Genomic DNA, 246,980 nt, shown 5'->3' with positions numbered 1-246,980 from the left:
GTGTCTACTCTTCAACAATAATTTTTAGGTTATCAATTCTGATGAATCAAGTGTAGAAAAGTTGTCACTTTTTATTAAATGCCATATATACATTTTACATAAATAGCGATTCCTAATGTAAAAAATAATTGGATCAATGAGTTTCTTATGACAAAAGTTGATTTCTGATTTTGAAACTCATTGATTTTACATTTATTTGTCCATTCCCATTCAAAAAAAAAACAATTTTGGGCGTCACCTGTGAGTTATTTTTAATGGAAATGAGAGTAGTGTAAAAAAGAGCTTTGGATTATAAGTCTCAGTTTGTGACCAAAACCATCACTGAATTGTGGCTCTTTGTCCTTTCATTGACCTTGAAACCTGCCTTTTTAATAATTATGCACATTATATGATAAAAGTGGAGTAAAACCTTCCTCTACAATGTATGCAGGATCTTTGTCTATGATATTAGTGAGACCTAGGTCGATAGCTAGATTTTTAATAGTTCGAAAATCGTAGTATTTTGGATATCCACCTTTTTTTAAAAAACTCTTGCTTTTACTACAGGAATTGGAACTGTTATAGGGTATATGGTATCTCAGAAATGTGAGAAGCTGTAACAGATGAGTAATTTTTACAGTATGGTTATCCCCAATAATTTACCTCATAACAAATTTCAATTTATTCAGTCATCTAACTCATTAAAATTACAACGTATATTCCGATATTCAATTTTTGAACAATTTACACTTCAGTGTTTCCAGGGTTCAAGGATTTTTCAATTTCAAATAGCAAATGGTTGAAATAATTTAAGCCTGTAAAACATAAACTATTTATTGAAGAATCAAATCTCATTGATCTGTGGCATATCTTGATACTCGAAAATAAAAGAACTACATATTCGAATGATCGTAAAACTAATGATGTTTAACAGAAATGGGGGTTCTTCAATGTTCAATGATAGGGTTCAATTTTCATGGCATGGTTTATTAGATAACTACTATTGTATGACAGGAATATAAATGTTTAAATTTAAAGGGATATTGTTGAAAAGAGATCAGTTTTTTGAAAAAAAGCTTTTTGGCTTTCACTCACTCATTTTCATGCAAAAAATTGTGGGAATCTTCCATAGGAAGGAAGAAAGCAATCAAGTTCAAGATGAACTTTTCACACAGATGTGTAGATATGCATAGAAGTTACTTTCAGATACCAACAGGAAGAAAAAACCTTCCTGAAACAACTACTTTCACATGAACATTGATTTGCACAAAAGTAAAAATAGTTTCAAAACAACTAATTTCATATGAACATTAAATAATATGAAAATCACTATTTGCTATTCAGTTTGTACTCCAAACATTCATTATGGAATTGGATCAGGTATTATCCATAGGAATGCTGCCCAAATAATATATGAAAGAGTTACGCACAAAATTTCACTAGAAAGCTTCGAAGTTTTGAAAGGAGACACTTGTGGGAAAGAAAGGTTTTGGTTTTCCACTTCTCCATTTCTACACAAAAAATATGGGAAACTTCCAATAACAAAATGAAAATAAATAATTTCAAAATAAACTCTTCACAAAAATGTGTAGATCATGCAAAGAAGTAACTTTCAGTCACAAACTGGAAGGAAACGCTCTCTCAAAAGAATTACTTTCATATAATAGAAATTGAATTACAAGAGAGAAAAAAGTACTTTCGAAACAACAACATTTTTAGTATAAAGGTAAAAAAGTAGAGAGCTAAAACCTATTTACCAAAACTTAAATCTCTTCTAAAAATATAACCCAACCCTATTACGACTTGCAAATGATGACTTTAAACTTGTGCATGTATCGATCCTAAAATATCAGAGTATTTTACCTGAAATCCTAAGGGAAGGTGTACAGCTGGACGAATATAAAACATTGTTAACTCCACCACCACTGGCTTTAAAAAAATTGTTTGGTATTCTACTATACAATAATAATAATAATGGAATTCCCTTAAGTGATGAAAAATTATCAAATTATAATTTTGCAAAATATAGTTACCATTCTATAATTATTTTATAGGTCATTTTCAAACTCTCGAAACTTTTCAATTTTAAATGACATTCCTCATTACAGACTGATAACAATGTTTTGTTGGCAGCTGTTAGCACTGAATAATTCTGTGGCTTTGGGAATCCACACTAACCAAACATTCCATTACTTTTTTTCAACAATTTATAATATTTAAAACATTTCAAAAAAAATGAACAGCATCAATATATGGAATACAAAATTTTCTATTGATAGGTATACACCACGACAGGGTAGAATAAATATTTATTGAGATATGGAGCTACAGAAACACATGACATTGAAACGGAAGAAACTTTTGAAACAACCTAATAACAAATCTGTAGAAGATCAATGATTTGGCTTTCCTTAAAGGCAGTTTTATACAAATCGTTTCAGTTTCAGAGTTTTTCTTTGGAAAATCTAATAGGATATGCTTTTGATGGTGCACCTCAAGCAGTAGTGGTATGTAAACACATCCATAACCAATTAAAATCCCATTTTAAACAATTCAAAACTCTTCCTTCTTTTAGATCTTTTCCAGAGAGAGAAATATACAATACTGCAAAGAAATTGTGTCCATGAAATATTCATAATAGTATCAGCTCAAAGAATATTCGCTTCAAGTCGAACTCATTACCCAAGTAAAAATTATAAAATCTAGACTTATGTCAGAAAATATATCAATTTGGTAATTATTGTTTATTTGTAAAGATGTTATTTATCACTGAAGAGAAATTGGCTGGTTTATACACCAAATTTTTACTTTTTCTTCACTTTTAATTTTCACTTCAAGAAAGTGATCACAATATAAATAAATTAACAGAAGCATTCATATACCACATTATGCTCTCATTGATTCACATTGTGACAACTTTCTTAGAGTATGAAAAAATAAGTGGAGCACTCAAAATATAACCAGACCCGCAACCGCAACAGTTATTGCGCTTCCTACTCCATTAGCATTACATATCTGTAGGAATGGTTGCCTATTCTATGGTTTCCAAACCCTTACCTGAGGTAGTAAGGTAGTATTCATAATTTTCACAAATAGAATGAAGGGACAGGCGCTGCCCGTTACATTTAATATGTGCTCGAGAAAGAGATTATTGAAAAATTTTGATTATATGTTAAGACAGATTTTAGTATTTCCAACTGCAGGGTATTTGACAAGATGACAAAAGTAGATTTTATGAAATCGATTTAATTTGCATCTTGAAAAAGATACATATAAACCCTGGTGTCAACTCATTCGCCTTCGTTTTGTCAAAAACTCTCGAAGCGAGAAATGAGATTGACCCAACTGTGTACACATGTTGATAGATGGAGTAAAAATCGAAATCTGTCGCTCGTATTTCATTCAGATCTTTAACTCATGGACCATATTGTGGAAAATCTTCCACTTAATATCTATTTATTCCCAAGTCTAAATAATGTTGAAAATTGAAGTAGCAATTTGACATGGACAAGCAGGGTAACTTTTAAGCGTACTCAGCACCTCTGTGAATGGAAGGCTGAAACTTATAGGATATTTTTAATATTTTTTTTGTGAAATATGCCATAGGTCGAGAGTTTTTTAACAAAATATTTTGCATGAGGAAGTTATCAAAGTGATTACACCAGGGATATTTTATGTGCCTATCTTGAATTTGAGAGTATATTAACAATGCATGTTAGATTCCTAATCAGGATATCTCTGATTCTTCAGAACAATATGTCCCAACTTTGGTCTCAGTTTTCCACCAAATATAAAAAAACATTTGGTGGAAATTTGGTATTTGAATATTGAAATATTCGAAAAAGAAAATACTTATGATGATCAAAATTATGTAAATCAAATTACCAATCAGTCTCTGAAGGAAATGTCTTCAATATTTTCTTATTAAGATTGAAATTTTCCTTTTTTTCAAAGCCAACGCCTTTGAGTTTTCGAATCCAAATTCGGGAAATTTTATTCAAAATATAAATTTCTCGTTCTACTATTTTTTGTTGTTTGAAAAATCAATTGTCATAAATCGATACAAACATCTTAAATGAAATGTTTTATTATTTTATAACTACCTTTTGATTATTTATAGCCTTAGATAAGGGTTCACAAGGTAAAACCAAAAAAGAATACTGCTTCAGTAGATACCATAGATATTATAATATATATTTATCTACTTTATAATATCCATAGTAAATACCCGTTCTAGATTCTCTAAAAAGTAGGTACTATAAACTTCCACCGATATTCTAAATTTGCCACTTTTCTGCTCTTTACGTTGGCTAATGTATTGATGTAGTCTTTGATTTTACCAACTGAGCGAATATTAGAATGTAAAGAACTGTCATTTAGTGTTGAAAACATTTTTTAAATATAAACATATAGTATTATTTCACTAACGTGACAACAAACTTGTTTTACTTTCAGCTCAATATTCGATTCCTGTCAACGCGCGGTGATTTGAAAACAAACGTGTAGCAAAAATTTAAAATAATGTTAAGGTTATGATTCAACACTAGACAATTTATATTAAAGTTGGGAGTTTTCATGTGTTATTTACTAAAATGGGGCAAACTGCCAGTGGAATACCAAGTGAGTAAATAAGTTTTCATTTTTGCATGAACTTTCATGTGAAGGAACGATTGGAGAACTTTAGGATTTGAGGTTATGTGAGAATCGTCCAAGTTGAAATATCAACAGAGCAAATAAACACTATTAATTTTGTCATCGCACCTTTGTATATTTCTTACTCCTCTGAATTCCCGCTGAGTTTGAGAGAATGCTATAAAATATTCATTAAGAATTATATTTAGCTGCACCTATTTGATTTGCCAATATAAATATGGACATGGGACATTGTGCAACAAGTGAAAAAAATAACTTCTGTTGCATCGGTATTATTTTTCAAAGCTTTTCCTGCTGAAGAAAATAACTCCACATAGAATACTAAAACTCATTTAGAATCACAAGTAATGTCATAAACAACTTTAGTATTTTATCAGAATATTTTTTGATGATAGAAAAAAAATACCCATACCTAACAAAAAAATAGAAATGAGTATTGCACCTTCCAAGAAAACTAGTACTTAAAATATGCATATCTTGAATTATCAATCATCATCAATGAATCATTAAAACAAACATTTCAGTGAGTACCTTTTCACATAAGTATATAAAAACTATACCACTAAAGCTTAATGCGCCTGAAGTCAAAAAGCTTATTTTTTCTAACTGGTTTGCTTGAAAACATTTTCTTAAAAAAATATTCACACGCTAATATTTGCGAAGGTCAAACTTGACCGACTCTCAAATATTTAATTTAAAATGGTTAGTGCATATCCAGGAATATCATCATGGGAATACATTTTGAGAGCAATGATACAATGTAATTAACAAGGTGATTAATATATTAAGTATAACCACAGCCGGGGTTTCCAAATGATTATATGGAAAATGACGAAGATTATCTTTTACTTAAAATCTGTAATATGCCTATTGAGAAATGTCAGTTAACAGACTTAGATTTTGCTATTTTCGATCTAGGTAAGTAAGAGTAATATTTTTTCAGTCGATTAAATTCGTTCAGTTCGTATTGTTTTTATTATATTTTATTAGAAATATGTTAAACAGCAGCTTTTGCGAAAGCTATAATTCTTTTTTAAAAATATGTTCAATCATCCATCATTAGAATTTTATTTCAGAGTAGTTTTTAAAAGTGGCATTCATTACAAAGTGGTGGATTATCTCTATAAATAAATATCCCTAAGGTTTCCCAATTTTTTGTAAGATAGATAATGACAGTTTTCTTCATCAATTTTTAATCTGTTCTATTTGATGGTGCCAATCTCGGTAATAACATCAGGTTATATTTTACATAATTTCGGCTACATACAATTTCTAGATATCTGACAACTATTGTTTATCGTTTGCTTTTATGTCATTTCGAATCAAAATTTATAATTTCTACATTTATAATATACCGTCTGGTCAGCAGCCGGCCGGGTTGACGTTGGTTGACGCAAAAAACTAAAATTGTTGAATTTCGTTTGATGTAAATGTATATGTAGATACCGCCAATTTTAAATAATACGAGAAAATAAGGCAGACGAACTGTTTTGTGCTGATTCATGTTTATAATGATCTGGTATGAATCAGTTTTGAATGCGATATTTGGTTCATTCAATTCTATCATCAATTTTTTTAAAAAGTGACATCCACTTTTTCTCATCAATTTTAGTAACCACCATCATAACAATTTCATCCATATTACAAAACATGTATTAAGTACTCGACATTTCTATTCTGAAAATCATCATGAGAGCCTGATCATGGGTACACTTCTTCGTCAGGGATGTCTTGAAAAGAAGATCGTATCAAGTACTCTAAGATCTAAGACATACATTAACTTACACATATGCACATGTATTTTTCTGCATTTGTAATATACAGGGTGGGACTTCGAAAACGAAACAGATCGAATATCTTCAAAACACATGTGTTCTGAAAAAATGTAAAAACACTTCGATTTGTAATCCAAGGGGGACATCTTCCTATCATAACCCCAACTGTCATACCTCTTCCCCCACCACTCGGTGACTATCACCCAAACAATGTAGGGTTTTTATTATACCAATACATAGGCGTAGTAAGTCAATTGTTATTCCAAAGGTACGAATGTCATCAAATAACTTCAGAAATGCTTAAAAACGTCATCGAGAATAACTTATACTCGTTTATGGCAGTTCATGCCGAACACTTTGAGCATCTACTGTGAATTAGAGTAGTTTGCGATGATTGGATTATGTAATTTTTTCAATCGTTGTTCTTTTTTCGTGAATTTTTTACATTATCTTTCGAATAAAATGTGAATTGAAAAACGAAACAGTTGTTTTTTCCTGCAATAGAGCGCCAAAATGAAAGGTTAAGTAGCGAAAACTCACATGTCTGAATTCCTTATGGAATTACCCTTTCAATGCTGTGTCACACTTAGTACTTTCCCTAATCAAATTGTATGAGTGACCAAGGGGTGGGGAGAGAAGTATGACAGTTGAGGTAACGATAGGATTTGCCCCCCTTGGATTTAAAATTGACGTGTTTTTGCATTATGTTCACAACACATGTGTTTTAAAGAATTCGTTTTCGGACCATAATTGCAAAACTTGTCCGCCATAGTGAAGCCGCCATCTTGTTTTTTCCTCTAGAAAAACTCCATAATGCATTGTCACCGAATTTATGTCAAATAAGCTTGCGAATGAAGTATCATAATTTAGAATACGGAACAGCTTTTTTTCCCGCAAGAAGGCGCCAAAATCGAAAGTTAGGTAGCTAAAATTGACATGGCTGAATTCCTTATGAAATTTTCTTTTTAACGATGTGTCACACTTACTACTTTCCCTATTCAAATTGTTTGGGTGATAGTCACCGAGGGGTGGGGGAAGAGGTATGACAGTTGAGGTTATGATAGGAAGATGTCTCCCTTGGATTACAAATCGACGTGTTTTTGCATTTTTTTCAGAACACATGTGTTTTGAAGATATTCGATCTGTTTCGTTTTCGATGCCCCGCCCTGTATGTCATGATACATGACTGATTTTGAAGAATCGGTTTATTAGCACAACTTGTACACTTTTACTTGTATAGGTCTTCGAATTTCATATCAAGAAGCAACATAAAAAGGCATTAAAAATATTTCCTTTTTTTGTTATTATATTCAATTTACAGTAGTTTGACAATTGGATGACAAAAAGTTGACCGAGATTGAACCAAGGACCACTGGTATGTCAATACATGTATCAATATCCTGGACCATGGCAAACAAAGAAGTGATTAATCACAAATTTCAACAGTCACCATTTCATGGATCTCATAATGTTCCATTTAGAAAAATTCAACTACGTGGTATAATAATTAATTAACGACCACATAATATCGAAAATATAAATGCGTTCGTACAATATCCGGCCGACCCATTAGTACCACTTATCTTCGTCAGCCATCGCAGTTACAAAGCACCAACTCCGGCTTTTGTTTTTTCTGAATTGCCCTTTGTCCCCGAAAGATTGTCGCTTCCTGTCGTAGGTGGTAATTTTAATGGTGTCTCGTTCGAGGGGGCGAAATATTCATTGAGTTTTTTTAGCGGGAACGGGTTTTGTTTGCAATAACTGACGATTTCATCATGACTTCCGGAATTGATGCGAAGAACGACTTTGGGAAAATTGCGACTTCACTGGCGATTCTCATTCAGTCGGTTTTTTAAAGAAAAGTCTTGTTTCGAATAAAATAACGTTGGTTTAATTATAAATCACGTGATTACGTATGTCAAAGCAATGAAATTAGATTCATTAACTACAAATGACAAAACAAATAATTGATTTTTGGATGGGGCATGAACACATTTTAGGAGTTGGATATAATGTTTCCTTGTCAGTAGATTGGATTAAAAGATCTACATTACTTGACCACTGAGTTATATTCCAACAGGGACTTCCGTACGTTGACAAGTGATAATAGCCATCTTGTTGACGCTACGTCTGTCAAATTAGTTGTCATTTATTCAGTCTGATTTAGGCAAATCACCATGGACGGATATAGCATTCAACAGCATGTGCAAATAATGAAATTGTTTTATCAAAATGGGTGTTCTGTACGGGCAACGTACCGAGCGCTTCGCCCATTTTTCGGTCGCCATGATCGTCCTACCGGGAGGACTATTCGCAATGTGGCGGATGAATTTGAGTCCACTGGTTCAGTAAACGATTAACCAACACCCGTACGTCAACGAAACGCCAGATCTGCCGAAAACATCGCCGCTGTCTGTGAGAGTATGCAGGAGAATCCGAGCCAGTCGAGTTCGTGTCGCTCTCAAGAACTCGGCCTTCCGCAGATCACAACTTGTCGAATTTTGCGTCGTGACTTGGGCCTTCACCCGTACAAAATTCCTCTGACCCGGGAATTGAAGGTAAATTACCATAGACAACGATGTGTGTTCGCTTAATGGTCTCTGGAGCAGTTGGCAACTGACCCTAATTTTCATCGAAAAATTATCTTCAGTGATGAGGCCCATTTGTGGACGAATGAGTAGGTGAACAAATAAAATAGTCTTATTTGGAATGTATCCCGAAAAAGTCACTGGGTGGTGTGGATTTTGGGTTGGCGACGTATCGGTCCATATTTCTTTAAGAACGACGTTGGCCAGGCCATCACTGTCAACGGCGAGCAGTATAAGTCGATGATTACCAACTTCTTTCGGCCTGAATTGGATGATCTGGACACCAACAACATGTGGTTTGGCGCTACGTGCCACACAGCTCATGCTACATTATACAGTCCAAGATAATAATGAACAACATGGGGATATAGGAAACGGTAAGTGACACGGGGTCGATTGAATTAGAGAAAAGTAGCGCATTTATGTGCCCAATAGTATGCCATTTACAAAGTTTTAATATTCCGAGTAGTTTCGGAGATATCCGAGAAAAACCTAAATTTGAGAATTCCGTTTTAATTTTCTCCTAGCTTTATTTTCGAAGGAAATGTAAAACGAATAGCACTATGCCATGGCCACTTTTTAAGGACTACACGATAACGTAAGCAGAATTTTTCTGCGACGTTTTGTCTTTTAAAAAACATCATCAACTTTATATTTTTATGTGAGCCGATACTGAAGTATACCCTGTATTCGAGCCCATTTTTCATTGTGAATACAGCAACATATCACACAATATGATTTCATAACCATTTCTCGCGCAAAATTAAAAGTGATTACTTAACCTGCTTTTCTTCAATTTTAGATAGTAGGTACGCGCTGATACATGTAGTAAATTGATTAGTCTTATTTATAATACATTTTAACTTACCACTTGCCGGAATTTTTGCGTTGTTGAATACAAAGATTAGTCGCAATGTCAAAAGTTTAGTTTATAAAATGTAATTGTAATGTCATAACAAGGAGCTAATATGCATTATAGGAAATAAACAGAAACTCATAACAAGTTTTCAAATAACCCGCCGTTATTTTCTAAGCACAAGTACGCTCGTCTCACACACGAATTTAAAACTTGAGTTAACATATTCGGAACAAAATTGTTAACAATTATGAGAGTTAACTTGATTCTTGATATATCCCCAAAGGAAAAAGTCTAGTGGGGTTAGGTCGGGGGCCTTGCAGATGTATCACTATGAGAACCAATCCACTGTCCCGGAAAGCGACGGTTCAAATAATCACAAACAATTCTAGCGTTATGTGCTGGAGCACCATCTTGTTGAAACCAGCAGCTGTGAGTAACCTCTAAAGGCAAACTATTTGGAGCGTCTTCTTACTAACAAATTTATGTACCGCTCTTTTGGTAAATTGTTTTGATAGGTAAAAGGCCCAACCCTAAATATTAATTTACCAGGTTGTCGCCTCTCTGGATATTTATTAGAGTACGCACGTGCAGCATTAACACAATTTCTTTGGCACAAAATGAAACATGACAACATATCAAATTTTTCAGTATTCAAAAAGCGCTGCCGTTTTCCATTTTTAACACAAATTAGGTAGGTAACAAGATGTAAAAGTAGGATCGGTAATATGCCAAAAATTCTACCAAACAACATTATTATAACAACATAACATTATGTGTTATTTTTTCCAGCGCTTACTATATAAAATTGAAAAAAAGCAGGTTGAGTAATCACTTTTCATTTTGCGAGAGAAATGGTTATGGACTCGTATACAGGGTATATTTTAGTTTCGGCCCATATAAAAATTCAAAGTTGATTATGTTTTCTAAAAGACGAAACATAGCAGAAAAATTTTGCTTACGTTATCGTGTAGTCCTTAAAAAGTTGCTATGACAAAGTGCTTCTGAAGTGCTACTGAAGAGCCTTCAGGCTACCAGTGAGGATGACAGTGTTCCATGTAAGTGCAATTTGTTACCATTCATTTAAAGTAGAACTCCTGTGAATGATATCTCATTTTATTCCATAACGAATGTTTGGAATACAAACTGAGTAGAGAAAAGTATCTTCTGTATAATTTAGTGTTCATATAAAAGTATTTGTTTCGAAAGAATTTTTTTTCTTTCGTGTAATTAAATGTTTATATGAAAGTAGCTGTTTCAGAAGGGCTTTCTTCCAGTTTGTGTCTGAAAGTTACTTCTTTGCATGATCTACACATCCATGTATAGAGTTACTTATTTTCAAATTGATTAATTTCTTCCTTTCTTTGGAAGATTCCCACATTTTTTGTATCAAGATGGGGTAGTAGAAAGCCAAAAACTTTCTTTCCCAAAAATCATTATTATTGAACGATATCAATGATTTAGTTTTTTCATGTTCATTCAAGGTTACTTGTCTTAGGTGGTATTATTCGATCGAAACTCCGGTTAAACAAAAAATCGGATCCTAACAATTTTGCAAAGTTGTTGAGTAGGTACCACATGTTTAAATAATTAGTTGAAGAATCACATAATTACATAGACGCCCATTTGCAGGCTGAAAATATATGGCAAATTATCGTTTAACAATCAGTCTTCTTATTTCCATCCACCTGACTATATATTATTCAAACTTGAAGGCGTAAAATATTTTCATTAAATTTTGACTGCAATTCACTGCAGAAAAATGCCAGCATATTCAACAGACTAAAGTATTATTTGTATCGACAAACAACAATAATCATAAATATACTCGAAAACTCGTCGCAACATGCAACATCTGCTCGAAAGCCACGCTACCAGAAAACAATAACTTTGAAGGGGAGCGAGAAGAAAAATAGCGACACATGCTCGTGTGTAAGTGCACACATGTACGAAAAATTATAGGGGGTTCCGAGAATGGAGAATGTGCATGTATTTATAAGCTCAGACAGAGAAGCAAATGAAGTATCTGAACTATCATCAAAGAATTTTCAAAATCGAAATCAGAGAAGTACCTTAGTAATGATGATTTTTTGAAAGATAGAGCACCGGTCATCTTTGTTGTTAGTAAGCTAGTGAACCGTCCCGGCTCTGCACGGGTGCAATGCTGATACTAAATATAAATTTACCCACCAGAAATTTAAGGGCATGGAGAAACGGTGATGAAAAGGTAACTTTATTTTATGAACGCGCCTTTTTTCCCGCGGCTGGTGCCCAGTTGGTATATTAAAAAATCCTTCTTTATTGCACATCTAAAACATAAAACGAACCTACATACAAAATTTCAGCCTCCGAAAATATAGCGGTATGGAGAAACGATGGTGAAAAGGTAATTGTCCCCTTTCTCCTAGTTGGAATATTTTAAATTCCTTAAGCTGCGTCCTCACTGAGTTGACCAAGGAGATTGTCGCCTTGGTGTGTACGTGACACTCGATAAATTTTGTCGATCGACATGTCGATTTGTTTTCCATCGATTGTCGGTAAACATAAAAGAGCAGTCGATCGACTTTAGGCTGGTCGTCCATTGGAAGCGTAGTCGCGCGACTCGAAGGTAGCGCGTATACGCCCGTATACAAGCGACTGATCCTAACAAATGAAATGTAAGTAAACAACATCCACTGTAAAAGACCTTGAGCGACCGGCCTCGGCCGACCACAAGCGACTGGCGACCGTTCCCCGCTGAATGGGATTAGTCGCTTGTAATCGCATGTAGGTATGCATCACGAAGACGCCATAAAACTATTCATTGCGTTTGGTTTCGTGTGTTCTGTGCAGGCATTGTTCAGTTTTCGATATGGAAATTGAGAACGAAAAATTGATTAGTGCCGTTCGTGAAAAGTCTCCGTTGTGGAACATGAAAGACAAAAGGTATCATTCTCGCGATGTACAGAAGAAATTGTGGTCGAAAGTTGCAGAAGAAGTAGGTGTTAATAATACTGGTAAGAGTTGTACTAAAATGTGTCTGGACTCATCCGGTAATAATCAAAGAATTTGTGCGGATTATTTAGTAAATCGTCATGCAGGTGAAGGAGTTCTCCCAATAAATTTCTTCTATTAAGTATTTCATTTATCCAACACAAACGTCTCTTCTTATCACGACGAGCTCTCAAACGCCTTATTATGTAAGGTTGTTCCAAACAGTACATGTTTTGCAAATCCATTTCACACGATTCTACAAAGCACACTTTCTTTATGATGACATTTGCGAACTAAGTAGTATAGAGTCGCCTGCAGTGAATGATACCAGTCGCTGAGTCTCATGATCGCACATACACGGACGTAGACGCGCTACTTTCGAGTCGCGCGACTACGCTTCCAATGGATGACCATCCTTAGTGTGTGGATGTGTTTTCGACGTTCGATATTCGACAAACCGTTAGTACTCAGTAATTTCTTGCCTTGGTGACATCGTAGCCGTGTGTTTTCGTCGGAGAAATGGAATGGAAACAAGATAAAGTCATAGCCTTTATTGAGGTATACCAACTAAAAACAAATCTATGGGATTCTAAAACCAAAAACTATAAGAACAGAAACTTGAGACATAATGCCCTTATGGAAATTGCTAAAGAAGTTAACGTCAAGAAACCAGCGGTAAAACAAAAATTTTGAAATCTTCAAAGTCAATTGGCAAGAGAAGTAAAAAAAAGACACCAAGAAATCTGGCTCTGGCACGGAGGATGAGTATAAAAGTAAATGGTTTGCTTTTGAAGCCATGAAATTCTTACTAGACAAAAATAAACCCAGGGAGATGTTGGATTCGACTGATCGACAAACATTTGGGTCGACTCGATGTGGACAGATGCAGTTTTGTCGTTTGTTGATCTAAAATGTCGATTGACAAAGTCGACCATAGATGAGTAGATTCATTCCGCACATTTGAAATGTGTAGTTTTTCCATTTCATCTGTCGAAGCCTAATTCTGAATAAAGGAGAATATTCTTTCCGCAGTAGACACCTAGCAATTCATTTATACTACTTTTGTATTATAATGAGTTTGGAAAACAGTTCTGTATGGAAATCAATAATTAGTATTTGGGGAAAGTAATAATCTCAATCATCTTATATTAATTAGTTCAACATTAATAGTAGTTCATTTGATTTGAATGATTTCAAGAATAGGGCTATAATTGAAAATAGTGCAGTGTTTTTTTCTGTGTAAGTGGGTCTTTTCTGCATCCTTTCACATATCCATAGAAGAATGTATTTGATTTTTTTTCAATTTAAATCATTTTACTTTCCTCTTATTTGGGTACATTTATTACAGCGAACCTACAATGTATATTATTCTCTAAACCATTCCTCCATAACTTCTATCAACTCTACGTTGAAAAAAAATTTACGACACTTCAGACTTTTTCCAGTTGAGGAAAGATATTGCGCTAGTTGAGGAAAGATATTGCTCCAGTTGAGGAAAGAGTTTGCGTAAGATCTGGTGAATAAAGGTACCCTGCTTCGAGTAATTCGAACCCTAAATCGCGAATTTTTTGCATGACAGCATGCAAGTTTTTTGTCCTGTAGAAACAAAATTCCTTTGGACAACTTTGAACAACATAATTTTTTCAGAAGGGTGGTCAGTAATGTTGAATAATAATTCTCAGTTACTGTTCCATCCATTTCCATTTCCCTGCAGTGAGGATGTTAGAAGTGTTAGAAGTGTGAAGTGTCACCCGCGGAGATAAGATTCCTCCTAAAAGATGACCTCACTCTAAGGTATGTGTATTCGTACTGAAAGGATCTATCACTCAGAGCCCATTCAGTGACACTATCGGATCCATGGAAATATTCGGCGCTTATTGTAGAAACCTTTGTAATGAGGAGCTCTGCCATAATGGGCTTCTTTTTTCTAGCTACTCGTAGGACCGTGAAGTGAGCAAAGAATCGGACCCTAAATCTATAGAGGAAATGGACGTCGACCAAACGGTACCATCTCTTGATCCTGTTGAGTCTGGGATTCTAAATAGTGTAGTCTGGCAGCGACTTATCGACTCCTCAAGAGCAGAACTTTTTATGATTCTGCCAAATTCTTGAGCGACAGGAGCAGAATCTATACCAGGAGGGGAAAACTTCACCTTGAGCAGGTTATCGCTTACGCCAAAAAGATGATTCACCATAACAAGAGGCAAAAAAGCCCTGCATGGTAGAATATCTTTATATGAGAAGATTGCTGCGGTCATTAAGGTGATAATCTTGCACCTTGAACATCAAAAAACCGCATCATCGACTAATTAACTGGAATCTCTTCAGTGTGCCATTTTGGTTACCGTAGAGGATGTTCTTCAGATTGTTACCAAAATCTTGAGGCTTGGAATATTTCCAAATTGGGTTAAACGCGATGGAATACCATGTTGTTATCCTCCACAAAAGATTATCCCCCAGGACCACTATCATCATTCATATGCCTGTGTCCAACCTCTAACTATGTCTGTTGGACAACCTTAGTCATTTCCGCTGTGGTCTAACACAATTGTTTACGTCCTTCGAATGATTCATCAATGCCTTGCAATGGGCCAATCGTTGTGGATTTTGAGAGATGTTTGAAACTATTCTTGCAGTCCAGGTGTTCAGGATTTGCTTGGCAAAACCTAAAGCCGTGCTAATGACAGATCATATAAAACCGGCCCCTGCTCTCTACAGTCAGCAGTCATTACCTTCAAGTCTTCCTAATATGGGGCAGGTCCTGTTCTTGGCAGGTCAATTACCAATCTAGACGTTGTTCGATGAAAGTCAAGTATTTACAGCCGTTTGACTATCCGAGAACATTTTTAATGATTTATGTGTGAGGTTGGCTTCCGCCATTTTCTCCACACATGAACCAGTGACTGGAGTGGTCTGAAATAGGTCGCATAAGACCCTGGGAAGGTTGATATATCTGTCCTGTATTCACGACAAAAAATACCTGCCTCAGAACCTGGAAACCCATTCGACTCGAGATTTGGGCTGTATAATGCAGGTGATAGTTGAATGTTAAATGCATTAAATGAAAGGTTATTTCCAGAATGCTGTGATTTTCAAAGTCAACCAGTAGTCTGCCACATTGTGTATGAGCCAGTTCTGTTCAATGGGCAATAGACTTTGTTCTGTATATTAGCCATCTATAATCCCTTTCTCAGGAAAAATTTGAAGGAAGGTCTAGAAGGATTCTCATAGTCTCTGATAGGGTGCTACAGATGATACCTTATAACTGGGCTGAGTATGTGCATTAATATACAGTGTGTCAATTTTAAAACTTACAACGGGCTACATCTCACGAACGAAAGCTGATATCGAAAAATGCTTGAAACTGTTTCTAGGATAGTAAGGGGGAACTAAAGTGACATGAAAGAGAACTCACCCTCATCAACCCCCTAGGCCCCAAACACAAAAAGTTTATTGCAAACCCCTACTTGTGATACATTATTGAAAAGACTATTAAAAATTCTATCCAATGGTATAAATAATAATTGCACAGGGTGAAGCAATAATTGTGAAACTTTGGCTTAAATGGAATATTTAACGAGGTTTGTCTTGAACTGCAAATTAATTAAAAATGCCAATTAAGTAAATGTTCAAAGTGGGTTCCGTTGTTTTGTAAACAATAATACAGCCTATTTTCAAATTCTGCACGAACTTTGGCAAATGTTCTACTAATGGCGCGTCATGCTTGCGTAATTCTTTCTCGCAATTTCCCAAGTGACGCAGGTTGAGTTTCATAAACAACTGACTTGACGTGACCCCACAGAAAAAAGTCAGGTGACGCCAAGTCAGGTGACCTCGGTGGCCACTCAATGATACCTCTCATTCCAATCCATTTGTTCGAATAATTAGTATCCAACCAGTGCCTAACTGGAGCTGCATAGTGAGGAGATGCTCCATCTTGTTGGAAGTGCAGCAAATCTTCGTCTAAAGCTAGGTTGCCTTGGTCGTCCCTTTGGTTCTCTTATTCATGAATAGTTAAAGGTTAGATGGTGTTTTCCAGCATATCGAGATAAACGTCGCCACTTAAATTGCCTGGTATGAACAAGGGACCAATTATAGCATCGCCTAATATTCCTACCCAAACAATCAGTTTTTCAGGATATTGAGTGTGACCTTCTCTGAATGGATGCGGGTTGGCATCACTCCAGTACCGACAGTTTTGTTTATTTACATTACCATTCAGCATAAAAGTACATTCATCACTGAAACAAATATTTTTTAACATTCTCGGTTCAACGCGAATTATTTCAATGATGAGTTCACAAAACTCAATTCGTCGGTCTGGATCATCATCGCCTAGTTCTTGAAGAATTTGTTTTTTGTACGGGTGAAACTTATGTAATTTCAACACCTTTCTAACCGACTCATGTGAAAGTACTGTCTCTGCAGATCCTTGACGTGTTGATGCAGTAGGCTCCATTGCAAAATTTCCAACGACCTCAATTTGGGGTTGCTTCATTCAGTGGACACCCGGCGATTTTGAAAAAATTTTTGACTGTACTTACGTATTTTGATGCGTAGATTACGAATCCGAAAGAAAAAAGCGGCGCTCTCCCTTATTTAAAAAGTTACGGCCCTTCAAAGTTCAGAAAAGGGCAACTTTTCAGCCTTCTTTTTCACTAAATAAACTATTTAAAAACACAAGCATTTATTCATGAGGTCACTTTTACACCTTATTCCTCCTTCTTTAACACTTTTCACTTCAATAATCAACATTTTTCTTATGAAAATGTTAAAAAATGTACGGAGCTGCTTTTTGGTTACATATCACTGTATTTTACGTTTTTAAGGTTAATGATATGGTTGGTACGACTGATGCAGTCCATATTCCTGAAGTAATTCAAATGTTTTTTACCTTCATTCTTCAGATCGTAAATTGGTTTTTGGTGGTGTATTACGAATTTGAAATAGTAGGCGACGGCAAATACCAACAGCTTTTTTCTGAAATGTCACTAGTAATTAACCTAAAAATAGAATAATGTTACCAGGAGAAGCATTCGTTTTTAAATTAAGTTTTTTATAAGAAAAATGTTGTTAAGTGTTAAAGAAGGGGGAATAAGGTGTAAAGGTGACCTAGTGAATAAATGCTTGTGTTTTTAAATAGTTTATTTAGTGAAAAAGAAGGCTGAAAAGTTGCCCTTTTCTGAACTTTGAAGGGCCGTAACTTTTTAACTATGAGAGAGCGCCGTAACTTTTTAAATATGAGAGAGCGCCGCTTTTTTCTTTCGGATTCGTAATCTACGCATCAAAATACGTAAGTACGATTTTCAAAATCGCTGGGTGTCCACATAACGAAAATTTACCCTTTTTTTATTTTGCACTGATCCCGTTTCTCTAAATTTTTCAACTAAATCGCGGACGTACACGTGACTAACATTTTTGTCCGGATGCCTTTCATGAAATATTTGAGCTGTTTTCAAATAAAACTGGTTCTGGGAGGTAAATATGAAAATTATCTCCACGCGCTCAGGTATACTGTAAACCATCGTGACAACTACAGCTGAATGACAGTACAGATCGTACAAATGATGAAAACTAATGACATTTAGAAGTCTCAAACAAACCAAAAATGATTGGTTCTTGACAGAACCCAAAAAACAGATCTTTTCAACTTATTTTGCAAAGACGGCAAAAACAAAAAAAGTATCGACGGACACTTATCATTTAAAATAATAGTCCGGGAGGTAGCATTACAAACAAAAAAGTCATAGTAAGCCGGCTGATATTGAAGTTTGTGCAGATTTTGATAATAGGCTGTATTATTGTTTCAAAACAACGGAACCCACTTTGAACTTAATTGACATTTTCAATAAATTTGTAGTTCAACAAAAACCTCATTAAATATTATATTCAAGCCAAAGTTTCACAATTATTGCTTCACTCTGTACAATTATTATTCATCCCATTGGATGGCATTTCTTATAGTCTTTTAAATGATGTATCACAAGTAGGGGTTTGCAATTTAAACTTTGGAGTTTTGGTGGGTGGGACCTAGGGGGTTGATTGGGGTGAGTTCTCTTTCATGTCACTTTAGTTCGTTCTTAGGTACTATCCTAGAAACGGTTTCAAGCATTTTTCGATATCAGCTTTCGTTCGTGAGATATAGTTCATTGTAAGTTTTAAAATTGACACTCTGTATACAAATTTTATCTCCTATTACGTTATGAAATAACAAAAGAAATGGATATGACCAATATTTCAATAAGAAAGTTAGCGAAGGCATTCTCATAAACAGATCCATAAGAAATTAACAAATATTTATTTGGTTCATAATTCAATTTAAAATCAACTGCTGTTTTCATTTAATTTAATGAATTATCTTTGCATGCTTTTGTCTAGCTCTTAAGCTGTTTCATCATCACTAGATGCCTTTCATGGAGCCGGCTAATAGAAAAATTACCTAATTTCAAATGATACCTCCGTACGAGAGTCGCGCTTGATCATAAATTACGACTTCCTCAGAGATGTCGTTACATTATTCAAAATTAGAAGGGTCAGAGGTTGGATCTTATGTTGTCGAGTTGCGACCTCTTAACGACAATCAAGCAAATTGGATAATTGGAGCTGAATTGCTCGAGAAGAATCATGAATGAAAAAAGTAACGACGTGACTGTCACAATGGCCTGAAACATAGACATGTGCACTCGAGCGTGGGCCGCGAGATCATGAATTAAAATATAAGGGTTCGTAGAGAAAAAACGATAGGGGGCACACTCCGCCGGGAACGAAGGGCGATTTACTATTGATTATAATCAAAACATTCAGGTGTGATGATTAATTTAATAGATAGCGGAGCGCCAACTACAAATCGACATTTGATGTGGGAGAAATAGAAAGAAGGTGTTCAGACATTTTCTGATCTGAGTGTCGATAACAGAGCATGTGGGTTTCGAATCAGAAAAATATTCAGACGATTTGGTTGTTTGTGAAGATGTAGGAAGATATTTTTTCAAAGAAATCTTGTTCGCATAAGGAAAATGAACCAATATGATTGAATTTCAAGTGTTATTGGTCAATAAAGAATTTCAAGTAATCACACTCAATTGAAGATCTCTGTGTCATTACCAAAAATAGTTTTATCAATGAAGAAAAGAGAAATGAAACTTTCTATGTTTTTAACCACTTTTATTTGTGACTAACGTTACTGCAGTTTCGTCCTATACGGACATTTTCAAACTTATACAATAAACTAACAATGATTCATTACATTAGCTATTATATACCACCCCTGTAGGTACCAATAGAGGTACTTGGCTTGATTGAGTACCTGAATTTACAGTTCACAATGCGGCTCTGCCAATTTAAAAACCGGCGAGTAAACTAAATCGATTTGAATATTTAACAGGTTGCACCCGCAATGTTTATGCTTGTGAATTTCCAAGGATTCTAAATAATTGAGTTTGTAACCCTTCCTTGCATAGTGCAAAATTTCCGTATCGTTTAGATTCGGAAACTTGTGGTTGCATGCCAAGGAATGGTTTGAAAACGTCGAATCATTTTTTCCTAGTCTGAAGGACCTTTCATGTTCAGCATACCGTTTTTGGAAATTTCGGCCACATTGTCCCACATAAACACAAATAAAAGTGGTAAAAAACATAGAAAGTTTCATTTCTCTTTTCTTCATTATGATTTCCTACCACGTAGCATCCATCAATTTAGTTTTATCAATCTTTAACTCTCCAAATTTTTTTGACAGCGGTGTTGAACTGGAGCCCAATCTTGAAATGTCAACTCATTTTCATTGTTATGATAACTGTGTTCAAGAATATATATCAGTATAATTATACTGATAATTGATTTCTTTTACTTTCAACGGAAAATAATGAAAATGTTTATTTTTTTTATTACAAGACTGGAATTACAAGTAAACCAATTCTTCAATGACCACTGTGTTAATTATACAATGCGAAATAAGTCTTGAAAGTGAAAAAAGCGCAACAAAACATTCGTTTTATGACAGATTTTCTTCATAAAACTGTTTTTGATATCTGCTGCATCAAATTTGAAAAAGGTAATTGCAGCAAACAACAAAATTGATGACCTCTCGTACTATTCAAGATTTAAGAGTTGAATCGCACCCTGCCGCGGTGGAAGTGCCAAGGTTAAAAATATACCTAGAATATTCATTCAGCAAAATAAAAATTACTGATATGATTTATTTTTTCATATACCACATTCGAACATTCTACGGATTCGCATTTCAGTTTCTCAGTTTGACGCTCAAGCGCGTTCCGAAATGACACCGCCCAACGTTATCGGACTTGTGCCGGTGGCGTTTCGTTAGCTCGCTCAATTTGATAAGCTTCCCCAAGGGTGTAACTATATTATTGTATCTCTGTTTTATGATTTTTAGCAGGTCATAGTTGATGAGGTTTATTGAATTGCTTTGCTTGGTCCCGTTATTGGTAGCGTTATTGACAATATATTCCTTGGAAGATATATTTTTTGCAAAGTAGTCTGGGTTTATAAACTTCAACTTTCTGACACAATTGTAAGATCACTAGATAACTCTCATAAGAAACTGGAAAGTTTGCATTGAAATGTTAGTGTTACAAAAACTAAAGTATTTCGGATTTAAAAAAAAATATTTTCCCTTTGTGATGTTTGATACACTGATTACACACATTACATCGAACTTTTGAGGTGAAATCTTGCCCAACTTCACAATTATCAAGATTAGCCTTTGATATTGGCATTGTTCCGAATTATGAATACATAGATGATGATGATGATGAAAATAATATTACGTTTACGAAACTGCAATTTTATATCCTGGTTATCGAAAAATTTACGGTATGGCAGCGTATTTTTTCTGGTCAAGATGATTTTCATTTGAAAAGGGCGGTGATCCCCGAAACTATTTGAAGAGTAGGTAACTTTTTTTAATGGAAACCTCAATTTTCATAGACAAAAAAATTCCACGTTGACATCAAATGTAAACTTTCTAAGATCTTTCAAACTCAGGAAAGTTTGTAACGATCAAAGTTATTTTAGTATTAAAAAAAAATAGTAGTGAAGTTCATAATGTTTTTTTATCATCTCCAAACTAGTCGGAATTTTCTGAATTTTGAAATGTCTTTTAGTTAAGCTCTAAAAGAGCAACTTTTTCCAATTTAACCAACTTTGTATCCTTTACGGTTTCCGATTTTCCCATGCTATATATCCCTTCTTATCTTGGACCGACTATATTAACTGTCCTATTCGGGTAATCCCCATGAGGAAAAAATATAAAAATTCAGTAATACTTCAAAACCTAACCTAAACTTAATGTATGTATACATGTAGACATATATCAAGGTGAATATATAAAACTTAATTTTATATAAACTTAAAATTAACATCCTAGCTAATTAACTATTTAATTCTATTGCTATACTGTTTTTTTTTTAAGTATTAGGTGAAATTCCTGTGATGTCACAATTAAGATGGTTGGCTTCTGGCATACACTTTAACATGGATCAGAAGTATCCATAATCAGTGGACAAAGTGGACAGCCGAAAATTCAAATTAAAAAATGGTAAAAAAGATAGACTGAACATCTTGTATTAAGTTTAAAAAATGTCATTACAGAACAGCATGAATACAAAAATTATATTAATGAAAAATAAATATTATTTATTCTATATCTGATTCATCAGAAGTATCATTGTCGCACTCGAATTCTTCTGATTCATTAGATTCTTCCTCCTTCTCTTCCATTTCGACGATGTCCTGGATTTTCAAACGAGTTTGATCTCCGATGAAACCTGTTGGTTTTAAAAAATCATCTAAATGTCATTCGAGGCGACTACGATGTTGGGTCCTTTATTATTACACAGTATACTTACCTCGGATCTCTCTGTCACACATTTCCACGCGCATTGAAATTCAAATCTTTAAAGTTCGCAAACCCCTAATAGGACCGAATTTTCTGGAGACAACCCTATATCAACGTGTTCGCAATGAAACAGCGCTTATGATGATATAATTTTTTTTTATTATCTAATCAGTGAAAGTAACTGGCATATACTGTTTATACCTGACAAACCAGTAGTTCGCCCAGGTAAATAATAGACAACCCAACGGCTGCACATTCTATACGTTTTATACTTCAAGTAAGGACAAAAATTTCCTTATTATCTTGATGTTGCAAAATTTAATTAAAAATCATTTTTCAAAAAATAATTAAAAATAGTCTGTACAGGACTTTTTTAGCGAACCCATTTTCAACATATTTTCTAATATACTAAATTCATTATAAAATATATTTCATTCTATTATCAGCTCGGTGAAGGTCGATTTAGGTTCGGATCTTAAACTAATAGTTTTCCATTCGAAATAAAAAAAAAAACTACCTACTACCAATTTGAGTTGAAAATATTTTGAATGAATAGATAAATAAAAAATAATTTTTGAACTAAGTTTTCATATTTCAAATCGCTGTATTTTTTGAAAAACATGTAACTATAGTCCGTTCATAATTTGTCGATAGCACAAAATGAGGGCCCAAGTCATAAAACGGTCGTAAAACTCGTAAAATCATAGGCGGAGGTTCCTGAGGTGTTTATTCATTAAATATAAAGCTTCAGTTTATATTCGAAACTTGCCTTGAAAGGGTGAAGTTGTTACGAACGAAAATAATTTTGGTTTAGTACATTTTTTAATCGCATTTAATTTACGGCTCGTTGGTGTTTCGGCGTCTACGGCAGTAATTAACGTCTCTAATATTTATTTTGCGAATTTTGTGCAGTGCGTGAGTAACTTTTTTTCATATTCCTACAAACATATACGTACCTTTCGTTCGTGCTTGTTTTGTTTGATTGCTTGCGATGGCTTCGTCATCATCATCAACACCATCAAGTTTTACACCGGTACTGTTGCGTACAGTCAGTAAGTCTGTCTATTCACCAAAACAGAAGACTATTGTTTTGAACGTTCACGATGCTCTGGTTTCTCAGAATCCCACAAACACTGTTCAGAACATAATCAAGAGTTGTGCCAACATGACGGGCGTAGGGGAGTCAACAATATATAGGTTCCTATCAGAAAGAAAAAAAAAGGTATAGCTAACCCAAATACAAACGAATACTTAAAGAGGGGGAGAAAACCTATTGAAATTGATGAATTTGCCAAAAATGGTATTCGAAGGAAAATTCACGAATTTTTTTACAAAAAAGAAATACTCAACTTAAACAAAATTTTACAAGAAGTTAGAGACGACCCGGATTTGCCTCATGTCGGACGAACCAAATTGTGGCAAGTTTTAAAAGAATTAAATTTCCGGTGGGAGAAATCAGACCGAAAATCACTTTTGATTGACCGGGAAGAGATAATATTTAGGAGAAGAAAGTATCTAAGATCTATACGAAAATTTCGGGCTGAAGGAAGGCCAATTTACTATCAGGACGAAACGTGGGTAAACGCAGGTCATACTCTCATAAAAATTTGGACAGATAAAAATATATCAAGCTCCAGGCAAGCCTTTATGGAAGGTTGGTCTACTGGTATTTCCCCACCCTCTGGTAAAGGCAGTAGATTAATAGTTTCTCACATTTGCAGTGAAAAAGGATTTGCTAAGCATGGTTTGTTGGAATTTGAATCCAAAAGCACAAAAGACTATCACGAGGAGATGACAGCTGATGTTTTCGAAGAGTATTTTGAGCAGATGATTGAACATATACCACCAAACTCAATTATAGTATTAGATAATGCACCTTATCATTCACGACTAGTTGAAAGACTTCCAACGACTGCGTGGAAGAAACAGGATATCATTGACTGGCTGCGGAATAAGTCCCTGCCTTACGAAGATGGAATGGTTAAAGCAGAACTTTTAAAAATTGCCCGGCAACACAAATCTAAGTTCAAGAAATACGTAGTTGACAAAATGGCGGAAAGACGAAACATCACAGTCCTTAGACTTCCACCCTACCACTGCGAATTAAATCCAATTGAACTCATTTGGGCACAAATGAAAAGCTATGTGGCTAGAAAAAATACGTCATATAAAATACAAGCTGTACGTGAATTGTTATATGAGTCTTTACAACATATTACAGAACAAAATTGGGGAGATGCAGTAAGACATTCAATAGAAGAAGAACAAAAAATGTGGGATCTTGACAATATAATTGATGCGACTGTAGAGACACAACCGCTAATTATTAACCTGCAAGACGACTCGGATTCCGAAGATGATCCTGTTTATTTTGAATTTGAATAGTTTTGTAAGTAATCGTAGTTTATATCATTTAAAAATAGGTATTAATTAAATAAATGTATCTTTTACAAATTGCAAGTAACTTATTATTTTTGAATAAAATAAAGAAATTTTTTAAAAATAAAAATACAGTTTACAGTACCTACAGTTTAAGAATATTAATATATTTATTTATTTAAAGTAACTAATGTTTTAATCATATACTCTACGACACTGGTCACTCATTTCCACTCAAAATACCTACATAATCGGATTAAAAGTTTTATAGCTGTATTGTATTTCTTCAGATAGAAGGTGAGTTAGTCGAAAACATCTTAAACTGCCAGTTTTAGTTTGGTTTTTGTTATTATATCATATTAGCTGTCCTCTCTGTATTTCAGTTCCCTAATGAGGGTCAAACTTGCAGTGAGCTATCAACAAATTATGAACGGACTATAGTCACCCTGATTAACATGTCTATGCCTTGCGGAATCATGGTTTTTCTCGAAATCAACATGCATTCGAAATCAGCGGGCATTCGGTTCACCTCGACCTTTAACCGGCGTGATTAGTTGAACTTTCAACATTATCAAATGATACTCCCGTGGCGATGAAAGCAGCCGTGTCACGTGAATCTTCCTGCACTTCGGAAGCGGAAGTCCTGTAGAAAGTTGCGATTCGATATACATGACAAAGGACTTCAATAATTGAAATGTGCTCGAACGATAATGCATTAAAGATTGCGGGTTTGGGTAACGATCCCGTTTCCTCGATTACGCGAGTTTCGTTTTTATTTTGAAGACTGTGGAAAGTCCTCGTACGCCCCAAATCGCCACCCGCCATCTGCCACGTATCATCAGGACATTCACCAAACGTTAATCACGTATGAACGGGGATGCGGCAGTTTATACGGAATACCGCAACACACGTGTTCAATATCAGTACCTTTTGCTATAAATACCCATATACGGGGGAAGAATACAATAATACCTCATCAATTTTCGAAAATTTCGGATGCGAAATGCATAATGATGCAGCGGTGGATCGGGTTGGGGTGAGGGTATGCGGAGCGTTAACGGGATCAGGCGCGTGTCCAAGACATCTGGCGTTACGCCATATCGACCCTCCGGTCTTAAATAGCGACACGTTTCCGATCCAGTAATGGACTCGAATTAGTTTGCAGTTTATCATTATCCGACGAAATTGATTGTTGGTCATTTAGTTTGTTCTTTGTGTTAGTTAATCATCAAAAACGTTAATTCTTTTATTTTAATTTTTACATAGCATTTTTGTATTTTTTTCAACGCATATCATTGAAATGCCCTCTTCTATCGAAAAGAAAGTTTATTGCCAAAAAATAGGTTGGGGATTCAAATAACAGGGTGATAATTGAAAATACTTCTGAGTACTACTTACTCACATATCGATCGCTTCAAAAGCACTTCACTAACTTTCTTCGAAAGCTTCTGATAATTCCTCTTCCATATTCTCTGTTCCACTATCACTGTCGTCATTTAAATCAATAATGAATTTATTTCCACCATTAATATGGAACTGTCCAATCAACATATAGTCTTTTTCAACTAAAATTACTTTTTTAATCCTTGTCTGTCAGTCTTCTTCGGTAATATTAAATACTTCTTCTTTAATTAGCTCTATTACCTTCTTATCAAACTTTGGAAAATTATTTAACGCCTGATGATTACAACTCGTTGGAAATGAAAACACAAAAATAAGGGGGTAGTCTCAGTATGGTGTGTCGATACTTTTCAGCAATACTCTCAAGGGCATACACTTTTACAAATGTTTTTGTCTGTAAAACTTCAAGTAGTTGGTTTTTGGTATAGTAATCTTCAAAATACAAATTGTTATCCATCAAAAAACTTTGTTAATGTTAATGAATCGAAGAGGTTTTTGTATTAAACTGTATAATTTTTAAAATTCTTGCAAAGCGCTTTCGACTTTCGTCATCATCAGTGCTCACCTGAAAGTAAGTGATCTAGTTGAAAAAGGAATTTAGTGATAATTGAAGTTGTAAAATTTTTTAAGGTCAAGAAATTTGGAAAAATTGTTTGAGATTACTTACTTGTCAGGCAACAGGAAGTATCAAATTAAGTAAATTGCACATTTGTAATATTTGACTTATATAAAACAAAATAGGCTTATAGCCAAGAAAATACATTTTTGGATTGAGGCCATGTGGTTCGGTCAAAGTATCATATGAAGAAGGACAATTCGAGACAGAATGTGTCAAGTGTCATGTTAAAATAATGGTACCAACTTGAGGAGTGATCCATTATAGATTTGATTGAATATGTAGAGGAAAAATATTGAATAAATTATATTAATAAACTGTGATTAATTAATAATTCATAATCCTCTTATGAAGGGGAAGGAAATCTCTGTTTAAGTTTACTTGAGTATTCAAACAATGATCATTGTTGGAAAGTTCTTTAGAAATCTCCAACTCTTCAAACAAGTCAAGTCTAAGGAAATTTTTATTGTCTATTTTATGTAATATTTTGGAATTTCTATTGGGACTAAAGTTGTGATTGTGAAATTTTATGTGGTGGCCAAAAGCAGATTTGTCAGGTTTTTTTAAATGTTCATTAATACGAGTGAAAAGAGGTCTACAGGTTCTACCAATGTAAGATGCCGAACAATCAGAACAGTCAATCTTGTAGACTCCACTTCTGTGTAATTTGTTGATTTTGTCTTTAGAATTTACTAAAAAGTTACTTGAGTTGTTTTGAGATTTAAAAGAAATTTTTGTACCAGGTATGGTATTTTCTATAAATTTGGAAATAACAGTACACATATTTTGATCAAAATAAGGTAAGGAAAAATAATTCACAGAAAGTGAATTAACCAAGGTGGTAGAGTTGAAGGCCAATCTTCTATCCGATCTGAGTTTAAATTTACTAATTAATTTGTGAATAATGGATGGTTGATAACCATTGTTGACAGCAATCTGTTTTAAAGTATTTAATTCTGAATTGAAATTGGAGGGAGATAAGGGAATGTTCAACAATCTGTTAACATAACAATTGAAGGAAGCCATTTTATGTTGCATAGGATGAAATGAATTGAAAAGAATGACATGATCAGTCTGGGTTGGCTTTCTGTAAATGGAAAAATCTAGTTTGTTGTTAGTTTTTGTTATAGTGAGATCTAAAAAGTTTAATTTATTGTCTTGTTCTATTTCAAGTGTAAATTTAATTTTTGGATGTAAGTTATTTAAGGAGTCAAGGATATCATGTGCTACAAAAAAACTTTGTAGTTCATCTTTCCTCAAATTTTTTTTCGGTACTTTGATGAGCTGTCGCGAATGAGGAAGCATTGTCAAGAACTATTACACTATTTGCATCCAAATTTGGGATCAATGTCTTTTCAAACTATTCCTCCAAAATATTAGCTTCCATGTTCTTATGATATTCAACATTGCAGTCCTCAAGTTTTTTTCCACATAATTTCAAAGAGTTCGGAACTCATCCTTTACTTCCTCCGCAATGCACAATGATTAGTCGCGATCCTTTGTTTGCAGGCATATTAGGCGTACACATTCTCGAACTATCAGTCCACCCCTTCGTAACTATGTCGTGAGTGTCATACCAAGTTTCGTCCAAATAGAAAATTTGCCATTGTTCTTGTCTATATTTAGTTATTTGTTCTAAGTATTTGTTACGCAATTCCACTATTCTTCTGCTTTCCATAACTGCTTGACGTTTGTTTATTATTATTTTAAATCTAAATCCTAGTTTCCTTATCCAATTCTGAAGAGTTTTGTCATAGCAGCTCACGTTATGGCCAGAAGTATTCAATTTCGTCCTTATGATTTCAGTTGTAGGAATCTCATTGCTTTTGTAACAATCGTATATTGTTTTTTTCAATGATTTTATTAGATGAATATCTAAAGGTTTCGCATTGTTCACCATCGCTATTGGAATCACTACACAGGAAAAAGTCTGCGTTGTTATCACACTCGTTATTACTATTACTACTTGTCCAAGGACGCCACATTTTAAACAGATAACAAAAATTTTAAGTAATTATAACTGCACCAATTTCGAATTTCAACACTCAAATTGCGATAATTTCCTGAACTGAACATTGACAACACGACGGCTCACATTCTATTCGTCACCGTAACATGACTTCAAATTTAATTTTATGACTCTTCAGCCAATCATAAAACTCGGTTAGTAAAAGTCATCCGGTTACGTCGACTATACTCATTGTTAACTCTTTTATGGGTTAAGACAAGGGCCCAAGTGGTTGTTCCTTTTCGACTAAATATATGAATCGACCTTTTGTCAGTGAGAAAGTTACTTACAACACATTTTTTAGCCAATGCATTAATTCCTTTCTGGGATTTCGGCCGGGAACTAATCCTAATTCTGATTCTCCTCGCCACGAGGTTACACTGTTATTTTCTGTTTGTTCATTTATTGGTGTTGTTAATAAATCCTATTATTTGTAAACGCTGTGTCTGTCTAATTGATAATTCACCTATCACCAGTCCCCACACACTAAACAGTTTTACAAAAATACAACACGTGGTAAGTGAAAATTTCACAATAAAGCGTTTCATGAATAAGAAAAACAAACGACAAAAACAAACTTCAATTTTTAAAAAACATTTGTAGAATGAGGACCACTTTCCCTTACCAGAACAAAAATGCTGTCTCTAGACGCGCGTTTCGCATACCAAGACGTCTTAGTTTTCTCCTCATGATGCTAGCTTGGTTAGCGAAACGCGCCTCGAGAGATAGTAATTTTGTTATGGTTAGAGAAAAGTGTAGACTGAGCAACAGTTGAAAAACGTGAAAAACAGATATAAAGCTCCTAAAAATATGAGCAAAGGCTCATTCGATTCGGAATGAGCCTTAGAGAAATGTTTTCGAAGGATTTACAGAGGGGTACAAAATTACGATTGTTATAAACAAAATAATCGAGGAAAAATGAGGTATTCCGGTTTATTGTTGATAACAATAAAACTATAAATATTTAAGAAATGAAACAAAGAGATTCGTAAAGAGGAGAAAATAACCCATAAAAAGTCCCGACTCCTGGAAATGTACATCCATGACGCATAGCCACTGAAAAAAGCGTTTACTGAAAATATTTTTTTACAATACTGAATGTTTATTTAAAAATGTTGAAAAAATTATGGCTTATTCAAAACTTTTCAGAGAGTAAGCCTTCGTTGGAAAAAATCAAAATTAATTCTCATTTTTCATGTAGTTATGCTTTTTCAAATTAATCAATTATTATCGGCCCTCTACTCTGATAAATAATTGAACAATAGGTTAAACAATGAGACTAAAAAAATCGACTCGTGAAGCTCTTCTTATAGGCATACAAATGTTTTTTATTTTATTATAATTTTGTGAGCGAATTTCTTTATGAATATTAAAGAAATGAGGTTAAATATTTTCCTTTGATGTTTTGATTTTGAGTTTTTTTTAACAAAAATTGAAATTGATTGATTTACGTCATATGTCAACAATTTGTTTGTAAACAAATAAAGAAATTTAATAGTAAAGAATAATTGTTGTTGTCATTATGTTGTAATAAAAAAAAAGATTAAAAAGTGGCCTAGTATATTCTTGGTAAGATTACTGGATAATGGTAGATCGTTGATAAAAATCCAAAACAGCAATGATGGAGGTATTGCGTCTTGACATATGACAAATTATTTATGTTTGTTAGATATATCTTTTCTCAACTTCACTATTTGGCGACATTGTTTCAGTATGTGATACACAATCAAAAGCTCAGCTTAGACAAGACATATTGCATAAGTGTATTCGACTTGTTTTAATGCATACAGGATATATGTTACAAAAGCTTGGATTGCAATCTTGGTCCTTTTCTTAGCACGATAGCCATACTGACGTCCACACTCGGATTGGTGGTTTCAAGATATTTTGATATCTGTATATACAAGCACGTTTCCAAAATTTTTAACAAAATATTGACTAAATATATTGGACTATAATTTGCTAGTTCATTGGCTCCTCTTTGAAATTAGTCCTCACAATTTGTGTTGAAGGACTTTTTTCATGATATTTTAAAAATTAATAAATTATATTGACATTAGTATTATTTTTACTATGAAAGTTATTTTCTTGAAAGTGAAACATTTTGTTGAAAAGTTACTCTTTTTGATATACGTTATTGGACCCCTTTTTCGTTAATATTACGCTGGCATTAGCTCGCAGTATTTTATATGCAAAGTTTGATGAACTTCTTTGAAATCATTTCTAATAATATATGTGGCTTTTTGTTTTTTTATTGAGACCTTTTTATATCGTTCTGCTTCGTGTTTTCATTTATCACTTTTCTAACGACTCTCTCAGCTTTTTGTTTGCATCCTAAACTCTCTGTCACCTATTTTTTCAAATTATTGTTTATTTACATTTATTACTTTCACTATTTAGTCCTGCCTAGGGACCTATGCGACTGTATTTTGAGCGGAAATCTATGTTATTGTTGTAAATTATGCCCTACGTATTCGATTATGATATATAAACGCTAGCCGCTAGCATATCGATACAGTCAAGTGGAAGTTACAGTGCAGTGCAAAGCGATCTAGTAAGGAGATAGACATTCGAATAATAGTTGAAGTTTTAGTTGAAGTGATTGTTGTATTTAAATAATGAAATAAAGTTAAGTTTGATTATTCAGTGTAGTCAATTATTGGTCAACCCACTGGAAAAAACGTAACACTATTGAACTGTGTGCGGAGTGATTGGTAGAATCCAACCTCACACACAAGTCAATAAAAGTATTGGCTCCTACCGCGCAACGTCTAAGTTGGTAGCAAATTATCAAAAACGACGCTCCTCAATAGGAAGACTTAACAAATTGTCTCTGGTCTGGATTCCTGGCCACACTGGCCTGGAAGGCAATGAGGCTACTGACTCCCTTGCAAAGGAGGGTGCTGCAAGTAGCTTCATCAGACCAAAACCTGTCGTTGGCATTGCTTTTGGTTTTGCCAAACAAACATTGAACAACTGGATGGCAAGAAGATTTATGGACATTTGGCCGAGCCTTCCAGGATTTGCTCAGTCCAAGGCGTTCATTCACCCTTAGAAGCTTGAAACCAAACAGTTGTTGGACTACAGTAGGGATGAACTACGATGTCTTAACAGGCCTCCTTACGGTCAGTGTCGTCTGAATCATCATGAGCAGATACTCGGATTGTTGGAAGACAGTGTGTGTCGCCTCTGTTTGTACCTGCTCCGCTGTGGACCGAATCAGGTTTTAAGAGTTTGGTAGAACGACACTTCTACCAGGTGACCTGAAGATCGCTCACCATATTAACTAATCGGCTTCGTCAAGAAGCTGAGTTTATTTAGCCGAGTTTGAATAGGTGTGAGCCACAATAAACCCTTGCGGGTTGCGGTGAGGAGTCGAATAGACCCACTCACTTTTGACCTAACCTAACCTAACCTAACCTAACCTAACTATTTAGTTGCAACATTTCGCAGTTTCATGAAAATTTGGAGTTATGTGTGTTGACACTTTTTTATTGTAAGTATATTGTTGTTATGAAAATCTGCATGATAAACCATATCACTGCCAGGAAGTCAATTTGTCAAAGTTTTTAGGATTAGCATATCAGTAAATCCCTTGAGATTTAGCAGAGGTATTTATCTCTATTAGTAACTTCCTCAAGTTTCATTACAGAAAACGTGAAAAACAATCACTCTCTGGGGACTTCTATTTCCGACAAGCCTTCTGGGAGAATTATATACAGATATTGAAAAATATGTTTTTCTGTTACCGAAAAAATTCAGAAATTATAAATACTTTCTCCGAACATTGAAGAATAGAAACTTCGTGGTTCCAATGTAGACCACGAAGTGAAGTATAAATACCAGGTTCTCTGAACACAAAAAAAATTGTCGCGGGGGCATACCGATGAGAGACATTTAAAGAGACCCACGTCCTCGATAGAACTCAGTTACTATTCTATGATATACAGGGTGTTCCTTAAACACATACTAATATTTAAGGGGGTAATTCTTAGACCCATTTTAAGAAAAAAACTTCCTATGTACGTATGTCTTAAACGCTTTAACTTTTGAGATACAGGGTGGCAAAGTTTTCAAAAATAATCAGTTTTTTAATAATAACTGAGATAATTTTGTAGACATCTTTGGCATATTTGGTACATATGTTCCATGCCTCAAGGCGCATTTTCTGATGTACACAAATTTGTATTTTTCCAAACAGTGGCATCCCTACGGGTTTCGTATTGAATATTTTTGGGGAAAAAGTACTACGCCAATGCTTTCTTTTCAAAATAAAATCATTTTTGAAATCCTCATTTATTTTTGAGAAAATTTGATCTTTTGATATTTCTTTGTCCGACGCATGATTTTCACTCAAAAAAATTAAAATCGACAGAAAGCAAATTAAGAAATTAGATCAATTCTAAAATGAATGAGAATCTGAAAATTGCTTCATAACGCATTACCAATTCCCTGATAATATTTGAAAACATAATCTGCAAAAAAATAAATTTTTCACAAAAACGAGTTTTATTTCATTTTGTGACAGTAAGTCTAAACGAATAGCACAAATTTGTTAATTAGTAATAATACCAAAACTGATCATAAAAATTGTTGGAAGTGGCCACCTGCACTTAGTATGCATGCTTCCGCCCTTCTACACATGGAATTACGCACCCGTTCAAATATTCCCGGCGTATTTCGTATAATTTTACACGTAATAGGCAACTATTCGCTCTCTTAAATCTTCTAAAGTATTAACTGGAGTTTTATACACAAGAGTTATAAGGTGACCCCATAAAAAAAATCTAAACTGTTGAGATCGGGGGATCTTGCTGGCCATTGCTGAGGTCCTCCACGACCTATCCAACGATTAGGATAAACTGTATTTAAATGGTTTCGGACAATTACACTGAAATGAGCAGGGGCGTCATCGTGCATGTACCATATTCGATTCCTTAACGCAAGTGGCACATCTTCCAATAACCCAGGTAAGTCTTCTTCGAGAAAGTGTAAATAAGAACGACCATCAAGGCGTCCTGGTAGAAAAAATGGGCCTATTAGATGATCACCTATAATTCCTGCCCATACATTAACCGAAAATTGGTGTTGGAGATGGGTTTCGGTTATTGCATGGGGATTTTCTTCAGCCCACACATGATTGTTATGGAAATTTTGAATGGCATTCCGAGAAAAATTTGCTTCGTCTGTGAACAAAATTTGTGTCTCAAACTGCGGATTTAGTGCAATACTTTGTAGATACCACTGACTGAAGTTCACACGCTGTGGAAAATCTCTGGGGAGTAATGCCTGCACTCTTGAAATATGGTATGGGTATAACAAAAAATCAACCAAAATACGCCAAACAATTTGATGACAAATATCCAGAGTTCTAGCGATCTTCCTCGTACTCGTCTCAGGATGTTCCTCAATTTCTTGCAGCACCGCTTCTTCAATTTCAGGAGTTCTCACTACACGAGGTCTACCTTCCGGAGTCCCTTTCTTGAAACTACCAGTTTCCCCAAGTCGACGATGAATATTTGAAAAGGTTCGGCTATCTGGTAAGGCACGATTAGGATATCTTTCCTGATAAATGCGCCTGGCTTCTGTTGTATTACCATCGGCAAGGCCATATACGTAATGCATTTGCGCCATTTCCGCATACGTATAATTTACCATATTTACTGATATTCAGAAAAACAGCGGACTACCAAAATAACTTCAATAACACTTCAAAATCAATCAAAACGCGCTGTGACAGTTTTTAACACCAACACCTTACTTTAAACCAACATCAATATTAGTTACTGACGTTTGTACATACAGAGAATTCGTTTTTTATTGCTACGGTGGGTACGCTGTTTTTTCTGCTTTTAATCTTTAAAAGATATCACATATAGACAAACTCCATATTTCCAAGAGGTGCAGTAAATAATTTCTGCTACACGTCATTTATTCCAGGATAACTAAATTTATGTTTTCAAAAATCATTAAGCGGTGCTGCGTTATTACGTAATTTTAATTGAGAACAGTGCATCTGACAACAAACAAATACCTTTTAGATCCTCAATTATTTTGCAACAAATCTGATCTCTTAGTTTGCTTTCAGTCGATGCACGATACCGCATCAGATTTTTAAGGAATTTATCCTTAAGTAAAGCGATTTTTAATTTTTTGAGCGAAAACCATGCGTCGGACAAAGAAAACCCAGCAAATCAAATGTGCTCAAAAATGTATGGAGATTTTAAAAATAATTTTTAATTCAAGATAAAGCAGTGGCGTAGTATTTTTTTCGCCAAAAATATACATTTCAAAACTCGTACGTACGCCACTGGCAGAGAAAATTAAGAAAATTGTACATCAGAAAATGCGCCTTGAGATGGAACAAATGTACCAATTATGCCAAAGATGTCTACAAAATTATCTCAGTTATTATTAAAAAACTGATTATTTTTGAAAACTTTGCCACCCTGTATCTCAAAAGTTAAGGCGTTTAGGACATACGTCCATAGGACGTTTTTTCTTCAAAATGGGTCTAAGAATTACCTCCTTAAATATAAGCATGTGTTTGAGGAACACCCTGTATAGGGAGACCATAGAAATTCAGAAACAAAAGTAATTTCAACTTTTCAGTGGAAGAGCTTCATGGAGCAAGAGCCGAATCGATCCCTCTACAAAACCCTCCATCAATTGGAAGGATTGATTGCAGTTTAAGAAATGGTTTTGATACAGATTCTGTGGAACATGTTCTCCCTTACGAATCATTAGACAGTTGTCCTGAGAAACACTGATTTAGGAAACACTTGCTACATGAATAGCATTTTACAAGTGTTGTTCATGACGAAGAATTTCAAGAACGAGGTTTTAACGATGAACGAGAACGAAAATGTTTCCTACTTATTCACCAAACTCAAACACCTGTTCATGCAGATGCAGTTTCGTAAGAATGTATCATCTTTTCCATCAACCGATTTCCTAGAGTCTTTGAAGTCCACTAGACACTCGTTAGGACAACAAGAGGATTGTTCCGAATTCTTAGGGTCCTGGTTGAATACTCTTCGTGAGCAAGAAAATAGCAGAATCAATACTCCTGACCGCTCTGGATTGAATGATTCCGTACAGTATATCTCGTCTTGTGTTTGTAGATCTTTTGCTGAAAAAATCCTCACTAGTTTACTTTGTAGTACAGTTCAAGAGGTAGCAGAAACGAATGTGACTTTCTGGAATTTCAAATAGCGTTCCCTAATATGACTGATAACCAGTCCGTGCAAAGCTCATTGTTGAATCATCTGAAAATGGAACTTTTAATAGGTGATGATCGACTGTATTGCCAAATATGCACCAAATTAACTGATTATTATAAGACAACAAGTATATCTGAGGCACCAGTCAATCTAATAATAACATTGATAATCTTCAAACATGACTCCGTGTTAGGAATCACACCTTAAAAGGCATTGTTAGTCCTCAGCTCGCAAAAGTTACGACTTCTGAGGGTTGTCGTTCGTAGAGATGCGACAGCTGGTTAACAGAAAAACAGATTTTAAACAGACAAACTCTTACGAAAGTTCGAAATAGATGAACACTTCAATCTAGAAGACCACTATTATAATTTTCATACAATCATTGTTCACTGCGGTTCTGGCGTTAAATCTGGTCATTATTACGCTTTGGTCAAAGACGCAACGGACTGGATTTAAGTTTGACGATAGTCGTGTCTGGCGATATGTTGAATTTATTGGAGCCTCTGGAGACACCCTACATTATATTCTATGAAAGAGAGGACATTGGCAGATTAGGATTTTCAGATGATGTGGTGCTACAGGTTTTTCCGGGTTTTCTTGCAGCTGAAAAAGCAAATGTGCCACTGGAACCAATCAAGTCTCCCGGAGCGCCAAATAATTTTTGTTGTTTCATAATTTGTAGTACTTTTTTTTTCTTATATTTCTTTTATAGATGAATAGTCAGTTCTCAACTATTTACCACAATTAAACTCGTTCATTTCGACCTAAAGGAAGAAGGAATCAACAATAAAATTAACCTGGCCTAATGGTTGTCGTATCATGTCATTTAATTCAGTCAATAGAAACGAAGCCACGCCCACCACCGATGAAATAACTACGAAGTCCCAATCCAAGTATGTAGTAACTGATCTTAAAACAACTTGTTCGATCGATGACCTGTTTATTTTGTGAAAATTCACATCAAATATAGGAGAAAATAACTTTCGTCTAATTTCTACCAAGATTTTTATTTGTTTTGGTTCATTAAACCATTCTTAAGTAAACTGACGCAGTTTGACGAAAAAATCTGAATGCTGAAATTAGAAAAGTGTTACCTGAATCATCAATACCTCATCTGAGGTACAACATGTTGTCCATTGTCTCATCACCTTTGATAATTCAGGAAAGGAATCGTATTTCGTGTAAAAAAAAATTGTAAATTGCAAAGCGCTTTCGGCTGTTACACCATCATCAGTGCGATACCTGCAAGTAAGTAATATTCAATGATATTTATTTTGATTTTAGATTGAACTTTAAATTCTTTTGATATTGTAGAATTACTTACTCGTCAAGTATATACAAGAAGATCCTGCTGTCTTAAGGTACAACAACTTTAGTAAATCATTCTGAGTGGACATGAACATGAACATCACAATAAGCAAACATTTGCACAAAATGTGAATATTTTTGTTTGAATATTTAAAAAAATATTTTTAAAGAAAACCATCTCCAACGTGCAGAGTACGAGGAGGAAAAGGAAGTGAAAATTTGACATTGACATAAAGTCTTCAACTATTACAGAACATATTTGGTTTGACAAATGCTATATTTAGTGACTACAGTACGTTAAGTTTTCCAAAGTGAGCAAAGAAACATTCAATTGGGATTTTGAGAAATGTTGATTTTTGAAATGATTAAGTTAATCGTCTATGTAGATGAATATATGATCTTTTTAATTGTACTTGTGTATTCTGGCAAAGGTGGTTGTTGTGAAACTCTTTGTCAATTTGTAAATCTTCTAGAAAATCCAAATCTCACCTTTGATAATGTTTACCGCAGTGGGAGACGAACCGTCAGGCATAAAAACTGCACACCACGGTCAACAAACCCGGACAACAGTTATCTCCAGCGTGAAAGTTTACAATCTTATAGCGTAATGCTTTGAAAAGTGTCTATTTGTTACTTTTCAATTAACAATTTCCATGTATAGATTCAACTGAATGGGAAAATATTTTTTTCACTTTCAACCTAAATATTGTCCCGTTCAACTCAGTCACCACTTGCATTCTTCTCAGAAATTGAAGGAGATATTTCAAGAGAAAATTTGCTCTCTGATACCTTAGGGAATTTTCATGCAATTAAATTTTTATACGGTTTGAGTTAACAAATCCGGTTTAATAACGCTGATCGCAGTTTCAAAATATGAATGAAAATGACGTTTACGCAGGCAATAATGTTGGTTTTAGCAAAGTTTACCGAATACTATAGTATTCTGTAACCTAGTATTCTGTAGTCTTTGGTTTTAGTAGCATTGGTTGTCAGAAATCGACCTTTGAGACACCGCGGCGTGTAAACGTGGTCATTAATGAAAGCACCGGTCTATTTTTTATCAACCTGTCGCACTGTCGTAATACCCCTTGTTGCACGTTTATACTACTCAACTCTCCCCCGCCGTGAAGACTGCATCTGTTGCAATAATAAAAATTACGATATCGCGTAGGTATGGTAGCCAAATGTTGCAGTGCCGAGCCTATCTTGGGACGTTAATAAAACTTGGAGCAAGACGTTTTGTTTATTTTCACATAGACCGGTGGATAATATTATTTGTCCTAGTCACGTTCTTCCAGTTAATCAGAAACAAGATGTATCGTTTTATGTTTTGTTGACAGAATACTAAAATAGATATTTCGTAGACGAGTGTCAGTAGCAGTGGCGGAACAGCAGTTTTCTTTCAAACTTCGCCCGATGCAAAACATACAATCTGGAGTCCTTCCATACAAATTTTGGTCGATTATGTTTTATTTTTCATATATCTGTGATTTATTTATTTATTCAGTACATCCAGCAGGCCCAAAAGCCCATTTATACGTGTATACAATTGGAAATATGACAATTATACATATAGTGAGATCAATTTTGAATGAAACGAAGAATCTTTTTTTTTTAATTGTTTGAACGTTAGAAAAAATATATCTACACTAGGAACATCAATAACACTTCTAGATATAGTAGTTATGGGAGAATGAAAATGATGCAGTGCATTGGAAACCGGGATATGAGATGTGCTACAAAATCTAGATGAAATACGCGGTACACTGAATAGCATTTGAGACAACAGAGGTGAGCAATCTATCTGTCCATGTATTATTTTATATGCAAAACACATATCTCGGCTTTGCCTGAAATTTTTTAGAGATATCATTTGGAACTCGTCCAACAATGAGTCAGTCATAGCTATAACCCCTCTCGGGATAAGCATCATGTTTTTGGAAATATGCATATTTAAAAAAAAAATTTGAACATTTTCTAAACTAGATATATGTTTCATGTGGGACGGATTCCAAACGACACTGCAGTACTCTAAATTACTCCTGATCAGTGTTAAGTAAACTGTTTTCAAAGAACGAAAGGTCTTAAATTCCTTGCAGTTGCGTATCAAGAAACCCAGATTTCTCATTGAAGTTGATATTACCTACTGAAAATGATTGAAAAATGTGAGTTTTTGATCAAACAAAACCCTCAGATCGTTTAATTCAATGATTCGCGTTAAACTTTCACCATCTAGTACATAATGAACCTTTTTCCTGAAGTACGAAAAATCACTCACTAACAGCGTTAGTAGTTCGGTAGGAACAAACACTGCCTAATCCTCATGTAAACATAAATATGGTAAAGTACAATTAAAAAAGAATGTTTTTAGCAGAAGAAAATGTTCCTGGAGCAAAATTAAAATTTGCAAGTGTAAATTTTAACAATGTTGTAACATTAAAACGTTGGCTTGCATGTCGTAATTTAAAAGTAACTGGAAAAAAGTGAAATAATAGACAGGTTAGTATACAGACTCTAGAAAACGAGTAGCGGTAGATTCAAACTGTAATAAAAGAAATTTAAAATGATTATGAATTTCAGATTCATTTCCGAGTGAAATATGAATCAAATATAGATGGTAACGAAATGAATTCAATTAAATATAATAAATGAATATAATTTAATAAACGATTGAGGTTATATCTCATTCTAATCAATGATAATTAACTATGACAAATTTACTATTCATTTTATGTTTAGAGCATACATATGAATATTTATTTATTTTTTGCACTATTAAATCGCCTCTCCTCGAAGCATGTATCCATTTCTTACATCTAACCTTATTAACAAGAGGTTTTATAAATGGTATAAAAACACGTTTTTTTCCGGATATCGATTATCCGACGTACAATTCGCAAAACAGCAATACTTTGTTGGCAATATACTAGCACAAAATATTTTTTTATATCAGATTTATATTTTTAAATAATAAATTAATATTACGTAAATAACACGGTTTTTATATATGAATAGTTTATGTTTGTCCCTACTACTAGTGCTGCCTCTCGTGACACGTTCGCTGTACTATTCTCAGGAAAAAGGCTCATTGAATGTTACCGGTAATATTTTACGTGTAAATGTCATTATTTTACATTTATTTGTGTTTAAGTACAATTTATTACGAATACACCAATTAGTCAAAGAATTTATGTCCTCCTGCAATGTGAAACAGTCTGCTTCATCTTGGATTTCACGATATATTTTCATGTCATCTGCCAATAGCAATTTATGAGAAGTGATATCATGGGCAATGTCATTTATAAATAGTATGAATAATAACGGTCCAAGATTAGACCCTTGTGGGACACCCGAACTCGGTACAAAGCAGGGGGATTTTATACCATCACATTCAACATAACTACGTCGGTCGGATAAATATGATTTCAGAAGCAACTGAATATTAGATGATATGCCAAAATTTGACAGTTTCTTTAACAACTGTTGATGTGACACTCGATCAAACGCCTTGCTGAAGTCCGTATAGATGACGTCAACTTGACGCTTATTATCAAGTACATCAGAGACAAATTGAGTGAAAATACGGAAATTACTTTCAGTACTACGAGCCTTGAAAAATTGACAGCGAAAAACAGACATGGTTATAAATTACATCTGATAGTATAATTACTAGTATTTTGAAAAAAAAACCCACTACATTAATACAGTGGTTTTTTTTTCTTCAGACAAAATTTGGTAGATCAGAATCGTTCATGAATTGAGAAGGAAGGGAAACATTCCACGTCATTATTATCCAAGAAGTTGTGCCATTGGGCTCCTTTTTCCGAAGTCTTAATACATTGTGATAATGCCCCTCGCACTTCCCAAACCGGGAAGTGAGTGGTTATGAGGTGATATGGGTAAACCATGATTAGACTTAATGAGCCAAATTTTACAGCTATATGTATTTGTCTGCTGAATATTTCTGCCGTATTCTGGCAAGCCAGTATGATTTTGAGGTTCAAGGAAGGAAAGGCTTAATCCTACCAAGGACGGATGAAAAAACAACTTAAATTAGAAAAACGGTATTTTTTTTTTTATTTCTACATCTCAATCAATATACAGAGTAAGTGACATAAGTTGGAACTATATGGAACACTTTCTTTCAGACGAATACGAGCTTTGTCAAAAAATATATATTTTGTTCAAGAGTACCTTTGACAATATCGAAAATTGTTCAAAAAAAAAAAACAAAATCAAAAATCAAGTTCAAATAAGCAATTGTATCAATTTACGATGAAAATCAGGCTTTATTATTTTCTTACCAATATTTCTACTTCATTACTTAATTTTCATGTAAATTGAAAAGTGGATCTTTTATACTTTCTGATCGTTAAACTCCTAGGAAAGGAAGAAAAAAAAGCAACTAAAACAATAAATTTTCACAAAGATATGTATATCTTGTTTATAAGTTTCAGTTGCAAATAAAAAACCCCTTTAGTAACAATTACTCTCACATGACCATTGAAATGAAAGAAGGAAAAAGGTCCTCTCGAAACAACTACTTTCATATGAACATTGAATTATGAAAAATGAGAAATGAATCTTCCTATGTTTTTTTACAACTTGCATTTGTATCTAATGTTGCTGTAGTTTCGTCCTATAGTTACATATCCAAACTAATACAATAATACAAATATCCTTGTGGGACGAAACTACAGTAACGTTGGTTACAAATACAAGTGGTATAAAAACATAGGAAGTTTTATTTCTCATTTTTCATGATGATCCCCCTACCACGTAGTAACCTGCTACATTCCTCAAACATTGAATTATACAAAAAACACGTTTTTCCCACTTAGTTTGTACTTGAAACTATCATCTTTAATAGTGTACTTTGAAGTTTCGAGACAAGACACTTGTCTTATCACCTCATCAAACTAAGTTTCAAGTTCAGCTACCCAGCATATCACATGAATATGGCATATGGGATCTTGCCGAAACGTCGAATATTTGACACTAATAGTCCCCGTAACTCGCCTTCAAGAATGAAAGTTTAACTTTGGTCAATTTATAAATATGTTCACAGCATGTCCCGCTTTTCATGAATCCATCAATGTCCGTTGTTTAGAAAGCAATTCCGAATATATTTGGAAAGGTGGTGTATATGGAAGGAGCCATATTTTACAGGAAGTAATGATGTCAATTATTCAAGAATAATATATTAAGAATTAAAATAAATGAAAATTGTTTTGAAATTTGGATTCAACATTCTCAAAACCCCCTACTTACGAAATCATTTTGGAAGAGTGTGTAAACTATTTCATATGAAAATGTATTACGTACGCTACTGAAAAATAAAAATCATAAATGTGATTAGATTTGTATTTATGTCATTGGTAAGAAACGGTTATTTTAACAAAAAACGTAGTATGAGTGCATTCTCAACCTTTTTTTCTTCTATTTTTCCGGTTCTCACAAAATTATTTGAGTTTTGGGGAGGCTGAATTCGAATTTAAAATCAATTTTCATTTATATTGACTCCTAATATACTTTTCGTAAATTATTGACCGTATTACCCTCCCGTAAGAGACAGTACGAGATAATAATAAATTTTACTTGGCTTAGTTGAATAAATTTTGCATAGATATACAGCAACGTTTCAAATATGTTCGTAATTGCATTCTAAACAACAGAGGTAGGGAGTTGTAGGTAATACTAAAGATCTACAACTTTTGTATTCACAATTTTTTCAAATAACCTCAAAATTTATGTGAAAAATTAAATAACCAAGTTTTTGTTTTTTTATTTTCATCTTTATGAAAAAAAAATTTCTACGAAATTTGGTGAAAACTAACTTTTTTATGTCCCAAATACACTCTAATTCATTTGATTCAAAATATTTATTTTTTCACCTTATTTTGACTTAATGTCAAAAAAGCACCCGAATTCTCAATCGAAAATTCTCAAAAAGTCGGTGTGCTTTTTGTTCGTTGAAATCTCTACTTTCTGGTGATGTAAAAAAGTATACATTACTATAGTTAATGTTCTCAGAAAATGCAAAAATAGAAAAAAAAACTCAAAAATAATTTTTTTTAATCATTAGGTACAATTTTGAGCGGTTTATTGAAATTTACACTTTGATTATTCAAAAAACATAAGATTCCATGTTACACTGATAATCGAAAAAATTGCAAATCCAAATATACTACTATAATCAACAAACAAATAAGTTGATAAAGTTAATATTTAATAAAACATCTACAATATTTTGAGAAGGTTGTAGCATCTTCTTTATTGCATTGTTTTTCCGGTTGCGATATAACATCTGGATTTGCCGGGAAAAGAAAGAAAAATATTGTAAATTATTAGACGCTGAAAAGTTGTCAAATTTGGCCAATGTTTGTTTTATAAGAAAGATGCAAGTAAAGAAGATATAAAAAAATTAATTACAATTAATCAAATCTATTTATAAATGTAAAAATGAAAAAATAACACTGAATCAGTCAAGATTTCAAAAATATCAATTAGCAAAAATTAAATCATCTTTCATTTTGGCAAACCTCCCACCCAAAAAAGGAGCAGAGAACAACATTGTTACAGGGCATAGGGCATAATTAGCTTCAAACTTGGTTGGGTAACGAACTGACAGCAACAGATTGGGGCTGGAAGCAACATCAACATGGCATTATGCCCAAATTTACAGAAAAGGAAATAATTCTGGGAGTATTGTTCAAAACAATTTGCTGCAGCTGTAAAACGGGATGTAAGAGTTCAAAATGTGGCTGTCGAAAACATGGTTTAAAATGCATAAATTTATGCTCAAATTGTTATGGTTCTGAAAATTGTTCCAATATGGGAAAAAACCTTCAAAGAAGTTGATGATTCAGATGAAATTCTGGATGAAGAACCAATGCAAACGGAAAATAATATTGGAGACGAAGAAGGTGATGGTCTTGAACATTTTGAATATCAACTAGAATTGAAAAGGTTTGCTGAAGGAATGGCATCAAAGAGACAAAAACTAATGGATAAGTGATTAAAATTCAAGATAAGGTATTTACAAATAACAAGATCAGCGTTTTCAAAAATATTATAATTAATAACGTAATCAGAATGAAGTATCTAAATTCAATAGTACGATTTACATGTATATTTATGTTTTATGAGATTTTCTATGACACGAATGTAATTAGAATTAAATAAATAAACTTTTTAACTGAATAAAATTGCAGCAATCACATTTTTTTATGAAATTGTACATAAAAAAATCGAATTCGAGTTTTTTTCGATATTTTGTATTTTCAGAGAACATTTACTACAAATGTATATTTTTTACACCATCAGAAAGTAGAGATTTCAACGAACAAAAAGCAAACCGACTTTTTGAAAAAAGCTGATATTTTGACGCGAGAATTTTCGATTGAAAATTAGGGTGAAAGTCAACATATGGTGGAAAATTTAATATTTTGAATCAAATGAATTGCAGTGATTTGGGACATAAAAAGGTAAGTTTTCACCAAATTTCGTAGACAATTTTTTTTTAATAAGATGAAAATAAAAAACCAAAAACTTGGTTATTTCAATTTTTCACATAAATACAAAGGTTGTAGATGTTTTCATTACCTACAACTTTGCCATTTAACTTTTTCCATAGGATCTGTAGTTTTGCCGGAAATCGAGATAAACAATTTTTACCCTTAAAAACCCACCCCCTCCCACGCCCGTAATTTATTTTTCCTTTAATTTTTATCATATTCGCCTCCTTTTCTATTGGATTTCATTCTACTGTTATTTTTATTGGTTTCAAAAATTATCGACCCTGGTTAATATTGTAGGTAGTGATTTCATGAAAAGTAAGATCACTGTATCTATATTATGTTAAGCAATTTTAATGAATATAGAAAATAAATAAATACAGAAAACCATATCTTATATGATGAATCATAGTAATGTCTGATATTTCCATAGTTTCATTATTTGTGCCTACTTCAATGTTTATAATATTTTGTAATAGTGTAATGGGCTTGTTTCATGCTATGGAAAATGCTTATGCTGGTTTGCTTATAGACTGATCGAGTTAAGGGTTTATTATACTTATCAAGCCTAATCGTTCCCAAGATCTCTTTATATTTGCAGATAAAAGAACAATTCGAAAAGCAAGAATTTGAATTGGCCGCGTGTCTGTTGACCAATAAAATTGATCGTGTCTAGAGCGGAGTTGCCAAGTGGAGTTGGATCTGATGATCCAATTTGACAGACGCCATTTTTGTTGTTATTGTTGTCAACTCGGTGTGAAAACAACTGTTACAATTATCTAATTGAAGAACGTTTTTTTTTGTGAAAGGTAGGTCTCGGCGGGTGCCTATTTTGCAGCATATTTCGTATCAGAAGTTTACATTCCGAAAAATATTTTTTCAGGTTATTTTTGGATTGAATTTTACCACTACTACCTTGGCTAAGCTAAAATAAAAATGAAATCAAAACTTTCCATCCTTCGATAAAATACAAAGTCTGAAATTAATGTCATATAAATACAAAGGACTTACTAAATATACCACCTACCGTTTCAATTTTTCATTCTTCATTTCGTTACCAAAGTATTGCAAATTTTTCAAGTAAAATTCATCGATCACTTCAAAATCGACTCTTGGTAAGTTGTCGGAGTCAGCTTTAACAAAACTAGGCTCAATATTCATTTTGAAATTATTTTAACAAAAATACGAAATTATGTGTAGAAACCATTGACATTAGAAAGAGCACATTTTTGCATACACTACAGAGGGCGTTGGCTGACTGGATGACAATATGGCTAATATACCATACCAGTAACGTTGAATTTATTATTTTTGTTGGGTGGCATGAATGCATAATTGATTAATTTTATTAGGATTCATGAACATTCGAAAACCATTTGAAAATACAGCTCGTTAAATTCTATTTAGAATCATATTCAGATATAACTTGTACTATATCAGTTATCAAGGCAAATATTGTCCATTTTCATGTTTGATTCATGGATTCGAGCGATCTTATTATTGTATATTTATTTGTTTGCTGGCTTCATTCCTAACAAAAATGAATGAATAATAACAGGAAATTTTAATTGATCGTTCATTTTCTCAGGAAACTGGAGTACCCATATCACAATTTATTGGTTTATTCGGCATTAAAAATGTATGTCATATCGGATCCATTCTGCTTGTTTTTGCAACATTGAGTTTCAACTTTTTCTTAGCTGACAGCTCGCATAGGAACAATTCGTTTCTTCATCGAATTTAGTTTATGTTTGTTTTAAAAGTGGTTTATAGGTATATTTGAATATTAATATGGTGCATTCTTGTGCTGATTTTAATTGTGCGAAAAGGCACAAGAAAACAGAAAACGCATTGGTTTATAGATGAGTTATTTCATATAATGAGTTTGGGTTCCCAATGGATGAAATGAAAAAATGGGTGAAAGTATTGAAAAGAAAGAACTACAATTTTTTACTCTTCCAAGACTTTATAGAAACCATTTAAAAAGTGACTATAAATGAAAAGGGGACGAAAATATTGAATTTGATGACGCATTTGTTTATTTCAACTTCAAGTATTCTCCACAGAAAATATTATCTGGAGTTAATAGTGTTGCTGAAAGTGTGACACATTTCACTTCATTAAATTTTATCATATGATGAATGGTATTACCTCAGAAGCTTTTGTTGGATTAGTTCGAGTACAAACACTTCTGTCTATACTTGACCTCATTCAACCTTCCTCTCAAGTTTTGGAAGATTCAACAGATTATCCCAGCGAGCCTATAATGCTTGAATTTAGTAGCAATATTAGAAAGAGGTATGTATATAGAATTTTTTTTATAATATACTGTAGTTGTACAGATGGAGGATTGTAGAATAAATTGAATATTTGAAATGATTCTTCGATCCAGTTTGCTATATGTTTTGATTTTCATAACTGTATATTATTAAATAATGCATAAAATCATAGTTTAGGTAAATATTTTGTGATCTTTTGACTTCGTGTACTGATTTTAGATATAGAACTTATTTACAAACATGATTTTTCGTTTACATTTTATTCCATGTGGAAAATTTTTCATTAATTGAAACGTTAACGGGTTCACATACCCTTCCATAATTGAATTGATAATTATAGGCTTCGTAAATTTTACGATTTGGCAATGTGGCTTATTTCTATTGTTCCTATTGGTCAATCGAACAAGAAGCGGGAATAGGGCCGTGACGTCACCTCCCTACCATATTCGATATTTAATAATTAATTACGGGAAAACTACGGTACTTGGAGATATGAAACAAAGTGCACTGTTTTTCAATTTGAAATTTCTATCAAGTGAATCATAAACCAAAAATCATGAAACAAGCCCATTGTCATTTATAAGATTTGAATTGAATACATCATATTGGAAACGAAATGCTTTTTTTACCGTACTAGTAAACGTTTGTGAGTATTGGCTGCACGCAGATTGTTTACTAACAATTATAAAATATATCGATAATTTTGCGATGTATGCTTCATAAATACTCACAATTTTGTTATAGTCACAAAGAAATAACCTACCAACGAACCTACGCGAAACGGAATTTTCGTGACGCAAAAAAAGTGAGATCCGTCTCTGTTCTCGTCGTCTGCATTCGTAGACGCGTGCACATATTGTAACCCGATCCACTTCCGTTTTCATCTGCAAATATACCTTAAAAGCCACACGACCATTCTTAATATTGTTTACGCCCTCGAACTTAACAATTCTTTTAATTTTGGACTCGATGTGTCAAAGGGGAGAGACGATTCGAGGCAGATGCTGCCACCGAAATAAATTTAATAATATATATTTTGTAACTCTGTTCGAGACGCATATGTAATGATACAGCTGTCGATGAGTCTAGAGAAAAACGTACGGGACAATCCACAAATAGATATCGAATTATTTTACCGGAAGACATTCTCGTATCTCTCAACGACAGACTGTGCGTTTCAATCGAGTCAAAATATCTCTGGCCATATTCAATTGTATAGTAATCATTTTTGTAGTAGACATCATATGAGACAAAGCTCTCCAGAGATTTCGAAATAAGCAACTGAAACAATATTTGGTCTATTATAAGCAGAAAAAAGTATTCAACAAACCCCATTAAGGCAGAAAAATAGCGTACCTGAATTTTAGGTTCAGTAATTGTTCATTTAGAGAATAATAGAGAGAACTAAAAAAAGTAATTTGAACAAAAATAAAAACCACTGCAATCCAGATCATCTGAAAAATCTTGAGAATATCAATAAATATTTTATTGAGTCACCCTCCAACAATGACTTGTTAAACTACTATAAAAACAACATAAAAATTGGTAAAGAAAGTCTATTTTGTTTTCTTGAAAGTTCTGAAAATACATTTTGAGATATAAAACAGAATATAAAATCGAAAGCATATATTACTATAATTAATTTATGTTGTCCTTTGATTATGCCTATCACTACTCACATCAATTTTTACAAACAGAATTGTTTTCCACTTAATGGAAATCCGCAAAATGTATTCCTTTAGTGTAATTAGTGTGCTTCCAATTTGTTCAAAAATAATCGAGATGATAATGGAAAGTCAGATAAGAAATTCTTGACTTGGAATCACTACCCCAAAAGTAGTCAGGGTTTAGGCCAAGTTATATGTGCACGACAGCCATGACTGATGTGTTAGATGACATTATTGATACCAATGATAAAAATAAAGTGATTATATTGATTTTGCTCGACTACTTAAAGGCATTCGACTTAATAAATCACTCAGAGTATGTTAATGAATCTAAAATGAACTTTAAACGTTCAAGCCAGTCTCGAATATACCTACACAGTAGTTTGAATGGACTGACGCCTATCAGAAAACAACTACTCCCCTGACTGATACCACGAAGGGCGTTGGGAAAAAGGTAAGTGTCATCGAAAACAATACAATGGTCGAAGAAAATTTACGAGTACTCTCGCTCTTTTCGAGTTATATGGAAAAACAAAAAAATGATGTTTTTCATTTTTTTCGAATGGAATTGTTATTTCGGAGAATATAAAAAAATGGAAAAAGAAAATGTCATTGTATTCGAAGTGTACTATGACGATGTAATGATAAAAATAATCGATAAAACGTTTCGTGTCAAAATGGCCGCCATCAACTTTTTTTAATAGCGTTTCATTTGAAATAACCATCATCATCAGTGACAAAAATCAAACAGATAAACTATTTATTTCATCATGGACTTTTGGGAAAAATGAAACCAATGCGGAAAATCAAAGCTACATGGCAATCTACATTAAATGCTCGAATTGACGACCTCTTTAATGAATGCACATAACTGGTCGGTCCAGACAATTTCTGTGGCAATTTTCTAGCAAAATAGGTGTAATACTAATACATGCATCGCTTATTTTTTGTGTTTGAGATGGTCGCTATCAGTACTTGGTGTTGAAAAAACTTTATCCTTCATGTATCTCCAGACAAAAAATCTAAAGATTAAGGTCTGGGGATCGAGCTGGCCAGTTATTTGGTCCCTTGTTTCCAATCAATTTTCTTGGGAATATTGTATCTAAATGTTCCCTTACTATTGCTGCATTATGGGGATGTGCGCCGTCCTGTTGAAAATATTGTATTCCATGGCGGATATTTAGTGGCAATTCATCTGAGTAGCCATCGAATTCATTGAACGTCTGACAATTCTCAACAGATATTAACAACTCATTCATTTTTCCTGCCATAGAAACCAAGCTACGCGTTTAAGATGGTAAATGAATTGAGATGGTATTTAATCATTCCAAATTATACAACAATCGAATTTTGATCAAAAACTGATATTTTCGTTACTTCCATGATTGAGAATTATAAAAATATCACGAAATATAATTGATTAGGAAGAAATAAGTCTTGAAAGAAGAATTACGGCAATACAAAAATTTCTAAAACGAAAAAGTACGAATTTTCATTGTGTTGGGGTACTTACCTGTCGAGTTTATTGGGTTGTCGGAATTATATTCTGAAGAAATCGAAATAATTTACAAAAGAAGTAACGACAGGACCGTCATTTAAAATTGTTGTCACTGATGATGGTAGTTATTTCAAATGAAACGCTGTAAAAATATCAAATGATTATACCCTTGGATTGTGAATTTATTGTTCTACCTGTTTGAATCTAATTAAAATCAACACTCAGAAGTTGATAAACTTGTGTGAGCTAAGGAATAACGAGGTCTTACCTTTTAACGTGTGATTCCTAACACACACAGTACCTATCTGAAAATAATGAAAAAGACAGGTCCGTATTTGAAAAAATAAGTTGACACAAAACGTTTTATCGAATATCTATCATTACATCGTCATTGTATACTTCGGATACAATATTTTCCTTTTCCATTTTTTGATATTCTTAGAAATGACAATTCCATTCGAAAAAACCAAAAAACAGCATTTTTGGTTTTCCCCGTATAACTCGAGAAGGGCGAGAGTCCCCGTAAATTTTCTTCGATCATTTTATTGTTCCCGATGACAGTTTCCTGTTTTCCTATTTAATCGTCTTCGTATCTCTTTGATGAAATGAATAAAAAACACTTTTGTCTAATTACCACTAGTTAATTTTATTTCACGACCGGTTTCGGATTTAATCCCATCATCAAGTATAAAACTGAGATTTGAAGTTTGAAAACTTGATTATATCAGGAGTTTTCAGGTGAGATGTAAGAACAGGTACTTGAACGACAGGTAATTGAACGAACCAGGGTGCCAACTTCAAAATTCAACACCGAAGATTATATGGGTTATTAAACTTGAAAATTCAAGAGTGGAGACCTACATAAATCAAGTTGCTCGTTTAGGGGTATACAGCGTGACTCACGGTCGATGGTAGGTTAGACGTTTCTGGAAAACGCAAAGCATGATTTTTCTGAAAATTCCACCTCTCACATTTCCTTACCTGTTCTATCGATCTAAAATATTTCCAGCATTGCGGCGTTGCCACTTCTATCAAAAAGTCCTAGCAACTGTATTTTTTTAAATGGAACACCCCGTATATTAATACATTTTTGGAATCGCTCTAGTATTTTAATACTTTTTTGTTAATAATGTCCTATACTTATCTCTATCTGTTTTCGAGATAAAAAATAAATTGTGCTAAATATGGTCCAAAACATAGCCTTAATTGAAGTTAAGTACATCAGTACTCTCAATTCATGAAAAGTTGATATTTTGATGATAGTTTGGACAAACTCGAAATATTCAAATAACACCAAGAAATCGACTCCATATCATACAGGGCGTGCTAAAATTACTTTTATTTCCATTGTACATAAAAGTAGTCGAAAGTTCATTTTTTCAAATGAAACACCCTGTATATTACTCGATAAATTGAAAGATGGTGAAAAATGCTTCAAGATGATATATTATATCCCTATACCTAAATCGTCAAATTTTCTCAATAAAGTCGCTTCTTCTAGAAACATTATTTTTTTTTAATTTGGATGTAGGTAGCAGTGGAATTATCAAGCTTATAGCAGTTCGGTTACTTTTATAAGTAAGTCACAAAGAGTTATCGACGGTGTTTCGAATCATCTTCCAAAATGAATGCAAATATCGATTATTCAAACGAAGTTCTTATGAAATTATTTATTATACACATGAACAAAATGATCAAATCATTGTCAGAACGTGTAAAAAATTCAACCAAATGTATCCTGGATTAACACCAATGAAGGAGAGGAAGTTTGTAAGGTTACAAAATAATTTCCTTAACTATGGCTCAAAGTGTAAAAAATTCAACCAAATGTATCCTGGATTAACACCAATGAAGGAGAGGAAGTTTGTAAGGTTACAAAATAATTTCGTTAACTATGGCTCAAAGTTTCCAGGGAACAACTATACCAAAAATCAGTCATTTCTAGGTAGAAAGTAAGATTTTGTGGGCTAAAACATGTGAAAGTACAGAAAATAACAGAATAGGATGATTCAAAATAACAAAATTGTAATAAAAAAAATTACATTTTTACAATAAATGCTGAAAATGTTGTCCATTACATTTTAAACACTTTAAAATGTTTTTTTGTACGCGACTTGTGGTTGCTTTTTCAATTTCCTGGGGATCCAGATCTTCAATACTCCGCACTATTCGGCGTCGCAATTCTTCTTTGGTAGGCACTGCAGTACTGTATACCCTTTCTTTTAAAACACCCCATAAAAAAGTCAAGTGGCGTGAGATCGAGTGATCTCGGTGGCCAATCCCACGGCCCTAAACGCCTAAACCAACGATCGTCGAAGAGTTCGTCAAGTTTCCTGGAAACTTCCTAGGTAGAATGAGCTGGCGCTCCGTCCAGTTGAAACCACAAATTCCTATATTCCTCTAAAGACAAATTTTCAAGAAAATCGGTTACAGTCGTCCTTAATATTTGGAGATATCTCTGCATTCACTGTGGCTTCATAAATAAAAAAGCTAATTTTATTGTTCTTCAGAATACAGAAAACATTCAGGTCAAATTTTTCTTGAAAACCCATTTCTTTTGTAACATGAGGATTATGATCAGCCCAAAAATGTTTATTCTTTCTATTGAAAATACCATCCCTCGTAAATTTTGATTCGTCGCTCCAAATTATTTTTGACAAAAATTCCCGATCTTTCTGTATATGAGTTTGAACTTTGGTAAATTTATACGAATGCGTTAAGTGATTTTTCAAAATTCGTTGTACTGAAGCATGTGATACACCTAAATCTTTTTCTGCACTGCGAATGGAAGCTTCTGGATATGCATAAAAATATGCCAAAACGTTAACAGTAGTGTCCTCATTTGAAGTAACAGGTTTTGGTAATGTTGAAGGCGCTTTTAACATGGAGCCATAGTTAAGGAAATTATTTTGTAATCTTACAAACTTCCTCTCGTTCATTGGTGTTAATTCTGGGTACATTTGGTTGAATTTTTTACACGTTCTGACAATGATTTGATCACTTTGTTCATGTGTATAATAAATAATTTCATAAGAACTTCGTTTGAATAATCGATATTTGCATTCATTTTGGAAGATGATTCGAAACACCGTCGATAACTCTTTGTGAATTACTTATAAAAGTAACCGAACTGCTATAAGCTTGATAATTCCACTGCTACCTACATCCAAATTAAAAAAAAATAATGTTTCTAGAAGAAGCGACTTTATTGAGAAAACTTGACGAATTAGGTATAGGGACATGATATATCATCTTGAAGCATTTTTCACCGTCTTTCAATTTACTGAGTAATATACACGGGGTTTCAAAAAATGAACTTTTGACTACTTTTATACACAATGGAAATAATAGTAATTTTAGCACGCCCTGTATGATATGGAGTCGAGTTCTTGGTGTTATTTGAATATTTCGAGTTTGTTCAAACTATCATCAAAATATCAACTTTTCATGAATTGAGAGTACTGATGTACTTAATTTCAATTAAGGCTATGTTTTGGACCATATTTAGCACAATTTATTTTTTATTTCGAAAATAGATAGAGATAGGTATAGGACATTATTAACAAAAAAGTATCAAAATACCAGAGCGATTCCAAAAATGTATTAATATACAGGGTGTTCCATTTAAAAAAATAAAGTCGCTAGGACTTTTTGATGGAAATGGCAACGCCGCAATGCTGAAAATATTTTAGATCGATAGAACAGGTAAGGAAATATGAGTGGTGAAATTTTCAGAAAAATCATGCTTTGCGTTTTCCAGAAACGTCTAACCTACCATCGACCGTGAGTCACGCTGTATATTTCTTGTTTTCAATTGATTTGATTTTCAACAAACATTTTTCCTAATTTTGATTTTTTGCCTCTTTTCAGTTCATTACTAAATGATGTCGTTAAATGATTTTTGGCCAATCTTTCTCTACGAATTCAAATTAAACCAAATTGCTTCCAAAACAGCTCGAAAAATTAACCAGCAAGCATTTGGTAATTATGTTAATAGGTTTGCCTAGGTTAAAGTAAACTCATAAAAACGGACAAGACTTTCGAAACAACCTAATGATACCCTCTGCTTTGTTGATCCAAGAAGTATCAAACAATCTTCAGACAACGTTTTTTTTATAAAGTTATTCATCATAACTTACTGTCGCAGAGAGTCGGAATTACTTAACTGGATACTTACTCATTTATTCTTCCTATTTACATGTCGTTGATGAAGTTCTTGCATACAATTGGAATGAAAAATATTGTTCCGTCCACGTGCGCTAAGTTTAAACAATTGACTGTAATAATGTTTAACTGCTAACGAACAATAGAGATTAATTTTCAAAACAATGAGTACCGAGTACATGAAATCGGTCCTTTTCGTTGTAAAATTTTCATAATATAATTTCAGACGCTCGTAGAATAAAACTACCCAAGCGAACGATACGTTATTGAAGCCGACTGTAACATAAATAATGATTTATTCTTTCCTTGGAATTACACAATTTAAGAAATCAACCATATTCGAAAAAATCATCGAATCAAGTGATGAGGTAGTGTGACAAGACTGAATCAGTTGAACGTTCTCACAACTTTTTGATCTCTGCTCGTGAAATAATAATTGTAACAATAATAACTTACTCTAAAGTGATGGAGTTTTGAAATCACATTCACCCCAGTACCAATGTAGGTTTTAAAATTACCACCGTAACTATTTGTTATTTTTTCGAATATTATGAGTATGTATATTGTGGACTTTCCAATATAAAGATATTGATATATAAACAAGGTGATATTATGCCAAATTCTCCAATATCTTTGCAGCTACTTGTGTTTAATTCTATTTCTATATTTTCATTCAGTTGGGTGTCGTCAGACATGTTTCTTGCAGCCAATTCTCCTAGGTGAGCATTTGATTCTGTTTTCATATTGTTACATTTTTCCCTGTGGGTTGACTAATAGCTGACTACACTAAGCAATAATCAAAGTAAACTTTATTTCACTTCAAATACAACACACACTTTAACTAAAACTTCATCTTTTATTCGAATGTCTATCACCTTACTACATCGCTTCGCGTACCGCACTGTAGCTTCAACTTGACTGTTTCGATGGGCGAGTGGATGGCACTTATATTTGGCAATCGAAGGCGCTGGAAAATTCCTCGGAATTCCATCGAAGTCGATAGAATAATCGCGAAATGAGCACACTCTTTGCCACGTCACAATTGGTTTATGGCTACCAGTGACGGCCGGTGTTGTTTTTTTAGGGCATGATTTATAACAATTTCATATCATTGCTTGTGTTTTGTTCTTAAAAAAAATATAGACTTTCACATCATATTGACACCGGCCTACACTTCATTTAAAAATCTATTCACCCTGATGTGTCGGCCTCATTATTCTACTAATAATATCTTACATTCTATCGAGAATATGGCCCTTGAAATAAGCAGATCAGCTACTATTATTACTATTCTATTGGACACCCTGCTCAATTGAGGTTGCTGAAAAGTTGCTGCTATAATCAAATCTGAAGAGACATCGACATTCGTTGTATAAAGACGTTATAGACAAATAATATAAAACAACAAACAATATTCTTTTGGATTATAGTCTTGAAGTATAATAGCAATTAATTGTTGAGAATCTCAAAACCATTATCAAGCTGCATCTTTGGAAAAATAAGGAGTGATACTGATAGGAAAACATCAAGGTGAAATCAACTGGTACATTATGACTGTTATACACTTTCAAAAGGAAACTCCTGTTTTCAAACTAGATAGATAACTGTGTCTGAGTGTAAAATTTTATGTCAAAGTCAATGGTGAAAACCGCACATCGATATCTATCATCGTTTCTGAGTTACAGCATGTTTTTCGAAAATGTGAATTTTCGAATAGTTGCTGTAACTTTTCTCCTGTCAAAAATTTCTTGTTTCTATGAATGGCGTCAAAACTTACTTTTTCAAATGAGATATCAATATCAACAGAATGTAAATCTTTAGTGGTAGCTGTCAAATTTTGATTTGAGCAGTACACACGCTCTTCAATTAGTGGTTTTTGTTCAATTTTCAAAAAATTATATGAATCAAATAAGGATGAGTTGGAAGAAATAGTTGTTGAAAGTAATCCCAAAACGTCAACGCAAAATTTGAAAATATCAACAGGCCTACCAAGAACTAACGTTAGGAGGATTTTGAAAAAACACATTATATTCAAGCCATACAGGACCAGAAGAGTTCATCAACTCAGACCAGGAGATTTTGAACGCCGCATGGCTTTTTGCCAGTGGTTCGTGGAAAGTTGTAATCAAGTGGGTGATTTTCCGTAAAGTTATATGAACAGTGCTGGCATTTACAAACTCCTATAATTCTTATACTTGGGTACAAAAAAATCTTCATTCTATTGTAGAGCAAAGAAGTCAAGGAAGATTTTAATTTAGTGTATGGGTAGTGTATGGGTAGGTGTTTTCAGGGGTAGAATTAATGGCCCGTTCATTTATGAATATCAAATATTACTGGAATTTTTTCCTCAACACCAAATCGTTATTTTTAACACCACGACACGTATTTCGATCACCAAGTGATCATCTTCAAAGAGGAAGATTAAAACGTTCATTTATAATGGCACTTTAATTTCTCAAAGGTATTTAGAAATGTTTAAGCAAAATATTGAACCCCTTGTTAATGAATTTCCACTAATGGAGCACTGAAAAATATATTCTCAACAAGACGGGGCTTCGCCTCACTACACTGCAATGGTCATCAATTTTTTGCTGCTTATTTTGGTAATAATTGGATAGTCAGCCAAGGACCCAACCGTTGGCCAGCCAGGTCACCGGACCTAACGCTGATAGATGTTTTCCTCTATGAAAAGTTGAAAGATCTTATTTTTATAATTCCGACCAATTCTAGATACGAATTGGAAGCGGTAGTTATACAAAGTTTTGCTTCTCTCACTTCTATTGAACTAATTAATTTGACAAAAAACGTTCAGAAAAGGTACCGCCTGTGTGTAGGAGAAGCTGGTAGACATTTCGAACATCTTCTCTGAAAGAATATATATTCAATTATTTGTTCTTTATAATTATTATTATTATTGAAGTTTCATTTATTACTAAATATGGTATAAATTGTTATCAGTTTTATTGAAACTATGCGTTTTAATTACTGATGTGAAAAATTTTATCAACATTCGATAGCCACTACTGAATAATTTCTTTCTGTTTTATTGTCACGTCGCTTCGTTCAAAGCCTACTTGATCAAAGTGTGCGTTTCTACATGAAAAAACTTAAAAGCTCTGTATTTCAAAGATGATTCTAGCAAAACATCAGGTGTGCTACATTTTTAGAAAGGTAATTTCAAGCTCTATTGAAATATGCAGGAATATACAGGGTGTCTCATTAAAATTAAATAATTTTTCATCAATAATTATTGATATCCCGTTTGAAAAAAATGAGTTTTTTACACCATTGAATTCTAGGTAAAAAAGTGCTATGAAAATGTTTTCATCGAAAGAAGAATCTTTCGACAAAAAAAGTTACAGCATTTTTTCGAAAATGCACATTTTCATAAAACATGCTGTAACTCAGAAACGATGATAGATACCGTTATGCGGTTTCCACCATTAAGTTTGTCATAAAGTTGGATTTATCTATCTATCTTGTTTGAAAATAAGAGTTTCCTTTTAAAACTGTCCAATTTGGCCCACTCTGTACTATGTCGTATGAAAGTAATTTATTATTTCACTAAATCATTTCATCGACTGAAAAACCATTGAATTTTAGAAGTATTTGAAATACATTATAACGAAATAAAAACAACCCACCCACATGCTTTCTTAGAGAATATTAAACCTGTTGCTGTCATTCTAAAATTATCATCTGGCATATTTACTACTTTTATTTGGACACGACAAATTCATATTTCGAATTGAGGTTTTAATGTATTCAATAGGCAATTAAATGAACTTTGTGTGTACTAATTTTGTTTCTTCTTCTCTCCCACGTTGGAGGCAATAACTTTCAGTTCTTATTAATAGATCTTTTTTTGGATATTTGACTGTCTTTGGATCTGGGTTACCACCTGTTTCGTTTCTACATTGTTTTTTTTTATTTGAAGGTGATTGTTTCATGATGAATTTCACTAGTTCGGACTTCCATTGTCTAATAAATTAAATTGATTTGAAATCCCAGAAACAACTAAAAAAGAAGAATTAAAAATACATAGCTGTAAATAACAATTATATTAAGTAAAAAAAAACCGAAATGAAATAATAGTGCAATAAATTACAAGTAAAAATGAAACAATTGAACAAAAAATGAAGAAATACAAAATGAAAATAAAGATAAAAATAAAAAGTTAAGAGATTTCAAGCCAAATTAGTTCACGACGTTTCGATTGTTAGTATCCACAATCGTCTTCGGGTGATGACTGGACTGATTCCTCCGAAAAATGACTATTTATGGGTTTCCTTTTTTTCCGCTTCACTGTTCAGTGGGAGATGACCGTTTGGCGGGAGTTGGCCATTTTTTCTTTCTTTATTTTTTGTTCAATTGTTTTATTTTTACTTGTATTTTAATTCACTATTATTTCATTTGCGGTTTTTTTGCTTAATATAATTGTTATTTACAGCTATTTATTTTTGATTCTCATTTTTTAATTGTTACAGGGATTTCAAATCATTTTATATAGTAGGCAATGGAAGTCCGAACTAGTGAAATTCATCTTGGTTTGTTTTGTTTCCGACAGTTCTCTACTAGATGATAAATATTTTTATATCAAAACTATTTTTAGGGTTTGTTTTCCATGGTCTACAGGTTTTTATGCCTGACGTTTCATCTACAACTGCGGTATACATGAAAAGGGACCAGGCAACTATGGAAGTTTTCTGGTTGTCCTCAAAGCAAAAATTACAGTATTTGGTAGGAATTTTCGGTTTTATTTCATTGGTAGAATGACCGGATATGAGATCAATTAGGTGCAGGAAGCCAGATTTTATTATTGTTAATTCTCTCTTCCATTGAATAGTAACTCTGAATTTTATCGAGCACTTGGGCAGCATTTGCTTGAAGGAATCTACCTTCATTGAATAGATAAATGAAGAATAAATTCGATATAAATCTCTATAAATATACAGTGAGACAACACTGGGACAACAAATTCATTAAAAAAGTGGAAAGTAGAAAATAGATGACATGGTTTTTTATTTGTCAGGCCTAATAAAAATGTAAATCACTCAATATGTTATTGAAGTATGCACAAAAATGGGTACTTATTCTATTTCAATTAATGAATAGTTTCACAACCAACTGAATACAGTGGAAAGTTATATTAAACCGACCTTTTGTTGTTCGAAACGCTCTCCGCTAACCTTTCTGCCTGCGAGTAACTATTCGACTAATACTAGTGATTTTGTCCCTAATGTCAAGTTGAATGGTACTCTTTGATCCTAAACTCGTGCAAGTTAGCACCACTTTTAAAGGTTGTCGTTCGTTTGGCGGGATAACGAAAACAAACTGTAAAAAACCTCATCCCAAACAACTACTTTCAAACATATGAACATTGAATGACATGAAAATCACTTTTTCCTTTTCAGTTTGTACTTCTACACATTCGTTATGAAATTCAAGGAGATAGATATCTTTCAAAGGAACGCTAAGTTTATTTTAAACTCAATTGCTTTCTTTTCTTCTTTGGAAGTGTCTCACTTTTTTACAGGAACATTTTTTTTATGGATAAAACACAAGCACTACAGGAAAATCCTTAAGACGCTCTTAAAGCGGTGCCTGTGCGAAAGTAGTGATTCAATCGCTGGAGATTAAATCCATTTGGAAAAATGTTCTCATGAAGTTTATTCCATATAAACGCAGTTTTCCAAATGAAAGAGTTCTTGAACAGTGGGGTTCGAGGTGTACTGAATTGAACCTAAAAACGATGAGCAGCCACAGTCCGTCGCATATTTCTGATATGCACTTACCGTGAAAGTATGTATAGAAGAGAGACAAATCTCCAGCCTTTTTTCGATGTTCCAGACTATCAAGGTTGCAAGTGATGTTGGCGTCTCCAATCAAGCGGATGGATCTTTTCTGGATGGAATCCACCTGCTTCAGGGTATGTTTGGGGGCGGAGCTCCATACATGAGAACAATATTCCAATTCCAATGCCAAGACATATTGATGTCCATTTCAACCACCAACAAACTCATCCGGTTCGGTGACATTCATCTTCTTGGAGAAAACCGATGCCTGGGTGTTTGTGGCATTGGATTGAACCTGGTTGCCTTCACCCCAATTCGAAATTACTTTCAGATCCTCATTAAGATATGTAATCTCCTGCTGCCGGTGAAGATATGCATCCTCAGCCGATGTCCTAGACGATGACGAGACAAGTGTGCTGTCATCAGCAAAAAAATACATTGGATTCTTGGTTTTTTCCAATAAGTCAATATACAATAAAAAGCGGGTTGGAGACAATATGGATCCCTGGGGAACACCAGCGTTGATGGTAAAAGTATTTGAGAAATATCCATCGACGGTCACTTGCAGGGAACTTTCTTTCAGGAAGTTGGGGAGCCATATACAAAAACCCTCATGCCACACACGTTCAAAGGCCTTAGAAATATCAAGCGCAAGAGCTCTTGGCTCTTTCCATGTTTCTCGATTGCGTTATTCTAAATATGGGTGACATACGATAGAAGGTCGCCTGTTGATCTTTGTTTCCAAAAGCCATATTGATGATCGCTCAAGATGTTGAAGCCTTCCAAATATTTGATGATATGGTAGTTTACGGCTTTCTCCATGATTTTTGATATCACTGATAGCAAAGGGATTAGGCTGAACGCGATGAGGAAGTAGAGAGCCAAAAAGCTTTTTTTCCATCACATGTAAAATTTAGAGTTGTACTATTTTAATGCAACTGGATACATTCACTTCTTACCGTGCTAGGAATCGCACGGTAAAAGGCAAGACTTCGTTAATCTTCGCTGGTTGCTGGAAAACCTTATGATTTTGTTCACTATTGGCAATGCAAGATGAAAGCTTATTCCTCAAGGTTATTCAAGGTTACGATCCAATATGAAATATTAACAACCGATGAACATTTCATTAGGTAATTTTTCCCACTAACATATCGTTTTTCTGAGGGTGTTGAGATATGCCTGTCGATGTTGGTTGGTACTCACTTTTTGCTGAATCACTGTCACATTTATGTCTTTAGAATAATATCGGTATGCCATACACTAGGTTAAATTGCTGTTGAAGTAAAATAACAACCTTATCTATATTTATGGGATGAGTTTTGAGTACCTATCACTTGTAAGGATTATGAAAAGCAGCTGCTTCTTGTACAGTTTGGCCTCAAACATTATTTTTAATTGAAGTGGTCAGTCTTTATGTTCACTCCACAAAACCTTCTCCTTCATCAAATAACCAAACACACGTCATGTATTCGTGTTTCTTTCTCCTTTCTACTACCTGGTTTGACGAATAAAATATTCTGAAATTATGGGAAAGAAATAGTACTCCATTCCATTCTATTTCCATTGGAAAATAATCTCTTGAGTCTCAACGACCTATTTCCAAATTGTGTATATTTTTAACAACTTCATTGAAAAGGAAGCAAAAAGTATAAGGTGACAACTACCGATAACCGAAAATATAAAATTAAGACAGAAATATCAATCATACATATAATAAAATTGATCGTTCTCAATTTGTCTGTTTGTATGTCTGTGCGTTTGTTCCCACTTATCTCAAAATCAGCTTAACCAATTCCGGTGAGGTTCTTATTGTGTAAGCTCCACTCAACATTCAGTGTTTAATTTATTCGATTCATAAAAAAGTGTTTTGACAATTCAAGGAATCACGTCAAATATTTGTTGAAACCTTTGTTGACTATATTCTTGTGAACCGTTTTTTTTTTCTTATTAATGAAAGATAAGCAAATGCATTCGAAATTTTTGTTCCTAGAACAAGAGTCCGCGTGGACGGACAACAGCTAGTATTTTGAAAATATGGGGAAAATATTCGTTCGAATGAAGTTCTGAGGACGAAACATATTCAGAAAAGACAACCTTATCGAACCTTAGCTGAATTCAACTTGAACCTGACTAAGCCTTGCTAAACTTAATGCAAGTTGAACCTAACCCAAGCAAACCAAATCTAAACCCCAATCATTCATCTTATTTCCACACTTGAAAAGTTTACTCATAGACCTAATTGTCACCTTGTAATTTTCTTAATAGTCTGAAATTATTGTGTTTTTTCTCATTTTGGGTGAGGAATTTAAAGATATAAATATCATCAAAATCGGTTGCGGGGAAAAGTTTTCGTCAGAATAAAGTAATCAGGACCAGAAATGCCCAGGACCTAATCTAATAAGCTAAATTCAACTTGAACCTAACCTAAATCTTTAAATTTGTATAACCTCTTTAATGGTCGTCTTCGGTAATTGTCATAATGGACTTTTTGTCTTATTTTTGTAGGAGAAATACAAAAATATAAATATCACTATAATTGGTTGTGGAGGGTAAAGTGAATGTTGGCCCATTTTTAACCAACCAACGGTATTTACAAAATATTATAAATACCCTAACACCGATTTGGTTATATGAAGTTACAAGTTGCTTATCTAGCCCGAAATGAATTGAAATGATTAGGTGCAGTGGCGGCTTAGTGGGATCACAGCCAACAATATTGAGAAAAAAAGAACGACACTGATTTTTCTGTAGTTTTTTATTTGTTTAGATCAGGCAACTAAAAATACAACTTTTTTATCGCTTATGTTTTCTCCATATCAAGCTTCGGTTTCAAGAAAAAAATCACTTCTAAAAACTATACATGGACAACATAAAATGAAAAGCAAAAGTAAATAATAAACAATTTCGACCTTGAAGTGAATAAGCCAAATGTCCACCTTCCGATAAAATACACGACTGCAATCGATTTGTCATTGATTGTCTGACACGTTCAAAAATACCTGGAATATTCCTTATGACATTGGAATTGTCAGTTATTCGATTTCTCAAGTCATTCACATCCAGTACAGGAGTTTTATGAACAAGAGCCTTCAGATGACCCCAGAAATGAAAATCTCAAGGATTCACATCGGGACTGCGAGCTGGCCAATTTTGAGGTCCTGCACGTCCAATCTAGCGATTAGGGTAGGTGATATCGAGATACTGACGAGCAAGAACACTAAAATGAGCTGGAGCCTCGTCGTGCATAAACCACACGTTTCCTCTTACAAGTACCGGCACTTCTCACAAAATGGATAAACGATCTCGCAAAAAGTCCGTGTAGGATTCACCTGTTGATCTTCCTGCTTGAAAAAATAAGCCAATTACTCAAACACCTGCAAAACATTAATCTTGGATGGACATCCCGAGATAGTAGACCTTGGACCCGCTGTATGTGAAATGGGTGTAGGAGGTTTTTTTTTTTGGAACTGTCCATACGGTTCTTGGGGTGACTTCCAGCTGCAGTGGAATCTTCCTGGTACTATTTGAAGTATCTTCTTCTATCGCATCAACTATAGGTTCTTTTAGTTCAGGCGTTGTTTCAGTTTCTGGTCTTCCACCACCTGCATTTTCATTAAAACTCCCAGTTTCACATAACCTTGCATGTAGCATTCTCTGTTACTCTGTTAAGATATATGTACTGGTAAATTCTCCGTGCTTCTACCGCATTTCCATTTGCTAATCCATGAATAAAGTGCATATCAGCCATTTCAGCTTCAGTAAAATTATTCATGATGGAATCACTGCTAATTGAAAACTCTGACTTTCACTGATATGACAACACTATCACTGTAAGCTAGTCTCCAAAGCAGGTGTTCATGATATGCAAAGGGAGTTAAATTTTTCTTCTCGAAAACGAAGTTAGATATGAAGAAAACACAAGCGACGAAAGAGTTGTATTTTCAGTTGATTAATCTTTAAAAACAAAAAACTACAACAGCAACTCAGTGGCGTAGTTTTTTCTAATATTTTCGGCTGGGGTATCCACTGAGACTCCACTGAACCTAATAATTTCAATCTAGATAGGGTTGTATAAGCGCCTTATAAACTTCAAATAACTAAGTATAGCAAATTTAAACCAAATCAGTGTAAAGATATTTATAATACTTCATAAATTCCGTTTTTTTTATTAAACGCCCTGAATCTTAGAAACGAAGCATCTCCAGACATATGTTCATAAAAACTTTTTTTCTCGCAACGACCTAACGAATCACCCTCTGAAGTTTGGTACCGTAGTATTGAATTATACAGTGCTTTTTTTAATGTCCCCTCCTTTTTATTTTTTTAACGGGTCAACTCAAAAAATTGAAATTTGGGATAATGAAATTAATGCATGAATACTTTATTTTGAAGTGAAATTGCCAGATGAAACTTTCAAGATGGCGACTGGGCGCCATCTGGGAAAAAAATTAAATCTTTTTGAAGCTCATGACAAATGATCCACAACCCTAGAATATAATGTCGATATCTTCAACTACTATAAAATGGCGGAACTTTAAATAATTGCCTGAATACATTGACATTTAACTGCATAGTATGAGGTAATAAGCTTGAGGTCAGTTCAGATGTTGCTCGAAATGGTTGCCTTGAAGTTCTTGACATACGAACAACATATTCGATATTTCACGCCGAACATTTTTGAACACGGTAACGTCAATATCTCTACAAATATTCATTATTCTCTGCCGTATATCCAATATTGAAACAGGTTCAGTTTCGTACACCTTTTGCTTCAAATAGCCCCATAAAAAATCCAAAGGTGTTAAATCTGGCGAGCGGGCTGGCCATTCTGTAGGACCTCGACGGCCAATCCAACGACCGTGAAAAGTAGTATCCAAATAATTTCTCACTTGTCTGGAGTAATATGGTGGTGCTTCATCTTGTGGTGCTTCATCATCCATATCGAATTCATTAGGATTCGTTTCGACGATTTCAGTGATGAGAGGGTCAACAGTAGTTTCCAGCATATTCAAATACAGTTCCCCTGTTAAATTTTGTTCACTAAATAGAGGTCCTACAATATGGTTTCCCAATATTCCTGCCCAAACGTTAATTTTTTCTGGATATTGGGTATGTGTTCTGCGGAAAACGTGAGGGTTGGTGCCACTTCAATAACGGCAATTTTGTCTGTGAACATTGCCTTTTGAAAAAATGTGCATTCGTTCACTGAAACAAATTTTGTGGGGGATGCCTTCAAATGGTTTCCGTCCTGATTTCGCAGAATTCTGTTCTTCGATCAGGGTCATCTTCAGTTAATTGGTGTACCATTTTAAATTTGTACGTATGATACCTATTTCTCTTCACAGTAGAAGGAGATACTTCACAAACATTAGCGACGGAATAAGTAGACTGTTCAGGATTATTAACCATCTCACCAATTATTTGCACTTGCTATTCTTCCGGAATGGACGGATGACCTGGGGGCTTTTTGTTATGTACACTACCGCTAGTTGTGAATTTGGATACAACTTCCCTCAAATATTTTCTACAGATAGGACGATTAGGAAAATCCTTTCGGTCTCGTGAAAGTTACGCGTCGCACCGTAAATAAAAATCGCTTAAATTTTTTCTTCCAATGGACCATTTTAGAGATTGTTGACGTGGTACTTTTCTACTAGTAAAACGGAAAACTAAATGAGAATATTCTAACTGAACAATGATATTTACTGTCGTACTGACATTTTTTGTTGTTTTTATAAACAAAAAATAACTTAACAAACTTTATCAGGTTGTTGGAATTGCCATATGGTAGATAAAAAGGAATATTTCTAGAAATATCGATATTAATATGTTTGTCTTCACGAAATTATTGAATGTTCCGCCATTTTGTAGTAAATAAAGATATTGACTGCATATTCTAGGGTTGTGAAGTATCCGTCAGGAACTTCAAAATAATGTGTCACAATACCCCCCTTTCTATTTAATTTTTTACCCAGATGGCGCCTCGTCACCATCTTGAAAGTTTCATCTGTCAATTTCACTTCAAAATGAAGTTTTCATGCATGCATTAATTTTATTTTCCCAAATTTTATTTTTTTGAGTTGACCCGTTCAAAAAATAAGGGGGATACATTAAAGAAATGCACTGTATGATTCTATTGAAAACAATTTTTTCCAAGAACAAAAATGCTATCTCTCGACGAGCGTTTCGCTGAGCAAGTTAGCACCAGCATCAGGAGATTACTAAAATGGTTATCGAAACGTGCGTCGTGAGACAGAATTTATGTTCTAATGATGAAAGTGTTTTCAATGGATTCATTTCACGCTAGAGGATCCAAATTCTAGGTACCTATCAAATCATATGTTACTTTTCCGAAAATGTTTGATCGGTCAATGGCAACCTTTTCCATAGCAAGGTGGTGAAGACGTAACAGATGTAACGTCCGAACAACTAAAATTCATGACATCAACAAGTAATATTGTCCCGGACTATATCATTATCTTGAGTATCTTGACCCGTTCTTAGGGAGCGGAGGGTGGGAACAGATGGGCGAGCAAAACGGAAACTGCAATTCGAAGAGGGGTGGAAAGGGAAGACGAGTTCCGGTCTATTTAAGGTGAAAGGTATTTGAAGTGGAGTGAAATTTTATATCAGTATAATGCGTTGAATCTATTTCGAAGATAATGCAATCACTATTCAGATAAATGCGTTAGTAGAAGTACTTTCACACGACTCAAACTTTCACGATAATGGATATGAAATGATGTTGGAGAACGGTCTCGAAACTATGGAAACTCTTGTACGTTTCGTTAACATTCAACAAAAGTCATTTTTGTCAAGGTAGTCAGAATTTTTATCAATATTTCTATCAATATGAGCAAAAATTATATTAGTGAACTTTTATATGTAGAAATTGCACTTTTTATTTCACCTCGATAAGTTTCTGCGTAAATTCAAAGTATTGATATCTCGGAAACGGTAAGACCTACAAAGTCGCTTGAATTGAACAAGAGTCCAATGATCTCTTTTCAGATCGAGAATATCAGTGGCGGTTTTCGAAATCTTCACGAAAAACTAGAATTGTTGAATTTGGTTTTTTAGTTCAGCCGCCTCCATTTCGAATGATATAAAGAAAGTGCAGAAGAACTCTCAATACTGTTCCATATTTGTCATAATCTGATGTAAAACAATTTGCAATTCGACGTTTCGTTCATTAAATTTCATATTTAACTATATTTAAAAAAATAAAGTTGATGATGAAATATAGTGACCGAAACGTCGAATTACAAGTTGGTTTTCATCAGATTATGACAAATATGGAAGAGTATTGAAACTTCCTGTGCCTTTTTTTATATCATTCCAAAGGTAGGCGGTAAAAAATGAAATTCGGTAATTCTAATTTTTGGCGAATATTTCATCTGTAAAGAGATTATTGTAGCTCCTCTTAATGGGAAACTTTTGTTCGATTCAAACGGCCTTGTAGGTCTTACCGTATCCGAGATAGCAATAGTAGTATCAGCTAAAAAACGGTCTGTATAGTATAATGAGTAATTGTATTTGATAATTTTGCGTATTAAAAAAGCGTCAAAAAATCGTTTCCATACTTATTATTAACGTTTCGGTTTTCAGAGTTGTTGACTGACTTTTTAAACATTCGATGTAGTACAAGGTGTTTTCTGATATTAGTTTGTTGAAATTTCGCCACTATCTATATCTTTCCTCAAGACGGGTAATCAACTACAATACATTTCTGAGTAGCTGATACACTTATGTGTGGTTCTTGGCAATCATTCTCGTCTTGTTCTATTCAACTCGATGTTCACTGTCTGATTTCAGAATGTCTTCTGTTTTGGTCCTGTAATCCTGATGTAAGCTTGTCGGCCACTTGTCCGGCACAGCACAGCACGGCGCTGTCCTTCGCCTGACGCTGACAGGTAGTAGCATCGCCCACTTGTCCAACTAAAACCAGCATACTGAAGATGCTGTTTGTTCGATTTCAAGAAAATTTCAGTTGAAATCGAGCGGTAACAGAAACATGTCTATCACTAGCAGTTCTGATGAAGAAGACGTCATTATACTGGCCGCATTATTGAATGAAGAAGAATATAGTCACTAAAAAGAAGGATGTGGATCCATCCCATTAATCAAAAGTGGGCAAATCTTGGAGAGTTTAATCATCTTTTCAACGACCTGAAAAAAAACGAGAAATTTTTCCAGTATTTCCGAACGACTCCAGGCAGATTTTCATAGGTACCGTCTGACACTGTGCCGTCAGCTGATGGAATAGCAAAACAGAAACTTCCCAGGCACTTTTGGACAAGTTGATACTGGCAAGCGCTGGCCGGCGAAGCGCTCACTCGGCCATTCCGTTACAACACGTTCCGTTATTTGCCGGTCAGGATCGGAAAGCTGGAATCCTTTCCGGCGACGGACGCTCTTGGCTGTGCCGTGCCGGGCTAGTGGGCGGTTTTCTATTCATTTTCATTGTTCTAATCCTATCCGTATTTTGACGGGACGGGCCGTGGTGTACTGTGCCCGGACAAGTGGGCGTTAAGCTTAATGCCCGGCACGGTACAGCTAAGAGCGCCCGTTGCCGGCCAGCGCTTGCCAGCATCAACTTGTCCAAAAGTGCCTGGGAAGTTTCTGTCTTTCTGTTTTGCTATTCCATTAGTTGACAGCACAGTGTCAGACGGTACCAATGGAAATGGGCGAGGAAAAATTGAGTTGCTTTTTAAGGCAGGCTCTAGAATATCCAGAAGTTCTGAAAATTTGCCTGGAGTCATTCGGAAATACTGGAAAAATTTCTCCTCGTCTTCTTTCGGATCGTTGAAAAGATGATGAAACTCTCCTAGATTTTCCCTCTTTTGATTATTGGGATGGACCCACAACATTCTTTTTTGTGACTATTTTCTTCTACTAGACTACTATTTCAGATGAAAAAAAAAACAGTTTTGTTGTATATTAAAATAATACGAGAGTATTTTGGCGCTAAGGAAAGAATATTCAAATCACAACTAATTGATTCTACTATTAAAACCTGAATATGCGATTCCTCGATTAGAGTGTTAACCTAATACGAATATGTAATTAGTTTTCACGAAAAAAAAAAGTGCTGACGGCAAATGTCAATTTTGCGTTTATATTTGAGGGGACCTCCTTTGTAATCCTATACTAAAAAGTATTTCTCTAAAATAAACCAAATCCGTGAAGCTTATTTCACAGTAAATGATTAACAATTTATTTGAAATTTGTTTTTTGAATTCGAATTGGTATCCGTTTTTCATTCAGTTAAAATTAAGTTATGCGGTTATGGGTCATTTCTCAATTTGTATGCTAGCGGATTTACGGTTTTCTGAACAGCCTAAAAACCGAATTCATTTGGTTCTCATTTTTCATAATTGTTTCTGCATTTTTTTTAACAGAAGTATTGTAAACAGTTTGTTTTTTAAAATCTCTCAAACTAAGCGAGTTCAGACGAAAATAATGCAAATCCCATTTTTTTGGCGACAAAAGAAATGTAAAAATCATATTGCAATCCAATTCAAAGTAATCGTTACTACTTTACAATCCACTGTATTTATGTACTTGTAACGTGCTTCTAGAGCGGTTAAAGTGCTCAGTTTTGAAAAAAATTGGGCTTGAAGTGGACAAAACAATTTCGAAATTTAGCAAAAATTGCTTTTTTTTAATTAACAAACTATCAATTGCTCCATGGATGAATACATATTTTAGATTCATTTACATCATTAATAGTTTTTGAGTTATTTTGAAATGAAGGCAATTTTTTGCAAAATTACAATAATGCTTGTTTGAATCAATTTTTTTTCAAAACTAACCACTTTATACCGGTCAAACTCTTAGAGCATACTACAAAATTGTGAAGTGACGATAGGGAACATTATTTTCGTCATAATTAGCTCAGTTTTGATGCTAAAAACTTTTACCTTTTCTCCGGTTAAAAAGAACTTTATCTTGAAAAACTGTGCTTTGGAATTGATATCATTTTATTTTTATTAAAACCAAGGCCTGCTGGCAAGGCAAACAGAATATATACGGTTCACCGTACTGCTGCTTACTGGAAGTTCATTAGGATGTCTGTTTGTCTCCAACAAGGCGCACAAGTTCAAATTTATCGTGCAGACTTAGTTCTTTCATGATAAGGCAGTAATTCCTATGGCTTTACAAAATATTTTTCTCACCAATTGGGCATAATCAATATATTTTTTTGACAGCAGCAATAATAATCAACAATACTTTTTTTATTTCCAGTGCAAAATAAAAAGAGCGCGATTTTGCATATCCGCACGGTGTTTCACGGCCACCTCCTCAAGAGGTGTGCAGTTCACATTCTATCATGATTCAAAGATGAATGTTGATATTCGACCGAAATTAACAATATTGAATATTTTCCGATGAAATTTGGTATACCACCATTTGAGAGGGTTCCCTGTCCACTTTTTCCTTATAAATAGCTAATACGATTTCGTGTAATTCAACCTATAAAAGTATTCGCAGTAGGCCTTCGTTTTCGTATTTGGTATTTGGTCCCAAAGTAGTTTTTTGAGCTCTACAATTCAAAATGAAGTTGTTCGAAATCGGAGAAAAGATGCAAATTTTAGGGAGATGTCCCGCTTGCATGTGGGTCATACTGTAGAAAACAGAAATTAAGATTTTTCCAAGTACTCAAAAAAGATTGTGATTTTTTCACGAAAGATTTCTTGTTTTTTGGACCTTTCAAAATGTAACATTTAATTATGACGTTTGACGAATAAGACCTAACCTTCAGCAAGTTATTACTCCGTTTGTTTTGGGTCTACATACACCATAAACCCATATTTCTTTTTGTTTATCATAAGGTACATTTTTATCGTTCGAAAACGTGGCTATTACTTGCGCGAATAAGTCGAAAAGTATTGGCTTTCAGAAAAAACTTTATGGCACAAAAGTTGCTTAGAATTAGTCAATCTGTCTATTCCCGGACTGATTTTCAATGAAACTTTGTTCACTCCCGAAAAGGGGTGGCATTCCAGGGTAAAAGCAATCCCTGGTACTGGGCCAACTTTTAAGTAAAAGGGTAAGTAAACCTGTTTTGTAAAATTATACGGGAAAGGGCCATTGACTGGACTAAAACTCAATACTTTATGAAGCACCTATACAAATTAATTTCTACTATTACTTTCTATATAGTTTTTAGAATTTGGTGACACGCTATGTTGTTTTTAAATTCTGATATTTTTACTGGAGGATTTCGCAGATGTCTCAACTCCGACACATTTCATCTTATTTTTAGACGGTAATTTGTCTTCCAGTGGACACCGCTATATTTTTCAAATTGGGTTCATTGCTCTTTTTATCGGAAACGTCTTCTTTTGCTCAATGTTACACAAATTGCTCTTGGTTTTCAGTTCCTATTAATGTAACGTTTGTTACATAATTTCTCTTCAAGTTGCAATAAACATCTTGTGTGTTATTGCATATTACAGTGTTCATCTCTAAGAAGTATGGCGACCTATGAAACAGGACAAAAGTCAAATCATTTGTTTAACTTTTTTCAGTGTTTAATATAAGTGTATGATAGTGTGTTCCATGAAACTGAAATTTCATATCGTAACTCTTCCATAATATTATATTGCGTAGAAATCTTGTGAATCATATCTGATTCAATTCCATAACCAATGTTTGGAGAACAAACTGAATGTGTTGAAATGGGTTGTTTATACTTTATATGAAAGTAGTTGTTTCGGGAAGGTTTCTTCTTCCAGTTTGTGTCTGAAAGTTACTTCTTTGCATGATCTACACATCTTTGTAAAGAGTTCCACATTTTCTGTATGAAGGTGGAAAAATAGAAAGTTAAAAACCTTTCATTCCCAAATAATATGTGGGTGTTTTTATAAAATATTTTTGGGTTTCATATATGTTGACCCTCATACAACTTTGAAGTTATCGGAAGTGTTTCAGCTTTTCAGTTAGAGATAGTGTACTGATAATAATAATAATAATCTTCGAACTCCGCAGACTCTATCCAGATCACTCTGTCAAGATAGTTGTTCTGATTATTGGAGTTCTTGGTAGAATGATGCCCTACTCTCGAATCTTAAAATCATACCGGCTTGCCGCACTAAGGCAGAAATCTTAGCCGCACAGATGCAGAAGGCTGTCATTCTTGGCTCTTTGCGTTTGCTCATGGCACATGATTCTCGGACCCAATATTCACTTACCCCTCGTTGTGGGGAGTGGTCGTTGGTCCCGAATGTATCGGGGCTTCGGGGGATAGGGCATGACCAGCGCATACTTCGGTACAGAAAAAAATAATATTTTTGAGTGTTCGAACGGATATATGAGCAGAGAGGGTCGCTGGATGTAAAGAGAACCTGTTCATCGATAGATGTGTAACGCAGGACTCGATACAATCTATGGCCTGGATCGATTACCGTAAGGCATTTGATACAATATCGCATGAGCTCATCTTGCATTTGCTCAAATGCCTAGCGGTACCCGACAAAATTGTGAGATGCATTGAACAACTGATACCACTTTGGCGAACTCGCTTCACCATAACATCTGATCAAGCAAGAGTCCAAACAGGGTGGGTCACTTTCAGAAGGGGTGTATTTCAGGGTGATTCCCTCAGTCCCCTTCTCTTCTGCATCTCACCATTGCCATTATCCGTAGCGCTCAGAAATACTAGAGGGTATAACTGTAGCACCCCTGGAAACCGGAGACACAAGGTCACCCATTCGTTTTATATGGTGGTCTTATATGGAGAAGGATCTACATCAGTTCTTGAGGTTGGTGGAAGAGTACACGCATGCTATCGGTATGAAATTCGGGATAGACAAATGTGCAATGATCTATCTCAAAAAAGGACGACGCGGCGACTACGGAGAAGATGTGCAGCTCGTAGATGGAAGCATCCTATACCATTTGGATGCCGAAGAGACGTATACTTACCTCGGGGTGGAACAACGCCACTCACAAGAGGTACCAGCGGTGAAGAACTCTATCCGCGGTAAGTATCAGCACAAACTTCGACAGATCTGGTCATCGGAACTGTCGGCGAAGAACAAAGTTGCTGCAACAAATATGCTTGCCGTTCCAATCTCACTCTACTCGTTTGGAGTAGTGAAGTTGACTCGGGAGGAACTGTATCAACTAGACGTAAAGACCCGAAAAATGATGCATCTCTATATGAGTTTACATCCTAAATTGTCCGTTCCACGGCTGTACTTCTCCCGACAACAAGGAGGCCGTGGACTTTTGAGTTTGAAGTGTCTACATGACAAAATGGTACTAGATACAGCCTGTAAAATCGTCAGGAGTTCAGATCCCCTTCTCTGCATGGTCCGTGACCATGAGAGAGCAGACATTAAAGCATTTCTCTTTAGGGCAGCTGCCCGAGCAGCTGATAAACTCGGTATAGTTTTCGACACTGAACGAGGTGACCACAACTCTGTCACCGAGTTGGAACCCGTTCAGCAGAAAGCTCATATAAAAGCCGCAGAGATAACCTCACTTCTGCGGAAACACAAGGATAAGCCAATGCATGGGGTCTTCTTCAATAACATTGGAGACCTTGGCTTATCAAAGCGCCTGACTTTTGCTTTCCTCAGGTCGAGTGGACTGAAGTCGGAAACTAAGGGGTTCATCATGGCTTGCTAGGATGGTGTCTTCAACACCTTACTCTACTGCAGTCGCGTGATGGGTATAGAAGTTTCTGACACAAGGTGCAGGGCCTGCCGCGAGGCGCCCGAGACCCTAATGCACTTGCTATCAGCATGTCCAGCATATGCGGTCTTGGCATATTGGGATATTGAATCCGTTGTGGGGAACGAAAAGTGCCGAATTTATTGGAAATATTTGTTCTCCACCCTCAGGCTTATATTAGCTAATAAGCCTGATGTAGTCCATCTCGACCACCAGAGCAAGACGATATTTGTCATGGAGTTTTCAGCTTCTGGCGAGACGAATATCGTCCGAAAAAAGGAAGAGAAACGGATAAAATATCGAGATTTTCTCTTCAAAATCCGCAGACTCTATCCAGACCACTCTGTCAAGATGGTTGTCCTGATTATTGGAGTCCTTGGTGGAATGATGCACTCTCCACTTTCGAATCTTAAAATCATACTGCCCTGCCTCACTAAGGCAGAAATCTTAGCCGGACAGATGCAGAAGGCCGTCATTCTTGGCTCACTGCGCTTGCATAATAAATATAATCAAAATGAATATTATCGGAATTCTATCCCATCACCAAACCGTTATTTTCAACTCCTCTACATACAATGTTTTGCTTATTTTATAGCATAGGTATTTGCATCTTATTGTCACAAAAATAATTTCACAATGTTGCTTTACCTACTAGTCAGGTTAGGTTAAGTTAGGTTGGAAACGAAACCCAAGATAAATATAACATACTATCACTAGACGAAGAACTTTGGAAAGATTTCCAAGGAACTAGATATGAAGGTGGTATTTAAAACAAGTCATACACTACAGAGCCTTTCAGGAAAACCAAAGGATAAAGTTGAGAATTCGGAAAAGTCTGGAATGTAAGGGCTGCGATGTAAAATATTATTGACAGACTGAAAGATGTATTAAAACACCTAAAATATCTAAGACCAGAAAAATCAGCAGTCTCCCATCATGTTTTGCAATAAAACAGAGGTATCTATGGTATAAATAAGGACAACGTTGTATGTAGATTTAGTTTAATCTTCCTATTGAAGATGATCGCTTGGTGACTTAAACATTTATTACTACACCAATGGTTCCAAATAGTGCAGCACGAGTAATCAAAATTTTCTCAGCTTATTTAGAACTTGCTTGAAACAAAATTTACTAGAATAGTGAATTTATAAAAAAAGTAATAATCAAAATGTATGTTGAATATGCAGTTTCATTTCAATAAATAAAAAAATAAGTGCAAATGTGCAAATACATTATAGGAACTCATTTCAGAATCATCGAATTAACAGTTTGTCAAAATGTATTGTTATAGAAAGAGAGAATCATTGAGGACCTCCTTTAGAAATCAATATACTTTTTTTAACACAAATATTTCCAGTTGCTGCGAATCAATTTATTACTATTCTGTTTTGTAATAGGCAAAGGAAGATGATTAAGTAACGCACGGCCACTTTAGAACGTTAAGAGACTAGAAAGTATAGTTTTAGTTTGATACTGATGTAATGTAATTTCTGTGATGTTTCTATATAAGACAAATAAGAATAAATAGCAGAGCTAAATATAAAATGTGGCGAACTAACGACAGCGGTCTACAGAAACGCAAACATTTGCTTTTTCAAAATATATACAAACCCTCTTCTACGTCAATTAGATTTTGGGGACTTACACCCCAAGTATACGAGGCCTGTTAAAAAAATAAGGTGAATATTAAAATTTCACGGTTTACGTATATTCGATTGGAGATTTTTTAATTTTTGAAGGAAGGATAAACCGCTTCGTTACCCAACGTGTTACAGCGCCAGTCTCACACATACGTCAGAGGAAGGCAGGCTCCTCCTCAATCGTCGGACGAACCCTCAGTATTTAGTGTGCGATAGACATATACTGTTGAGAGTATTATAAAAATCTAACTAGTAAGCTGGTAATATTCTTCTAAAAATTATGATATTTTGTGTATGTAGGTAAGTAAGTAAGTAAATTTATTCAATTCAGTAATAAGACATATGTATGCACATTATTAGTATAATTATTTAATCCTACAAAAGTAACTATTTGCTTCTGGTAGATATAATATCAGCATAACAGTTCAGAAGTGTTCTACAAGTTGGTCGATTTTCTGTTATCGAAAAAAATGAATCAAACACTTTGCACAAATGTTTGTGTAATGAATGGAATCGAGTGCTCAAAAACACTTGAAATGTTGACAGTGGCATACGGTGATTGTATTCTGAGTCATAAAATGTTTACAAGTGGTATAAGCTTTTCCTTGAAGGTCGAGAAGATGTATTCTGATATTGTGTGCTCCTCTAGTATTACGTTGATGAATATCAGATTGTGTAACTAAGTTTGAAAGATTCTTGTGGATCTCCACAAAAGTACTTAAAATGAATAGGCAAGGAAGAGTCATAATCTTCAACTTTTTGAACAGTGGTCGGGCAGTCTCTCTATACTTGGCATTAGCCAAGGTCCTTATAGCTTTTTTTGCTGTTAAAATACACTACATGCAGCAGATAAGCTACCCCAAAGCAATATTCCATAATTAAGATGGGTTCCAAATAGAAAGTATTAGTGTTGGTAATAAGGCGAAGTTGTAAGTTGAAAAGTGAGCTGGACAGTTTCAAGTTCAACTGCTTAATATGATTTGACCAACTGAGTATTTCATCCAAAATAAATCCTAGCATTTGAATTGAAGGGGTTATATTTTCAGGAGTGATTAATTTTTTTGGGAAAGAAAGTTTTTGGCTTTCTACTACTCCATCTGATACAAAAAAAGGGGATGAGAGAATCTTCCGAAGAAAGGAAGGAAGTAATCAATTTGAAACTCTATACATGAATGTGTAGATCATGCAAAGAAGTAACTTTCAGACACAAACTGAAAGAAAGTCCTCCTGAAACAGCTACTTTCACATAAACATTGAATTACACGAAAGAAAATAATTCTTTCGAAACAAATACTTCTATATGAACACTGAATTATACAGAAGATACTTTTCTCTACTCAGTTTGTATTTCAAACATTTGTTGTGGAATAAGAATCAGATATCATTCACATGAGTTCTACTTTGAATGAATGGTAAAAAATTGTACTCACATAGAACACTGTCACCCTCACTGGTATACACCGATGTTTCGCCTTAAGACAGTTGCCCTAAGGCTCTTCAGTACCAAATTGGATAATATTATAGAAAATACACACACTTCATTCATGAATTACGATTTTGAATGTCACGGAATAAGCTTGATCTGCTTATGTCATCGATGACATCGTAATGACATTCATTCACCTATTTGATTTCATCCCAGCCAAGAGGAATCTTATTTGAATTGAAGGGGTTATATTTTTAGGAGTGATTAATTTTTTTGGGAACGAAAGTTTTTGGCTTTCTACTACTCCATCTGATACAAAAAAAAGGGGATGAGAGAATCTTCCAAAGAAGTGTGTATTATATATAATGTTATCCAATTTGGTACTGTAGAGCCTTAGGGCAAGTGTCTTAAGGCGAAACATCGGTGTATACCAGTGAGGGTGACAGTGTTCTATGTGAGTACAATTTATTACCATTCTTTCAAAGTAGAACTCATGTGAATGATATCTGATTCTTATTCCACAACAAATGTTTGAAATACAAACTGAGTAGAGAAAAGTATCTTCTGTATAATTCAGTGTTCATATAGAAGTATTTGTTTCGAAAGAATTATTTTCTTTCGTGTAATTCAATGTTTATGTGAAAGTAGCTGTTTCAGGAGGACTTTCTTTCAGTTTGTGTCTGAAAGTTACTTCTTTGCATGATCTACACATTCATGTATAGAGTTTCAAATTGATTATTTCCTTCCTTTCTTTGGAAGATGCTCTCATCCCCTTTTTTTGTATCAAATGGAGTAGTAGAAAGCCAAAAACTTTCTTTCCCAAAAAAATTCTAGCAGTTTTACATTATTTTCCCCTAGTAGAGATGTATTAGTGGTAACTATTAAGTTCTGTGATTTATCATTGTTTAGATTCAGCCTGTTTGCGGTGAAGCACCTTTCGGCTTTCCCTTGGTATCTGCAGCTAAAGAGATCATGGAGCTGTAATCTTTATGTGAATATATCAGTGTTGTGTCATCAGCAAATAGAACATTTGCATATGAAGATAAGAATGGACCCAGGTCATTTATATATATGATGAAGATAAATATCTCTGAACCGGATATAATATGTCAGGTCAGACAATTCCGCTTTCTGCTTCGATAAGTTTGTTGGGGGGTTAAAACGGACACCAATATGTCTTGGCACAATCATGTCACTGGAATTGCAAAGGCTGCTTCTCAAAATCTTGGAACTCTGTTCCGAACCACAAAACTGCACCCACTTCAGCAACTTCTAATGCTTTATAAAGCTCAAATCAGACCTTCTTTGGTCTCATGTATGAAGCTCTGCCCCCAAACATACCCTGAAGTTACTAGATTCCATCCAGAAAAGAGTCATCCGCCTGATTGGAGACGCGAACATCACGTGCAACCTTGATAGTCTGAAACATCGAAGAAAGGTTGGAGACTTGTCTCTCTTCTATAGATACTTTCACGGAAGGTGTTCAAGTGACTTGGCACATTTGATTCCACCAAGAGCGGTACATATCAGAAATACGCGACGGACTGTGGCTGCTCATCGTTTCGAGGTTCAACTCGAGGTACACCTCAAACTTCACTTTTTAAGAACTTTTTCATCTGAAAAACTGCGTTTATATGAAATAAACTTCCTGAGAACGTTTTTCCAAATGGATTTAATCTCCAGCGATTCAAATCTAATGTGAATCGCTACTTTCGCACAGGCACCGCTCTGAGAGCGCCCTGAGGACTTTCCTGTAGTGCTTGTGTTTTGTCCTTAAAAAAAAAATAAAAATTCATAATTTTTGATAATACAAATTTCTCCGCACCTTGATAGAATTTAGGCACTGTAAATATGTGATCATATTCAGCAAAATGGGCGACAGGTTCCGATATAATCAATCTAGGTCACGAACGCGTCCGGTTTCCTCGTGCAACTTCCTACATTATCCTTATCTAACCGGGACAGAGTTATGCATTCGAAAATATCTGAACATCGTCGTAATGAGTATGATAATTACCGAAAATCGTCCTAGGGAACGGATATATGCTTTTCGATTTCTCAATGCGCATCATATGAGCAGCTGATCGAGAACACCTTGCCTTCAATTTAAGGGCACCTGCGATGACCTTGTCCTGCAGATAATTTCATCTCTAGATGAAGGCAACAGGTGGAATTGGCTGACGAAAAGCTTTTTTGTTAATTTCTCGGTCGATGATAAGGAGATGCCAGGGCAGCGAGATGGAGGAATAGTGACTGGACTAGGCTAGATTTGTGACGGTTCTAGCTATTAAAATAAATGATGCAATATCTCAAATCGGCCTCAGTCTTTAAACGTCGACTAGATATGATAGTGGCGTCAACAAATGCGTAAAACAGAAATTGTATTATTTGCTTATTGTATTATTTGAAATCAGAAACCTCTGAAGCGGTGACATATACAAAAATATCAGTTTTGAGTGACTTCTTTGGAAAAAATTCGCATATTAACTAGTATATAATTAGTTTTCGTTAGATATACTAATGATGGAACTTATGTGTCTGAGAGAAATCGCAGATATATAAGTTTTACTTCAATCGATTATTAGTTTGAAGAAATTTAGAAAACTGCTGCAGGTATCATTTTGATATGATATGACATCTTTCAGATACAAACTGAAGAAAAATCCCTTTCGAAACAACTAAACGAAAGTTTATAGTAAAACTAAATGAGAAAATGTAATTTTCTTGTAATTCAATGTGCAAATGTCCAGTTTGTAGGTATCTGAAAGAAACTTACGGGTATGCATTATATACCTTTCTAAAGAGTTCATTTTGAACTCAATTGCTTTTTTCTTTTATAAAGATCGAAAAGTGGAAAACCAAAAAGTTTTTTTCCCAAAACTATTCAAATTCTTCAGGTACTCAAAATAGTTGGAGAATCAAGAGTGAGGACTCACAGTTCTTCCAAGTATTCCAAAGTAATCTGAATATCCACAGTATTTCCCAAAACCGGAAATATTTTGTTAGGTGGTAAGTAATTCAAAGTAACAAACATGAATTCGATATTGGTAAAGCAAATCAATGCAAGAACCACGTGCACCACTCAAAAAATTCAAACATGTATTCTTTTCAGTCGTCAGATTAAAAAGCAATTCAAAAATGAAGATAACTAATGCCATTTTTCTAAAAAAATTTCAGTTGAGAAGATATTTTATATGTAAAAACACAATTTTTAACTCTTCCTACACAATTATTTGACGAAATATTTTGAATAATCCGTTAAAGTGGATAAAAGGTATTAGCAATTGTAAAGCTGGTTATTTTTATATCTTCAACTCTTTCTGATGAGATTTTTATTCTGATAAACCTTTGGTAATACATATGCATACAATATGTATAGAATATTTTTTGTACTTGCAATAAAATCATTTCTATCCTACTGTAAACATACAAACTCAATTCATTTACTGCTTGTGGGTGTACTTTTTCATGTCTTTGCTAGTTTCGAATCTTAGATATATAATTGTAACAATAGCCTTCTAAAAATATATTTTGGATTCACTCATCTCCATTAAGAGTTGTCTTTCTATGAAAAAATATTAAAAAAAATTTATCTTTGAAATTTCAATTTCCGTTGGAAACCTGAAAAACAATGACGGTTAATATAAAAAACATATAAATATTATTAAAACATACATCAAAATAATTTTCACAGTGTGAAAATCTTAGATTGTGTTGGCTTAAGTGCAGCTGACAAAATTAATATAATTTTCATCAAAACTTACTGATACGGTTTACTGAAAGATTTTTACTTACGCGGTTTACAAAACCGCGACAGGGAGAACTGGTGTTTCACATCTCTAAGACATCTCTTGAAAAAGTTGTTATTTAGCAAAAACTTCTATAGGGAAAATCGTACAGTAAACTGCATTTGTAATTTTTTTGGGAAAAGCTTTTTGACTTCATACTTCTCCATCATCAAATAGAAATGTGGGACATTTCCAGAGGAATTAAGAAAAAATGACTACAATAAGAATTATTTATTAGGTACCTAAGAAGTTTCTTTCATATACCTACAAACTGGAAGAAAAAAACCATTTTGTAACAACTACTTTCACTTGAACATTGAATTACCGTACCTACGTCGACAAAAGGCAAGATTGCCGAAAACACCGCTGGTGTCTGTTAGGCGCGGTTCCCATCGGAGCGATACAATAATCGATGCAACAGGTGATTCGATAAGCAACCCGATCCTGATTTGACACCGATCACTCATAATCGTGCATATGTAATGGAAGCAACTAATCTAATGCACACTGGTGCGATCGCGATACTACACCGTAATTATCGGAGTCGCGTCGGTGAGGGGGACACAGCTGCCTGGTCGCTTGAGCGAAAGAAATGCGCAAAATCATTCGACATGTTCATGTCGGGTCAGCAAGAAGACTGCAATCATCTATTTCCTTCGCAGAACCCTTACTTCTCCAGTCCCCTTGACACCAATCTCATTAAAACATGGTAACTATTTGAGCTCATTCTATAAAACTCTCTAAATTTCTGTTCATGTTGAGAGAGCTCATGGGAAACCACTGCCGAACTGTGTTTGATATTAAACATTATATGGGTGTACCCAGTATTTTCTTGATTCCCGTTTCCTCTTTGGCAAGTACCGGTAAGCAAAAACAACGACCGATGAAAACAACTGCTCCGTTGTTTATCCTATAGGCTATCGTATCGCTCCAGTGCGCACTAGAGTGTGGCGAGGATAAAAGTTGAATCGTGCGATAAAAGATTACTCATGTCATGTTGCATCGCTTATTGTATCGCTCCAGTGGGAACGACTTAGACTTTAGAGTGTGCAGGTGAATCCGAGGCAGTCAATTTCGCGTTGCTCATAAGAACTTGGCCTTTCGCAGACCACTCGGTCCTGCACCCGTACAAAATTCAACTGACCCAGGAACTGAAGGTAAACGACCATAGACAATTATGTGTCTTCGCTGAATGGACTGTGGAGCAGTTGGCAACTGACTCTAATTTTCATCATCTTCAGCGATGGGGCCCATTTCTGGCCGAATGGGTACAAATAAAATTATCTAATTTGGAATGTATCCCGAAAAAGTCACTGGCTGGTGTGGATTTTGGGCTGGCGGCGTATCGGTCCATATTTTTTTGGGAACGACGTTGGCCAGGCCATCACTGTCAACGGCGAGCAACTATAGGTCAATGATTACCAACTTCTTTTGGCTTGAATTGGATGATCTGGATACCAACAACACGTGGTTCAGCTACGTGCCACACAGCTCATGCCATATTGGATATTCTGCACGAACGATTTGAGGACATGGTCATCCCACGTGGAGGTGATGTGAACTGACCACCGAGAGCATGCGATTTGACCCCGTTAGACTTTTTCTTGTGGAGTTTTCTCACAAACCACAGCGATCCTCAAAGCCAACATAACCCATGCCATCGGTCAAAGTCAGCCAGAGTCATGGAAAATTGGGCGTTTCGGATGCGCTCACCTTAGAGAAGTCGTGACGGACTTTTGAACGATGTTATATTACATCATCAGGTCTTTCAAACGAATAAAACATTTCGTAAATATCTCACACTTTTATTTAAATTCAAAGATAGGAAACGCCTAATGAAATACCCTATACTTTCACATGAACATTGAATAACACGAAAATCACCTTTTCTCATACAGTTTGTACTACAAACATTCGTTATGGAATTGAAACAGATGTCATTCATAGTGATGCTGAACAATATAATATATGAAAGAGTATTGATATAGAATGTCAGTTATATGGAAAACTATCACCGTCATTAATAGTGTACTTCGTAATTTCGGGGCAATATATTTCATCTTATCACCACGTCAGCACCATTTTTGATAATATTACAAGACGAAGCAATCCCTTTTTTCGTAACATTACCACTTTATGTCACCGAAAACGAAAAATTTTAATAATACTACCTCTTGAATTCAAATAGATTGGTGAGTTTTGATAGGGATTACCATCATCCGATAATTTCTACTCAATTAATTTTCAATATATTCATTCAACATCAGAGATTCTACAACTACCATTCACGATGTAATGATCCTGTGTTCAAATCTCTTCTCGACTATATATTTCTCATCAATATTTCAATCATTCAATATATTCATTAGGTGACCTGAGAAGTTGTTAACATGACCTATACAGAGCACGAGAATTATGACGATGTTCTGTCTTGATATTAATTTGAATATCCTAACAGAATGATGTAAATAAAATCCAACTAATTTGAATTAGAGTTTATTCATTACTGTTGAAAATAGGAAAGTCTGCGATCGTCGGTCGCAAATCAGAATATAAAAAATATAAAAAAATACTTCGTTTTTATAATGCTATCCTGACCACAAATACAGAGTGATTCAGCTGTACATATATAACAGACGATAATACCAATACCAATGACATCGAAAAAAACCTAACCTCAGTTTCAACCAGACCGAAAAGGCGTTCTAAACAACATACTAGAATTATTTGAAGGTGATTGACAATGTTTCATGATGAATTTCATTAGTTCGGACTTCTATTGTCTACTATATAAAATGATTTGAAATCCCTGAAACAACTAAAAAAAGAAGAATTAAAAAAGAATAGCTGAAAATAACAATTATATTAAGTAAAAAAACCTGAAATGAAATAATAATGAGATAAAATACAAGTAAAATAGAACAATTGAACAAAAATAAATAAAAATAAAGAAATGAAAGAAGAAAATAAAAAGTTCAGGAGAGTCCAAGTCACGTTAGTTCACGACGTTTCGATTGTTAGTATCTACAATAACTGGACTGAGTCCTCCGAGAGATGACTATTTATAGGTCGTTCGAGTACTTTCACTTATCCCCGCTTTCCATCCACAAGAAGGACGTTCCACTTAGACCGATCATCGGCTCCAGAGATTCGGCTACTCAAAATTTGTCTAGATTTTTACTTTCCTTAGTACAACCATTACAAGGAAAAACATCGTCTTTTGTGAAGAATTAAAGGCAGTTTTTCGAACTACTAGGGTGAATTGAGGTCACACAAGAAGATCAACTAATTAGTTTCGACGTGGAGAGCTTTTACACCAACGTTCCGGTCGAAGAAGCACTCCAAATCATACAGAGAAAGCTATCCGAAACGGGAACCTGAAAGAGAGAACGAATCTTCCTATAGAAGTAATTATGGAATTACTAGGATTCTGTGTACGAAACTGTAATTTCCAACTGAAGGACAAATTCTTCACACAAGATGAGGGACTGCCAATGGGATCGCCACTTTCACCAGTCATAGCCATTATATATATGGAGTGGTTTGAAACTCTGGCCATTGAAGAAGCCCACAAGAAACCTCGGGTCTGGTTCAGATATGTTGACGACACCTTCATAATATGGAACCATGGGAATACTGAACTAGACGCCTTCCTGAAACACATCAACAGCGTGAGACCTTCCATCACTTTCACAATGGAGAAGAAAATCCACAACGAATTGCCATTCTTAGACGTTTTGGTGAAGAGGACCGACATTAAGTGGAAAACATCTGTATACCGAAAACCCACTCATACGGGACAGTATCTGAACCACGAATCCAACCACCATCAATCAACTAAAAGAGGAATCATCAAGACTCTATTACCGTGCTTTCGGGCTCTGTAACACGAAGGAAGGTCTCGAGAAGGAACTAGACATCATCAAAAATGATCTTCAACAGAATGGCTACTCCAAAGCGATGGTAGAAACGACCTTGGCTAAAAGACAGCAGGAGCCTCGCAAGGAAGAGAAACCGTCACATCCAGTGCTTGCACTTCCTTACATTATAGGATTATCGGAGAGGATAAGAAGAATTGGTTCCAAGTACAACATCAGAACCTGCTTCAGATCCGGTAACACTATCCGTAGCAGCCTCACGATATCCAGGCCACCAAACGCGGACTGCGATTCCAAGAATTGCATTTACCGGATACCCTGTGAGTGCGGAAAATCCTATATTGGTCAAACTAAGAGGCCATTGAATGTTCGCATTGCCGAGCACAAGAAACACACACAGCGAGGGGAAACCAGTATATCAGGAATAGCAGACCATGTTTGGACCCATCAACACAACATCGAGTGGTCCCAAGCTGAGATCTTGTACAGAGAGGAACATTGGTTTAGGAAAAAATTCAAGGAAGCCGCTCACATGTTGTTCAACAACGTATTCAGCCCAGCCAGCGTAGAAATACGCAACATATGGAAACCCATCATCAAGCGAAAAATGGCCAACTTCCGTCAAACGGTCATCTCTCACGGAACCAGTGAAGCGAAAAATGGAAAGCGGGGATAAGTGAAAGTACTCGAACGACCTATAGTCATCTCTCGGAGGAATCAGTCCAGTCAACTTTTTATTTGTTTATTTTCATTCATTTTTGTTTAATTGTTCTATTTTACTTGTATTTTATCTCACTATTATTTCATTTCAGATTATTTTTGCTTAATATAATTGTTATTTTCAGCTATTCATTTTTAATTCTTCTTTTTTAGTTGTTTCAGGGATTTCAAATCATTTTATATAGTAGACAATGGAAGTCCGAACTAGTGAAATTCATACTAGAATTATAATATACATATTCAAGTTGAAGGTTTCCCTTTTATTTGATGTCACTACATTTTGCAAAACAAAGTCAGGCGCCATATCCCTCTATTTTTTTGAATGCTGATAAATTTAAAAAATAACGAACGGAGTTTAATACGGTTTTCACCAATGAACGAAATTATTCACGGGAACGGTTTATGTGCATGATTTTGTGTGAAATTTAACGATGTTAACGGTCAGGTCGGTGATACCATCTAGGGAGGTATCATCGATAACGCTTCCTAATCTCTTTGATATATGAATAAACAATTCACTACTCATTTTCCTTTTTATAGGTCTATAAAAAATCGGCGATGGCATATGTCTATATTTTCAGGATAGCTGACTATATCCGTTTCAATGTTTTGAAACAATGGTCACATATAATTATGATGCTCACACTGATACGATATTAATCCTTATCAAATCAAATACGTTAGTTACTTTAAGTATTTCATGCACATTATAAATGTCTTCACATCATACAATTGAATTTGATATCTTAGAAGTTATCGCAAAATCAAAACTATCGCGCGAGAAAATAAAATCAAGTGGCCTCACAAACTGATACGGACGCGTACTGAAGAAAGGTTAAACTTGCGTTGGTTTTGTTTTACGTAAGGAATAATTTAGAAGGTTACGATCCCATTTTTGTTTTGTGTTGTCTTTAGGTAGATAGGTACACACTATACAGAAGTAAACACGTACTTAACTATTTGATAGATAATAAAATTGTTATAGTCTAGGATCCCGCTGCAGAATCACTCCGTCCATAGCGTAGTTAACCAAACTCAGATTTTTACATACATTTGTGAATAGGAGAATCCATTTACGACAGGTTGCTAGTCAAAATGTGATCGCAAATATTTTTAATTAAACCACACGAACCACACGACTGAAGTAAAACTTCTCGTGCTTCATCTATATGTATGTATGTACTTACAATGGCTATATCGGGGAAACCAAATAAAGGGTAAGAAATCTGAAAACAAATTTCATAATAATTGAGTATATATGAAATTTAAAAAATTGGAACCAAGGGAGAATTATCTTCAAAATCGGTTTTTCATTGTCAAACATAACTGAAAAATTTCAGATAAATTTCCAGCTAGGTCAGGTGTACCACAAGGATCGAATCTACGCCCGCTTCTGTTTATAATTTTCATCAATGATTTACCGTCAGCTCTGAAATATATAGATTGTCTTCTTTTTGATGATGATTTTAAACTCTTCAAATTAGTCCAAACAGTCCGAGACTGCACATATCAGCAAAAAGATAATAATAACATTTCAGACTGGAGTTTGAAGAATAAATGTAAGAGTTTTATTATATTTTCGCAACTCAGTACTCGCTTTGCTCATTACGAGAGGATTTATCGCTGTTTCAACCAACAATCTTTCATCCAAATAATGAAAGAACTCATTTAAAACTGAATAAAATATTTATTATGATGAAAACGAAAAAATTACGCTAAGGGTAGTTAATAAAATAGTTAAGAAAGATACAAAAAACTCACATTATACTGCTACCCAGCAGAAACGATGAAACGGAGAAGTGCTGCATTCTCAAAATGCTCTGGAACCGTTTCTGAAGAGTGATCAATGTATACTGAATGAATTTCTCAATACTTTCTGCTGATCTTGACCTCCCTCAATATTTATAAAGATTCATATGCTGAGGTTGCAACTTTCCTCTGGTCACCTTACTAAGGTAAAATGCTTAATGCGCATCCGTGCAACTTTGCGTGTTTGGAGATTGTTTTATATTTCCATATCCTGTAATCGTATTAATTTTGATGTCTATGAAATTGGAATATTGAAGGATGGAATTGTTTTAGAATATTGAAAATAGAGTTGAAACATCTTTCAATTCATGTATTTCCTTGAATGAATTTGAATTATTTCATGACTATTTTCTATCCTTCCACGTGATGAAGGGTTTCGTAGAGGGATTGATCCGGCTTTTACTTCATGAAGTATTTTAGTAGCTTGATTTTTTCAAATAAAAATATTGGCGGCCACTTTTTGACTGGCAACCTGTCATAAATATATTTTACATAAATGTATGTAAAAATTTGAATTTGATTAACTACGCTATGAACGTAGTGATTTTGCGGCGGGATCCTGTACTATTACTTGTGAACATACTCCTTTTGAGTTTTTTTTGTCATAGTTGGGTCGCTAGTGTTGTATGAGGAAGAAAGCGACACGTAAGTTTATAGTGTTAGGCGGTTTATAAAAGAAATTTTGGATTAATATAACATCAGTTAGGTCCAATTACAGGAAAAGAGAAAGTAATTCCTTAATTTATTACCGCAGCCTATCCACATTCATTTTCGTCACTCACTTTCTAATTTTCCAAATTAACTCCAAAGCAGACTAGAAAATACCACACAAATAAATCGAAAACTAAGCAGCTGCCGAATTATACCGAAAATTCAAAATAACGCCATACAATGAATAGACAAACTTTCACCTCAAATTTAAATTGAATCCACCCCTTTTCCTGCATATCCAGGTGACAAAAATGAAAAATAATATCCTAAAGAATTGAGGTAGACAAAAGTCTATCTGTAACGATGTATTACCATAAGAGTATGTACACAGGGGGGAGACATATATAGGGGTGAAAGATTCCAGGTGAGGGCTGAATAGATATTCCGATTGACGATCTGGACCATATATTGTTATATTACCTGCATTGAACCTTCGATGGCATTATTCTTGAATGGGGGTTGTTCGATACAATCGGATCGATAATATACACTTTGGTCGAGTTTAATATTTGATATGATGATGCTTGTTGCCAGCATTAGTAATCAACTTGAATACGGGGACTATTTTCAAAAATGTTTTAAAATCGAGCATACTTAACCTTATGTACTTCACAAGCCAGTATGTTCCTCAGTGTCTCAGTATGAAAGCCTATACGAATAACATACCTACAAATGAATTATTTTCATTCCACGTACGGAAAGTAATAGGAAAAAGTAGTTGAAGGCATTGAAATGCGTACAAATATCTTTTTCTTATCTTTATAGAATTGTGATTCCAGAAATTGTTAAAATACTGGTATGATTCATTATTGTTGACAAAAAAGCATGAATTACTGTGATAATAACAAATAAGTAATATAAACCGATAAAAAAATTAGTTTTAATTACATATTCCCCTTCCAGCTTTAATAACTTTTGTGAAATTAATTTTAGAAAAAAAACTTAATTGAAACAAATTATAATAACATTGTTCTCTTTCGAAATTTTTATGAAGTTAATAATTTCTGAGATAAATGATAAATGATTGGTACTGATGATTCAGGACCCACGAGAGGCCGATGCAGAAAAAGACGGCGCGTAATAAACATTAAAAAACAGGTATAAACAATAAAATTTTCCAAATCCCAACTAAAGATATTATTAACTATTGTATAAGGAATAAAAAATATTTCTTATATATTTTTTTTATATATTTTTGATGGGTCAAAAGTACCCAAATTTCAGATTTTTAGAACCTACGAAAAATCATATCTTCAAAAATGATAACTTTAACGTGAAAAGTCATAGAACCTTCTTCATTTTTACTTCAATACAGAATTTTAAAAAAATTTCCGGTTGAAAATTAGCAATTCCTTGCAATTGTTATAATAATTTCGGTTTGAATAATATGGCACGGGGTTGCCCCATTGCAACATGCATTTGTATCAGTAGGGTAATTTAAAGAGGATCTCATAAAAAAATTGAGGTGGAATAGTTTTTGGTACTCATGCGCCGATTCATCCTGGACTATCAAAGAATCATTTCAGAGTAGCCAACGTCAGCTCCGTCACGCTGGAACCCGCTTTGAAAAAAATCAACTTTTTTTTGCCTACTTCACCTACAAAAGATACTAATAAATATAGTAATGTTAATTTTTTTGTAGTCTTATCAGTTACTGAGAAAGCACTATTAATATTATTCTGACTACGAAGGACGAGTAATAATGTGCCAAAAACTTCTGAAATAGGTTCTAAATGGATTGCAGTTTATTGTAGTAACAACAAAATATTAATATATTTTATATTCTTTTGAACTATAGCAAAAAAGTTACTAGAACAGGACTGCAAATCATAAAATAACGATTGTCCTCAAACTACAAACGATGAAGTTGATTGTAGCTGAAATGAGATGTTTGTTGTTACCATTAATCACATCAAAAATGAATGAAATAAAGTCGAATATTTTCCAACTGCATTTGTCGTGAATCAAAAACAAAATTTCAACTACAAACGATGCTGATGAATGTAGCAGAGTTCATTTTCTTGTAGTCTCATCAGTTACTAAGTATGCGTATTGTTTATTCAACAATTTAATACTTATGATAAATTGTTACAGTAAATTGTAATTTTTGCTGTCAACATACTTGAATAATATTTTTAAAGAGAAAATTACAATTAGTAACAAAAATAAATTGATTTTGCATTTTGTGCATGAATTATTCAAAAGAATTATAAAAGAAATCATATAATATATATTAAATGCTCATTCATAAATTGAGAGAAAACGAATATTGAATTGTTGAATTATCAAATTTAATAATTAAATTACATATTTATTGCAAATCACAATTTTTATTATAAATAGGTTATTTAAAATTACCAAAGAGGTTTGAATTTTTGTGATAGCCAAAGTTAACTGACAATTTGAATAGTGATACAGTATGATTGAGTCAAGTTGTAAAATAAAATTGTATCATACTAAAAATTCATACACGAAAAATGAACAAAAAATTAATTTTTTTGCTTTTGAATCATTACAAATGTACAGTAGGGCATTTAATGAAGCAATTTGTAGTCGTTGAAGAGTTCAACATTTCATACAATTATTAGTAGTTTTTAAACGAGTGCTATTGTATGAGTTAGTCTTGTTATTGCAACATTTTTGTGATACTTTGAAAGACTATAAAATAAATTAATATTGTGTTGTGTTGGAATAAACTACAATCAATTTAAAACCTATTTCAAAACTTTCTTGCGCATTGTTAGTCGTATGTCGTAGTTTGAATAGTATAAATAATGCTTCCTCATAACTGATGAGACTACAAGAAAATGAACTCTACTACATTCATCAGCATCGTTTGTATTTAAAATTTTGTTTTTGATTCACTACAAATACAGTTGGAAAATATTCGATTTTATTTCATTAATTTTTGATGTGTTTAATGGTAACTACAAACATCTAATTTCAGCAACAATCAACTTCATCGTTTGTAGTTTGAGGACAATTGTTATTTTATTATTTGTAGTCTTGTTATAGTAGCTTTTTTGCTATAGTTCAAAGTAATATAAAATATAGTAATATTTTGTTGTTACTACAATAAACTACAATCCATTTAGAACCTATTTCAGAACTTTTTGGCACATTATTACTCGTCCTTCGTAGTTAGAATAATGTCAATAGTGCTTTCTCAGTAACCGATAATACTACAAAAAAAATTTACATTTTTACATTTATTAGTATCGTTTGCAGGTGAAGCAGGCTTAAAAAAGTAGATTTTTTTCAAAGCGGGTTCCAGCGTGACGGAGCTGCGAACGTTCCTTTCTTCAAAACACAGCGTAAAAACTATAATAAAAAGTGGTCGACGTTCGGTTCGGAATAGAAACTAGGAACTGCTGTAAAATAAATTTACTTCAGTAAATGAGTAATTCAAAATTATTTTAATAATTTTTCATAGAGGGAAAATTTTAATGAATAATTTCAGTGGGATCAATTACCACTATACAAAATCCGGTTCGAAGTTGACCAAAAAATGCTGAGGAAATATTTAAATATTGAAATTTGATATGATCGCCAGTACCCTACCTGGATTTTCACGTCTCTCATGGCAGGGTTTCCCCAGTTGTCGATCTTCTGATCTCCTGGCAAATGTGTGGCGAGAGTCTGCACAATGGTGATTTTCCAAAGAACCAGAGGTTTTTGTAAAAACAGTGAAAACGAAACCGTAGCGAGCACAGAGAGACCCGAACTCGGTCGAGAGCGTATATTAATGACTGACGATTTTCTTGATAGGAACATATACCAATATACCGGGTGTTTGATTGCTGCTGGTATGCGATTACAAGATATACATAGGAATAAATAATCAATAGGGGAAAGAAACAATTGATGAATATAAGAATATAATATAAAATCAATGAAAATTTTTAAATAAACGCGGGGCGTTAACAGGTTGAAAATATCCAAAATTGTTCCAATTTTGTATTTTTTTTTTCGAAAAATGAATGGTTTGGAAATTGTGTAACAATGCTTCCAAATTGGTAGTAGACTTGAAATTTTCGTCGAATGGAGACAAAATTTAACTAAATAAAACTTTGTTTGCAGTTGGAAGTGTGAACAAAACACTTCATCACACTTTTTCTGTGAATACTATAATTTAGGAATTATTTTTTCAATCTGAAAAACTTTAATCGTCAGCGAGAGACAAGTAGAACATATCGAAAATATGGCACATTTTTTGTTCCTTTCGAAAAGATGAGCAGATTATTTCATATACGCTATCTGTGCAAAAAATAAAGTGATTTTAATTTTATTTTTCTCAAAAAATATTTTTTATCCAGCAATTTCTATTTTGTCCCCTCCAAAGTAGTACCCTGCAGATATAATACCTTGTGCCAGCGTTTTTTCCAATACTCGAAGCAGTTGTAATACGCACTTTTATTATATCCTTGAGCTCTTTTGGCAATTCGAATTCTATTTCCCCAATCGTCGCAAAACGCCCCACTTTCATGGGTTTCTTCAATCATGGAAACAGAAAAAATTCGCAGGGGGCCAAATCGGGTGAATACGGTGGCTGAGGCATGATAACGGTGCAATGACGAACGAGCAGGTAAATTATTGTGATGCAAAAGCCATGTTTTTTCACAATACCGGGCGTTTTCTTTGTATTGCTTTTAGTAAGCGGCACAGAACTTCCAAATAATACTCCTTATTGCGGCATGTGTCAAGAACTCCTGATACACTACGCCACGGTATTCGAAGAAAACAGTGAGCAGAATCTTAACATTCGATCGTTCTTTTCTTGATCTTGGCTCCCCTAGGTTCTTCCTTCTGGACGACTGTCTCTGGTTTGGATGTCATAATCATACACCTATGATTCGTCACCAGTTAAGAAACTTTGAAGTAAATCTGGATCGCCGTTGACGTCACTCAATATGTGACGGTTTCCGAAAAAATTGCATGGCATAAGCCAACCGATATGTCGACATTCATAGCAACTTCTGTAATAGTGATTTTTTCACTTTCTCAATATTTTCATCAGTTGTTGATGTGCTGGGACGTCCAGGGCGAGTGTTATCATCTTCTCGACCTTCTGTGAAAAGCTTTTACCACTTATAAACACGTTTTTGGCGCAGAGTACAATCATTGTATGCTACTGTCAACATTGCAAGTATTTTTGGGTACTTAATTCCATTTTTTTTACAAAATTTGATGCAAATTGCCGAAAACGTAAAACACTTCTAACTTTTATGCCTCTAACAAACTAAACATGCTAAACAGATATAACTGTGAACATAGGTTAGTGACAAGTGTACCAACATAAAAAAAATAAAAATCGCTAATCGAATGTATGTAGCCCGCGAAATTCGAACATTTTTGAACAGTCCATGTATTCCTACCGTAATTCCTCCCATGTATTCCTCCCGTAATTCCTCCCATGTATTCCTCCCGTAGTTCAGAGACAGTCAGTTAAGAATTGGGAAAATGTCATGTTTGAAGGTTTGAAAATATTCGAATTAATTATGTTCAAAGTCAACGAGTTCTTTAACAAACAGTTTATTTAAGTTTTTCTTTAAATGTTCGGGAATTGCCACTAAATTGTTAATTTCATCGACGACAGTCAAAGTAGACTAAACACTTAAATTATCTAAAAATCTATTCATTTTAATCCGTAGATATCAATATAAACAAATTGTTTCCTTCTGGAAAATGCTGTTTTGTATTCTGAAAAAATATTATAATTATCTTTTTTTTTCTTTATCCACACGTTACCGACAGTTTATTGCGTTTATTGATGTGTCCTGATACTAACCAGTTTTCTTGCTTTAATATAAATATTTCATTCATCGATCGTATCGTATTAGACTACTATCTCTATTAGGCCTTCAAATTGACAAAAAAAATATTGTTCTATATAATAATAGAAAACTCTAACACAAAATGACACCAATTTAAAGGGTTTCATTACAGATGGCAGTGGTTCGTTTAGACATATGAAAACTTAGTTGTAAGGATTTAGTTTTAGTCGTCTACTGATGATGATAATATTAGGATAGGGCATCAAATTGAAACGATCAGTTTAGGTGAACTCACTTATATGTATTCAGTTATACACGCTATCTTGATGAATGCTCAGAATCAACTGACTAAATATTTCATAATATCTAGTCATTCGAGTACAGATATGATTGATATTCACAACGTTTCCATTATATAGTTATTTTAGAATAAAATGATTAGCTAGAATACAGGGTCATTCCTATTTAATGTTTTATTGATAAATCCAATACTCCCACTCAAAAATATTCAATTGAAATAATTCGTAAGTACTGATGTAAACCAATGGCCGTTCTCATTTCTGCAAACTTTGGTCCTGGTAAAGGTTTGGTGAAGGCATCAGCTGGTTCACTTGTCGGAATATATTTTAGTATGATTGTCTTCTGCTCAATCTGTTCTCTCGAGAAGTGATATTTGATATCGATATGCTTTGATCTTTTATGATCAGTCGGGTTGCTGGCCAAGCATATGTAACCGTTATTATCCTCAAATAAAACGATTGGTTTCAAAAAAATGAGAGTAATACTACATATAAGTGATTTTAACCAGGTAGCTTCTCTTACTGCCTCAAAAAAACCATATATTCAGCTTTAATGGATGAAGCGGCAACTGTTACTTGTTTCCTAGTATTTCATGATATCGTACAATTATCAAATGCCTTGAACAAGTATCCTGTCGTACTTTTTCTATCAGTTTCGTTGTTGCCCCAATCAGAATCTACATAGCCAGCAATCAGACTGACATAATCGCATTTAATATGTTGATTTAATTTAAATTGTAGCTTTTATGTATCTTAATACTCTTTTCAGACATTTCCAAAGTTCATGATCATTTTTGCTTTGTTAGATAGCTACTCAAAATGTTAATTGCCAAACACAAATATGGACGAGTGCTTATCGCATTGCATACATGACCAGTTAAGTTTCTACATAGTGCATCACAATTTTCATCAATATTCAAAAGATCGCAGTTCAGCAAGTAATGATTTCACCCGGAGCTTCCAGACGTTCTCCAATGAATGGTTGAATGTTTAGTTTATTATTTTTGATATACATTTTATTTACATAGATCAGATTCACAAGAACTTAAGTTCACTTTTGATTTTGTTTTACGTTATATTAGAATAAAATGATTAGCTAGCATGCAGGGCCATTCCTATTTAATATTTTATTGATAAACCCAATAGATTATTTGTTTAGAAAAACGCGTTTCAAGAGATAGTGCTTCACTTCTGGCCAGTGAGAAGTGTTTTTATTGGATTATCGGTACAGTTCCGGAAGGTGGGACTCTTCTTAGTTCTTAAGGGATATTTTTTCTGATTTTAGAGATTTCAAATAGTTTTTGATAAAAATTGCAAAAAACAAAACCACTGTTTTTTCACTCAATTGTTTATAACTTTTGCAACTCTTACCGTCCATTATTCTGAAATGTAATAAAATAACGCCTCGTTCATAATTTTCGGTCTTGCCGTCAGGATTTCGATAATATAGAACTTCTGAACCAGACTAATAACAAGCAAGACAGTGAAAACATGAAAACGATCGTCTCTTGATCATTTCACTTTTGAAGTCGACGCGAGCGAAACCAAAGCGGAAATAACCGTCCCGAACCCATTATGGCGTGAATACCACCTGGTGTATAGTCCAAATTCCACCATTAACACACTAGAGCTAATAAAACACTATTTCGCTAACATAAAACTCAAATTCACCTGCTCCTGGTATGACTCTCTTTATTGCTTTTAATTTTATTTTTTCACTCTAAGCGAGATGCGGGAAGGGCAGATGTCGCGTGTACGGGCCGCAGAACTTTTACAAGAAGAAAATGATCGCGTATAAAACCAGCCTCAGAGGAAAGTCACCCTTATGTCTCGGCCGTTGCGGCCTTATTTAGAGGGGAATTCCGGCACTTTGGCGTAACTATTTTCGAAGCCAACATTACTGAAGGCTATTAAAACACTTGTAATCTGTTGGCTATTGATCATTATTGCAAAGTCAGGTGCAGTTTGAACTTGCATTTTTACAGAAGTGTAACATGATCGAGTGAGTCCCTTCATTGCTGACTTTTCAATTTGATGGTTCGTTATAAAGCTGGTGGTAATAGATTTTTGTTCCTAAAAGCAGGGAATGATATTGGGTGGGAGTAATTAGTTACTGAACGGTCGGTTCTTTCTATATTTCCAAACCGATCTGCATTTTCCGTCCATCAAGCCATATACAGACATTTTTAAATGGCTGACGAGATTACATGTTTGTCATTTGGATTGTGAAAGGTTAATTGCTGATTAAATGTTGATCAAAGACGTGAAATAAAAAAAAACAATAAAAATTCAATATTGAAAATAAATAATTTGGCGCTTAAGAAAGTTGTATTGAAGTTATGGGTTTTTGTTTAAATTTTTTGACGTATTCAGTTATAATTTTTTGTGATATTCTCACTAAACAGTTCACAAAACCGTAAAACGCGTTTTACTTTACAATCGCTCTTGCAGGCCTGTCCATATACTAGTTGATTTTTTTTGTTTGTTTTCACAATAGTAATAACAGCAGTAGCAGCAAAACCAAATTTGTTTTTAGAAAAATGAAGCGTATCACAGTTCATTTTTAGACAAATACCACCCATTATTCCTTACATTATTACGTACAGCGTTTGATAAAATGAATGCTGAAGCAGTAACATATCAACAAAGCTTCAAGTTCTGACGAAATACCCAACATATTACTTTAAATGAAATAAGTAAAAAATATTTTATGTTTAACGGTTTTATTGAAAAAATAAGATTATAATGATGTAGTCAATGTACTAAAAATTAAAAAATAATTCGGAAAGTCCTAGTTAGCAGTCATCACACCACTCTCACCAGCAATCTACGGTATTGATCAGATAAGAAAATAATAAAATCGTTGCTTTTTTATCTGATCAATACCGTAGATTGCTAAGGAAAGTGGTGTAATTGACTGCTATCTTAGGACCTTTCGAATTATTTTCTAATTTTCATTATATTATATTCTTTTATTTTCAATAAAACCGTTTTAATCCGGTCAATCTAGACATTGGAAGGTACATAAATTTACAACAAGCCGCGAACGCGTGTTATTGTTCAAAACATAGTTGAAAATAAGATTTTAAAATTCCGAATGATTGCGATACCTGGTAAAAAATTTATTCGAGGTCAAAGGTCAAAAATCTCGAAAAAAAATGGTTTTTCGGTATTTTCAGGAAAACGGTAAGTTTTATCATAAAATAACCTTAGATAAAAATTGTTGATCACAAAATTCTCTACGAAAAATGTATCAATACTTATTTTTCTTAGAGCCGCCTTTTCTGAGATACGACGAGTCAAAAAGTTGTAAAAAGTTGTAATCGTCATTATATGCACACGTTTCCACGCCACCTATGAGGTAGTGTACTTAGCGCGTTTTTTTTAACGTGGTTTCCCCTGTAGGCCTATTCCACATGTCTGTTGTGATTCTGTCAAATTGAAAACTTGCGTAATAAAAATATATTAGGAAGGGTTGGAAATTATAAAAGCGATTGAAATTAAAAAAATGTAAAAATTCATTCATCTGAGTCATAACCTTCAAATACTCCTTCTTGTCGTTCTTCTTCTTGGTCTTCTTCTTCTTCTTTATCTTCTTCTTCTTGATGTTCATCCTGGGTGTAGGTAAACTGCGTCAAGAGTGATGTATCGCATGTTTCCTCGTTGGTATCAAATGAATCCTCCACTATTGGTGATTCAGCATTGGAACATGACTGGCCTTGACAATGTGTACATGCCAGAGAACACAACAGTCCAACTTTTTTGCAACCACATTTAGCGCTGCATCCCTTTTTACAGTTGCAAAAAATTGTGCTCAGCAGTCTTTCCGGCGCAGGCGGGAGTAAAGTCTGAATAGGTGTTAAGGCATTATCGACCAACTTCCACTCCCAGTCCTTCGGGTCCAGCTGATAACCAAGCCATACTTGAACTTGGTAATATACCTGGAAAAGATGTTGATGAGCAGCAACTGAGGTTGGAGGAAGACAAGCTACTTGCACCTGTTTCTTATTTTTAGTGTTTTTTACGAAACATGCATATCAATACTTATCTAAGCAGGTGGTATTTTTCGGAGCTTTGTACTGAATCCCGTTGGTGATAATTTCTGGTTGAGTCGAATGATTTTTTTTGAAAACTTCAGCACATTGAACTAAATCTTGTTTTTTAAACATTTTAAAGACTGTTACTTTATCCCTCCTGTAAAATGCAGACGTCGTATCACAGCCAGTTATTGCGTGTAAAAATAGTACATGATTTTGACTATTTGCGAAAGTAGATAAACTTTTTGACGAATATATTTCGGTTTGACTTTGAGCTTTTGCTGGCTTTAGAAAGAAAATACTTTTTTCAGGTGGAGTTCGGTGAAGTACGAGTAAATCTACATCTTCACCAACAACAATAGTTGTATTTGTCAAATTAAATTGTTCTATAGCTAATAATCAGTACGTCGGCATCGTTATTAGCCAAACATGTAATAGGATAAGTTTATTGGCGAAAAAATATTTGGTTAAACAAACCAAATATCCTTCAACATTGAAATGAACCGAGATTTGTGGTGAGTATTTGCAAGAAATTTCTGTTGACTGGTACGAACTGTCATAACTTCATCAAATAGAATTTCGGAAGATGAAGATGTTGCTGAAGTTGTTCTGCAGCTTTAATATTTCTCGTGCAATCATTATAGCCATCAAATACGACCGTAATTCTGGCACCAAAATGTCTACGTACATACTGAACGTATTTATCTAAAATAATGCTAAATGTTTATTCACTATCCCACACAACACGATGTAGTAAGTATCCACCGTTAATGATGTATGTCGTATTAGTATTGTTAATTTCAATATTGACTTGTTGGAAACAATCGTAAATGGCAGACTTCTGTGTTTTACGCATCCCAAGGTCATCATACTTAAATTACAATTTCAGAAATGTATATACGTGGCATACTTATGCATATAATGGCGATTTTACAACTTTTACAACTTTTTGACTCATCCTATCTCACAAATGGTGGCTCTAAGAAAAAAAGTATTGATACATTTTTTGTAGAGAATTATGATCTCCAATTTTTATCTGAGGTTATTTTATGATAAAACTTACCGTTTTCCTGAAAATCGCGAAAAACCAATTTTTTTCGAGATTTTTGACCTTTGACCTCGAATAATTTTTTTTCCAGGCATCGTAATCATTCGGAATTTTAAAATCTTATTTTTAACTATGTTTTGAACAATTACACGCATTTGCAGCTTGTTGTAAATTTATGTACCTTCACTCTTATTTTTTAGTCTAATTTGACCGGACTATTTAACATAAGAACAGTTTTTATTTATTTTATTTTCAGTTCTAATTTTCTTACTCAATTCTTCTCATTCTGTTTAGTTCCTTCAGTGCCTCAGTATTACAAGGTAATATGTAGTCCGCCATTATGTAGCTGTGGCCATCTTGAATTTGCATCTTTTTCAAAGTGTACTACTATTCTACTAGTCAAGTCCTATCATTCGATGCCCATATTGAGGTAGTTGTGAAAAAATATGTAATCTGACATTTTTTAGCTGCGGTCATGTTGAATTTTCATTTTTTTCAGAGTGTACCCTTATTATACTAGTCAAGTCCTGTCATTTGATACCCATATTGAGGTAGTTCTGAAAAATATATAGCTGTGGCCATTTTGGATTTACAATGATACATAATTTACTGAATTGTATTGTCATCAAAAATAAATGTGTGTACCTACCAAACACCAGATCAATCTGTCAACAGGAAGGGGGCCAAACTTCAATTACTGAATTTCACCCAAACATACAAACTGGAGCAAGCTAAATAAAACCGTTTAATGAAAATGCGGTCGTCAACTAACTCTTTTTGAAGTGTCTATTGGTTCTGCAGGAATGAGGTTTTTTTTTCTTATTGGAAAACCTCTCGAGCAAAGGGAAAAATGAATCTTGTATGAAAATGTGCTGTACGAAACTGCAGTAACTTCAGTGACAAATACAATTGGTATAAAAAACATAAGAGGTTTTTATTCTCATTTTTCATGATGATCTTCTACCCACATCCATCTTCAATTGATTAATGAAACTTTAATTTTCAACCAAAGAAAATTTTGTTGATAATAGATCGAAAAAAATTTTTTTTTCCATTTTTCTAACGGGAATCTATTCTGAGACCTTTCAAAAGAGCTCCAAAATAGAAAATAATCTCAGAATTGTCATTTAGCAATCATCGCACTTGCAATTTTTCTGTTTAGGTAGAGAAACAGTGTTAACTAATGTATAATTAACTGAAAAATCACGAAAAAATTTTTTTACCGCAAATTATCGTTCATTTATCCAATAGATGCCTGTCTTGGCATAATTATGTCGCTGGAATTGCAATGACTGCTTCACAAAAGCTTGGAACACTGTTCCGAACCAGAAAACTGTACACACCTCAGCAACTTTTGATGCTTTATAAAGCTCAGATCAGATATATAGAGCTCTGCCCCCAAACATACCCTGAAGTTACTGGATTCCATCCAGAAAAGAGCCATACGCCTGATTGGAGACGCGAACATCACGTGCAACCTTGATAGCCTGAAACGTCTTCTATAGATACTTTCACAGGAGGTGTTCAAGTGACTTGGCACATTTGATTCTACCAAGAGCGGTACATATCAGTAATACGCGACGAACTGTGGCTGCTCATCGTTTTGGGGTTCAACTCAGTACTCCTCGAACTTCACTGTTTAGAAGTCTTTCATCTAGAAAACTTCGTTTATGTGGAATAAACTTCCTGAGAACGGTTTTCCAAATGGATATAATCTCCAGCAATTCAAATCGAATGTGAATCACTACTTTCGCGGTCGGTCCTCTTCACCATTAATACATCGAGGACTTTCTACTCTATTGTAAATATTTGTCACGAAAAGGATTTGAAGCTTTATAACTTATATTATATGCGAGCGCTTTCGACTCAGTATGGCTCTATACATTTCAGCAATACACTCAAATGTTTTGTCTGTGTTTTCAAATGTTTTTGTTGTTCAAATGTTTTTGTCTGTGAAACTTCAAGTAGTTGGTTTTTGGTATTTATCTTCAAAATACACATTGTTATCCATTAAAAAACTTTGTATTTCATCTTTCCTAGAATTTTTATCCGGTACTTTGTTAAGCTGTCGCGAATGATAGGAAGCGTTGTCAAGAACTATTACACTATTCGCATCCAAATTTGGGATCAATGTGTTTAAACCATTTCTCAAAAATTTTAGCTTCCATGTTCTTATGATAGTCAACATTGCAGTCCTCAAGTTTTTTTCCACATAATTTCAAAGAATTCGGAACCCATCCTCAACTTCCTCCGCAATACACAATAATTAGTCGCGATCCTTTGCAGGCATGTTAGGCGTATACATTCTGGAACCATCAGTCCACCATTTCGTAACTGTGTCGTGAGTGTCGTACCAAGTTTCGCCCAAATAGAAAATTTGCCGTTGGTCTTGTCTATGGGTTCTTAGGAATTTTTCCTAAGTATTTGTTAGGAAATTCCATTATTATTCTATTCTTCTGCTTTCCATAACTGCTTGACGTTTGTTTATTATTTCAAATCTAAATCCTAGTTTATCCAATTCTGAAGAGTTTTGTCACAGCAGCTCACGTTATGGCCGGAAGAAAATTTCTTCCTTATGATTTCAATTGTAGGTATCTCATTCGTATATTGTTTTTTTTTATGATTTCATTAGATGAACATCTACAGGTTTTGGTAATCCCGTATCACATCATGTCTTGCGTTCATAAGGTTTGTTTTTGACTATTTCACATACAATTGAGAAAGGAATTTCGGTCAAATCTGATGTTGTTTGTAATAGTTTGTTTCCCTCGAAACCAAACTTTAGATGTAGATTCGTATATACATTGAAACGAACTCTCTGTGTTTCAATATTCAAATTAATCCGAATCACTACACTGGAAAAATTATCCGTTGTTATCACACCCGTTATCACTATTAGTTTTCGTCCAAGGACGCCACATTTCAAACAGATAACAAAAATTTTAAGTAATTATAACTGCACCAATATCGAATTTCAACATTCAAAACGCGATCAGTTCCTGAACTGAACATTGACAACATAACGAGTATAAACATCCTCGCATTCTATTCGTCACCGTAACATAATCTCAAATTTAATTTTATGACTCTTTAGCCAATCACAAAACTCGGTTAGTAAAAAGTATCCAATACGAACCGCCAATTCTTCAGTCCACGTGTACTAGTTGGCAGCGGCATCATTTCTTTGTATGGTTCTTTTTTGGCCTTTGAGGTCGCCGACCCTTTAACTATTCACAATACCGGTTACTTCGACTATACATGTTGGCTATGATAGAAAAAAGTGGCGATACAATTGGCAGGCTCTCGTCTTGCGTGAATAATTCGTTCCTCAGTAGAAAATAGCATTTCCGGACATAGCACCTTGGTAATTCTATGAGAATTCCCATTGGTAACCTTATTCTATCGATGTATCAACAAGAAACTAGTTCACATCAGGAAGGATCTTTAGAAAGATCTCAATTATTTTAACATTACATTCTTCTTCATTTTATTTGTTTTCTCATCGATTTCAAATCTATAAAAAACATTTTTTTTTAGACAAAAAACGCTGTCAACTATTTTCAGACAATTTTAATGCTTTATAAAGCGCTCAAATCACACCTTTGGTTTATTGATCTCATAATAGGGTGCTTTTGTCTTATAAGTAAAACAAAGGAAAAAAATGATAGACACAATGATAGACAAAAAGCCACCACAATACCATTGTATATATGAGTTGATAGGAATACCACAAAAAGTACTGTCCTTGAATGTACGTTTCGCTTACCAAGATAACATCATCAGAAGATTGCCATTATTCAATTATTAATTGAAACCTCATATTTGAAGGTTACGATATATGAAAGTGTCTTCCATTTTCTTGTGGAATGCTGAATATGAGATGTGCATTTGAATATAATCTTGAATTCTGGTTTTGGAATCTAATTTTGGGTTTTCGATTCGCTTAAATGCACCACCTACCACCTGGGATACAAGGAGTGATTCAGGAAGAACAGGAAAATATCACGAATGGTGAATTATTTTGTTGCGGCGTAATCGACATCCGATCAAACGTAGTTTCCTGTCCTTTTTGATATCGAATGTTCGCATCTTTTTGAAATCGTGTTATCATGTTATAGAACTGTCCCCGTGATATACCGAAATATATATGAATAACAAATTATGCTCTTCATCTCTTCAGTCAGAGTGTCATCATTGGTTGGCTGGTATCTGAAATATTCATTGAGGTGTGAGGTGCCAGAAATAAATATCGGTTAGTTTTTCCCGAATGAAAATAGGATGGCCCAGTTTCCTCTTTCGTAATTATAAAATATATCGTCCATTAGATTCTGAGATACAACTCAAAACATAAACAGACACTCAGTATTTATTCGTGTGTAATCACTGTTTATTTTCTTTGAGGTTTTACTATTGCAACTGAGCTTTTATTATTATTCAATGCAATAAAATAGCTACATCCAAAACATTATTTATAAATTACATGAGTTATTTGAATCTTTAAAGAAATTTTATCGAAAAATTATAGATTCAATCCTGAATGAAGGGTAATAGATATCTACAATTATTTCTCATTCTATCCCAATACTTTTTAGACAAGATCTACATACTCGTATGACTGAATATCTTTTCTCTATACTTGTATGACTGAATGTCTTTTTCCTATTTGATAGCAATAAGTTTGAACTGATGCGTTGATTGTGTATATTTATAATCTTTCTAAATATTAGATTGTTTCGAAAGATTTGTCCTTTTTTTTGAGTCTACTTGAACTGTTATCTCAAAGAATACTTATTCAATTTAATCAGAATGAGCGCGATTCGAATCAGTGCACTTTTGCCATCGTTACACAAGTCGATTAATTCCGTCTGCTTAATGTAGTATGTAGGTAGGTCTAAAGTGAGTGGGTCTATTTGACCTTCCACCGCAACCCACTAGGGTTTATTGTGGCTCACACCTATTCACATTCGGCCAAATAAACCCAGCTTCTTGACGAAGCCGATTAGTTTCTATGGTGAGTGGTCTTTCAGGTCAGATGATGACAGTACGAATCAGCCGAACTCTAAGAACCTGACTCCGTCCCCAGCGGGGCAGGCACAAAGTATATGCTCTGCTGTTTCATCATTTTCCAGACAGATTCGATACACATTGTCTTCCGACAGTCCAAGTCTCTGCATATGATGATTCAAATGACAGTGGCCTGTAAGGAGGCCTGTTAGACATCGTAGTTCATCCCTACTGTAGTCCAATAACTGTTTGGTATCAAGCTGCAATGGGTGAATAAACGCCTTGGAGTGACAAAGCCCAAAGCGATGCCAATGACAGGTTCTGGTCCGATGAAGCCGTTTGCAGCACCCTCCTTTGCAAGAGAGTCGGCAGCTTCATTGCCTTCCAGGCCAGTGTGGCCAGGAATCCAGACCAGAGACAATCTGTTAAGTCTTCCTATCGAGGAGAGTCGTTTTTGGTACTTTGCTACCAATTTAGATGTTGCTCGGTAGGAGCCAAGAGCTTCCAACGCCGCTTGACTGCACGAGAATAGTTTTATTGACTTGTGTGTGAGGTTGGATTTATCCAATGTCTTTGCACACAATTCAATAGCGTAAATTTCCGCTTGAAATACAGTCGCATACGTTCCTAGGCAGGTATAATAACTCTGGCCTGGGTCTTCGACTAAAAACATCTGCACCAGAACCGGAAGGTGTTTTCGATCCATCTGTGAACCAACAACTTTCTGCCTTTAATATTTCCTTCTCCCGGAGGATCCAGTCCTCTCTACTCGGGAATAGTAGTTTATAAGGCAGTTCAAATCTTCAAAAGCCAACTAAACTTCTCTGAAGAGGTGAAATACCTTGGTATTATCCTCGACAAGAAGCTAACATGGAACTCTCATCTACAGAGTAGAGCAAAAAGAGCATACGTGGCTTATGAGCAATGTCGGAGGACAGTGGGACGCGCTTGGGGTCTTTCACCCCGTGTAGTCGCCTGGATCTACACTGCAATAATAAGACCTATGTTAACGTATGGAGCCATTGCATGGGGACCTAAAGTTCTACAAGCAACGGCCATCCAAAAATTATACCAAATATAGCGACTGGCTTGTTTAAACATCACAGGAGCCATGAGAACAACACCAACCGCGGCAATGGAATTAATTACGGGTCTGACCCCTCTGGACCTGTACGTTAAGGAGGTTGCGTTAATGGCCATGGTACGATTGCACACGGCTGGTGTAAACCTAGAAGTAGGAATGGGTCGATTGAGGTTGGGCCTGTGGCAGAAAGCGCTTACTGCGCAACCTCTGCTGCAGGCAACAAGTGATGCAATTGAACCCAGGTTTGTGTTTAATAAACCCTACAAAATACAAATCAAGCAGAACACAGAGTCAGATGTTACAAATGCAATACGGATTTATACAGATGGCTCAAAAACCAAAGAAGGCTCAGGATGTGGAGTGTACTCCAGATCACTAAGCCTAAGGATTAAGTGGGGAATGGGAAGAAATACCAGCGTGGTCCAAACAGAACTGGCTGGTATCTCAATCGCCACAAAAGAAATAACCAAGAAAAGAATTTCTGGCAAAAACATTACAATCTGCACTGATAGCAGACAAGCACTATTAGCCTTGAACAGACACCGTGTTACTTCAGGGCTAGCACTAGAGTGCCACGAAGATTTAGCCAAAGCCTCGATAGATAATAACATTATCCTGAGGTGGGTTAAAGGGCACAACAGGAGTAAAGGTAATCGCATTGCCGACTCTTTAGCCAAGGAAGCGGCTGGACTAAGAATTTTAGGACCAAGTGGCACCCACGGCCTGATGACTTCGACAATTGCGGAACTAGTCAAAAGTTACACCCATGCTCAATCTCTAAAGAGATGGGATGAAATCAAAGGATGTAATCTTGCCAGGATCACCTTGGGCGACCCTGGGAAGCTGGCGCCGAAGAAATATCTGGCGATGACCAGGAAAAATCTACGCCTTACAGTAGGATTTCTGACTGGCCACTGTCAGCTAAGGAAACACCTACATAATATGGGGCTAGTGGACACACCTCTATGCAGGATGTGTGAACAGGAAGATGAGACTGTCAGGCATGTCCTGTGCGAGTGCCCGGAGTTATCGTCAATAAGAGAGTGTGTGTTCGGCGAGTCTTGGCCTACACCTGCCGATATAAAGGAGATGTCTCCCAGCGACCTGTCCACCTTCCTGGAAAGGACAGGATGGACGACGACCTAGGAGGACAACTCCTCGGGAGGATGTACAATGGGTCACATGTGGCCTAAGTGCGTGGGCTTACACTCACCCTCCCTACTCTACAGATACAGAGAAGGCAGTTCGTACTTGACAGTTGAAGGCATAAAGTCAGAGGTCATTTCCAGAATGCTGTGACTTCCAATGTCAACCAACAATCTGTTGCACTCTGCAATGAATTGGTTTGTGCAATTGGCAATGTGCACAAGTCTGTATGCAGTCCATCTAGCCTCTCTCTCCAGAAAAATGCGGAGAGGAGGTAGATCTGGAAGGATCTCCATGGCCGCTGACGGTGTGGTACTGATGGCACCACTGATAGCCAGACAATCCTGTCTCTGTAAGCCAGAGAGCTTCACTTGGGCCGTTTTCTGTAAAGCCTTCGGTCACCAAGCAATTGCACCATAAGTGATCATTGGTCTGACAATCATCACATAAATCTAATGGATTTGTTTGGGGCCTAAACCCCAAGTTGTACCACAAATCCTTCGACATGTCCATAGAGACAGTCTGGCTTTGTGTAAAACTTTTTCCAAGTTAGCGTTCCAGGTGAGTCTTTTATCAAGGACAATGTCAAGATATTTTACCTCCGTTACAAATGGAATGACCACACCATTGAGGGAAAGTGGCGTTAGATCGTCCAATTTTCTCCTCTTGGTGAAGGGGATTAACACAGTTTTGCTGGGGTTGACAGACATCTACTCCCTCAGGCGCTAACTGTGAACAACGTCCAACGCGCTTTAGAGGATATTACAAGCTACCTTTCTAGTTGCATTATCAAGCTGGATTTATAGATTGAGTAACTTTAACGTAAAACTAATGCTAGCCGTTCCTTAAAAACATAAAGTGTCAGATTTACGTACATTATCTTTTCTTTTCTGATTGATTGCAGACATCCAATCAGAAATCACAAAATTCCTATTTTCAACAATTGACAGTTACAAATTCTATGTCAGATTTGACTTTACGGCTAGTTTATTTAGTTTTTAATCATTGTTTCTTCAATTAACATATGATGGATTTTTACAATTCATTTATTAACATCAATCAATCAATCTTGAAACCTCTATATTATTTCCCATTGAGAAATACAGGAAGTTCCTAGCTGTTACATTTTATTTTTTAAGGCATTTGAGCGATTTTACGCTTGCTTGAGGGCTTCTGTTCACGACTTTCCAACTTTCTCATAAAACCGTTTCTCACAAGAGGCTACTGAAAACTTTCTCGGAATCCTTCATCATCATTTCTGGTATTCCTCATTTATCTCATCTCTACATTGTTTTCATCCTTCTGTCTATTGTGACATCAATGGTCTATTGGACCAAGCAACCAATGTCCTGTTTTCAATTTATATGCCGAAATAGCAGATGTCAATGTATTTATTTATTTATTTATTTCATACACTATTCTACAGGATGAACCCAATTACAGAATAGGGAGTGGTATTTACAAATATGTACTTACATAATATAATTTGTGAATCTATATAAAAAAAAATAAAAACAGAACTGTCAGTTAGCTAAGAAATGTCTTTTGATTTGTATAATCTGGCAGTTGAATATATCTAGGACATGACTAACAGAATTAGAGGTATCGCACATTGTATAAATTGGAGATTTTTTCATTTTATTTGTACGCGGAGTTTTGAGATAAAATGAGAAAGAGAGGGATGAATCAAAAGTAACACCTAGATCAATGAGTGTGTCAGGACGCTCTGGAACTTGATTGTTTACGACGTAGTTGTGTAAATTCAGGTTGGTTTTCAGTGAGTAAGACATTACATTACATTTGGATATGTTGAGAGATAGATTATTCTTTCGACACCATGTAGCAACGCGTTTAAATTCAGGGCGAGACGTTCGCAATCATTAGAAAATGTTATATTGTGATAGAGTTTCAAGTCATCTGCGTATAAAAGGAAATTGACATCAATCTCAGCTCCGAAATCATTAATGAATATATTGAATAGTAGGGGTACTAGATTTGATCCTTGTGGTACACCAGATGTGGCTATATATTCGATAGACTTGAGGCCATTAAGTTGAACGTACTGCTTACGGTTGTGAAAATACGATTTGAAGAGGGTAATTAATTCATTGGATAACCCAAAAGTCGAAAGCTTGTTGAGCAGGATACTATGGTCAAGTCTGCGAACGCTTTAGAAAAATCAATTTAGATGACATCAGTCTGAGACTGACAATCAATACCCTCTGCAATACAGTGAGTGATTGTTACAAGTTTCGTGGTGGTTGAACGGCCTTTCATGAAACCATGTTGATTGGGGCTAATAATGTTGCTGACATGACAATAGATTGTCTTCTCAAGAAGCATCTCAAACACTTTACAAAAGTTGCATATGATAGAGATTGGTCTGTAATTTTGTATCTCACTTTTTTATCTCCTTTTTTGAAAATTGGGCAGACTTCGACATTTTCCATATTGATGGTACAGTTGATGTTTTCAGGCATATATTAATTAGAATTGTTAGTGGTTCAGCCAGAGCTGAGGCACAATCTTTAATGATGAAAGCTGGAATATGATCAGGTCCCGCAGTAAATTTAAGCTTTAATTTTTTTAGGTTATGATAAACATATTCAATACTAAAGTTTTTGATTGCTAAGCTGGGAATATCACTACTGTTGTTCGCATGGTCACTTAATATTGACACTATTTAAGAACCACTGAAGAAATCTGCAAAACCATCAAGAATATCTGAGGGATTATCAAGTAGCTTGCCTTCATGTAACATTTTATCTCCGATTCCATTCGTATGTTTTGACTTGTTAATGAATGATCAAAACTTATTGGCGTTATGGATAATCTCGCTCTCAGTTTTCTGAATGAATTTTTTACAAGCTTTTCTAATGGCTGCTTTGATTTCTGCACGAAGAATTCGTGAAAAGCGTGAATGTCGCCGTTTCTTTTGTATTTACAGCAAAATTTTGTTTTAGTTCGAATTTTCTTCATCAATGCACCATTAATGCAGGCTGGATAATTATATATATATATATATATATAGAAGAGTAGTTTTTCGGGGATTCGGTCTGATTAGAATAAATATTACTCTTTTTAGCTGCCCGAGCTTTCGCTAATGTTGATTAGCTTTATCGAGGGCTGTAATATAAAAAGGACATAATAAATATATATATATATATATATATATATATATATATATATATATATACTACAATAATAAGATTATATATCTTGTAAAAAATATATAAATATGGAGAACTTACTAACGTGAGAATAAAATATAAAATGGTTCCAAAACAGATAGAAAAACATTAAATAATGACAGGTGATAAAAGTTTTTGGCTGACAATGTCAAGTGGGAAAATTCTAAATGATACTCGGATTACTAGATCTTTTATTTTCTTTATCATATTTCAGTAGGTACGTGTAAATTTTGCTAAGACTATCAATATCAGTTCGTTTATTCATTGAATGTTCTTCGAACTGATATATATATATATATATATATATTATATATATATATATATATATATATATATATATATATATAATATATTATATATATATATATATATATATATATATATATAATATATAATATGAAAGGTCACAACTTACTGTTAGTGAGGTTGGCCGTGTCGAAAAGAATGTTACATTTAAACAATTGAAACATGTCAACACAATAAACAAGTCATTAAATTAAAACAGGTTGACACCTCACTGGATATAAAAAAGAATATTGGATTAAAACTTACTAAAAATCGTTATTTGTTTTAAAATTATGGATTAATGGGAAAAGCCATGTGGTTGAAGAACAAAGAGAGAGACACAAAACAATTGACAATGTCAGCTGTCATGTAATTCAGATTGAAAAGGTGTGTTTGTTTGTAGATGATAAAACTATGGAACAAAAGAGAACTATTCTGGTGCAAGTGTGACTAGAGACATCTGCTGTTCTGTAAGTAACTCAATGAGAAAAACCCAAAAATCAAATATGTTGGGTATGTTTGATATACTGTTGTCCGGGTTGAACCACGTCTGTAATTTTCATCGTTTGACATTTCGGCTCCTGCTTTGGAGCCATTTTCAAGAATCACTTAGACTTGCACTCACATGACTCGAGGACGAGACTATAATAAAAGTATATAACAAGTCATTAGTTTATGCTACTCCAGTGGAAGATGTGGAAGATTTGAGAAGTCGAATGATTGCTGTGGATAACTCAATCAGAAACGTTCGGGAGTCGATTAGGAGAAAATTGGATTCTTGCATCCGAGCGGGGGTAGTCATTTTCAACAGTTCTTGTAGATTAAGATACATCACGTAATTTTTTTTGGTAATAAATTGTTATTGTCGAATTTTTTTTTCGTTCCGTATCTTCGAAACAAAGCACCCTATCAAAAATCATGAAAGGTCAAAATATCCTTAGAATAGTCCTAGGAATAGTCCCTTAAATTTTTACCGCATGTTTAGAAAACACCCTGTATATAGTTTCTTATTGTGTCTTAATCTCCAATTTTTATTATCATTGCAAAATATCTGGCGATCTAGAGAAGTATACAGATCAGTGTATGTAACTCTTCTGGTGCTAGATCCAATATTACCACATTGCAGCACCAAGGTGGATTGAAGAGTGCGTTGGTTGCTGAAGGATGATGGTAGGCATTCCTTCTAGAACTGCCCTCCACCTTACAGTAACCTAACCCAGACTGTGAACATGAATAAACAACGATGCTGCACACAATCTCACTATAACCGGATCCTTGCAGAATTACCAGTTCAATGTAAATTCGCCCAAATAATGTTAAGTAGATATTTAAATAATAACTAAGTAAGTTACTGAACAATTAAAATACAATAATGAACTGATATGCCATAAAAGAAATTTTTGTCAGTCACGAGAGTAGTGTAATGTAGTCATTATTTTCTAACCATGAAAACGTGATAATTCATAACTATGAAACCTATTTTCCGGATCTGTTGGTCGTGGACTGCACATTTTTATGCCTGGCGTTTCGTCAACAACTTCGGTAGACATTATCAAAGGCGATTAGGCAACGGACGAAGTACTCCAGTTGGTTCACGAGACATCATTTGAGGTTTGGGTCTTCGATTTCATGCCATCTGTGGTGGACGTGGCTTTGTTCATATTGGATGCACTAAATGACCTAATACAGGTATAGTTCGGTGCAGGTAGCCAGCTTTCATTTTTGTTAATTCCCTCTTTTTTTTTGAAATTGACAAAACGATAGGCATGTAAATCTGCAGATTACGATCATCATACCCGGAAAATATATTTAACAATGTTATCTCTTTGTTCATGTTTACTCTTTGATCAATATAATGATTGTTATTGAGAACGTGTGTGGCTATTTCACCTGAGGGAATAATCTTAGACGATCTACATTTTTTCTAATCTTCATCGATATTCATGTCAGTGTATTCAATTAAAATAAACTTGATCACGTTCTATCATAATGTAACTGTTACACGTTCACTTTCGTAATCCAACAAAACGTGTGAAAATCTCCGGAACAAACCGGAATATCTTAATGGATTAGGAAAAAGCAAATAAATGGAGATATCTCGGAGGAGATACTCATAGAGAATTATGAATCTTTTATTGTAATCCATATAAGAACATCCGCTTGTTAGTGAAAATGTTAATTAGATCTCCTTCATCGTGGGTAGATTTATTCCATCGAACACGATTTTAATGAAGTGAATACCGGTAGGAAGAATAGTTTTTAATTATGTGAAACGATATATGGTTATAGATAATAACATCAAATGCAGTCGATTTTACTCCAGTGCGTTAATGGAAACAAAACTTATTTTTTAAACCGCCTGCATTTTGAATTTCATTAGTTCGGTCTTCCATTGTCTGATATTACATAAAATGATTTGGAATCCCTGAAAGAACTAATAAAAAATTAAAAATGAATAGCTGAAAATAATAATTGTATTAGGCAAAAAAACATGAAATGAAATAATAAAGAAATAAAATACAAGTAAAAATAGAACAATTGAACAATAAAATAAAAATAAAATGTTAGGAGATTCCAAGCCAAGTTACTTCACGACGTTTCGATTGTAAGTATCCACAATCGTCTTCGGGTGATGACAGTCCATCACCCTATGACGTCGCTCATCTGCGAGAAACCGTATCAACTTGTTTTTATTAGAAACGGGAGTCTCGTGATTGGAATGGACTAGATATCAAGGACGGTTAAAATTTATGGGGTTAGTTATTTCAATCCCAGCGATAGGAACTACTTTCAAATTGATTAATTTTAAAGGAGATGTTTTTTAGGAAAAAGTGTCTGGCTTTCTACAACGGCTTTTAAACATTTCCTCTGCAATCAGAATGAATATCAAATGATCCACCACCTTACATTTCAAATTATTGCCATTTCAAACTCATATACGAAACTACAGAAAAACTGTATCATTTCTCATTGATATTAACCTGACTCCCAAAACATAGAATTCCCGACAGTGTTGCCATTTCTCTCTCACCACACTTAGTTGCTGACGTCTACTGTGAGTAAGGCGGCGAAAGATTTTTTGAAATATCAGTATTCCTACTGGTTTCCATCCAAAACAAGCACTTTTCCCCCCATCACCAGGAATGCAATAATATCTTCCATATTTCTGAAAAAAACTTTTTTTTTCGTTTTTTTAAATTAAAAAACAATTCGTTACACGAACAATAAAGTTTTACTTCAATTTTTTTAGGATTGAAATTATAGGATTTTCCTACGAATAATGAATAGTTAAACAATAAATGCGTTTTTATGCCATAAAAAAATGTGTTAAAAATCGTTATTTACATCAATAATGAATCCCAAAAAAATATTCAATTATCTAATAAACAATACATTTGCTTGGAATGGGCATGGAGCGAGACCGGCATGGCAAGAGATTTCCAAGCACGGCCAGCAGGAAAAGGGTTACTGGCTCCAATGGGACTTCATGAGCATTCGAGATGACCTCACTCAGAAATGGGAAAGCCCGGATGGAAGAACCCCCAATTTCCAGATGATCCTTCCTAAGACGTGTATCCCGAGTATCCTCGAACAGTTTCACGATGGTCGCACTGGAGGGGATTTCGGAGTAAATATGTAGAATTCTAGCAAGAGTGCGTGAGAGGTACAATTGGGTCAATTGCCGTCGAGAAGTGGGACCACTCCCTATGATCACATCCGGAAACAAGTACCTTATGGTTGTGATGGACTACTTTTCCAAATGGCCTGAAGTAGTAGCCTTACCCAACCAAGAGGCTAAAACGGTGGCAGAAGCCCTGTTGCAGAACGTAATTGCCAGTCACGGAGTACCCCAAGAACTACATTCGGATCAGGAGGCGCATCTTGGAATTCGATTTATGGAAGGAAATGATGACTATGTTGGGAATGAAGAAGACAGAACAACGGCCCTTCACCCACAATCCGATGGAATGGTCGAGAAGCATATTCGCACCATCAATAACTACCTCTCGACGTTTGTCTTCGAAAACCAAAGAGACTGGGATAAATTGGTCCCTTTTTTTTGTTGGCATACAGGAACTCCCAACATGATGCGACATGTTATACACCATCCATGTTGTTAACTGGTAGGGAACTGAAGCTCCCGATAGATGTATTGTGTGGCAGTTCTTCTATGAATCTCTTTTAGACTACGTGAATGACTTGAAGGAGAGAAAGGAAATTGTACGCGAATTTACAATACCAAATTATAGCTTTCCAACGACAGGATGAAGATAAGGTTTGACAAAAAGTCGCTGCCTGTGAGCCCCAAGGAGGGCGATGCAGTGTGGCTCTAGCAACCTCAATGTCGGAAAGGTTCGTGTCCCAAGTTGCAGAGACCATGGCAAGGACCTTACTTGGTAACCAAAAAGATGAACGATCTGGTGTACATAATCTAACTGTCACCCAGAAGCAAGCCTAAAGTTGTCCACATAGAGATGCTGAGTCTTCACATGGGTCGTGATGTCCCCTCTTAGAATGTTGTTCGGGGCGAACAATTTCAGGAAAGGGGGTAGTGTTGTAAATCATGCCCGAAAGAAAATAACGCCGGCCGCCACTGGTAACCATAAACCAAACGTGACGTAGCTAAGAGAGCTCGAATACACAATGTTCCCTGTTGCTCTAGAAGCAGCGAGAATAATGCTACCGATTTCGACAGAACTTCTGCGAAATTTCTACGGCATTCAATTATGATATTTAAACGCTAGCCGCGAGCATATCGAGACAGTCAAGTGGAAGCATGAAAGTGCGGTACGCGAAGTGATCTAGTAAGGCGATAGACATTCAAATAATAGTTGAAGTTTTGTTGTATTTGAAGTGAAATAAAGTTAAGTTTGATTATTCAGTGTAGTCAATTATTGGTCAACTCACAGGGAAAAACGTAAACCATTAATATTGGGGCTGTAGTTTCAGGGGTGAGAATTTCTTCATTGGATTTTTTGCTCTTTAATAATCTTTTTTGAAAATTGAATAACTGCAATACTTTTTGAAATATTCGCAAAGAAAGAACTTTCCTTTTTTTGACTGGATTTGACTTTTGAACTGGGTGAAATTTGAAAAAAATGCATGACACCACAGTCACAATTTTCTATGAATTGAATTTTGCGAAATGGTTCTTGTGAAACAGAATACTGCATGTGACGGATGGACTAAGTTAATAATAATAATAATAGTAATAGTAATGAATGCTTCTATTGAAAGGTTACTCAGTACAAGAGATCCTACCCTAACCTAACAAATGGCAGGATTCAACATCTGCACATGATAAATCAAGGCAGAAATTGCTCTGCCATCCAAACAGTTGACAACAGTTTTCCACTTCGAAAGAAATGAAATGGAATATTTTGAACCAGTATTCTAAAACTATATAAAACAGTGATAAATGTTATTCTATTATTCATAATTTTACTTGTTCGTAAAAGAAAACCAATCATGCAGGTCGTCAGAAACAAAATATTCTGCATAATAAATAAAATATAAATGAATACCCCACATTATTCTCTTGAAAGCATACATTATTTATGGTCAGTCGCGAATGTCATAGAATGGCATATATTTTATTCATTGTCAAACGAATCGAAGGCAACAAATATCATACAGGATGTAAGGAGTCTCAGCTGTCCACCTGCCACGTAGAACCCAGCATCTCCTGAAGGCCCATCGTGCAACAGGTGAAAACGACAGACGAAACGACATATGCGGGTTCACTTGAAAATTGCTTTTTGTTGTAGGAATTGAAGAGCGCTCTCAAACAGTGGTAATGAAGTAATTTGAGTTTCACGGTGGTTAATAAGGCATAGCTTCGAGCGACGTAACTTTTGTGACGATTATTTCATTCATCATAATCTCGTTGAAGAAAATGAATGAATACATATGATACTAATGAATAATTCTGATAAAATACGGGTGATTTGAAGATTACCAAACGAATAAAGCGATTCAAATTAAATTTCTTTCAAAATAGACCTGTGTCGATGATTTTTGAAACAAAAAAAAATAACAGTAGAATGAAACCCGTTAGAAAAGGAAGGGAATATGATAAAAATGAAAGGAAAAAGTACGGGCGATCTGAGTTCGAAAAGTGGAAGGGGGTGAGTTTTTAAGGATAAATATGGTTCATCTCGATTTCCGGCAAACAGTCCTATGGAAAAAGTTAAATAGAAAAGTTGTAGGTTATAATTTGTATTAACAATTTCACATAACCTCAAAATTTATGTGAAAAATTCATACAACCAACTTTTTGATTTTCATTTTTCTTTAAAAAAAATTCTATGTAGTTTGGTGAAAACTTACCTTTTCGTGTCCCAAATACACTGAAATTTATTTCATTTAAAGTATTAATTTTTTCACATTATTTTGACTCAATATCAAAAAAACACCCCTATTTTCAATCAAAAATTCTCTCGTCAAAATATCACCTTTTTACAAAAAGTCGGTATGCTTTTTGTTCGTTGAAATCTCTACTTTCTGATGGTGGCAATTTCATAAAAAAATGTGATTGTTGCAATTTGATTCAGTTGAAAAGTAAATTTATTTGATTCTGATTACATTAAATTTAGATACTTCATTCTGTATACTTTATTAATTATATTTTTTTAAATCTTGTTATTTATAAATAACTTATCTTGAATTTTAATCACTTACCCACTAGTTTTTGTCTCTTTGATGACATTTCTTCATCGTTATATTCGACAAACCTTTCCAATTCTAGTTGATCTTCGAAATATTCAAGACCATCACCATCTTCAATATTATTTCCAGTCTGCATTGGTTCTTCATCCAGAATTTCATCTGAATCATTAACTTTCTAGTAGGTTTTTTTCTTTCATATTGGAGCAATTTTCAGAACTATGACAATTTGAGCATAAATTTGTGCATTTTAAACCATGTTTTCGACAGCCACATTTTGAACTGTTACATCCAGTTTCACAGCTGCAGCAAATAGTTTTAAGCAATACTTCCAGAATTAATTCCTTTTATGTAAATTTGGGCATAATTCCACGTTGATGTTGCTTCCAGCCCCAATCTGTTGTTGTCAGTTCGTTACCCAACGAAGTTTGAAGCTGATAATATTCCCTGTAACAATGTTATTTTGCTGCTCCTTCTGTGGGTGGGAGGTTTGCCAAAATGAAAGATGATTTGATTTTTGTCAATTAATATTTTTGAATTCCTACATCTTTTTACATTTATAAATAGATTCGATTAGTTGCCCAGACCCTCATAGCTTCTTCCTCACTTCTCTGTGAAATAAATTTCAATGGGCTTAAATTTTCCGTAGGTCACTCAGGTATACATGTATACAGAAAACCACGTCAGTTTCCGTTTGAAACAGTTTATCTCGAAAACGGTTCAAAATAGAAATAGTATTATCTAAACAAAGTTAATCTAAAATTGGATGTAGAGCTCAAAAATGTCCACTCCATTTCAAATTTGATCGTTTTAGTGCAAGAGAGTTCAAGATTATCAGCATTTATAAAAGTTCATGTTTGGTAAAAAAATATCGAAATTGATTTATATCTTCTAAACGGTAATGGATAGGTATAGGGAAATAGTATATGAATTTGTTGACAAAGTGATAATGAATGATAATATGATATTAGGTATATACGGGGTGTTCCTTTTGAAAAATCAAAGAAGCCGCTACTTTATAGTAGAAGCGACAACGCCGCTTCGTCTGAAATATTTTAGGCGTGTAGATCATATTGATTTATGCATACTGTGAAATTTTCAGGTTGATCCGTTAAATAGTTTGTCAGAAACGGCTAATTAACGCTCATCTTGAAAAGCCCTGTATAAATTATTTTAAAACAGCAATAAATAGGCATCTACAAATATTTTTTAAAGAAGAATCTACAACCTTCTCAAAATATTGTGGATTTCTTATTAAATATTAACTTCATTAACTTATTTGTTTCTTAATTATAGTAGTATATTTCGGTTTGCACTTTTTTCATTTATCAATGTAATATGGAATCTTACGTTTTTTGATTAATTAAAGTGTAAATTTCAATAAATAGCTCAAAATTGTACACAATGATTTTAAAAAAATCTAATTCGAGTTTTTTTCGATTTTTTGCATTTTCTGAGAACATTTACTATAGTAATGTACATTTTTTTACACGAGAGAACTTTCGACTAGGGTGTTTTTTTAATATTAAGTCAAAATATGGTGAATAAATTTTTTTAAATCAAATAAATTAGAGTGTATTTGGGACATAAAAAGGTAAATTTTCACCAAATTTCGTAGAATTTTTTTTTTATTTTTCACATAAATTTTGAGGTTATGTGAAAAAAATTGTAAATACAAAAGTTGTAGATCTCTTTATTACTTACAACTTTGCCATATTCCTCTCTTTTTACCATTTTTGAAGCCTTCAGCCCTGGTCTAAAATAGTTGAATTTTTTATTTCTAAACTGAGATTAGTATACTAGTATAAGCAACTATATGAGAAAGCAGCGTAATCAAAGAGTGCATAAAGAAACCGAATCTCAAGAACAACCTTGCACCAGACAATACAAAAATATCGATGAAAAGTACTTATTAAAAACATTCATCTTCCACAATTTGAAAAATAAAAAATTAGGAAAAATATAAATATGTGCTTATTATTTCAATACTTGTCAAAATGAGCATGTATCTCAAATTCTCGGAAGTCAATCAAATCTAGCAGTTTTGTTGTAAAAATTCTCGTTACCAAAATCCTTAGTCAGATGAGAATGAAAATTCAAAACATGATATATGTGGGCTGTTAAAAAAATAGGGTGAATATTCAAATTTCGCGGGCTACATACATTCGTTTTGCATGTTTAGTTTACTGGTGAGAGGCATGAAAGTTAGACATGTTTTGCGTGTTCGGCGATTTTCTACTATCAGAAAAAGTGGATCAAAAAATTTGCTTAAAATTTTGTGTAAAAACTTGAATTAGGTTCTCAAAAATACTTGAGATGTCGACAGTGACATACAGTGATTGTACCCTGAGTCAGAAAAGTTTTTACAAATGGTACAAGGTTGGATCCATTATGTCCATCATCCGAAACAGAAATGACCCGTCATCAACACCCTAGTGAAATGAGCTTTTGAGAATATCTGAAGAAAGGTATGTTGACGACGAAATGAAACACCTAACAACTCACAAGCGAACGACTACGACAGAAAAGACATAATCCGTCATAACGCGTCAGAGGGAGAAGGAAAGAAACACCAGTGAAGATCAACCCCATACATAGAAGGTGTCACCAACCGAATCAGGAACATTCTAAAGAAGGAGAAAATCACCAACTAAGGAAATATCGGAGTATCTGAGATCAGCAAAAGTCAGCAGGATTCCATGTAGTTCATATCGGTCAGACGGAAAGAAGCATTGGAACCCGCGTAGTCAATGACCTCTGACTTTATTCCTCCAACTGTCAAGTACGAATTGCCTTAAAAAGTACTATTCACGAGTAGAGAGGACTGGATCCTGCGGGAGAAGGAAATATTAAGAGCAGATAGTTGTTGGTTCACAGATGGATAAAAAACACCTTCCGGTTCTGGTGCAGGTGTTTTCAGTCGCAGACCCAGGACAGAGTTATCTACCTGCCTAGGAACTTATGCGACTGTATTTCAAGCGGAAATTTACGCTATTGAATTGTGTGCGGAGAGATTGGATGAATCCAACCTCACTTACAAGTCAATAAAAATATTCTCGGACAGTCAAACAGCGTTGGAAGCTCTTGGCTCCTACCGAGCAACTGGTAGCAAACTGCCAAAAAAGACTCTCCTTGATAGGAAGACTAAACAGATTGTCTCTGGTCTGGATTCCTAGCCATAGTATCCTGGAAGGCAATGAAGCTGCTGACCCTCTTGCAAAGGAGGGTGCTGCAAGCGGCTTCATTGGACCAGAACCTGTCATTGGCATCGCTTTGGGCTTTGCCAAACAAACACTGAACACCAGGATGGCAAGAAGAGTTATGGACTTCTGGCAGAATCTTCTAGGATTGGCTCACTTCAAGGCGTTCATTCACCCTTCGAAGCTTGATTCCAAATAGTTGTTGGACTACAGTAGGTATGAACTACGATGTCTAACAGGCCTTCTTACAGGTCACTGTCATTTGAATCATCACATACAGAGACTTGGACTGTCGGAAGACAGTGTGTGTCGCCTCTGTCTGGAAAATGATGAAACTGCATAGCATATTCATTGTGCCTGCCCCGCTCACCATCTGACCTGAAAGACCAGTCACCATACAAACTAATTGGCTTCGTTGAGAAGCTGGGTTTATTTTTCCGAGTGTGAATAGGTGTGAGCCACAATAAACTCTAATGGTTTGCGGTGGAGGGTCGAATAGACCCACTCACTTTAGACCTACCTACCTACCCGCCTAGTCGAGCACAAGCGGAGTTGCCGATTGGGACAGATCGTGAAGTCTGCAGTTGCTGAACATGCACTGTCCGACGGGAAACCTTTTCGAAAATACTGATATGCTAGCGACGTCGAATCGTTATTTAACAAGAATGTATCAAGAAGCCACAAAAATACACATACACCAAGGTAATTTCAACAGAAAGGAAGAGAGAACATATCTACCAAAGATCTGGCACACAGCATTGAAACGTGCCAAAACCAAGTCATGTCACCCAAATCGCGCGAGGAGTACTCGCGAACCCGTCATTACTGAAAGTTCGCGGAAAATCAGCACTATAAATGACACGGCAGAAATGGGAGCTTCAGTTTCAGTTGATACGTCAAGAAGAGTACTTCGACCACGCCATTGAAGATGACTACCCAGTTGCAATTGAAAAGCTTAGAGATTATAACCAAAGAAGATCACGACAAAACCTGCAAACCAACCAAAACATTGACGCCGGTCTACATTTCTATAAATGGTTCAAACTTTTCACAGAAGGTGGAGAAGATGTGAATGACGATGCTCGCCCTGGACGCCCCAACCGATGAAAATGTTGAGAAACCGAAGAAAATTGTTATGGAAAATCGTCGAATCACTATTAGAGAAGTTGATGAGGATGTCGGCATATCCGTTGGTCTGCAATTTTTTGGAAATTTTGATCATGAAGCATATGACAGAGAAGTTGGTTCCCAAACTGGAACGCATCGCTCAAGAATTGCTCAATGACGTTAACGACGATATAGATTTGCTTGAAAGGGTCGTAACTGGTGACGAAGAATGGGTACATGGTTTTGACATCAAAACCAAAATCCAATCGTCCCAATGAAAGAGCCCATGACACGACCAAAAAAAGCACGCGATGTTCGATCAAATGTCAAGGTTTTGCTTACTGTTTTGTTCGATTACTGTGACGTAATGCATCAGGAGTTCTTGATGTTGAGCTCCGCTTGCGAGAAGAAATACAAAGAAAACATCCGGTATTGTCGAGAAACAATTTCTAGTGTTTGCATCACGAAAATGCACCTGCTCACTCTTTATTGCTTGGGCGTGATTTTTCGGCCAGAAACAACACTGTATTCATGCCTTAGCCAACAAATTTACCAGATTTGGCCCTTATGACTTTTTCCTGTTCCCAAGATTGAAAAAACCCTTGAAAGGACGGCGTTTTGCGACGATTGAGAAAATAAAAACCGAATCGCTGAGAGAGCTCCAGGACATACCGAAAAGTGGATTTAAGAACTGTTTCGAGCATTGGAAAAAACGCTGACATAAGTGTATTATATCTGAGGGAGAGTACTTTGAAGGGGACAAAATAGAAATTGATAATTTATTGAATATTTTTTGAGAAAAATTAATATTCACCATATTTTTTCAACAGAGTAGTATGTATATAAAAGTATTTGACTTTTGAAACAATCTTTCTTCAAGGTAAGTAACAATTTTCAGAGATATTTTAGATATTCATTTTTCACCAGTATGTACGTGTATGTTTATCCTCGTTTTATTGCATTCCACTTGATGATCGTCATGTATTTTCAAAAATTTTGATCCTTTTGATTATCCATTCATCAGTTCCATCACCAATACCTTGAATTTTTTCAGATATTGTAATGTGAGGTAAGACGTTAGTTTTGAAATGTGGCGAAGGTGATTATTGAGCTGTTTGCTATTGGATTTTTGCTGTTTGTAGAGCCATCTGGTTGTATATCATTGTTTATTTTTATTGCATTAATTGTTCAATATACGAATGAATCTGGATGAGTTGGATTGATATTTCTGTTTGTAAAGCCATCCAGTTGTTATATGATCTTAATTTTTCATTGCATTTATTGTAGAATATACGAATGAATCTTGATATGTATTCTTTCTCAAAATGTTTAAAGCATATAGTCACATCGTATTAACACTTTATTGGAAAAAAATACACACACCAAATCTTCATGCAAGTAATAAAAAAAGTATAGTAAAATAGCGAAAAAGGTTTACTGTGGAATATTTCAATGGGGAAATATCACTGAAAAGAAAATGTACACCAATATTAATTCGTATATTCTACAAGATGTCATACTACAATAACCAGATTCAACAATCTTCAACACCTTTCACGTTTGGAGAATTTGGCAATAAAACATATTCAGACAAAAGAACAACGAATTATAGCTGTTTAGATGTTGGCAGATTTTTGGTCCGAAAAAACTTTGGATTAATATTTATAAAATACTTGATAAGTGGAAGTTGGAAACTTTGGAGTAAAATGAGTCATCGTCTAATAATGTTAGCTTGGTTAGCAAATTGGCGTCGAGAGACAGTATTTTAGTTCTGGTGTAGGAAGAGTGTTTTCAATGGATACTTATGGATACAATAGATACCTATCTCTCCTTAATAATAATATTAATAATAAATGGGCTTCATTAATTGACAGACATTGTTTATGAAGAAGAAATAGATACGAAAATCAATGAACGTGAGTAGTTCATGAATCTCTGTAAAACTAAGAAGAAAAACAAAGGCTATAGATTTCAAAGTAAATATTAAAAATCTATTTAGCTTAAATAAGGTAAAATATATAGCAAAACATACAGAAAAGTGAGACAAAGGGAAAACCATATGAGCAAGGCATAACATGAATATATTATCTATCCAGAAGACTTCAGATATGTTTTCAATTTTTTCTTGAAATTATATATGGAGTAGTGTCTAAATTCACTGGGCAGAGCGTTATGAGTGTTTTGGAATAATAAAAGGGTGACGGTTTCGTGTCCTCGAATTATTCCAAGATTTGAAAGTTTTATATCTTTCATAAATATAATTTGGCTTTTTGTAAATGAGGAATTTATGTGTATTGACGAGTAGGCGGAACTGCCAGGTTCTAGCAATCGGTAATCAACCTGACTCTTCGAACTCGAGAAATTATAATTTTTTCACGTGTCTGGTATAGGTACGTACTATAATCTCACGGTGGTTTCCGTGACGAGATAGTTATTTCAAAATAATTAGTTATATTCACTTGAGAAATCCTGTAATATTTCAATTAATTGCTTGAACTCGAATAAAATACTACCGACGTGAATTCTAATATTAACTAGTGGCAATGTCGGTTAATATCACGTATTATAACAATATTCTTGAACAGTATTATAGAAAATTTATGCAGGAGAATAATGTTAAAGTTATCTTCAAAGAACCCACTATCAGCCTAGTATCGAAAGTTATTTTATTCCTTATGTTCTTTAGATATAGTCCTAAGTTTTAAAATGGCAAAAAAAAGATGAAAGATGAGAAAAAGAAAACTTGTTTCGTTAAATAACTTCTATTTTTTTTTAATAAGTTTGTGAAATATTCAAAAAATTAATGAGTACTTTTCGTAGTGTAGATGTGTAGATCATGCACAGACGTTTCTGGACAAACTGGAAAAAAACAATTTCAAATATGTGAACAGTGAATTACACGAAAATCACTTTTTCTTATTCAATCTATACTCCAAACATTCGTCATAGAATAGAACCAGATTGTAAAGAGAAACGTAAAGTAACGCCATATATGAAAAAGATGAATATACAATTTTAACGTTTGTTTGAAGATGGTTGACAATGTTCCATGGTGAATTTTACTTTCATCGTGTAATATGAAATCATATGATTTGAAAACTGAGAAGAAACAAATAAAATTAAAAATTGAGAAAAATAGCTAAAATTAACAATTATATTGAGCAATAAAACGTTAGGTGGAATAACGTCCCTTTTACATATGGAAATTACCTTTTCATCATTGTTTCTCTGTACAGCCTCCGAAAATGTAGCTGTACGGATTAACAGTGATGAAAAAGTAATTTCCATATGTAAACGCGTCCCTTTCACCTCGAAGGATACGCTCTACTTGGAATATTTGAAAATCCTTTTTTAGGACCTGAGAAGCATCTATATGCCAAATTTCAGCTTCCTAGGACACAACCAGTACGGAGAAACAGAGATGAATGAGTGTTAAGTGAGTGACTTTCGCATTTATAAGTATAGATTTGAACGCTTTCACCTATCCCCTCTTCCCTCTCTATGCTTCTCCAGTTTAGCGGGAGTTGACCGTTTTTTCACTTGATTAAAGGTTTCCATATGTTGCGTATCTTTACGCGAGCTTGGCTGAATGCATCGTACAACATAAATGTAGCTTCTTTAAACTTCCTCTTGAACAAGTGTTCCTCCTTGTGGATGATGTCACCCAGGGACCACTAGATGTTATTTTGATGAGTCCAAACATGCTCTGCTTTTCCCAATTTGCTGGTTTCTCCTCGCTGAGGAGGCGAGGCCATTGAAAGTTTGCATTGCCGAGTACAAGAGAAACATCTTGTACTCGGCAATGAGAGAGAGAGAGAGAGAGAGAGATATACATTTATTATCTGAAAGATTGAACAATCTTGTAGATAAACAAATTAGGGCTTAAAATCTAAGATTTATACAACTAAAATAACTTCACATAGAGTGAGATTGTTAATTGAAAACAGTTTTTTTGTGAAATTATCATATGATAAATAAAAGTAAAAATATAGCAGTTAGTTGGGAATGTATATAATAATATAAAAAAAACGATGAATGAGGCAATAAAAAACACACTCCTCAAAACTCTAGACGATCCGCAAAAAACTCTTCGAACTTTCAATGGCCTCTTAGTTTCACCGATGTAGGATTCTCCGCACTCGCAGGGTATCCGGTAAATGCAATTCTTGGAATCGTAGTCCACGTTTGGTGCCTGGTTTTTATGAGGCTGCTACGGATGGTGTTTCTGGATCTGAAGCAGATCATCCATCCTGCTCTCAGAGAAATAGTCCATCATCCGAAGACGATTGCGGATACTAACAGTCGAAACGTCGTGAAGTAACTTGGTTTGAGATATTTTAATTTTTAATATAATTTCTAATTGTTCAATTTTTTTATTTTTTGCCTTATTTTCACTTTATTTTACTCGTAATTTCATTTCACGTTTTATTGCTCAATAAAGTTGTTATTTTTAGCTATTCATTTCAATTTTTCAATTCAATTCATTTCTTTCATAGTTTCCAAATCATATTATATCATATCAGACAATGAAACTCCGAACTAATAAAATATACTTACAATTATACTATAAGGAAAACTTTCATTCTCCTGGTGTCTGGCCTCCAAATCCTCAACAGCGCCCTTTTGAATAACTTTGAAAGATAAATTACTCAATCTTGTGAATCCTTTACGACTTTATCTCACAGGGGGAGACACATCGTCTCTTGTCACTATATTAGTTGGTAAAAAATATTCATACTGGGTAATTTAATCCTGGCTATAAGTGAAACAGAGAATATTTTAGGGGAGATTAGTGTTTGTAAACTTCTGTGCATGATCTATACATCTTTGTAAAGAGTATTTATTGAGGTATTAAATATTTCTTCTTTCTTCGTAAGTTTTCCACTTTCTATATAATAATGGATAACTGGGAAGTTAAAAAGTTTATTCCCCAATAATAATCTCTCCTAAAAAAACATTTTTCTATCACAGCTACCGAACTGAGTCATGGTCGGTGGGAGAAATCGTATCTGCGTAAAGTTCGGGTCGGTGTATGACAAAGAAAGTATTAGAAAACAAAAGAATTGAAATTTTTGTTTGCAATTTTACGCAGTACCGCTCGAATAATCTAACAATCTGATAACAGATTTCTACACATCTACTGCACATTTTGAGGGATGGCCTTCTCACCGGCCATGACTCAATCTGGCAGCTGTAGCACATGTTGTTTTGTGAGTGTGAGTCTCCACTCTCGACACACAAAATGTAAACTTGTCTCGTAATATCTTGATAACACAATGTACTATTTCAATTTTCCTGGTTTATTCACGTAATTTCTCTGGAGTATCTTGATTATGAAAATAAAATGATAGAATAGTTTGTCGGCTACGGACTTCTACTATTAATCAACTGATTATGGTGGGAATTATGTGCACCAATTCGCTTTTAATTATTATTACGCCTCACTTGTATGTACCTCTTTATAATTAGAAGCCGTGAGATGATATCATTCGATCGATAAAGCGAACAACTTTATTTAGATGACCTTTTGTTCGATGAGAATATTTATATGAAAACACAGAAGTGCCACATTCGGCTTCAAAAAAGTTATCTGAGTTCAAAGTTTGAATATTATAACAAAGTTCGACTTGGCTTTCGAATAGGTAACTTTAAATCTCCCTTTCATAGTTGACGTACCTAGAATATTCGGCCAATGACAGTTGGAACCGCCGATTATGAAAAAAATTAGTGAAAATTTTTTTGGGATGTCACCTCGGAATGGAACGGAATGAGGAAGAATTTTTTGGACAAGCACTCATATGAAAGTGGGCAAACCGCAGACACGTGTTTCTGGCTATTTTGTCTTGGTCAATACGATACAGTCAAGTGCAAATGATATACAACACTTGGTTGCAAGAAAGGGACCAAACGAATTCACCAACAACTGCGATTTCGTATCATCGTTGGAAGACAGTTTTTTGGAAATATCTCGCGTCCTATCCCTTAAATCGTATTAACATTAACTTTTGAAGTTCTAAATTACGACCAACTGTAAAAAAAAGCACGAAGATTACGTTAAATATAAATTAATGTTCAATATATCATCACTTGTAAATATCACCAATAAATCAAATAGTGAAAACGTTTAGACGGCATCATAAAGGATAGTTTTTAACAACTGATGTTACTAAAACCAACCTGTGTAAATTCCATTATCAATCAACTTATAAAACCGGTATAATAACCCTAATTTTTCTCGAAAAAGGATCAAATTAATAAAACCTTCTTTGTTGAGACACTCAGTTCATGCGGTGAAATGGGAATTCCCTGGAGAGTGAGGAAATAAATTTTCTGTTGAAACTGCTGATTCAATGAAGAATCAGGACGTCTCAAATGAAAATATGGCCTCACTATCTGAAAATGAATACTTGAAAATTGACAAACATATGAAGAGACATTTCAAAACAATTGGATAAATTACACACATTGAAAAAAATTAGCATTATTTACCCTTCATATTTTACACAATGAACATGAAATTAGAATCATTCTGTATACTAAACTAACCACCAATTCCTACATCTTTGTGAATGCAATAGCAAAATTATTTCTTATGTGCAACTCTCGAAGCATAATTTGAATATCTCGTTTAAGAAAAGTATAGTGATTTATGATTATCGTGATATTTAAACCAGGGAAGATCATTTTAATTGCATCTATAATGACTTTACTTTCATAAATACACAATCCATTCGCCGTCTTCTCTTCTTTCCGTCTGTAATCGATTCAACATGTTGAATACACCATGACGTAACTGTTCGCTTTGTGTATACAGTGCGTCCAAAAAACAACGTATACATTAATTATTATTAAATTGAACAATGTTATTGAAAATTTCTGAAACAGGTCGATTTTTTATTTTGATTTACTGTTTCTAAAAATAATAATTTGATGTACAGGGTGACCTACCTTCGACTAATGCTGTCAAAATTCCATCTTCCTAAACTTTGAGAGCTACCTTGGTGAGTTGAGTCAATTTGGTATAGAGGGAGCAACAGTACATAGTTTCGTTTACGACTGCGTACGTTGCGTATCTCTACGCGAGCTTGGCTGAATGCGTCGTACAACATATATGTAGCTTCTTTAAACTTCCTCTTGAACAAGTGTGCCTCCTCGTGGATGATGTCATCTTGGGACCACTTGATGTTATTTTGATGACTCCAAACATGCCCTGCTTTTCCCGATTTTCTGGTTTCTCCTCGCTGTGTATTTCTCTATTGATCTGCAATGCAACAGTACATAGTTTCGTTTACGACTGTGGTGGGAATTATCAAAGGTTATTATCAGAAACACGTTTTTGACTGAAAACAAATAGAAAAAATACCTTCAAAAATGTTTTTCCTCAAATCATCCGAAAGAACAATTCGTTCACGCCAGTCTCAACTACCTACACTGTAGGTTAATGGACTGACACCTATCAGAAAGCAACTACTCCCCTGGCTAATACCACGAAGGGCGTTGGATTATATCCAACAGGTGTCAGTGCAGGATTCTTCACTGGAGTTATTCCTGCATATGCTGTTGGCGATTTAACTTCCGCAATAGAGTTCCAATTATATGTGAAGAGTTTTCTTTCCTTATAAGTACGAAGAATTGATCAAATTTCGGATATGCGGTTGGTTACCTCGTTCACAGGCAGATGAGACGATGACATACCTGTTGTTTGTTGTCCGCTTCAGCCTAGTTCGAAGAATGATACTCTGATGGAATTGGATTTTCAATTATCGGAAATCATCGACTTTATGTTGATGATAGACACTATCTTGCACTGACGAATGGCCAAACAGCCGAAAACCGATCAGCAAGTTGTTTTCTGATATGTGTCAGTCTGTTAACCTACAGTGTAGGGAGTTGAGACTGACCTGAACGAATTGTTCCTCTAGACGATTTGATTTATAGCCCGTCTTCAAGTATGCCCGCTGACTATATGTGAAGAATTTTTTTTTCTGATTGACTCGGCAGTTACTTGATGAAGATTCATAGTAATTTCCCAAACTACACCGGAAGCTTAACAGTAGCTGTTTCGCTGTGATAGCGTTACATGTGATATTTTCTGATATTTTCCTGAGAAATATTTTCGAAATGGATTCAATCTCCAGTGATTCAAGTCCAATATGAATCACTACATTTGCACAGGCACCGATCTCAGACCGTCTCAGGATTTGCCTGTAGTGCTTATGTTTTATCACTAATAATACTAGTTAGATTTACTATTTACAAAATAATTGTGATATATTACTTAATTTAATACGTAATTTCGTTTTTTACGTTACTTATTCATTACGTTACTTATAATATAATCTTCCAATCCAGATTTGATTGATTTGCATGAAAGTTCTAAAACATCTGCATCTATAGTAAAACCAATAATGATTGAGAGTAAAGCGCGTTGTCATATCTAAATTTTACGTTACCAGTTTATAGCAGAATCAAAATATAGTAAGCAGTAGAGTTGTAGGTTGTGGCAAATTATAGATAATACACAATACTAGTACGATTAAAAGGTATTATTTATGACAAAAATGAGTAATGAGCTTGTAATGAGTAATACTTATACATTTCCTGATTACTGATCAGTTAAAATTCATTATTTTCTGTATAGTGTTAGATATTTATTACAACTAGTGGCAACGCTGTACGCAACGATATTTCTGTCTTTGTCACTTTACCGTAACTTCCATCTCATCGTTGCAGTCCTCACTAATGTACTTGCAGCCATGAGCGTATCATTGGTTTGTGAATTATACAGCGTGAATTGTACGTTTTACAGTTAAGTTAGTCAGCAATCGACGTGTTGTGATAACAATTGGTGAAAATAATAGTGCTAATAAGTATTTAAGCGTTACATAATTATATTTCTACACCGTTCTCAAACTACTCAAAAAATGGGAGACATGGTCGGGCCTTCCACGTCGAAAAAGGTAAAACGGTCGGAGTCTCGGTCAGTAAGAGAAAAACAAATTGTACTGCGAGTATTTCACTGTCTTGAAAGAGATCATCAGCCACCAAAAGATGACTTTGTGCATATGTGCTGTAATTCTACGTGTGTACCTCCGAATAACCAACCGGGCATTTCTACATCATTAAGTTCCACAATTACAAAAGATAAATTAGTTGATATGTGCTCTGATTATACCGGTGTACCAAAATCATCGATTTACAAAATACTAAGAGACGTCAAACGTCTCATGGGGACGTACAAACGCCAAAAACTAGTAGCGGACGAAAAAAAATCACAGTTGATGAAGAAGTCAAAACCAGTATACGCAGAACTATTCACAGTTTCTTTTTCAGAAATGAGCTGCCCACACTACAAACAGTTCTGGAGGCACTTAGCGATCATGAATTGGTCCCAAAAATGGGTAAAGAAACTTTTAGGAAACTTGTACACGAAATGAAATTCACGTACGGAAAAGTTGACAGGAAAAGCATTCTCATTGAACGTCAAGAAATAATAGCATGGAGAAGAAACTATCTAAGAAAAATTGACGAATTTCGGAAGCTCAAAAAAAAATTGTACTTCATGGACGAGACATGGGTTAACCAAGGACATACGGTCAAAAAAGTATGGCAGGATGGTAATATAACAAGTGCACGACAAGCCTTTATTGAAGGTTTGTCAGTTGGGTTAAAACAGCCATCTGGAAAAGGTAGTCGTCTGATAGTTACGCATATAGGAAGCGACAGTGGATTTTTACCAAATGGTGAATTAATATTTAAATCTAAGAAAACAGGCGACTATCATGAAGAGATGAATGCGGAGGTGTTTGAAAAATGGTTTGAAGGCATCATTCAACTTGTGGAACCTGGGTCTGTCATCGTCATGGACAATGCCCCATACCATAGTCGACATTCAGAACCATTACCGAAACAATCATGGAAAAAAGCAGCAATTCAAGAATGGTTAATTTATAAGAACATCCAATATAACAAAGATAGTTTGAAGGCAGAACTACTTCAGCTAACAAAATTACCCACAAATATAAAAAATTCGCAGTGGATGAAATGGCGTTAAGTCGTGGAATTACAGTTTTAAGGTTACCACCATACCACTGCGACTTAAACCCAATAGAATTGATCTGGGCGCAAGTAAAAGGATATGTGGCACGAGAAAACAGAACATTTAAATTAGTGGACGTGCAACATCACCTACAAGAAGCTATTCGAACTGTTTCTGCAGAAGACTGGAAGAAATGCATGCAGCATGTTTTAAAAGAGGAGCAAAAAATGTGGGACGTAGACAACCGTATTGAACACAATATTGAACCAATTCAATTGATGATAGCGGTAGCAACAGTGACGAATCTGAGGTTGAAGATTAGACGAAAATTTGTACATTTACATTTATATTATATTCTATTATCGAAAATTTGTAATTTGTATTTTCTAGTACACCTGACGATGAGTTTAAGTTACTCGAAAGCTTGAGAATAGTTAGACAGAGTTCACTTATCAATTGCTGCAACTCAATATATATATATATATATATATATATATATATATAAATATATATATATATATATATATATATATATATATATATATAAAGCATATATAAAGCATATATATATATATATATATATATATATATATATATATATATATATATATATATATATATATATATATATATATATATATATATATTGTTAATTTATTTGGTACCTGTTATAATTACCACGATTATTACTCCATTTTCATAAGGCCCACCTAATGACTACAACGATTAGGTAAATTACGATATTGCAAAGTTTTAATGAAGTAAATAAAAAATGTGTATGAATATTTGTACTAATTGTACTAAGAATTTTTCTTTCATTCTTAACCCTCTCAAAAATTAATTAGCACGCCCCCGATTTGCTGTCAACTGGGCTTACTTCTACTCTCAATCATTATTGGTTTTAGTATACTTGATGAAAATTCAAATTACCAGTGATTGTACTGAAGTAGTTTGATGGCGAGTTATCACAAGACCCCTTTTTCTATTTGATAAACGAAGTTGGTAGCATCCTCTCAGCGACGAGTGATGAAACACTTTTGTCTTTCTTATCAAAAAGTACCAGAAATGTATACCTTTTTACGTGAAATTGGTTCGACTTCGATATCTTGTTCCGTTCAAAAGTTAAGTTACTTCCGCTCTGTATTATAAAATCAAATCTTCTTCTGCTGATATTTCCCAATACCCACCGAGAGGCTATCAAATGACTCTAGAAACTGAATTTCTACAGACCATGGTTTTTCTGCTAGACAAAAAGTAAGAAACGACATGCATCTCGAAGTAATTAACCAACCTCTATTCGGTAAAGATTTGGTAAGGATGGTCCGTTGATACAAGTACTAGAGTAAGAGTACTTGTGTACTGTTCTAAAAATAAGACGAATGTTAAAAATTTTGTGTAAAAAATGGAATTAAGTGCTCAAAAACTCTTAAAATACTGACAGTAGCATAAGGTGATTGTACTCTAAGTCAGAAAAATGTTTACAAGTGGTCCACGCTATGTTCTGAAATGTGGTAACTCTAAAATTTATCTCTGAGGAACTAATGATCTCAACTATCTTCATTAGTAAATCTATAATCTAGTCTGGAATTTGAACACTTCAAGTATAACATATCCCAATCAATAAAAATAAATCAACGTCAAAACTTTTCGAATCCCACTGAAATAGTTCATAAAATAAATTAATAATTATATCAGAATGTTGCACTTGATTTTAAATTTATGAATCTGTGTCTGAGTCTGTGAAATCATTAGATCTGTGAAATCATTAGATCTTTTCGGTTGTATAATTATTATATAACCGCAAAATTTATTCAGTAACATTACTTCAAAAATTCAACAGCACTTCGTCTAAGATACGTGCATTTTAAGAAAAACAACTTCAACAAGTTTAAGTGTGTACACAAAACGGCACACTAATGGATATTTTGCAAAATAAGCATTGTTGAGAAAATCATGTTTTACTTTCTGAAAGTAAAGAAAGGTGTAACTGGTACACCTATGAAATCAATTCAAATTGTTTGCGACTTGATAGGTAAAATTGGAACCTCTTGCGTAAAATGACGTGTTTAGATTCACACGTTTCGTCTCTCGGCTACCATCAACAATATTTTCTCTAAAAGGTGCCATATCTGCTTTTACAGCAGACTGTTGTTTGTCGAAATAAACTTTACCAATGAAGAAAGATGTAATATTATGATGAAACTATTCAAAACTCCATAAGAACAGTGTGATAATATCGAAAATGTATCTGAACTTCCATTCGCAGATCCAACTTTATCAAACTGTTTGAAGGTGACTGACAATGTTTCATGATGAATTTCATTAGTTCGGACTTCCATTGTCTACTATATGAAATGATTTGAAATATCTAAAAAAAAACAATAAAAATTAAAAAGAATAGCTGAAAATAACAATTATTTTAAGCAAAAAACCCTGAAATGAAATTATAGTGGAGTACAGTGAACAATTGAACAAAAAATGAAAAACCAAAAAAAAATTAAGAGATTCCAAGCCAAGTTACTTCACGACGTTTCGATTGTTTCCAGAATCGTCTTTGGGTGATGACTGTACTAATTCCTCCGAGAGATGACTATTTATGGGTCATTCGAGTACTTTCACTTATCTCTTATTTTCTCTTTCCGATTCACCGGTTTCGTGGGAGATGATCCTTCAGCGGGAGTTGGCCATTTTTCGCTTGATTATGGGTTTCCATATTTTGCGTATCTCTACGCTAGCTTGGCTGAATACAACATGTATGCGGCTTCTTTGAATTTCCTCGTAAACCAGTGTTCCGCCCTGTATATGATTTCAGCTTGGGATCACTCGATGTTATGTTGATGGGTCCAAACAATGCTCTGCTATTCCTGATTTGCTGGTTTCCCCTTGCTGTGTGTGTTTCTTGTGCTCCGCAATGAGAACTTTCAATGGCATCTTAGTTTCAGTGGTTTGAAACTGGCCATTCAAGAAGCCCCCAAGAAACCCCGAGTCTGGTTGAGAAACGTTGCCGACAATTTCATAATATGGAACCATAAGAATACTGAACCAGAAGCCTTCCTGAAACACATCAAAGCATGAGACGTTCCATCATTATCACAATGGAGATGGAATTTCACAACGAATTGCCATTCTTAGACGTGTTGGTGAAGAGGACCGACAGTAAGTGGGAACCATCTGTCCCACTCACACGGGACAGTATCTGAACCACGAATCCAACCACCATCAATCGACTAAAAGAGGAATCATGAAGACTCTATTAGACCGTGCTTTGGGGCTGATGTGTAATACGAAGGAAGGTCTGGAGAAGGAACTAGACATCATCAAAAATGATATTTAACGGAATGGCTACTCCAAAGCGAGGGTGGAACAGACATTGGCTAAAAGACAGCAAGAGCCTCACAAGGAAGAGAATCCGTCACAACCAGTGCTTGCACTTCCCTACATCAGAGAATTATCGGAAAGAATAAGAAGAATTGGGTACAAGTAAAACATCAGAACCTGCTTCATATCCGGAAACAGTATTTGTAGCAGCCTCACGAAAACCAAGCCCGCCATATGCGGACTGCGATTCCAAGAATTGCATTTACCGGATACCCTGTGAGTGCGGAAAATCCTATATTGGTGAAAGAGGCCATTGAAAGTTCGCATTGCCAAGCACAAGAAACACATACAGCGAAGGGAAAGCACCAAATAAGGAAGAGCAGAGCATGTTTGGACCCATCAACATAACATCGACTGTTCCCAAGCTGAAATCATACACAGGGAGGAACACTGTAGTCGTACTACCACGTAGAATGGCTACATCCATCAATTCAATAGAGAATTTTGTAAAAACAAGGATAATTTGTAATACGTCATTGAAATGGTATAAAAACGGCTTTCGGAAACAATAAAAATCAGGTTTGACATTCACAAGAAAAAATATTGATGAAGATGGCCAAATATTCAGGAAATTTTCGGAACATCGAAAGTTTCTGAACGATATTGTGTTGGTCACATCGTTTGGGTTTGGGAAAGAAACCAGTGGATTACTTGGTTACTGGGTCACTATCCCCTCAAGATGAAATGTTCTCCAGCGCTTTATTAAGATAATATAACGTCTTTTTGTCGGCAAAGATGTGCACTAGCAGCAGATGTTGGATATCTAAATGGAAAGTAGAGATGCGTGTGCAGTCATCAGCAATGCAATCAATATATTCGATTTCTGGTCTTTCTCTATAGATCGTTGAGATGTAAAAGAGAAAAAGGATTGGGAGCAATATGGGTCCCTGGGAAAGACCGGCGTTGTTGGCAAAGGCATCCGAGAGAGAAGCATTGACGACGATCTGATCTGATAATATTCAAGAAATCTGGGGAGTCACAAACAAAAATGATCTGGCAAGCCATAACATAGAATTTCAATGGGTACCTAAACCCTCATGCAACGGTTCGGGTACTCAGGTACTTAGGTGCAATGAAGAGCTTCAGAAAAATCCGAAACTCTTCGTGTTATTCCACTGCATTATTTAAAAAAAGGGTTACATATGAAAGAAGGCCGCGTGTTGATAATTTCCACTTCCGGAAGCCATTATAATGATCGCTACTTTCAACATCCCTAATACTTAGGGATGTTGATATTTTCGATATTATCAATTGTATTATAGTTATTTGGAAGAGCATTTTCAAATTTTTTAAGTACTTCATCTAAACCAGAAAATTTTCCCCGAAAATCAACTATGAAATGATATTCAAATTGTTTAGTAAGAAAAATTGCTCCGTTATCCAAAATAAACTACTGACTCCAACGGCGAACCCCTCCCCCCAAAATGATATCTTTCAAACTGTAAAAACTGTAAGAATGTTAGCAAAGGGGATTTCTTACAAACAAGTTTTTTTACTATGGCTTGTCTTATTCTTGTGAATGAATCTTCAGCTTCCTGAAAGGACTTTCCCTGCAAGTGGGCGGTGATGGATATCTCTCGAATACTTCCACCATCAACGCTAGTGTTCCCCAAGAGTCCATATTGTCTCCAACCCTCTTTATATTGTATATCAACGACTTATTGAAAAAAAATAAGAATCTAATATATTGCTTTGCTGACGACATCATACTTGTCTGGTAATTCCATTTGGATTCCAGAACATCAGCTACGGAGGCACATCTTCACCTGCAGCAGGAGGTTGCATATCTTAATGAGGATCTAGAAGTAAATTTGAATGGGGTGATAGTAACCAGGTTCAATTCAATGCCACAGTACCCAGGCATCGGTTTTCTTCAAGAAAATAAATGCCTCCGAACCGGATATAATAATTTTAGGTCAGACAATTCCGCCTTCTTCTTTGATAAGTTTGTTTGGGGTTATAGACACCAATATGTCATGGCACAATCATGTCGCCGGAATTGCAAAGGCTGCTTCTCAAAAGCTTGGAACACAGTTCCGTACCAAAAAACTGTATACATCTCAGCAACTTTTGTTGCTTTATAAAACTCAGACCAGACCTTCTTTGATGTATTGTTCTCATGTATGGAGCTCTGCTCCCGAAACATAGCCTGAAGTTGCTGGATTCCATCGAGAAAAGAGCCATTCGCCTGATTGGAGACGCGAACAACACGTAAAACCTTGATAGCCTGAAACATCGAAAGAGGGTTGGAGATTTGTCTCTCTTCTATAGATACTTTCACGGGAGGTGTTCAAGTGATTTGGCACATTCGATTTCACCAAGAGCGGTACATCTCAGAAATACGCGACGGACTGTTGTTGCTCATCGTTGTGAGGATCAACTCAGTACACCTCGAAAGTCACTCTTTAAGAACTCTTTCATCTGGAGAACTGCGTTTATGTGGAATAAACTTCCTGAGAACCTTTTTCCAAATGGATTTGAGCTCCAGCGATTCAAATCCAATGTGAATCGCTACTTTCGCACAGACACTGCTCTGAGAGCGCCTTAAGGATTTTCCTATAGTGCTTGTGTTTTGTCCTTGAGAATTGTAGTCACAAATGTTATGAAATAAACATAACTCATTCTGCAGACATTCCATCTATCATTTCTGACATTTCGCCGTTCTGCTTTCCGTATTAAAGAAAAAATGTTATGTGAAATCGATATATCCGCAATGAAAATAAATGAACGTTCTCCAATACCAAATATCTCATCGAGGTATGGGAAAGAAGCGCTGAATAAAAAGTTACATCGCTTTCAAAGCACGTTTGAGGTCAAAGTTGAGAATGTCTAGTGGGACTCGTTTGCTATTACGGACAAAGCGTCGAGGAGGTATTTTTAACGGAGCACAGAGTTTATATTTCGGTTAAGAGAACTTGTTTTTCGCGTGTTGTCGAAGAATATTTCAATATGCGCGAGCGCGCGGGTTTATTATGACAGTCGAGCGGATTGCGTCCACAAAAAGTAATTTTTACGACTCTGAACATATTTATGAAACTGCAATTCATTTTCGACTGATGAAATATGCGGAAGTGTACTTGCATTTGCCAAAAATTAAATCCGTGTTAATATGTTTTTGCAGCTTGGGCTGTCTCAATTGTCAATTTTTTCACAGTGCAGCCTCTTGGGCTTATTGCGTTTTTCTTCCAGCTTTTCATAACATACTAGCTTCAAGTCTTTTGTTGGATGTGTGTCATTTACTCTTGGGCATAATTCTGATTGTCCTACCTGTGAAGAGCTACTCCCATATCTGAATCTGTACCAATGAACTTGGTACCTTCACATCTGGTTTTTGGTTGCCAGTGTTCTTTGAATATCCTCAATTCTTCAAAGCAATCCCAGACCAGTTTTGGTATCACTTTTGCATTCATTATTACTGATAGGTCTTGTGCAAAATTGCATTCACTTCTGTCCAGAAGATGGATGTGCATTAACCAAGCAGGTTAGTAGATTTATTCAACCATATAATACAACTCACGAAGTTTTATTGTAACTGGACCCTAGGCATAGAGTACGAGCTCTGCTGCCGTACCATAGTACACTTTCATCAATCAAATAAGAACCTGATCGATGGTCAGTCTGCGACTACCTTCGTCAGGTAGGTAAGCAACACAAATGTGTGGCTTGGAAAGTAGGTCTCCTGTGAGGCATTCCAGGGGACGCTCTCCCATAGCTGAAGGGTACTAACTTCACCCATCAGCCGAGAGACACTCTCCTGATCCTCTCAGGTAACCCCTGAAGTCGGAATCTGCTGTTCTGAAATCGTTCCTTATTGAGGTTGTTGGATGTTCAAGATGCAAGATTTTCACATTAATGCCCGCAGCAACCTTTCCATATGATGGCATCTGCACCTCAGCTATTTCCGGCATTAGATTCAGTCATGCGGGCTGCAAATATTCTTCTCTTGAAGCGGAAATAAGTCTCTTCCTGGCTGCACGACCTAGCCTCCTAGGTTTGTTCAAGAGTTGCACTGCCTTCATCTTACAGGCAGTGCAGTTGGGGTTGTTTGGTGATCCTTCATAATTTCTGTAAATTTAGTTCAAAATTTAGATAATTTAGAGGCTCTTTCTCTTCAATCTTTGTTGATATCTGGGAACTCATGCAGGTTCGGAATTTTTGTCACTTCATGATCTTTAAATGTCGCACTGGTACCTAGGGAAAAGCTCAATAAGATAGAATTTCACATTTATGCGACAATAAAATCTTGCAACTTTACAAATATCCAGCGATAATTTTTTTATATATTTTCCTGCAGTTTTCACTGTAAGGTAACTAGATGGCACCAGAGCCCTAAAGAAAACATTCTTGAACCAACATCAAACTGAGCTAAATGGACCTGCTACAGATCTCATCAGAAATGCTAGCTGAACTAATGCGTTATTGGACATACCTGTCCTTAAAGAACAAAACCTTTGGGTCTCTGGTTTCATCTCATTTCTCATTCGGCAGTCGATGTTGCAACAGACCACTTTAGAAACCCTATTTCATTTCGGCCTAGCAAGGTATAAGTTTTTGGTCGTCTTTGTATCTGTATCTGTAGTAGGGAGAGTGAGTGTAGACCCACAGCACTTAGGCCAGCTGTGACCCATTGTACATCCTCCCGAGGAGTTGTCCTCCTAGGTCATCGTCCATCCTGTCCTTTCCAGCAAGGTGGACAGGTCACTAGGAGACATCTCCTTTATATTGGCAGGTGTAGGCCAAGACTCGCCGAACACATACTTACTCTCTTTGGCAATCTTGAGGTGTCTCGCGGTGGCCTCTGCGAAGGTTTTGGAAGGTGCAGCGACATTACTGCAACCTTCTTGGGGTTCCCTTCGTTGAAGCGCACAAGTGAGAGAGCTTTTCTGCAGGGACAGCCGGCTCCTTGCCTTCATTCAAGGCGGAGCTCTTGACGCCTGGCCACAGGAAGTGCCCTTGCTGTTAGAGGTGGAGTGGGGGAGGAGGAGGGTGTACTTATAGTTACTGTCACTCCTGCCACCTACGTTCTCTTCCTCCTTTTGGCCTCGGCGCCGCAAATACGCTTACGCCTTGGCATTTGTATTACATCACGAGGTGATCTGCTATGTCCAGCCGCATTCCAAGCGGTAGATTAGGGTGGACATTTCTGTTCATCCCCAGCCACCGCCTTAGGTTGAGGTGAAAACTTCTTTCCAGCCTCGGGATTGGTTTTCGTTGTTTCTGTTTTTGGTTTTTGTTTCATTCATGTGTGTTCCCACGAGTGGCAAGGGAAGAGTTGTTCTCCTCTGGCAGAGCCCCGCATTACCAAAGCTAGGCTGATTACAATGAGGTTTCGCCCAGTTTACCAAAGGGACCGTTCGTGACCGCATATCACCCTGTGGCCATTCAGCTGTCGGCACGATTCTTTACACCTTAGCTTGGGTAAGCTGGTCCACGGTGGCATGTTTTGCAAAGACTTTTGGTGAGTTTTAGTTTCCCTCACCCTACTTATTTCTGCTACTGACCAGGAGTCCGGCGACCCCGTCAGCAAGGCCACCTTGGCTTCCCGGACAGGGCCTCTAGTCCCCTGGCCATTCGAGTTGGTCATCTTTGTAAGTGGCTCATTTTCACTTATACTCAGACTAATTCTTGAGGAACACTTGAATCTAACAATGCAATCGTGGTTTAGCCTATACTGTCTGAAGTGATCACGAATACTTTGCTTAGGCTCTGGTTTCATCTGATTGCAATTTCAGTGAAAGCTGCAGATAAATACAGTCCTAGGCACTCTATTTCATCTTGGAGTTTTCTGTCCATTATACATATTTTTAATTGATTCTGTTTAGGTGTATACCGGTATGTATAAATGCGGGTGTATGACATAGCATATTGTTTGAAAGTGTATTTTTGAACTTGTTTTTGATAACATAATATACAGATTTGTTGAATATAACATTGAAGGTCAATTTTAAGAAAACTGTAGGTCTAGTCATTTATTTTTTATCCATTGGTCATCATAAAAGCATAGACAAGGAAATTTACCGAAAGTACACGTTTTTTTCTTCTTCTCCAATTAGTGTAGCTACTTTTTATAATTGCTAAAAAAGCACCATAGGCCCGGAATAATCAGATCTACAACTCACAAATTCATTTAAGAGTACACGATTATACATATTATTATTATTATAGGCCTTTCCTAGGGGTTGATTCTTGGAGGAAACCCCCATTTCACAGAAACATGCTTCAATTCTTTCTTTGGATATAGTCTTATTCAGCAAAATCAAAAGCTTAACTATATCGTGCAAAAAAAATATAAAGCTTAGACGAAATCTATGAGATACCACAAAAACATTTACATGAATTGTATTCATATATTAACGAATTGCTGAACTCCAAACTCACAGAACTGTGACTCACGGTGTTTCTCAGGGTACAGTACTGGGGCCACTTCTCTTTACTATCTACATGAATAGTTTGTTTTCCCTGAATACAGCTTGGCAAACGGTCAGTTTCGCCGATGATACTACCATTTTATATACTTCTTCAACTTGGCAGAACATGAAGCAAACCGTTGAAGATGATTTTCTTAAAATTTTAAAATTGTTTCAATTTGGCAAATTGACTGACAAACACTTCATATTTACCATTTACATCTTATGTCAGCGGATTACCAAATCTAGGTCCCCGCCATGTTCAAATAAAGAAATTCCTTCGGCAATATCGGTGAAATACCTTGGTGTTACCATAGATCGACATATGAGATGGGACTGACTTACACATGAAACAGCTTCTCAAAAAACTAAGGGATTTCTTTCCGAAATTGAGATATCCTAAATATTTTATTAATATCAGAAAATTGAAAATAATATATTTCTGGCTAATACAGTCACAACATTGATTGTGTTAGTGATTGTGATTGTAGAAAGTGTAATGTAGTCCAAAAATGGATCATAAAACTAAAATTTAGCAAGTCACGTGATTATTGTAGCGATCTACTATACAGGGTGTTTATTACACATGCGGCAAACATTCAAGGGGCTATTCCTTGGACTATTCTAAGGATATTTTGTCCTTTGGTGATTTTTGATAGGGCGCTTTGTTTCGCAGATACGGGACGAAAAAGTCGTATATTGTTTTTTTCAATGATTTTATTAGATGAACATCTAAAGGTTTTGGTAATCCTGTATCACATCGCGTCTTGCGTTCATAAGGTTTGTTTTTGCCCATTTTACGTACAGTTGAGAAAGGAATTTCGGTCAAATATGATGTTGCTTGTGATAGTTTGTTTCCCTCGAAACCAAACTTGAGATGGAGATTCTTATATATATTGAAACATACTCTCTATATATATATTCGAATGCACCCGAATCTTATTCACTGGTATCTCTTTTTCGCATTGTTCACCATCGCTATTGGAATCGGAATCACTACACTGGAAAAAGTCTGCCTTGTTATCACACTCGTTATTACTATTAGTATTTGTCTACGGACGCTACATTTTAAACAGATGACACAAATTTTAAGTAATTATAACGGCATCAATATCGAATTTCAAAACTCAAATCGCGATCAGTTCCTGAACTGAACACGACGGCGATAACCATCTCCGCATTCCCCGATTTCTATTAGTCACCGTAACATGACTTAAAATTTAATTTTATGAGTCTTCAGGCAATCATAAAACTCAGTTAGTAAAAATTATCCAATACGCAAAGTCTACAGTACACGTGAACTAGTTCGCTGCCGGTTCATTTCTATGTATTGGTTTTTTAGCTTTTGAGAGTGCCGCCAGCTTTGAGAGTGCACAATATCGTTTATTTCGACTATACAAGCAATCTGAACTGCTTCTATTATTTTTCTGTGTATTTGTTCTCTGTATGTGTTAAATTGTTCACTAGCCATGATAATAATTACACAATTTTCATAAACATTTTAATTTCTAGACGCGTTTCGCTAACACATTAGCTTCCTCGGTAGAAATGAATGAGGAATGCTTGATGAAGCTGTTGTTTAGCAAAACACGTGTAGCGGTTTTGTAAAAATCTCACAATGAAGTGTTTCTTAAATACGTTACGGATTTTAATTAAGTACCACCCCCCAATTTCATCACATAAGTGTTATATTGTGATTTCTAGATTATCAGAAAATAGAATCTGTTCAAAAACCTAGTCGAATACTTCGAAATTAGACACAGTCTAGAAACGAGCATAATTTTTAATTGTAGTTCTTTGAAAAACCTTGGGATTGTTGTTTTGAAATATATGCGTTATACCTACAAAATTATCTTCAGCGAAATTTACTATCTGATTTTTTAATATAAATATGTTATGTTCAAGCAATGTCATCATATATTTCTCATAGAAAATACAAAAAACAGTCTTCCTATTTCACACCGAATGAACCATGTATGAAAACCCCTCATATTAATCAACCCTTCGATAACCTGAACCACGACCATAATAAACTGAAATCAACCCCAACTCATTATGTACCTGCATAGTACAAAATTATCGATTCATCAGGCCAACATGAGCCATGATGATAATAACTGAGAAGAGTTTACAGCATCTCCATCCCTTGGAAGCTATCTCAGATGATGAACACGTTTGAAATTACCTCGTCCATTGTGCAACAGCTGACTTCAGATACGGGAATACCTATCGAGCAGCTGTTTCACCTATTTCTCGAGGTACAATTATATTTTCTGGGAACCTGTAAAGTTGAATTTCGTCGGGCATGGGAAAGTTACGGTTGTTATTGTTGAGAGATGTCACACCTAGTCTCTGACACTGGCCACTGCTCTCCACGTGGGGTTATTAGCGTTTATTGTTGGGAAATTCCTTTTGGCACTGTGTACCGATTTTAGAAGGCGTGATCGACTTACCTAGCGCAGCATTTTGAACTTCACTAATAGAGTTTTTTATCTGCTTGTGAATGAAACTGGAACACTATAGTTTCGAAGTTATTGCAGTTATCCGTAAAAGCGCCACGAATTTTTTTCGTGTCATCGGGATGGAATATTATAATGATAATAATGATACTCATTTATCTTAATACCAAGACAGCAATAGCATTGAAAGACATAACACACTATAGGAGTTGATAAATATAGAAATATCACAGATGGCAGAGCCTGTGCGTGAATTATGATAATATTTAATGATCAAATTATCATATAAAGTAATAATGCTTACACAGATATAATATTGACAAAGCTATATATACCTAAATTAGCGTGTACAAATACAATATAATGTTCACTTATGTGCATAAATATGTAGACGTATACGAGATCTGTTAAAAAATGAAGTGAATTTTAATTTTTCACAAAAAATATTTATTAATTTATTCATCAATTTCTATTTTGTCCCGTTCAAAGTAGTCCCCCTTAGATATTATACAGTTGTGCCAGCGTTTTTTCCAATCCTGGAATCAAATCAAATCAAATCAAAATATACTTTATTGTCTGAAGAACATAATTCTTATTGACAAAGTCGTTTACAAAATAAAGAACAAAACAACAATCACCTTTAAATATCTATCGATATGCTAAATAGTCAGGTAGAAAAACTGATAGTAATTATAATTGGAATACGATAAACGCGCAATTGAGTCAAAGGAAATTTGATACATTATCAGCTTACTGGTCAACAAAATATAAAATACAAGTACATGAAAATAATAAAAATTATCACAATATTTTTTATATATGTATATATAACTCTAAAACACATCAACAACAAACATGTGCAATTATTCAATGCATGTACATAAAATATTGAAATTGTCACAATAAAAAATTGCTTTGTGCGGATATTAATAACAAAGAGGTGTAAGCATAAAATGAAGTTCAATATAAATTTAAATAATGTATAACTATCACTGAAATACATTGAATAATAATGTATACTAGGATTTGAAGCCGAAGTCGAATTTCACACATTAAAAGTTCATACAGTAGAATTCATCTAATGAGTAGAAAGCATTCGTCAATAGAAGTTTTTTTACGGTACGTTTGAATTGTTTTTTCGAATCTAAAATTTCAATCTCATTAGGTAGGTGATTGAATAATTTTTTACCATTATAAAATATGGAATTTTTTATTTGTGTCGATGTTGGAATTGGTAAGGTTATATTTAGTGCTTGAGACATCTTATGAGTTTCGTTTTTAAATTTGCTATGCATGAGACATACTGATTCTAAGATAAAAATACAATGTAGTGTTAAAATTTTATGTTTTATAAAGAGTGGCTTGCAAGAATCCCGGAATTTACCTTTGCACATATATCTTCCTACTCGTTTTTGTAAGACAAAAATCATATTGAAAACATATTGACTACATGATCCCCAAAAACAGATTCCATATCTCAGAGGTGAATCGATTAAAGCATAATACACACTTTTTGCCATATCTACACCAAGTTCCCATGAAATGGTTTTTACTGCGAAACATCCTGATGCCAATTTTCTTCTAAGTTTTTCAATGTGACTTTCGAATTTCAATTCATCATCTATATATAAACCCAGAAATTTTGTTTCCGACATATAACTGATCATCTGATTTCCTATATGAAGTTCTTGAAGATTACATTCGAAAGTAAGGATGTTAGTTTTTGGTGAATTGAAAGACAACCTATTAGCATCACACCAATCTTTAACTTTACTAATATCATTCTCAATCATTTGATGCAATTGTGTGCCATTTTTATCATGCCAAAGTATTGTGGTGTCATCTGCAAATTGAGTGAACTCTCCGGAAATATTAATTGAGGCTACATCATTTATATAGACTAAGAAAAGAGAGGGTCCCAGAACTGATCCTTGAGGTACCCCCCCATTTAATTTCTAATTTGTGTGATAAATTGTCTTGAAGGTATACGCTTTGAGTCCGTCCGGATAAATAAGACTCAAACCACTGGATTACTTCATTTCTAAACCCATATTTCTCCAATTTTAGCAACAGAATTTTGTGGTTAACACAGTCGAAAGCCTTTGTCAGATCACAGAAAACTGCTGCTGCAACTTCCCTATCATTCAGATTCAGATGCAGTTCCAATATGCACTTTTTGGTATGTCCTTGAGCTCTTTCAGCGATTCGGTTTTTTATTTCTTCAATCGTCGCAAACCGTCGTCCTTTCATGGGTCTATTCACTCTTGGGAACAGGAAAAAGTCGCAGGAGGCTAAATATGGTGATTTCGTTGGCTGAGACACGATTACGGTCAGGTTAATCAGTTTATTAGGCGTGCATATTATTCGCTTAAAATTATATAAGAACACCGAAATTTCCTACCCATGAAGGTGACGGCGAATTTGTATGAATCGTTAGTTTTACGTATATTCAATCATGCTGATATTTTGTATGGCCCATGTTTAACCAACCAATTCAAGAAAAGATACAAAAAGTTCAGAATTCCTGCTTACGGTTAATTATTGGTATTAGAAGAAGAGGAAGAATATCACATAAAATGAAAGATGCCGGCTAGTTAAATATGAACGATAGGAGAGTGTTACATGCTGCAACTTTGTTTCACAAAATAATTAATAGTAAAGTACCGTCTCATTTACACCAGAAAATTACTTTTAGAACTGATGTGCATAATATTAATGTGAGGTATAAAGGCCGACTAACTCCGCCATCCTTTCGCACAAAGTTCTTTAGAAGGAGTTTCAGCTACCAGATCTGTACAATTTATAATGACATTCTCGAGCCCATGAAACGAGATGACTTTAATCATTTCAATACCAATTTCAAGCGATTCTTATTATCTTCAAACTATCAACGACCCAATAGCTACCTAGCTATTACAAATCTATAAATAGTCATAATATTTTAGGATAATTAAAATCCTTTTTGTTTATTCCTTTGTGAGATTTTTGAGGTTAAGTGGAAGAGCAATTGAATGATGACTTGTCATCATGTAAATTGAACTTCGCCTTTTATCTTCATATAATAAATAAACTGTATCTGATTAATTTGCTTTAAACGTATAAGAAGATGATATAATATAATAATATAATATAATAAGATAATGTTATTATTATTAAAAGTTGTGACCCTTTCAGTAGCAATTTCAGTAGCGAACTTCGCTGCCACCTTCTTCGTGCCCAAATTTACAAACAAATCGCATGGCATGAGCCAACCGATATGCCGACATCCTCAGCAACTTCTCTAATAGTGATTCGACGAGTCTCCATAACAATTTTCTTTACTTTCTCAACATTTTCATCGGTTGTTGATGTGCTGATGTATTCAGGGCGAGCGTCGTCATTCACATCTTTTCTCGACCTTCTATGAAAAGCTTCTACCACTTGTAAACATTTTTCTGACTGTCAACATTTCAAGTGTTTTTTGGACACTCAATTCCATTTCGATAGCAGAAAATCGCCAAACACGCAAAACACTTGTAACTTTTATAATAATAATATAATAATCGTCTCTATTATCAAAAACTATATTTGTTTATACTAGTAGAAATCTAAACATTTCGAAGATACGCCTCTGATCTCGGTTGCCCCGACCGTAAGTAACTTGATTATGTCACACACTAGAATTTGCAGAATGTTTCTTGAGGTGGATCTTTACCTATTGTTGCGCGTCTTAAGGAAGTTTTGAAGGAAAGGTAAGGTACCTTACACGTGCACAGCACGCTTTTGTGCAAGAGGTCGAATATGGCCTGGCTCTTTTGACACTATTAAATCACTCTTAATGCCGTTTACGAAACTACTGGGTATAGAGCATTTAATTTTTTAAAAGTCTCCTGGTGATTTCTCATGGCTTTTGAATTTTGTTCATGAGTTTTCAAGTAAACTTGTTAAAATATATTTTCAGTTCAGAATTATCATGTTAAAGACATGTGTATATCAACCACTTATTTGGTGAATAAACTTCTACCCAGACATCAGATACACTCAAGAAAACTTAGATTTATTAATAATTTTGACATTTAGAATCATAACAGCACTATTTTTGAACGATCCTACACGTATCATGCTGTAACAATGTATAATTCATTCAGTGATTCTTTGAAAAATTCATCACTACCACTATTCAAAAGTAAACTTAAACTGAATTTCTCAGTCAACAGTGATCCAAACATAAACGTTTGTATTTCATTTTACTATTGTCCTGAAGTTGCCATTCATTTTTTGTAATGTTTCTTGTTTTTCAAACGTGGTTGAGTGGAAGAATAGCGCTTTGCTAAACTCCGCCACGTAAAATAAAGACCAGTTATTATTATTATTATTTAATCATCTAAAAACGTGCAGGTCAGTCTCAACTCCCTACACTGTAGGTTAATGGACTGACACCTTTCAGAAAACAACTACCATCCTGTATAATACCACGAAGGGCGTTGGATTATATCCGACAGGTGTCAGTGCATAATTCTTCACTGAAGTTATTCCTGCGTATGCTGTTGGCGATACAACTGCCGCAATAGATTCTCAATTATTGGAACACGCTTGCAGACCGGTTTCGGGCTGTTTGGCCACTCGTCAGTGCAAGGTAGTGTCTATCATCAAAATAAAGTCGATGATTTCCGTCAATTGAAAATCGAATTCCTTCAGAGTATCATTCCTCGAACTAGGCTGAAGCGGACAACAAACAACAGGTTTGTCATCGCCCCATCTGTCTATGAACGAGGTAACCAACCACATATCCGCAATTTGCCCAATTCCTCGTATAAGAAAGGAAAACTTTTCACATATAGTCGGATATAATCCAACGCCCTTCGTGGTATTAGCCAGGGAAGTAGTTGTTTTCTGATAGGTGTCAGTCCATTAACCTACAGTGTAGAGAGTTGAGACAAATTGTTCCTTTAGATGATTTGATTTATAGCCAGTCTTCAAAGATCATCTTCAAGAGGAAGATGATCACTTGGTTATCATCTTCAAGTATTACGAACCAGAAAACTTCAAGTGATCATCTTCCTCTTGAAGATGATCAAAACATGTGTCGAGGTGTTGAAATAACGATTTGATGTTGGGAAAAGACTCCAGTTATATTCATTACTACACCAAAGGTTCCAAGTAGTGCATCACAAGTAAGAATCGGTCAGTTTTATCATATCTTTGAAATTATGTCATGTTGCTCCGAACGAAGCCTTTCGCTTATTATGCTGTGGTGACACAGCAAAATATACGACAAATGAGAATTCAAATTTGATTGAAACATCCATATGAGTGTAGTTTTGTAGCTAATTAAACCTAGAGTTCACTCTGAGACATGAACCTTTCAAACATAGTTGGATTTTTGCGAAAGTGCTTTGGAAAACAAGTTTTTGTTAACGCCAAAAAAATTATATTCATTGTAATTGGTGTTGATAGTTGAAATCTACTACAGGAAGAGAACTTTCTTCTAATGATTTCCAACGTTCCGAAAGTTGGATAATCCTAAAGACAGTAATTTTCCATCACGTTCAATTCCCATTTTAATAATTTAGTAATTTGCTGATCTTTGCGAAGCTTCAGGAAATTACCGAATCGTTCTGCTCGTGCCTTTTACAAGAACATTATTCTGACATCATTTCCGGTGGAAAACAATGTGGCAATGATTAGTTTTTACTGACTAATTATTGTTGTTTCATCATAGGAATGGAAGTAGTGTTAGTTACTGGGAATATCGCTTTACTGTTAGAGTTGATGCATACAGATTGTGAATAATTTCTATTGGTAATGAATTTGAGTTCATTATCAAACCATTCTTGAAATATTATCTATACAGAGTATCAATTTGAAATCTTCAAATCCACAACACCGTTCTTTCAGAAAATAATATGATAATTTAGAAATACCCTTTTATTTTATTTTCAAAGGCAGTTTCGAAGAATATTTTGAACCTTCACAGTTCAACCACTACAAACCTCAAAGAAAGTTTTCGATTATTTTTCCAATTTTATTTATGAAATTTAGTTCGAAAATTATAGAAGTTATTAGAACTTGACTGTAACGAAGGTAATAATTGTAAGATATAATTCGAATAAAAATTGTTGGATTCACATAGTTTCTTTTCATTAATAAAGTTAGAATAGTTGCACCCTTTCAACTCTTAAGTACCTTCCACTATATTAGTTACAAATGAGGTTTAGATAAAAACGCAAATTTCCTGATTCTTCTCTACAGATACTAATTGAAAAGTGATTGTTTCTTCTCTCTGTAGGTTCCAGCAGGTGTACAAATATCGACCTCTAAATAATCTTAAAGAGCTACAAAAGTCTTTCAGATTCAGTTGCAAAAATATTCCAGTCAGGATGTTTTATGAATATTTACATACAGGGAAAGAAACACTTGTATATAATTTATATTTTATCACTGACCCAAATGTGTATATTCAACTCAATACTTTATATACTTAGTATTGGTAAAACATTTCCAAAATTTTAATAGTTTTATTACAACAAATATGCAGTGAGGCACCTACTGAATCATAAGATATCAGTGCGGAGTTTATTTAAAATGTTATAAAGTAAGATGCACTGTGAGTTTTTATTTGAATATGATTTCCAATTTTAGTTGATGAGAGTACCTATGGTATATTCATCAAAAGAAATTTTTTTGTAGAGGACACACTATTTTATACTGTTTTTTTGCACAATATAAAAAAATTAAAACTAAATCAATAGAGAATCTTTCTTATTGGTCATTGGGCTATGCTTGAAGACTGGCAGTAAACAATCTAAAGCAACTGAACTTGAAACGTTCAAGCGAGTCTCTATATACCTACACAGTAGGTTTAATGGACTGACGCCTATCAGAAAACAACTACTCCCCTGGCTAATACCACGAAGGGCGTTGGATTATGTCCGACAGGCGTCAGTGCAGGAATCTTCACAGAAAACTCCCTGCATATGCATATATGCATATCCACTAGATGGAGTGACATTTTGTGATGTTCGCTCCAACTTCGGAAGAGGAATGAAATTCTCTGACAGAATTCCGATTTTCAATTGTGGAATATCATTGACTTTAGGTCGATGATGGTCACTATCTTGCACTGATGAGTGGCTAATAAGCCCGAAACCGGTCTGCAAGTGTGCCCGTTCCATAATTGAAGGTCGAATATTTCAGTTGTATTGCCAATTGCATACAGGAAATTTTCTGTGAAGATTCCTGCACTGACGCCTGTCGGACATAATTCAACGCCCTTCGTGGTATTAGCCAGGGGAGTAGTTGTTTTCTGATAGGCGTCAGTCCATTAAACCTACTGTGTAGGTATATAGAGACTGGCTTGAACGTTTGAAGTTCAGTTGCTTTAGATTCAATAGAGAATCTGCTGAAGTGTAGTAGGTAAAGGGTAAACTGAAAAGTTCATCCGAAAAGTTACTGGGTAATATAAATTACTGGAAAGTCTAATTAGTCAGTAACCTGTAGGTATTCATAAATTTTGCTTACCAAGTTGAAGAAAACCAATTGAAAAAAATCAAATATTGATACTTAGGTTTCTTAAGTGGTTACCGTTTCGAAACCTGTATTCACTATAAAAATCTCGCCTCAAACTGTGGTGTTTCTAATTTTTTTTGACACAAGTCAAAGGAATGGAATGACCAGTCAGGAGACTGTTCGTCTACAACCCCAGCTTTTCATACTAATTTCTCTGTAAAAACACCATCTTGCGGATGCATTCTTGCAAGTAGTATAATTGTACCTAGTTAACTATCCCCCATGGTTATTTCATCTTTGATAAAATCAGATGGTAATGTCAATCCTAATAAGAAATATGGTGGCAATCGAGAATTTCTTCATCAAATTAATATAATTATATCGTTTGTAAGTAATGACAGCTGACGTATGTATTAAAACAAGGTGGTGCTTAGTCAAACTTCCTGTTTATATTGCAACTAATTAAACCATATTTGTAATTTTCTCAATTGTGTTTTGTGCTGAGTGAGTTGTATTTGTACAATTTTGGGTCCTCGATTATTTGTGCCTTGATTTCCAAACACAAACGCGATTATTGCTATGGTTTAACCATCACACTGATATAATCAAGAGTAATGACAGCAGATGTATGTATTAAAACAAGGTTGTTGCTTTGGCAAACTCCTCGTTCGCTTCTCAATTCCACTACGCCACAATAACTGAGCTGTTAAGTTAATTATATCAAAATGGAATCAATGGATTTAATTTAATTAAAATTCAACAAAAAATTTGAATATCCTGATATGTGCAAAAACTGTCCAGAAAAATATCATCAATGACCAATGATGAACACCATGGTTATCAATCGTTGTCCACAAAAATGGATTCACTAACAGTCTTTCCATATAGTTACTAATTTAGTCACCATCACACAAAAATCTTTAAACACTTTACCATAATGTTTTGTTTAATAAGCTAAATAATATCGGTATAGCTTCTGAGAAAATTATTTTAATCACATTTATCAAATAGAATATGTTTTGCTTGCAATGATTTTCCTTCAAAAAGTAGCCTAGTAGCCACAAATTAGGTGAAGTGATTCTGGTGTTGATAATAAAAAATGTTTTTTGAACCACTAAAAAATATAATGCCCAACAACGAATTTATCTGATAAAAACATGTTTTAATGTCTTGATATTACTCCAAATCATCTCTTCATCATTCATGCATTCACTGAATGCATGAATTTTCGAAATAAAACAAAAATCAATAATTAACAAAAAGTTACATACACCAGCTAAAACTTTCGTGGATGGATAATCAAGTGAAGGAGTACTTTTTAATAAGTACTTGAATAAATTGCGATACAAACGTTTCATAGCTATGCCAACTGCAAAGAACGAAAGCCTGAAGTGTTTTCAGAGGTATATCAAATTGATAATTTAATCCTGAAGTGAAAAAAACAGCAGATAGGTCTCTGACTTTAAAGTGAACATTGTCGTTTGATCATTCGCAAAGTCGCATTATATTTACCTGCGAAGACGCATGCATTCAAAATAATTAAACTCTAATCTCTAATGCTTTGTTGAGAACGTACCTGTTGGTTTTGTCATAGAGAATTGAATTGTCAATTTGGTATATATAGTGCATTTCTTTATTGTCCCCCCTTTTATTTTCTGAACGGGTCAACTCAAAAAATACTTTATTACGAAGTAAAATTGACAGATGAAACTTTCAAGATGGTGACTGCACGCCATCTAGGAAAAACAAATTGAATGGAAAGGGGGTCTTGTGACACATATTTTTGTAGCTCCTGACAAATGTTTCACAACCATAGAATATAATGTCAATATTATCAACTACTACAAAATGGCGGAACTTTCAATAATTGCCTGAATACATTGAAATTTAACTACATAATATGATGTAATAAGCTTGAGGTCATTTCAGAAGATGCTCGAAATGGTTGCCTTGAAATTCTTGACATATGAACAGCGTATCCGATATTTCACGCCGAACATTTTCTAAAAATATATCGTCAATATCTCTACAAATATTTATTATTCTCTGTCGAATATCCAATATTGAAGCAGGTTCAGTTTAGTACACCTTTTGCTTCAAATAGCCCCATAAAAAAAGTCCAAAGATGTCAAATCTGGCGAGCGGGCTGGCCATTCTGTAGAACCTCGACGGCTAATCCAACGACCGGGAAAAGTAGTATCCAAATAGGTTCTTACTTGTCTGGAGTAATGTGGCCGTGCTCCATCTTGTTGGGATACAATATCCATATCAAATTCATTAGGATTCGCTTCGACGATTTCAGCGATGAGAGGGTCAACAGTAGTTTCCAGCATATTCAAATACAGTTACCCTGTTAAATTTTGATGAATAAATATAGGTTCTACAATATGGTTTTCCAATATTTCTGCCCAAACGTTATTTATTTCTGGATTTTGGGTATGTGTTTCCCGGAAAACGTAAGGGTTGGTGTCACTCCAATAACGACAATTTTGTCTGTAAACATTGCCGTCAAAAAATTACATTCGTCACTAAAAAAAATATTGTGGAATAGGTAGGATGCCTTGCAATGGTTTCCGTCATAAGTTCGCAGAATTCTGTTGTTCGATCAGGATCATCTTCAGTTAAATGGTGCACTATATTGATTTTGTACAGATAATATCTATTCCTCTTCAAAAGTCTTCACACATCAGAAAGAAGCACCTCACAAACATTCGCGACGGAATAAGTAGACTGTTCAGGATTTACTACCATCTCACCAATTATTTGCACTCGCTGTTCTTCCGGAATGGACAGATGACTTGGGGGCTTTTTCTCATGTACCTACACTACCGGTAGTTGTGAATTTGAATACAAGTTCCCTTAAATATTTTCTACAGATAGGATGATTCGGAAAACGTTCATTGAAAATCCTTTCGGTCTCGTGAAAGTTACGCGTCGCACCGTAAATAAAAATCGTTTCAATTTTTGTTTCAATGGACGAGAATTGACTATTTCAGAGATTGTTGACGTGGTACCTTTCTACTAGTAAAACCGAAAACTAAATGAGACTATTCTAGCTGAACAATGATGTTCATTGCCGTACTGACATTTTTTGTCGTTTATGTAAACAAAAAATAATTCAACAAACCTTATCGGGTTGTTGGAATTGCCATATGGCAGAGAGAAAGGAATATTTCTAGAAATATCGATATTAATGTGTTTGTCTTCAGGAAGTTATTAAATGTTCCGCCATTTTGTAGTAGGTGAATATATTGACTTCATATTCTAGGGTTGTGAAGTATTCGTCAGGAGCTTCAAAATGATGTCTTACAAAACTCCCCTTTCCATTAAATTTGTTTTTCCCAGATGGCGCCCAGTCGCCATCTTGAAAGTTTCATCTGTCAATTTCACTTCAAAATAAAGTATTCATGCATTGATTTCACTATCTCAAATTTCAATTTATGAGTTGACCTGTTCAAAAAATAAAAGGGGGGGACATTAAAGAAATGCACTGTATGAAAACACTATACAACTCAGTTCGTTACCTCCGACAGAGTATTCACCAAAATAACGTATTGAAAGATTTAACTTGCAAGTTCAATAATAAAAAACTGAACCTCTAAAACCTCCTGAAGAATAGGGGTTGCCTAATTAAAACCAATCGAAGTAATGTAACCGGCAGCTGTTTTCTAAATATGTTTCTTTACAAACATATATATTAATCAAATAAGTAATCCTATTGAAGTGTAATTAATATATCCATCATTATTATGTCCATGAAAAATAAAACAACTTCAACGTTGTTGCCATGCAAATATCTGTTGTTGTACTAATCAATCTACGATGAATTATTTCAAGAAAAAACAACGCAAAATCGAATTTCTCATATAACTATACATATTGTTCATACAATATAAATAATGATACCTATGCTTCAAAAAGTTTCTGATTTTAAATCAAATATGAGTATAATGTCGTGTCACGGTGTTTGTAGTCACACTGCGAAACTCTCGACTGATGTTTATGATTATTTTTGTGTATAAAGTAAGTGGTAAAGTATATTATTCCATACCTATAGATGGTTAGTGTGTCGCTATCCAAAATTTTGTAAAATTGCCCTATGAACGGAAACCGTTGCTGTTGCAATAAATACTATTATTATTACTATTCTTTGCACATACTGTAGAAATAAAAAGGCCTGTGCCAAAGAAGTGTGCCATTCAGTCATCGAACAAAACACGTCTTTTATTACCACCTGAAGGCCCAGTCTGAAGTAAGCAACTTGGATGTGTTTCTTCAAGACATTTTCGAGGTCATCTTTCATTCATTTGTTAAAAACCGCAAACATTATTATCCTTCAGTAACTTCACTATACCAGTCAGGTATATACGACAATACCTTAAGAATCTCCGACGTAAAGTTCAAAACTTTTTTTACGTAACTTTGGGCAAGGTTGGAAAACAGCTGATACTGACAAACAAAAACTACCTAGATTTAAAGTCCACCTACGACATTTAAAAGGAAAACACATGATGCAAGATCTCTGAGACCTGTGGGAACTTTTCAGTCTTCATTCTTCAAAGAAACAGTTGAATGACTACCTGGAAGCGCATTCAGGGAGTGTGTGAAATTTTATGTTTACCTACAACGCGTTAAATGATATGTAAATAGAACGGAATAACTTAGTTGAATTCAACAAAAATATTGAATTATGTATAGTAACGATTCGGTAAGAATATGCGTCAAATTAGGTTGATTATTGATTTTTTTCAAGAGCATTTTTACAATTTCGTGTTGACAGGGTTTCATATTCAACAGTTCAGATCAGGCAAGGTTATTGGCAAAGGTCACCCAGAAATAGTGATGAAGGAACTCAAATTGGTTACCGTTTGGAAAAGATTATATTTAAATTTGAATAATTTATGACAACTTTGAACGTTCTCAAACAGACAGGTTCACTTATCATTAGGTATGCAGGCTGTCAATTCAATTACTTTCCACCCTTGATGTATTTCTAGAAATTTTAATGAATTTATAACGCTTTCGCTTGGAAAACGCTAAAAAAACTATAGCCTATAGCATACAAACATTAGTTTTGATGTTACCATACTCAGAACACTAATATGTTCAAACATGTGGGTGCCATATTTGTTGACCTGAAATTAAATGTATTAACAAATGTACAATATCAAGTGAATAAGTATAAATTAAAAAAAAGAAGTTAGTAGGTACATGCATAATATTTTAACACAATCTGCTGTGTGCAAACACTTGTGTTTGACTGGGTTAGTTGAAAAATAAAGTAGATATTGTTCAAAAAAAATTAATTGAAAAGAAGAAATGGATCAACAATAATATTTTCAAATTGAAAGGGGTATAGTTTCAGGAGAGAATAATTTTTGGTATATAGAGTTAATATTTTGAAATTGATAGCTTCCTTCCTTTCTGTGAAATATTCCCACATTTGTTGTATAAAAATGAAGAAGTAGAAAGCCAAAACCTTTATTTCCCAACTGTATTTTATTATATATGAGTAAAGGCAAAATAAATTACCTGTTACACTGAAATAAGTTGATTTGAGCACATTTTTTATTTTTTCCACATTATTTCCTCAACTGTGTAATGTTTTTTCAATACTGTTAATCTCAACATTTCAGTCTTTTTAAGAATTACATTGTAAATTTCACAACCAATATATATTGAGTGTTGTTGCATTAAATGTAGAGTACACTTAGCAATTTGAAATAATTTATTGGTTTTTAATCTTGTATTATACCTACTGATGTTCCATCATGTAAGTGTTTGCAGAAGGTTGTTTTTCTGTAAAAATTGTACTGATTTTGTAGAATGTTTGTCTGATGGTTGAAATGAAATATTATCTGAATAAACCTTTCAATGGAAATCTAAAAGGTTTTCTAAACATTATTTTTATTGCATATTTGTTAAAAGACTTGGCAGATCTCAATGAATTTTCATATGCAGCACCCCAGGCTGATTCCATAGGTCATGATAATAGAAAATAATGCCATGATAAAACATTAAAATATATACATATATGTTTAAAATATGTTTTTCGGTTAAGCAGCACTCGCACCCCACGAATGACAACCCTCAAAACTCGAAACTTGTGCGAGATGAGGACTAACGAGGTCTTACCTTAAAACATGTGATTTCTAACACGGGTTGGACGATAGGAAGTGAAAATCGATCTTTCAGCCTGCGGCTTGAACCACCGACTAACACGGCGGTCGATTGAGCGAGTGAACAAAGCACCCACGTCGAACCGACCGGCTACCGGTCGAAGTTTTCACTTCAAATATATTTCACGGAAGTCTGAACTTTAAAGTTATTTTCCTGATTTTTTTGTTGATTCAAATTAATGTTTTTACTACTACAGACAACAATCTATATAAATTCCTAAATATTTCATTTCTGGGGTTCTATTTGATTTCAGAGTGCAATTGAATTTTAGAAAATGTCTCTCTAAACATTTCGAACTATGAATTTTGATTTCATCAAATTTATGTTGATATTTTTCTCTACAAAAATGTCATGAATTCGGTTTTCGGGATATCGAGTGTGAGCGCATCTCATCCCAGTTATCTTTATACGCTACATAGGTATACAGAGTCACTCGCATATGAATAAAGATTACCATCAAGATTTTAATTTTGTGAGTCATAATTGTGAATAAAAAAAGAAGGGCCCTATAACCATGCCTAGAGGAACACCACACTTTATTATTTGTAAGTTACTTCCATAATTATTTACTTTTACGAATTGCCTTCTGTTTTTCAATTAACTTCGGAAAAGTTCAAGGCAAACACCTATTCTGTGTTTGTAATGAATTCGGTTTTCGGGATATCAAGTCTGAGCAAGTCATAACTCAAATTTATGTTTCAAAACTGACATACCAACTTCAACCTTTATATGGTCTCATCCCAGTTATCTCCATCCACTACATATACAGTGTCATTCGCATATGAATAAAGATTACCATCAAGATCTCAATTTTGTGAGTCATAATTGTAAATAAAAGAGTAGGGGCCCTAAAACCATGCCTAGAGGAACACTACAGTTTGTTATTTGTAGGTTACTTTTATTATTATTATTTTATTATTTTTACGAATTGTAAGCAAAATTTATGAAAACGACAAGTTACTGATCGTCGATTTTTGGAATTTCTCTCGTATTTAACTTACTATAAATCACAAACCTCTCTCGAGATAATTTCGTCTACTGCTCACATTTCTAAACCGAAGAAATTGGCTATAAATTCGGTGGCTCAATATATCAAAGATTTTTCGTGCCAGTAGCGCTCTTCCTTCGTTCCTGGTTTCAATTTCCCGTTAGGCCGATATATTTCTACTAAAATCTCGGATTCGAAGGAGAAAATAAATCCCGAGATAGGAAAACTTCAGACATCTCCCGGTTTGAAAGCACTCTGCATTGTGCAACAGTCTACGGACAATAATTTATTTTCTTGGCGACTCTCCATACGGGTGAAAACGAAATTATTTCACACACTGCTATATCAATTGAAAACCTATTTCGGGTTTGATAGCAAGTTAACCCAAGTCAAGAATTTTGACGAGAATCCTGTATATTTTTCTTCTTCTCCTGATTCAATTAGGCGACATTAAGAGGTTATCTATGAAATATTGTCAAACAGTTTGATGTATTCAAAAACAAATGAAGAAGTTTTGGTAAATTTTTATGGTAAAATTCAAGAAATGAAATTTCTTACTTTCATTAATTCAATGGTGTTTTAATCTAAAATTGAATTAGGTACCATAGAAGTATTTGTAAAAAAAATTGTATAAAATAAAAAGTCTTTAATTTTATTTGAACTAGATTTTCGTAACTTTACACTCTGATCAGAGGAAATCTAATAAAAGTTTTAGCGCCGATTTCCTGCAAAGAAAGGACGTCGGGTGAAATTATTTTTAATAGTTCAGTATCAGATGTCATCTGGAAGAAAAATACAAAATAAATACGTAGATTACAAATACTTTCGCAGATATGTGAATTTACCTAACTCATTTAGTTCATTTACACACAGAATAATGTTAAATTTTTGGTGATATTCAGTGGTGAAGATAATTTATATAGTTTTTACATGATTTCTTATGTGGAATCTATAGACTATATGCGAAAAAATATTTTAATTATTCATAAGCTACGAAAATATAATAATCATATTTGTTAAAATATTGTGTTGACAATTAAACAAAAAGAATATTTTGTAATTTACTACATTTTTCAACATTTCCCGTCTCAAGTTCAAAAAAGTAATTATATTTAATAACCTTTCAATATTGTGAATTGAAAATAAATTAAAAAACTTTGAAAAACGTTACGAAATCATTCCTGAATTCCTCAGATCTGCTTCTTTTAATCACCTCATTTTACATTTCAATAGATAACTCAAATTTTTGAGTCAAAGGAATTAATTGAAATCAATAATTTAGGAAACTTTTCACTTACTAGATTCTTCAAGCATTAGTCTTTCAAAAAAAGATCATACTGAACTGGTGATGAAAATGCAAATATTAACATATTATTCCCAAATCAACTTAAAATACTTCAATTGTCGAATAAAATCATAAAAAAAAATCTTTAAATATACCTATCAATAATCAATGATGGTTAATTATCTATTCAATACTGTTATTATAGTGTGAAGTTTACTATTCATCAATGTTTAATGTGTAAATATATATTATTTTTTTATAGTGTAATGTGAGACAAAAGTCTGCCCTCCTTCTCTGCCCGACCTTCGTTCTGTGTGAATTGGCGCTTAAAAGCGTTAATGACACTGTTGAATGAGATATTCAATTAATACAATTGGAGTTTGACGTAAAGCAGAAATAATATTCATTACAAGTTATAGTAACCCATGTTCATGCGTTTTCAATTTCTGTATGTTAAGAAACAAACATTAATTAATTACCATAAAATAATGAGTACCTACTTTCCAGAGCCTTATAGGGTTTTTTGTTAGTTTTAGTACAAATACAAAATTATTAGGAATTGCTTGTCTATTTTGGTAAATTTTCGTTATCTGGACACCCGGCGATTTTGAAAAAATTTTTGACTGTACTTACGTATTTTGATGCGTAGATTACGAATCCGAAAGAAAAAAGCGGCGCTCTCCCTTATTTAAAAAGTTACGGCCCTTCAAAGTTCAGAAAAGGGCAACTTTTCAGCCTTCTTTTTCACTAAATAAACTATTTAAAAACACAAGTATTTATTCACTAGGTCACCTTTACACCTTATTCCTCCTTCTTTAACACTTTTCACTTCAATAATCAACATTTTTCTTACAAAAATGTTAAAAAATGTACGGAGCTGCTTTTTGGTTACATATCACTGTATTTTACGTTTTTAAGGTTAATGATATGGTTGGTACGACTGATGCAGTCCATATTCCTGAAGTAATTCAAATGTTTTTTACCTTCATTCTTTAGATCGTAAATTGGTTTTTGGTGGTGTATTACGAATTTAAAATAGTAGGCGACGACAAATACCAACCGCTTTTTTCTGAAATGTCACTAGTAACTAACCTAAAAATAGAATAATGTCACCAGGAGAAGCATTCGTTTTCAAATTAAGTTTTTTATAAGAAAAATGTTGATTATTGAAGTGAAAAGTGTTAAAGAAGGAGGAATAAGGTGTAAAGGTGACCTAGTGAATAAATACTTGTGTTTTTAAATAGTTTATTTAGTGAAAAAGAAGGCTGAAAAGTTGCCCTTTTCTGAACTTTGAAGGGCCGTAACTTTTTAAATACGGGAGAGCGCCGCTTTTTTCTTTCGGATTCGTAATCTACGCATCAAAATACGTAAGTACAGTCAAAAATTTTTTCAAAATCGCCGGGTGTCCAGATAACGAAAATTTACCTCTATTTTAATTGAATTCTGTAACTTAAAAACTATGGGTCGGACACGTATTTTTTTACAAAGAGAATTTTATTTATATTCTATATATATATTCAGGTAGGAACAAAAAAAAATGCCTAGAAATGAAACACCCCGGAAGATAGGTGCATACATACTACTTAACTTCACACAAATAGGTATATTGCATATTGTAAAAGAGTGACAAATAAAAATATTTCCATTTCTCTTATCAATTCTGTATTCGGAAATGAAAATTAAGATATCTACCTAATAGCTGTATTATCAAGATATTTCGCAAACGTTACTTTAGTTTTCGCACCCTGTATCACAACTCGCCATATCTAAAACAATATCCATTGACCCCGACTACTGTTTACGTCGGAAAACCTCCCGAAATCCATGATACACTTAACAACAGGTAAATAGGTATAACTTCAGGTAATTCAAGATAGGGAGTCACATCTGCTAAGGCGGCTGTTCCAAAGCATACGGCGTGTGTCTGTGCGCTGATTGGCCGGTGACTCGTGTCTGCAGATGCTCCGCTCCCCACCACGCACAAAAATTCGGATACTTTTCTAGCTGCCAGCTCCAGAATTACTCAGTGTGAACGCTCTCTTCGTCAGGTTAGGGTGGTGTTGTTAGTGTGTCTTCTGAATTCGTTCGTGTATATATATTTGAACTCTATGGAAACATTCGAAAACTGTGTGTGCTATTAAAAACTCGTGTGTTTTGTGACTGATGGGGATAAAGGAAAACAAGGCTTGCCACTGCAAAGCTGAGGAACAGAAAGGAGATAGTATTTTGTCGCCGCTCAAAAGCAAAATGAAGGTTTTGAAGAAAATCAAACGTCGTATGGGATTAGGTTAGTTCTTCAAAGATTTTTTTATCGATACAAAAAAACGTACATACATTTGCCTCAAACTCAAAATAAAAGATAAATGCCATTCATTCCTTTGCTGAAAAAGAACGTTTATGAAAATCATTTATAGTTTCTGTGAGATCACAATTCAAATTTTTTCTTCAAAATTTGTTGAGTTCTGAACTAACATCTATGATCCTATTAACTTTTACTGTTTTGTTATCAACTATAGATTAGCCTATCTATTTCAAAATATTTTCATTGAACCTTTTTATCAGCAGACTTAATATAAATATTATTTATCAATTGTCATTTAACAAATGAGTACCTACGTATAGGTGTGTAATAGTAGAAAATATTCATACCTACAAAAAATTAATGATATTTTTCAAAAATGTTTGTTTTCAAACAATCTGTTATAGGTATACTCTCGTTTCTCTCTGGCAAATATATACCTAGTTCCTCTTAAACCTATGACTAAAATTTGTGCATCAATAGGCAACACTTCTTCATTCTTAATAGGTACCTACTCATCTATATATTCCAAAAATATTCAAAATCATTAAAGAACATTTTTCTTTATGGAGCAATTATAACTGTGTACGTTAACCGTGGATCACCCTTGGGACTGGATAAACATTCGTGAAAATCGTTACATAACGACTTCTGCAATCGATATTGACCTACAAGCTATTCCTTTTGTAAATTCAATTTCTACTTGCGTGTTCTGTTTCTCGTAATTCAATAAAACATCACTTTACGTGTTATAAAAATACAAGCGGTAATTCGAAATACATTTGTAATGGCGTTAAATCATTCGAAAATGTAGATAAGTCCGAAAAGCTCATGAGTATTCTTCACATGCTTGAAGTTCTTTCAATTAATATTAGTTCTTGAGGTATAATAATCCAGTGAGCTTTGAGTACCATTACTTAAGGTTGCCTTTCGATTGTTCATCATGACGATATTTTCACGTTAACTACTTACGCACGACTTTGGATTGTTCCCACGGTAGCGAGGCGGTGTTGCCGGTTTTAACTCGGTCGAATCTTATTTGGTTATGTTCAGGTACTGAGGCCACGGAACAGAAGTTGAGCAATTTTATTCTAAATAAGACCATAATAAAGGCAATGGTGTTGGTATAAGAGTACACACTTGAATAATGTGATGGTTACGAAGCAACTATCGTAACTTTATTTTTTAATGATGTTCACCTACTTTGAAGGTATGAGATTCTAAGTTTTGAATAGTGCTGGTAAACGTTCAAGAACACCAGCATATTAAATCGAGAGCTGAACACATAAACAAAAGAAAAACTTGAACGAAAAACTGAGACTGTAGACTTGGTTCCGAAATTTGGCAACACTGTGGTGAATCCTTGACGTGAGTAAAGGCAATCCTTTCTTCGTGCATCGCGTTTGTTAGAGTAAGACGGTAAAATATCTGATTATTTCCTGAGCCATTAGTTTCTATTGATTTTACATCGTAGTGGATTTGGGAAAATCAAACAAACTTTGTGTTCGAATTTATCTTGTATTCCCACGCCAGTCTTGTATCTGAATGACTCAACTTCGGAAATAGAACGTTGAATTCAAGTCACGAATTTGTCTAGAGGCTTCAGTAAATTGTGAATTATTATTGCTTACATTATCATTTTTCGAGTCTTCTTTTCTTCTAAGGTCTAATTTAGACATCATAGTTCCTTGTCTCAATCAAGTCTCTGTTCCAGTTTCAGTAGATATCTGTCATCTGGTCAATATAAAGCTCAATTTTGGAGCCTTTTTGAAAAAATGCGATTTTTTTTTGTAAATCAGAATCTCCATCATTGGAAGCATGGACATCGACCATAATATCCCAATTCCAATATTGTTTTATTATAATTTTGTCCCTATAAATTTGGTGAAAATGTTTCAAGTAATTTTTTTCAAAAGTAACACTTATCAACAATCAATCAACGGGTGTCAATGGGCCTGCGTTTTATTGACTCTGCCTCAATCTCAATCTTAAAAGTAGAAATTCGGTAACTTTCAAGGTTACGATTAAGTACAAAGACTGAGACAAGAACGTAAAACGGATAAATGCTTTTAAAGATACATACACATTGCACTTTCTCTTGAGAGTGAAAATAGGGCAGGGACAAGAACTATCAAGTCTAAATTGGCCGTATGAATACCAGAGTAGATGAAAAACTTTTACACACCCCGTGGAATGTTTGCTTTAAAGAAATAAAACTGGATACACTCCAGCAATGCGGGAGAGGAAAAAACCGACACATCTGCCGCGTATTAGATACATCTCTTGAGAGTAGGCCCATCTGGCGCTATGCCCCCAAGTTGGTCTAGGATAGTTCGAAGCCCTCATCCCACTAAACCCAAAGGAGATCTAAAAACGGCAATTTATTATCTTGTGGTGACTACCACATAGTGAGTTTCGGTCTATGTGCAATAGAAAAGGGATTAAGTATTCATGAGAGCTAGATGAAAGACGTTAAAGAAACCCTTTTCTATTTAGGTTCACAATGTGCAAACTAATTTTCTAATGATAATCCATCAGTATTTGTCAGTCTGTGGGTCCCTGTGCCACTACGAAAAATTATGAGTTGCTGAAATGTTATTTATAATTGAGTTGTTTTGAACCAAAATTCTCATTTCTCTCTTTGTCTTTCTCAATGCCGTTTCATTACCCTAATTTCATCGTGTATTAAATTACATATTCACTAGGCCGCAATACCGCAAGAGGAAGTAGTTACGGAAATTTGACCAACTATGAAAAAAATAATGTACTTTCGGATTTTCATGCTATTGTTCGTTTTACGAGCTTACGTTGTGAGTTCCTTCTGTTTCAATTTAGCTCTAGAAGGATGATGATTATCGTGCAACCGTACAATTGTTCCAAGGAAAAGTTTGTGGGATTCCATTCACATGGTTTTCTTTACAAATGTGATGAGCTTGCTCAATATGAGATTTATTTATTTTGTGTACTTCTGCAGAATGATTCGACTGTCAGCTAAAAATATTCATTTTCAACTAAATTAAATTCTAACATAAGTAAAATCAAGTTTAGGAGCATTTGCCTTATACTCGGCCATGTTTAATGTAGCGTTGATGACATTTACTTGTTGAAAGTTTATATCATATCATTGGAAGCAAGTTTTAAAACATACAATCTTGAATTTATAATAAACTTGGTCCTTCGGGCCGGGTATATCCTCGACATCGTCGGAGATATATACTCAGGATCTAACAAAATACTGAGAATCGTCTGATGATGTATTTATTTTCGTGGAAAGGATCGATAACATGATGTACAGAACGGATTTCCAGAATATCCATTTTTTGCGTATCTGAGGAGTCAAGCTGCATGACCTGTTTAACATGGATATCTCCTAAACAAAGATAAGATTAACATTGCATTTCAGAATATTCATCAGAAAAAGAGAGGTAAAACAGAATGGGGAAAAATCTGTTTAAAATATGTTTCAAAATCTGTTTTTTCCGTTAATCAGCTGTCGCCCCCATACGAACGACAACTCTCAGAAGTTGAGAAACTTGTGCGAGCTAAGGACTAACGAGGTCTTACCTTTTAACGTGTGATTCCTAACACGGAAACAGTCATAACGTTCACATTGAATAGTCTTTTTTACTTCAATACACTTTTTACCAAAACAGTTTCTGTTAACGAGGAAAAAATAGTATACAGAAAAATACCTAATGTCAAAATATACATGAAAGAAATCATCAAAATCGGGTGGCTTATAGAATTATTCTAGAATCTGTTTGTAGAAAATTATGAAAATTTAAATGGGATTACAACTTCGGTGTTACCTTTCAAATGAAAAAAAAAAGATCAACGGAAGCGGTCCACTTCGTAAGGAATATCGTTGCATAAGCATGGAATAACCCTACCGATAAAGGTATGACATACTTTAAAATCAGCACCTGAAATTGTTTTTCCTTAGGGTTTTTCCTACAACTACTTACTTTAGAAACATTTTATTTCGTTGATTTTTATTTTTGTAGTATAAATTCTTGTTAGGAAATTAACTTTTCATAACTCTATATATTATCTAGCAGTCGTCCAAAATATCCATCTGCTCGGGTTTCTTATGTTAATTCTTTTATTTCAATTTTTACTCAGCATTTTTGTATTTTTTCATCGCATATCATTGAAAGGATCTCGTCTCTTGAACGGAACATGCCAAAAACATGGATATTAGAACGAAGCCACTTGGGATGTTTCGAGTAGGTACTCATTGTTAACACTTTTATGAGTTAAGACAAGGGCCCAAGTGGTTGACCCTTCTCGACTAAATTTATGACTTGGCATTTTGTCAGTGAGAAAGTTATTTCGAAACACATTTCTTAGCCGATGCATTCATTCTGTTCTGAGATTTCCGCTGTAAACGATTTCATTCTTATTCAGGGGTTTCCGCTGACAACTAAACCCTCTCTACAGAAAAGACTTAGCGTTAGTTCCTCGAGGTTACCCCGTAATTTTCTTTTTTCGTGTTACACTTGTCCCGACATTCCGTAGCGACAACTGCCTGTTTCTTATTGGAGTAAAAATTTCGCTGGATTATATTTTTGAGCAGATAGAAAAGTTGACAAATCTTGGAATTGAATTTTATTTGTGGAAAAATATTTTCTAGTTGATGGTTGAATAAGGAATGATGTGTCCCCCTATGTATGATGGATGAAACCTCTGGTAATAGCTTATTGAAACAGGTATCGTGGGAAACTCCTAAGTCTGAAGTTCATACCCAAACTAGCTCTTCATCAAATCATCTATAATTACCAACTAATGAATGTTTTGTGATATTTCGTAAGTGTTTCGTGATTCCTCTATAATCATCCGAAATCGTTCGCGACGAACAATCAAAAGTAACATTCATTTTTCTTATAATTACGTAACTAACCCGAAGATGGATCCATCGCAACAACGTCGCGTTCTCGAATATAGATAAATCTTAATTTCTTTGTCTGGTGCTCGCCGTTCCCACGATATTCATCTGGACCAGTGGGAACAGAACAAACTATAATCGATACGTTCACCTGTAGATTTATTTGTTTCAAGTGTGGCGTTCGAATTATCATGACGTGCGTGTGAAACTTTTTCAGGCATGCATGGTAATCGGAGTTATTATACATTCACAGTGGATAGGTAAAGAATATCGGGAATAACAGAATAATACGGAATTATTTACAATTGTGTGAAGCATTGGGAATCCATAATTTTCGCGGTCTGCTATAAATTATGTTTTAAAGTATCGGAACCCAACAACAAATCGAATAATTTAGTAAATCATTGTCACAATGAGAATGGAATTCGTATCTATAATGGCCCTAAAACTGTTGAAACTTTTACTGAATATTTTGCTGAATAAATATATTTGCTAATCAATGACTAAAACTTTTGAAGGAACTATGATATCCGACCAAGTTAATTTCTCAATCCGATGAATGAAACAGAACTTCTTCATGTTCTCAAGATGGTATCTGTCAAGAACCCTAGTCTTCCGGTGTTGATGTGTTGAAAATTGCTGAAATAGGTACTTATTGAACCTCTCGTAGGTATATCTAACAATTCTTCGTTTTGTGGAGGGAAGTCGAGAAGATCCTATGCTTCTATCCTAATCCAAATGTAAGCAATATCGGGTTATAACGATTTTTTTAGTTGAAAGAAATGTTGATTTCTTGAACAAACAAGAACACCGTTATTAATACTGATGATAAGATAACGATTATCAGTTTCTACTCCCTTTATATTGCGAGCTTTATTGTATATAGCGACAAAAGAAATATCTTGTGCACTTTTCTATGTAATGGTAAATTTTCTCGGAAATCTATACCCGACATAATCAGCAGCATACCGAGTTACCGAGTTTTTTAACGGTAGCGCAACAGGTAGTATCGTTCTATTGTTTCTGTAATGCAACGCAGAAACAATTAAGGTGGCTATGAATAAAAGCCTTTCCAGTTAACAACTACGTGAACAAGCACTACGTCACAGTCAGTAATCACAGCTGAAAGAATGAATGAAATTAAGTAGGCTGAGATTGGAACTTCCGCCATTACCGCGGCTCGCTATAGAAAAAATATCGGATTGTATCGGATGTTCCATCCTGTCGAAGCCCCGTTTCCTTCATTTTTTTTTTCGTTCGAATCGTTGAGAGTTCCGCATATCGGAAAGGAACATGATACTGGAATATTTCGTTTCGCCCTGTTTTACTTGGCACCTGTTCCTTCGTATCTCTGGTAATTTCTAGTTCAACATATAGATATTGTTACTCCTTCATTTGTATTGTCTTATTCTTACTGCGGCATCATTCACTTTTAGGACTTCTAAAGTTGCTTCAAACTTAAAAAAACATATGGGTTTTTGAGAGAAAAACCTTTTTGGATAGGGAAACTCCAAAGAACGGAAAAAAAATTTAACTTAAGAACTGTTTAAAAAGATGTATGAATTATACATACAGATTTCTGAAAACTGAGATAAAAATAATCATTTATGAGCGTTATATTACACGGAATCACTTTTTTCATTTAGTTTGTACTCCAGAGAAATGAGTCATCTAGCTTTGAATCCAGATAAGTTATTTTCAAACATTTTTCAGGTGATAAAGATCTAATGAAATGGTTGTTTTTCATTTCAAAAAATAGTTTTTTTGAAACTGTAAAGTAAAGATCGTAAAAAATATTTTTATATGTGAAAAACACTTATTTCATTTTTTTTTGGCTCCTAAAACAATACTATAGTTATTAGGTAATATTTTAGCTCATCATTTCTATTTAGTTTATAAGTGTTGCTATGATTATTTGTTATCAAAAATATAATTACATTACTCCTGCTACTGAGGTTTCCTTCTACTTCAGTTCACTTGGATCTTATGTTTTTTACTTCATAAATTGTAAAGGTTTAAGCGTACATTTCAATAACTCGGTAATTTCTATCCAAACTGTATAAATAGGTCTGTACCTTGGTATAAACATTGTCCATTCAGCACGAAGTATTTTTATAATCGTGGGAAACTTTCATTCAAACAAGATCACTTCGTATAGCAGATTCTTTCCACTACGATCGAATCGATTAAAAGCCTTCCGAGAGTTCTCACCGTATAATAAAATCTGTGAAAGAAAAAACGTTAACAGCTCGTTTCCGCAAATCAAGGCAACTTGATATTCAGCTGTCGAACGGTCTGTGACACCAACCTACTAGATTTCAATATTCACGCCTGCATTAACAACTAATAAAATTACCTATCTGTAAAATAATTCGCAATGCCATTTGCTCTCGGTGTGACGGACGTGATGACGAATTATCAGTAGAAAAAAACCGTGCTATCCTGCATTTCGAACGGTACCTGGTATTGTTGAGCGTGGGAATCTGCCTTGCCACTTTTTGTGTCTGGTATGAGAGAGCGAATATTTCCGAGGACCGAGAGTCGCATCCTCATTACCGAATAGCATTATAATTTCGGGTCCCCAACAATTATAACCAGTTTTGAGGGGGATTATCATCAGAATTATCGTAAGGATTATTTATAGTTATGATTGCAATATACAAAACATTGAATTATACTTACATACCTAGTAATCCTATCAGTCATATTGAAAAAATTCTAAACAATACAAATATTTCAAACTATCAGGCAAGTAGTTTGCTTTCCTCGTCTCTCTAGAATTCTGACTAAAAGAGCCATAATTTATCGAATGAAAACGGATACGAAACAACTCAGAATTTCTATTGCGCTTTGCTACATTGAAATCCGTTGAAATCCATTTGTTCAAATGGTGGACAAGAATTATTCTCTCTGTCAATTTAAACAATTATCTAATATCATTATACCTAATGAGAATCTGTACATGTTTACCCCACTTTGAAAGTACATACTTCAAACAAATTTGTTGTACACCCTATTCCATTGAATCTTAGTGATATAGAAATTTCATATGATGCAAATAGGTCATTTCGAAATATTGGGGGTGAAATTAATCAGTGGCCTAATAATGAAGCCGAGCATTCTTGAGCAATAGCTTGAGCAAGCTATTGTGTTGCGGTTTTGTAAACTATCCAGTGAAAATCTCACAATGGATTGTTACTTGAATATGTTCATGTCATTTTTATAATAAATGGATTTTATAAAATAGTTGAAGCATTAACTTACTTGCTTATCGGTGGTAGCATTCCCCCTAAAATATCAAACATGATTTAAATAACATCATTAATTGACTATTCAAATTGTCCAGCAAAACAAAAATTAACTTGAATCAATTTCAAACATATATCTTTCTATTCATATTGAATTTCATCGGTAGTACTTTAGAATAACGTACTTCAAACATACCGGTCAAATCTCCATTTTCTATGAAAATTCCCTGCCAACCAAAAGGGAATGAGCATTGTATATGCCCGTTGGGCCAAAGTCCATTATATTTTGGATGCAGAACCGATCTCTAGGGGAATTTATTTTGAATAGCCGCCTATCACTTGACTACAGCCTCAGATAATAGCGATATTCAATGCATAAACATGAACATGTCTGAATGGTCCACCCTCACATTTCCAGTAGGGGTGGATTTATCACGAAAATAATTCGTGGTGAATTTGTCATCGTTCGTTGAAGGGGACGACGTGGCGTATAAATTGAGTTGTTTGAGTGTTTCAATTTACAAAGAAGGAATTACTTTCGCAGTGTTATGTTTGGATTAGATCTGTTGAAGAGGGTGTAAAGTAAAACAACCAGATCAAGATGACCGTTCAATGCAAGACATTTTTATCAATATTTTTTTTGGATAGGCAGTGAATTTAGAAAGATAATGTTTCAAAGTTAGAGTAGTGTTTGTTGGAGAGATTTCTCCAAAAGGCAATTTGTCTATATTTTGGAATTATATATTCTCACAGCTTCTAACTGTAAGATATCAATTGAGAAAATTACTTGCTTGGACCCAGAAAGATAATAATCAATAAGCATATATAAATCTGTGGATAATTCATTTAAATTCACAGATTTTGAAAAAATATTAGTAATTCTGTTCATTGCCGAAAACAGTTTTCCAAATCAATCGCTCAGAGATTGTTGAAGACCCTGAATATTTGTGCAGAAAAATTGTGTTATGGATTAATTTGTCAAACCCGATTACGTTATTATGTATTGAGAGGTAATTGGAACTGTCTCTGATACGTTTAAAAACGTTTAAAACTCCATCACATCTACTCGATGATCTGAAAGATTCATCCAGAATTGGGTCATGCCACCAAAATAAACATGATCTGCAACTCAAAGAAGATATTTCGATAGTAATTTAAATTATAAGAAACACCATTTCCAAGCTGAGTTTAGATTTTGATTTTCAGAAAAATATTTATTCTAGGAATAGAAAGAGAACTAACAAGATGTTTATCCTTTCAGAACGTTTTACAACTTTTTTAAAGCTTCTCCTGCAAAACTATTTATTTTATTGGAAACTGTTGGTCGGAATCTAAAATAATAACAAACTCCATTAACGTAAATATAAAATTGTTATACCGTAGTATAAAGATAAAAGGAACCGGTTCAAAGATTCTGTTATCGTCATCAGGGGTATTTATTGTATCATCAACATTGTTACGAAATCTCAATTGATATGTTATTTGCATGCTGCATTTCCTCATCTTTCGGGGAAATTAAACACCTCGCCTTTATGCATACCCCAATAACGATCGTTTGGCTAGGGGGCTGTGCATTTCTAGAAACAGCACGTGTCTCGCCAAAACACGTGCAGACAGAGCATATGCTTTTCATTTGTTCGGTAGAATGCCGGATGTAATTGTTTCATTCTTTTCGAAGAATATTTGTAATGGGATGTGGCCTCTGAGAGAAATGTGAGAGTTTTTAGGCACAAAATGTTTTTTTTTTAATTTCCATCAACTAGTTTGTGACTAGGTTGTGCAAAAAAATTTAATTGCTTTTCTGAGAGGGTGGTGCCAAACTGAGGAAACTTAATATAGTAGGTCAATTAGAGCACGGTGTCTATTTCCTCATTGTCTACGTCTAGCTCAATTATAGACGAACCATCAGGCATAAAAAGCTGTCAACAAACCCGGAAAATAGCCTTTTTAGTCACCATAGAAAAACCACATTCAAATAAACCCAGAGAGTATTTTTTAGATAAGTACATTATTTTGACTATTTTTCACTGGATTTGCAGCATGTTAACTTTGAAAATATTACTAAGCATAGTGAGACGTGTAATATATTGAGAAATGAAAAGCTTCTCTCATTCCGTTGATATCCAAAAAGGCATAAAAATATGAATATACATACACAAAAATGAATATCGGAGGCGAATCAACATTTTTTTTAAATTTTCGTGTATTTCACACACAGTTAATACACATAATTGGTTTAACACACTGACTATCATTAATGAATATTTAGGTATGATTTTCATCTATATAGCACCCCTGTTCTCTACTTCCCGAGATTTCATTTGATTCATAGAAAACAAAAACATTTCATTCGGGTATTAGGGTCGGTATACTTGAAAAATTAATTGTATATTAGGAAAACTTTGAATGAGTTTCATATGACATATTTTAGCCCGTAAAACATATTTTTGTTTCTATTTGAATAAACTTTCTATTTCGAAAAAATAGGTACTCAAAGTTGGTCTGGAGAATGCCACAAATAATAGATCTCGTTTCCCCTCTATATGCTTGAAGCTACCTGAGGATTTGGTAATTTAATACAGCCATACTTCTAAAGGATCTAAGCTACATGCACTTATGCACGTGAATTTGTATCCGGTTTTATGTACCGGATATAAGGTGGGTAACTGCCGCCCTGCTCTGCTGAACGTTTTCATGAGTATCTTGGTTGATATTAAAACTATTATTCAATTAGCATATTTCGATAAAAAAGTTCGTTATATAATATGGTCGATGAAGATCGATCTTGTTGCATTCAAAGAGAAGAACTATATTTTATTATTATTAATATTCGTTTTGGCTTGCTCGCTTCTAGGCAGTTTTCAAGCTATCTTTCAGTTTTAGTTTATTCGATCATCAACTTTAGGATACAAACAGAACATATCCATAAAGGTATAATTCTTAACTGTTTAAAAAAAATTAAAAACTCAATAAATCAATTCACAGTGAGCTAGAGATTTTATCATATTTCTATAAAGATGAAAAAAATGTCTGTTCTCCTTGAGCCAAATGTGTTTGGCTCACGGAGAACCAACTTTCAAAGTCGAAACTTGTGTTAACTAAGGATTAACGAGGTCTTACCTTTAACGTGCGTCCCTGATTGATAATTACCAGTTGCTTTATAGTTCAGATATCTAATGAAATCATTTTGTATCTCTAGTCTTACTTGATGTGTATTTTGGTATCACAATTTACCCTAAGATCTTTGACATAATCGTTTCATAACAATTTCATTATTTATTTAATAATCTGATTTCACCAAAAAATATTTCTGGAGAATGATGTTGGCAAACCATTAAGTTATTTCGATCGTGTTTTGTATTTTTTACAGGCCGCTCTAAATGCTCCCCGTCTATAAAATACCAGTATTCCAATTTATCCATCAATTATTGAAAAAAAAAACCGGGGTAACTCGGGAAGAACAGTATACACCTTGAATTGTTCAAAGGGGCGCAGAAATGTACAAAAAACTGTTTATAAATTTCTCCCATATGATCAAAAACTTTTAGAAAAAATCAAGATCTCAGGTTTATATCACCGGTTATTTTTGTTTCCTGTACGTCGTTTTCTACCTGAACTTTTCCCCCTCTGTACAGCTGTGCCCGCTCCCTAACATATTGTCGATGGAAACACCACCTGGTTTACAATAAAGTAAGGGAAGACCGTCCCTACCTCTCAGCCGTGCAGATAAACTGCACATGGTTAACGGCATATGTCCTACCTTAGGAATGAATAGTATTTTTAGGAGATTCGCAAGGGCATCTGTTTCTTATAATGACAGCATAAGTGCAGTAGGATTTTGCTGACGGCGCCTCACGTAATGCTTGCACTGCATACAATTTGTTTTATTTTCGGAACTTACTCGATTTCACTGAATTCAGACGTTCACTTAGGAGTTTCACTGCAATGCAACATGAGATAAATCTCAGATTCTAATGCTGAAACTTCATATTGTAGAGTTTTTTTTAATAAAATCCACTAGGTAAAAATGTACAACTTAACATCAAATTATCTGAAGGTATATTCTGGAGTACCCCAGGGACATACTGTGGACCTTTTTTAAACCGATAATCAGTGACATTGTAGATTGTTCGCTGACGATTTCTTTGTTGCCAAGATAATGGATGTATGTCCATTTTTATTACTCATTTTCTTGTTCTGATTAAAAGATTTAAAAGGTATTGTCATTCACTTGTAACAAAATTGTCTATCAGTAATTATGTACCCAGAAAAAATATCCGTTCTCGGTAATATCCTTTGCCTGTGGTAGTTGACTGTCTTGAAATTCTCAGTTATATTGCTTCCAGTGTGAAAAAGTGACAATAACTACTACAAATAAAACGCATCTACTCTCTAAACACTACAGCTTCACTGGTTAAAAGTTTCAATTCAACTTTAAAACATCTTAATTTTTATCTCTTATTAAATTTATTTTTTTGTTACAGCCTCTCGTTCGTCTTCGAATGGTGGTGGTACCAATAATCTGCCTCCTCTGTTGTTTCACAATATACATGGTGAAAACATAAGGATCTCAAGAGATGGAACCGTTGCTAAGAGAGTGGAAAGCTTTTGCAAAGGAATTGCGTTCAGTTCTAGACCCGTCAAAGTCAATGAAAAGGTAAGGTTTTTCTGTGATCTTTCTCAAGATTTGATTTTCTCCCATCTACAAATTTGAAATTGAAGGTTAAAGATTAATTTTATTTTCAGGTGTGCATAAAATTCTTGGAGATTTCCAACAATTGGTCGGGAGTCATCAGATTTGGCTTCACCTACAATGATCCAACTAGTCTTCGATATGGATTACCGAAATATGCTTGTCCAGATCTCACCAATAAGCCCGGTTATTGGGCTAAAGCTCTTCCAGAGCGGTTCTGCAGCCAAGGAACCATACTATTCTATTACGTTACTTCGGCTGGAGACGTCCATTTCGGCATCAATGGTGAAGAAAAAGGGATATTTTTCAGCAGTGTAGAAACAAGAGGACCCTTGTGGTGTCTGATTGACGTCTACGGCAATTCAACCGCTATCGAGTTTGTCGATATCAGGCATCAGCTGAATAACTCTTCAAGGTACAGTGGGACAACCAATTGCGAAAATGTTCCAAGAGATGATCCTGTTGAGAGAATAACGTACCCCATGCAGCAGATGGCGATTCAAACCAATGAGGAAATGTCTCTACCTTTACTTCGTTACCAACCACCTCAACTCAATTACCAGGCAATGCCACTGCACAGAACCAGAGGAAAAAATGTTAGATTCATGAGCAACAATCGTAGTGTGGCTTTCCGAAACGATACTGAGTTTTGCCAGGGTTACGTTTTCACATCCAGGCCGTTGCAGATAGGAGAAAGGATTGTCGTACAACTTTTGGGTACAGAACCCATGTTCCAGGGGTGCTTAGGTTTAGGTTTGACGTCTTGTGACCCCGCAACACTAACCCCAGCCGATTTACCTGATGATTCCAATTTCCTTCTCGATCGGCCGGAGTATTGGGTATTGAGCAGAGATTTTGCGAGGAACTTGAATAAGGGAGACGAAATCAGCTTTTTCATTTCCCAGAATGGCGAAGTAAAAATCAGTCGGAATGGTGGAGCGCCTCTAGTTGTCATTCACGTGGATCAGTCATTGAGGTTGTGGGCATTTTTCGACATATATGGCTCTACACAACGGATTCGAGTTGTGAGCAGCCCTAGTCTCATGTCCCCTTCTAGAAATCCAGAAAGACGAATAATCACTCCCACAACAACAGAATCCATGAACAGTATTAACAGTCAATCGGAAATACGTAGGAACTCTGCAATGCAACAGTCGAATTCACGGTTATGTTGTGTTGCACCTGCCGATATCCAAGTACAACCCAGCGCCAATGGAGGAACCGTTCTCTCCGTCATTCTTCCTCCTACTCACTCAAATATTATCAACACAGCAGCACCCGTAGTACAAGGTAATCTTCATCAGCACCATGCCTCGCAGACTTCCGTCAACAGTCATCCTAGTCAACATGTCAGTTATCCAGGTCATTCGAACCATCCATCACCAGTCACTCCAGTAGCTGCTAATGTTATGGCTCCGGTACCATCCTCCAGCATACCAACTGGAACAATGATCTCAACCTGTAGCAGTAATTATGTAGAGGTGAGTTTCAGGCCATCACTGTTTTTTCTTATCCAATACTTTTAAATCTGTCCCTAACATCTTAATGTGAAAGTTGTATAATAGTAGAAGCATTTTTCTTGATATTTGATATTTCAAACTTAGCTGACTGTTATCATAAAAATATATTATGATGTTCTTGCTGACAGTGTTCTTTTGTTTCAGCCCATCTCGGATTCGAGCAGCTACTCGACCCCGTTGTCTTGGGCCGAACAGAATGGGGCCATACTGGGAGCAGGAGCAGAATGCACAATCTGCTATGAACACCCAATTGATGCAGTGTTATATATGTGCGGTCATATGTGTATGTGTTATGAATGCGCCCTGCAGCAGTGGCGAGGCAAGGGAGGTGGTCATTGCCCTTTGTGTAGGGCAGTTATAAGGGATGTTATTCGCACTTATAAATCGTAGTAATTTTTCCTTTCCTTCCTTTGTAAAATTTTGTTGCATTAGATTTTGAACACTTCAAAAATCAAGTTTCCACTTGGATGTACAACTTAGAAATGAGTTGTATTTTTTCAGATCTTGTGTCTTGATTAAAAGTGGTTGTTGAATGTAAAACTTGTCCGGGTATGAATGGCAAGGTTGTTTAAATGTGTCTCAAGTTGTCGTGTGCTTCCAAAAAAAAACTACGAACTTTACTGCCTAGAGCAAGGAATTTTAAGGTATATTCAAAGAATAATTTTCGATAGAACATTTCTGTTTAGATTAAAAAACTTCTCATCATTCTTTCTGACTATCAAATAATTAATGAGTGGTTTTTGTAACATTTTTGGAGTATTTTCTCCTTCCACAGATGGAAGAAAATAATAATTTCAACCTGTAGTTCACTCGATAAGTTACTATAAAAACAGAAAAATACTGTTGCAAACAAAAAAAATGTCCCATTTATCAACAACTGCTCCTGACTGTCAAAAAGGAAGTTAATCACTTCTTGTTTCAACATTTCTGAGACACGAATCTGTCTATGTCATAAGAACATATATGTTGAATCCGGTGTTGTAATGGAGACCAAGTTAACGAAGGCGGAGACAGAAATACGCAGGTTGACTTCTCGAAAACGGAGATAAATCAGTCAGGAAATTGTTGTATTTATAAATTTTGTCTACAAATAAAATGAAGGATTGGAATGTTTTCAAATACCTAACTTTCTTGAAATGGCTAACGTTGGAAAATAATTCCTGTCCATTCTCAAAACTTACTAAAATATTGTGGGAAAATATGTATATTTACTTTCTCAAATCTTTGCGATTTTAAGATAGAAAAGTATAAAAAAGGGTCCAATAACTTATTTCAATTATAGCCAAAATTTATGAATATAACAAGTTGAAGACTAATTAGACTCCACAAAAGATTTTCAACACGAAATGGCAGGTTCCTTCGTGAACAAAACTCCGTTTAAAGCAATAGGCAGGTGTGAAGGTTCATTCCGTGTGGAAGCTCCGCACTTGCAGGGGAGAGTTTTCCTCACAACCCTGGTTAAAACGTATGGAAAAAATCATTGCAATTTTCTCAATTCCTTTGAGATATTTATTTGGCTGGCATCAACAGATTCACAATTTTAATATATTTGTCTGTGGAAGATGAAATATCGATAAAAGATCACAGAAACAATGAATATCAGAAAAGACTAAGATATATCTAGGACTGAAATTGAGAATTGTTCTTTGAGCTTACCTTGATTTCAAAAAGACTGAATAATTGTTAATATGATGGAGTATATTTTTGTCGACTTGTTTGTTTTTCGTTTCTAGACAAATAATATAACCAAAGAGCTGTATTCCGAAATCTCCTCGGAGTTTTACAGCATTCTTTTCGCGACATGAAAATTAGTCATTCTGTCGTGTTCTCCACAAAAATCAGTGGTTAGTCAATCTGCGCCTGCGCAGTTTAAACTTATTTATTTATTATATATTTTTAAGAAAATATTATGACTTTATTTGGAATGTCTTTGGGTTTAGAGGCAGAAAATATTGTAAATATAAGGTTATTGATTTTGCTAAAAAACCCAAAGAAAACGTTATCATTATAAAATTGTTACTGTTTAACTATATCCTGTTTTGTGTAAAAGGAGTTTCGAGTAATACATTCCTAAACTTACTGGCCAGTTGTGGGTTATACTAAATGTTACTCGTTTGATAAAAAACAGTTGAAGTTTATCAAAACTTCAGCTGGTTTTTGAGACGGTGCTTAATCTTTTGTATATTAGAATTTCTAGTCATATAAGAATGTACTGATTTAGTTCAATCACTATTATAGCCCAAAATAAAACTTTATCCATTATGAAATAAGAGAGCTTATTTTTCCTATTCCCCAGTCATTTATGCAGTCTCACAGACAACAAACCAAAGTTACAATTTTAACAAACTTGAATTAGGTACAGTGAGAAATTGGCATTTTGTCTGATGTATTATCTACATGTTTTCAAATTTTAACCAGACAATACTTTTCTTGAAATATTCATAAATGAGAAAAAAAAATACTTTTGGACAGGGCAAGTATCACAATTTTTCATATATGGGAAAAATTAACAAATAAAAATAAAAATTGAAAGGGTAAATTTTCAGGAGAGATTAATTTTTGGGAAAGAAAGTTTTTGGACTTCTCTCCATCTTGATACAAAAAATGTGTGAATCTTCCAAAGAAAGGAGGGAAACAATCAACTTCAAAAATTAACTCTACAAAGATGTGTAGAACATGCAAAGAAATAACTTTCAGACACAAACTGGAAAAAAAAGCCCTTTCTAGAGTAGAAAAAACTGTTTTTCGTATAATTCACCGTTCATATAAAAGTATTTGTTTCAAAAGTATTTTTTCATGTAATTCAATGTGTAATTATGTGAAAATAGCTGTTTCGAAATGGCTTTTTCTTGCAAGTTGTGTCTGGGGAAGTTACTTCTTTGCATGAACCATACATCTGTATCTGTATAGAGTTAATTTTTCAAATTGATTGCTTCCTTTCTTCCAAAGAAATCCAAAAACTTTCTTTCACAAAAATAAAAACTATAATGAGCAAATCACGTTTCCAACAATGTCAAATATCCTAAATTATGCAAAGTTTTTCATTATTCTTTCGGGCCGCCTGTAAGGTGCTTGCCTAAGGCGCACTCCACGTTTAATCCGCCTAATGCACTAATGAAAATAATCCAATAATTTTTTAAAGGTTTTGCTCTGTATTTTATGTTCCGGTTCAAAACATAAAATAGTTTTCTGATTGATTCGGCCTACAGGATACACTACAGGAAAATCCTTTAAGCGCTCTAAGAGCGGTGCCTGTGCGAAAGTAGTGATTCAATCAATCAATCAAACATTTATTGAATCAGTTTTCCTTCACAATCGCATTAGACAAGAAAAACCATAACATCATCATAAAATACTGGCTGATTCAACAGGTCAAAGAAACATAAAAAAGATAAGAAAAGTAAATATAAAACATATATAAAAAAAAAGTTAATAAGCTACAATCAAATTAAGATTCAAGGAAAAACTCATCCATAGAGTAGTATGCTTATTGCAACAGAAAAATCTTGAGTCGCCTTTTAAAGATATTGATATGCACATGGGGTGATTCTTCGATAGTGTCAATCTACTTTAAGGTTGATGTAGTTGAGAGTTATTTCTGGTGAAATGTTCATGGATTTGCTCTTTCCTAGGAATAATTGAAATATTGAATAGGAAATTACTGTGGTATAAAAGCTTGAGAACATCAAGAGAGACTGTTCGTTTCAACAGACGAAGTAAATATATATGTATACTGAGCTTCAGTTTGACACTATCAATATGAAACTTCCAGGTAAGTTTATTATCAATATAAACAAATAAGAATTTAGTACAATTAACTTGATGTAAAGTTTCGTTATTCAATCTAACCAAATCGCTTTTATCAATTGTTGAATTTTTAGTAAAAAAGTTGAGTACCTATTTGAGATTTAGCAACAGGCCACATTGGATTTAAATCGCCACATAAATGCAGTTTTCCAAATGAAAGAGTTCTTGAACAGTGCAGTTCGAGGTGTACTGAGTGAACCTCAAAACGATGAGCAGCCACAGTCCGTCGCGTATTTTTGATATATACCGCTCTTGATGGAATCAAATGTGGAAGTATCTATAGAAAAGAGACTAATCTCCATCTTTCCTTCAATCAATTACATATTTCATTAAGTGTATGTTTGGTATAGAGAATTGCTGTTACATGCATCTTAGGAAAGTTATATCTGCAATCTAGTTATCAATTCCACTGCAACATATAAATTTTGTTGGTTTTTTTAGTAGGTACCTATTCATTTGGCTAATCACACTAGATGAATAATAGCAGTAGACAGACAGTCAAGTCAGAGATAGCTTAGAAAATATTATGTTACACAAATTATCCACAATATTTGTATAGTTGTATATCATCTAATCTGCTTTTAGTTGATTGCATTTTTTAAATCATACATTTTCGTACTTGCAGATTCTGACTGCGATTTCATTTCATGGTTCTTGAAAAAGATTAAAAAACACTAATTTGTTCAATTAAAATTCAAGCAGTAATTTTCCATTCACTTTTATTTTCAAATCGTTTGAAAAGTACAAACATTTTCTCAAAATGTGTAAAATTTTAACAATTCTATCTATCAATATCTCCAAATACTACATCGAGAGCAGCTAAAAGGAAGAACAATTCAGAAAAATAAATTATTTCAGGACAACTTATCTTACCAAGAATAGCCACTACGTCAGCAATCAACGTGTCTTTTCCTAAATGATTTATTCCTGCCAGATGAATGAAACTGGGAGGCCTGATTCGACACCTGTACGGTAACGAAGATCCGTCAGATACAAGATAGACTCCAAATTCACCTGAGAACATATCATGTTATTTTAATCTATAGGTACTTATAATTCTTCATTGTATAATTCACCTTTTGGGTGTTCGATGGATGTATATGTTGAACCAGGAGGTACTTGAAATCCTTGCGTGAATAATTTGAAGTGATTTATAAGGCTCTCCATATATGTCTAAATTTAAAATACACAAATGAGACATCGAAAGATTACATAAAAAAGTTCAATTTTCGAAGCATATCCAAAAAAATTCATATAAGCGAGACGATCGAAAAGCATCAATAATTAGTGGATGTACGTCAGTTAAAAACAATACTCATTTTCTATATGTGGTGACAAGGCCGAGGGATGTGAAAATAATAACTGATTTCATTGACAAAATGTAGTACAAGATGTAGTAGGTATGAATAAAAGAATTCTTAAATGTTATCTCCTAGATTTTTATCAAAATGCGGAATTCAGGTTCTGATCGTCAATAAATTGATGAATGTCCCCGTTACTACGTGGTAGGAGATCATGATGAAAAAAGAAATGAAAATTTCTATGTTTATTGTTTAAGTTTGAGAATGTCCATATAGGACGAAACTGCAGTAACGTTAGTTACAAATAAAAGTGGTAAAAAACATAGAAATTTTCATTTCTCTCTTCATTCTGATCTTGTCATTTTAGTAAACTGCGATCAAAACTTGCTCTTCCATTGTGATTGCTGATTGGAACCATTACTTTTAAGGTACATTTGCTAATTAAAAACATATGACTTGCCTTGCCCATTCAGGCTTTTGACAAATGAAAACTTCATTGTTTGGGTAGAGTTACGTCTATTTGATTGAATATGTTTATTAATGAGTTTATGTTTAAATGAGATAAATTCGTTGAAATAGTAGACTTTCAAATGGTTCTACAAAAGTCAGAAATTTATCTCATTGCACTTCACTGACCCAATTTTTGTTGACTATTGACTGATGTTCATTAAATTTTTGTATATCTATTACAATTTAAAATTATAGGCATGCCTCAGTTCTGTAGTTTGTGACTTAAAGTGACGCCAAGGTAACACGAAACGAAATATGTACTTATATTATTGTTGAAGTTGCCATTGCCTTTAAAGCCTATCCCTGAGTAGGAGAAGGCTTTAAAGGCACCTCACCACAGTATATCTAATAGCATTCTACTGTGACAGTACCGCGTACCGCGTGACAAATAAAATCCCAAAAAGTTCACAATGGAAATATGCAACACGTAAAACATCGTCCGTTAGATCTGCGGTGTATGAGTGACGTAAATGCCAAAACCTGAATCTTGCCATCTTTTTTTAGTTGTAAGAGTCAATATTCTCTTTTTAATGTGATGTCACTCGTTCTGATCTGTGATTCTGAAAGGCAGTCCCGTCTTCAATATTTTTGCCTGTATGGCTGGTTCTATATGAAGTTGCATTTCAAATCCTTGTAATTTTTCTGCGCGTATAGGTGTAAAAACTTTGCATTTCTTTTATATTTCATTTCGAAAAATATCGCTTCCCTTTGTCGGTTGAACAGTCAAAACCTTGCTGTACTGCACAACAGTTTTTTGAACATTAGCAGGTTAAATCTACTTGCATAAATTGTTATTAATGATTTATAGTGGTCGCCTGGTCAAATATAATAGGAAAATAGAAGTTATGATTTTATATTAATTTTTAATCATTGAAATCGTCTAGACATGTATATTTCCATTAAGATTTGGCAGGTGCCAATCGTCAAATTTAATAGTTGTAGCCATAAAAATTCAGAGCCACCATTTGAGAAAACAATAACATCATTCCAGTTAAAGTACCTGAATCCATTAGTTTTATTTCCCTCAAAGCCTCCAAAAAAAGTTTCATTGCATAGTACCTACTATGCGTTTTGTATTAAAGTCCCTTTAATTTTGATCAAAATGTTTAAAATAGTTCACAAAATAGTGGTTTAAGAATATATTCAAATGTGCAAGACAATGTTTCTTGTCTATATCAAACTTTCATTCACAAGAATTAATAAATTTGAAAGCTGAGATTAGAGAATTGCATAAGGTATTGAAAATAAAAATTCTGAAACAATCAAGTAAGTTGACTGAAAAAACCAAATGGTATTGAAGATAATGAAATTAAATGACTCACAAAGAAATATAACAACTGTGGACAGGATATCGCTTGTTATATGATTCTCACAAAATGACTTTCTAAATTCCTAAGTACCTACTCAAAAGTTACTGGGAAGTGTTCACTGGGAAGATGCTTCTCAAAACAATGTCGAGTGCATTGATAATGACAATAACTTTTAACTCAACATATAAAAAAATAATCCATGGCCAAGCCAACCAGTTTCAATAGTGAAGAAAAGCCAAGAAAACTTTTTTCTTTAAAAGTTTACATTATTAATTGTTGAAATATACGAAATCAAGTATAAATAATATTTTGTATTTTTACTCACTTTCATTTCTGCCCTCTTTGGTGGAATTATTTTGTGATCATCTATTTTTATTTCGCCTACAGGCATTTTATTAATACACTGCTCAATAAGTCTACATGACTGTCGAATTTCCTGAACTCTTACCTTATATCTATAACAATACACAAAAAATGTAACCAAATTTATGCAACCAATATCTCGAGAAAATATTGACCTATCATAAATATCTCCATTGGTTCCGATGGGAATGTCAAAGTCTAGTTCATCATAAACTTCATAAGGCTGTGTTTTCCTTATATCCCACTTAATTCCAGAAGCTCTTAATAGGGGACCTCTGAAAATTCAGTAAATTGCATTTTCAGGTATAGGTACTGGTAGGTACTGAAATTGAATGATAATTAGCTATATTTTCAGAAATATAATAGATAATACGAGCACTTTGGATATGAAGGTTTTCAAATATTGAAAATCAGTTTCTTCAAATTCCCAAATGAATTAGTATACTTCGTATGCAAAATAATCAGATTAGAAGAGACCTAAGTCGTGGCAATCGTTTTATTAGCATTATTACTCACCATGCCATGAAGTGGCTGTTTTAAGCAGATAAAAACGACCGACAAATAGAAGCTAACATTTCTAGGAGTCTTTGTTAATATGCAAAACATTTAGTGGCAAAATGAGACGATTCAAAAACGATTTGGGTTGAATAAACGCCCCTCTAGAAGAATATTACAGTTCTGGGGATTGGGAAAAGTACTTGTTTTTGGATGTACCATCAGATCTTTTACTTTGGCTTGGTGTTGTTACACGTGCCAAAAATATAAGCACGTGAATTTACAAGAAGATTTCTGCAAATAATCAGTGACCAAATCGGGTTGTTTCAAGTACTTTACTTGGCGATCAAGAAAATAAATGATTTGATCCATTACATCAAACTAACTCGTAGCCGTTCTGAAACTGGCTCCCTATAACCCTTAACAATTCTCCAAATTGATTACGTCTGAATGGAAATGAATTTTGCTACACAGAATTTGAAGAGGGACAGTGTTGCGAATGGGAACCACCTATAGAAGGTTACCTATCGCGATTCTATATGAAACTAGAAGAAATGGTGAATTCAACTTGTCTATATTTCGATTTTGTTCGATTTTGAATTGGTTATTTACACACTGAGGTAAGGAAATGAAAAAACACATTACCTAATAATTCTAAAGCTGAAGTGTTATCAAAGTATGCATATATAAATGAACACTACAAATGTATTCGTTTATGAAAAGACCAGACGTCTCTCCCAGTGATAATAACGTAACAATTGGATTTTACTAATAGTAATAGATGAATTCAAACACATTACTCACGTAAATCCAAGATTCAATGCATCATGTGCCGATATGACACCAATATCTTTAGTTCTTGCTATAAATAATCTGTTATTTGTAATTACATCCTCCATCTCATCGACCCTTTCAGGTATTTTACTCACAATTTCGTGAATATCGTGCAAGAGACCTAAAGGAATATCCTGAAAGAATTATATCATATGAAAAAATTTGCCTTCTGGTAGCTAATCTGAATGAAATTGAGGTCACATTAGGCGATACGATTACTTGTACTACTAATCATTATCACTTCCTCATTTAAGTGGATTCTATTGGCACCTGAATGTGATAATTGATGACTCTTCGGAAAGAAGAGATACTTCTGAATTTTGAATTTTTTACGATTCGATGAAATGTCCAAGACACGATTAAAGACTTCCTATTGTACGGAATGGGTCGAAACGTAGAACTATCAGGGAGTGCATTGACCCTAAAACAATTGCATAATCTTCAACTTTCTAAACAAGTATGTCATCCGGCGAATTTTTCCAACAGAAATAGGAGTCGATTATTATTTCATTGAAAAGAGATATCTCGAAATCTCTGCAACGACTGACTAGCGAGCTCCGTATTCACTTGTATTTATATTTGCAGAGGGTGGTCGGGCTGATGGTGGGGATGGCAGTGAGGATAGTGGTGGGGTGTCCATGCAAATGCTCACTTCTGATTGATCCGCACTTTTGCTGGGTCATTCTGATTAGTCTACGATGTTGACAGATGAGCTGCTGGTGGGATGTCGATCGGGTTCCACCAGCAGTAAACCTATCATAAAATTGGACCAACAAAAATAACGTGGCAAAAACGGACCAGTCAGGAGTGGGCATCCGCATGGTTATCCCGCCACCATCCACACCACCATATCCATCATCACCCTACCACCTTCTAAAATTATAAATATATGAGTGAACTCGGAGCTCCATTCGACCATGGCAACGTGACTCCTGTCGAGAAATCCAATGTTCTTATATTTTTCTGTAATATCCCGAAGAGATTAAGGGCAACTATGCTTCCGAATAAAATTGCTGCCACAAATGCCGTGGTCTTTGTGACTGAGAAAAACGTTTTTATGTTGACTTGAGACTTGGACGGTTCGTCCACGGTTCGGAATTTTTTCCTGGCAATTTTAAAATATATAGGGCAGACGAAATTCTACTGCTAGTAATGTCACTAGAGGGGGTAGTGTAGGTACATGAAGACATTACGTCTTCTTCAGTTACTCTATCGAATTATAATTTACCACTACTCAATTTTATAGATAGTGTAGTTATGGAATTGACTTTTTCTAATAACAAGTTCTTCTTGGTATGTGTTTAAATTCTTCCTAAAACCGCATTAATTGAAATTAATAATTTCTGAAAAGCTCTAGAATCGCTGAACATTTTTTACAACCGTAAAATTCTGATAGTTGGACACTTTAACATACTCGAGTATGTATCCCATTTAGAAACTGATCGTAGAAGCCCACATTACATCGTTGTCGGAATTTTTTGGTCTGTCACAGAATCACTTTGTATTCAATGATATGAACAGATTTCTGGACTCAGTGTTTCACAATCACTTTTCTCACGTGGACATTGCGGGTGACAATTCGAAATATGATTTTCAGTTGTGTTTTCAATTTGACCACAACTAGGTTAGGTTAGGTTAGGTCTGAAGTGAGTGGGTCTATTCGACCCTCCACCGCAACACGCAAGGGTTTATTGTGGCTCACACATATTCACACTCGACCAAATTAACCCAGCTTCTTAACGAAGCTGATTAGTCTGTATGATGAGTGGTCTTCCAGGTCAGATGGTGAGAGTACGGCTCTGTCAAACTCTAAAAACCTAATTCGGCATCCAGCGAATGTTTTTGATGGCTGCTTGATGAAATTTTCTATAAAATCCTAAAACAAATATCCAATGTGGTTTGATAGTGCAATAATCAGCAGGGCTAAAGCAAAATTCTGGTATAGATATAAAAGAGAAAAAGAATTTACCTTTTTTATGAATTCAAACATCTCAAGGCGGAGATCTAAAGTGACACTGACAAAATTCATGTCAAAAACAAAGCGCGATAGCTTAAAATTACAATAAAATCAAATTATCTAAAGGAACAATTCGTTCAGGCCAGTCTCAACTAACCTACAGTGTATCTGTAGAGTAGGGAGGGTGAGTGTAAGCCCACAGCACTTAGGCCACATGTGACCCATTGTACATCCTCCCGAGGAGTTGTCCTCCTAGGTCATCGTCCATCCTGTCCTTTCCAGGAAGGTGGACTGGTCACTGGGAGACATCTCCTTTATAACGGCAGGTGTAGGCCAAGTCTCGCCGAACACACACTCTCTGAAGACTCACATTAAGTCGATGATTTCCCATAATTAACACCTTACAAAAATTTAACTAAAGTCAGAAACCATCAAATAACTCTCGCAAATCTTCGCCTCGGCCATACAAGGCCGAGGCGAAGACTTGCGATCTGGAAAACAAAAACCATCCTGCGATATGTGCGAGACCGAGACAGACCTCTCAGTAAAACACATATTAGTACAATGCAGAAAGGCTGGAGCATAACTTAGCCGAAAATCTCAAGGACATCTTAGGGGAAAGCTGTTATACACAACCACTTATCTCATTCTTAACCGACATAAAGATATTACATAAATTGTAGATTACTTTTGTAAAATTCTACGTCAAACCGCTAGCAACCTTGAAGGTTGATGGGGGTATTTTGTAAATGAAAAAAATCGATTTCGTTTCAGAGATAATTCCTCGAACAAGGCTGAAGCGAACGACAAACAACATATTTGTCGTCGCCCCATTAGCCAGTAAACGAGGTACTAACCAGTCGCATATCTAAATGACTCAATTCCTCGTATAAGGAAACATCGTCACATATTGTAAGGGGGCATAATGAAGACTGGCTGTAAATCAATAAAATGTTTTATGAAGATAAGCTGCTCAATATTTCTTCAGATATAATTGTTGTGAACATCGGTGCTTTTCAGCAAAATTATACATCATCCCCGTATTTTTTGATGATGAGACTATCAATAGATTATCGAATTTATATCACTCACCTGACTAACGCCACCAACTCTAAAATATCCAGCATGCATTCTGGCTCCGCAAGCTCGCTCGCATATCTCGTATAACTTTTCTCGTTCCTCGAAGAACCAAAAAAGAGGAGTGATTGCACCCACATCGAGCGCCAAAAAGGAAGTAGCTGCTAGATGATTCATCACTCTCATTATTTCAGAAAACAATGTTCGTATGTACTTTCCTGAAGTAGAACCATAAGTTTTTCAGTTCATCGGCAAGTTCACCGATTGATCCGATGGATATGGGTACCACTCGAAACGTTAACGATTTCTATTATTTAGTTGAAGCAATCCATTGGAATTTTTCACCCGCCCTGTACTAGCCAAATAACTGACTTTTTTCAGGCAAACTGTAGATACCTATATTGTTAACATTTTCGTAAGATAGTGAAGATACCTGATAATTTTTTCGAATATAAAATACAACCGTTTTGTAACTCGCTGGTAATGTAGCTTCTTGTAGGTGAAATAATTTTTAAAGTATGTTACGTAGATCATGAGTTTATCAATTACAAACAAAAAAACGTGTGCCACTCGGGACGCCCGACAGAAGTGATAATTTAAACCAATTTGAGTTGAACTATTTAATATTGAAATTGTTCAACTCGAGAAAAGTTTAGGTTATTACTTTAATTTTATATATATTATTATTATTATCTTTCATTTATTATTTTGTGTATGTACATATGTTATAGTTACCATAAGCGAATTATTACTTTTGTAGGATTGAATAATGTACATACACAATATTAAAATAATCATTTTCAAGCCACGTTTCACATAATAAAAGAAAATTACGTGTTTTCTGGATAGATTTTCATAATACTGTCAAAAGTATATATCTGACGCACACTAAATACTGAGCGTCTGTCCGACGAGAAAGGAGGAGCAACGTTAACTTAAAACGCCTTGTCAACTTATTTTGTATGTTACAACAATAGTTGTCAGTATATAAATTTAAGTTTAAAGTTCGTTAACTTCAGGTCTGACAAATCGTTACATTAACGGAAATGCATAAAATAACAGTTTTACATTAATTTCATGAGAAATTTCCTAATTTACCGCCTATATCTCAATAAACAATAAGCAAAATAGAGAAACAGTTTCGCGAGTTTGATCATGTGGGATAGATAAAAAAGCAGCTGCCAATTCAATGAGTGATGAACTCAAATTAAATGTCATGCTTGAGTTTGAGGAAAACTCACATACATCGAGTAGACAGACATCCACTACATTCAATGTTAGCCATACATCGATAGTAAACATATTAAAAGAAAATAAAATGCATCCTTATAAAATGATACCTACTCAGGAGCTCATGGAAGACGATTTTGATAGAAGAAATTAATTTTGTGAGCAAATGATAGACATGTTTTGGATAAAAATATCATTCAATTAGAAGACGTTATGTTTCCTGATGAGTGTAGTTTGTCTCTTAACGGTCATGCTAACTGGCAAAATTGCAGCTACTGGTCAACGGAAAATCCTACTGGATGAAAGAAGAAGACGCGCAATACCCTCAATAGGTTAATGTTTGGACATGGATCATTAGACCCTTTTTCATTGAGGACAACTTGAATGTCGATAATTATCTGGCACTACTTCAAAATCAAGCTTAGCAAATTTATAACCTGATCCAGGAAACCCTCAAGTTCCAGTGAATACGATATGATTTCAGCAGGATGGAGCACCACCACATTACCAAGTTAATGTCCAGCAATACCTCGATACAACATTTCCCAATCGGTGGATAGGGATGCAAGGATCGATTGAATGGCCAACGCGATCACCTGATCTTTCATCATTAGATTCCTTTTTATGGCGATATGTGAAGAGTAATGTGTACAAAACTAAACCTTCAGATTTGAGTGTCTTAAAAGAACGAATAACGCTTGCGATTAGGTCGGTCACGTCTGATATGTTAAATAATGTTAGAAGACAGTTTTATTTGAGATTAGGATGTTGCCAAGACGTTCGCGGTGAACATTTAGAACATCTACTTCGTTAATATTCATCGTTCTTTTTCGTACTCTACATTTCATTACGTTTTGTATTATATTTAAGTTTTTGAGTGTATTTTATCGAATTTTGATAACCACATGATTTTATTTATTTTATCTTAATTGTTCTAATACACTTGGAAGTGATAACATTTTTGAATAGAGAATGACGAGACATTTCAAACGATATATCACAAACCTATACTTCCCATTTTAAAAATTGGGGTTTGTACCTGTCGTTCTGAGGGAGTTGACGGTAGGAGTAGCATTTTTACGTTGAAGAATGTCAAATTAAAATTTACAATTAACGTGTTTCAGGATTTTTATTTGAAATATGTACAGTAACCGAAATAATGAATTTATTTCATTTTGTTTTCACACACTGTATAGAAAGATGAAACAATCCAAAATGAATTAAACGAATAAAAAAATCAATGAATCGATTTAGTAAAGATTTATTGAAAAAAGATTATACAGTCAATTACAGTCAAAGTTGAGATACTTATAGTTAAGGATGTGATGAATAAATATGAAACTATGATTTCACTTTCCAGAACATGAGCTGCATGCAAGTAACATCATCTTTATAAGTGTCCTATCTGTATATTACGATTCAAAGTGGTTTACGACAAATCTTCCAACGACCTTCAATACAGAAGACCATTATCATGAGGAAATACATGAGCAGTTGCGATGAACTATCTTTAAAGCCCGTAAGTTATTGTCCACGACGTGGCCAATTAGAATTGTCTCATCATGGATGAAATTCATCAATACTGTCTAATGTTTCTAGTATTCTTCATTGTCATATGTACAGTTATTACAGAAAATCGAGTAGACAATTTCTTAGTCAGGTATCACATATGAATCATATATTACACGTCCGTCAATTCAAGACCTCTTATTGTGTAGCACATTTCGCAATCAACACTATAAGCATCGTAATTTCCATTTGTTGAAGAATTTTGCTTCGATGTAGTGGAGATATAACCAGAATTACTTATTTCATTAGAAGGCCCACTTCAGACGCGAAAACGACTATCCGTACATTCTTCAGAGCCTTTTTCTTTAATGCAACATTCAACCTACTGTGTAGGTATATCCGAGACTGGCTTGAACGTTTAAAATTCATTTCTATAGATTTGTTTACTGCCAGTCTTCAAGCATAGCCCACAGACTAATAAGAAAATTCATAAATGAGTCGTTCATCATCATAGATCTTTTTAAATTGACCTCGATTATAGCAACATTTTTCGAAGGCACGCCGCCTTTTAAACTTGATTCAGATGAGTAACCCAGGCTTGCTAAGAAAACGCGACGGGCCAAATAGTTGGTAAGTAACCCTAAAAAAGAGAGAAAGAGAAAAAAAAGAGAAATTGAACGAATAAGAAGTCCAACTTTTTGATTCCTTGACTTTCTACCATATATGGTGACAAACTGTCAGATTAGTGAGATAGAAAACACGATAACGTACTTTTTCTCTTTGGCCATATCTAATAGCTGTTCTTTTTGATTAGCACTCCTGGTTTGAAGGATGGCCACTTGCGTTCTCATTGTCATTACAATAAAAACAGCGTGTTCGTGGTGAAGGGCTAGCTAGTTCCACATTCAAGCGTACTGTTCATTGAAGAAAAACTTGTCAGGGATTTGCACATTCGGCTCTGCAGGGTTCGGTCACGTGTAAAAAATGGGCTTGAATTAGTGATGAATGGTCTTAAAACAAAATACTCCCCGTATATTCCCATCATGTTTACAAAGTCCTTCTTCAGTTCTTTATGGAAACTTCGGTTTTTTCTCTGAAAAATGTTAAATATCATCTTCAAAATCAAATCACACATAATGTATGTGTGATTTGATTTTGGTTGGAATTTGTTTTATCATATTATTGGAATTGAACAGTGCCCCAATTTTGATTCCCCAACTAGTGTTAGGTTAAAAAATAAACTCCCATCTACTTACCATTATAAAATCATTAACTGCAGCCAACTTTTCTTTATTAAATTTAAAAATCTAATTTAAATAAATAAATATTAAGATGATTTCTTTAGTGATACCACACATTTTTTCAACGAGTCCTTTAGACAGGGTATTTTTCCAGACGTTTGGAAGGTTGCTAATATAATTCCAATTCCGAAAAAGAATGCACATTCAGTGACCTACGCCCTATCAGCATTCTACCCTCATTCTCTAAAATATTCGAGAAAAATGTTTCCTGTCAAATAAGAGCTGGGTTCCGCAAAAAACACGGAACACAGACTGCCCTCTTGAAAGTAATCGACGATCTTGCGAAATTCAGATATCAATCAAAAGTCACCATTTTAGTACTGCTTGATCATAGTAAAGCTTTCGATTTGGTTAATTTCGATTTACTCATCAGCAAGCTCAAGTTTATAGGATTCGATGACATTTCTCTTAAATGGACGACCAGCTTTCTGACAGGCCGATCACAGAGGGTCGAACTGGATGATTACTTATGGTCATTCCTAAAAGAAACAATCTCAGGTGTACCGCAGGGAAGTATTTTAGGACCCTTGATGTTTTCAGTGTTTGTTTTTGATTACCCCACTTTCTTATCACATTGTCAAGTACATCTATACGCAGATGTTATACAGTTATATTTGTCTTATAACACCGATACAGAAAGTTGCGTTACCAATATAAACACAGATTTGCACAAAACATTCCTATACTCGGAGGATCATGGACTGATAATCAATCCAAATAAAACTAGGGTCTCAAAGATAAATAGTAGAAACTCAGTATAACTTTAGGCTCACTCTCGATAACGCAGACATGTTCTGGGTAGACAGTGCTAAAAATCTTTGCGTAACCATTGGTAGCTCTTTGTCTTTCCATGAACATGTGACAATCATTTTCAAAGTATCATTCTTCAAACTCAAATTGCTATATAAATTCAAGTATCAGTTAGAAGAAATAAAACTCAGGTTAGTTAAAACTCTTAGCTACCCCCATATCGAGTAGTTGTTCGGTGTATTACAATTTTTTGCCGCAATATAACAAACAGAAGTTACAACATATACAAAATGCTTGCATGCGATTCGTAAGCTGTATACCATATGGTGAACATATCACCCCATTCTTGTTGAAAATGAAGGAGGTGAATGTGAGGTACAAAGTCCAATATTTGATAAAAATGTTTTTAAGTTGCTTCAAACTAAAACACGTAATTTTTTATATAGTTTATTAAGCAGGCATTCTGAATTCTGACATACATATGGTCAATTTGAGAATTAACTCATTCAACATACCTAGGCACCGTACTTCCAAATTTCAAGGATGTTTTTCTTATATAACCCCTTCTTATCTGAATAAAATTTTACCCGTTTTAAATCATAATATTCATCAATTTAAGAAAGAAATAAAATCGCAGATGTTTACTGCTCAGTGCTAATTTAAAAAATTTAAAATTCAATGAATGATAGTGCAATGAAAATTTTTGAATTAACCAAAATAATGTTAAGATTATTGAAAGTTATAAGCAAGTATATGATGTATTATTTTTTTCTCTTCTCTCATTGTTATGATAGTAAAGAAGTATGTTTATTATTATTTTCTTATACTCACTGTATAATTTTTGGGAGGGGTGGAGGGGTGGGTTAGCCTTTGGCTAACCTTTTTCCTTTTATGTATAAATGTATTTTTATCCATAATAAACAATATTATTAATATTATTATTATTATTTGAAAATGACCACACTCAATGAGGGATGTTCCTATCTGGTGCACGCCCTCAAGTACTGACAGGTAAGGGCTATACTTATTTTTGAATTATTGAATAATTCAATTTTAAGAAATGAGACAAACCTAACGTGGGCGAAATATCATCAATGAGATTTGCAAACCAGGTAAACGAGAGGCTGTAGTATAGAAGTGTATTGTTGGTGCTCTACCTTTTCGAAGAAAATATTGTAGTCAATTATATTTCGAAAATATATTGATGATGAGTCGAATTAAAATTCGGAAACTGTTTTCCAGTATTTAAAAAAAATCATTGGAAAAAAAGATTATGGAACCATTAGGGTCATTCCCAAGAAAGTGTGCCAAATAGTTGGCTATTTTTTTATAGCTTCAGTAGTAGGGGAAATAACGACGAATAGAGGGAAACTACTGCGGATATCGACATCTTCTCTGGAGCCAATGTTTTTCGCCACAAAGCATTCTATGAATTATACTGGAACATATTTTTCATAACTATAATGCTTCTGGGTGAAACATACTGAAAGAAACCCTGAAACTCACCATATTTATTAACAATTGATATATTTATTAAAAGTGGTTAGGAATCACACGTTAAAAGCTAAGACCTCTTTAGTCCTTAGCTCGCACAAGTTTTTCAACTTCTGAGAGTTGTCGTTCGTATGGGGGCGACAGCTGATTAACGGAAAAACAGATTTAAACAGAAACAGAGTTGATGCAGAAACAAGAGCAATTGATTGAATGTGCAGATGAAAATGTTCCATTTCCTGATTATATCGTTTATACAATTAAATAATATATTGTGACTAACGCTTCTTGAGGAGATGGTATTCAGAAATATATTTCAAGTTAGTGTTATATCCTGTATGTTTTGATATTTTCTTGCCATTTTGTACCTGTTCAAGCTTTATTGGCAAGTGTACGCGATTACGACAATAAATCATACTCTTTTATCTATAATAAAGTATACATACCTCTTCTTGGAACTTCAATGCCAAGTAATTTTTCCACGGCCAGACAAAATGCGTGTTCATTACTCATGCACGACAGATAATCAAGACGATCAAAGTAGGGCATGGCTTGCATGTAAGTTTTGTATTCTATCAGTTTTTCGGTTCCTCTGTGCAGAAGACCTATGTGAGGATCTAGTCGCTTCACCACCTATAAAATTGATATAAAATATCAGATTTCTGATATTTTTGTTTGTTTGATATTTTTCATATGTTGATATTTGATATTTTTCATATGTTTGCCATCCATTACTGGATGGCAAACATATGAAAAGTACTCTTGAAATATTCCTTGAAAGACATTTCTCCCTGCATCTTTCGACAATTATCAAAGAAAATATCTATTCTCAACCGTGGCGTTTTTTGGCAGTTATTGTTTTAGATTTTTCGGGAGTTGAGAACGGAAAGAAAAATGTCAGATAGGTTAATGTTGTACAAAATATTTGATAATCATGAATTTCATTAGTTCGGACTTCCTTCCATTGTCTGATATTATATAAAATGATTTGAAATCCCTGGAAGAATTAATAAAAAAAAGAAAAATCGAAAAAAAATAGCTGACAATAACAATTATATTAAGCAAAAAACCTGAAATGAAATAATAGTCAAATAAAATACAAGTAAAAAAATAAAACAATTGAACAAAATATAAAAATAAAAAGTTAAGAGATTCCAAGCCAAGTTACTTCACGACGTTTTGATTGTTAATATCCACAATCATCTTTGGGTGATGACTGGACTAATTCTTCCGAGAGATGACTATTTATGGATCATTCGAGTACTTTCACTTATCTCCTCTTTTCGCTTCACCGGTTTCGTGGGAGATAACCGTTTGGTGGGAGTTGGCTATTTTTCGCTTGATTATGGGTTTCCGTCATCACCCGACGACGATTATGGATACTAACAATCGAAACGTCGTGAAGTAACTTGTCTTGGAATTTATCAACTTTGTATTATTTTTTTATTTTTTGTTCAATTGTTCTATTGTTATACTTATATTTTATTTCACTATTAATTCATTTCAGGTTTTTTCCTTGATATAATTGTTATTTTCATCTATTCTTTTTCAATTATTCTTTTCTTTATTAGTTCTTTCAGCGATTTTAAATCATTTTATATAATATCAAACAATGGAAGTCCGAACTGATGAAATTCATCATGAAACATTGTCAATCACCTTCAAACAAACAGTTAATAATGATGCTGATTGTCCAAAGTTAATAACAAAAGTTTCTTTGAAAGACTTGCTTGGAGAGACTTGCGAAACCATGATATCTTTGCTACCCCATTAAAAAAACCAATTAAGATAAAATCTGAATTTTCCCAGGTCGGACTTCCATTGTCTACTATATAAAATGAATTGAAATCCCTGAAACAACTAAAAAAGAAGAATTAAAAATGAATAGCTGAAAATAACAATTATATTAAGCAAAATAAACCTGAAATGAAATAATAGTGAAATAAAATACCAGTAAAATAGAACAATTGAACAAAAATAAATAAAAATGAAGAAATGAAAAAAGAAAATAAAAATTTGAGAGATTCCAAGTCACGTTAGTTCACGACGTTTCGATTGTTAGTATCTACAATCGTCTTCGGGTGTTCAATTGTTCTATTTTACTTGTATTTTATTTCACTATTATTTCATTTCAGGTTTATTTTGCTTAATATAATTGTTATTTTCAGCTATTCTTTTTTAATTCTTCTTTTTTAGTTGTTTCAGGGATTTCAAATCATTTTATATAGTTGACAATGGAAGTCCGAACTTGTGAAATTCATCATGAAACATTGTCAATCACCTTCAAACAAAGATAAAATCTCTCCTTTATGCAGAATTGTCAGATCTTTCAATAGTTATTGCAATGAAAGTGAAAAACTGAGGTTAGCTTTCCTTAGATTTGAAAATTATGTGGCATCTATTTTTATTAATAATTCAGTTATCGGTTCTTCATATATAGGTATTGTTTATTTTATTTTTTCATATTTGTTACTAGTGTACTGTATTTGGTGTTCATATATTGCTTACTCACTGTCTTTTATATGTGAAATGAGGATACTTTTTGAATGTATTCTATTTGTATTGTGCAATAGTAGTGCAAAAAATGAATAAATAAATGAATAACGAATAAAATGAATCATTGGAGTGGATCCATATCACATCCATGGTGAAGAAAGTATATAGAAAGAAGAATCCATTTCAATGTGGTGGTTTATAGTCCTCAATGAATGAAAATACCTCATATAATTCGAATTCCAAGTAATACATACAAGAAGATGCAAATAAACGAATAATGAATTTGGCATTCGAGGTAGAGATGAATCACCAAAAGTGTGAATTTCAGCCCACACTCATTACTTATTTCGAGCTAACTAGTGTCTTATAACGCTCTGCAGAAAATAAAGATAAAAAATTTGATAATTCCATTGGCTTTGGTGGTCATTAGGTACTTTAGGTACATTAGGTACTTTGAAAATAAAGGCCTCAATTAAAAAAACATATATTGCAGTTTGGTAAATTGGCAACCATCATATCATTGTCCAACCATTTTCATTGAAATGGTAATCAGATGAACTAGTTTCTACATTGCAACCTACCTCTCCGTCTAAAGTTAAGATCAACCTCAAACATCCATGAGCTGCAGGATGTGCTGGTCCGAAATTCAAAACCATATTCTGAACCTTCATCTCTTTATAGCGCTGGGGCTTCGCTCCCCTCCAAAGGTAAATTTTCCATTTAGAGGTAACCTCGTTGGGGTACATAACTGGTCCATCAAATTGGGAAAACCACTCTGAATCCGGGTACCATGCTTTCGCAGTCCTAATCGAAGTCAATGGCAAAAAAGTGTGTCTTCGAATCTGGAAGTACTTCAGCTTTGACAAAATCATCATTCTGACAGTTTGTTTGACATTCACTTTATTTGTTCTGTGGAACACTGAACATCATAATGCACCGCTGATGCATATATAATGCATCAATGATTCATTATATATGCAAACTGAAGAGAAAATCCAATCCTTTGCAGATAATACGGTGATTTCATATACCGCTAATAGCTGGTATAAATTGAAAATAAGAGTGGGGCGCCCCCTCGTCGTAGCATCGCCTTGTCACGGTAATGCGGGGCTCTGCCGTGATTTTCCTTCTTTCTCTAGCTACTCGTGGGACTTTTATGGACAGAGTAAACTTGAAAATTCTTACTGACGCTGAGTCTACAGAGGAGATGAATGTTGAGCTTTGGACTCCAACTGACCTCCCTGTAAATTTAGATCAGGAGCGAGAGCTTCTCAACTCTCCAACTCCTGATCTAAAAACTTAACCTAAACAAAAGGTTTGGTGGTGCAGCCAGGAAACGACTGAGTCTTGTCCTCGAAAGTGAAGTACCTTATGAAACCGCCTTGCACCAAATTATTGAACGGCGTACACATCTGTTTCAGGTGGAGGAACAAACCCCCCATGAGCAGGTTAGCAAACGTTTGCGCTCAAGTGATGATTCACCAAAACTAGAGGCTAAAAAGCCCTGCACGGTTGAATCTAAGGCATCGTCAGGTGTAGTTGACGTGCAAAAACCCTCATATAGGAAGGTTGTCGCGGGTATCAAGGTGGGAATCTTGCCTCTTGACTATCCGACTACCTCATTAACGATGAAACAGCAGAGCATATACTTTGTGCTTGCCCCGCTGGGGACCGATTCAGGTTTTTAGAATTCGGCAAGCCGTACTCTTACCATCTGACCTGATAGACCACTCAACATACAAACTAATCGGCTTCGTTAAGAATCTGGGTTTATTTGGTCGAGTGTGAATATGTGTGAGCCACAATAAACCCTTGCGGGTTGCGGTGGAGAGTCGAATAGACCCACTCACTTTGCACCTAACCTAACCTAGTCTGCGGACCATGTATTGATAGTTATGTTGTAAAAAAAGAAGAGTACAAAAGTTTCAAAATTCTTGTTCGAGAATGATATATGGAATACGGCGCCTTATGAGTATTCCACATAAATTAAAGGATGATGGATGGCTTAGTATGTTTAATCATTTAAAGCATTATGTCGCGTGTTTTTTTTACAACATTTTGAAAGATAAAATACCTTAATATTTATATCAAAAAGTTGGATTCAGGACTGATGTGCATCATTTGAACTTGCGACGGAGCAAAATGTTAACTATACCCAAGCATGAAAAAAAAGTATTCAAGTATAGCTACTTTGAACGATGTCCTGGATGTATCTAACTTTTCTTTGTCGTATGATTCATATACATTTGGGTATAAACGATTCTTATTTAGTCAACAATAGTCAGTTGCCTGTACCATTTGATTATGATTATTAAATTTTACATATCAACCATAGGTGGAGAACAAAATATTTCATAGAATTCGAAAATGTATAGTTTTCTTTTCTTTTCGTGTGTAGAGGCATGTATTTATTGGCTTCTCAAGGTGACTGTGTAAGAATTGGCTGCAGAGTCTAACGGTTCTCCTATTTTTGCCTTCATTAGATATTTTTCTATTGAAAATTTATTTTGTACTATTTTATATTTCGGTAAATAATAAATGTATTATTATTATTATTAATCACTGAATGATGCGCAATATAATACGATGACGTCATTATCCAATAAGTTCATATAACTTTGGTCTATGAAATTCTGTTTTGCCTTATTGCATTCAACTCGCAAATTTGAAATGCAGCAAGTCTTTTTTTCAAGAGAGTAAACGAAATTATGCATTATTCCGCGAATTTCTCAAACTTTTAGGCGGAAATTCAAATGGTATCGCTGCTGCAGAGCGTCCTGAGGAATCCACACTGAAAGAACTAGTATGAGTATCTTCACAATCTATATCTTCCGGGTTCATAACAAAACCTTTATCTACTTCATCAATTTCCCAAAACTTACGAAAAAGTTAATGAATCGAATATTCCTCCTGAACGGAGAAAAATATTAAATAAGTTGAACATACTCTTCGAACTAAAGTTGTTTTTACCGCTAACGGAGTAGGTGTACCCGCTACCCCCGTAATCCGACCTATTAGCAAACATTTCCCCTACCACAATCCCATCAATTTCCGCAGGTTAGTCGAAATTATTATCCGCTAATTCCGCCCCTGGTAACGCGGAATATGCGTTTAGATATATCAATTTAAAATTTTGCTAATTTGTTGGTGATTCTACCGAGCCTAATGCCATAACTGTATATTTCTTTTCTGAGTTAAACCGTGGAGCAACTGTTAAAACGGCACTTTCCTCAACTTCCTGAAGAGCACCTCCCTAATTGTATTCAGAAGATTATACCGAAATCTTCAATTCAAACCTTCTATAACACAAGATTGTGAGTAAATTAGTTTCACTGCCTGAATCTAAAATGAATCTAGCTGTAGCATTTCCACTAAAGCTTGTTTCCTCGGAAACCACCCTTCAAAGATAACACATTAGGTTCTGAACATATATGTACATCAACCGCTGATGTATTATTACTAACCGTTTCCTCCTTCCCACCGTTTGATGCTGAGGCGACATCCCCGTTCGATGCACTAACTGAATTTGTTTTTCTCGAATATAACAAAATGTGATGTATTTTGGAACACACTGTACTCAACCGTTCGTTAGGATAATTACTCACACTGTGGTTATTTGACAAACAATAATTGTAGCACCAGCCATTGTCTCTAACAGATTCATATCTGTGTCCAAGTGACAAAGATTTGAATTCATCACATCTACCCAAGTAATGACAGTAAACGTGAGTCACTCCATTCTTTTTCCGTTGATTCACCAAAAAAAATTGATTGTTTTCATTAGTTTATTATTATTATTCGACACAGTGTTTTATTCCGATGTAAAATTTTTGTCTGATTCTATATGAACTTCATTAAATCTTCATGATTTGGAATTTTCGAAGTATCTTGTTTCATTTCAGAAGCCTTAAGCGCATTTTTCACACGGGGAGCTTCACATCTCTCGCTCCCGAGAGAGAGAAAGCCTCTTAGCGCCAAAATGCAACGAGTCCAATGAAACTTTCGGACTAAGAGCGGGAGCCGCCACGTCTCCTGCACCTCGAGGCGGGTTGCCGCGTCTCCTCATCAAAATGCAAAAGGATGAGTGGGGGCTTCCTCACGAGCAGTGAAAACGGCTCTCCCTTGTTGACGCTTCACATATCTCGAAGCCAAAGAAGAACCGCTCATTTCCGGTTAGCCATAGGCCAATGAGCTTGAACCCTTCCATAAGCAAAGTGGCAGAACTAGTCATCTAGAGTCGACTAGAAGACCAAACCAGCGAACTGGGAATCTTACCAGATGAACACTCTGTCGAGTGTTCGGATCTGAAACCGAACCATAGTCCCATAGTCCATAGTCTACTACCTGAGGGTAGTACCAGAGTGTGTTCGGCAGAGTTTGGCATCACTGACTTCTGGCCAAAATGAGCAATTTTGGCTACACGAAACAAATGGTGAGACTAATCGAGTCTTTTCTAGCTGACAGGCGATGCCGCTGCAGAGTAGGACAAGAACTCTCAACCATGCGATTACTGGAAGCAAAGGTCCCACAAGGTGCAGTCCTTTCGCCACACCTCTTCTCGATATACACAGCAGACGTGCCCAAGCCTGAGAACTACTTTAGCAAGTTGGCACTCAACGCGGACGACACAACAGAGATCAACTAGCCATACGCAAGTTACCAGATACTTGCAACAGACAGATTAGAGGATTGGGCCAACCTTTGGAAGATCAGCATAAACCTTGACAAAAGTCATGCAATACTGTTCACCCAGAGGCCCTTCAGTACCAAATTGGATAACATTATAGAAAATACACACACTTCATTCATGAATTACGATTTTTTTAATGTCACGGAATAAGCTTGATCTGCTTATGTCATCGATGACATCGTAATGACATTCATTCACCTATTTGATTTAATCCCAGCCAAGAGGAATCTTATTTGAATTGAAAGGGTTATATTTTTTAGGAGTGATTAATTAATTAAGTTATATTTTTTAGGAGTGAATAATTAATTAATTAATCAATAAAAAAACTGTCTTTCCCAAAAACTTTATCATCTATTTCAAACTGCACTTCATTGATCTAATTTAAAAACAAATTCAAAGCTTCTTTAGTATTATCTAAAGTCAAATATGATATTTTGAAAGCTTCAACTTTTTGGGCCGTTCCCTATGATTTTGATGTATCATACAGTTTTGCAAAATAGAGAATAGTGTTATTAATTTCAATCGAGTAGTGGTCAGTGCATTCATAATAGAGAAAAGTGATTTTTTTTTGCTGTAATCATTTCAAATCTGCTAGCGTACCCATTTTGAATAATAATTTCCAATGGAAATCTTCCCAAAACCTGATGTCTGGTTGAAAACTTCACCCTTCACCTTTTGAAATTAAAAATATAACCTTTTAGGAAACTATATAATACAAACCTAGCCAATATTTTTATTTAAACGTAATTCAACCGTATACTGAATAATCTGACAACACCCCCGAAGGCTTGACTACGTCAAACAGTGTTTATACTTGTAACCAATTCGATAAAGAGAAAAAATGTTTTTCTAACCACCTTCTGGAATTAAACACAGACTACAAGACTACATCGAATAATAAACTCATATACTTATGGTTGAGACTTACCAATTTTCTCATCTTGCTTATTTTAGTTCCAACTGCTTAAGGAAAAAATGCTGTTACGATTGTTGAATTAAATGTAATTCAACTTTATACATTCTTACAATACAGAAGAGCTGATGCAATTTTCTTTCCCAGAAGTGAAAAATGTATAGGTCAATGAAGTGCAAATTACTTTGCTCCAAGAATATATAGTTTGTTACCAAATGAGCTAAAGAATATATCTGTTGATAAGTTATTCAAAAAGAAAATAAAAAAGTGGATTGTCAGTAATGGACCCATGATCAATACAATTTTCAAGCAAAAACTATAGAAAAAAAAGAAAAAAAAAACTGAATTACACCTATTACAACTGATTACAAGTAACTGTGTCTATATGTCGTGGTATCCAGTATTAAACGACGGTACCCCGAAAATGTAAAATTAACCGTATTTTGACTTGATATATAACTGAGTTGAGAAAAAACCTTAGAATTAGAATGTGATTAATATTATCATAATTGTTCGATTATGTAAATTGTACTCTTATATTGAACTTATTTTGTTACTGCCTTCACATACACATATACAAGTATCTTTTGCAGCTACTTCTGTGTTTTTTTCCGTGTTTATTCACCACTTTCCCTAATTTAATGAGTTACTGTATTTTTTAAATGAACTTTTTTATGTAATCATATGTTATTTACTGTGAATAAATCTTAGTATTATTATTATTATTATACTGAATAACCTGTCCGAAACCAAGATGGCTGTCGATGATGTAACCAATTCGATAAAGAGAAAAAATGTTTTTCTAACCACCGTCTGGAATTGAACACAGACTACATCGAATAATAAACTCATATACTTATGGTTGATACTTACCAATTTTCTCATCTTGCTTAGTTTAGTTCCAACTGCTTAAGGAATATATACTGTTGCAGATTGGGATTGGTTAAGGGGTATTAGGTAAAGCAGTTCAAAGAAACGTCTTTGAACACAATTATAATTCACATTTTCCAATTTGACAAACCACCGGCGCGTACCTACTCTATAATTTTTCGTTTCACACATAATATTAAGATTTATTATCTTTATACTATGATTCAATCAACGACTTTTTTAATTAACTAAAGTGCTAACATTGAATTATTGCGTTGATCTATCATCCAAACACACAGCAGTGTTGCCGAAACGCAATTCCATTTTTACCAACAGAGGAGTAAAAATTAAACCTCCACATGCTTCCCAATGTAAAATCACTAATTACAACCAAATTTCGTAAACTAAAATTTAAAATTTAATCGCAAATCACTCTACTTGAGATTCGACAGTCACCACACACTCAATGTGGGTGTAATATTTGGTCATCATTTTTTTCTCGTCCTTCTTCTTTTTTTCACTCTCTTCTAGAAATTCGCAACCATCAAACTTTCATCAATTTTCTCTCCAGATTCAATTTCCAGAGAATATAATCTCTGAATTGGTCGAATTATTTCAACGCGTTCCCATTTGACTCTTGCTACTCTATGGACCACGTCTCTCCAAGAAATTTTTCTTAAAGGCCAGTCAGTTCGCTTCTTGTTATCTGTTTCAATGGAAACAATATTACTTACTTTCAGATAACCTGTCCCTTTTCGGCCAGTATGGACCAATTCTGCTGGATACTCTTTCCTGAATCTACTAAGCAAACCATCTCTTAGCTTTTGTATATATAATTCAACCATTTTATCAAATGACGTCTAGTCGTAAATAGCATAATTTTCAACCTGAGTGAATTGTTGACATCAAATTGAAAAAAAAAAAATTATTTTTCCAACAGTAATCTATTATGATACTTTTCAAAAATACCTACAAATGAAAAAAAACTGATTTATTTTTAACAACAATTGGACTTGCAATGTTTATGTTGAAGCAGAAACAAATTGTTAATTAACTAATGCATAAATAACTGGAAAATCACGATATAAATTCTTTGACATCGGACTATTATTCATTCATTTATCTAGTAGGCGCCTGACTTTTTCAATTTTGAATTTTGATTTTCAATGAGATGAAATAATATTTATTCATTGAAATTCCAACGTTGGCGTGATTTTGTCGATCGGTTAGATGTGGGTGCTTTGTTCACTCACTCGAATTGACTGCCATGTTAGTCGGTGGTTGAAGCCCCAGGCTGAGTGATCGATTTTCACTTGCTATGGTCCAACCCGTGTTAGGAATCACACGTTAAAAGGTAAGACCTCGTTGATCCTTAGCTCGCAAAAGTTTCGACTTCTGAGGCTGTCGTTCGGAGGGGTGCGACAGCTGGTTAACGGAAAAACAGATTTTGAACAGACAGACAGACAGAAACAGATTTGCACCAACCAGAGTACACGTTTTCGGACGTATCTCCAACTCTCTGGGAATTCTGAAAATACCGAATAGTTTTCGAGATATTTGCAAAAAACCAAACCCAATTTCTTTCAGCTAATTTCTCATAACCCACGCAATCTTTGCAAGCAGCATTATTTCCAATCGAACTATATAGACTGAGATATGGGTCCAGATTATAATTATTAGGCAAATTTCATTTAAAACTCCGAAACTACTAGTCGTTACGTGGGCAGAATATACCGTATAAATATTACTGGAGTTTCTTTCCCAACACCAAATCGTTATTTTTAACACCTCGACACGTATTTCGACCACCAAGCGATCATCTTCAAGAGGAAGATAATACCGTATGATTCACAATGTTGTATTTTGGAAACGTATATAAAATGAGTCGAATCGAAAACTAGAAAACTGTTTTTTAGCATTTTGCCAATGAAAAAATTCAGTAACAGAAAATATTATCGGACCTTTAGTATCACAGGAATTCGACATCGGATTATTAGTCATTCAATAATCTAGTATTGGGTGCCTGAATTTTTTCAATTCTGAATTTTGATTGTCAATGAGTTGAAATGATAGTTATCCATTGGAAGTCCAACGTTGGTTTGATTTGCACAAACAAGAGTACCTGTTTTCGGACGTACCTTCAACTTTCTGGAAAAATTATAAATATTGATCCTACAATTCCGAGAGATATGACTTTATTTTGATAAACCTACTCTTCTCGAATCTTATCCTAATTCAGAAAACATCGAATAGTTTTCGAGATTTTTGCAAAAAACTCATGTTTTTCAGTCAATTGCTCATAACCCATGCAATCTTTGCAAACGGCATTGTCCCCAATCGAACCCAATAGACAGAGATATGGTTCCAGATATGTTATAATATCACGAACAATATAAACGATATAATTAAAACAACTGAATGAAAGCTGAATGAAAGTATTCAAAAGTTATTTAATAACAAAAATATTGGATAGTCAATAACAGCCAAAGCCTGCAAAAGGGATGACTAAATATGAAAGTCCGCTTTCACTTTCCAGAACATTAGCTGCATACAAGTGACAGCACGTTCACAAGTGTCCTGACTTAGTGCTCCTATCTGTATATTACGATTCACGATGGTCTATGTCAAATCTTTCAGCGACCTCCGATATGGAAGACCATTTTTATGAGGAAAAACAAGGCCCGCAAGTCATTGTCCCTTCGTGGACGAACCTCATCAAATCCCTCTGTACTTGTCTGATGTTACGAGTATTCTTCAGTGTCATATGTTGTGCTGTAATTCCAGAAAATCGGGTGTTGTAGTCGACTATTTCATGATCAGGCTTCACATATGCATCATATACAACACGTTCGTCCATACCGACAACGGTGACTTTTGTCAATTCGAGGCCTTTAACTGTGTAGCACATTTCACAATCCACAGCATAAGCATCTATATACGAATATATATTCATCATAGGATTTCGTTTCGTAGAGACATAACCAGCGTCCCTTATTCTATCGGAAGTTCCACTCCAAACGTGACATTTACTCTCAGTACAACCTTTAGAACCCTTCTCTTGACCGCAGCAATCATAACTGAGTAGTCCGTTTTCACTGATTTTTTTTAGCTTCCCCAATGATAGCAACATTTTTCTATTGTAACATAGTAATCTGCAGCCACGCGGAATATGTTTTGCATCTAGAGCACGTTTTGATATAAACCTTGTCACCAGGAGGATGACTCTGTTCTTCCCAACTCGAAGAAACGTTCCCTGGCAGATTTGATTCAGATGGATAACCGAAAGTTCCTAGAAAATCTCAAGGAACCAAATAGTTAGGTAGTAATGCCATAAATGTCTCCGTAGGAACGTAAAATGCAATTGTATGGGCAAGAAGTCCAACTTTCTGTTTTCTTGACATTTCTACCAAATATGATGATGGTCTTTGGTGTGTTCGCAATGAAGGACTAGTCGGTTCATGGTAGTTGCTGTTGAATATCTGCAAACGTGAAACAAGAACATGTGATTCTGCAGGGTACGGGTAGTTGTACGTTAATTGGTTTGCATCAGCAACAAATGGTCCCATCGGCCTTGGAATATAAACCTGTCTGAAGATTTCCTTTCCGTTAAGAGAGTCCTTCAATTCGATCTGTTTAAACATTGTTCTCTGAAAAACAGTAAAATGAATAATCAATATTGAACAAATGTCAATGGTAAGAAAATCTAATCACAAATCACTCCACTTGAGATTCGACAATCACCACACACTCAATGAGGAATGAATCTGGTGCATGCCTTTAAATACCAAATCAACTAATTTATTCAGGTAAGATTCCCGATCAATTCGTTTACCTGTGAGACAGGTAAACGAGGCGCAGAGCATGAGGACCGCGTGTCCTATGCTTTATCTTTTCGAATAAATCAGATGATGATTGAATAGTCGCAAGTATTTCGGAAATGTATATAAAATGAGTCGAATCGAAAATTAGAAATCTGTTTTGCAGCATTTTACCAAAGAAAAAATTCAGTAACAGAATAGATTATCGGATCTTTAGTTGCTACCAGTTTACCAAATGATTGCCTATAATTTTTCTAAAGCTCTATTATCACAGAAATTACCGACGAATATAAGAAATATTCATTTAAAACCCCGAAACTTCGTACTAGTTACGTGAGCAGGATATACCGTATGGCACCAGCCCAATGAAATAATCTTGCGAGATAAATTTCTATTATTATTATTATTACATGATAATTCTCTCTGAAACCAATTTTGTTCGCCTTACGCAATTGAATGTCAGAAATGAGGCAAACAGATAAAAAGTGACAGTTGAGAACTTCTTAGCGAACTGATGGGAAAGTTTCTTTAAGGTTGGAGGGATAGCGGGGTCTCAATATCAATCATCAACTGTGGAAAAATAAATTGATCCCTCAACAATATTGTTTTCAACAATTGATTGAACGATAGCACACAAAAATTTAAAAAAAAACATTTTCACAAAGCCTCCAGTCATAAAAAGGCGAGTCTGAGTAAATTATTATTTTTAATGAACAATGAAAATTTATAATTTTCTAATCTGGTTGATTGTTGATATCAAATCGATTTTTTTTCCAACGGTAATCTATTCTGGGACTTACAACTAAAAAAGCTCAGATTTCTTATTTAACAATTATTGCACTTGCAAATCTTTCTGTTAAAGTAGAAACAGATTGTTAATAAACTGATGCATAAATAACTGGAAAGTCACGATAAAAATTCTTGACATTGAATTTTTATTCATTCATCTATCTAGTAGGTGCCTGAATTTTTTCAATTCAGAATTTCGATTTTCAACTACATGTAGAATATAAAAATTATAAAAACTATCTCAACAATTTAATAAAAAGAATCACTATATAAATAAGATTCACGACGCCCAACGGAATTATGGAAAGCAAATTGAATTTTTATTTTCTATTTTTCCAACGGTAACTATCATGACACTTTTCAAAAATAGCCACAAATAAAAAAACTCAGATTTGTTTGTAACATTTATTTCACTTGCAATGTTTCTGTTTATGTAATAACAAATTGTTAATTAAATATTGCCTAAATAGCTGGAAAACCCCGATAAATATTTTTTGACATCAGATTATTATTCAGTCATTTATCTAGTGGGTGCTTGAATTTTTTTCAGTTCTAAATTTTGATTTACAATGAGTTGAAAATAATAATTATACATTGGAAGTCCAACGTTGGCGCGATTTGCACAAAACGGTGTACTCGTTATCGGACTGTAGGACATCGGTCCTAGAGTTCTAAGAGGAGTTTATTCCGCGAAAACTTCTCCTCTTCTTGTTATTTTTCCTAACGTAAACCAATGGCCATTCTTATTTCTGCAAACTTTGGTCCTGGTAAAGGTTTGGTGAAGGCATCAGCTTGTTCACCTGTCGGAATATATTATAGTATGATTGTATTTTGCTCAATCTGTTCTCTCGATAAGTGATATTTGATATCAATATGCTTGGTTCCTTTATGATCAGTCGGGTTGTTGGCAAAGCATATGTAACCACAATCCTCAAATGTAACAATTATTGATTTCAAAAAAACAAGATTATTACTACTTAGAAGTGATTTTAACCAGATAGCTTCTCTTACTGCTTCAAAGAGCCATAAGCTCAGCTTCAGTTGATGAAACGGCAACTATAACTTTCATTTTTGCCCCAATCAGAATCTACATAGTCAACAATCAGACTGACATAATCGCATTTAAAATATGTTAATTTAATTTCAATTGTACCTTTTATGTATCTTAATACTCTTTTCAGACCACTTTTTGTCAGTCAGAAAATTCTTACTCTACCTTATTTATTCCTTTTAGAAACCGTTTGCCTAATTCACAATAAATACTCCAACTCAGCAGTAAATAATGACAGACGTTACCACATGAGAGGATTGTTAATACACGTAAAATGAAATCAAAACTGAAAAAATATGTGAATCTGTTTTAAAAAAAATCTGTTTTAAAATCTGTTTTTCCGTTAACCAGCCGTCGCACCCCTACGAACGACAACCCTCAGAAGTCGAAACTTGTGCGAGCTAGGGATTAACGAGGTCTTACCTTTTAACGTGTGATTCCTAACACGGAATGATAACTAAATGATAACAAACTGAAAACCGTATACGAACTCGAATAATGACAAGAAGTACAATATACAATAAATAACCATATTCTCTCTTCCTCACAATGAATTCCACTTCGTTTGTTTTCCCTCCTTTTTACTCACCACTCAGTATGTAAATAATCAATGCAATACAGGTTGATGACTACAACACAAGCATTGCAGTTTGCCAAATGATTGGCTATACTTTTTCTGTAGCTCTTTTATTACAGGTTAAAAAATAATGCTTAACTTCTTAAGTAATCATAACATACTATGCAAATCTCAATATGGATTCCAAAGCCATAAAAGCACAGGCAATGCAATTTTTTTCTGAAAGATGTATATATTGGTTTGAATAATGAAAAATCTCTTGGGGCAGTATTCTGTGATTTCTGAAAAGCATTCGACTGGGTGAACCATGAAACACTATTATTTAAACTTCAGTGCTATGGCTTTAGAGGCTTGTCATATAACTGGCTTTACAGTCATCCGACTGGCAGGAAGAAGTTATTAAAACTCCAAGGAAATATATCGCATATTGAGAATAATTCATCAGGTATACAAAAAGGTTCGGTTCTGGGTCCTATCATTTTTCTGCTTTAACTGAATGATCTGGTAACCAATGATATTGAAGGAAAGTTCACAATTTTTGTGGATGACACCACGATCCTTTGGCGTAGGACAATTGAAGATAATCTCATAACATCATAACTCTGGATATCTATAGGGTTAAACAGTGGTGCGATTCAAATTTCATATGTTTCAACACAAATAAAACGAACACCTAGTACGTGCCTGAATCTTTTCAATTCCGAATTTTGATTTTCAATAAGACGAAACATTATTTATTCATTAAAAGTCCAACGTTGGCGTGAATGGCACCAACCGGAGTACCCGTGTTCGGACGTATCTCCAACTCTCTTCGAAAATTATAAACATTGGTCCTACAGTTCCGAGAAGTATGACTTTATTCCGAGGAAACTTCTTCTCTTCTTGAAACTTTTTCCGAATTATGAAAATAGCGAATAATTTTGGAGATATCTGCAAAAAACCAAACTCATTGTTTTTCATTCAAGTGCTCACAACTCTCGAAATCTTTGCAAGTGGCATTATTTCCAATGGAACTATCTAGACTGAGATATGGTTCCAAAATATATTTGTTATAATATCACAAAATAATTGAATCAACAACAATATGCTGAATTAAATTATTCAGCACTTATTTATTAACAAAAGGGTGAAGAAGGGATGACTAAATGTGAAAGTCCGCTCTCACTTTCCAGAACATTAGCTGCAAGCAAGCGACAGCATCCTCATAACTGTCGTGACCTATTGCTCCTGTCTGTATATTACGATTCAAAATGGTCGATACCAAATCCTTCAGCGACCTTCGATATGGAAGACCATTTTTGTGAGGAAATACATGAGCAGTGTCAATAATGTTTTGATGAACTAGCTTCAAGGCCCGCAAGTCATTGTCCAATGCGTGGCCAATTAGAATCGTCCCTTCGTGGATGAACTTCATCAAATCCCTCTGTACCTGTCTGATGTTTTGAGTATTCTTCATTGCCATATGTTGTGCTGTGATTCCAGAAAATCGGGTATTGTAGTCGACTATTTCATGGTCAGGTTTCACATATGAATCGTATACAACACTTCCGTCCATACCGACAACGGTTACTTTTGTCAATTCGACAAATATCCAGAATATGTCGTTGATTGGAGCTATCGAGCAATTTAATCCCAGGGAGACTGACGTCCGATCATACTTTGAAAGATTGGAGCAACTCTACATATGTAATGTCGTGGATGATGGTATGATAGTTCCACTCTTACTGATAGGTGGTGAAGCGTATAATGGACTGAAAGATTTGGTGGAACCAAATCTACCAAGTTCCAAATCATTCAATGAACTAAAGGCAGCTCTAGTTACACATTACAGCCCTAAGAAACTAGTCATATCAGAACGGTACAAATTTTATAATGCAGTTCAAGAGCCCAATGAAGATATAAAGTCATTTGTCGCAAAGCTCAAAAATCTATCCAGAGACTGCAATTTTGGTCAGTTTCTCAATGAATGTCTACGAGATAGATTAGTTTGTGGTGCTAAGTCTGTTGCACTGAAACGGAAGCTTTTGTCCGAAGACACTTTAACCTTTCAACAAGCTTATGACACTGCATTGTCAATGGAATTGGCAGAAGGTCAAGTAAAGTCCATGGGAGCAGAAAGTAGTATGTCCTGTATATCTGAAGGTTTAGATAAATTGTCATTCAAGAAAAAGTTTGTACACAAGGAAGCCAGTCCAGGAAATAGCAGGCTAAATCAAAGAAAAGAATTGCCAAATTCCCAGATGAATCAATGGAAACCATGTTTTCGGTGTACTAGAAAACATGATCCCCAGAGATGTCCTGCAGGAAATTGGGAGTGTTTCAGATGCAAAAAGGTTGGCCATACAAGTCGTGCATGCAGAAACACCAACATCAATGTCATGGATGAGGAGAATCAGTCAGCAGAGGAGGAAAACTCATTGGTATTGGGTTTTTTATCATCGCTTGAGTCAGGGAAGATGGGTCCAGAAAAAGTAGCCCTAGAGGTGGAAGGTAAAACTGTTAACTTTGAAATCGATAGTGGAGCATGCAGAACTGTAATGCATATAGAAGATTTCAGCAAATATTTGTCAAATTTAGATGTACATTCAGTAAATTATGATCTAAGAGTCCTTACTGGGCAAGGTGTCAAAATTTGGTGAAACGAATGTTTTTGTTAAAACGGAGTCAGAGACTGTAAATTTACCATTGGTAAATTGCACCTTGCCGTTACCAGAAGATATATTTGCTTGTCTAGCTGGTCAAAGGTATTTCACTGTAATAGACTTGAAAGGAGCTTATCAACAATTGAAAGCTAGCCACACTAAGTGCTACCTTGATGATATACTAGTTTTTGGCACAACCTCGCAAGAATGTTATGAAAACGTTAGGAATGTTCTAAAAAAATTATTGGAATTCAATGTTAAGATAGATGAAAAAAAAATGCAAGTTCTTTGTAGAACATGTGGAATTCCTAGGTCACATCATTGATGTCGAGGGGATTCACCCAACAGAAGATAAAATAAATGCAATAAAGTTAACACCAACACCAAGGTCACCAACTGAACTGAAAGCATATCTTGGATTGTTGAACTATTATGGAAAATTTATTCCAATGCTCTCGTCAAAATTAAAACCACTCTATGATCTATGCAAAAAAGATATTCATTTTTCCAAGAGTTGGACAAAAACTTGTAAGAGGCTTTTGAGCTAAGCAAAAAATTATTCACCTCTGATACTGTTATGACACATTATAATCCAAAACTTCCGATATACGTCACTTCTGATGCTAGTAGTTATGGTGTAGGTAGCGTTCTAAGTCACAAAATAGATGGGGTTGAAAAACCAGTTATGTTTGCTTCAAGCACTCTATCAGGAACAGAAAAAAAATACAGTAATTTGGAACGTGAAGCCTTAGTCATAATGTTTGCGGTAAAAAAATTCCATAAATATTTATTTGGCAGGAAATTTATTCTTTTGACTGATCATCAACCATTACAATTCATTTTTGGAAAAAATAAAGGTATACCTTTATCAGCTGCGGCTCGAATTACCAGATGGGCAGTCACATTATCAGGATATCAATACGACATTCAATATAGAAAAGGGTCAACAATCTCTAATGCTGACGGTTTGTCGCGTTTACCATGCAATGATAAAACAGAAGTTATTGACTTTTTATACTCATTTAATCTAGTTGATCAGATACCGTTGAATTCTAGTAATATATCTAAGGAAATTAAAAAAGATCATATACTTACCAGAGTAAAAGATTTTATAATCTCTGGATGGCCTGAACATATATTCGATGAAAATTTAAAGCCGTTTTACAAGAGACGAAATGAATTATCAGTAGAGCAAAGCTGTATTTTACTGGGAAACAAAACAATTATACCTATGTCCTTGCCGAAGGAAGTTTTAAAATTATTTCATGAACAACATAATGGAATCGTTCGTAGTAAAATGCTGATGCGCTCGTACTGTTGGTGGCCTAATATGAATACTGACATAGAATTGTTTATTTCTAATTGTAAAATATGTCAAGAACATCAAAATTTTACAGTTTTAGAGTTCACATAGACTTTTTAAAGAAAGAAGGGTACACATTTTTATTGTTGTTGGACCAAAAATCAAAATGGTTAGAAGTAAGATTAATGAAAAATGGTACAGATGCATTAGAAAAGATATGTGAATTAAAAAACATATTTTCTGTATTTGGTTTAGCTGTTGAGCTCGTTTCCGATAATGGACCGCCTTATAATGCTACTGATTTTGTATAATTTTTACAATCAAATGGAATTAAGCCTGTTAAATCACCATTTGTTTAACTATAGAAATGTCCCTTCTACAGTAACGGGAATCTCACCTGCTGAAGCCATTTTCAAAACCAGACCTAGAACACGGTTCAGTCTCTTGAAACCTTGCCATAATACATACATCTACATTCTCTGACTTCAACAAACGTGTTTTGTACAAACTCGGTCAACATGTTTTCGTTAAAAATAAACGTACTAAATTATGGCAGAAAGGGATTGTAAGGAAAGTTTTAAGTTACAATACCTATTTAGAAGAAATAGAAAATATAATAAAGTTTGTTCATTCTGATGATATGCGAACTAATCGGCATGAACCGATATTACCTGAAGTTTTAGTAGACACCAAAATTACTGTAAGTCCCAATACAAGTAGCTCTGATATGTTACATTCTAAAACCTATGGGGAATTGAATAATGATAACACTAATACTACTGTAAAAGAAGCTGAAAAAAGTTCAAATAATATTAATACAGATCACAGTTCAAACTTTGAATCAAGTATACCAAACAGCACAACCCTTATTTCAGCTTCTCCCACTAAATCATTTCCTACTGTAACTCGCTCTGGAAGAATTGTAAAACCTCCCTCAAAATTGAATATTTAATTAAAAGAGAAATGTAGAGTATTAACCGAGCAAGTGGATATTCCAACATGTATATTCGAACCTAAAAACCCAGTCAGTTGTCATAAGAGATTTTAGAGAGAGATAGTTAGTATAGTATGGTAGCTAGAAGTAGGTTATGGTTGTCGAGTGTAAAATGTAAAGAATATCTGTGGAATTATAAAATAAAGGATCATCAGGAAGCAGTCTGGTCTTTGAATACATAACACATACAAGTGACAGCACGTTCCCAACTGTCGTGATCTAGTACTCCTATCTGTTTATTACGATTCAAAATGGTCGCTGCCAAATCTTTCAGTTTCCTTCGATATGGAAGACCATTTTCGTGTGGAAATATATGAGCAGTATCAACAATATTGTGATGAACTAGCTTCAAGGCCCGCAAGTCATTTTCCAATGCGTGGCCAATTAGAATCGTCCTTTCGTGGATAAACTTCATGAAATCCGCCTGTAACTTTCTGATGTTTCGTGTATTCTTCATCATTCGCCGTAATTCCAGGAAAGCGGGTATTATAGTCGACTATTTCATGGTCAGGTTTCACATATGCATCGTATACAACACGTTCGTCCATACCGACAACGGTGACTTTTGTCATTTCGAGGCCTTTAACTGTGTAGCACATTTCACAATCAACAGCATAAGCATCTTTATACGAATATATATTCATCATATGATTTCGTTTCGTAGAGACATAACCAGCATCACTTGTTCTATCGGAAGGTGACATCCACTCTCTGTACACCCTTCAGAACCCTTTTCTTGACCGCAGCATTCATAACTGAGTAGTCCGTTTTTACTGATTTTTTTGAGCCTACTCCAATGATGGCAACATTTTTTTAATAATTGTAATATAGTAATCTGCAGCTACGCAAAATATGTCTTTGCATCTAGAGCACGTTTTGACATAAATCCTGTCACCAAGAGGACGACTCTGTTCTTCCCAACTCGAAGAAACGTTCTCTGGCAGATTTGATTCAGATGGATAACCGAAAGTTGCTAGAAAATCTCGAGGAACCAAATACTTAGTAATGCCATAAATGTCTCCGCAGGAACATAAAAGGCAATTGAACGGGCAAGAGGTCCAACTTTCTGTTTTCTTGACCTTTCTACCAAATATGATGATGGTCTTTGGTGTGTTCGCAATGAAGGACCAGTCGGTTTCACAGAGTACTGTTTATGGTAGTTGCTGTTGAATGTCTGAAAATGTGGAACAAAAACATGCGATTCTGCAGGGTACGGGTAGTTGTACGTTAATTGGTTTGCATCAGCGACAAATGGTCCCATCGACCTTGGAATATTAACCTCTCTGAAGACTTCCTTTCCGTTAAGAGAGTCCTTCAATTCGATCCGTTTGAACATTGTTCTCTGAAAAATGGTAAAAGGAATCATTAATACTGAACATATATCAATGGTAAGATTTGACAAAATGGTTTAGACTTTCGCGGCTGAGGTTTTCAGTGTCACTATTTTTCGAGTTTGAAAGCCGTGGATTTTTGGAATTTATTCCTGACGTTTCGCTGGCGCGAGTGGCTAGCTTCTTCAGAGGTTTGACCATCATAGCTTGCAAAAATTCTAAAAATCCACGGCTTTCAAACTTGAAAAACAGTGACACTGAAATGGTAAGAATTATTTTAATAATATTCTGGACAATTAATTTCCAATACACCTCAAAGATAATATCAACAGAGGTGAATAAAATAATCATCATCAATGAAAATCAAACTTCCATCTAATTACCACTATAAAATCACTGATTGCAGCCAAATTTCTTATATAAAATTTGAAAATCTAATTAAAATTCACTCCACTTGAGATTCGACAATTACCACAAACTCAATGAGGAATGACAGGTAAACGAGGCGCATAGTATGAGGAGCTCGTGTCATATGCTCTATCTTTTCGAAGAAATGTGATGACGATTGGAAACTCGTGAGTATTTCGGAAACGTATATAGAATGAGTCGAATCGAAAATTAGAAATCTGTTTTGCAGGGGGTCCCGTTTTCGGAGCCCCTGGGAAAATTATAAACTTTGGTCCTACAGTTCTGAGAGGGAGTTTATGCCGAGAAAACTTCTTTTCTTGAATCTTTTTCCGAATTATGAAAATACCGAATAGTCTAGATATGTGCAAAAAACCATACCCTTTGTTTTTCAGTCAATTGCTCATAACTCTCGCAATCTTTGTTATTTTCAGTCGAGATATGGTTCCAGATTATATTTGTTATAATATCACGAATACTATAAACAAAATAATTGAAACAACAACAATAACAGAATGAAATTATTCAATAGTTTTTTTATTAACAAAAATATTGTACCCAATCCAACCCAATACTCCCACTCAAAAAAATATTGAATTGAAATAATTCTCAAGTCCTAATGTGAACCAATGGACATTCTTATTGCTGCAAACTTTGGTCCTGGTAAAGGTTTGGTGAGGGCATCAGCTTGTTCACCAGTCGGAATATATTTTAGTATGATTGTATTTTGCTCAATCTGTTCTCATGAGAAGTGATATTTGATATCAATATGCTTTGTTCCTTTATGATCAGTCGGGTTGTTGGCGAAGCATATGCAACCGTTACAATCCTCAAATGTAACAATTAATTTCAAAAAAACAAGATTAATACTACTTAGAAGTGATTTTAACCAGATAGCTTCTCTTACTGCTTCAAAGAGCCATATGTTCAGCATCAGTGGATGCAACGGCAACTGTAACTTTCATTTTTGCCCCAATCAGAATCTACATAACCAACAATCAGACTGACATAATCGCATTTAAAATATGTTAATTTAATTTCAATTGTACCTTTTATGTATCTTAATACTCTTTTCAGACATTTCCAAAGTGCATGAGTATTTTTACTTTGATATCTACTCAAAATATTAATTGCCAAACACAAATCCAGTGCATAGCATTGCATAGACGAGTTAACCAATCAAGTTTCTACATGGTGCATTTTTCATCAATATTCAAAAGATCGTAGTTTAATTTATTGAATTCACCTTTTTACAATCATTCATGTTACATTTAATCAATATTAAATTCAGGTAAAAACTTCAATCTAAACTAGTTTTGTTATTTATTCTCTCGATTCTTATTCCTAAAAATATTTTTATGTTTGATAAGTCTACCATGCGAAATAGTTATCAGATATTGCTTGAAATTGTTCATTACTTCTATGTCTTTTGCAGATATCAATACATCATCTACATATAAAACAACAAATATTTTTTCAATTATATTACCTATACCCAATATATAAAGGCTACGATCTACTTGGGAATTTTTGAAACCATTTTCTTTCAAAATATAGTCGAAACGTTCTATCCAACATCTTGAGGATTGCTTTGTCAAAAAGATATGAATCTTCAGACAATGAAGCATCTTTTGACTTGACTTATTACCGAAGAATATAGGCAAATTTCATTAAAAACTCCGAAACTCCTGCTGGTTACGTAGAAGAGCAGGATTTACCGTCTGACACCAGCCCAATGAAATATTCTCGCGAGAGTACTTTCCATTTTTATTATTACATGATAAATTTCTCTAAAATCAATTTTGTTCGCCTTCGCAATTGAATAGCAGAAATGAGGCAAACAGATGAAAAGTGAAAGTTGAGAACTACTTAGCAAACTGATGGGAAAATTTCTTTTTGGCTGGAGAAATGACGAGGTCTCAATCATCAACTGTGGAAAAATAATCTGATTTCTCAACAATATTGTTTTTAACAATTTTTCGAACAATAGTATAATTTCCAAGCTGGGCGAATTGTTGATATCAGACTGAAAAATATTATTTTTTTCATATTTCCAACTGTAATCTATTATGAGACTTTGAAAAAATAGCTACCTACAAATAAAAAAACTCCGATTTATTTTTAACAATTATTGGACTTGCAATGTTTCTGTTAAAGTAGAAACAAAATTCTTTGACATCGGACTATTAGTCATTCATTTATCTAGTAGGTGCCTGAATTTTTTCAATTCCGAATTTTGATTTTCAATGAGACGAAACAATATTTACCTATTCATTCAAAGTCCAACGTTGGCGTGATTGGCACCATCGAGAGTACCCGTGTTCGGACGTATCTTCAACTCTCTTTGAAAATTATAAATATTGGTTCTACATTTCCGAAAGGTATGACTTCATTCCGAGAAAACTTCTTCTCTTCTTGAAACTTTTTCCAAATTACGAAAATAGCGAATAGTTTTTGAGATATCTGCAAAAAACCAAACTCATTGTTTTTCAGTCAATGGCTCATAACTCACGAAATCTTTGCAAGCGGCATTATTTCCAATAGAACTATTTAGACTGAGATATGGTTCCAGAATATATTTGTTATAATATCACGAATAGTATAAACAACATAATTACCCCAACAACAATATGCTGAATTTAATTATTCAGCAGTTATTTATTAACAAAAGGGTGAAGAAGGGATGACTAAATGTGAAAGTCCGCTTTCATTTTCCAGAACATTAGCTGCAAGCAAGCGATAGCATCCTCATAACTGTGGTGACCTATTGCTCCTATCTGTATATTACGATTCAAAATGGTCGATACCAAATCCTTCAGCGACCTTCGATATGGAAGACCATTTTTGTGGGGAAATACATGAGCAGTGTCAACAATGTTTTGATGAACTAGCTTCAAGGCACGCAAGTCATTGTCCAATGCGTGGCCGATCAGAATCGTCCCTTCGTGGATGAACCTCATCAAATCCCACTGTACCTGTCTGATACCTCTGTACTTGTCAAACTGAGTTGAATTTAATCAGCAATACTCCACGAAAACGAAGATTGCGAAGTAAATTGAAAATTTCACGGAGGGAGAGAATCAAAAAGGGATCTAAGGCGACAACCGGTTTATCAGTGAATACGTTTTTAAAAGGGTGTGATGCGTTTCTTGAGAATCCTTTATCGGAAGTGATAAAATCGCATGTTGTACAAAAGAACAAGAAACCTATATCTCGCAGATATTCTTCAGAAGTGAAGCAGTTTGCTTTGATCAACTACTTTTCAAGTTCTAGGAATTATAGACGTCTTAGCAAGTTATTGACTCTTCCAACAAAACGATGTTTGCAAAGGATGACCCAAAAAATATCATGTAGGACGGGCTTGGAAAATTCAGCAATATTCAAGGCACTTGAAATTAAAATTGAAACAATGCTCGAACAGGACAAGCGATGTGTAATATCTATAGAAAAGATGCTTTAAAATGCAATCTTTTTTTTGATACAGGCTGTGATGAAATTATTGGTTTCGAAGATATTGGAGAGGCAAATAAGAGGAATTCCATATGTAGAAATGTTCTCGTTATCATGGCTAAAGGACTTTATTCTCCCTGGAAACAACCGATTTCTTTTTTTTTTTTCATTGAATCACAGCTACCAGCAAAAAATCTACGTGATATTTTAGATAAGTGCATTTCTAAATTATCCAATATAGGTCTGCATGTTGATGGCATCATGAGTGACATGGGCTCTAACTTTTATGAATTGTCAAAGTTATTAGGGGTCACTTTAGAAGAATCTGAATTTGAGCTCGGTGGTAAAAAACTTGTTTATATTTTTGATCCAAGTCATTTGATAAAAGCCACTAGAAACAATTTTTTAAAACATTCATTTCATTTTGAAGGCAAAAGTACATCTTGGTCTTTTGTGCGCTCTTTTTATGAGCAAGACATAGGGCAATTTTATAGATTTGCACCAAATCTTACCAAATCACATATCACTCCGAACAATTTTGAAAAAATGAAAGTGAGTCTAGCAACCCAAGTTCTAAGCCGTACAGTTGCCAGTGGAATGAATGCATTCGTGGCAATGAACTTACTTCCTGCTTCTTCTTTTGGTACAATTCAAGTAATAGAGACATTCAATAACCTTTTTGATTTGTTGAATTCGTGTTCGTTACGACATCCCTATAAATACAAAAACGTTTTCGAAGCTTCGAAATTCCAATTAGATTTTTTTGAAGAGGCTCTAACGTTTTTGAAAAATCTTGAAGTTTTCAATTCAGAGGACAAAAATGTCACAAATCGAGTCAAATTTAGAAAATGATGGATTATTTCCATGAATATTGTAATTAAAATATGGGATAAGCTTTCCAAATTAAATTATAAATATTTAAAAACGAGACGACTCAGTTCAGATTGTCTTGAAAATTTTTTTGGTGCTGCAAGACAACAATGTTAATCCGACCCCCATACAATTTCAAAGGGCATTCCGGAAGTTGTTTGCCAAAATTATTTTCATTCCAATCATATGAATTGTAAGAATGATTTAGATGATTTATTAATCAGTATACAATCCATCTGATATTTATATCAGATGACAATCACTTTTCTCCAGCCCTTGCCCTTCCGGATTATGATAATAAAAATGAAGATGTATGTACTCAGAATTCATTCAGTTCCGTTTGTGGATACATTTTAAAAAAAGCTCTTCAAGTTCATACATGTTATGTGTGTCACTCTTTCAGCACGAAGTGCAGGACTTTGGATTTAAATCGTCTGTTAAGCTTATACTACGGAAAAAAACATGTTTGTAAATTTGCGCTCACTACCAGATGAATTCATTGATTTTATATATCAGTTGGAATGTTTATTTAACAATCTATTTACAGAAATTTCTACCGGGGGAACAGTTTCGAATATCGAATATATATTGTATTGATGTTGTTAATGAAAGTTTAAGTTAAGATTACATAAAATAACAAAAGTCACTTCTATTTATTTCATCCTTAGTGGACTTATTTATTTCAGAGAATATAAAATGATTATATAATATAAGCATTATTCTATTATCGTAACTTTATTTTAATTTTCTATCTAATGAATTGGATTTACAAAATAAAGTAGTTTAATTCATTTCTTAAAAGCCAATTCATCATAAATAATAATAAATTAGCAATATAAAAATTGAATGGAGTAAGATGCCCTTCACACTATAATTTTATATTTCACAGAGAGCCCACGTACTATACTAGAACGTAAGAGTATATAATTTTATTCGTGTATATCGCTGAGAGGTCATTTTTCTCAGTGAACCAGGTTGTCTATCACTCAAAATCTTCGGTTCGGAGTTGGGACACCGAACATCAAAGGATCCGACGTTAATGTCGCTTCTCTGTGGTAGGTATTCTCGGGTATTACTTAAGACCTATTTAAAAACTGTATATCTGATAGAAAAATCAAAAGGTTAAAATAAACAATACCCTCAGCGATCCACTACCTGCCAACATGAGCATGCCCCAGGGCACGCTCATAAACTTTATAGGAACCCATAGGAAATGAGATATTTCCAAAAAAAGCGCAAAACACCGATTTTTGCGACCTTTGACCTTGAAATTTAATAGTTGCTTACACCCTACCATATGTAGGTTTTGAGACAACTTTTAGGGTGTCAATATACAAGTATTTACAGACGTACAGCTGGGTATCTCGAATTTCGAGGTGAACTTACTATAATGACTGGACTATAAAAGTCTCGACGTTTATAAGGACCGAAATGAAGTCGTAAACAGTTGGATGGAACGCTGCACAAGGTGCTCAATGTAGATTTTGCAACTTTATTCATGCCATTCTTGATCGTTGGCGTTTCTGTCGTCGAGATTTGTGTCGACGGTAGAGAATGTATATGGCAACAGCCCGCGTGCGATCCATTATATGGCCGACCTCAAGGAGCCAGGAGCTAAGAAGGTTCCCGGTGTGAATGGGCGGTAGGTAGGAGTGATAAACGCTCCCGTATAGGAGCGAGAGACGTGAAGCTCCCCGTGTGAAAGAGTCCTAACAGAATCGTGATCTAATTTAGCTAAAGCCTAATACAGTAAAATTGAATCTGCTAAAACTGGTGAGTTCAATTTTTTCACTGCCGAATTCCCCTAGATATAAATCCAAATTCTTGCAGATTCACTTGGCAAAGGCTTGACATCAAAAATTTGTTGTGATGAACTGTCCTTCAACTTTCGTTTATTTTCATATTTTTTGGTCAGAGCTTTGTACAATATATTATAATTATCGCCGGTGATAAAAAGTTCCACACAAACTCCCGAGGCCGGTTCTGATAAACCCTCCACTAAATAATGAATTTTATCTTAATCTATCAAAGAGGCATTACTGTGAATCATACTCTTAAAGCGCGAATGAAACGTTTCTCACTGACGTATTTGTTCCGAAAATTCCTGTATTTCAATTTTCGGCAGCAGAGGTAGTCTATTATTATCTACTATAATATCACCGTTATTACCACTAGATTGACTAGATCGACCAGAGGTATTTGAATCCGTTTTGTAGCCATTTGAATGTGACAACAAACTTAATTAATTGTTGAAAGAAGCTTATAACCTGATATAACTTTATCATCTATTTCAAACTGCACTTCATTGATCTGGTTTAAAAACAAATTCAAAGCTTCTTTACTATTATAGTAAGTCAAATATGATATTTTGAAAGCTTCAACTTTTTGGGCCGTTCCCAATGATTTTGATGGATCATATGTATCATACAGTTCCTGCAAAATGGAGAATAGTGTTATTAATTGCCATAGAGTAGTGGTCAGTGCCTTCATAATAGAGAAAAGGGTTTTTTTTTCGCTGTAAACATTTCAAATCTGCTAGCGTACCCATTTTGAATAATCATTTCCAATGGAAATCTTCCCAAAACCTGATGCATGGTTGAAAACTTCACCCTTCACCTTTTGAAATTACAAATATAACCTTTTAGGAAACTAGAAAATACAAACCTAGCCAATATTATTATTTAAACGTAATTCAACCGTATACTGAATAATCTGACAACACCGCCGAAGGCTTGACTACGTCAAACAGTTTTTATACTTGTAACCAATTCGATATAGAGAAAAAATGTTTTTCTAACCACCTTCTGGAATTAAACACAGACTACATCGAATAATAAACTCATATACTTATGGTTGAGACTTACCAATTTTCTCATCTTGCCTATTTTAGTTCCAACTGCTTAAGGCCGGCCACACACGTAACGGTATACATGACAGGTAAACCTGTACAGGTCACCTGCGCAGGCAAACCGGAGCGTGTGTGCCAGTCGCTGCAGGCGAAAGTGCACAGGCGAAGCGACCTGCGCCGGTCACCTGACAGGAACGGAGATTTGGTATCTTGTACCTGCGCAGTCGTCAGTTATACCCTAGACCTGAGCGTGTGTGTGAGTACGTCTGGTCGCCTGCGCAGTAGTTTTGTTTAGTTCGGGCTTCTTCCGTGAAGAGAGTGTCTTTTGTTTCCTCATAACCGTGTCTTTCTTTTCAATTAATGGAGTCACGAGTAACAACAGCTGTTTATAGGCGTCTTCATCCATCCGCAAATAATTACGGAAGTCTGAAGGCTCACCAACTAAGTCTTTCAATAATCTTGTATGAGTGTATTCATTTCTTTTAGTAAGCCACTTTTTACTCCACATTTTACGTTTACACTTCTTCTTCTTGTTTAAAACCACACACAATCCGACTAAAGCTATCATATCATCTTCATCTTGGCTCGCCATCTCTCAACTGAGCTAAACGTACGGTATATCGTTACGTGTGTGGACTCTAGTTTGCACAGGTATACATGACAGGTAAACCTGCGCAGGTTTACCTGTCATGTATACCGTTACGTGTGTGGCCGGCCTAAGGAAAAAATGCTGTTACAAATTGGGATAGGTTAGGGGGTATTAGGTAAAGCAGTTCAAAGAAACGTCTTGAACACAATGATAATTTACATTTTCCAATTTGACAAACCACCGGCGCGTACCTACTTTATAATTTTTCGTTTCACACTCCGTTCAGTCATAGTATTAAGATTCATTATCTTTATACTGTGATTCAATCAACGACTTTTTGAAATAACTAAAGTACTGACATTGAATTATTGCGATGATCCATCATCCAAACACACAGCAGTGTTGCCGAAACGCAATTCCATTTTTACCAACAGAGGGGTAAAAATTAAACCTGCATATACTTACAATGTAAAATCACTAATTGCAACCAAATTTCGTAAACTGAAATTTAGAATTCAATTATGTTTTTCAGTCAATTGCTCATAACCCATGCAATCTTTGCAAACGGCATTGTCCCCAATCGAACTATATAGACTGAGATATGGTTCCAGTGTATATATGTTATAATATCACGAACAATATAAACGATATAATTAAAACAACAGCGATATGCTGAATGAAAGTATTGTACAGTCAATAACAGCCAAAGCCTGCAAAAGGGATGACTAAATATGAAAGTCCGCTTTCACTTTCCAGAACATTAGCTGCATACAAGTGACAGCACGTTCACAACTGTCCTGACCTAGTGCTCCTATCTGTATATTACGATTCACAATGGTCGATGTCAAATCGATGTCCAATGCGTGGCCAATTAGAATGGTCCCTTCATGGATGAACTTCATCAAATCCCTCTGTACCTGTCCGATGTTTTGAGTATTCTTCAGTGTCATATGTTGTGCTGTAATTCCAGAAAATCGGGTGTTGTAGTCGACTATTTCATGGTCAGGCTTCACATATGAATCGTATACAATACTACCGTCCATACCGACAACGGTGACTTTGGTCAATTCGAGGCCTTTAACTGTGTAGCACATTTCACTATCCACAGCATAAGCATCTGTATACGAGTATATTTTTATCATAGGATTCCGTTTCGTAGAGACATAACCAGCGTCACTTATTCTATCGGAAGTTCCACTCCAAACGTGACATTTACTCTCAGTACAACCTTTAGAACCCTTCTCTTGACCGCAGCAATCATAACTGAGTAGTCCGTTTTCACTGATTTTTTTTAGCTTACCCCAATAATGGCAACATTTTTCTATTGTAATATAGTAATCTGCAGCCACGCGGAATATATTTTTGCATCTAGAGCACGTTTTGATATAAACCTTGTCACCAAGAGGATGACTCTGTTCTTCCCAACTCGAAGAAACGTTCCCTGGCAGATTTGATTCAGATGGAGAACCGAAAGTTGCTAGAAAATCTCGAGGAACCAAATAGTTAGGTAGTAATGCCATAAATGTCTCCGTAGGAACGTAAAATGCAATTGAATGGGCAAGAGGTCCAACTTTCTGTTTTCTTGACATTTCTACCAAATATGATGATGGTCGTTGGTGTGTTCGCAATGAAGGACTAGTCGGTTTATGGTAGTTGCTGTTGAATATCTGGAAATGTGAAACAAGAACATGTGATTCTGCAGGGTACGGGTAGTTGCATCACCGACAAATGGTCCCATCGGCCTTGGAATATAAACCTGTCTGAAGATTTCCTTTCCGTTAAGAGAGTCCTTCAATTCGATCTGTTTAAACATTGTTCTCTGAAAAACAGTAAAATGAATAATCAATATTGAACATACTCATGTCAATAGTAAGAATTATATTAATAATATTCTGGACAATTTCCAATACACCTCAAAGAGAGTATCAACAGACGTGAATGAAATAATTTAATTTTCCTGAATTCGCACAATTATTTTACGGGTAGTAACAGAAAGGGGAAAATTAAACTTCCATCTACTTACCACTATAAAATCACAAATTTCTTATATTAAATTTGAAAATCTAATCAAAACTCACTCCACTTGAGATTCGACAATTACCACACACAATGAGGAATTAATCTGGTGCTTGCCTTTAAATACCAAATCAACTAATTGTTGATCAGATTTGTTTGTAACATTTATTGCACTTGCAATGTTTTTGTTTATGTTATAACAAATTGTTAATTAAATAATGCATAAATAGCTGGAAAGCCCCGATAAATCAGATGACATCAGATTATTATTCAGTCATTTATCTAGTGGGTGCTTGAATTTTTTTCAGTTCTGAATTTTGATTTACAATGAGTTGAAAATAATAATTATACATTGGAAGTCCAACGTTGGCGCGATTTGCACAAACCGGTGTACTCGTTATCGGACTGTAGGACATCGGTCCTAGAGTTCTAAGAGGAGTTTATTCCGAGAAAACTTCCCCTCTTCTTGTCCTTTTTCCGAATTATGAAAATACCGAATAGTCTTTGAGATACGTGCAAAAAACCAAACCCTTTGTTTTTCAGTCAATTGCTCATAACTCTAGCAATCTTTGTTATTTTCAGTCGAGATATAATCCCAGATTATATTTGTTATAATATCACAAATAATATAAACAAAATAATCAAATCAATAACAATCACTGAATGAAATTATTCAATATTTTTTCATTATCAGAAATATTGTTCCTAACCCAACCCAATACTCCTACTCAAAAAAATCTCAAATTGAAATAATTCTCAAGTCCTAATGTAAACCAATGGCCATTCTTATTTCTGCAAACTTTGGTCCTGGTAAAGGTTTGGTGAAGGCATCAGCTTGTTCACCTGTCGGAATATATTATAGTATGATTGTATTTTGATCAATCTGTTCTCTCGAGAAGTGATATTTGATATCAATATGCACCAACCGGAGTACCCGTGTTCGGACGTATCTTCAACTCTCTTCGAAAATTATAAATATTGGTCCTACAGTTCCGAGAGGTATGACTTTATTCCGAGGAAATTTCTTCTCTTCTTGAAACTCTTTCCGAATTATGAAAATAGCGAATAATTTTGGAGATATCTGCAAAAAACCAAACTCATTGTTTTTCACTCAAGTGCTCACAACTCTCAAAATCTTTGCAAGCGGCATTATTTCCAATGGAACTATCCAGACTGAGATATGGTTCCAAAATATATTTGTTATAATATCACGAATAGTATAAACAACATAATTGAACCAACAACAATATGCTGAATTAAATTATTCAGCAGTTATTTATTAACAAAAGGGTGAAGAAGGGATGACTAAATGTGAAAGTCCGCTTTCACTTTCCAGAACATTAGCTGCAAGCAAGCGACAGCATCCTCATAACTGTCGTGACCTATTGCTCCTATCTGTATATTACGATTCAAAATGGTCGCCGTTAAATCCTTCAGCGACCTTCGACATGGAAGACCATTTTTGTGAGGAAATACATGAGCAGTGTCAACAATGTTTTGATGAACTAGCTTCAAGGCCCGCAAGTCATTGTCCAATGCGTGGCCAATTAGAATCGTCCCTTCGTGGATGAACTTCATCAAATCCCTCTGTACCTGTCTGATGTTTCGAGTATTCTTCATTGCCATATGTTGTGCCGTAATTCCAGAAAATCGGGTATTGTAGTCGACTATTTCATGGTCAGGTTTCACATATGAATCGTATACAACACTTCCGTCCATACCGACAACGGTGACTTTTGTCAATTCGAGGCCTTTAACTGTGTAGCACATTTCACAATCAACAGCATAAGCATCTTTATACGAGAATATATTCATCATAGGATTTCGTTTCGTAGAGACATAACCAGCGTCACTAATTCCATTGGAAGGTCCACTCCAAACGTGAAACCCACTCTCGGTACACCCTTTAGAGCCTTTTTCTTGACCGCAGCATTCATAACTGAGTAGTCCGTTTTTATTGATTTTTTTGAGCTTCCCCCAATGATGGCAACATTTTTCTCGTGTAATGTAATAATCTGCAGCTACGTGGAATATTCTTTTGCATCTAGAGCACGTTTTGACATAAACCTTCTCACCAGGAGGGTGACTTTGTTCTTCCCATTTCGAAGTAACGTTCCCTAAGAGAATTGATTCAGAAGGATAACCTAAACTTCTTAGACAATCTTGAGGAACCAAATATTTGGGTAGTAAAGCCATAAATGTCTCCGCAGAAACGTCAAAGGCAATTGAATAGGCAAGAGGACCTGTCCGTTTTGTTGGCCTGTCTACCAAATATGATGATGGTCTTCGCAGTGAAGGACTAGTCAGTTTCACAGAGTACTGTTTATGGTAGTTGCTGTTGGAGGTTTGGAAATGTGGAACAAAAACTTGCGATTCTGCAGGGTACGGGTAATTGTACGTTAATTGGTTTGCATCAGCGACAAATGGTCTCATTGTTCTTGGAATATAAACCTCTCTGAAGATTTCCTTTCCGCTAAGAGAGTCCTTCAATTCGATCCGGTTAAACATTGTTCTCTGAAAAATGGTAAAAAGAATCATTAATATTGAACATCAATTTCAATTTCCCTGAATTCACCCAATTATTTTACGGGTAGTAACCGATAGGTGAAAATCAAACTTCCATCTACTTACCTCTTAACACAATAAAATCACTGATTGCAGACAAATGTCTTATATCAAATTTTAAATTCTAATAAAAAATCACTACACTTGAGATTCGACAATTTCCACACACTCAATGAGGAATGAATCTGGTGCATGCCTTTAAATACCAAATCAACTAATTTATTCAGGTAAGATGGCCGTTCAATTCGTTTACCTGTGAGACAGGTAAACTATATTATGCTCTATCTTTTCGAAGAAATGAGATGATGATTGGAAACTCGTGAGTATTTTACCAAAGAAAAAATTCAGAAGAGATTATCTGACCTTTAGTGTGCCATCAGTTTTCCAAATGACTGACTATAGTTTTTCAGTAGCTCTATCATCACAGGAATTACCGACGAATATAATAAAATTTATTTTAAAACCCAGAAACTCCTGTTCGTTAAGTGAGCAGGATATACCGTATGGCACTAGCCTAATGAAATAATCTTGCAAGAGTATTTTCCATTATTATTATCACATGACAAATTTCTCTGAAATCAATTTTGTTCGTCTTACGCAATTGAATAGCAGAAATGAGGCAAACAGATGAAAAGTGACAGTTGAGAACTACTTGGCACACTGATGGGAAAGTTTCTTTATGGTTGAAGAAATAGCGAGGTCTCAATATCAATCACCAACTGTGTAAAAATACATTTATTTCTCAACAATATTGTTTTTAACAATTTTTCGAATAATATCAGACAAGGAATTTAAATAATATTTTCACATCAACTTTCAATCATAAAAAGACGGATGTATAGTTATATTGAAAAAATATTATTTTCAATGATTAATGAATATTTTTAATTTTTATCCTGAGTAAATTGTTGATATCAAATTGAAAAATATCATTTTTCCAACGGTAATCTATTATGAGATCTTTACAAAATAGCTACAAATAAAAAAAAAACTCAGATTTGTTTTTGACAATTATTGGACTTGCAATGTTTCTGTTAAAGTGGAAATAAATTGTTAATTGACTAATATATAAATATATATCTATATTATCTAGTAGGTGCCAATTTTTTTCATTTCTGAATTTTCATTTTCAAAGAATTGAAATGATATTCATTAATTGGAAGTCCAACGTTGACGTGATTTGCACAAACGAAAGTACCCGTTTTCAGACGTATATTCAACCTTCTGGGAAAATTATAAATTTTGGTCCTACAGTTCCGAAACGTACCAGTTCATTTCAAGAAATTTCCTCCTCTTCTTGAATCTTTTTCCGAATTCTGAAAAAACCGAATTGTTTTTGAGGTATTTGCAAAAAACCAATCCCATATTTTTTCAGTCAATTGCTCATAACTGTCGCAATCTTTGCAAGCGGCATTATTTCCAATGGAACTATCTATGTTTCAGATTATATTTGGTATAATGTCACGAATTATATAAACGATATAATTAAACCAACAACAATATGCTGAATGGAAGTATTCAATAGTTATGTATTTACATTGTTATTGTACAGTACATAGCAGTCAAAGCTTCATCGGTAAAAATGGGATGATTAAATGTGAAAATCCGTTTTCACTTTCCAGAACTTTAGCTGCATACACGTGACAGCACGTTAACAACTGTCGTGACTCAATACAACAGTGTATGGGAATTTTAAAAACATCACGAAGGAATTCAGATACAAAAATACAGCAAGGACACCCTGTACATATATTGAAACACACAGCTTTGACCGGAAACTAGCAAATAAGAGTGGAAAATTCAAATATTAACATTCTTACATCAAAACACATCGAAATACGAAAAACTGATAACAGATATAGGTTAGAAAGAAATGTCAGATAAAATTAAATTAACATCTGTGATGAAAAAACGAAAAAGGCCTGATAAACTAATTGTTATTATTTAGGAATGATGTAAAATTCAAAATTTATTATTGTGAATCACTTCCTTAGAAACTGACATCAAGTGATTCTTTTGGAAAATATTGATATTTACAAAGAAGTGAGGTTAACTGTTTTTATACGAAACTATAAAATGAAAATGTATCTAAATTCAAGAGCTAATGTTAAATTAGTAGAATAGATAATTTTCCTGAAAAATAATTTGAAAATTTGTATATGTGAAAATTGATAGATGGTGACTAGGGGAACGAAATAGATTTTCAATTTTTTTATCAACAAAGATTCTTCTTGAGGCAAGGAAAGAGACGCCACGCTAAATTTTTCTCTCTCTAAAATTTGAAATATATAGTATAGATATAAATTAAGAAGTAAAAAAAAAATATATAACCCCTTTAATTTAAACAGAATAGTAGTTAATACTGATTTGTAATAATAAATTCAGTGAAAAAACCTACCTGTCCAGCCAAGTCTAGTAAGATATCCATGAGTTCCAGCTTTGCAGAAATATCACACCACACACACACACCAGCGTTGGAGGAAAGTAAAGTATTTACCTACACCATTTCTAAATAATATATGCATATATTAATGAAAGTATCCAAGAACTGAACAAGACCATCAAAATTAAACCATCAAAATTAAATTGTGAATCAAAAACTCGAGTCTGCAGAAATACAGTGACCTGCAATAGTAAACTGACATTTGCCAAATATGTTCGTGTATTCACTTTGAATAGTTCGTTGTAGATTTAGGACATTTTTAGATTTAAGGAATTTTCTATTTTGACAATTGATATATATATATATATATATATATATATATATATATATATATATATATATATATATATGTGTATATATATATATATATATATATATATATATATATATATATATATATATATATATTATTAAATTCTGATATCATTTCATGTTTGGTTTTTGAAATTCGGTTACGGCGTTGTTGAGTTATTGCTTAAAATGTAAAGTCTTGAGAACGACTATTATTTTTAAAAATATCTCATACAATTATTCTCTCTGCATCAGATCACATGAAAATTAGTCAAAATTTTGGGTGTTCGAAGTAATGGTTTCAATTTTGAGTTGTGGAATTCAGTCAGGAATCATTTTGAATATGAAACAATTGCGAAATTGAAAGAGGTTGAACAAATCTTTAATTAATAACAATGTAAATAATATAACTTGATAAATCATTTCATAAGAATAGTAGCTCCCTAGAAATAAGTCATAAAAATTGTTCAAAGTGATGCCCATTTTAAATAACCCCATAGGAAAAAATCGAGCGGTGATAAATCTGGGGAACGAGCCGGCCACCGAATTGGACCCTTATTACCAATCCATCTATTTGGGTACGTTCTATCCAGATATTCAGTAACAACCTGTGAATTGTGAGGAGGAGCACCATCTTGTTGCCACCAAATTCCTTGTCGTTCTGCTATGGGAATATCTTCCATCAACTGGATCAAATCATTTTCTAGAAAATGTAAATATCGCAATCCATTGAGATTTTCATTGAAAAAGTAAGGTCCTATGATGCGGCCATTGAACAATCCACACCATACATTAATACCCCAAGTAGTTTGAAAATTACTTTCGCGGACCCAGTGGGGATTTTCTTGAGACCAATAGTGACTGTTATGTCGATTCACAACTCCATTATTGTGGAATCGCGATTCATGGCTCCACAAAATTTGACTGAATATGTTAGGACTTTCATGTAATATTACCTGAATACAAGCAATGAATTCAAGTCGTCGTTCAAAGTCCGTGGGTTTCAAACCTTGTACCAACTGAATTTTGAATGGGTGGTATTTATTTTCTTTCAGAATTCTCTGTACATTAGATTTACTCACACCGACTTCTTCTGCAAGAGTACGGATAGAAACATATGGATGAATAATAATATAAGCCAACACATTGATCTCTAAATCTTCAGTTCTAACAGATCTTGTATGATGACGATGCTTTATAGTAGAAGGAAATGACCCAGTTCGCAATTTTTCTACAACTCTCGAAAACATTTGTTACTATGGCATCAACAAGCATAAGCTACTTGATGAAATTGTGCAATATAAAGCAATTCACCCTCAATTTAGTCACATTCTCAAGAATTTCAATATTATATTCAACTGATATCGATATCGTATCGTAGAGGTGAGAATAATGGTTTGTATTCAGTAGTAGTCTAATTCAATTCAATAAAAGATATAGACTGGATTCGTGTACGAGTAAATAAGTTTTTTTGAAACTTTATATTTAAGGAAAAGTGCAATAACTCAACAACGCCGTAACCGAATTTCAAAAACCAAACATGAAATGATATCAGAATTTAACGTAGCCTCTGAATATGTAATGATATACAGGGCGTTCTATTTTAAAAAATGGAATTTTGGTCTGTAGCACCTATCAATTGTGTCTTTTTCGAAATTTATTCACAGGAAAATCTACAAGAAAAGTCAAGTTTGGGTAAGAAATTGTTGTGTTTGTGCCTGAATCCACCTGAGAGAATGAGAAAAATCTCTATACACTGAGGTAAAGGATTTAAACTCAACATGTGAGTCAAGCCTAGTAAAATTTTCATCACAAGTAAAAATAATAATAATAAAAATTAAAAAATTTAGATTTTTCAAAACTCAAATCAAAATTCAAAATCATTTAATAACAACATCATTCATCTTATAATTGCTTCAATTGTAGTGCATATGTCATATATTCTTTCATGAAAATTGGGAAGCAAAAAAGTTTATTAGAATATTTTGATGCTTCAGTATTCCGCAATGATCTGAAACTGCTTCTACTGAAAAACAGTGAACACATGCACAATATCTGTCTTTTCTGTGGACAAATCGTTAGCGACATACAGTTTTCATTCAAGTGTAAAACTTGTCTGAGATATATACATAAAAAATGCCTTTTAACAATTTTTTATATAGATTATGGATTGAAAATTACAGAAAAAACAATAAATGGAATGTGTGAACTGTGTAGATTATATTGAATCAAACTTTTTGAAAATGACAACCCTACATCTTTTGCATTCAATAACATGTTTTTATTTTTAGTTGGTTTTTTTCTAACTCTGAATTTTATTTTTCTCAAGTCTCTATGCAACCCCCTTCGAAGCCCAGAATAATGTTTTGCTTCTCACAGTATAATACCATTATTGAATTCAATTATTGTAATGCATATAAAGTTATGGTTAGAAGATTTTTCCTTCTGGGATTTTCAATTAATCATTGAATTTATATATCCCCTTGACCACCCTGAACGACCGATCTCATTTTGTGATTTTGACAGAATTATTGTGACTTCTATGAGTTATGATTCATTTTTGTATTCATAACCCCATTTGACCCCTTTCGACTGGCAGTCTCACATTGTGATTCTCAAAGATCATTATTATGATCGAATCCTATTTTTTCAACATGAAATTATTTTGACAGGATTTTTCCTTGTATGAGTTTCAATTTATTTTTGTATTCATAACCATATCTTAACCCTTTTGACGGTCCGTCTCATGTTGTGATTTTCACAGATTGTTTTTATGATCGAATTCGATTTTTCTAGCATGGAACTTTTGTGACAGGATTTTTCCTTCTATGAGTTCCGATTTATTTTTGTATCCATGTTATTATTTTCACAGATTGTTATTACGATAGAATTCGATTTTTCCAGCATGAATTCGTTGTGACAGGATTTTTTCTTCTATGAGTTTCAATTTATTTTTCATTCATAACCCCATTCGACGGGCGGTCTCATGTTGTGAACTTCAAAGATTTTTATTATGATCAAATTCGATTTTTCCAGCATGAAATTTTTGTGACAGGATTTTCCCTTCTATCAGTTTCGATTTATTTTTGTATTCATAACCCCATTTGACCCCTTTCGACGGGCGGTTTCATGTTATGATTCCCACAGATTGTCATTATAATCGAATTCGATTTTTCCAGCATGAAATGTTTGAGGATTTTTTATTTTATGAGTTTCGATTTATTTTTTTATTCCTCCAGCATGAAATTGTTGTGACAGGATTTTTGCTTCTATGAGTTCCGATTTATTTTTTTTATTCATAACCCATTTGACCCACTTCGTTTTATGTTTTGTCGAGATCATGTCCTGACCTGGTGAACAATTGTTTTTGAGCGTTGATATGATATTGATGATCTCATTCCTTGTCGTAGGTTCCAGTACAATTGTAGAGTTTACTGTTGGATCATTTGAAAGCTTTTGGGGTTGTTCGAACTAGGATTTATTTACAGCATTTTTATTCCCATTCCAACAAAATATTTATTGAACATATTGAATTTTTGTTCATTATCGGGGATTACAGCTTTTTCGGTATTGGTTATTAGTATGCTGGTTAAAGAATATTTACTAGTATGTCGGTTTAGTCTCATTGATTATTTGTCAAGTTTTTCTGCTACCACCTTTTACGGATTGAAATTTATTTTTGTAATATTCATTTTTCCTTTTCATCAGTAAGTTATTGAGTTCATTTCTATATTATTTGTACTCTCTGGCATGTACTGATGAACGACTATGCAATCTTTTTTTTTGAGCATGTCCCTATGTCTCATGGATGTTATTGAAGCTTTTGTAATACAAGGTTTCATTTTATATTGCTTCTGCTTGACATTTATAGTATAAGATGACATTTCATTGAGATGAAAAAGATGAGAAATTGATTTTCTTCATTGAATTAATTTTATTTGATAGCTCTTCCTTTTCTTTTATTCTGTGTGATTGCAATGTAAGTTGGGTAATGATCTGTAATATGTGAATGGAAGATAGTCGGATGGAAGATTGTATTGTTTGAGAAGCATTGCATTATTCATTCATTTATCTAGTAGGTGCCTGAATTTTTTTCAGTTCTGAAATTTAATTTTTAATGGGTTGAAAATAATAGTTATTCATTGGAAGTCTAACGTTAGCGCAATGTGCCCAAACCAGTGTACTCGTTATGGGACTGTAGTACATTGGTCCTAGAGTTCTAAGAGGAGGTTATTCCGAGAAAACATCTTCAACACTGTACTTCCAAATTTCAAGGATGTTTTTCTTATATCATCCCTTCCTATATGAAAGAAATTTTACCCCTTTTAAATTACAATATTCATCAAGAAAAAAAATCACAAATGCTTACTGCTCAGTGCTAATTTGAAAGATTTAAAATTCAATATACGGTAGTACAATGAAAATGTTAAATTGACCAAAATATTAATAATAAAACTAAGAGTAACTAGCAACTAGATGATGTATTATCTTTTCTCTTCTCTATTATTGTTATGATACTAAATAAGTAAATTTATAATTATTTTCTTATACTTACTGTATAATTTTTGGGAAGGGTGGAAGATAGCCTTTGGCTAACTCCTTTCCTTTTATGTATAAATGTATTTTTATGCATAAAAAATGATATATTATTATTATTATCATTATAACTCTTATGATATCACGAATAAAATAGACAACAATAATATGCTAAATGAAATTATTCAGTAGTTATTTATTAACAAAAGGGGGAAAAAAGGATGACTAAATGTGAAAGTCCGTTTTCACTTTCCAGAACATTAGCTGCATACACGTGACAGCACGTTCACAACTGTCATGACCTCCTATCTGTATATTACGATTCAAAATGGTCGCCGTCAAATCCTTCAGCGACCTTCGATATGGAAGACCATTTTTGTGAGGAAATACATGAGCCGTGTCAACATTGTTTTGATGAACTAGCTTCAAGGCCCGCAAGTCATTGTCTAATGCGTGGCCAATTAGAATCGTCCCTTCGTGGATGAACTTCATCAAATCCCTCTGTACCTGTCTGATGTTTTGAGTATTCTTCATTGCCATATGTTGTGCCGTAATTCCAGAAAATCGTGTGTTATAGTCGACTATTTCATGGTCAGGTTTCACATATGAATCGTATACAACACTTCCGTCCATACCGACAACGGTAACTTTTGTCCATTCGACGCCTTTAACTGTGTAGCACATTTCACAATCAACAGCATAAGCATCTATATACGAGTATATACTAATCATAGGATTTCGCATCGTAGAGACATAACCTGCGTCACTTATTCCATTAGAAGGTCCACTCCAAACGTGACATCCACTCTCAGTACAACCTTCAGAGCCCTTTTCTTGACCGCAGCATTCATAACTGAGTAGTCCGTTTTCACTGATTTTTTTGAGCTTCCCCCAATGATGGCAATATTTTTCTACTGTACTACTAAATTATTCAGCACTTATTTATTAACAAAAGGGTGAATAAAGGGATGACTAAATGCGAAAGTCCGCTTTCACTTTCCAGAACATTAGCTGCATGCAAGCGACAGCATCCTCATAACTGTCGTGACCTACTGCTCCTGTCTGTATATTACGATTCAAAATGGTCGATACCAAATCCTTCAGCGACCTTCGATATGGACGACCATTTTTGTGAGGAAATACATGAGCAGTGTCAACAATGTTTTGATGAACTAGCTTCAAGGCCCGCAAGTCATTGTCCAATGCGTGGCCAATTAGAATCGTCCCTTCATGGATGAACTTCATCAAATCCCTCTGTACCTGTCTGATGTTTCGAGTATTCTTCATTGCCATATGTTGTGCCGTAATTCCAGAAAATCTAGTGTTATAGTCGACGATTTCATGGTCAGGTTTCACATATGAATCGTATACAATACTACCGTCTATACCGACAACGGTGACTTTGGTCAATTCGAGGCCTTTAACTGTGTAGCACATTTCACAATCAACAGCATAAGCATCTTTATACGAGTATATATTCGTCGTAGAATTTCGTTTCGTAGAAACATAACCAGCGCCACTTATTCCATTGGAAGGTCCACTCCAAACGTGAAACCCACTCACAGAACACCCTTTAGAGCCATTTTCTTTACTGCAGCAATCATAACTGAGTAGTCCGTTTTCATTGATTTTCTTTAGCTTCCCCCAATGATGGCAACATTTTTCTTGTGTAATATAATAATCTGCAGCTACGTGGAATATTTTTTTGCATCTACAGCATGTTTTGACATAAACCCTCTCTCCAGAAGGGTGACTTTGTTCTTCCCAACTTGTAGCAACGTTCCCTAAGAGAATTGATTCATATGGATAACCTAAACTTCTTAGACAATCTTGAGGAACCAAATATTTGGGTAGTAATGCCATAAATCTCTCCGCAGGAACGTAAAAGGCAAATGAATGGGCAAGAGGTCCAAATTTCTGTTTCCTTGAGCATTCTACCAAATATGATGATGGTCTTTGGTGTGACCGCAGTGAAGGACTAGTCGGTTTCACAGAGTACTGTTTATGGTAGCTGCTATTGAATGTATTCGGGTAGTTGTAAGTTAATTGTTTTCCATTAGCGACAAATGGTCCCATCGACCTTGGAATATTAACCTCTTTGAAGATTTTCTTTCCACTAAGAGAGTCTTTCAATTCGATCCGTTTAAACATTGTTCTCTGAAAAATTATAAAAACGAGTATTAATATTGAACATATATCAATGGTAAGAATATTTTTAATAATATTCTGGACAATTGATTTCCAATACACACCAAGTCAAGTCAACAGAGGTGAATAAAATAATTCAATTTCCCCGAATTCCCCCAATTATTTTACGGGTAGTAACAGATAGGTGAAAATCAAACTTCCATCTACTTACCACTGTAAAATCACTGATTGCAACCAAATTTCTTAAATTGAATTTGAAAATCTAATCGAAAATCACTCCACTTGAGACAATCGACAATCACCACACACACAATGGCGAATGATTGTGGTGCATGCTTTTAAATACCAAATCAACTATTTATTCAGGTAAGATGCATGATCAATTCGTTTACCTGGGAGACAGGTAAACGAGGCGGAGAGTATGAGGAGCGCGTGTCCTATGCTCTACCTTTTCAAAGAAATGAGATGACGATTGGAAACTCGCGAGTATTTCGGAAACGAATATAAAATGAGTAGAATCGAAAATTAGAAATCTGTTTTGGAGCATTTTACCAAAGACAAAATTCAGTAACAGAAGAGATTATCGGATCTTCAGTTGCCACCAGTTTGTCTTTCGGGATACAAGTTTGAATACATTTCCGATGTCCTAACACTGTTTCTTTCATATTTGTAATAAATTTGTATCATATCTCTTCTTTCCTCATTCGTTAAAGTCAATAACAAAATGTCATTGAGTGTAACAAATTGAAAGTTAAATTTAGAAACATCAAAGTCAAAGCCTATTATATGTTAAGAATTTATTTTTTTCAATATCTCCAATTTTTCGGAAAAGAATTCAAATCAGAAAAAATCCATTGCAGCGCCCATAAGAAAAATAAAGTTGATGATGGTGGTCGGAAGACGAAACGTCGGATAGCAACTCTGAAAACACCATTATGTAGCAGAAAAAAAGTGGAAATATGAGAGTGCACTTTATTTTCGAATCCTTTGATTTTGCTGGCGAAGCCAGCAAAAAAAAATAACCATTTTCCGATATTTCTGTTTTTTCCGGATATCTCCGGATATACTCGGAATTTCAGAACTTTCTTAACGGCATATTGTTACTCAGGTAAATGCCCAACTTTGCCTCAATTTAATCATCTTCGTATCTCTCATAGTTTTCGAGATCTCAATGGTGAGAATCGAATTTGAAACACCCTGTATCTAAAATATGAATACAAATCTAGATAGATGTATGGAGAATCCCGCGGATTTCAAAAAAAGTCCACACAGAGCTCAACAGCTTTACCTAAATGTGGCCCAATTTGTCAAATTTTGCTCAATCTATTATTACAATATGCTTATGAAGGAAAGAAAAGTAAGAAATTTGATATTCCTGTCACGGAGGTAGATGGAGCAGGTGAAAAGAAAGATGAAAATATATTCATGACATTTTTTATTTGAGAAATTAAAGAAAATTATAGAAACGGAGAGACGGTAACCAGTTGGGTTGGAATGCACTGTGGTTCGTCAGTAAATAATGAAGAAAAGAGAATTGAAACTTTCTATGTTTTTACCACTTTCATTTGTAACTAACGTTACTGCAGTTTCGTCCTATAAGGACATTTTCAAACTTATACATTAAACTAACTGGTTTATTACATTAGCCCTTATGTACCACCCCTGTAAATAATAATAGAGGCACAGTATACTATATAGAGTAATCCCACTTCGGGTGATTTTTGGTTTGAATTTTCTACACGCAGACCCAGGAGTTGCAGTCTCAGGTCTGCGCAAACGACGAGTTCAAGACAGGCACGCAATCAAAGCGTTTAAACACTGCTCAACATAACAAATATTCATATAAACTGCTCAAAAAAATACAGTCGATTTTAAAAATTCATAGGATCGGATGTGACAAAATATACTTTAATTTCAACAAGAAAAAAGACAAGATGAAGAACGAGTTTTGTTATTCATGAACCATGGTACTGTGCAAGAGCTCTCTAGGAGGAATAACGAGTCCCTGTGTGTATACAACCGTGATAGCATGGTCTGCACTGATGAGGAACACTTCAAAACGGTTCGCAGTTGGTTCCTTGTTCGAATCAGGCGAAGTCCCACTATTTGTCCTAGAGGGCTCTTGCAAAGTTGTTTCTTCAAAGTGAGAATCTTTGCAATTATGTCTGAGGCGACTTGGATTCCGAAAGGTTAACAGTCGTAAGGTATTTTTGATAGTCAAATTTACATTATATAAGAAGTTGCTGACTAATAGGACATGTTTCATTTAGAATAACTGTTTTTAATCTACGCAGCAACTTTTCGGGGTTGATTAGACATCTAGACTTGTATAGATTCAAATATCAACATTTGTCAATATATGTCGAGTTATTAGCTAAAGAAGTAGTTGTTTTCTGTCGGAAAACATATATAATGGTATAGTCAAAATGCATTTGGACTTGTCAGTGATTTTATTATCAATTTTTACTTGGATAAAAGCTGGAAGCAGCAAAACAACCTATTATCTTACAGTGTAAATAATTCATAACTTCCGACTCCGAAAACTCTCACATACATTTATAGTTAGTACATACATACAAAAAAATTATTTTTGTATGATTGAACACTACATACTTAATTACTTTTTTACTTCTTCAAGTCCTGAATAGTAACTACATAATTCAGAAAGAATAGGCTCTACAGATTCCTTAATCTTGAGTGATGAATTCGATTAGGAATATTTTTAATAATTGGTCCTTAATATAATCGAATCGGCAAACTCGTCCGCCATCTTGAATTCTCCAATCAATAAATGAATATGCTATATTTGGCCCCAAAAATCACTACAAAGAAATTTCGCATGGATTCGTACCATGGTTCATGAATAACAAAACACGTTCTTTATCTTGTCTTTTTTCTTGTTGAAATGAAAATATATTTTGTCACATTCGAATATGAACATCTGCCGATTCCATGAATTTTTAAAATCTACTTGAAACTTAGTTCATCATTGCCCAAATGATCTGGGTTACTTCAATATTACACAAATGCAAAATTATCATTTGTACAATTTTCTCAGGTGCCCAACATGGTTTTCATAGACTGTTTTTTTTAAGCAGTTTATATGAATAGTTGTTATGTTGAGCAGTGTATACACGCTTTGGTTGAGATTGTAGTAGGGAGAAATGTCATTAGTGTCAAATACGTCATCATTATAAAAAATGAAACTCCTGGACACCGACATCAAAGGGACCGACGCTGAGTGAAACTACTGTATACAGAAATACTGTGATAGAGGTACTTGGCTTCATTGAGTACCTGAATTTACAATGCGGATGTGCTAATTTGAAAACGGATGACTAAATTAAATCAATTTGATCATTTTCCAGGTGGCGCCCGCAATATTTATGCTTGTGAATTTCCCAGGATTCTAAATAATTGAGTTTGTAACCCTTCCTTGCTTAATGCAAAATTTCCGTATCGTTTAGATTCGGGAACTTGTGGTTGCATGCCAAGGAATGATTTGAAAACGTCGAATGATTTTTTCCTAGTCTGAAGGACCTTTCATGTTCAGCATACCGTTTTTGAAAATTTCGACCACACTATCCCACATAAACTCTATTACACTCCGGACACTTAAGCTTATAAACTCCAGATTTTTCCAACTTGTCCACCTTATCTTTGGCATTGAAAAGGAAATCAGATAACCTGGCATGTGGTGTGAATGCCACTTCCACATTGATTTTTCTGAAAAAACCCGCAATTATCTCTGTTCTTTTTCCAAAAAATGTTAGAGTGAATTTACGGCTTTGTTTTCTAACTAACTTCTGCGTTGAAACCATTATTACGACCTATCTCTGTAATTATATCAATTTCCCTAGCTAGATTGTTAGAAGACAAAGGCAGTGAGAATGCTCTATGCAACATTGAATTGTAGGCTGCTAATTTATGACTGTCTGGATGGAAAGAAACGCTTGGGATGGTAATGTTTGTATAGCTAAGTTTTCTGAAAACATTGAACTCAAATTTATTCTGATTGTGTGTAATGGACAGGTCTATGAAATTTATCTGTTTCTGTTTCGAGTGTGAACTGAATGTTGCTATTGAGATTATTCATGAATGTCATAAATTGGTGAATAAACAGGCGAGAATATCGTCTACATATCTGTACCAAAAATGAATATGTTTTTTACCCAGGTCGGAATTTACTATAGTGGTCTCTAAGATGTTCATAAATATGTCTGCTAAAAGTGAACTAAGGGTGAACTAAAGGAACTAATTGGTGAACCTGAATTCTGTTTATAAAATTTGTTGTTGAACTGTAGGTAGCTCTGATTTAGGCACACATCGAAAGCTGTTGAAACTTTAAAGGAAGTAGTATGGTCTACTTTGGCTTGATCTAATATGTCTGAAGGTACGAATTCATTTGCAACAAAACAGTCCAAACGAACAAAGCGCGCAGGGTGCGCAGAACAAATTCCCCTAGCGAGTACGTCGCGCCGAACGCGCCAAACATTTGTGGGTATATGCAATTTGCACAAAATTATTCGTTCGCCGGTTTTCAGTTAGTAAGAGAGTGTGGAGGATCACGAGCATTTGTGGTTTTTGCGTGAGTTTTTGCTGGTTATATTATTTTATTAATTTGATATAAATAATATTTTAAAATAAATTGATAAGAATTGGAGTAAGGAAAAATGTTTGGAATCGATAGATGAGTATAAAAGGCAACTAATGTTATGGGATCCAAAAAAATAAATGTCATTATAATAAAATAAAAAAGCATGTTGCTTGGGTGGCGATTTCAAATAAAATGGGGTGTACCACAAAAAAGGTGAAAACTAAAATGGAAAGTCTTCTATCGAGTTTTCGACGGAAAAAAGCTAAAGGGACAGAATCCATTGGAACCGGAAGAGGTTTTTATTCCAATGTTTTTGAATTCAAATGTTATTTTAAAAATAGTGTAGTTTTTCCAAGTAAATAAAATAAAAAACTTTTGATATGCAGATACGTCTATATTGATGCTTTATTAATTAGGAAAACTTTTTTTTGTTAGTTTTGCAAGAAAGGTATTCTTTATAAAAAGTTTTTGTATATACAGAGTATTTCATAAATTTCAAAATCTTTAATAACAGTCAATAATATTTTAAATTAATAGTGACGTATAGATTATTTTTTTGTTATAATGTAATTTTTACCCACTGTATGTAAATATTTTCTTTTTTTTGTAGCAAGAGAAGAAATATACATATCAAAATGGTATGCTTTCCAACGTATGGGTTTTTGTTAGATAAGGATAAACCAAGAGAAACAATAGATTCAGTTGAGGTATGTAAATCTAATCACAAGTCATGTTTGAAAATAAAATACTTCAATTTCAAAATTAATTCTTCAACATATATTGAGCAAAGCTATTACGGAGTTCTTTAGCTGTAGATGCCGATTTTCTTGGAATATTTGTAAGAGGCAATAGTGATGTTTCTGAAGGTTTTTTCTGCCTCCAACTGCCAGGGATAAAATTGCCTTGATCGTCTTCTTGGTCAAAACTTCCCGGAGGAGTGTAAATATTATTGGATTGGCGGCTTTTCCTCAGATAATTATGTAAACAGCAAGCCGCCATTACTACTTTTTGTGTTTTTTCAGGGCTAAGCAATATTGGTTTTCTTAGGACCCTAAATATTGCTGATAAAATTCCAAAAACGTTTTCCACTATCCTTCTTGCGCGGCTTAGTCGATAGTTAAATGTTCTTTCAGGAGTTCTTTTTTCATGTATTCCAGAAAAGGGCTTCATAATATAATTCGTTAAAGCAAGTGCCTCATCTGTTAGGAAAACGGCATTGGTTTATTCGAATTGGACAACGGAGAATCTTCTGGCAAACCTAGATCATTATTTTCTAATTTTCGGTAAAGCGTTGTATTTTTGTATACTCCTCCATCTGATATCCTTCCTTGGCATCAAATGTCAACAAATATAAAATTGTAGTCGGCATCAACAAGGGCAAGTAAAACTATACTGAAATTTAATTTATAATTATAAAATTCACTTCCACTGTTAAAAGGGGCCTGTATTGTAACATGCTTGCCATCCATTGACCCGATACAATGAGGAAATTGCCACTTTTCTTCATACTGTCTACTAATCTGTAACCTTTCTTCGGAATTGCTAGGCATCTAAAAATAATTTTTAACGTAAAATCACAATTTTTATTTAGGTAATGTTTGGTCTTTCAACTTCTTTTGACAAGTTCTACAAGCCATTAAAATAAATGACTCAACTTTGAAAACATCATGTATCGACTAAAGTATAAATCAGACGAATCGTCTTAACAATATTTTGTATTTTAGGAAAATGATAATGCACCACTTTCTGAAAGTGATAAAGGAGATGTAGCCACAGAAGCCACCAACTCACAAGAAACCGAAATACAAACTGAAAATACGCCGGTATCTCCAAAACCACGTACATCTGACTTATGAAGTTATGGTTAGAAGATTTTTCCTTCTGGGATTTTCAATTAATTATTGAATTTATATATCCACTTGACCACCTTGAACGACCGATCTCATTTTGTGATTTTCACAGAATTATTGTCACTTTTATGAGTTTCGATTCATTTTTGTATTCATAACCCCACTTGACCCCTTTCGACGGGCGGTCTCACATTGTGATTCTCAAAGATCATTATTATGATTGAATTCGATTTTTTCAATATGAAATTATTCTGACAGGATTTTTCCTTGTATGAGTTTCAATTTATTTTTGTATTCATAACCCCTTCTTAACCCTTTTGACGGTCCGTCTCATGTTGTGATTTTCACAGATTGTTATTATGATCGAATTCGATTTTTCTAGCATGAAATTTTTGTGACAGGAGTTTTCCTTCTATGAATTTCGATTTATTTTTGTATTCATAACCCCATTTGACCCCCTTCGACGGGCGGTCTCATGTGATTTTCAAAGATTGTTATTATGATCAAATCCGATTTTTCCAGCTATGAGTTTCAATTTATTTTTCATTCATAACCCCATTTGACCCCCTTCGTTTTATCTTTTGTCGAGATCATGTCCTGACCTGGTGAACAATTGCTTTTTAGCGTTGATATGATATTGATGATCTCATTCCCTGTCGTGGGTTCCAGTACAATTGTAGAGTTTACTGTTGGATCATTTGAAAGCTTTTGGGGTTGTTCGAACTGGGATTTATTTACAATGGTTTGCATTTTTATTCCTATTCCAACAAAATATTTATTGAACATATTTAATTTTTGTTCATTATCGGGGATTACAGCTTTTTCGGTATTGGTTATAGGTATGCTGGTTAAAGAACATTTACTAGTATTTCGGTTTATAGTCTCATTGATTATTTGTCAAGTTTTTCTGCTATCACCGTTTACGGATACAAATTCATTTTTGTAATATTCATTTTTTCGTTTTTATCAGTTATTGAGTTTATTTCTATATTGTTTGTACTCTCTGTCATGAACTGATGAACGACTATGCAATCTTTTTTTTTTGAGCATGTCCCTATGTCTTATGGATGTTATTGAAGCTTTTGTTATCCAAGGTTTCATTTTATATTGCTTCTGCTTAACATTTATAGTATGAGATGACATTTCAATATAATTTTGGAAATCATTCAAGAATTTACTATAACTAATTTGAACTCTTCTATTACTAAAAACTCCTTCCCAATCCTCGTTCATCAGAAATGCTTCCAGCTCGGAGAAATTTATTTTCTTTATTGAATTAATTTTATTTGAAAGCTCTTCCTTTTTTTGTGTGATTGCAATGTAAGTTGGGTAATGATCTGTAATATGTGAATGGAAGATAGTCGGATGGAAGTTTGTATTGTTTGAGAAGCATTGCCCAAATAGTTCAGCCTGTACTAACAATTTCTAGTTTTAGTTCTTTTTTTTTCAGTTTCTCAAGTTATCTAGTTTTAATTTCTATTGTAGATTATGCTTACCTGAATAAAATTTACTTACTCACTATATTATTTTCAATGATTAATGAATATTTACAATTTTCAACCTGGGTAAATTGTTGATACCAAATTGTTTTTTTTTTTCATTTTTCAAAACTAGCTTAAAAAGAACTCGGATTTATTTTTAACAATTATTGCACTGCAATATTTCTGTAAAAGTAGAAACAAATTGTTAATTAACTGGAAAGTCACGATAAAAATTCTTTGACATCGGATTATTATTCATTCATTTATCTAGTAGATGCCTGAATTTTTTTCAGTTCTGAAATTTAATTTCCAATGGGTTGAAAATAATAGTTATTCATTGGAAGTCCAACGTTAGCGCGATGTGCCCAAACCAGTGTACTCGTTATCGGACTGTAGGACATTGATCCTAGAGTTCTGAGAGGAGATTATTCCGAGAAAACTTCTTCTCTTCTTGAATCTTTCTCCGAATTATGGCAATACCGAATAGTTTTTGAGATATGTGCAAAAAATCGAATCCATTGTTTTTCAGTCAATTTCTCATAACAATCACGATCTTTGTTATTTCCAGTCGAGATATGGTTCCAGACTGAACGTGTCAACCCATTTTTGTTAAAAATGAAGGAGCTGAATATGAGGTGCAGAGTCCAATATTTGATAAAAATGTTTTTGTTTAAGTTGCTTCAAAGTAAAACATCTAATTATTTATATAGTTTACTAAACAGGCATTCTGACATACATATGGTCAATTTGAGAATTAACTCATTCAACATTCCTTAACACTGTACTTCCAAATTTCAAGGATGTTTTTCTTATATCGTCCCATCCTATCTGAAAGAAATTTTACCCCTTTATAATTATAATATTCATCAATTTAAGAAAGAAATAAAATCATAGATGCTTACTGCTCAGTGCTAATTTAAAAGATTTAAAAGTTAATGTACGGTAGTACAATGAAATTGTTAAATTGACCAAAATAATATTAATAAAAATTACTAGCAACTAGATGATGCATTATTTTTTCTCTTCTCTATCATTGTTATGATACTAAATGAGTATGTTTATAATTATTTTCTTATACTTACTGGCTAACCTTTTTCCTTTTATGTATAAATGTATTTTCATGCATAATAAATGATATATTATCATTATTATCCTTATAACTGTTATGATATCACGAACAATATAAACAACATAATTAAAACAACAATAATATGCTAAATGAAATTATTCAGTAGTTATTTATTAACAGAAAGGGAAAAAAAGGGATGACTAAATGTAAAAGTCCGCTTTCATTTTCCAGAACATTAGGTGCATACACGTGACAGCACGTTCACAACTGTCATGACCTCCTATCTGTATATTACGATTCAAAATGGTCGCCGTTAAATCTTTCAGCGACCTTCGATATGGAAGACCTTTTGTGTGAGGAAATAAATGAGCCGTGTCAACAATGTTTTGATGAACTAGTTTCAAGGCCCGCAAGTCATTGTCCAATGCGTGGCCAATTAGAATCGTCCCTTCGTGGATGAACTTCATCAAATCCCTCTGTACCTGTCTGATGTTTCGAGTATTCTCCATTGTC

At 34.6% G+C, this 246,980-nt stretch overlaps 6 protein-coding genes and 1 long non-coding RNA gene across 8 annotated transcripts; 2 read left to right on the top strand and 5 right to left on the bottom strand.

Annotated features, from left to right (window-relative positions):
• The first annotated feature begins 4,335 nt into the window (after positions 1-4,335).
• Positions 4,336-178,170, top strand: neur (E3 ubiquitin-protein ligase neur). Of its 2 annotated transcripts, none has more exons than XM_074172775.1 (4): positions 4,336-4,599; positions 174,172-174,344; positions 174,434-175,861; positions 176,045-178,170. In XM_074172775.1, exons 1-4 carry the CDS (start codon positions 4,572-4,574, stop codon positions 176,288-176,290), a joined length of 1,875 nt encoding a protein of 624 aa, XP_074028876.1. In that variant the 5' UTR covers positions 4,336-4,571; the 3' UTR covers positions 176,291-178,170. The 2 variants fall into 2 exon arrangements, with proteins under 2 accessions (XP_074028876.1, XP_023021319.1); XM_023165551.2 differs by lacking the exon at positions 4,336-4,599 and adding an exon at positions 161,268-161,542.
• Positions 178,171-180,391: 2,221 nt separating this feature from the next.
• Positions 180,392-197,231, bottom strand: LOC111509752 (NADH-ubiquinone oxidoreductase 49 kDa subunit). The gene is made up of 9 exons (XM_074172773.1): positions 196,913-197,231; positions 194,282-194,468; positions 187,570-187,772; positions 184,491-184,654; positions 183,347-183,466; positions 183,154-183,283; positions 180,784-180,880; positions 180,581-180,721; positions 180,392-180,526 (listed from the first exon to the last, which is right to left on the bottom strand). Exons 1-9 carry the CDS (start codon positions 197,204-197,206, stop codon positions 180,489-180,491), a joined length of 1,374 nt encoding a protein of 457 aa, XP_074028874.1. The 5' UTR covers positions 197,207-197,231; the 3' UTR covers positions 180,392-180,488.
• A 13,406-nt stretch (positions 197,232-210,637) lies between these two features.
• LOC141481518 (uncharacterized) lies at positions 210,638-211,678 on the top strand. The gene has a single exon (XM_074173139.1). It carries the CDS (start codon positions 210,638-210,640, stop codon positions 211,676-211,678), a length of 1,041 nt encoding a protein of 346 aa, XP_074029240.1.
• A 2,426-nt stretch (positions 211,679-214,104) lies between these two features.
• LOC141481371 (uncharacterized) lies at positions 214,105-222,940 on the bottom strand. Its single transcript, XR_012464920.1, has 3 exons — positions 222,899-222,940; positions 217,982-218,177; positions 214,105-215,320 (listed from the first exon to the last, which is right to left on the bottom strand). It is a non-coding gene; the product is annotated as an uncharacterized lncRNA (long non-coding RNA).
• Positions 222,941-224,128: 1,188 nt separating this feature from the next.
• On the bottom strand, positions 224,129-225,060 carry LOC141481369 (exonuclease GOR-like). Its single transcript, XM_074172772.1, has one exon. It carries the CDS (start codon positions 225,058-225,060, stop codon positions 224,197-224,199), a length of 864 nt encoding a protein of 287 aa, XP_074028873.1. The 3' UTR covers positions 224,129-224,196.
• Positions 225,061-226,792: 1,732 nt separating this feature from the next.
• Positions 226,793-227,995, bottom strand: LOC141481516 (putative exonuclease GOR). The gene has a single exon (XM_074173138.1). The coding sequence runs from the start codon at positions 227,993-227,995 to the stop codon at positions 226,793-226,795; it is 1,203 nt and encodes a 400-aa protein (XP_074029239.1).
• Positions 227,996-235,547: 7,552 nt separating this feature from the next.
• LOC111509717 (putative exonuclease GOR) lies at positions 235,548-236,066 on the bottom strand. The gene has a single exon (XM_023165520.2). It carries the CDS (start codon positions 236,064-236,066, stop codon positions 235,548-235,550), a length of 519 nt encoding a protein of 172 aa, XP_023021288.2.
• Positions 236,067-246,980: the final 10,914 nt, after the last annotated feature.

Source organism: Leptinotarsa decemlineata, unplaced genomic scaffold, assembly GCF_025532065.1.
Source record: "Leptinotarsa decemlineata unplaced genomic scaffold, Ldec_3_MD MMD2_tig00000199_RagTag_RagTag, whole genome shotgun sequence".
Lineage (NCBI taxonomy): Eukaryota > Metazoa > Arthropoda > Insecta > Coleoptera > Chrysomelidae > Leptinotarsa > Leptinotarsa decemlineata.
The sequence above is the reverse complement of the archived record's forward strand: the minus strand, read 5'-3'. Positions and strand labels throughout refer to the sequence as shown.

Excerpts from the sequence above, each read along its gene's own strand:
- neur (XM_023165551.2), top strand. The coding sequence starts at position 161,419 with ATGGGGATAAAGGAAAACAAGGCTTGCCACTGCAAAGCTGAGGAACAG. Across the intron at positions 174,345-174,433 it reads CCGTCAAAGTCAATGAAAAG|GTGTGCATAAAATTCTTGGA; the intron begins GTAAGGTTTTTC and ends TTTTATTTTCAG. Across the intron at positions 175,862-176,044 it reads GTAGCAGTAATTATGTAGAG|CCCATCTCGGATTCGAGCAG; the intron begins GTGAGTTTCAGG and ends CTTTTGTTTCAG.
- LOC111509752 (XM_074172773.1), bottom strand. The coding sequence starts at position 197,206 with ATGATGATTTTGTCAAAGCTGAAGTACTTCCAGATTCGAAGACACACT. Across the intron at positions 184,655-187,569 it reads GAGTTGGTGGCGTTAGTCAG|GATATTCCTTTAGGTCTCTT; the intron begins GTGAGTGATATA and ends TAATTCTTTCAG. Across the intron at positions 180,881-183,153 it reads CAAAGAGGGCAGAAATGAAA|ACATATATGGAGAGCCTTAT; the intron begins GTGAGTAAAAAT and ends TTTTAAATTTAG.
- LOC141481518 (XM_074173139.1), top strand. The coding sequence starts at position 210,638 with ATGTCGTTGATTGGAGCTATCGAGCAATTTAATCCCAGGGAGACTGAC.
- LOC141481369 (XM_074172772.1), bottom strand. The coding sequence starts at position 225,060 with ATGTCAAGAAAACAGAAAGTTGGACCTCTTGCCCATTCAATTGCATTT.
- LOC141481516 (XM_074173138.1), bottom strand. The coding sequence starts at position 227,995 with ATGTTTAACCGGATCGAATTGAAGGACTCTCTTAGCGGAAAGGAAATC.
- LOC111509717 (XM_023165520.2), bottom strand. The coding sequence starts at position 236,066 with ATGCGAAATCCTATGATTAGTATATACTCGTATATAGATGCTTATGCT.